This window comes from Oryctolagus cuniculus, chromosome 7 (genome assembly GCF_964237555.1).
Source record: "Oryctolagus cuniculus chromosome 7, mOryCun1.1, whole genome shotgun sequence".
Lineage (NCBI taxonomy): Eukaryota > Metazoa > Chordata > Mammalia > Lagomorpha > Leporidae > Oryctolagus > Oryctolagus cuniculus.
The window spans coordinates 6,912,106-7,200,463 of record NC_091438.1 but is presented as its reverse complement, the minus strand read 5'-3'; the positions used below and the strand labels follow the sequence as shown (position 1 = coordinate 7,200,463).

At 45.3% G+C, this 288,358-nt stretch overlaps 2 protein-coding genes, 2 long non-coding RNA genes, 1 other non-coding gene and 3 pseudogenes across 18 annotated transcripts; 4 read left to right on the top strand and 4 right to left on the bottom strand.

Moving 5' to 3' along the window:
* Positions 1-4,847: 4,847 nt before the first annotated feature.
* On the bottom strand, positions 4,848-5,423 carry LOC100348077 (cbp/p300-interacting transactivator 1 pseudogene; annotated as a pseudogene).
* A 48,503-nt stretch (positions 5,424-53,926) lies between these two features.
* LOC138850468 (uncharacterized) lies at positions 53,927-58,074 on the bottom strand. The gene is made up of 2 exons (XR_011390257.1): positions 57,283-58,074; positions 53,927-56,806 (listed from the first exon to the last, which is right to left on the bottom strand). It is a non-coding gene; the product is annotated as an uncharacterized lncRNA (long non-coding RNA).
* Positions 58,075-59,533: 1,459 nt separating this feature from the next.
* Positions 59,534-62,624, top strand: LOC127493517 (large ribosomal subunit protein uL16-like; annotated as a pseudogene).
* A 12,837-nt stretch (positions 62,625-75,461) lies between these two features.
* Positions 75,462-264,858, bottom strand: RALGPS2 (Ral GEF with PH domain and SH3 binding motif 2). Of its 14 annotated transcripts, none has more exons than XM_070077186.1 (22): positions 251,071-251,203; positions 216,192-216,403; positions 204,547-204,716; positions 200,591-200,730; positions 190,513-190,617; positions 190,219-190,269; positions 172,236-172,319; positions 161,529-161,618; positions 155,197-155,289; positions 149,872-149,998; positions 118,443-118,580; positions 115,586-115,676; positions 111,105-111,172; positions 108,224-108,359; positions 107,358-107,509; positions 102,131-102,185; positions 98,399-98,476; positions 96,454-96,559; positions 93,100-93,192; positions 86,433-86,538; positions 84,496-84,587; positions 75,462-80,967 (listed from the first exon to the last, which is right to left on the bottom strand). In XM_070077186.1, the coding sequence occupies exons 4-22, from the start codon at positions 200,645-200,647 to the stop codon at positions 80,938-80,940; spliced, it is 1,752 nt and encodes a 583-aa protein (XP_069933287.1). In that variant the 5' UTR covers positions 200,648-200,730; positions 204,547-204,716; positions 216,192-216,403; positions 251,071-251,203; the 3' UTR covers positions 75,462-80,937. The 14 variants fall into 14 exon arrangements, with proteins under 14 accessions (XP_069933287.1, XP_069933294.1, XP_069933286.1 ...); XM_070077193.1 differs by lacking the exon at positions 204,547-204,716 and adding an exon at positions 193,475-193,554; XM_070077185.1 differs by lacking the exon at positions 251,071-251,203 and adding an exon at positions 229,170-229,329.
* On the top strand, positions 88,163-89,924 carry LOC108177568 (large ribosomal subunit protein eL30-like; annotated as a pseudogene).
* Positions 122,086-142,339, top strand: ANGPTL1 (angiopoietin like 1). The gene is made up of 5 exons (XM_002715003.5): positions 122,086-123,100; positions 128,313-129,161; positions 137,939-138,132; positions 139,949-140,219; positions 141,652-142,339. The coding sequence occupies exons 2-5, from the start codon at positions 128,339-128,341 to the stop codon at positions 141,837-141,839; spliced, it is 1,476 nt and encodes a 491-aa protein (XP_002715049.1). The 5' UTR covers positions 122,086-123,100; positions 128,313-128,338; the 3' UTR covers positions 141,840-142,339.
* Positions 141,742-149,862, bottom strand: LOC138850469 (uncharacterized). The gene is made up of 2 exons (XR_011390258.1): positions 143,220-149,862; positions 141,742-143,139 (listed from the first exon to the last, which is right to left on the bottom strand). It is a non-coding gene; the product is annotated as an uncharacterized lncRNA (long non-coding RNA).
* Positions 258,951-259,026, top strand: LOC127493864 (small nucleolar RNA SNORD66). The gene has a single exon (XR_007924401.1). It is a non-coding gene; the product is annotated as a small nucleolar RNA SNORD66 (small nucleolar RNA).
* Positions 264,859-288,358: the final 23,500 nt, after the last annotated feature.

The following is a 288,358-nucleotide window of genomic DNA, read 5'->3' as shown; positions in this document are numbered from 1 at the left end:
AGATGGATAAAGAGATAGATGTTCACTGTTCACTTTCCAAATGCCCACAACAGCCAGAGCTGGCCCAGGCTGAAGCCAGGAGCCTGGAACTCCATCCAGGTCTTCCACAGGGGTAACAGGGGCCCAACAGCTTGAGCCATCATCTGCTGCCTCCCAGGGTACTGTACGGTAAAAAGCTGGCCTGGAAGCAGAGCCAGGACTCAAGTCATGCTTTCTAATACGGGGAAGCAGTACCTTAACCACGGGGCCAAATGCCCATTCCTGAATCCAGTTTTTGGCTATTAGGAATAAAACTGCTACGAACATTCTTTTCTATAGGTTTCCATACATTTCTGGTGGACCCGGCACCCATTTCTCTTGGGTATATACCTAGGAACAGAATGGCTGGCTATGTTTAGCTATCGTAGATACTGCCAGTTTTCCAACTGTGACCAATTTTTAGGTCCAGCAGCAACATGGCAGGTGTACAATAGCTGTGCATCCCAACACTTGAGTCCCGAGCGCTGTATTGTCAATTCTTTTCATGTTAGCTCTTGTGGTCAAAGTCTAGTGGTATCTCATCATGGTTTTAATCTTCAATTCCCTGCTGACTAATGCTGTTGGGCACCTTTCATATGGTTATTGGCCAGATCAGGGAGAAGATAGACATTGGCCCAGGGCAAAGATGCTTTTTAGGGGCATGGCGGGGACGAGAAGGGGGAGTAGCCCTTTTAAAGCTCTCCTACAGGCCTAGGATTTGGGGATGAGGCTGAGAGGCTCTGGGCAGGTGGTCCTCCCCATGAAGGTCCTACAAACTCTTTCCTAATTCTCTCCTTTTCCACAAATATTAGAAGAGGAGTTGGGATTCAGACGCCACCCGCTCTGCCTCCTGGGCTGTGTTCGGTCTGTGTCAGCTGTATCTATATCATTTGCCTTACGTACATGTAGTCTAATTATCCACAGAAACAGTTATTGAAGGGAAATGGATCACAGAAAACTTTCAGAGTCACCATCTGGGGCAGGCACTTAGCCCAGCAGTTACGATGCCGGTTGCGGTGGCCTGGTTTCAGGTCCTGGCTCTGGCTCCTGACCTCAGATTCCTGCTAATGCAGACCATGGGAGGCAGCAGTGACGGCTCATAACCGGGTCCCTGACAACCACGTCGGAGACCTGGATTGAGTTCCTGGCTCCTAGCTTTGGCCCTGGCCATTGTGGGCATTTGGAGACTGAACCAGTGACTGGGAGTGGGCATGCACTCTCTGTCCCTCTACTTCTAGAAAAAAGCCAATAAGTCATAAGCTTACAGATAAATACACCTTCGCAATGTGAACACAGCCATGCCGTGACCACCCAGGCCAAGAAATGGGATGTTATCAGCACCTCAGGAGCTCCCACTGCCCCCTCCCACCCTCCCTCTTCTTTGTCCTTCTCAAAGGTAACCACTCTGCTGGCTTTCTAAAGCAACATAGAGAGCCAGCGCTGTGGTGCAGCGGGTTAACCCTCTGGCCTGAAGTGCCGGCATCCCATATGGGCGCTGGTTCGAGACCCAGCTGCTCCACTTCTGATCCAGCTCTCTGCTATGGCCTGGGGAAGCAGTAGAAGATGGCCCAAGTCCTTGGGCCCCTGCACCCTTGTGGGAGACCTGGAAGAAGCTCCTGGCTCCTGGCTCCAGATTGGACCAGCTCCTGCCTTGCAGTCAATTGGGGAGTGAACCAGCGGATGGAAGACCTCTCTCTCTCTCTCTCTCTCTCTCTCTCTCTCTCTCTCTCTTTCTGCCTCTCCTCTCTGTGTAACTCTGACTTTCAAATAAATAAATAAATATTTTAAAAAAAGCAACAGAGATGAGTTCCATTGTTGAACTTGACACAGATGGCTACGGAAATGGAATCGTGTCATTTGGTTTTTCTGCTGTTTGGCTTTTCCATTCAAGGTTGGGTTTAGCAGTGTCGTGCACATGGCTGCTCGTGCTTGTGGGCCATCTGTTCTTCCTGCTGCAGGGGCGTCCATTGTGTGAACACATCACGGTGTTGCTATGCAGCCACTGCTGCCGGACTTTGGGCTTGTTTATAAGATTAGTATCGTGGGTCCTGTCTGCTGGTGCACACTGCACACACCTCGCTTACAGGCCTGCATCTGGGGTTGCTGGGAGCTGGGGAAGTGGCTGCCTCTATTGTGCACCTGAGCTCCTGTTCCTCCTCTCACCGTCGTCAGCTCTCAAACTCTAGCTACTCTGGTGGGAATCACTGCCCTTCAACAACTGAACTGTAGCAAGCAGTGAAGGGGGTTGGGCGCAAGTCCAACCCAGTTCCATCTACACAGTGCTTCCCAAAAGCGGGGAGGGGTGTGGTTCCGAAGAACACAGCTGGCTCTGTCTCCACAGCTACCCCCAACGACTGGCACTGGGGTGCTGCCATAAAGCCGCCACCTCCAATGCCGGCATCCCATGCGAGTTCTGGTTCAAGTTCCGGCTGCTGCACTTCCCATCCAGCTCCCTGCTAGTGTGTCTGGGAAAGCGACAGCTGACCCAAGAGCCTGGGTGTGGGGAGAAACTCGGACTAGACTGTTACTGGAATTAAGACTTAATCTATGCATCTGCTCTCCCACAATATGGCGCTGGGAGAGGAGGAAACAGCTTCTACACAGCTGCCTCCAGTTCAACCAATAAACAGCAGGACCTGCTCCTGATTGGAGAGCAGCGTACTCGGCGTGTGGGTAGCAGAGTTGGGATTGGTGGAGGAGGACTATAAAGGAGGAGAGAGACAACATGCACGAGGAACATCTATCTGAAGGAACACCTGAGCAGCCCCCGAGAGAGCCGGCCGGCGGTGTGCCACTCCCCCGCGGAAGTGGGGAAAGTGGCAGGGGGAACCGCCCTTCCACGGAGGTGGAGGGACGGTAGCCAACCCGGGAAGAACCAGCAGCAAACCCGGGGAGGGCCGAGCAGACGAAAGAACAGCGCAGGGTCCTGTGTCGTTCCTCCACGAAGAGGGGGAGCGACACCTGGGTTCCTGCCACCCACGTGGGAGACCCTGGCTTCAGCCTGACCCAGCCCTGGCTGTTGCAGCCGTTGGGGGGTGGGGGGAGTGAGCCAGTGAATGGAAGAGCTCTCTCCCTCTCTCTCTCTGTAATTCTGCCTTTTAGATAAATAAATAAATCTTTAAGAAAGCCACCCCCAGTATTCACCTCTTCAATCCATAGGCTGTGGGATATTATTTAGTAATTCTGTCCACCAGTGAGCAGGGAACTGCAAATTAATTTATTTTAATTTATTTTAATTTACTTGAAAGGCAGAGTTGCAGAGTTATAGGTGGGGGAGAGGGGGATTGATGCTTCCATCAGCTGGTTCACTCCCCAAATGGCCACAACGGCTGGGGCTGGGCCAGGGCTGAAGCCAGGAACCTGGAGAACTCCATCCAGGTCTCCCACGGGGGTGGCAGGGGCCCAAGCACTTGAGCCATCTTCCCCTGCTTTCCCAGACACACTAGCAGGGAGCTGGACGGGAAGTGACGCAAGTGGAGCAGCCGGGACTTGATCTGGTGCTCCTACGGGATGCCGGCATCGCAGGCGGCAGCCTAACCCGCTGAGCCCTAATCCTAGCCCTAAAGCTGTAATTTAATTTCTAAATTAAGTACAAACAGAAATAGTATAGCTAAATAAGTCAAGTTCAGGGCTTGGTGGGCTCTTGAACCTTTTAAAAGCAGGTTGGCTTTTCCCAAAGACAACACATAATTCATATTTAAACGGACCCAACACAGAGCCTGGGACAGGGTAGACACTCAGTCTCATGATTAAAAATAGCACCTTAGGCTGCCCTGGAAGGGAGTGGCTGCACAGGCTGCACCCGTGTTATTAAGCAGCGCAGTCCCGTGGCCACGGCTGTCAGAGAGGCGTGCCAGGGCTCTCCTCACTTTCCAGGCTCACAGACAAGGATCAGCAAAGGCTGTGAGGAGGAGGGTGCTGGCCGAGGGTGTGCATTCCTGTGTGTGCTGGCTGAGGTGTGCGTTCCCGTGTGTATGCACTTCCGCTCCCCCACACACACACACACGCTCACACACACGAGCCTGCTGTGGGGAGCAGAGCAGACACCAACAGTGTGAAGCCCGTTCCTCCCACTCGTTGATTTCTCAGACGTGGACTCACACGTGCTTGTCCAACACTGCACGAGAGACTCGGCCTACAGAAATGGGGAAGCTACTGGACTAAGCCTGTGGCCTAGTGGACTTAGCCGGCCACCTTCGGAACACAGGCTCACAGCACATACAGTTTGCCCCCCCGAGTCAAGGACGCGTCATCCTAGACCTCAATCCTTTCCGACTGTCGCCCACGGCGGTTCTGAACTTGCCGTGACACATTCTCACTTCCCGGAAGCTCTCTCTCTCCTCACTCCAGCTCAGCTGGCTTTGGTGAGCCTGTTTGTAGCTGCAGCCTCTGGTCCTGTTTGGTAGGGTCATGAGGCCTGGAGTCTTGCTCCTTGGGGCTGACCCAAGCCTATCTATCACATACATGGCTCTGGTGAGCCATCTCTCTGGGTGAACTCACCGGCTTCCCTGGGAGCTTGCTCCTCCCTTGGTATTTTCCATGCCTTTGAGTGGCACCAACACAGACCCCATTGTTCAAGCCAGAAAACCCAGGGGATGCTTCTCTCCTCCCCGGAGTGTCACAGCAGCGCTGGGCTGCAGCACCCGGGGGTGGCCGTGGGAGTGCAGAAGGAGGCACCCATGAAGCCTGGGCTCTTATGGTTGCCTCGCACTATCACTGCGCTAATGCCCAGGGTCCCACCAAGACAGCACCAAAGCCTCCAGCCTTTTTTTTTTTTCTTTGCAAGTAACTTGGTGGCTTTATTCCTCCACCTTTAGGGGCACTTGGCATCAGCAACCAGACAGAAAGTCTGCAACGAAGTCAAACTGATTCTGCTCCAGCCACAGCTCCGGAAGCTCATTGGCAGTCCCAGCCCCACCACCAGCGACATCAGCACCTCCTCATCTACTGGGTCAGAATCAATGATAGCAGGGCCCTGGGCACCGGCAGCAGCAGGAGAGAGTGACTCCGCTCCTCCTGCCTGAGCCTCACAGCCCCAGTTTTGCAGGGCCCCTGCCTCCCCAGGTTGGCCCGGAGTGGTGGCAGCCACCCCATGATACTGGCTAGCAAGTGAGGGGTGGGGTGCACATTGAAGGGTGGGAGCTTAGTGGGAGGGGTGGCAGTAGGAGAGCCCACTGGAGATGGGGATCCCGAGGAACCAGGGGAGCCCCACTGGCCTTGGTTCCATTTGAGGCCCCGCCCCGCCAAGGGTAGTGCAGGATGGCCACTGCTTTGCGATATTTCACTCCCAGGTCAGAGTAGGCCCGCGAGCTCATCTCAGGGTGGGCACCCTCCTTCACAGGTGAGGCGCCACCCCCGACATCCAGTGCAGGCCTTGACATAGGTGGCATTTCAGAGCCTTGGCAGAGTTGGATAAACCAGCCCGAGGCGGTACTGCCAGCTGGAGCCGTTGTGCCAAGGTCACAGCGCTGGAAAGTGGTAGCAGCAGAGATCCGCAGCCAGGTCCGGCTGCCTCCGAGTCCGGCGCTCCGCGAGGCAGGACTCCAGCCTCCAGCCTACCTCGCCCTGTTGGTCCCCCTGGGACGCAGCCCAGCTGTCTCACCATCCCTTCCACTACCCACGCCTTCTCTCTCTGGGTATCCTTGGACAAGACAACATCCTTCCACCTTCTCGCACTGCCAAAAGAAAAAAAAAAGCACTGTGTCTTTCATGTGACCAGCAGACATAAGCTTCCATCCCTACAGGCCCATGCAATGGCTTTTATTGGGACAGAAGTGACTAAATGGCCAAAAATCTGAAGTTCAGACAAAGAACTAATACTTGATAATTAAATGAGTGAACTTCTACTATCTAGGTGCCAACAGCTTTGACTCACACACCCATTCATCCTTCTCCCTTACGCTTGGAAGCCTGAATTTGTTTGCAATGTAACCATTTGAATTGGTTTTCTCCGGCCCCATTGTGGTGCAGTGAGTAGAGCCACTGCCTGCAGCACGGGCATCCCAAATATGGGCGCCTGTTCGTGTCCTGGCTGCTCCATTTCCAATCCAGCTCCCTGCTTGTGTGCCTGGGAAAAGCAGTGCCACCCATGTCATCCACATGGGAGACCCAGGTGCAGCTCCTGGCTCTTGGCTTGGGTCTGGCCCAGCCCTGGCTGTTGTGGCCATCTGGGGAATGAATCAGTGGATGGAAGACCTCTCTCTCTCTCTCTCTCTCTCTCTCTCTCTCTCTCCCCCTATCTCTCCATCTCTCTATATATCTCTGACTTTCAAACTTTTTAAAAATTAAAAGAACATTCCCAAATGGCTGTATTGGGAAAAGATACACTTTTTTTAGACAAGGGGAAAATAGCAGAAAAAAGAGCAGGGGGAGTACATTCCCAGGGGGAGAGCTGGAGAGAAATTTGAGTGGAAACTCTACAGAAGGAAGAAGGACGCCGTGGATCGGCGTGGAAGGTGCAGAAGTGCAGCAGCGAGTGTGGACCCCACACACGACCCCCACAACAGCGAGTGTAGACTGCACACACGACCCCCGCAGCAGTGAGTGTGGACCCCACACACGACCCCCGCAGCAGTGAGTGTGGACCCCACACACGACCCCGCAGCTGGGAAGTGGAGGACCCCACACATGACCCCCACAGAGTGAGTGTGGACACCACACACGACCCCCACAGAGCGAGTGTGGACGCCACACCTGACCCCCGCCGAGCGAGTGTGGACCCCACACACGACCCCCACAGAGCGAGTGTGGACGCCACACCTGACCCCCGCAGAGCGAGTGTGGACCCCACACACGACCCCCGCAGCAGTGAGTGTGGACACCACACACGACCCCCATGGCTGGGAAGTGGAGGACCCCACACCTGACCCCCGCAGCTGGGAAGTGGAGGACCCCCACACACAACCCCCGCAGCTGGGAAGTGGAGGACCCCACACACAACCCCCGCAGCAGTGAGTGTGGACGCCACACACAACCCCCACAGAGCGAGTGTGGACCCCACACACGACCCCCACGGCTGGGAAGTGGAGGACCCCACACACAACCCCCACAGAGCGAGTGTGGACCCCACACACGACCCCCACAGAGAGAGTGTGGACCCCACACCCAACCCCCGCAGCAGTGAGTGTGGACCCCACACACGACCCCCACAGCTGGGAAGTGGAGGACCCCACACACGACCCCCACAGAGTGAGTGTAGACCCCACACACGACCCCCGCAGAGCGAGTGTGGACGCCACACACGACCCCCACAGCAGTGAGTGTGGACCCCACACACGACCCCCGCGGCTGGGAAGTGGAGGACCCCACACACAACTCCCACAGCAGTGAGTTGGACGCCACACACAACCCCCACAGCAGTGAGTGTGGACCCCACACACGACCCCCGCGGCTGGGAAGTGGAGGACACACTAGCTTTGGAAAGTGAGGGCATCAGTGCATGGAGCGCTCTCTAGGACAGACCATATGCTAGGCCACAAAGCAAGTCTCAGTGAATTCAAAAAAGTCGAAATCACACCATGCATCTTCTCTGACCACAGTGGAATGAAGCTGGAAATGAACAACTCAGGAATCTAGCACATATGCAAACACATGGAGACTGAACACGCTCCTGAACCAACAGTGGGTCACAGAGCAATCAAAAGGGAAATCAAAAATTCTTGGAAATGAATGAAGCTGATAACGCAACACATCAAAAGTTATGGAATACTGCAAAAGTGGTATGAAGAGGGAAGTTTTTTTAAAAGATTTTTTATTATTTATTTGACAGTTACATTATTATTTGTTTGACAGAGTTATTTGATGGAGAGAGACACAGAGAGAAAGGTCTTCCATCTGATGGTTCACCCCCCAAATGGCCGCAACAGCTGGAACTATGCTGGCCCGAAGCCAGGAGCCAGGTGCCTCTTCCTGGTCTCCCAAGCAGGTGCAGAGGCCCAAGCACTTGGGCCATCCTCCACTGCACTCCCTGGCCACAGCAGAGAGCTGGCCTGGAAGAGGAGCAATCGGGACAGAATCCGGCGCCCATATGGGATGCTGGTGCTGTAGGCAGAGGATTAACCTAGTGTGCCACGGCATCAGCCCTGGGAAGTTTATAGCAATTGGTGCCCACATCAATAAATTGGAAAGGGATCAAATAAATGAGCTATTAATGCAACTCAAGGACCTAGAAAAAAAAAAACAGGGGCTGGCACTGTGGCGCAGCTTGTAAAGCCGTCATCTGCCAGCTGGCATCCCACATGGGCACCAGTTCAAGTCCCGGCTGCTCCACTTCCAATCCAGCTCCCTGCTAATGCATCTGCGAAAGCAGCGGAGGATGGCCCAAGTCCTGTGATCATTTGGGGAGTAAACCAGTGGATGGAAGACTCCCCCGCTCTGCTCTCCTTCTCTTCTGTGTAACTCTGACTTTCAAATAAATAAATAAATCTTTAAAAAAAATCATCTCAAAATCGATCAACGATCTAAATCTATGACCCAATACCATCAAATTACTAAAAGAGAACATTCAGGAAACTCTGGCAGACATTGGCATAGGCAAAGACTTCTTGGAAAAGACCTCAGAAGCACAGGCAATCAAAGCCAAAATTGACAAATGGGATTACATCAAACTGTGGAGCTTCTGCACTGCAAAAGAAACACTCAGCAAAGTGAAGAGGCAACTGACAGAATGGGAGAAAATATTTGCAAACTATGAAACTTATAAATGGTTAACATCCAGAATCTAAAAAGGGCTCAGGAAACTCAACAACAAAACAAACAGTCCAATGAAGCAATGGGCAAAGGACTTGGACAAGCATTTTTCAAGAGAAGAAATTCAAAAGGCCAACAGACACATGAAAAGTGCTCAGGATCACTAGCCATCAGGGAAACGCAAATCAAAACTACAGTGAAGTTTCACAACAGCCCAGTTAGAGTAGCTCCCATATAGAAATAAACAAACAATATATGCTGATGAGAATGTGGGGAAGAAAGGACCCTAATCTACTGTTGGTGGGAATGTAAACTACTACAGCCACTGCGAAAGACAGTATAGATTCCTCAGAAATCTGAATATAGACCTACCATGTGATCCAACAATTCCACTCCTGTGAATTTACCCAGATGAAATAAAATCAGCGTATCAAAGAGTTATCTGTACCTTCAGGTTTGTGGCAGCTCAATTCACAATAGCTAAGATATGGAATCAACTCAAATGTCCATCAACTGACAACTGGATGAAGAAATTGTGGTATAAATACACTATGGAGTACTACTCAACTGTAAAAAAAAGAATGAAATTCTGTCTTTTGCAACAAAATGGATGCAACTGGAAACCATTACACTTAGTGAAATAAGCCAGTCCCCAAAAGACAAATACCATGTGTTTTTCCTGATCTGTGATAACTAATAGAGACCAAAAAATGTAATGTATAGGAAAGAAATTGAAATTTTGAGATTTGATGATTGTTTACAGCCCTTTTCTCTTCTGTTGAGGAACACTGATCTTTTTTCTGCTTTTTTTTTTAACTTTTTACTTAGTGTAGGGTTAATCTTACAAAGTAAACTGAAAGTAGATCATTGTAAAAATTAAGAGAGGGAATAAGAGAGGAAGGAGGAGGAAGGGTGGGATTGTGGCCAGGATGGAGGTTAGGGTGGGAGGTATCACTATGTTCCTAAATCTGTATATGTGAAATACAGGAAATTTGTCTACTTAATAAATTAAAAATAAATTGATCCCCTGGTATGCCATTAAATCTTGGGAAGCGTGACCGTCACAGAGGGCTCCAGGCGCAGGCACAGCACAGTTCTACCGAAGGCAGAACACGCGTCGTTTTGTTCCGATGCATATGTTCAACGATTCGCTTCTTTTCTGCCAGCTGACATAGTCTGGCAGGATTTTCATCCAATCGTTCCTCAAAAATATGTTGAGAATTTACTCTGTGCCAAGTACTGCACTAGAGGTTGGTGCACAAAAGTGAACAAAACACAAGACCATCTCAGCCCTGGGAAATTCTACAGCTCCCAGTGCAGTGCCACAAGTGCTAGGGTGGATGTGAGCCGGGGGCAGGCGGGACATGGGCGATGCATCCATCTGAAAAGTACCCCCATCAGAGCACCAAGGAGTCTTTTAAAAATTAAAAATGTTTATGATTTATTTTTTATTTATTTGAAAGGCAGAGTTACACACACACACACACACACACACACAGAATCTTCCATCTGCTGGTTCACTCCCAAGTGGCTGCAGGAGCCAGGAGCCAGGAGCTTCTTCCAGGTCTCCCACATGGGTGCAGGGGCCCAAGCACTTGGGCCATCCTCTGCTGCTTTCCCAGGCCACAGCAGAGAGCTGGATGGGAAGTGGAGCAGCCGGGATGTCCATTGGCACCCACATAGGATGCCGTCACTGCAGGCAGCAGCTGAATCAGCCACCACAGTGCAGGCCCCTTTCTGAGTATATTAAAACAAATCCCAGGTATTATCTCACTGTAGTCATTTCTGCCTGCATCTCCTACATACAAGGCATGCTGCACACTTCCAGGCATGCTCTCTGGGAGCAGTGGCGCCTGAGCCGGGGCCTGGAGAGGCGGCTCAGCAGCAGTTGAAAGACATGGAAGTGGGGATGAGGAGGAAGAGGGAAAGGTTCAGGTGGAAGAACAGTTTGTGCAGAGGTCATGGGCAAGGGGAACACGGCTCCTTACTCACCTGTGGTCTGTGACATCACCTGGGAGCTTGCTGAATTTTCTGGGCCTGGAGCCCCCCTTCCCTGGCCTAGTGATTCAGAATTGGTATTTTACCAAAACACCTGTGCAACTTGTTTGCACACCCAGGCCTGAGAACCTGGCAGGGTGGGGAAGTGCCTGTGGCTCCGGGCTGTGGGAGAGAAAGGTGAGGAGTGGGGCTAGATCGAGGGTGAGGGCCGGAAGCTCTGCACAGCTGGCACAAATGGCCCATCTCCCTCCAGACACCAGCCTGGAGCCACTGAAGGGTTTGCGCAGGGGCAGTGGGATCTGTCTGCCTGCAGACAGCTGCTCTGTGGCAGGGGGAGGCAGGAGCTGGGCAGGCCTTGGCCCCCATAGAGGCTGCAGGGGGCTGGGCGTGGACTCTGTAGCCCAGGCCTTGCCTGTGCTGGATTTTTAAAATTTTTCATTATTTTTATTTATTTGAAAGGCAAGAGAGAGAGAGACAGAGACATTCCATCGGCTGGTTCACTCCCTAAATACCTTCAACCACCAGGGCAAGGCCAAACTGAAGCCAGGAGCCTGGGGCAGAGTCCGGGCCCCCATGGGAGTGACCGGGACCTCACCACTTGGGCCATCAGCTGCTGCTTCCGAGGAGGGGCGTGGACTGGACGCAGAGGCGGGGCTGTCTCAGGCACTCCAGAATGGTGTATGGGTGTTCGAAGCGGCGACTCAAGGCTGCTCCAAACGCCTGCCCCCGCTGGGTGTTTTAATTGCATTGTTTAAGCCCCAGCTTGGCTTCTTATGAACCATCGGCTGACCCGAGACGGGCCGCTCTGCCCCTCCATCCCAGGCACTGGCACTTTCTCTCTCTGAGGGTCTCAAGTGGGATACGACCTTCGACAGGTTAGGAATTCAAATGGACTCAGAAATGTTACAGCCGTCCAACGCTATCCTGACCCCTCCCCCTATCCTAGACTGCAAGGTTCAGGCCCTTTCTCTTCCACAGCTCAGGGAGAGAGCTGAGACTTAAGGCTAGGGACTCACCTTCTAGAAACTTCTAGAAACACCTCCCTAACCTGCAGCCCCTGCCCTCCGTCAGGTGACTTCCTGCACCAGGCAGCCGGGAGCACAGGTGTCTGTCCGCTGCCTTCTGTTAAGGGAGGGCTCTCTGTGCTCTGTGTCGGGGGCCTGAGGAGTGGGAAGAAACCACACACAGACCCTTCCCCTCAGCCTTCAAAACTCACGCTGCTCTTTGAGCTCAGCTCACGCCTGCTCCCTCACCCCCGGAGACAAGGTCCAGGGAACCCAATGGCTTCAGAGGAGCTGGGGGGATCTGGGGTCCTGTGCTACGAGCAGGGACAGCATGAGGCCAGGGATGGCCTCAAGGGGTTGAGACCACAGGGCCGCAACGGGGGTCTCTGCTCCCTCCCCAAGCTGCACCTCCACATGCGGCCACACGGGGTCAATGTCCCTTCAGGCTTGGCTTAGCCTGGCTTGGCTTAGCCCAGGAGCCCACAGCCCTCTTTCTGCAGAGTTGGAACTAATTGTGCTCAACTCGTCCCAAGCCTGGGGGCAAGGTGGCCTTTTAGGCCAGAGGACGGCCCGGTCAGGGTGAGGGGGGTAGCAGGTTGTTTCCGGAAGTCACCTTGCTCCCTGGGAGGAGCTGCCTGGGCCCTGCCCCGACGCCCTGGCCCTGGTGGCCCAAGCACTCAGTGGCTAATGAGGGGCGTTCAGGAGGGGCTTGGGACCGACGCTGGTGGGCGGGAAGGCCTGCGTCACGGGCAGACGTCTGAGCGGTCAGTCTGCCCCAAGGGTGATCCAGGGCGCCACTCCAGGCAGACCATGCTGGGGCCCTGCTTTTAATGACACTGGACACTCAGGCCTGGCACAAGCTCGGAGGGCTCACCTTGACCTTACTAACAAGTGGCAGGTGCTGAGCCCATGGCCAACCAACCTGCCCCAGGTCCAGCCCAGCGGCAGGACTGTCTCATGGCCTCACCTTCTCAGCCTCTGGGGCCTGCAAGGTGAGGGCCGGGAACCCTGGGGAGGAGTAGGCTGTGAGCCCCGGGGAGCTCCCAGGGCCAGGACTGGCACCACCCCCGGGCTGGGGCCTGGATCTAGGTTCTGTGAAGTTTGTAGCTTGTAGTTTGGAGAGCTCTTTTAAAAAACATAAAATCACAAACACAAAATCAGGCATTGCAGTCCATGTGTATTTAGAATGAGAAAATAGATTACATCAAATTATAAAATTTTAAAGGCTGACAAATACCAGAAACATAACAGAATCCAGAAAAATAGTATGTTTATTAGCTGTCAGACCCACCTCTGTAATATTTTCCCAAGTGTTGCTGGCTGCATACTCTGGGATAGCCACTTCATGTGCCAACAATTTTGTAAATGTCAGCTTCTATAGGAAAAACAGAGAGATAATTCAGTTTTTCCTTTAGGAGCGTTGATTAAAATTTCGTGTCATATCGCCATAGGTTTTTCCTGAGAACACACAAGCATCAGATACATTCTATTTGGTCAGCCTCAACACATAGGACAAAAAAAAAAAAAAAAGGTATGGAGTGCTTATAATTGTTGAGGGTCCTTCGAAAGGTTTGTGGGAAAATGGGATGAAAAGACAAGCTTACTCTGGTGCAAAACCCGTTTTGAAATCCATGCATAGTTTTTTCACGATGCATACTTCCATGGTCTTTTTGGCGCTCCCTCAAATCTGCTGCATTAAAGTGATATTCCTGATGAGAGAGCCTTACCCAGAGAAAGCAAACCGGAGGAGCCATTAACGAGAATCAGCGCTGCCTTTTACAATGACAAAGTACTGCTCCCAAATGAGCTTCCCATTCTACCAAGTTTCGAACCAGGTTTCAATTAGGCGGCCCACCTACTTCCGGTCCCGTGTCAAAGGTCACATTCGCATCACAACACAACCTTGGATCCTAAGTCTCCCTGGTGGTGGGCGGACAGAAATGACAGAAAGTCCAGACAAAATGAAACAAGTTGGCTTTTCCGGGGGATTCTTGACTCAGGCCACCCATAGAGGCCGCACAGGTTCAGAGAACTCGGGGCGGCCGTGTGATCAGACAACAGAACCCGCCCCAGGTTCCAGCTGCCCTTGCTTGATTGGAGTCACCTGGCCACTCAGGACCCCAGACTCAGCCATTGGTTAGGAGAGCGCCTCTCCCCCCACCCCCACCCCATCGCCCCAGCTTCCCTTCTGCACCCAGGTGGGCCGCGACTTGTCACAGAAGGGACCCCAGGCCAGAGGCAGCCTCCGGCCTAATTTCAGTTACTTAGCGGAAGTCTCTGCACATCCATCGATCATTGCACACCCTCAAATCAATCTCCCTTTAGCCAGATCCTAAAAACACTCACAGCAGTGCCAAACACCAGCGGGCAGGGAAGGATGTCGGCGTGGGAAAGACTGAAGTCCTTATTTAATGCAAGGGAGCTTCTGAAAGCTTGAGAAGGGGCCGGCGCTGTGGCATTGAAGGTTCAGCCTCCACCTGCAGTGCCGGCATCCCATACGCATGCTGGCTTGAGTCCCAGCTGCTCCACTTCCAATCCGGCTCCCTGCTACTGCGCCTGGGAAAGCAGCGGATGGCCCAAGTGCTTGGACCCCTGCACCCACATGGAGACCCGCAAGAAACCGCTCTCCTGGCTTCGGCCTGGCCCAGCCCCAGCTGTGTGGCCACTGAGGGAGTGGACCAGCAGATGGAAGACCTCTACCATTTGTCTGTCTGTCTGTCTCTCTCTCCTTCTCTGTAGCTCTGACTTTTAAATAGATAAGTAAGTCTTTAGAAAAAGCAAAAAGATTGTGAAAAATGCATATTATAAAAAACTATGCATGGATTTCCATTTTTTGCACTAAAATAGACATAATTCTATTTCTCCATGAACTCTTTGAAGGACCCCCCTACATTATGCTTTCCCAACTTTAACCCGGGTGCTGGGGTCTCTCCCAGGACCCTGGAAGGGTCCTTGCCAGGGAGGCTCCTGAGGCTTAGGCTTCCTTAGCTGCTCGCCAGGCCCGCCCCTGCTGGGCCCCAGCATGCCCCGTCCACTGCCCTCCTGGGACGGGCCTGCCTTCCGCATCCTCTGCCCTGGGGATGCTTCTGCCCCGTGCCAACGGAAGCCGGAGCCACGCTCAGTCCTCAGCCCTCCCGCACTTTCTGCTGGTTCCACAGCCAGAACCAGAGGGACAGGGGCTACAGCAGGTTCTTCAGACGTGCCTCTCCCTGCCTTCCACCGGGTGCTGTCGCAGAGCAGTTACCCGCAGATGTAGGTGGTCTTTTTTTAGCTGCGGCCAGGGCTGACATGAGCCCTCGTGTTTCACAGGAAACAGGTTTGGATTCGCTGGGCCTCTCATCCCGGGCATCGGGTCTGAAGCTGCAGGCTGACGAAGCCGAGGCTGGAGTCTGTCTCTCTCCCCATCGGTCCCGCCAGATCCCTCCTAGGTTGTTCCTTGGATGGGGCACCATCTGCTGGGGACGTGGGTTGTGTCTTATCCATCTCCATGTGCCCTACACCTAGCTTAGTTCTTGGTACACAGCTGCTGTTCCATGAGTGCTGGGTTTGAAGAGCAGAATGGGGTCCAAGGGACCGGCTACTCCCAGGAGGCCCCTGGTGGAAGAATTTCTGGCCGCATGGTGCCTGGATGGCTGGGAGTGTTTGAGGGCTTGGAGACGGTCCCCGGCTGGCAGCAGCCAGCGCCACACCCACAATCCCTTGCATGCTCTGTTTTGGGGCTGCTCTACTGCTTAACACGATTCTTCCTCGAGCAGTCAAAGACCAACAGCAGCCTAGCATTTCATGCAGGAATTTCTATCATGAATGTGTTTGTGGCAGTATCTAGTGCTCTGAGTTACTATCGCAAATCTAATAAACAGGTTTATATGTGTACACTTTTTACAAGCCCTATGAATGGTAGTCCAAGAAATAACAAGTTTTGAAAGCAAAAACAAGCCCCTAAATTGACAATTCCATGATTCTGTGTAGTGCAGGTCAGCTTGTCAAAGATCTGAACATTACATTACCCAAATGCCACCCAACAACTTTTACTAGTTTTCTAGTGTTCAGGTATCTCTATGGGCAGTTGTTCTTTGTAATTGTCACTGAACATTTCTTATACATTAATCAAGATTAAGATGTACATGATGAGGGGAAGGCGCTGTGGCATAGTGGATAAAGCCACTGCCTACAGTGCCAGCATCCCATATGGGTGCCAGTTCGAGTCCCTGCTGCTCCACTTCCAATCCAGCTCCCTGCTAATGCACCTGGGAAAGCAGCAGAGGATGGCCCAAGTGCTTGGACCCCTGCACCCCCATGGGAGACCCGGAGGAAGCTCCTGGATCCTGGCTTTGGATTGGTCAAGCTCTGGCCATTGCAGCCATCTGGGGAGTGAACCAGCAGATGGAAGATTCTCTCTCTCTCTCTCTGCCTCTGCCTCTCTGTAACTCTGCCTTTCAAATAATGAATCTATTAAAAAAGAAAAAGGTGTGTATGATGAGTAGAGAGTATAAAGAATGTGTGAATTATTTCGGGAATAACTTATAACTTGAGGAAAATTTTTTAAAGAAGACATTTATTTACTTGAGAGGCAGAGTTACATACAGAGGGAGAGACAGACAGGTCTTCCACCTGCTGGTTCACTCCACAAATGGCTGTGATGGCCAGAGCTGGGCCAATCTGAAGCCAGGAGCCAGGAGCTTCTTCTGGGTCTCCCACACGGGTGCAGGGGCCCAAGGACTTGGACCATCTTCCACTGCTTTCCCAGGCCATAGCAGAGAGCTGGATCGGAAGAGGAGCAGCCGGGACAGGAACTGGTGCCCATATGGGATGCTGGCACCACAGGTGGAGGCTTAGCCTACTGTACCACAGCGCCGGCCTGACTTGGGGAATCCCTAAGAACTCCCAGGAATTTCCATTTCGTGTTCCCGAATCCCAAAGGCAAACATCTGTCAGGAATCTGGAAACATGACTCCAGCCTGGAGAAGCCCTGACTCTGAATCAGGGTTTTCAGGCTGGGGGACGGCGAGGCTGCGCCAGGGTCTCCTGGAGGGAATTCAAGGCCGACACCTCAGCGCCAAGTGCACGTGGGCATTTGGGTTGGTGGCGACAAGGTCACTGCGTTAGGGAATTCTGAACGGGAAGACGTCGTGGTGGTCATCTGGTGGCCTCGACATCTAGGGGATGTCCAGAGCCCCCATGAGCGGGGATCGCACAGCCGCTGCTTCCTTCCCCCCGGCCCCAGCTTCCCCGCCACCCTCGCGGGGAACCTGGGCTCCTCGGCTCTGAGCACCCCAGCTGCTTCCCTCCAGCTGGGAGCTGGATGGGTTTTTCTCTGTAAAACCTAGACAGCCCAGGGCAAAATCCTACAGCCGCTGGCACTTGGATTCTTCCCAGAGAACAAGCAGGTCACCCAACCTCCCTCACTTAAGGGCCACAGGACCCCCAGGACTTCCTCCCCTTTTGCTGAGACCCTCGGTGCAGGAACCAAGCTCAACCTCCCCCGGACTCTTTGTAAGCAGCTGGCAAAACAGAGAAGCCACACTGGGCAGCTGGTGAAACAGGAAAGAGGAAGTTTCTAGCGGCTTCTAAAAGCCCCCCACGCCCTACTTCCTGCCATCTGTAAGCCCCCCATCTCCCCACCTGCAGCCGGGTAAAAACCCAGCCCTGCAGTGCCCCGTGCACAGTCTGTTCCCAACAACAGACTGTTGTCCCCTCTTTGCTGTCTGTTGAGGTCGGTCTCCCTTTTCTGGGGGTACGAAGGGCCAGAACCCCGAGTTTATTTGAACCTAACACTCTGTCCCCAGGCTCAGAGCAATCTCACGCGACCACTCAGCAGCGTGGGAGAAAAGCCTTAGTAAAGAAACAGGCAGACACACCCTTTGCCTTGTGTCCAGGTTCCAGGGGAAGTGTTCCGAATCACCGTCTAAACCACCAGCACTCTGCGGCCCTCGACGGAGGAGAAGCAGAGTCGCCGCCATCCACTAGGGGGCGTGCACTGAACCCCGGGAACCGCGCTCTCCAGGACGTGCGATTCATTGAATTATTCAAATGAGGTTTCAGAAACCTGGTAACTAATTCAAGAACAGGGCTGTTTCCTATGTGTCTCTCATCTTAAATTTTAATGCCAATGAAGTTTCTTACTTACTATCCCCTGGGGTTCAGGAGTTTCTCAGAAAATACAGTTTAGAGCAAAAATGCACATTGATTCAAGACTTTTAATTTTATATTTATGAATTTACCTGACAAAGCATTTTTCTGGGGAAATAAAGACTTACTGTTTTTTCATTAAAGGGGGAGCTTAAATATCTTTTTAAAAAAGATTTATTTACTTTTTTGAAAGGCAGAGTGAGAGAGAGAGAGAGAAGGGGGGAGAGAGAGAGGGCTCGACAGCCAGATTTGAGTCAGGTGGAAGCCAGGAGCCCTATCAGGGTCTCCCCCGCGGGTGACAGGGGCCTAAGAACCTGGGTCATTATCGGACCTTCACAGGGGCTGGATCAGAAGTGGAGTAGCTGGGATGCCAGCATTGCAAGCAGTTATTTTTTATATTTTTCTAAAGGAAAGCTTACTTATACTTTGGTTTTGTTTTGGTTTATGTATTTTTCATCCATATCAGACAATCCTTAATATTAAATACAGTAACCAAAACAACAAGTAAAAAACAGAAAAAAAAAAAAAAAACAGAAATACTGGAAACAAAACTAATGGAAGGCCCAGGAGAAAATTTTAAATCATTCACGGTGATCCTCAGAGAGATCAAAAGCCATAAAAAGAGATGCGATTTTTTACACAAGGGACATTCAGAGAACAAGGTAGACCTCTTAGAATTAAAACTACAAGAGTGTAAATTCAGTGGTGGGGGGGGCTGGTGCTGTGCTGTAGCGGGTAAAGCCATTGCCTACAGCGCCATCATCCCACATGGACGCCAGTTCTAGTCCCGCTGCTTCTCTTCCGATCCAGCTCTCTGCTGTGGCCTGGGAAAGCAGTAGAAGATGGCCCAAGTGCTTGGGCCCCTGCCTCCACATGGGAGACCCAGAAGAAGCTCCTGGCTTTGGATTGGCTCAGCTCTGGCTGTCGTGGCCATTTGGGGATTGAACCAGAGGGTGGAAAACTTCTCTTTCACCTCTACTTCTTTGTAACTTTGCCTTTCAAATAAATAAATAAATAAATCTTTAAAAAATATCCAGTAGGAGAGTTGAAATATAAATTTGTGCAAATCTCCCAGGAAGTAGAAACGACACAGAACGGTCACAGTGCTACTCTGAGACCCACAGCCCATGTCAGAATGCCTGGGTTTGAGTCCCGGGCCTGCTTCCAACTCCAGCCTCCTGCTAGCGTGCACCTCGGGAGGCAGCAGGTGATGGCTCAAGTACTTGGGTCCCTGCCACCCACACGGATGACATCTTTCAAATAAATATTTAAAAAAAAGAGATAGAAAATAAGATCAAATTCATAGTAAAAGAAGTTTTGATATGGGCCTGTGTATCTTAATTTTTACTCCAGGTCCTTGCCCCCACAGAGGTAAGAACGCAAAGCAGAGGCATCGGGGCTGGTGCTGTGGCTTAGCTGGTAAAGCCGCCCCTGAATTGCCAGCATCCATATGGGTGCCGGTTCGAGTTCCAGCTGCTCCTCTTCCAGTCCAGCTCTCTGCTGTGGCCTGGGAAAGCAGTGGAGGATGGCCCAAGTGCTTGGGCCCCTGCACCCGCGTGGGAGACCTGGAGGAAGCTCCTGGCTTCAGCCTGGCCATTGAGGCTATCTGAGGAGTGAGCCAGTGGATGGATGGTCTCTATCTGTAATTCTAACTTTCAAATATATAAATAAATATTTTTTAAAAAATAAAAAAATCAAAGCAGAGGCATCTACTGCACAAGTGAGAGCAGGATTTACTTAACAGTGAGAGAACAAATGCATTCACAAGTGAGTGTGGGCCAACCCATATGGAGAAACACCCGCCATGAGTGGGCCAGAGGGTTGTCCGTGAAAGAGGAAAAGCGAGCACCACCTCCAAGCGCGGTCCGTGGCCCAAAGAGACCTCTCCCTACTCTCAGTCTCTGTACGAGGTGTGTATGGAGGGTGGAGCCTTCATGAGACAAACAAACCAGGTCGGGTCTTAGCATAGGTCCCTGTCCCGGATGAGACAGGTGCATCCCATGACGACGGGCGTGGGAAGCTGACAGTTAAAGACATGAGGTTATACCGCAGCCGTGCAAGAATTCCAGCCTGCCTAGACTCAACTAACTGCCTAGACACACAGTATCAGGTTCAGCGGGAGAGACCAGGCAATGTGAAGTGAGGACATTGTTAAAAAAGCAACAGGAGAAACACTTCCAGCGCTGAAGGTTCATTACCAGTTTGGAAGGACCCAGGGTATCCAGCGAGGATGGTGAAAAACCGCACACTGAAGCCCTTAATCTCCAACTGTTTGCACGGACAGAGAGGCGGTACTTACAGCTTGGGGAGGTCAGGGCAAGTCCCAGGCACCGAGCAGGAGGGAGGCCAGTGCCAGGTTCCCACCTGCAGCGCTGGCGGCTGGAAGACAGGGAACAGAGCCTTCAACATGATGGGAGAAACCTCTTCTGACACAGACAGGAGAAGGAAACCCAGGAGAGGGCCAGGAACCTCCAGGAACAGGGGAAAGGGCAATCCTGGAATCCTGGGACAGCAGCCGTCTCGGGCCCTGTAAGGGCGGGAGGCTGGGGTGGGGTGGGGTGGGGAGGAGCAGTGTCTCAGAGGAGACACAAAGGCACCCACTGCCTGGCGTGGGGTCACAGGTGGCAGGGGAGGCTTGGAGAAAGATGAGTGATAGGCACAGAGAGAATAAAGCAACCCACTCCCCTGAGGTTATTCTGGGGCTGGGGAAGGGCTCTGGATGGGAAAGGAAATGTAATCTAACAAGACTCAGCTAGGGAGCAGGGGCTGGTGCTGTGGTGCCGTGGGTAACGTCACCACACAAGTGCAGGTTCAAGTCCCGGCTGCTCCACTTCCAGTCAGCTCCCTGCTAATGCAGCTGGGAAAGCAGTGGAAGATGACCCAAGTGCTTGGGCCCCTGCGCCCACCTGGGAGACCCGAGTGGATTTCTCTCTCTGTGTCTTTGCCTCTGTGTCACTCTGCCTTTCAAATAAATAAAAAGGGCCGGCGCCGCGGCTCACTAGGCTAATCCTCCACCTTGCAGCGCCGGCACACCGGGTTCTAGTCCTGGTCGGGGTGCCGGATTCTGTCCCGGTTGCCCCTCTTCCAGGCCAGCTCTCTGCTGTGGCCAGGGAGTGCAGTGGAGGATGGCCCAAGTGCTTGGGCCCTGCACCCCATGGGAGACCAGGAGAAGCACCTGGCTCCTGCCATCGGATCAGCGTGGTGCGCTGGCCACGGTGGCCATTGGAGAGTGAACCAACGGCAAAGGAAGACCTTTCTCTCTGTCTCTCTCTCTCACTGTCCACTCTGCCTGTTAAAAAAAATTAAAAATAAAATCCTTTAAAACAATTAATTTTATTTTTAAAAGATTCAGAATAGTATTTCCGACTCAGGAATAAGAAAAACACTGAGCACTGACTTTAAAAATATATTATTTATTTGGAAGGCAGAGTGAGAGAGAGATCTTTCATCCAGTGGTTCACTCCCCAAATGACCACAATGGCCGGGTTTGGTGCGGTCAGGAGCTCCGTCCCATTCTCCCAGGTGGGTGGCAGCGGCCCAAGCACTTGGGCCATCACCTGCTGGCTTCGCAGGTGCACGTATTAGCAGGAACCTGGATTGGAAAGAGTCGCTGGACTGAGCCTGCGCTCAGATAAGGGAACGCTGGTGTCAGAGGGAGCAGCTACAAGCACCGACATTTCAATACTGCCCTACAACTTGCTGTGACGAGGGAGGGAAGGTGTTTGTGAGGGAAACACCCTTATCTTCCGTCAAGAACCAGAACCGGCCCTTTCAAGATGGAGGTGACACTTTGTAAATCGCTGGGCACAGACACAGGTTGCGCCCAGGGCTGGGCTGGGCTGGGCAAGGCCGGTTGGTTTGCTTCTAGGCCCAGAGGTCGTATTTAGCTTTGAAAAAGTTGGAAGGGGGGCTGGTGCCGTGGCTCGCTTGGTTAATCCTCCGCCTGCGGCGCTGGCATGCCATATGGGCGTCCCGGTTGCTCCTCTTCCAGGCCAGCTCTCTGCTGTGGCCCGGGAGTGCATGGAGGATGGCCCAGGTCCTTGGGCCCTGCACCCGCATGGGAGACCAGGAGGAAGCACCTGGCTCCTGGCTTCAGACTGGCGTAGCTACGGCCATAGCGGCCACTTGGGGAGTGAATCCACAGAAGGAAGACCTTTCTGTCTCTCTCCCTCACTATCTAACTCTATCTGTCAAATTAAAAAAAAAAAAAAAAAGTTGGAAGGGTCCTGTGTTATTATGCTAAAAAACAAAAAAGGAGCGGAAGTCCTTCTAAATTCTGCCTGCTCCATTCTAGAGGCACCGGACTCAGAAACCAGGCCCTCGGCGTCTAAGGAAGCCTCCAACCCCCAGAGCCACCCACCCTAGAGCCCCCGGGGGACGGGAAGCAGCCCCTATACTCCCTTGTAAGACAGAGCAGGCCAATAGCTCACCCCCGAGTCAAACTCAGCACCTATTCCCTCACTTTCCTCCTAAACGCCAGGGCTCCTGCGAGGCTCGGTTCTCTCCTAAATCAAAGCCGCAAACCTCCCATCTCCTGCCTCACTCCCGCCCCCAGCCGCAGCCCCAGCTCATTCACACCAGAGCAGCCCACGGAGTGGAGGTGCACGCATACCCCTCACACCGCGAGGCGTCTTGCCTCGCTCTTGTCCTCTGGAGAGGCGCTGGACAGACGGGCAGCCCTGGGAGAGCGCGCAGATGGGAAGCTCATTAGAGACCTGAGCTGCAGAGGCAGAGGGACCCGCGGAGACCCACACGTGGCAGGCGTTTGGGGGTATTCACAGGTTGCCTGGAAACCAGAGCCCAAATACCAAACAGGAAGCCCCGGGAGAGAGAGGCTGAAATATTTGAGCAGAGAGAGGGTGAGGCTGCTCGCCAGGCCCCGTGAGCAGCTCCAGTCCTTTCTCCCTCCAGCCTCAGCTCTCACAGCCCCTGCCCCCACCGCACTGTGCACCTCGCAGAAATGGAGGCAGGCTGCACACGCACACAGACTCAGGCACGCGCGCACACGCAACTAACGCTCCAACAGAAGCGTCTCTCACCTGCAGGTTCCCTGCGGCTGCCGTGGCTGCCTGCACAGGGCACCGGTGCACTGATTCCCCTGCGTCCCCGGGGCGAGGCTGGGTGTGCCTGGGCACCCGGGGAGCCCCGAGCAGGAGGCTTGAATGACCTCCACCCTGGGAGCCCTCCCTGGAATGGACCGTGGCGTCTTGTTCCAGGGCACGTGCAGGCCTGCCCACACAAGTTCCCCTCAGTAGCTCCTCTGGGTCCCTGCCCCTCACACCCTTGTCGGAGTCTCTCTCGGTCACTCCAAACCCACACAGAGGCCCTGCTTCCCACTGGAGACCTCCGGGGTCCTGGGCTCACCGTCCCTGCACACCCTGCACCTGTGCCCTAGATCACCTGGAGGTGTGTGTGGCATGAACGTCAAGGTTAGATGTTGCTTTCCATCGCCGGCTGGAGTTGGGGCAACTCTAGCCTAGCCTTTGTCAGTGTCTTCATCTAGAAAAACTTGAGCAATTCTTTCTTCTCCAGGTCTCCCACGCGGGTGCAGGGGCCCAAGGACTTGGGCCATCTTCCACTGCTCTCCCAGGACATAGCAGAGAGCTGGATCGGAAGTGGATAAGCCAGGACTCGAACCAGCACCCACATGGATGCTGGCACTGCGGGCGGTGGCCCCAACCACCATGCCACAGTGCTGGCCCCATTTTTTTTTTTTTAAGATTTATTTATTTGAAAGGGAGAGTTAGAGAGAGAGGAAGATACAGAGAAAAAAAAACAGAGACAGAGAGACAGAGATCTAACCACTGTCCACTACCCAAATGCCTGCAGTGGCTGCGTCTAGGCCAGGAGCCTGGAACTTGATGCAGGTCTCCCACACGGGTGCAGGGACTCAAGGACTTGGGCCATCTTCCACTGCTTTCCCAGGCACATCAGCAGGGAGCTGGATCAGAAGTGGAGCAGCTGGGACTCGAACCAGTGCCAACATGGGATGGCAGCGTGGCAGGCAGCAGCTTAACCTGCTGTGCCACAATGTCAGCACCAAGATTTCATCACACTACCCAGAACAGCAGCTAATTTAAAACTTAGGAATTGGGGGCCTGTGTTGTAGCTTAGCAGGTTAAGCTGTGGCATCCCATATGGGAGCTGGTGTTTGTCCCAGCTGCTCCACTTCCAGTCCAGCTCCCTGCTGATGTTCCTGGGAAAGCAGTGGAAGATGGCCCACGTAGCTGGGCCCCTGAACCCACTTGGGAGACCCAGAGGATGCTCCCCATCCTGGCTTTGGCCTGGCCCAGTCCTGGCTCATGCGGCCATTTGGGAAGTGGACCAGAGGGTGGAAGATCTCTGTCTCTGCCTCTCTCTGTAACTCTGGTTTTCAAGTAAATAAATAAAATTTTTAAAAGATTAATTTATTTTATTTGAAAGTCAGAGTTACAGAGAGAGAGAAGGAGAGTCAGAGAGAGAGAAGGAGAGTCAGAGAGAGAGAAGGAGAGGCAGAGAGAGAGAGAGAGAGGGCTTCCATCCGCTGGTTCACTCCCCACATGGCCACAACAGCCAGAGCTGTGCCGATCCGAAGCCAGGAACTTCTTCTGGGTCTCCCACACGGATGCAGGGGCCCAAGGACTTGGACCATCTCCCACGGCTTTCCCAGGCCATAGCAGAGAGCTGGATTGGAAGTGGAGTATCTGGGACTCGAACCAGCACCCACATGGGATGCTGGCACTGCAGATAGCAGCTTTACCTGCTATACCACAGTGCCAGTCCCAGTAAATAAATCTTTAAAAAGAAATTTATAGGGACTGGCACTGTGGTGCAACAGGTAAAGCTGCCACCTGCGGTGCCGGCATCCTATATGGGTGCCTGATTGAGTCCCGACTGCTCCACTTCTGATCCAACTCCCTGCTATGGTCTGGGAAAGCAGTGGAAGATGGCCCAAGTCCTTGGGCCCCTGCACCCGCATGGGAGACCTGGAAGAAGCACCTGGCTCCTGGCTTCAGATCGGCCCAGCTCCGAGAGTTGTGGCCATCTGGGGAGTAAACCAGCAGATGCAAGACCTCTCTCTCTCTCTCTCTCTCTCTCTCTCTCTCTCTCTGCCTCTCCTTCTCTCTCTGTGTAACTCTTTCAAGTAAATAAATAAATCTTAAAAGAGAGAGAGAGAGAGAGAGTACCCGGGTTTTCCTAAAAGCTCTGTTTTCAGAGGTGATGGTCCAAGCACGTGGGAGATACAGATTGGGTTCCAGGCTCTGGGTTACAGTTGTTGTGGACATCTGGGGAGAACCAGCAGATGGAAGATCTCTCGGTCTCTCTGCTTTTCAAATACATTTCCAAAAATAATATTTGAAACAAGAATGCAAGGACTAAAAGAGGCATTTATATGCCCGTTCCCAGCTGCTCATTCATAACCAAAAGGCAGAAGTAGCCAAGTGACTGTTGACAGAGGAATGACAGACAAAATGTGGTCCACACAGACGGTGGAATACTATCCAGCCTTCAAAAGGAAGGTTCCAACACACACTACAACGTGGATGGACCTGGAGGACATCATGTTGACTGAAACAGGCCAGTCACAAAAGGACAAGCACTGAGTGGCTCCACTTACACAAGACTGCCTCAGGAAGCTCACGGAGGGGCCAGCGCTGTGGCATAGTGGGCTAAACCTCCGCCTGCAGTGCCGGCATCCCATATGGGCGCCAGCTCAAGTCCCGGCTGCTCCTCTTTCAACTCCTTGCTATGACCTGGGAAGGCAGTGGAAGATGGCCCAAGTCCTTGGGCCCCTGCACCCGCGTGGGAGACCCAGAAGAAGCTCCTGGCTCCTGGTTCTCCAGGGAGACCCAGGCCTAGCCTGGATTTAAGGGGCGAGGACTACACAGGCCAGAATCCTGGGAGGTGGGAGTCGTTGGGGCCATTTCTGTAGATGGCTCTCGTGCTCAGCCTTCACGTCCTGGGGACTGTAACCTCCTCTCTTCTCCTACACCCAGCCGCTCCCTCTTCATGGGTGACTCACATTGTAGGGTGGCACAGCCCCGATCCCCTACCGATGAGCCCCTCCCCCTCCCTGTACTTCCTCCCCCACCTCTCAGTCACCAGAAGTCTCGTGTGCCTGGCATCCTAAACTCCTCCACTCGTCCACAGCCCCCTGTTTCCATCCTACTCAAGGCTACCGTGGCCCCAGTGTGGGCCACCACAAGCACCCCCTCCAGCCAGCTGCCCCCTTATGGACACTTTCACCCTCGGTGGGTTCAGCCCAAAAAGTGAAATGGAAAATTCTAGAAGTCAACAATTCGGAAGGTGTAAACGTTGTTTACTACAGTCTACCTTCTGGCTGTTCTATTTTCCTGTTGGTTATTAATCTCCACCATGCCTGCTGTGTAAACCTTAAGTACGTTCAGAGAAAAGTTGCATTTAACAATGGATTGCACCTGTGACGGCTGTCCCATAAGGTCCCCACGTTCGGTGATGGCACTGTGTTTAGGATAAGCACACGCTGTGATGTCCACACAACAATAAAATCACTTCGAGAGGCACTGCCCAGCACATGCCCGTCTTCCGTGACACACGTGTCACACACATGACTCTATGAGTGTACTTCTAAAAGTTCGTAGAAAAAACAAAATTAAAGGATAGGTTTACTTTGGAGCAAAAGTTTGAAACTCATGCACAGTTTTTCCATAACACATGTTTTCCATGAATCTTTTTAATTTTTAAAATATGCATGCATTTCAAATGGATGCCTGTCCTTCCCCAACTGGTAGGCGTGTGGGCGTGGCACACGGGTCACCGCCTCCCAGACGCCTTCCCTGCCTACTCGCGCTAAGGTGGCCCCCGGGAGGGCCCCACGTGAGGAGTCTGGGGTCTGTGGTCCCCTCACGGCTTCTCATCACTCCCGACCTCCCTATTGCGCGTGCCCGTCCCACGACCCGTCCTCTCCTGGTGCTGCCCTGCTGTGCACGCCTCAGACTGGAGCGATTCTCAGGGCGCCCCTCTCCCGGGGCTGAACGGGCACGGAGTGACCGACACCCGACTTCAAGATCAAGGCAATGCGACTGCCGCTGGAGGGTCGCCGTCTCGGCCAAGTCCCGGCATGGGGTCTTCCCCGGTGGGTCACGTGCAGCCAGGATTGGGACAGGGTTTCAGAGGCGCTGCAGGGTCCCCAGGGCCAGCGAAGCCGTGGCCACCAGGGGCAGTCACAGCGCTCCTCCCTGGCTCCTCACGCAGGGGAGCTGGCATCAACAAGGTGTGGGCGCAGCCGGCCTCTCCCGGGCTCTAGGGGAGAAGGTGCGTCCCCGCCTCTCCCGCAGCCCGGGCTCGTGGCCCCGCCCCATCTCCTAGGCCAGGGGTGGCCGCGTCTTCCCGTGCGCCCTCCTTGCTCCCCCCTTCAGGACCCTTGGGGTGACCCCCGGCCCCCGGGATGACCCCTGCTTTTCCAGGGCAGCTGATGAGGACCCCTATTTCCAGCTGCAGCTTCGCGAATCGCGCGACCCCAGCCACGCACAGCACGTTCACCCTTGGATTCCGAGAAGCGAGATGCGGACGCCTCGGGGGACCCGTTCTGTCCACCCCAGTTTGGTCTGGAGGAAGAGTAGGGAGAAGCGTGAGTGAGGAAGGGGCGGACGCACTGCTAGGGGAAGGTGGCGATGGCCTTAGCCGCTGGCACCTGCACAGACAGGACGGCCAGTCCTGCCCACTCCCACTCAGATGAGCGACCACTGCTTTCCTTTCCCTGGCTCTGCTTTTTGAAATTAGCTCCCGGGGCGGGGGGGACTTCCGCCTCTTTTGCAGCTGTCATTTAACATACTTATCACCAAGGGTGGGCGTCTGAGCTGGCAGCGAAGGCACCTGTTAGGGTGCCCACGTCCCACCTTGGAGGACCTGGTGGACCCCAGCTCCTGACCCCAGCTTCCTGGGCATGTAGGCCCCGGGAGGTAGCAGTGATGGCTCAAGTAGTCGGGTTCCTGCCGCCCCTCAGGGAAGGCTGGGATTGAGCTCTGAGCTCGCAGCTTCAGCCCAGCATCGCGGGCATTGGGGGAGTGAACCGATGGGTGCAAGCACTGGCTCTTGGGAACACAGAGTGAGGACTCAGCCGCCCACACCAGTCTGGGGAGCAGGGCACCTCAGTGACAAAACGCGCCTGTCCCCCAGGGAGGGACGTACCCTGCCCTGTTCAGCTGGCTAAGAAGCATACCCAAGTAAGCACCTGGGACCTGCACAGACCACGCCCCGGCTCCGCAAGGCAGGAATCAAACTTCTAAGAATGGAAAAAGAGGTCGATCCCCAAACCAACAGAGGCAAACCTTGGCAAAGCCCTTTGCAGGGATGACTGCACGCTCAAGAGGGGAACCCTTCCTGGGCGGGGCGGGGGGGGGCAGCTTCCCCTAGCATGAGCCGGGCCACCACTGGAGAATTGGCGGGAAGTTACAGCCCAGGAAGCTCCGGGCTGGAGCTGGGACCTCAGCAGCCCCGCGTTCTGCCCCCCGGCTCACAGGGGAGCAAGGTCCCCGGATGACGTCCGTCTGCTGGGTCTTCGCTGGCTGGGCAGGAGTTCTTGGAGAGCGTTTGTTATGGGGTGGGCTGGGGTCAGGGCGTAGAGGGTGGCGGTGGCCTGGCCTTGTCACATTCAACATGAACGAGCCTACGATGAGGCCGGAGGCTCGTGGGTGACAGTGCAGCTCCCACGCCAGGCTGGGAGGGGACAAGGATGGCTCCCCAGCTGGATAATGGACCCCCAGCACCCAACCAGGCCTGTGAGGGGAGCTCAAGAAACACACCCCTCTCCCCACTGTGTGTCTCGGGTTAATGTCTTTGAAGTCACCATTTCCTCGGCCTGCAATGGGGAGAGTTAAGGGCTCCTTGCGGAAGGAGGGCCAGGGCCACTTTGTGACTTGCCATCCTGCAGGCGGGTGACGCCCCACGGGGTGCCGGGACTTTGGCGGCTCTCAGCGAGAGCCAGGTGGAACGGAGACCCTGCTGCCAAGGGTGGACACAAGAGCCCTGGATGGGAAAGGAGCCATGTTGCTTTGACTTGTGTGTGGTTGGCTATGCCTGTCACTGCCTAGCTTATCCTGACCTACACAGGAGGCCCTCAGTAAATGTTTGTTGAGTGACTAGCCAATGGATCCTTGGGTCATCTTCATAAAGAACCCGTACTAGTTACTGATACCGTATCATGTAGAATTACCACCGCAAGTGTTGCTGTCTGCGTGCCGTGCACTTAGAAGTTTTACATGCTCTTATTCACTCTCTCCATAACGCTAATTCTCTCCACAGCTCTCCATAATCCCAGTGCTATCATTAGTCCCATTTTTCAGATAAGGGAACTGTTGCCTCGAGAAGTTCAGAGTTTACGTCACATCCACTGCACTCCACTTGACTTAAAAAAATTATTTGCGAGAAAAGAAAAAAAAAATCCTATGGAGGCAGCAGTTCAAGTCCTGGCTGACCTGCTTCTGATCCAGCTCCCTGCTAATGCAGCTGGGAAAAAGCAGTGGAAGATGACCCAAGGGCTTGGGCCCCTGCACTCACATAGGAGTCCTGGATTGGAGCTCCTGGCTCCTGGCCTTGGCCTGGCCCAGTCCGGGGCTGTTGTGGCCATTTGAGGAGTGAACCAATGGATGGAAGATTGACATCTATTTCACCTGTCTCTAATTCTGCCTTTCAAATAAATTTTTTTTTTTTAAAGAAAGAAACAAAGAGGGAGGGAGGGAAGGAGAAGGAGGAGAAAAGAGAGGAAGACAGAAACAGCGAGATGCCATTCGCCAGTTCGCTTCCCAGGGCTGGGCCGGGCAGAACCAGGAGCTGAGAGCTCAGCTCAGGTCTCGCACGTGGGTGGCAGGGACCCCACTACTTGGGCCGTCACCTGCTGCCTCCCAGGGTCTGCATCAGCAGGAAGCGGGAGTCAGGAATTAAACCCAGGCCCTCTGACGTGTGGGATGTGGGCATCTTCACTGTTAGGCTGCATGTTCCCTCCTCCATTTGACATTTAAACATTTTTTTTAGAATTTACTTGACTCTTAACATTCTGGAGCTCACAGTGGGCAAGCAGCGCCCCCCAGAGCCCTGCACTGGCGGTGTCTGCCACCCTCGGGTCCTCAGCGGCTCCACACTCAAGTCGCTGGGTGCGGAGCCAGCAGGAATGCGTGTTCCCGCGCCGGAGGGGCAGACCTGGGGGGCTCCGCATCTGCTCAGCATCTCAGGATGCTCTGCGTGTTTTGGCTGCCAGCAAAGTTCCCCACAATGCTCTTTGGGGGAAAAACACCCCATCAGCAGCAGAGCCCCCAACCCCTACCCTCGCCCTTACATTGTTAAATCCTTGTGCATTCTTCGGGCAAATTCAATCCATATGCTTCCTGGTCTTTCGTACATTTGAAGTATTTCCTAGGGACTATCTGACTTCCAACCCACCCCCTTCTTTCCCTCTCTGTGTCTGCGGCCAGACCCGTCTCTCCCAACACTTTGGAAGCAGGAATTCGCATTCTGGCAACAGCAACGCTTGGGGGCAATGCTCAGGCTGCAGCTGAATGGCTCCGAGCCCCCCGGGGTGCTGATGGGCACCCCCACGCCGCTGGGAGCCGTGATTGACCCGGCACGCACCCCGTTCCTTCGGCACTACCCTTGGAGCAGCCGATGCAGCTTGCAGGACCGTGTCCTTATGTACTTGGAGTCCAGACAGCTGGACAACACGAAGATACACGAGCCTACTTCAAATGTTGCGTGGAAAACTGGACTAAAAAGATAAGCACAACATTTTAAACTGCAATGCATAGCTGCTTCTTCGGGCGCATTTTCCACGCACTTTTCGAAGTCTCCTGTGTGAAACTGGGTGAGGATTCATCCACATTTTGTGGGCGACTGGCCGAAGCTCCACCCTGCTGGTGGCTCTTCCCGCAGGCTGCACAGGGGCTTCCAGCCAAGCCCCAGGAGGTAGAAATATTACCAACGCCCGACATTTGCGCAACACTTCATAGGTCTAAGCGTGCTGTCAGCAGCCAGTGTGGCGAGCCAGAAAACTTGGAGAGTTCATTGTCTTCGCTCCCCACCTTGGGGGCATCCTCACCACTTCTGAGCCTCAGTGGATTCATCTGGGAGGTGGGGACAATCGCATCTCCTGCCGCACAGGCCAGGCACTACTGCTGTCACACCTTGGAAGTGGAGCAGCCGGGACTTGAACCGGCGCCCATATGGGATGCCAGCACTGTAGGCGGCGGCTTTGCCTGCTATGCCACAGCGCCGGCCCCTTACATTTTTCTTTATTCATTTGAAAGGCAAAGACAAACAGAGAGAGAGGGAGAGAGAGAAATCTTTCATCTGCTGGTTTACTCCCTGAACGCCAGGGCTGAGGGCTGGGTGGGGCTGAAGCTGGAGCCCAGAACCCAGTCTGGACCTTCTACTTCGGTCGCAGGGACCCAGGTACTGGAACCATCACCTGCTGTCTTCTGGGGTGTGCATTAGCAGGGAGCTGGAAAAACCAGAACTTTGACCCAAATCCAGGCAACTCTGACACCGGGTGTAGATGGCCCACAGCTCAACTGTTGAGTCAAAACACCTGCACTCCTAAAAAGCAAAGGGAGGGGGGTGTGGCCAGCACTGTGGCATAGTGGGTAAAGCCACTGCCTGCAGTTCTGGCATCCCACATGGGCGCTGGTTCGAGTCCTGGCTGCTCCTCTTCCCATCCAGCTCTCTGCTATGGCCTGGGAAAGCAGTGGAAGATGGCCCACGTCCTTGGGCCCCTGTACCCAAGTGGGAGACCCGGAAAAAGATCCTGGCCCAGCTCCAGCCGTTGCGGCCATCTGGAGTGTGAACCAGCAGATGGAAGACCTCTCTGCCTCTGCCTCTCTGTGACTGCCTTTCAAATAAATAAATAAATAAATAAATATCTTTATAAAAAAAAAGGCAAAGGGACAGTGTCACTCTCTGCTTCATCTCTCCTGGGTGTTTCCACGTGTGGGTCCCAGGACTCTGGAGGCTGGGGCCCATTTCTCTTTTTTAAAATTTTATTTAAGTTACCCAAGTGTCATGTATTTCATATATACAGATTGAGGAACATAGTGATTCTTTTTCTCCTACCCTCCCTCCCATATTCCCCACTCTTCATTTTTACCAACATCTATTTTCAGTTTACTTAATGATTGGATAGCTAACCCCACACTAAGTAAATACATCACCCTTTCCTGATGAGCAAACTGGGTACAGAAGGGCCATTCCTCAACACAATCAAGGCAATTCATGACAAACCCATGGCCAGCATCCTGCTGAATGGGAAAAAGCTGGAGGCACTCCCACGGAGATCCAGAACCAGACAAGGATGCCCACTCTCACCACTGCTATGTATATATCCTGGAAGTTTTAGCCAGAGCCATTAGGCAAGAAAAAGAAACCAACGGATACAAATTGGGAAGGACGAAGTCAAACTATCCCTATTTGCAGATGACATGATCTATATATATACCGGATCCAAAAGATTCCACCAAGAGACTATTGGAACTCATGAAAGAGTTTGGTCAAGTGGCCGCAAATAAAATCAACACAGAAAAATCAATAGTCTTTGTATACTCAGACAATGCCATGGCTGAGAAAGAGCTTTTAAGATCAGTCCCATTCACAATAGCTCCAAAAAGAATTAAATACCTTGGAATAAATTTAACCAAGGACATCAAAGTTCTCTATGATGAAAATTACAAAGCACTAAATAAAGAAATAGAAGGTATTAAAAATGAAAAAAATATTTAATGTTTGGATTGGAAGAATCAACATCATCAAAAAGTCCATATTACCAAAAGCAATTTATAGATTCAATGTGATCCCAAGCAAAATACCGATGACATTCTTCTCAGATCTAGAGAAAAAAAAATGATGCTAGAATTCATATGAAACACAAGAGACCCCGAATAGCTAAAGCAATCTTGTATAAGGAAAACAAAGCCGGAGGCATCACAATACCTGATTTCAAGACGTACTACAGGGCAGTTATAACCAAGACAGCCTGGTACTGGCACAAAAACAGACGTGTAGACCAACGGAACAGGATAGAAACTCAAGAAATCAATCCGCGCATATACAACCAACCAGTGTTTGACAAGGAGACTGGCGCCCACTTCCAGCACATGCTGGGGGCAGAGAGGGCATAGGGCGGGGCTTGGGCTGTTGTCCCAAACAGAGCCCCATTGAGAGGCCTTGCAGGAAGGCTTTCCTGAGCACTCAGCAGGCACCCCCAGGGCGCACGGGGTGGCCCAGCGCAGAGCCCACGGAGCGCCACCGCCCGCGACGCCTCAGCGGCCGTGTGCAGGAGCAGCCCGGGGTCCCTTCCTCGGCTCCAGGAAGCACTTGGCCAAGGCCACCTCTGTGGCCAGCAGCCGGAAGGCGGCGCGACGGAGGGAGGAGCCCACACTCCCGCCCATGAGCAGGAGCGGACACGCCCCCTCCCGCTTGTCCCGTGGCCGTGACTCAGGCTCAGGGGAAGCTGGGTCACCAGGAAAGGGTCAAAGCCCTGAGCACGGCACCCGAGGCGGGCTGGGTCCCTGCCTGCCGTGGCCACCGTAGCCTCCTGGGTCTGCTGCCCGCTGCCCTCCCCCCTGCCTCCACCCTCAGGAAGAGGACCAGTGCGGCCCCCCATGGGCTCCAACTCTGCTGATGGCCTTTCCTGCAGTGCTCAAATGTCCCCTCCCCCCAAGAGGCCAACACAGCCCCAGCAGCTACACCTGGTCCCGGCTAAGCAGGGCCCGGGTCCAGCCCATCTCCTCCCCGACGGCCGATGCGGGTGGAAAACATGTCTAAAAAGGAATTGGGGCTGGCGCCGCGGCTCACTAGGCTGATCCTCCGCCTTGCGGCGCCGGCACACCGGGTTCTAGTCCTGGTCGGGGCGCCAGATTCTGTCCTGGTTGCCCCTCTTCCAGGCCAGCTCTCTGCTGTGGCCAGGGAGTGCAGTGGAGGATGGCCCAAGTGCTTGGGCCCTGTACCCCATGGGAGACCAGGAGAAGTACCTGGCTCCTGCCATCGGATCAGCATGGTGCGCTGGCCGCAGCGGCCATTGGAGGGTGAACCAACGGCAAAAGGAAGACCTTTCTCTCTGTCTCTCTTTCTCACTGTCCACTCTGCCTGTCAAAAAATTAAAAAAAAAAAAAAAAAAAGGAATTGGTACCTGGGGAGGGTGAGGGATCACCCATGGTCACCCAGTCCTCATACCTAGACCCAACCCGGGTGCCCCGAACCTGCACTGCTCCTTCCCTCCTGGCTTCCTGGGGCTGCTGCCGAGAGACCACAGCCACACACGGCCCCGGAGTCTGTCTCCAGCCAGCACGCCGCTCTCCCTGGGGCCGACAGAGCAGGAGGCACCCAACGGGCATTGCTACAGCTGGGCCCATCTGCCCGTTTGCAGCAGCTTCAGCTTTGCTGGCTACCCTGGGAGACACTGGCTGTTCCGGGCTCTGAGTCCCCGGGGTTCACAGGTGCCTCTTTTTTGAGCAGAAAGCAAAGTCGGCCTGACCCCAGGTTGCAGCCACAGCCGGTGCCTTGCAAGCCTGCTGGGGAGGTGGCCCAGGTGAGATGAGCTCTTGTTGCACGTTCAGATCACCTGGGGAGTGGTGGTAACCACAAGGCCCTGGCTTCGCCCACCCCCGTCAGTAGTCTCAGCATCTCCAGGGGCAGGACCCCAGACTCTTTAAAACTCCCCAGGGTGACCCCAGGGTGCTGCCACATTTGAAAAAAAAAAAGAGAGATCTAGGGAATTTTTACAGAAACTCACGTGCCCCAGCCTCAGAGCAATGAAGCCGGGCCGTGGCCGGTGCCTGGGCCTCTTGTTTGCCTGGGAGAGGTCTCCAGGTGACCCTACGGGGCTCTGATGAGCCCGGAGCCTGCACAGCCCCGACGGGGAGTCTGCAGCTCAGACAGCGCGAGGTGCTCCCCTGAGCCGCCAGCTCGAAGCCTCGCATTCCATTTCTGGAGGCTGTGGAATGCCCTTGACGTTGTCAGAGAGTGCTGGCGTGGTGACTGGTCCACTCCCCTTGACCTTAATCACACCCAAAGGTCAGAGCGGTACAGGAAGATCTCGCCCAGTTCTGTGGGAGCAGACGCAGGGTTCCTGTGACAGACGCCGACACTGATGGTGATAATGAAATATGAACCGGTCCTGGGTGTGTGACGGGGGATGGTGTGGAGCTGGGAGAAAGAACAAACACTCCAGGGCCGGTGCTGTGGCGCAGTGGGTGAAAGCCCTGGCTTGCAGTGCCAGCATCCCATATGGGCACCAGTTCTAGTCCCGGCTGCTCCACTTCCCACCCAGCTCTCTGCTATGGCCTGAGAAAGCAGTAGAAGATGGCCCAAGTCCTTGGGCCCCTGCACCCACATGGGAGACCTGGAAGAAGCTCTTAGCTCCTGGCCCCAGATCAGCGCAGCTCTGGCCGTTGCGGCCATCTGGGGAGGGAACCAGCGGATGGAAGACATCTCTGTCTCTACCTCTCTCTGTAACTCTTTCAGATAAATAAAATCAATCTAAAAAACAACAACAAAAAAACGCTCCTAGGAATTTTCTGGAATGCATACACTCTGGGCTGCCCTGCAACCCTCCAGGGTTTCTCTGTCCCTTGTCCAGATCCACAGGGCTCTCTCTGTCCCTCCCGGCGTGGGCTCCGTGGGAGCATCAGAGACTGGGACACGCGCTGCCGGGTTCCCTCCCCACTCCCCAACAACTAGTGCTGGAAACCAGCTCTGCTGAGGGACTGCCCAGCGTGGGCCGACAGCCTTATATCCTCTCCATCCTCAGAACACTGCAGCGGGGGAACCGTAAGTACCCACTTCACAGATGAGAAGTCTAAGGCTTGGGGAGACTGATCGCCCGCTCCAGGGCACCTGGGTAGAAAGTGCTGGTGCTGGGACCTACACTGAGGCTGTGTCTTCTTCCTGGAGCACCCTGAGCCCCGGCACGGGTCTCACCCAGGGCACGTCTGTCACCTCGGAACCCTTTTTCCTCTGTCAGAATCCTCTGCCCTTAGCAGACCCCACGGACACACAAGGGCCTTCCTAGCCCACACCGGGGCGCCTTGCTCGAGCCCCAGGAACCGGGTGCCCGTGTAGCTGGCCCATGGGCAGAGCCTAGAAGGTGGTGGTTTCTAAGGGCCCCTGAAACCTGGGTGCCCCCGCCCTTGGGGACAGTCCCAGGCGCTGGGGCAGCAGAGACCTGCGTGTGCTAGTCTGCCTGCCCACACCTCGCCTCCAGGCATCTCCTCTCCTGTTTCAAGTCTCCTGCCCAGGAAACTTCTTCCAGAGCCCAACAGGCAAACCCTGATTGTCTTCACGCGCACTTACTTGGAGTGGGTTTTAATTTGGAAGGACACTCGTCTTCCCAACTTTACAATAACACTACAGGAATGTAAAGGGCAAACACGCAGGCCATCAAGCCTACCTGCTCTTGGTGCACAGTCCGTCCATTTACCCACACTGCTCTCTGATCTTCAGCCAGAGGAACACACACTGTTTCACTTAGTTCTACCCGCAGCATTTATAAACAAGTGTGTGTTCTGCTTTTACTTAGAACAAGCGCATACATGTTTCCATTGTCTTGTCTTCAAGTCAGCCTGTTCTGCCATCTGGGGAATCCATCATGTATGTGTGTGTGTGTGTGTGTGCTGTAAATTCTTCCCGAGAGCTGAAGACTGAGGTCGTCTTGGAAACCGCCGAGCGATGCGCACCCTGGGGCAGACATTGCTCTTTGTTTCGGGGTGTTTCTTCAGGTGTGCCTTGGAGACACAGAGAGGCCCCAACTGTAGAGGTGCAGCGGGCCTGGGGGGCGGGTGGGAGGCAGGGAAAGAGAAGGTGTCACCTCTCCTCTCCCAGTTTCCCCTGTGCGGGCCCAGCTCACAGGAGGGTTCCCCGCCCCCATCCACTGGTCAGCTGAGCCCCAGGCGCTGCACCGTCTGTGCTCTACAAACCCGGCCCTCGTCCCTACCTAGACTGATCGGGGCTCAGCAGCCGTGGGCTTAGAGCTGAGGCAGGCAGACCAGGGACGTGTGTCTATGTGCGCTGAAGGGTACTCTGCAGTGTCCGGGTGGAATGTACTAAGTACAGTGGTGCTAGCTTACACCTAAGGGATGAGCACGCATGCTGGACGCCGCGGGCTTTGCACACGGCGGGGCCCGAGACGCGCGGAGGACGCACGCGCTCTCCAGGTGTGGGCAGGTGCTGAGCACAGGTGTCAGCCGTGCGTTTGCACACCCTCGTGAGGAAGGAAGAAGACTTGGTCTCAGTTACGCCTTGTCAGCAACCTCAGGAAGCAGACGGAACTCCAGGCCCTGCTGCACCTTACACCCTGCCCGGGCTGGAGGAGGGGCCAGGGTGGCTGGAGGGTGGTGAGGGGACAGTGAGGCGACAGGCGCAGGGCTAAGGCTCCTTGGTTTGCGCTCGGCGCTGTTGGAAGGCAGGCCCTGGGCCGCCGCACTCCATCTCCAGGGTGGGTGAGGCTGTGGGCTGGAAGCAGCGGAGCCCACGCTTAACTCAGGGGTGCGCGGGGTGCCAGTCACGCGGTGCAATGGGTAGGGCAACCGCAGCAGGTGAGGAAGCCGGGCTCACGCCGGCAGGGGGCGTTCGCGGGGGCCCCCTGGCGGGAGGAGACAGAACTCACCAGGTTGGGTTCCTGCTGGGGACAGGTGAAGAGCAGGCTGGGACCAGGGCCCCTGGCCGAGCCCTCCGCCTGGGATGAGCCTTTTCCAGATTTTTCTCTGGCCCAGGCCAGGGAACAGTGAGGGCGCTGATTGCATTTGGCGCTTGCTTGCAACCAGGAACGAGGGGAAAATAACTCAACACTGGATTAGGTAAACAACAGAGATCCAAATGCCATGTCCAGACCGGGAGTGAAAACAGGCCGAGTGGCGCCCGGCTCAGTTCCAGCGGCGCCCCTCGGGGAGCAGAGAAGCTGCAGGAGGGGCCTGGCCGAGGTCTGGGGGCTGGTGATTGTGCAGATGAGCCCATGGCACCACCAGGATGGCCACGGGGGAGGTGCTGGTGCCCTTTTCTGTTCCTCGCCTCTGCAGTCCATCCACAGGCACCTGGGCCCACCAGGGCTTGCTTTGTCCCTTGTTCCAGCTCTCCAGCACCCTGCTACGTTGCTCTGCAGGTCAGTCCCCTCTCTGGATCCCAGCCTCCTGCTCATTTTGTTTGGAACTCTGGTGTTAAGTCAAAGCATCGGGGATTCCTGGCGGCCACTCAGACAAGATGAGAATTAGGAAAACAGAAGAGGCTCCAAGTCTTTCCGAGTGTTGAAGCAAACAGCCCATGCTGCTGGCGGCCTGTAGGGAACTGCCTACCACAGGCCGCCCGGAGCCACCTGCCTGGGCTTGCCTGCGGCGCACGTGACAAGTGCCAGGCCCCAAGTCCACTTGCTGCTGGCTCTTTCCATCTGAATGGAAACACCTCCCACCCAACAGGTCGGAGCCTCACTCAGCCCAGGCCCCTCGCGTGTCTGCAGCCCCAGTGCCACTGGGACCAGACACAGGGCACACACCAGACCCTCCCCGGCCCCACAGCCTCCTCCATTCCGAGGAGGCTCTCGTTCCCAGCAAGAGTTACAGCCAACTCTCCCGTGGTCTTCCCGTCTTAGTCCTGTGGGTTCACAAAACCCCCTGAGACCCAGCAGCCACCAGGACACCCCCACCCCATCCAAAATACAGAGTTGACCTTGTGGCCCACCGGCTCTTCCCTTAGAAGGCACGCTGGAGAAAATGGCTGCAACCAAACCATCAACAGCAGCGCCTCTGTTTGTTTCTTCTTACTTACCTGGGAGGTGCAGAGTGAGCGCTTATCCACTGGTTCACTCCCTAATGCTTGAAATGCTGGGGCTGGGCCAGGCTGAAGTCAGGAGCCAGAATGGAATCCAGGTCTCCTACGTGGGTGGCAGGGACGCAACTACTCGAGCCGTCACCTGCTGCCTCCCAGGGTGTGCAGTGGCAGGGAGCTGGAATTGGGAGCAGAGCCAGACCCAGGGCTGTGGCAATCCGAGGGGTGTCTCAGCCACGGCACTGGGCGTTCCTGGGCAGCGTCTTCCTGGTGGCACGGCTCTGTCAGTCAGCAAAGCTCTGTCCGGTCCCTTGTCCTTGCAGGGAGACTGTGGGGGAGCTGTGTTTGTGGATGACTGTTTATGACAACCGAGGGCTCACAGCTGTGAGAGAGGTGGGTGGGAGCCACAAGGCACGTGTGTTGAGCAGTACAAACACAGAGCCTTGGAAACATATATTTTTCTGTTTCTGTCACCACCGAGGTAGCACCTTTGTCACCATCTCCCATGTTCCCGCCCCCCCCCCCCCCCAGGCTCCCATCGTCCCCTGGGCTGTGGTCTTGAACACTGTTCTGTACTAAAGGGAGGGAGGAGTCCTTGGAGGGTGGAGGAGTCCGGCTTTGAGACAGGGAAAATCCAGGATGGGTCTGGAACATCTTGTCATCGCCAGAAAGACAAGAACGTGTTCAAAAATGTTGGGGGCAGCAGCATGAGGATGGGGGAGCCAAACCACGGGGCCCCTGGGCCAAGCCTGGAGGCTTTGGTCATTAACTGGGACAGGCTGAGCCAAAGAAAGACCATGGATTCGTTATAATACTTTGAAACCTTTATACAGAGAAGTGGCTGAGATGAAAAGGAGTAGGAATATAATTGCATGTGTTACTTTGTATTTTTAAAAAAAGATTTATTTCTTTGTTTGAAAGGCAGAATTACAGAGAGGCAGAGACAGAGGCAGAAAGAGAGAGAGAGAGGTCTTCTATCTGCTGGTTCACTCCCCAAATAGTCACAATGGCCAGAGCTGGGCCAATCCGAAGCCAGGGGTCTGGAGCTTCTTCCATATCTCCCACGTGGGTGCAGGGGCCCAAGAGCTTGGGCCATTCTTCTACTGCTTTCCCAGGCTATAGCAGAGAGCTGGACGGGAAGAGGAGCAGCCGGGTCTTGAACCAGCGCCCATAAAGGATGCTGATACTGCAGGCGGCAGCTTTACCGGCTACGCCACAGCGCCGGCCCCAATTTATAATGACTTTTAGAAGCAGAGCATTTTATATAAGCAGATCTTTTATTTCTCCTATTGATTATGTAACTGCTTTAAAAATCTTCATTTATTTCAGAGGCGAGAGAGAAGGAGAAAAGGAGAGAGGAGAGAGGATGCAAGTTGAGTTGGGCACACACGTGACCCCCGGGTCCAGGAGGGACCCTGCTGTTCCTGTGGCCCTAGAGCAGGGCACTAACCACGCAGACGGAGTGAGGAGCCTGCCTCACGGTCCCAGCAAATGCAGCATCAAGGACACACACACACACGCCTTGTGCGTGGGAACAGCCCGGGCCATTCGTCACAGTGGCAGGGTAACAGGTTGCGTGGCGTCGGCGGCATGGGATGTGAGCACATCTCATTTCAGGGACACTCAGTGTGGCAAAGCCCAAGCCCTTCCTGAGAGATGGACTTGAGAAGTCTTAGGGAAGCCAGAAAGTTCCAGGAGGAAAGGAAGCTCCACCTATTCGAGTCACCTTGGACTTGGCCATCGTCTCCTGACTCCGAGCCAACTGCTGAGCCCCTCAGAGGCTGCATCCCTGGTTGTTTGCGGTGGTTCTTTTCTTGTGGTCCTGCCAAGACTACTAAAGACGCTGGGAAGGTAAACACAGTACTTGGTAAAATCACTGAAATCCTGGGAGGTGTTAAAATTGGCACCTCCGGAAGGTGTGGAATTTAGGATAAGAAACAGAGAAAACCTCCATCTTACCACTTTCATAACTGGTGTTGGCGCGAGGGTACTAAACAGCTTGGGAATCGAGATTTTGGGGTTTTGTGTGTTTAATGCATTTAGAGTATTTAAGAGGAACTGCCATTTATGAATTTAATTCAATGTTTGGAGGTGTTTCGTTCAAGTTTGCAGTCAGTGTGAAATGTGGAAACCGAATGTGCTCAATGCATGCATTTTTAATAGATTGCATTTCAGAGCAGCTCCAGGTTTACAGCGAAACAGAGAATACGGAGTTCCTCTGAAGGCCCCGCCCCGCATCCTCCCAACCCCGTCCACTGTCAACTTCCCGGATCTCAGGGGCTCCCATCATCCCCTGGGCCCTGCTTTCTTTACATGAGGGCTCTTGGTGCTTTGTGTCCCATAGGCTTGGACTCATGTGGAATGACGGGAATCCACCAGCACAGCATGGTCCAGGGGAGACGCCCTGCCCTAAAAATCCTTGGAGCCCCTCCTGTTCCGCCCCCCCCCCCCCCCAGCTCTTCACTGTCTCCATGCTTCTGCCCTTGCTGGAATGTCACAGAGTTGAAACCATATGGTGTTTACCGTTTAGATTGGCTTTTTCCACTTAGTTGTGTGCATTTAAGTTTCTTCTGTCTTTTCATGTGTTGAGAGCTCATTTCTTTGTTTTTTCAAAGACTCATTTATTTGAAAGACAGAGCTACAGAGAGGCAGAGGTACAAAGAGAGGAGAGAAAGAGACAGGTGTCTTCCAACCGCTGGTTCACTCCCCAAATGGCCGCAATGGCTGGAGCTAGGGCAATCTAAAACCAGGAGCCAGGAGCTTCTTCTGGGTCTCCCACGCAGGTGCAGGGGCCCAAGGACCTGGGCCATCTTCTACTGCTTTCCCAGGCCACAGCAGAGAGCTGGATCGGAGGTGGAACAGCCAGGACTCAAATTGTCACCCATATGGGACGCTGGCTCTGCAGGCGGCGGCTTTACCCGCTACGCCGCAGCGCTGGCCTTGAGAGTTCATTTTATTCTAGCATGGAGTACTGGCCCACGTCTGGCTGCACCAGAGTTTATTTTTCCACCCAGCTGCGGGACACCCTCCTGAGGGTCTCCCGGCGCTGACAATCACACATAGGCTGCTACGGACATCTCCGTCTAGGTTTCCCTAAGTTTCCCGTTCACTGGGCTGAAACACCAGGAAGCAGATGGCTGGATCCTCTGGTAAGAGTACGTTCAGTTGGATAAGCAGCTGCCACACTGTCTTCCCACGTGGCGGCACCATGGTGCATTGCCACCATCCAGGAGCGAGAGTCCCTGCTGCTCCACGTTCTCCCCAGCACTTGCTGTTGGCTTTGGGGCCATTCTGCTCAGTGCGTCATGCTATGGGTTTGCTTTAAATGACCTTTCGATGTATGAGCTGTGATGGTGGTCTGTGCGAGGTTTAGCCTAACAAGTGATGATTGTCAGATTCACGAGATGAAGAAATGGGTGTGGAAGCTGGTGCAAACAGTAGCTGAGATTCCTCTCCATAACCAAGGTCTTTCAGACCAGAAAGAGCCACCCGTGGCCTTGGACGCACACAGAACAGTGCGGGATGGGGTGGGGGGCGGGGAGGGGCTGGGAGGGGCAACTTCTCCTTGCTGGTAGAAGAGAGGGATTCCGAGGGGCACGTTAAGGGGACAGAGGACCCCTCGAGGTTGGAGTCCGCTGGGGATGAAGCCACATGGCAGAAGGCCCGAGCCCAGGGTGGTGGGAGCGGCCGAGGGGCAGTTCACCATCTTGCTGTGATGGGCGTGGCCTTCTGCAATTCACAGGTTGGGCATCCACAGGTGCCTCCCGGGGGATGGTTGCTGTGGATCTCCCAGAAAAGAGACTGAGCTACACAGCCGTGCCCGCGAGGCGAGGGACGAGGGGCAGGTGAGCGGGGCTGAGCCCGCTGGCGGCAGCGGGAAGTCAGCTCATGACAGTGGCTCTGTTCTCGCAAGGCCTGCGCGGGGAACTCTGGGACAGCAAAGGCGCTGATGGCCGATGGCACCCGTCTGCTGCCAGCTGGCACGCTCTTACACTCTGCTGAGCTGGGTGTTAGACCAGGGGCAGGTTGAAATCCACCACGGGAGGGGGTGTGTGCACCTGAAGCAGTTTGCCACCGACCTTACAAATCAGCTCCCGCACAGCCCCTGCCCACAGCCACTTGGCCAGCAGGGGTCAGACCACGGCTGTACGGGACCCTTTGTCACCTGGCCTCTCCTGGGGAGGGTCCACTCCTGGGCTGCTGCCGGCACAGAGGCCCTTGGCACGCTGTCCCCTCCACGGTGAGGCGGGCCTGCAGTCACTCACGTCCCACTCGGAAGAGCCGTGGGCGGCTGCAGAACTCGGCTTCAAGGACAGGCTGGGGCAGGTGGTGCCTTCTTTGAAATCAGAGTGGACGTCGCCCAGGGTGAGGCGAGACGAGGCGAGGCGAGGGACAGCAAGGCCGGGGCCTTGTGACCGGGACAGAAGACAGCAGCACAGAGAGAATTTGCCTGCTGGGCGCTGGGGCCTGCGGCTTCACTCCCGGGCAGGAGCTCTGGCCTCCGGCCACCTCTGCTGGACAGAGGACCGGAGCCTGCAGCAAGCGCTGGTCCCCAGGCCCCCGGGCTGGCTCCCAGGTGTCAGTGCGCCAGGCCCAGGCCTCAGCTGCCCTCGCAGCCAGGGCCACTTTTCCGTCTTGTCAGCAGAACTAGAAATGGTGACTTGAACAAAGAAAGTTAAATTCAGGGCTCCAGAGGGCAGAGCCGCTCTGGGAGCTTTTACAAGGCTCTCTCTTCCTCAGAGGTGGTTTGAAAGGCATTCCTGGGGCAGGCATTCAGCCCGGAGGCTTAGGTAGTCATCTGGTATACCTGCATCCCTACCTGGGTGTCAGCTCTGCTTCCGCACCTTGGGAAGGCAGCAGATGGGGGCTCAGGTGGCTGGGTGCTGGCCACCCACGGGAGATCAGGGTGGAGCTCCAGGCTCCTGGCTTCCACCTGACTGTTGCAGGCATTTGAGGAGTGAACTAGTCGATGGGAGATCTCTCTCTCTGTCTCTCTCTCTCTCTCTGGCTTTCAAATAAAATGGAAACAACTAGAAATGAAAATAAACCACAGTCCTGCCCTCACCCCACAATTCTCGTTGGGGTACAGGGTGAGAAAGAGGAGGAACAACCAGGCCCCTGCACACCCCCCTCCCTCCCCGCAGGGAGGCGTGGCCGCCGGGCAGGTGGGCCACGGTGTCTCAGTCCCAGAGCATAAACCCCCTTTTCTCTGCGCTGGTTCTCAGGGCCGTTGAACAATTCCTGATGGCGGTGATGGTGACCTCGCCCCAGCATGCAGCGCGCACGCCGGAAGGCTGGAGCCGCGCCGGGGAAGACTGCCCACCCCGGCTGTCCTCGCCCTGCAGAGCCTCACCTCTCTGGTTTCACATTTTCCTCAGCACGGCCAAGAGACGCTTTTCCTGGAAAGCCTAGCACCTGTTTTCCAGAACCTTCGTTGTCCAAACCAGCTACCCTTGCCGATAGCAACTGCTGTCTGCCTGGGAAGCCCTCCAAGGGTGGTGGACTTGGTACCGGGCGCAAACCAAGACTCCTGGCCAGGGCCAGGCTCGGTGGCCAGGAGAGAGCCAGGAGGACGGCCGTGCAGCCGGCTTGCTGGAGGGGCCGGGCGCTGCGAGACCGTGTGGGAGCTCCTCTCTGGCTCCCTGTCATTTTGTCACTCTAGCCCGAGAAGCTCAACCCTCACCTCGTTTTCTGAGCCTTCTCCCTCACCTACCACTAGACTAGTCCGCAGTCCTGCCACCTCCATGGAAGGAAGGCCTGGCCCCCACGCGGAAGTACACACACAAAGAACCAGCGAACGAATGAGGGAGTGAACTCCCTTTGTGACCTGTGGACGCGAGCTGCTCCCCCGGGGCTGGCCCTGGGCTCCAGCTGCACACAGCCGCTGGGTGCTGTGTGGGTCAGGTACTGTGCTCAGCCACGCGTGGGCACCACCCTGTTTAGTCTCAACACGCGAGCGAGGCAGGCGAGTGTTCGTACTCTTCCCACTGCTCTGTGGGTAGCAAAGAGAGGCTTAGAAATGTATGGAGCTGGCCACATGGCTCGCACTTGGCGGGGCTGGGATGTCAACTTGAATCTCTGAGACTCGGCGGGCAAGCCCACCTTCCTGTGACTTGTCACTTCAGTCTGACTGTGAAGCTCAAAGTTTAACTCTGTAGTGGTCTCCAGGACATTCACAACCCTTGCAGTGTCAGGCCCCCTGGGAGACAGTTGGAAACACCACCCCCAAGAAATGTCTATCCATGCAGTATGAAACGGCTAAAACTTAACGTAAAGTTTGCCAGCTGTCGCCACACCCTGAATTCCTGCCCTGTTCTCTCTCTCTCTTAAAGATTTGTTCTTTTGAAAGTCAGAATTGCAGAGAGAATCTTCCATCTGCTGGTTCACTCTCCAGATGGCTGCAATGGCCAGGGGCTGGGCTAGGCCAAAGCCAGGAGCCAAGAGCTTCATCTAGGCCTCCCATGTGGGCGCAGGGGCCCAAACACTTGGCCCATCTTCTGCTGCCTTCCCAGGCCATTAGCAAGGAGCTGGAAGGGGAGATGAGCTGCCAGGATTTGAACTGGCGTCCCATGGCCTCGCCAGGCGGCAGCTTTTCCCACTTTGTCACAGCGCCGGCCCCCTGCCCTGTTAACCCCTTCGTCCTGTGTTCCCCCCACGTCCGCACTGTACCTGGGAAGTGTTGTGTTCTGTACCTGAGATCGAGGTGTTGGGAGTCAAAGCCAGGAGAGATCAGCCGTCTCACACGGCTGAGCCACATGGCCACTTGAACAGCCTGTGCTGTGACATCCCTCCTGCCCTACCTGGACAACGCCTCTCTGGCTTGGAGTGAACCAAAGCACCAGGTGAGGCCGACTCCAAGGTGCAGGGCCCCGGGCTCCACCCTAGAGGAGCGTCTGGGAGCGCGAGGGGGAGCAGGCGGAGTCCCTGCCTCAGTTTCCCTCGCGGGCTCAGCAGGCAGGTGGCTCTGCGTCCCTGCTGACCGTCTCCTGGGAAGGCTCCCCTGGCAGCCCTGGCCTCCCAGGCTTGATTAAAGTGGAAGGGATTAGTGAGTGAATAATTTCCTCCAGGGAGGTGCAAGCCACACGCTTGCTTCCCGTCTCCGACTCGCTGATTGCAGAACACGGTGCAGCTTGGCTTAACCCAAGCCGAGCTGTGCCTTTCACTTGGGATCTCCAGCTTCGAAAGCATGACTGGAAAACGGGCACAGGCCAGGCCTGCAGCCGCTGGCAGCCTCCCGGCACAGACACTGGGTGCGGCCCAGGGGAGGCAGCCTGTGGGGGAAGTGAGGTGGGGGCGGGGAGGGGGAGGCACTCAGGCTGGCGTGGACTTGCGGCTGAGGCAGCCACCCCCTCTGCCCTCCCCAGATGGCCTGCACCCTTCTTTTTAATATTTATTTTATTTACTTGAAAGGCAGAGTTACAGAGAGAGGTAGAATCAGAGAGAAAGAAGTCTTCCTTCAGCTGGTTCACTCCCCAAATGATTGCAACGGCCAGAGCTGAGCTGATCCGAAGCCAGGAGCCAGGAACTTCCTCCGGGTCTCCCACGCGGGTGCAGAGGCCCAAGGACTTGGCCATCTTCTACTGCTTTCCCAGGCCATAGCAGAGAGCTGGATCAGAAGTGGAGCAGCCGGGACTAGAACCAGCACCCATATGGGATGCCGGCACTGCAAGCCAGGGCTTTAACCGCTGGGCCACAGCACCTGGGTGCCGGGATGACACTGCACAAGGGGCACAAGATCTAACTCCAAACACAAAGAGAAGGTTTTGAAAACTCATGGAGAGTTACATATGGGGCAGGGAACATCTTTAAAAAGTTCACAGAAATCAGATATGTGGGGAGCAATCCGGACTAGACTAAGTTACTCGAATTAGGACTTATTCTATGCATCTGCTCTCCCACAATGTGGCGTTGGGAGAGAAGTAAACAGCTTCCGCACAGCTGCCTCCAGTTCAACTGATAGACTGTAGGACTTGCTCCTGATTGGAGGAGAGCAGCGTACTCGGCGTGTGGGCAGCCGAGTTGGGATTGGCGGAGAAGGACTATAAAGGAGGAGAGAGACGGCATGCACCAGGAAGATCTATGGGGAACATCTAAGGGAACCCGTGCAGCCCCCAGAAAGCCGGCCGGCGGTGTGCCGCTCCCCTGCGGAAGTGGGGAATGCGGCCAGGGGGAACTGCCCTTCCACGGAGGTGGAAGGGATAGTAGCCAACCCGGGAAGAACCAGCAGCAAACCCGGGGAGGGCCGAGCAGACGAAAGAACAGCGCAGGGTCCTGTGTTGTTCCTCCACGAAGAGGGGGAGCGACATAATGGTGCCGTGACTCGGATAGGAAACCTAGTTCGGATAGGAAACCTGACTCGGATAGGAAACTTAGGAGGGAAGAAACGGGAAGAACTGGGAAATTACCGGAGAGAGAGACTAGCAAACAGCCTAGGGAAAAGCCGGACGAAAAAGGAGCCGGAAGAAGCTATTGAAAGCCTAGGCATAGACTCGGATTCGGACTACGGGGGGAAGCTGGGAGGAATCTCTAAGGTCGAAAGCGAAAGTGAAAGCTAGAACAAACAGACTCGGACGCGGACTGTGGGGAGAGGCCAGGAGAAATGAGGGAGGAATATTGTTGGAAGAAAACTTAGGGAAACATACCGGGTAGAGAAAAATGTTAGGGAAATTGAAGCCGCGGGGAGCAGGCCGAGGCGGAAACGAAAGCCACTTTGGGATTCTCAAGTTAGCCCGGGAATAGGGGGCGAAAAGTTGAAACCAGAAGCTGAGACGTAAGCCAGATTGGGATCCGTCTGATTAGCCCGGGGAGCAAAGGACGGGAAGCCAAACCGTGGGGCGGAGACGTACGCTGGGTTGAATTCGCCAGGCTAGCCCGGGGAACTTGGATTGAATGCTAGTGGTGGAGACGCAAGCTACGCTGTGTTACTCGCGGAAGCCGCCGCGTGCAGAGAGAGCACGGGGCGTGAGTAGATAGGGAACGCTGGCGTAGGCCGTGGTTCAGACGCGAAAGGGTTAAGCGTGGAGACCGCGGAGCGCGCAAAGCCGAGCCGCGCAAAGCCGGGAAGCTGCGCAGATGAGAGAGGCGCGCGGGCTGAAGCGGCGCAGAGCCGGGAACCCGCCGGCGGGGCGAGGTGCCGGAAAGCTGCAGGGATAAGAGAAACAGAAGTTTAGAAGTAAAAGAGAAATAGGAATGTTGGCAGACAGAAGTAAAATGGGAGAAATAGAAATGCCCGGAGATAGAGAAATAGAGAAAAATAAGGCCTCCCCTCAACATGCCAATTAGAAGGCTTGGATTCGGTCTGCCCGATTAGTGAGGCGGTGAGCACCTGGGCGGCTAGCCGCAGGTCACCGAAGACAGGCACGAATTAACATCAGTAAAGCTTCCCCACAATGCAACAATTAGGAGGCTTGGATTCGGTCTGCCTGATTTAAGGCGGTAAGCGCCAGCAAAGCTCGACCAGAGTATGAGCTGCAGGTCACCGAAGATAGGCACGAACCAACACTAATAAGTCTCCCCCACAATACGGCAATGAGAAGGCTTGGATTCGGTTTGCCTGATAGGTTTTGTAAACACCTGCAGGCAGTTCTAGCAGAGCAGAGTATGCGCTGCAGGGCACCGAACACAGGCACGCATCAGCGCCTAAAAACCTCCTCACAACATGGCGAAGAGAGGACCCGGATTCGGTTTGCCTGATGGATAGGACTTGTAAGAGCCTGTGGCAACTCTAGTGTGTGCCGCGGGACACCGAAGACAGGCGCGTATCAACGCTAAAAAATAAAAAGAAAGGGGGATCTGTGGGGAGCAATCCGGACTAGACTAAGTTACTCGAATTAGGACTTATTCTATGCATCTGCTCTCCCACAATGTGGCGTTGGGAGAGAAGTAAACAGCTTCCGCACAGCTGCCTCCAGTTCAACTGATAGACTGTAGGACTTGCTCCTGATTGGAGGAGAGCAGCGTACTCGGCGTGTGGGCAGCCGAGTTGGGATTGGCGGAGAAGGACTATAAAGGAGGAGAGAGACGGCATGCACCAGGAAGATCTATGGGGAACATCTAAGGGAACCCGTGCAGCCCCCAGAAAGCCGGCCGGCGGTGTGCCGCTCCCCTGCGGAAGTGGGGAATGCGGCCAGGGGGAACTGCCCTTCCACGGAGGTGGAAGGGATAGTAGCCAACCCGGGAAGAACCAGCAGCAAACCCGGGGAGGGCCGAGCAGACGAAAGAACAGCGCAGGGTCCTGTGTTGTTCCTCCACGAAGAGGGGGAGCGACAAGATATTATAAAAAAAATTATGCATGATGCAAACTTTTTTTGCCCCCACATGAATATCTTTTGACTCAAATTTTTCCCATGAACCTTTGTAGCTCCCCCCAGACATGCAAAGAACCCATATTTTCCATTTACTCCTGATGCTCAGGGAAGTCAAAAGGCCAAAGGGAGATGGACAGACAGACAGGAAGCCACGCTAGACAGACAAGCGCCAACACACTGGTGTCGCGGAGCAGGGCACGGAAAGAGAGGGTGGAGGTGGCGGCCCCTGGGCCTCCTGAGCTGCCGGAGTTAACCTTGGGTGGGCAGACAGGGCTGTTTGGGGGCCTCCAGCTGCTCTGTGTGGGCCAGGGACCAAGAGACCAGGCAGGGTGGCCCCATGGAGGGCCTTGTGAGCCACGCCAGCTGCTCAGAGTATGTTCTGGAAGTCCCGGGAAGGTTTTCAAGGGGGTGGGTGGTGGAGCAGGTTTTTGGCACAGGGATCACCATGGAGGCCGGGTGCCCCATGTGGTGGTGAGGAGCTGCCTCCATGGACAGGCGGCAGGGCACGGGAGGCCCAGACAGAGGGGCAGTGGGAGCGGCACCGTGTAAGCAGCGTGGAAGGGGCTGCACGTAGGGACTTGGCAACAGCCAGCTAAAGGGGTTCAGAGGATGGGCAGCCAGGATGCCTGCCACGGGCGATAGGTGAGGATCTGTGCCAACCCTGGAACTGGGGGGACGCAGGAGGAAAATCAGAGCACAGAGGAAGAGGGGGAGCTCTGTTTTGGGTCTCCCCAACTTCTTCTTCTTCTTCTTTTTTTTTTTTTTTTTTTGACAGGCAGAGTGGTCAGTGAGAGAGAGACAGAGAGAAAGGTCTTCCTTTGCCATTGGTTCACCCTTCAATGGCCGCCGTGGCTGGCGCGCTGTGGCCAGCGCACCGTGCTGATCCGATGGCAGGAGCCAGGTGCTTTTCCTGGTCTCCCATGGGGTGCAGGGCCCAAGCACTTGGGCCATCCTCCACTGCACTCCCGGGCCACAGCAGAGAGCTGGCCTGGAAGAGGGGCAACCGGGACAGAATCCGGCGCCCCGACCGGGACTAGAACCCGGTGTGCCGGCGCCGCAAGGTGGAGGATTAGCCTAGTGAGCTGCGGCGCCGGCTCTAATGCTTTTCTCCTTTGTACCAATAATCTGTTTCTTGACAACTGGCTGTGTTACAAAAGGAGGAGGAAGAAAAGAAAGGAAGAAGGAAGACTGATTTCACAACACACAGAAAGGCCCATAAGTGAATAAAAATTCCTCTTAATTCTGTTACTAGTCTGCTAGTCAGTTCATACATTGGCGAATGATCTTTTGAATCCTTTTTCTGAGTGTGCAACCTCTTTAAATAAAATCAGGAGTGGAGCGCCGTGTCGCTGAACTGCTGGTGCTCAGCTGTCCACATCATGACTGGCGATCGCTGGCAGCTGGGGCCCAGCCATGGGATACTTTGATGTTTGTGTTGGCTTCGGTCCCAGGCTCTGGCTCATAACTGTCTCCCCAAGGCAGGCCATGGAAACTAAACTTTCTCTTCCCCAAGGCAAGACCCAGACATCCGCAGCGTCCCTGCCCCTCCCTGACGCCCTAGAGATCCTAAGACCCCCACGTGAGAAGGGATCCTGCCCCCTGCCCGGGAGGAAGGAGAGCTGGGGAGTGTGGACAGAGGCCTGCTACGCAAGGAGGCCTCTAAAATCCCAAACAGGACGGTGTCTGGAGTTTCCGGGGCAGCGGAGCACGTGGAGGTTCCCAGAGCGGGGTGGGCGCAGAGAAGGCACGGAAGCTCCGTGTCCCTTCCTCCATGCTTGTCCCGTGTCTCTGCATCGGCATCCTTTGTGGCTGTCCTCTATCCTAAGCCAGTGAACTGGCTGAGCGGCTTGAACCCGTCACGCGGGAGAGTGGCACGAGTCGGTAGGAGAGAGGGAGTCGGAGCTGGAGCTGGTGTGTCCGGCACAGCCACAGCCACAGCCACAGCCACAGCCACAGTGTGGCTACTCTCTCTACCTGGAGAGTCCACTGGGCTGGCAGGGTTGGGCGCCAGCTCCCTACACGATGAGGTGGTCCAAGAAGACTCCAGAAAGTTTGTGGAAAGATGGGCTTAAAGGACATTTATTTTGGTGCAAAAACTTGTGAAATCCACCAATAGGTTTTTCATAATGCGTATTTTCATGAACTTTTTAAAGGAACCCTACTATGGATGGATTTTGATTTTTTTTTTGGACCAAAATAAACTTATTTTTTAGTTCCATCTTACATGAACTTCTTTTTTTTTTTTTAATTTGACAGGGGCGGGGGAGAGCAAGTGTCACCTCAAAGCCTGGAGCCCAGACCTCAATCCAGGTCTCCCACGTGGGTAGCTGGGCCCCAAGCTTGAGCCATCACCTACCACCTCCCGGGGTGCACATTGGCAGGAAGCTGGAAGAGGAGCAGAGCTGGGACCCTGAACCCAGGCTCTCCAGTAGGGGCTGGGGGTGTCCCGCGCAGTATCTTAACTGCTGTGCCAAACACCTGTGTCCCCGTGAACTCCTGGAAGACCCCTCCTACAAGGAGGGAGCCCAGCAGCCTCCAGGTTGGTTCTGAGCTCGCCCCGAAGGCTGCAACAAGAATCCAAGATCTGGGTGCTGACGCGGCTCAGCGACCAAGTCAGGGTGCAAGGGGTGGAGGGAGGGACAGGTGCATTTTCGGGTGTCGGCTCCAGCCCTGCCTGGACGCCTGGCAGTGGTGAGGGACGGCGGGGAGCTGCGCTGGAGCGCAGACCGGCACATTCACAGCCCAACGCTCAGGCATTCCTGGCCGTGCCGAGAATGCGAGAATGCGGCCGGTCATGGCCAGGTTCACAGGTTCACACCGGGCACTACTTGAGAAGCGGGGCTCCTGGCACCGACCTCCACCGTCTCAGAGAAAGAAAAGGCGGCGAGGCGCACTGGGTGCCTTCGATTCGCATCAGGGCTTCGGGGCCAAGCCCTGTAAGCACACATGGCTGCCAAATCTCACTCTAAATATACCCGGTGACCTCACGTCTTCTGTGTGAAGGGATCAGGAACTGCATCCCGAGCTTTCGTGGGAGTAGCAGGCAGTCTCGGCCACTCGGGGTCACCGCAGGCATGTTGCGCACACGTAATGGTGGTGGCGGGGGGGGGGGGCTCCGCGTGTTCCCGGATCCCAGCAGCAAGCCCCCCCACCCCGACTCCCAGCCTGGGGAGGGGCCTCCTCCCAGGAGAGGGCAGCGAGGCGAGGCTGGAGGGAGCAGCACGCCCTCGGAGGTGATGACCCTCTCGACGCTGGCCCCCGCGTCCTTCCCCGAGCATCGCATCTGTTTCTCGTTTGCTCTCTGGCGACGCGGTCCGCATCTCAGCCTCTGAAGGGGGAGGCTGGAAAGTTTTCGGAAAGCCCTTTTAGGTGAAGCCCCAGCAAAGGGCAAGTGGAGCTTTGTTCCTTTTATGGGCAGATTGCAAAGGGAGAGAGGGAGACAGACAGGGAGGGAGGGACACGGAGGAGACCTGAGCGGGACAAAAAGTCCATGCGAAGCTGGAGCCCCCCTGAGTGGCCCCGGGGGTGGGGGGCGGATGACCCCGCCTCCCTGGAGCCTGCCCTCTCCCTGAGCAGCTCTGGCCTCTGCCCCGTGCGTGCATCCGTCAAACAGCGGGGTAGCTTGGACAGATGACGAATACCTTGGCTGGCTCCTACTTGAAAAGGCAGAGGGGCGGGGAGTGACTCTAAAGGAACCAGGCCCTGGCTGCAGACGCGGCCAGAATTTAGTGTTCCTGGAGCTGGCCCCAGCTGCTCCGGCTGCAGCTGCCAGGGGAGTCTTCCCTGGGGGCGGCCCCAGCTCCCCCCGCTCCGGAGGAGGAAAACGCTTTGGTGTCTGTCAAGAACATTATTCAAAAATTCTTGGACATATCCAAGGCCTTGCTGTGAGCCGGAGACAGGGGGCTAAGGGAGGCTTTGCTGGGTGGGGCTGTGCCCCCGGGCCAGATCTGAATGCCGCTGTGTGTGTGTGTGTGTGTGTGCGTGAACGCACGTGCAAGCATGTGCATGTGAGTGTGTCAACACGTGTGCATGCATGTGCACGTGTGTGCAAGTTGTGTGCATGGGGCCTGTGTTGCAGGACAGCTCTGTTTTGAGTACATCGGCAGCGTTGAGGCTCCGGGACCTGCTCAGTGCTGGAGTAAGAAGTGACCCCCTTTCTCGGCTCCCTGCCTGTGTCTCTCAGGACCCTGGGCGATGACTGGCAAAGAGCCCGCTCTGCCCCCTCCAACCAGGCAGCGAAAGCTGGGTGCCAGGGGCAGCGGCCTGCCCCTCTGCTGTGGGGCGCTCCCAAGGCGCCGCGCAGTCGTGATGCACTTGGACCTGGGTGAGGCTTCAGGGAGCTGCCACCCAGGGATTCTTGGTGGTGTTTTTCCTTGCTCCGCTGCAGACAGGAGAGACAGGAGAGTGGGGGAGGGCCCTCGCGCCCCCTGGGGAGGGCTCTCTGGCGGGGCCGCCTCCTGCCACACGTCATTCCTGTTAGAATCTTCTCTCCAGTCTCCACCACCACCTCGGCACTCAGGAGCGTTTTTTAATTGACGTTTTCCCTCTCTCTCTCTTTTTAATTAAAGGAAGCAGCACGGCAGGGCCCCTCTGCAAGAGGATGGCCATGCCCACGGCCTCCCTCCCTCCCTCCCTCCCTCCGGCCCCAGCGGCGGCTGCCTGGCGGAGCAATTAGCAGTCCTCAGGGCAGGGCCGGCTCCCAACGTCAGCGCCCCACCCAGGGGTTTCCTGTCACCAAAGCCACACTCACGCTGATCCATTTTTCATTAGGAGAAAATAAAACTCACGAGTGACATCAGCTGAAAAATGTTCTTTGAGAGCAAGTTATTTCCATTTAAAGCGAAGCGCATGACAGCTGGTGACTTCTAATGGAAAGTAGAATTCGCTGGGCTGAGCTACTATCAAACCACTTGAGGATGTGTGTTTTTAATTTTCCCTTTTGGAGGGAGGCAGCGCTTCACAGTCCAGCGGAGCGGATGAGGAATGGAAAGTTCTGGGCTTGCCTCTAACCGTGGCCTGAGAGAGACCCTGGGCCGTCCTCAGCACACGCAGGCCCCCGGGGCCAAGCACGGTGATCTGCTTGACCATCTGCTTGAAGCCCGTTTAACGAACCCAACTCTGGCCCGCGGTTCAGTTGGGCTGCACACCAGAACAACTGCCTGTACCCAGAGTCGCCATCCGCTCCCCACTTCCTGAAAACATCTGAAGGAATGCGGGGGGCATTTGCGGTGGACTGGATGTGCCCCCGTCCCGTGTGCTGCTTGCAGAGTGGGACTCTGGGCGGTGATGAGGTTTGCATGAGGTCACGGAGCTAGGGCCGCCGCAGCTGGATTCGTGTCCTTAGAAGAGGAGGAAACCAGGGCTTCTCTCCCTAAGCACCACATGAGGACACAGGCAGAAGTCGGCTGTCTGCATGCCAGGAAGCAAACCCCTCCAAGAACAGGATCTGCTGGGATCCTGGGCTTGGACTTGCCAGCCCCAGGACTGAGAAATGAAATGTGCACCCACTCTGCCCGATCTAGGGTGATTAACCGCAGCAGCCCCGGCTGGCTGAGAAGTTTTCAGTAGGTACAGGGTCGAGCTGCCACGTCATGGGGGGGAGCCGGAGAGAGGGACGGTGGGGGCCCAGCAGTGCGTGTCTGGCTGGTGGACGCTGGGATTCTCTATCCTGCTAGAATCCAGAATGTATGCGTTGTTTGCTGTTGGCAGCAGGGAAGGGTCAAAGGGTACCAGGCTTGGACGGGGCAAGGTCTAACCATGCTCAGGATCTGGGGAGAGCACTGGGCACAGCGGGGAAGATGCCGTCTGGGACAGCTGCGTCCCAGAGTGGAGTCCTGGCTCCGCTGCTAACGTGCACCCTGAGGACGGCAGGTGACGACTCAAGGAGTTGCGTCCCTGCCACCTGTGTGGGAGACCTGGCCCAGGCCTTGCTGCTGTGAATCAGCAGATGAAAGATCTCTGTCTGTCGCTGTCTCTCTGCCCTTAAAATGGGTAAAAGCTGAGCTGCACATCTGCAGGTGTGAGGTTTTGCAAGTGCGTTGCTGAGGATTTCACGGTTTGCCTCATCAAGGGGAGATCATCTCTACTGTATCAGAAGACTGTTCCGTGAGTTATCGGAAGAACGGCATTTGAGAAGTTAAGTGGAGAGGCAGGAACGATCCTGAGAGCCCAGAAATCGGGAGCTGAAGAGCGAGAACGGAGCCCGGGCTTACCCCCGTGTCAGGGGAGTGCGGCCGAAGGCGCTCTGGCACCTCCACGTGCCGGGCCACCTGCCCTCAGCACCTGTGCCCGATCAGCGATTTCCTGAATGCTAATTCGGTGGCAGCCAGCAGAGAGGCGTGCCCTGGACAGCAGCTGGCAGATGCGCAGCTGGCGCTCGGCCTCCCCGTCAGTGGACGCTGTGGGCCAGGTGGGCGGGAGTGCTGGCCGTGGGGCCCGGCAAGCCTCGCGTGCACTGAGCACGGGAGTTTCTGAAGCCTGAAAGTTAAGGGCCTCGTGTGGACCCGGCTCGGCCTGGCGAGGCCGCGGGACCCAGAGGCTCCACGCCCACAGCGGCCGTGTTCTCACTGGCTGGCCACTTGCTCCGCGTGTACTTTGTCTTTCCCACCCAGCCGCTGCCTGCCGTTGCTCCTCTCTCGGATGGCGAGACTGTCTGCAGCTGGGCCCTGCCCGCCTCCTTCATCCATGAACCGTACAGGACCCCGACCACAGGGACCCCCGGTAAGTGGGGTGGCTTTGCCTCGAGACATCAGAGGTGCTGAGAAGCGCAAGGACGACTACTCATCTTCCTTGGAGCCCAGCTGTAAATGCTCGGTTGAGCCCGGAACCGAAGCGTCCGCGGCTGTCCTCCGTCTCCTGTCTGTGCGGCCCGCATTCCCACTCACCCCGTCCTCCGCTCGCCATCAAACAGGATACCAGGGGCAGGTGTGTGGCCGGGCGGTTAAGATGCTGGCTGGAGAGCTGGAGCGTAGTCTCTGCCTCTGCCCGATTCCGAAGCGGCAATGATGGCTCACGTGGCTGAATCCCCGCCACCTGCCTGGGAGACCTGGATCGGGTTCCCCACCTCCTGCTGCAGCCTCTACCCAGCCTTAGCTGTCGTGGGCATTTAGAGAGTGAACTAGCACATGGGAGCTTCCTCTGTCTCTCAAATAAATACTCTTTAAAAAATAAAATGTGGGGCCAGCGCCGTGGTGCAGTAGGTTAATCCTCTGCCTGCAGTGCCGGCATCCCATATGGGCACTGGTTCGAGTCCTGGCTGCTCCACTTCCGATCCAGATCTCTGCTATGGCCTGGGAAAGCAGCAGAAGATGGCCCAAGTCCTTGGGCCCTGCATGGGAGACCCGGAAGAAGCTCCTGGCTCCTGGCTTTGGATAGGCACAACTCTGGCCGTTGCGGCCATTTGGGGAGTGAACCAGCGGATGGAAGACCTCTCTCTCTGTCTCTTTCACTGTCTGTAACTCTACCTCTCAAATAAATAAATAAATAAATAAAATCTTTACAAAAATGTTATTTGGGGTGGATTAGAGCTTGCAGTATTTACATTTATTCCAACTTAAATAGTTACAGGTAATTATTATAGCCCAAACATCATTATGGTAAACCTCTCATTCTTCCTATACCAAAACAGGAAAAAACAACAACAGAAAACAACAACAACAAAAACCTAACTTGAGAGTCACGGTCACAGCAGTGGTGGGCTTACCAGGAGGCCTCGGGAGCAGCCTGGAGCAGGGGCGTGCAGGAACCCTGGGACTTCAGGCGCTTGTACAGGGGGCAGAATGCGGGCTGCAATGCTGGCTACACGTTTGTAAAACTCCATTGCACAACTCCATTTCCCATGGCAACAACCGGCACCTCACGGGACTGCCACTGGGCTCAGATGACCCGGGAGGGGCCTTCACCACGTTCCTGGAAAAGTGGGATTCAGAGGTAAGTGTATTCCTGTGCAAACGATTTTGAAGCCCGTGCGTACTTCCCACATGAGACACATTTTCCATGAGCTTTTTGAAGACTGCCAGTATGTCCCGCGCACAGCACACTGGTGCGGACAGGCATGGATGAGAGCTGGCTTCTGCTCTCTTACAGCGCCCGGGCACAGGAGGATGCAATGAGGGCCCTGCCAGGACTCCCAGGATGTGGCCTTGAGGGCAAGGGTCCACCCCCCACTGCCATCCAGGGCTCCTGCTGTCGCCCCACTGCCGCACACCAGCGTGTCAACACAGAGGCAGGAAAGTCTGCACGCCGTGTCATTCAACAAGCGAGCATGACGTCATCCTTCCCGGTCAGCACGGGACAACTCGGTGCCTTCCGTTAGTGAGCGGCCAGGTCCACCTCCCGTGAGCCAGAGCCCCGGGGAAACCCCACTTCCAGCCGCTGGCTCTCACCTGCAGCTGCCGCCCGCGTCTGATGTCTCACAGAATAGCAGCCTCATGGCGGGCTCGCCCCCAGAAAGCATGGCCGCTGTGGGTTCCAGCTGACCGGGGAGCAGACCATGCATGCTGGGGGCTCGTGTCTACCCAGTGGTCGCTGGAGCCACTTCCTGTGTGTTGGGTCATCCATGCTGTGTCTCTTATACCTGCCAGCAACCTGCAGAAGGAGGGATCGTGTCATGCCAGTGAAGTACAGGTGACGAGGAGCTGAGTGATGTGGGCAACTGAACATGAGGGTACAGAGGGTGAGGGTCGCCCTTTCTTTAGAAGAGTCACCCACTGTGCTGCCAGCAGGGGCCAAGGCGTCCCCTGCCAGGGCGGTACAACCCAAGCTACCAGCCATGCTGCCTGGCAGCGGCAGGGCTCCTGGGCACACAGCAGAGGGGGGCATTCTTCCTCCACAGTCCCTCTCACTCCTTCCTGTCCTTGCTCCCACACTGGCACGGGCCTCTGTGCCTTGGACCGTAACTGATAGGACAGACATGGGACTCACTCAAGCCCCTCGCCGCCTAACACGTGTCCTTCTCCAGGCCCGATTATATATCCACACAGCCCCAAACCCATAAGGAGCAAGGTTCACATCCCAACTGCAAAGACCCCCTGCCGCCCCATCAGGGACTGGCCCAACCTGCATGCCCAGAGTAGCCCAAAGACCTTGCCCGCGAGGTGGCAGCGCACAACACCGCCACTGTGAGTGTGTCGGGTGCACCTGTACAGAACACACAGCCTGGTGCCAACTAAAGTGCCCATGGGCCGAGGGGGAACCCCCACAACCCCCCACCCAATAAAACCCCTTCCCGCCCAGCTGCCTCTCACTGAGCAGCCGGGGGAGCCCCTGCCGGCAGCGCTGCCTGCGTCCTGCTCCAGCAGGAGCCCCAGGACGCCCAGCCTGGGCGGACCGCTTGACAATTTTCATTGCACAGCTCTTCCTGCCTGGTCTCCCGCCCGCCGCCTCCACCCCCTGTTGTACTGAGCTACGTGGCTCCAGCCTGCATCGGCCCTGCTTCTTCTCACCACACACCCTTCTCAGTCCCCGCGGGGTACATGCACTTCCTGCTGCTCCTAAATCCCACACCACCCCCCATCCATCTCTCCCATGCAGCCCGCCTGCCGCGGCCTCTCCATTCCCCTGCACACACTTGCCTAGCGTTCCTGGGCTAGTGCGTGCAGGCGGCACAGCTCAGCAAACCTAGAGGCTTCCGCCAAGAACCAGACACAGCATGTGCCAGGCCTGAAGGTGGGGAGCGTGAGGGTCTGGCACAGACAGTGGAGAGAAAAAAGTTACTGGTTCCAGTCCAGTCCTGGCTGCTCCACTTCCAATCCAGCTCCCTGCTAATGCGCCTGGGAAAGCAGCAGAAGATGGTCCAAGTGCTTGGGCCCCTGCACCCACGTAGGAGACCTGGAAGAAGCTTCTGGCTCCTGGCTTTGGATCAGACCAGCTCCGGCCATAGTGGTGACTTGGAGAGTGAACCAACAAATGGAAGCTCTGTCTCTCTCTCTCTCTTTTCAAATAAATAACTTTTTTAAAAAAGTGAAAAATGCTAGTAACACAGTGACAGGGCACACATTTCTTCAGCTAGAAACTATTACTAGTAAGGATAATTAAAACAGGAGTCGCTGACCTGTTCTTTCTTTGAGTTACATAATACATCAAGGATTTGCCCAGCTCTCTTGCTTTTAGCTCTGGGCGCCCACACTGGAAGCTATAGCACTAAGAGCCAGTCTCCACTGGAACTGAGACACAGACCAGAGTTCAAATCCTGGCTCCACCTCCTTACTGGGTGACTGCCGGCAAATTCCTAAACCTCTCTGAATGTCCCTGTTGTGATTCAGGAAGAATTATCCCTGCCTCATAGAGTTGTTGGCAACGAAGGAGATCTTGTGTACAAAATGGGTATGAGCCAAGGGATCAGTGGCCACGGGAAGAATCAGACTGGCTACGTTTCACAAACACACAGAGAACCTAGAACGGCGTGTGTAGGGACACAGTGAGGGGACAGAAGGCAGAACCCGAGGGGACCCCCAGGGTAGCTGCTCACTAGCCTTGGCCTACCGTGGCAAGGGCAGGGACTGGGAGATGGGTGGTAGTCGTCGCCAGACAGAGCAGTGTGCCACCTCTTCCCAGTGGCCTTGGGGGCACGCAGCTGACTGCTTGCCAGGCACCAGGTCACTCTGGGCTGCTCAGCTCCACGCTTCTCCACTGGGTATGCCATGCCTCAGTCCAGAGCCCCTGACCTCCTGTCCCCCAGAAGCTGGCACGCCAGGATGTCAGCACACACTGGGCGTCACTGGACATTCCCAAGTGCATACTTTCTCCATGGCTAAGGGAGAGGCTGGGAGGAGGTCCCTGGCGCAGCTCCAAGCAGCAGCTTCAACTCTGCAAGAGGTGCAGGGGGTTACATTTTTGACAGCGGTTACACAGCCCGGGGCAGATGGAAGAACAACCCGTACAGAAGAGAACTTGACGTGCGTGAGACTCTGGGCTTTGTTTGGCAACTGTTTACCGGGTACCATAGTAGCGCGCCTCGCCCTGGTGTGCTGCGCAAGTGGCAGAGGGCGGAAGTGGCCTGGCTGAAGCCGAATCACTGGAAGACACAGCATGACAGAAGCAGAGCGGGAAGCCATTTGGCTTTAACCCTCCATGAGGGTCCAGCGCCTCCAAAGAAGCCAGGGCTGCTGTACAAACGCAGGACGGGGCCCCAGGGCGGGCAGAGGGGACAGCGGCTGAGGCTGGATGCACTGAGCCCACAGTGCAGGCAGGGGTCCTGTCTCCCCCAAGACTTCAGGCACCAGCAGGGCCTGGTGGAGCAGAGAGGAACTGAAGGAACCATTTCTAGCGGAGCTGCTGCCGACAGGGAGTCTCGGCACACGGCGGCTCAGCGCACTGGGGAGGCCGGGAGGGGCACCACCAGGCAGGGTGATGTGTCTCTGCCAGTGTCCCACAGTCTGGGTCAGGGGAACTCACCCTGATGGCCTGTGGAGACCCCATTTCATCCCCTCTTTAACTGAAAGAATAACATAAGGCATAATGTTTCTTTCCCTTATTTTAAGAACATCGATTGGTCCCACCTGGTTAAGTTCTAACGACGAACAGACTGGGGTGCACAAGCAGAAATCTTGTAAAGAGGCTTCCATTACAGCGCACGTTTTTGCAGCTATACTATTCCTTATCTGCTTACGTAAATTTCTTTTTCTTATGATTTATTTATTTGAAAGGGAGAGAGAGAGAGAAAGAGATCTTCTATCCACTGGGTCATTCCCCAAATGGCTACAATGGCCAGGACGGGGCCAGACCAAAGCCAAGTCTGGAGCTCCATCTGGGTCTCCCAGGTGGGTGGGGGTCCAAGCACTTGGGCCTTCTTCTGTTGCTCTCCCAGGCCATTAGCAGGGAGCCGGATCAGAAGTGGAGCAGCCGGGACTCGAACCGGCGCCCACAACGCTGGCCCCGTCTCTTTACTAAGCAGTGGCTCTTCTGGGGCTGGAGTTTTTCTCTCCAGCATTCCTCTCTGCCCTCTGAGCACAGCTCTGCTCTCGGGTCAGCTTCCCTCTCTGTCATTCCAGGGGAGCCTCGGCTCCAGGCATCCACAACAGGGCGCCTGGGTCAAGGAAGGCGCTGGGGTTGAAGGTGAACTAGGGAGCCAATGGCCTGGCCTAAGGCATTTGAACACAAATCAACTTTTCCCTGCTGCTTCTCGATGTTTTGTTATTGTTGCCGAGGGGGAGTGAGGGGGAGATCCTTTGAGAGTCACCAGTGCCTTGCAGGGGGGTGAGATGCTGTGACTGCTGGGGTTGGGTGGGCTGCCCCAGTCAGCCCAAGGCGGGGGTGAAGACCATTTGGGGCACGCCACACCTTCAGCTGCTGCAGGCTCTGCCTTCCCAGCCCCCCAAGAGCTGAGGAGGGGTCTCCTGAAAGTGCACCTCTGTCTGCATGGTGGGTGCGACGCCCACTCACACTGGCAGGGCCCGACGTGGAGTGCTCATGGGTTAGGAGGGATCCTCACCCAGTTTCTCATTTCCGGTGTTGTCCAAGTGTGCAGCCCCACCCAAAGCATCACCATCCCCTGGGACCTGCTAGAAAAGGAAGCTCTGAGGCCCCGCCCCAGGTCCACGGCTGGGGATCCTGGTGTCCCTGATGTGTGACAGCCGCTGTGCCACCCTTCGGTCTCTGTAATGCTTAGAGGGGCACAAACACTGGCTCTCAACCTGGGTGACTCACTCAGGTCACCTGGGGAGCTTGCCAAAAATGACTAATGGCTGGAGCCCACCCTGGCCTGAGTGGTCTGGTGGGAACCCCAGGTGACTCTAGATTGCAGCCAAGGTTGGGAACCATTGGTCTAAAGAAATTTCGAAGGCAGGCATTTGGCTTAGAAGTTCAGCTGCCAGTTAGGATGTCCAGGTCCCATTCTGCAGTACCTGGGTTTGATGCCTGCCTCTGGCTTCCATTCTCAGCTTCTCACAGATCCTGGGGGACAGCACTGATGGCTGAAATGATTGGGTTCCTGCCACCCACACGGGAGGCCTGGATTGAGCTCCGGGCTTCAGCTCCCCTGGCCACTGCGGGCATTTGGAGAGTGAACCAGCGGATGGAAGTGCACTTTCTCCTCTCATAAACAGGAAGGGAGACAACTATACTGCAAATGAAGGACTAAGTAGAAGTACAGAAGTGACACACACTCTCTTTTCCTTCAGTGCACCACCGAAGGTCCTCACGATGCCGTGGGCCACGACCACCCGCCCTGTGTCACGAGAACAAGCTGTGCCCAGAGTCTCGAGTCTGCTGGGGCGTCCCTGAGGCCAAGGTCCCCATCTTTGATCCAGGCCAGAAGGCAGAAGGGGCTGAGTTCCCACTGTGTGGTCAGCCGAGGACGAGCCGCTTCCTCTGAGGCCCTGGGCACTGCCTGCATTTGTGCCGCCAAGTACACGGCACCAAGCTGTGGCTACGATGGCTTTTGTATCCGAGTGTGGCTCCACCCCGTCCGCGTCCTTGGCGTCCACCAGATGTTGTTCTGTGCCGGTGCTGCGAGGCTCTGGATGGGTACAGGGGCACTTTCGGAAACTTCCAGGGAGGGCACCGTGGCCAGGGTTCACCTTGGCCAAGGCTTCATGTCCATCCTCACTCAGCTGCAGAACGGGGAGCATGTTCAAGTTCTCTGATTGCCTGAGAATCCAGGGTGGGGTCACCAAGTTTCGTGTGTATGAATTTGAAGACTCAGAAGCGGCTTGTCCCAGATGACTGCGGGGTCAAGCACATCCCCGGCTGGGCTCCCCTGGACAAGTGGTGAGCCCCTCACTCCTGAGGGCCCGATCCCTAGTCACATAACCAATAATAAATACTGTTTCTGTTAGGAAAAGAAAGAAACTGAGACACACATGCTGACAAAGAGTAAAAGAAAAGGCTTCTAGGAAAGATTAGATTCTAAAAACAGAAGTATAAAGAAAGAGCGATTATTTGGGTTAGACCCTACCGCTGATAGCTCCCTTGTAAGATTTAAATTACATTACAAAGCTCATTACTCTCTTCCGCAGCAGGTACAAGTATGTTTTGATGGCTTCTCAATGCTGTGTTACTTGAAATATCCTTTGTTGTCTCCAAGCACCCAGCAGACTGTATTAGGAAACAGTCGCCCTCTGCCTTGTGCCCCTGACCCTACGTTGAGATGGAGCTGCACCGGGGAGCCGCCAGTGAGCACCCGACAGGAGCAGCACAGGCTCCTGTGAAGGTCCCCGTCCGTCAGAGAACCAGGGGACACCCAGCGCTGTTTTAGCCAACGGGAAAACGGAATGTGGCCTCTTTTTAAAGAAGTAACAGGTAGACAGAAATGAGCTTTCCTTTAAGGGGGGAGTCAATTTTTTAAAAAATTTATTTGAAATGCAGAGTTGAGAGAGAGAGAGAGGGAGAGAGAGAGAAGGGTCTTCCATCCGCTGGTTCACTCCCCAAATGGCTGCAAGGGCTGGGGCTGGGCCAGGCCACAGCCAGGAGCCAGGAGCTTCTTCTGGGTCTCCCATGTGGGTGCAGGGGCCCAAGGACTTGGGCCATCTTCTGCTGCTTTCTCAAGCACATCAGCAAGGAGCTGGTTGGGAAGTGGAGCATCCGGGACTCAATCCAGCGACTTTACCCACTATGCCACAGGAACGGCTCCGCAGTCAGTTTTAAGGAAAGGTAAGGTTTGTGACCCACGTGCAGCACGGCCATGCTGCAGACTTTTCTCAGTGTGTCTACCTCAGGATCCGGGGCGACAGCATCACACTGGAGAGCAGTCCCGGCGTGCAGTCGCATCTCTCCCAGCGGGGATCCTAACCCGTGTGGCTGCACAAAGTCTGTAGTGCAACAGGCCCCTAGAGGGCTTAGTTCATCGTGGGTCTTGTCCACTGTGCTACAGATCTGCAGGTCTGTCTTCTGTGTGGAATGTTTTCATGTGGAAACTCCGGAGTAGTTCTGGGGAATAAAAACAGCTGCTTGCCTGTTTGTCTTTCTTTCCCAACAGCTTGATACAGATGCCGCCAGTTTCTGAATCCAAGCAGGGTGCAAAGCTTGGCTTCTGCCATCAGCCAGTGACACAGCAAATCCAGCCACTGCTCCCTTCCAGCTGAGCCTGGGCGCTGGGCAAACCGAGTGCATGCAAATTTTAGTGTGCACCGGGCACTGGCCTCAGCCACCTGGGCTGCCATCCAGAAGTCAGAGTTTAATTTTAATTATTTTTTTTTCACTTAATAGAGAGACAGAGAGAGGGAGTCAGTGAGAGAATAATGAGAAGAGTGTGTTCTTGTTCACTGACCTCTTCCCCAAGGGCCCGCAACAGCCAGGGCTGGGCCAAGTCAAAGCCAGGAGGCTGGAACTCCATCCAGGTCTCCCATGGGGGTGGAAGGGACCCAAGTCCTTGAGAGTCGCCTGCTGCCTGCCAGGTGTTCATTAACAAGAAGCTGTAACTGCGGGACTGACACCCAGGCACTGCCATCGAGACGGCACCCCAAACAGCGCCTGCAGCACAAGGCCAAACGCCCATCCCAGAAGTCTGCATTTCACACCCGCTCCTCCGTGATTCTGCCCTCGGTGACTAAGCTACCGGCCTTCATCGACAAGCACCCGTGGGGGTTCTTCTCCAGGGGACTTCTCCTCCTGTCTCTCCACTGGCCAGTCTGTAACTCAGTGTTATTCTGGTTTGCAGGGGAAGACAGTCTCTCAGTGCACTGTGCTGGCAGGGAGCCCGCACCTGTGCTAGTGGACACATTACTTCCACCCCTCATTTTGCCCCCAGTCCCTGTTCCCAGGAGCCCAGCTGGAGATCACAGGGCGCGTACCAGGGCCCCACGTCTCCCTCACACTGAGCACACACCAGCCCTGCTCCTGGGGCCCAGCGGTGTGAGCAGTGTCTGGTCCCACCCTGACTCCATGAGGTGGGGTCTGACACGGTGAGACAGGAGACTGTCTCTGTCCATTTTCCAGAGCTGTTCCAAGATCTCTGGGGTGAGGCAACATAGAAAGAAAGGAAGCTCATTTAACTCACGGTGTCACTGGCTCCAAGTGCAAGATCATCAGGCAGCCCCAGTGACGTGGCCTGTGGTGAGGGTCTTCTGGCTATGTCTCAGCACGGCACCTGGCACACGGCGGAGGTACTGTGCAACTGTGAATGGGAGAGAGCCGTCACCCGGGAGACAGGAAGCAAAAGGGCTTGCTCTGGTGGGAACCGAGAGCTTGCCAATCCCTTCCCAGGGCAGCGTCCCCCTGACCTGACCACTTGCCACTAAGCCACACCTCTTCAAGGGCCCACAGCCTCAGCATACCAGGAACCAGGCTTCCGTCACGTGAACCTCAAACCATATCCATCCAGAGCAGAGGGTAGGTCCCCTGCTAGGGGTCCTGTGGTTGGTAAGTGACAGACAGGACTGGACCCGGGCAGTGGAGCTCCAGGGCCGGAATTCTTCGTGACGGAATACTGCCCCTGGTCTCTGGCACGTGCACACTGGTTTACACCCTCACCTGCGCCCTGAGGATTCCAGTCTTCCCCATACCATACCTGCGATGTTCTGGCCCTCTTCTTTGGCAGTTCAACAGCTGCTGTGTGATGGTTCCCCAGAGATTCAGCAAGGCCAGCATCTTCCTGGAAATGAGCCGCACAGCCTTCCTCCTACAAACTCCCCACTCCTGTCCTAAGGCCATTTTTATTCTTCAGGCCATCTTTCTACTGAATATATTATTGATTTGCAAAAATTCCCTGACTATTCTTGATATAAATCTTTGGTTCTTATAAACCTCTAATACTGCCTTCTGATCTGTTAACACTGTGTGTCATCAACTGAGCAGAAATCTTTAGTTTTTATAACCGTTACAGAATTGCTTTGAGCCATTTCAGATCTTTCCCATTCAAGCACACAGAGCTATCCTTTTGCTGCTTTTATAGTTACCGTTAACCACCAGGTCTTTAATTCACCTGGTGTTCACTACATAAATCCTGCCTGGCTTTTCTCCATACAGTGAGACAACTTCCCGACCGTCATCTATTAAGCCTCTCCTATCCCCGTGGGAGCCAGGGCTAACACCTTCCAAGGCTGTGTTACAGTTTTTTATTTTTTCCTATTGTGGCAGAAATGTACTTAACATAAGAGTTGCCACCCTCACCCCTTCTAGGCATACACTTCAGTGGTATTAAATACCGTCATCATCCTGCGCTATCTCATCACCATCCATCCTCATAACTGTTTCTATCTTGTACAACTGAAACCCTGTTCTCATTCAAGAGTTACTCCCCACTTCCCCCACCTCCCAGTCGCCAGCACCCACCTGCCCACTGCCTTGTCTGTCTCCATGATTTTCACTCCTTCTAAGTACCTCTGTGAGGGGACTTGTATATTTCTGTGCTTGCTGTAGTTCACATAGCATAACACCCTCCAGGTTCATTCGCGCTGTGGCATGTTAGCATTTTCTTCCTTTTCTAGGGCTGGGAAAGTTAATTATTCCACTGTTTGTATTTATTACTTTCAGCTCGCCCACTCACCTATCAGTGGCCACGTAAGCTGTTGCCATGATCGAACGACTGTGAAAGCTGCCGCCACAGGCGTGGGTGCACAAACCTCGGAGACTGTTCCCAGTCCTTTCAGGCACATGCCAGCACAGCATTTTCAGATTTTCAGGAGCTTCAATTTGCTTCTTTCTCTTGTGACTTTTGTGTGCCCTCCGCCAAATGCAGTGTTTGTCCATTTTCTTCTATGAGTTTTGTAGTTTCACGTCTCACATTTAGGTCTTTGATTCACTTCAATTTGTATGATATTAGGGAAGGATTCAAGTTCATTCTTTAGCAGGTGGATATCCAGTTTCCCCAGCACTATCTAGCACTCCCCATTGAATGCTTTTGACATCTAGTCAAAAATCACTTGGCCAGCAGCAGTTAGCGGGTTGGGACGCCCTCATCTCACATTGGAGGAGAGAGTTGACCTGGCTCCATCCTTGATTCTAGCTCCCTGCTAACTCAAGGAGACACTGATGATAGTTCGAGTAAATGGGTTCCTTCTACCACGGGAGAGACCAGGCCACTTGGGCATTTGGGGGATGAAGTGGTGGATAGGAGCTATTTTTTTTTTCAATTGACTATGCAAAAGTTCATTTCTGGGCTCACTCCTCTTTTTTATTTTTATTTTTTTTAGATTATTTATTTATTTGAGAGAGAGAATTACAAACAGTGAGAGGGAGAGGGAGAAAGGTCTTCCTTCCGTTGGTTCACCCCCCAAAATGGCCACTACTGCTGGAGCTATGCCGATCCGAAGCCAGGAGCCAGGTGCTTCTTCCTGGTCTCCCATGAGGGTGCAGGCACCCAAGCACTTGGGCCATCCTCCACTGCCCTCCTGGGCCACGGCAGAGAGCTGGACTGGAAGAGAAGCAACCGGGACTAGAACCCGGTGCCCATAGGGGATTCCGGCGCCGAAGGCGGAGGATTAGCCAAGCGAGCCATGGCGCTGGCCCATGGGTTCACTTCTTTTTTCCACTGGTTTCTATGTTTGCCTTTATGTCAGTACCAAAGGTTTATGTTATATATATATATAGTGAGCATTAAAATCAGGAAGCGTTGAGTCCTCTAACTTTGTTTTTTCTTTTAGTGAGTGTTTTAGGTATTTGGGGTCCCTTGACCTTACATATTAATTTTGGGGTGAATTTTTTCATTTCTGTAAAGCACTTTGTGATTCTGACAGAGACTGCATTACAACTTTGATCTTAACAGCATCAAGCCTTTCAATCCACAAACATGAAATATGTGTTCACTTATTAATGTTTCCTTTCATTAATAGTTTATAGTTTTCATTGTACAAGCTTTCCCTCATTAGTTAATTCTTAAGTATTTTATTTTTGATGCTTTTATAAATAGAATTGCTTCTGTAGTTTTTTTTTTTTTCAGGAAAAAACTGTCCATTGTTAGTTTTAGAAATGTGGCTGATTTTTGTGTGTTGATTTGTATCTAGTGGATTCATTTATTCTGTTTTTAAAAATGTGGCATCTATAAGGCTTTTTACATATATGATCATGCCATCTATAAGCAGAGATAATCTAACTTCTTCCTTTTGTATTTGTATGACTGTTATTTCTTTTTCTTGCCTAATTGCTCTGGCTACAATGTCTATGTTATTTTGAATAGAAGTGATGAGGGCCGGCATTGTGGGACAGCGGGTTAAGCCACCGTATGGCATCCCATATGGGTACAAGGGCAAGTCCAGCTGCTTCACTTTTAATCTCGCTAATGCACCTGGGAAAGCAGCAGAGGATGGCCCAAGTGCTCAGTTCCCTGAACTCACATGGGAGACCCAGATGAAGCTCTGGGCTCCTGGCTTCATCCTGGCCCAGCCCTGGCCATTGTGGACATTTGGGCAGTGAACCAGCAGATGGAAGATCTGTGTGTGTGTGTGTGTCCCTCAAACTCTGCCTTTCAAATAAACAAATCTTTAAAATAAAATAGAAGTGATAAAAGCATACAATGCTGCCTCATTCTTGCTCTGGGAGGAAAAACTTTCACTTTTTCACTATTCAGTATGTTGTTTGTTGTGACTTTTCCATACATGGGTGTTATTATGTTGGGATAGTTTCTTTCCATTCCTGGTTTTCTTAAAAATGTTATTTTAAAAATGCTTGGTTGGGGGAGGTGGTCCATCCACTGGTTGACTCATCAATGCCCACAATAACCAGGACTGGGTCAGGCTGAAGCCAGGAACTCCATCTGGTCTCCCACGTGGGTGGCAGGGACCCAAGTACTTGGGCCATCACCTGCTGACTTCCCAGGTGCATTAACAGAAAGCCGGATTAGAAGCAGAGCAGCTGGGACATGAGTTACTTTGATCCAGGATGTGGGCATCCCAACAATTAGGAGCAAACAATTTTGAAATCCATGCATAATATGTATTTCTCATAATATGCATTTCCATGAATGTTTTTCAGAGGGAAGGAGGGAGGGAGGGAGAAATTTTGCTTGCAGGGGTTCATTTCTCAAATGCCTGTGACAGCCAGCCCTAAGCCAGGCTGAAGCCAGGAAGCTGGAACTCAATTTGGGTCTCCCACATGGGAGGCAGGAACCCAAGTACTTGGGTCATCACCTGTTGTGTCCCAGGGTGTGCTTAGCAGGAAACCCGAACTGGAAGTGGAGCCAAGACTTTACAACCAGGCAATGTGATATGGGATGTGGGCATCCCAACCTTACTAGACCAAACACCAGCCCCCTCCACGAACGTTAAGTTTTTTAAAGTTTATTTCATTTGAAAGGCAGAGACAAACAGAGAGAGACAGAGAGGGATCTTCTTTCTGCTGCTTCACTCCCCTGTTGCCTGCAAGAGCCAGGGCTGAGCAGGGCAAAGCAAAGAGCCAGGACCCTGTATGAGCAGCAGGAACTGAGCACTTGAGCCATCAGCTGCTGCCTCCCAGGGTGCGCAGCAGGAAGCTGGGATCTAGAGCAGAGCCAGGACGTGCACGAACCCAGGCACTCTGATACGGCACGCAGGTGCTCCAGGGTGTCAACCACTATGCTCAATGCCTGCCTCAGCCATGAACTTTGTGCAGGTCCCACATAAAATGCATGAATTTCAAACATGTTTTGCAGCAAAATAAACTTTTACTCTTTTAAAATAAACTTTTAATATCTTTAAATCTCATTTTTTAAAACTTTACTTGAGAGCAAGCTCCAATCTGCTGGTGCACTCTCCAAGTGCTCACAACAGCCAGGGCTGAAGCTGGGAACTCAACCTAGGCCTCGCACACGACAGGGACCAAACTAGCTGAGCCACCGCTGCTGCCTCCCAGGGTCTCGTTAGCAGAAGCTGGAACAAAACGCCAGAGGTGGGAATCAAATCCAGGCATGTCTGCAACGCCAAAACCCCATCCATCCCTAATTCCATTTTCTACAAACATTTTTCTAAGATTTATTTAATTTTTTGAAAGGCAGAGTTAGAAAGAGAGACAGAGAACTTCCATCTGCTGGTTCACTTCCCAGATGGCCTCAACTGCCAGAGTTAGGCCGATCTAAAGCCAGGAGCTGCTTCTGGGTCTCTCACGTGGGTGCAGGGATCCAAGCACTTGGGCCACCCTCTGCTGCTTCACCAGGTCATTAGCAGGGAGCAGGATCGGAAGTGGAGCAGCCAGGACTCAAACCAGTGCCTATGTGAGATGCCAGGGCTGCAGGCAACAGCTTTACCCACTATGCCACAGCGCCAGTACGTACCTTCCCCTCTATTTTCTATAAACCTTTGAAGTATCTTTACAGCTTCTAAAAAAATTCCCTCATTTCCTGAATTAGTCCCCTTGTTCCTTATTTATTTGTAAAGTGTTTAAGCCTATTTCTCATTTCCTTTTGTGTATATACTATATCTATGTTTTTGTGGTTACCATGGGAGTACACTTAACAATTATAACACTGTAATTGGAATTTATACAGTTTAACTTCAATAACATACAGCAACTGCTCTTTTACAGCTGTCTCCACCCCTTTTTGTTGTCAAAAAAAAAAAAAAAAAAAAAAAACCTCATCCTAGACATGCGTGCTCTCAAACCTAAGGTTTCTTTTAAATGCGCTCGTCTCTTGAATTACATGGAGAACACAATGTGGACTTGCAAGCCAAAGGTATGGTATTAATAGCTTCTAGAGTAACAATAAAAGTCTGAGTCCCTCACATCCCTTAGTGGATGAGTTACAAACAGCTGTTACAGAACCCTAGTTCTACAACTGCCTGTGTACTTACCTTCACTGTGATCTTTAGTTCTTCAGTTATGACCAGAGTCCCTGTCTCACCTCGACCATCTGCTCGCAGGGAAGCTCTCTGGCAATGAACCCCCTCAGCCTGTTTCCCAGATGTCTTCACAGCTCCCTCACTTCCGAAGGTCAGTTTGGCTGGATGTAGGCTTCTTGGCTGACTCTAACACAGGGGCCCACGGACTTCAGGCCTCCCAATGGCGAGGAATCAGGTGATAATCCGAGGAGCCTGATGAGGTTTCCCTCCTGCTGCTCTTGGGTCTGTCTGTCCCAAGTTGGACGATGGTGTGTCTTAGCATGGGTGTGAGTGCATTTTACTTGGAGCTGTGAACTTCTTGGATGTTTATATTCGTGTCTAGTCACGTTGGGCAGGTTTCAGCGGTTACTGTTCCAGTTCTCTCCGTGCCACTCCTCCTCTCCTGCAACTCCAAGTGTGGATGCAGGTCCCCTTGATTAGGTTTCTCTGTTCACTGTTACTCAATTTTTTTTTCCCCGATTTTCTCCCAGATTTAATAATTTCTACTTTTCAAAGATTTATTTATTTATTTTAAAGTCAGAGTTTGGGTGTGGGGGGAGATTGAAAGAATCTTCCACCTGCTGGTTCACTCCCCAGATGGCTGCGATGGCCAAGGCTGGGCCAGGACACGCTCACAGCTGCCTGCCCCCAGGCCAGGGAGATGTTCCGGTCTTAGCAGCTGAAACGGATTCACAATTATCTGCACACTCCTGCCTGAGTCCTCCTCTGGAAATCGCAAGCCTAATGGCCAGTCGCAAAGCAGTTACAACAGCACCCTCTTATCCACAGGGGATACTTCCAAGACCCCCAAGAGATGCGAAACCTCAGATGGTACTCAACTTCCTGCACATACAAACGTGCAGAGACGCACCGCCTTGTCTAAGCTCCTAATCACAACTTCTGCAGTTTGAGATGGGACAACACACATTTCTCCTTTCCCACATTTCACTATAATACAAGCTTCAATGCCACTGTAGATTTTAGTAGCCTCAGCAATCAGTTTATTCAGTTGGCAACTTTCACCATTTCACTTGAAGGAAGCCGTTCATGGTTTCCTATGGCAAACGTAAATTGCCCTATCTACTCCTGTGTTTTGGGGCTATTTACTACTGAGTAAAAGAATGGTTACCTGAACACCAGCACAGCGATGCGCTGACAGTCGATCTGATAACCAAGATGGCTACCACGTGACCTGACAGGTGCTCAGCATATACAGCTGGGGATGCTGGGTAAGGCGATGGTGTGTATCTGGGGTGAGATGGAGCAGGATTGCACATTTCATCACACTACTCAGAGAGGAGACTGAAACGTGACAAATAATTTCTGGAATTTTCCATTTTAATGTTTTCATTATGCAACTGTAGGTAAGAGGGTACACCATATATGACAGCTTCAGGGTGGTGGTGGTTCTGTGCCTAGGGTCAAGTCCTGGCTCTTCAGAATCCAGATTCCTGCTAATGGTTCAAATACTCAGGTCTCTGCCACTCACCCGGGAAACCCGAATGCAATTTCCGGCTCTTTGGCCTGGCCCAGGCCTGGCTACTGTGACCATTTGGGGACCCAATTGACAGATGGAAGATCTCCCCGTCACTCTGCTAATTCTATACTTGAAATAATAAATATGTATTTGTATTAAAGAGCTTCTGCCAGTGCAATGGTTATGTAGATTAGGAGACTCCTGGTGCTGCCTACTCTGCCATCTTCCCAGAATCCCCTCCCATGGCTGTTTTAATTTTGATGTTGTATTTTAACAAGTGGAATTGAAACACAATTACCACAGAACACTTGTCAAGTAGGTGGGTATGTTCAGAGCCAATGGAATGGAAACAATAGAGAAAAGTAAAGTAGAAGTGAGAAAAATCAAATACATCTTAACAGGAAAATCAAAGCATTAAAATGGACATACCTTGAATTCCCAGTAATAAACCAAATGAGAATTAAAACTTCTATCACCGGGGCCGGTACTGTGGCGTAGCGGGGGAAGCCGCCGCCTGCAGTGCCAGCATCACATATGGGCACAGGTTTGAGTTCTGGCTATTCCACTTCCGATCCAGCTCTGCTATGGCCTGGGAAAGTAGAAGATAGCCCACGTGCTTGGAGACCTGGAAGAAACTTCTGGCTCCTGGCTTCAGATCAGCGCAGCTCCGCCCGTTGCGGCCAACTGGCGAATGAACCAGCAGATGGAAGACCTCTCTCTCTCCGCCTCTCCTTCCCTCTCTGTGTAACTCTTCCAAATAAATAAATCTCATACGTAAAACAAAACCTCCTATCACCATCAGGAAAGAATGGCTTTTGCTCTCAAATTTGGATGTCATGCATTTCTCGTATTTGGACTTTTCCAGTAGTAATTGACTTTCTAACACCTGAAATAAGTTATAAACTATTTGTGACTTATTTGGTTCTTTAAGGAAAACTATTGGGATGCACTGTATGAAACTGCCATTTTATATGTCAAAACTGCTTAAATACTGACAATTTCATATGGCTCCACTAATGGTCTGGCCAAAGAACTCTGACATCTGGTGCTACTTGTCTGTTACGGGGAAACAGGAAATGCCAGCTAATTTGTTCAGCACTCACAGATGCTCTTTCAGTCTTTACCTAACCTGTTTTTATACCAGTGTGTCTTTCCAAGGTACAGATATTTAGGGTGACATTACATCTAACTCCACCAAATTAAAAATAACATGACCAGTGTATCCAAAGTGTATTTACAGGAAGGGCTATTGCTTTTCTGTGTTCCACTGACAGTACTAGAGTGTATGTGATGGTCTTAAGTTGGGCAGAGGTTTGAGGGAGGTGGAAAGTCAAGTCTTCATAGCCTGAGTCTGAAAGAAATCAGGCTAGGATTATAGGAACTGAGTCAAGGACAGACCTTCAATTAAAGTTCAGGTTAGTTAAGTCATCACCCCATCTGACATACTGAGAGCCTATTTCTACTGCCAGCAGGCAAGGACCACACTGAGGGACACACACACTCTTGCAGGTCTGCTTCAGGATGCAACATTTAGTTTTTAGCTCAACAATGTGAATCAATTTAGGTTGGCTTCTTCCAGGTCCAGCAGCCTCAGCTTCTGTTGACAGAGGTTAACATCCAGGGAAGAGCTAAGGTCCCCTGCCGAGCATAAGCCGAGTCCCGAGACAGAGCAAGTCACACACAGAGAGCAGCGTTTCTCGAGGTCCCTTCTCTGCTGTGGAGGGCTGTGCTGTACGCTGCGGTCTCTAGCTGTGCCCCTTGCCTGGACACTAGCAGAACCCTCTCCCAGCTGTGACAACCAAAAATGTCTCCGCACACTGACAACTGTCTCCTGCCTCTTGAGAAAGAAATTTAATCACAGGCTGACAGCCTTGGTTTTGCTGTTTCCCTATTACCCAGTATCTCACTGAGTTCTGACACTGATGAGTGGTCGCTCAGAGTAAATGAGCCCTTATTTCCTACTTGAGAAAGATCATAAATGTTAGGAGAAAAAGCAGAAATTTAAGATGAAGATTAGTCTGACTAAAAAAAATGACACTGGAACTATACTGTTACACTATGCTTAGGGTTCACAGCAGGGCTGTATGATCTACGGAGGTTTTCTGATGAGGCCAGCTGGATTCTTTGGCACACTGTCACTGCTTCTAATCCAATATTGTGCTGGAGACCTAGACACATGCAGTTAAGACAAGAAAAAAAGATAAGTTACAGAAGCTGGAAAGGAAGAGACAGCTAACAAATGATTCCAGGAGAATTGAAGGGCAAGTTCAACAAGGTTACTGGCTGTCCGGATCAACACAGAAATCAGCAGCATTCCTACACGCAGGTAATAATCAATGAGGCAAAGTCACATACAAGGAGCATATTCACAGTAAAAGAAATCCATTCACCTAGGTATAAGCTAGCAGAGAGATGTGTGGGATCACCGAGAGACAACTCTACGATGTCACTGAAGGACCTCAAAATCCTGGAACAGATGGACAGACATTTCATGTTGGCCCATCAATCAGCTTTCCAAAAGCTGTTAAATCTTAACCTAGAAACCCAAAGACCTTCAATAAAAGCCACAGCAGTGTTTTCACTGGACACGAAAAGCTGACCCTAGATTCTCAGGGAAGATGAGAGAGTCAAGACCAGTCAGAGCAGTTCTGAGGCACACGCAGTTACCTCACACGGTAATGAAGACACTATGGTGTTGGCTGGGTGACAGGCAACCAAGCAAACAGTACAGGAGACCCAGAAACCGACCACACAGAAATGGAAGACGGATGTACGACAAAAGGGGCACTGTGCTATGTCAAGACAGGCGGACCCCATGGGAAAACTGTCTCTCGTTTGATTCCTGTAAAGGGACAGTGAGAATTTTCGAAGGCCACTACAGAGGTGAGAACGCTTGAAAACTATGATGGTTAAACTGTGTGTTCAGTCCTGGCAGGAGGACCCCCAAACCATTCTACGAGGTGAAGCTCAGTGGCATTTTTACACCTACAGGGAGACGCAACACAGGTGGGTGTGGACTTCTTCCAGGTTGAAGCTCCACAGACTGAAGACGGATTCTGTTTTCAGACGTGGTAAAATGAAAAAATGTCCTCCTTTTAGAACCTATGCAATAGACTTTCAGCAAAGAGGACCCTCTTTGGGGGCTGCTCACATCATATCACATATTCAAGGTCGGGAGAAACAGCTGGAAACGTCACAGCCTTGCACACCAGCGGACTTGGCCCCTTGGTCCACAGGGCAGGACACGTCCTTGTTCTGAGCTGCAGGAGAGCAACCACAGTTTACTCAGATGGAGCTTTCCCTGTGCTGCCAGTTCTGGGTGACGACTTTTGAAAGAGGAAAGAAGAAATTTAAAGTTTACTCGCACTTCAAAAGTTAATGATAAACATGTGGATATGGTAACAAAACATTCTTGCACAATCTATAATTTTAAGTCATTTATTTCAATAGAAATATTTCAGAAAACTGTACTTAAGTTCATTTTAAGTTAGCTTATGCAAACACACTGAAGATCGCACACTCACAATTGCATATTAAAAAGAAACAGAAAGTGCGGGAGAAACCAAGCTGCACGTCGCTCAAGGAGGTCATAGTGCAATCACAGAGCGCCCCAAGTTCGCTGGGTACAGATTAAAATGGCTTGTGTGTCCCTGTGTATTACTCTCATTGGGTACTTATCCCTACAGGAGTTGGATTTCCTTCAGACCATGCTGCGAACCAGTTCCCCACCCCTTCCCATAAAAATACCCTTCATCAGGCCATAAAACTATGAATTTGTCCGTAGCAAGGCATTGACGCTCTTGACGGGTGGGTGACATATTGTCAGCTATTTGATCTTATCTACTAAGTCAAGAGTTACTGGACTGTATTTGTGAGTAGTCCTAGAGGTGATATTCTCAGGGAAAATTTATTGTTACCTGGTATCTAACATCTAGTTATTTATAGTCCTCTTTTTCTATCAAGGAAAGAAAGTTCAATCCCAAAGCATTCTATGTATTGTTTTACTCCTGCCATCACTTTGCAGTCCAAATGGCTGGAATCAAATTTAAATCCTGCTAACAGCCCTCAAGGACCAGCTGACCGTTTTCAGTTGGCTCTACAGACTGGGTCCACTTGAGCACTGTGAGGCACAGTAGTAGCCTGTTTAAAAACGTGAAACCAGCATCTTAACCTAGGTCTTCCAACAGTAATCTCGGAGAAGCAAGGTATTCCCAAATGTTGCTTTCACAAGCTTAGCCTCTTACCTTCCTTTACTTCATACACTGGAGTTGTTTTCACTCATTAGCATAACATTTTCAGAGAAACAACAATGAACAGGATAACTGATTGCTTGTTCATTGTCTTAAACGGAAGAATGAACTGCAAAACACCTCACTGTGGTCAAAGGGGCTCTTCCGTACAAGACTTCTGTAGCTTTAATAAAATCCTAATAAATCTTTCTGGCTGTATGCATTTCTTACTCATTTAGGGATTTTCCAAAAGGCCTTATCATTAGGTCGATGCTCAAAACAAACAAAAACACACACAACAAAATAAAAAACAGCCTCAGCTGCACGAACGCTCTTTAGAGTTGTTAGGGGCTGAGTTGAGCGTGGGTTTATTTTGAATCTCCTACCAAGAAAGGGGAGACGCAGGGAGGGAGCTTGTTTAAAAAGACCAAAGTCAAGAAGGCCTGCACCAATCCCCTACAGGCATTTGCACACTTTCTGACACACGCTGTGAGAAAACACGAAGCTGGGGGAGACGGATAGCACACACTCCCGAAATAAGAGGAGCAAGAGGGCAAGTGATTCTTGTAATACTCGATGCCCTATACTTGGTCTTCAAATTGATAAGGCACTGACCAAATCTTCCCCACCTGACAACTTGGGACACAAACATAATGAAATTGCTCTCAAATAAGCTTCATGAGTTTGCTTCCACAGCTTCCTTATTCACTGTAACTCTCCAAAGCCACAAGCCATTTTTAAGGGGGCAAAACCAAAAGGTACTTATTTTGAAAAGGTTCATGTGGAAAGCAATTCGTCATCAGTGCGCTCAAACTTTTTTTTTTTTTTTTGCATCTTAAACAAAAAAGAATACCACTCTGGCTGTAAAATCATAAATTTACTATGTTTGAAAGAGAGAATGCAAAAGAGATGGAAAATAGAAGCAGAGCCTGAAGTCCCTAGAGAAGTCAGATGGCCTCCTCGCTTGTTCTCCATCTCACACAACAGCAGTACCACTGCTACTGGCTCACAGCTGAGTCACCTCCGTTTCCAAAAAGGGATCCAATTATTTTGGTAACCTCTGAGGCTGAGGGTTTCTATCACGAAATATTATCTTCCGTTAAGCAACACTGTTATCCCCTTGTTTGCAGAAGATAATTTAAAAGCTGGGTATAAAGGAATGTGCCTCAAACAAAACAAAACAAAACAAAACAAAAACAAAAAAACAAAAAACAAAACAACCAAAAAAAATCCGAACCCAGAAGCAGAGCAACAGTGGTTATATCCATTAAAAAGCAATGGGTTAAATCTGCTAATATTATTTATTTCCAACTAATATAATGCCTTAACAGTTTTTTTTCCAGTAGTAAATGTATATACTTTACATATTTAACCTTAGAAAGGAAAAAAAAAAGGCCATACTCAAATCCTTTGGCCAGTGAAATTCTAATTAATCATCCTAAGAGATCAACAGGCTGCTTTTACAGGGCCCGTTTCAACCGGCACTGACACTCTCACAGTGTCAACATCTTTTCCATTCTTCTTTGCCTGCTCTCACATTAGTGCTTCTTGGGCTCCTTTATAAATCTTACAGGAGAAAAAAAAATGCCACTTATAAAACTTTGAAGCTATAAACACCCTGATTCTTGATTCTTGATACAACAGAAAGACCCACTACCAACACAGTCAGTCCATACAGGTGGTACAATAAATAAATGGTATTTTCCACACAGAAAAACAAATTGCCATCGAAGCACATGCCTACGGAAGAAAAAAAAAATACCAAAACCTCAAAATTTTGGATCCCTTTTTGCAATGTTTAAAAAAGTAGTATTTACATAGGGAAGAAAATGAATAGGAAGGTGTGATCAGTTCTTAAATTCATACAGTTCAGAAGTTACGCTGAAAATAATTCTTTGAGAGCTAAGCAGGGCCTGAACACAAAGAAGGCATGAAACCAAACACGGTGCTCTGAAGGGCATTCTACGGGTGGTGGTGGAGCTAGGTTTAAGGAACCGATATGTTACTTCCACATGAAAACCAAGCCTCCACGTTCAAAAACACTGTTAAAGGAGATTCGCCTCAAATTGTTTGTTGGCTAATTTTATATATTACTACACAGGCCATATAGCATGCCAACTGTTATATGCTTATCACAAATCAGCTTAAGTTTAATCTACAATTAAATTTCTTGGTTTGGGAAGAAACACGAGTTTGATGTTGACAGTAATTTTGAGCTTTTGAGTCATGAATTTACAATTAAGGGTAGTAGGTTTAATAAGAAGATTCATCTTCTGATGAGTAAACTAAATATTCTTTTTTGCTTGAATTATTGTCAGATATAATTTACTGAATTACAGATCAAAAACTCACCCATACTATTTTAGGTCATTTCTCTTAGTGGTTTCTATTTGCCTAAAGGATAAAACAATCTTAAAAAGCACTAACCAATCTTTTGAATGGAGAAAAAGCAATGATGACTTCTACGGCACTGCTAAGAGCTTCAGTGAGTCACAGGCCACAGCTCTGCCTGGAGACTGCTCACCACACGTGAACACTACTGTTACTCTAGTCAAGTAGCCATGAATGGTTAGAGCTGAAAACATCAAACACATCTTCCATCTGAGCTTTCTCTCTTTGGCAAAACTGTGAGATGTCACGCTCTACTTCCAGTGGCATACCTCTGCAGATACACTACACCTAAAACATACCTACTTTAGCTTATTTACGACAAACAAAAAAATCCACAGGGTCTCATTCACAATGTTTTTTTTTTTTTTTTAAAAAGTACATATACTGTTAAAATGCTATTTCCAAACAGAAATAAACAAATCAAAGAATTTTTTTTAAAATGCAAAACAAAAGTAAAAATGTGCAAGTCTACACAGAGTAATACTGCTGGCTATGCAGATGGTACCTTTCTATGGACCCAACATGGGTTAAGCTCAGAACATTAACTGAAAAACCATTCTGCACAAGGAACATTTTGCCCTTTCCAGCCTATATCACCAAAACCCAGAAGTAATGGTATTTCTAACTATTGTATGAGAAACAAATTTGAATTCTTAACCTCTCTTTTCCAAGTAGAAAACTAAATTTAAAAACTTAATACTAAGAAAAAGCTCTTCTACTTTCCTTTGAATTTTTTTCAGCTAAGTATTGTATAGACAATATTTTCTATTTGAGTTTCATGGACTCAAGGGCAAAATACTTATGATCAAAAACAGCATGAAATTCTCTAAGAATACAAATATGGGAAATTTTATGTGAGGTCCAAAGTAAAAGAAGTCTATTAGCAGTTACCAGTCAAAAAGTATTTCTGACTCTGGTCACAGCTAAAATTTATAATGTGCCCAGAGTTTATAACGTTCAACACATTGTCTTGGTTCAAGCGCCATCTTTTGTCAAAATTCGAAGGTATCTCACCTTCACGCCTTTTGATTTGGTAACCCAACATTTAACTTAGAAATACATTTCCGCATGAAGAGCCCTCACAAAACAACTAGGCAAATGACTGACAAAATGTGGTTTCACGCCAGGGACCTATTATGGTAGGGTTTCCTAAAAATTTGGTGTGTTTATGGTAAGCCATATAAAGAGGAAAATTCTAATACTTAAAATTCCCAGGATCTCAACTTTTATTCCTCTTAAAATTATTTCTATGTCTTATGATAAAATACACACATTACGTATGTATGTGGAATCTTTTAAACAAATATGATCTTGAATCTCATACTGAACCAAAACACAGATGAGTAATAAAAAAATAACTCTGGCATTATGCACATGAAACACTGTAAAAGAAAATACCCTGACAAAATGTCAATATGTAGCCTTAACACCAAAAGCAACTTGTGAAAGGGAGAAGGGCTAACGCAGTTAACTTGAAATAAAGAGTCTGAGGTTGGGGTTACAGTCCTTCCCCATGTTCTGCGCTCCAGCGATGGGCTGGCTCACTTTAGCCCCAGTTAGGAACGGCCTACTTTTAAACCCCCTGGCATGTGAACAGCTCAGCCTTTGCACTTCGGCAAGAAGCAATGTTCCCTATACAGTACTGAATTCTGGAAGTTTAGTGTTCAACAAAATAAACTCCCCTCCTCCCCACCCCCGCCCCAACCCCAACGACTCACATTATGAGCGTGTCTAACTCCTATGTTCTCTTGGGAGAGAACAGGTGAGGCTGCCAATCGCCAGAGGCGGGCTGCTGGTGTCACCACCCCTACTGAATTCTCTCTTCACCACAGTTCAAAACCAGCTCCTGATGTGATCCATAAGAAATAGGTTTCCGTTTTAAGTGTATCTAAAAAAAGGTGATCCCCCCCCTCCAAAATTAGTACAAAGTTAAAATAAATGCAAATTCGCTACGATCTACTCAAGCACAGCACCGCCAGAGATCCACACACACTATTTGGTGTTGCATGTTGGTTTTCCTTTCATTCTTTAAGGCAGTGGTTTCCACAGGTCAGTTCAGATAAGAAGCATGGTTCATGGCAGTTTGTTCTGTGACTCCAGTTTGTTTTCTGGGAATATCTCACTTCATTCCCTGAAATTAGTGCTTTTTTGGTTCAGAACTCCACAGGCTGGGCTGAGCCCCGAGCTCTCCCTGGCACAGGATGGTATACAGCTGGCGCTCACTCATCAGGTCCCGGCTCTCACGGAGGAGCACAGGGCACCTCTCTTCTTTCTCAGCTTCTACTCAAAAGTCATCAAGTTTGTAGGAACCTAGAAAAGAGAAGCATTATATTATGCAAACCATGTGTAAAAGTTTTCACACTATTTATCTTTCCTTATTAGGCAAACCCAAGTCTTTCTGACCCAAGTATCTTTTAAAAGGACTTTTGACAGGCATTCCAATAAATTTATGAATAATGAATATGTTAGGCATATTATATTCATTATAAGAAGGAAAAGTCATTGGGATGAGTTAACACTCTCTAGTAAGCTGATTTCTGATGAAAGGAAGGTAGAATACCATCTCTGGTTTAACAGAGGGGGCTCGGTAGATGTTTCCTAAATAAATGAAAGACGAATGAGTATGACTGTACTAGGGTAGATTCCAGACAAACTTGCTATTTATTTTCTCATTTTATTTATTACAAGGAATTCCTACATGCACATAAAAACCAGCTCAGATAATTTTATAAGTGTTATTAATATTTGCACAAAAGCGTAAGATTCATTAACAGATGAATTATGATCTGACATACCTCTGAAAAATCAATGTTCTATAATTGTTTAGCACTTACAGGTTGGATCATATTGATTTCTCTCTGAAACATACTAAAAACATGAATATATTTTTTAAAATATTTAATTTATTCAAGAATTAGTCACAGAGAGAGGGAGAGACAGAGAGAAAAGGGCCTCTATCTGCTGGTTCACTTCCCAGGAGGCCAAACGGCCAGAGCTGGGATGATCCAAAGTCAGGAGCCAGGAGCGTCTTCCAGTCCCCCATGCAGGTGCAGGGGCCCAAGGATTTGGGCCATCTTCCACTCTTTTCCCATGCCGTAGCAGAGAGCTGGGTGGGAAGAGAAGCAGCTGGGACTCCAACCAGTGCCCACATGGGATGCGGGCGCTACAAGGAGATGCTTAGCCCATTACACCACGGCATGGGCCCCAAAAAACATGAATATCTTCTATCTGTCAACTTCTGAATGAAAAATTTCTGTTGGACAATATAATCCTAAGTGAATTATAAACCAAATACAATACAAATGCTCGTGTGCTTAAAGTACAAATCCTCTGGTCTGGTTATAAAAAAAACCCCCATATTTAAATACAGTAAACATTTAAGTTGCCTGAATGTGGATTAAGCTAGTTTGCATTTGAGTCAGATTCTTCTATTAAAATTTTCCAATTTCACAGGTTCTACTTATAAATCTGCTATGACTCTGATTATTTCAAGTACAGAAACAAAGAAAAAACAGGATTACACACATGGTTAAACTGATACTGCAGGGAGGTCCCCCGACACAGTAAAAAAAGAAAAAATGAGCCTCTGCTGTTGTGCTTACACTGTCTGCTCTAACTGGGGAATATGAACTTATTTTATTTATTTATTTGACAGGTAGAGTTATAGACAGTGAGAGAGAGAGAGACCGAGAGAAAGGTCTTCCTTCCATTGGTTCACCTCCCAAATGGTTGCCATGGCCAGCGCTGTGCCGATCTGAAGCCAGGAGCCGGGTGCCTCCTCCTGGTCTCCCACCTGGGTGCAGGGGCCCAAGCACCTGGGCCATCCTCCACCACCCTCCCGGGCCACAGCAGAGAGCTGGACTGGAAGAGGAGCAACTGGGACCAGAACCGGCACCCTTATGGGATATTGGCGCCACAGGCGGAGGATTAACCAAGTGAGCCACGGTGCCGGCCTGAACCTTATTTTTTTTTTTAAATAAATAAAACTTAATACCTTAAGTTGCATTTTAAAAAAAGCATGGGAAGCAAATCTTGAAAGTCTCAGACTTAGGCCGGCACCGTGGCTCAACAGGCTAATCCTCTGCCTAGTGGCGCCGGCACACCGGGTTCTAGCCCTGGTCAGGGCGCCGGATTCTGTCCCGGTTGCCCCTCTTCCAGGCCAGCTCTCTGCTGTGGCCCAGGAAGGCAGTGGAGGATGGCCCAGGTGCTTGGGCCCTGCACGCCATGGGAGACTAGGAGAAGCACCTGGCTCCTGCCTTTGGATCAGCGCAGTGTGCCGGCCGCGGCAGCCATTGGAGGGTGAACCAACGGCAAAGGAAGACCTTTCTCTCTGTCTCTCTCTTTCTCTCACTGTCCACTCTGCCTGTCAAAAAAAAAAAAAAGTCTCAGACTTAGGCAAAAGAAGGTCTGTTCCTAGGGCCAGTGCTGTGGCATAGCGGGAAAAGCTGCCGCTGTCAGCGCCAGCCCAGTTTGAGTCCCAGCTGCTTCCCTTCAGATCCAGCTCTCTGCTGTGGCCTGGGAAAGCAGAAGATGGCCTAGGTCTTTGGGCCCCTGTGCCCATGTGGGAGACCCGAAAGAATCTCCTGGCTCCTGGCTCCTGGCTTCGGATTGCTGCAGCTCCGGCCATTGTAGACATCTGGGGAGTGAACCAGCGGATGGAAGGCCTTTCTCTTTTCCCCCTGCCTGTGTCTCTGCCTCTAAGTCTGCCTTTCAAATAAATAAATAAATAAATCTTTAAAGAAAAAAGAAGGTCTGTTCCTTTCATTCTGCTCTAGACACTACCTTGACATGGCAAGAGGTAATTCTTCTCCTGGGTATTCATGTCCTTTACAGAGATGACTAAAAGTGGTACCAAATCTGCAATCACATACATGTGTAATAACAATCAGGAGAGAACAAAGCTCACCTGAACAATATTTTAAAAGAATGGACTTAACAATATGAACCTAGTGGGTCTCAGGTCAACCATTTTTTACTATATAAGCCTATTTAATATCTGTGAATCTTGGTTTCTTCATTTACAAAAACAAAGATAATAACTTAAATCTTGATATCAGAGGGTAAAAAATGACTCTATTTAGTTTTGTAAAGTACAGAGTGCTAACAACACATTAAAATTAGCTACCGACAACACCTGTATACCTTGGTATCACCACTGCCCTATGTCACTGATGAATTACTTTCGGAATCCAGGTCTAATCGAGTCTAGGAGAAACTTCCGTGATGGCAGTTTTAACGTTTACGTTATGTCTGCTCTATCAGTTTGTGGTCCGACTCTAACCCTGCAACAGGGTGTGGGGAAGACAACATAATGGATTCTTCTCCTTTGCAGCTGAGAGCCTATTTCATGCAGCCCATCTTTGTTTCAGTACAATAAAAACAACAATAAAATGTAAATGGGTTTTGGTTTCACTGCCATCACAGGAACCCACATCAAGTGTCAACTGATCAAATTAAGAACCAGAGTAATTTTTCTTTATTTAAAGTGCCACACGACTTTGCCCCTTCCGCAGCTGCACGCTCGCTGTACCGATGCCGACGTCTTTCCCTCCCCTGCGCACTGCGAGCTGGCTCCTCTGCAGGCCTGCATCTGCTGCACCCTGTCCCAGTGTCCATCCTCCCTCTCTGCACAGGCTGCTCCTCCGGAGTTCACGAGAGCCCTGCTGCGTACCCAGCTTCTCGGAAGCTGCCCCTGCTCCTGTACTCTGCAGCACTCGATTCTACTGTTTCACCTTGAATAGTTCTTACTCCCTGAAATGCTGCTTCCTTGCCCACAGTCCCCTCCCTGAAATCAGGACTTGCTGTCTCGCTGACGGCTGTCAACAGAGAAATGCTCACCTGTTGTTTGTTACTTTGGCAGGCTGCACTCAGATGCTTAAACCACAGCATCGCATTCATCCTATTGCCAGCTTGAAACTTGTATGAATTTCCTGAAATTACCAAAATAAGGGGAAAATAAAAACATTAGGACTATGACACATGGTAATTCTGCCCCATGTTAAAGAATGCACTAAATGTGACCAGAGTGCTCAGTTTCAGAAATGTATTCATTTAGCAGATGGTTTCCACCACAAATAAAACAGGAGCTCTCTATGTGAAACATTTCCCCACTACCACATATTCAAAAAGTCACTGTTTTGTTGCTTATGAATTTCTCCTAAGAAATAACTTTGTTTTCTTAAATGTTCTTTAGGATAAAGTACAACTAAATAAAACAACCATGTGGTTGTATGTGATTCAACACAGCCCACCTTCCAATTTCTCTCATCCCCTTTACAAATTCCAGGGGTCAACAGTCAATTATTTTATTCATTCATTCATGTCTCCTTATATTGTATATATGATATTTTAATTCACTTGAAAAATGTTTTAAGCCAAATAACTGATTAATTCAAAGTAACACAATAAAAATCACTCAGAGGAAAACCTGGACAAATTTAGAACTTAAGAATGATGATCTTGGGTGGGCAGGTAGAACAGCCCGTGACCCAGCATCCCCGAGCGGCAGCATGAGTCCCAGCTGCTCTACTCCTGATCCAGCTCCCTGCTCATGTCCCTTGGAAGACAGCAGAAGATGACCCAGGTACTTGGGCACCGGCCTCCCACATGGAAGAACTGGATGGAGTTCTATGCTTCTGGCTTTGGCCTGGCCCAGCCCTGGTCGTGTGGTCATTTGGGGGGTAAAACATCAGATGGATGATCTCTCTTTCAAATAAAATGAAAATAAACAAACAAACAAAAAAAAATCATTTTCCAGGGTTGCCTTTGTGGTGCAACAGGTTAGGATGCTGATATGGGGTAAGTCAGGTAGCAAGCTTAGGGTAGAAGCCCAGCTGCCTGGCTCTGTGTAATCTTATGCACCCACCTGTCAATCAGATGACCCCTTCCCCAGGCTGTACCTCCCCCTACCTGGACCCCCCTTTTCTAAACTCATAAGCAGCCTAGTAGAGGGGAGGAGGGGGTCCTTAACCCTCTCTCTCCCTCCACATGGACCCAGAACGAACACGGCATGGCAATCTCTTTTCCTTTCCTGGCCCACTCTCCCTAGCATGACCCCACGTACATGCAGGTTTTCCTCACTTTGTAAACAGACTTTACCATGGTACAGGGCGTGTCTCTGCCTGTACTTACAATGCTTCTTTAAAAGACACTTAGGCCCAACCTAGCCCACAGCAATGCCAGACCCCACCTGCTACACTGGCATTCCGATATTACAGTGCCAGCTTGAGTCCCGGTGGCTCATCTTCCGATCCAGCTCCTTGCTAATGCGTCTGGGAAAGCAGCAGCAGAAGACCCCACTGCTTGGCCCCTGCCATCCACATGGGAAACCTGGATGGAGTTCTGGGTTTCTGGTTTCAGCATGAACAGGCCCTGGCCATGCAGCCACTTGAGGACTGAAACAGTGGATGGAAGATTTCTCTCTCTCTCTGGGTCTCTCTTTCTCTAACTCTGCCTTTCAAATGACAATCTACTTCAGGGTGCAGATGAAAGGGTATTGCCCATATGGCAAATCTCTGAGATCTTAGAATGACAATGGGCTACATATTCTCAGATTCCCTTCTTCCAGCCCTTCCTCCTTCCCTCCCTGGTTATCTTTCTAGGGATTAACTGGGCTTTTAATTTTCAAGCTTATGCCCATAAAGCAAATGCAGGCTCTAAAAATGCTATCAATCATATTATGTGACAAAAAACTGCTCCAGTAAATAAAGCTACACACACACTTTCCCTGCTGGGTATTCCAGTTACGCACACTAGTGCCTCGTCCTCACAATCACCTTTCTCAGAGTCCGTGAGCAAGAAGAGGTCCGGGTGCTCCGGGTCGTCAGCCATCATCACCATCCAGCCGACCACAGACACATTCTTATTTGACGTTGACTTGAACTGAAAGATCAAAAGACGGTGAGTGAAAACAAAATCTTTGGATAATTTAAACAGAAATTAAGTGTTTCCGAGAGCATACTTTCAGTTTCTTATAACGAGACAAGATCTGTGACTTCACTCTGGCCACGGTCAGCTTGGGACCTTTTACTACTAAATTCCATCTAGCCATGCTCTCTTCACCTGGTCTCCTTCTTTCCAGGCCTTTCCCAGCTTCAACTCTTCATCAAGACCAAATGTTCCATCTCCATGCCCAGGGAGCAGCTCTGCAGGCAGCCTGATGAATTCACCTATTTTGTTTCTCCTAAGCTGCTGTTCTGCTCCTGGTAGTAAACACATTTGCATTTTAATGGCTATCTTATCCTAAATCTTGTGATTAAATGAACCAGAAGTGCTACCAGAGAATTAATGGTCATTAAAACACATGCTTACTGTGTTTCTCACAAAAAGGGTAATCTTAGCGTGCTTTTTACTTTTTTTTTTTTTTAAGATTTTATTTATTTGAAAGACAGAGTTACAAAGAGAGGTAGAGACAGAGAGAGAGGTCTTCCATCTGCTGGTCCACTCCCCAGATGGCCACAACAGCTGGAGCTGCGCAGATCTGAAGCCAGGAGCTTCCTCTGGCTCCCAGGCATGGGTGCATGGGCCCAAGCCTGGGCCACTTCTACTGCTATCCCAGGCCATAGCAGAGAGCTGGATCGAAGAGGAGCAGCCGAGACTAGAACTGGCTTCCATATGGGATGCCTGCGCTTCAGGCCAGGGCTTTAACCTCCCACGCCACAGCGCCGGCCCCTTTTTTTTTTACTTTCGTAGTTAACTATTCATTTATTTTGTAGTTAACTATTCTTTTATTTATTATTAACTTCAGTTACACTTCTTTAGAACAATTATTAAATTACCACATTAACATATTAAAGGAGAAGACACGATCAACTCAACACCAATACAATTTTTGGGCAAATGTACTGCATACTGTGTTAAAGACACGGGCAACTCAGAATACAAGGGAATTTCCTAATCCAACAGTGCATTTCAAAAGGAAAACACACACACACACACACACAAAAACCAAATCAGGTAGACAGACAAAACAAACACTGCAGCCCACTTGTAAGGGTAAAATGCTAAAAACACTTGAAAATCAAGTATCATGACAATGATATTAGCTCTGGTATCTAGTATCACCACTGCTAGCTCTACCATCGTTAAATCAGAATTCGTAGGTCAATAAGAACAACAAAAAGGAAAGAAAAGACGTAAGGGTGAGGAGGAAGTTATCTTTAAAAGGATGACATTATTTACAGAAAATTAATCCACATCCACCAAATTAATGAGAAAGGTCACCAAGGTTGCTGGGAACCTAGAACTAAAAAAATCTATCACGCAAGAGGAATCTAGGAACACAAACAACAAAGACATAGAAAGTTTAATAGTTAAAAGATATTAGAGAAGACCTAAATCAATGGAGAAATACCGTCAAATTTTAAAAAGTTCAATGTTGTAGAGAGAGCAGTTCTCCCTAAACTGATCTGTAAGTTCAGTGTCATTTCAATGAAAATTCTAAAAAAGTTTTAATGTTTAACCTGACAAGCTAATTCTAAAATTTACATGGAATAGCGAAAGATCCATGATAACGAAATTCGGCAGCACTTGCTCTGCTACACATCAAGACTTACAAAGCCACCAAAAGGCAAACAGCCCTGGGAGTAAGGCCTCAGCCTGACGGAGGTGGTCATTTCACGCTTATATCAAAACAAGGCTTCGCACCCTGAATGCAAGTAATTCTGCCAACTGTACCTTAGAAAGCTGAACACACACACACACACACACACACACACACGCGACAAAGCTAAGGTAACTGAAGTCACGGGCTACTGGGGCAGGGACAGACCAACAGGGCAATGAAATCTAGAAAGGAATCTATGAGTAACATAAACTCATATGGCACGAGCAGGTTCTGCAGGTCAGCCATGGCAGAATGAACCACTCTGCCAACAGAGCCAGGAAAGTCAGCCGTGCATACAAAGTCATGAAAACCAGCGGCTACGTCACCCACATCACACTCCTACACTCCAGACAAATCCGTTACTGAAAAAACTACTAGTGGATAACAGTGGAGCTTGTTAATGATCTCAGGCTGGAGCTGGATTTTAGAATACATTCAGAAAGTACTGACCATAAAGGGAGAGAGACAGACTTTATTACTATAAAATTAAGAACTCTTCACCAAAAGACACCCTGAAGAGAGTGAAATGATAAGTCAAATACACTTGCAACATACCCTCCAGAATGAGTGTGTGTGTGTGTAGTTAAGAAGAACATATATGTAATATATATTTAAGACATTTGATTATTTAGAATAAGATTAAGCAACATATTTACCCAGGTATTCACAGAAGAAACATGAATGACCAAAACACATGAAAAAATTTCCAACTCAGTAAGCAATCAGGGGAATACAAATTAAATTATGAGGTGCTATTTCATATATACTAGATTCACCAAAATCTAAAAGCCTGACAATACAGTGAGAATATAAAGTCTGATTGTGCCATTCGTGAGTGTGTAAATTAATTTGCCATTTTCTAACAAAGTTCAAAATTTGCACTCTAGATATATAATCTAGAGAATCTGTGCACAAAAGTATTTATAGCAGGGGTCAGCTTTGTGGTGCAGCAGGTTGAGCCGCTGTCTGCAGTGTTGGCATCCCATATGGGCACTGGTTTGAGTCTTGGCTGCTCTACTTCCGATCCAGCTCCCTGCTAATGGCCTAAGTGCTTGGGCCCCTGCACCCACGTGGGGACCTGGATGGAGTTCCTGGCTGTTAATGTAGCCTGGCCCAGCACCAGCCACTGTGGCCATCTGGTGAGTCAATCAGTGGATGGAAGACCTCTCTTTCTCTGTAACTCAAATAAATAAATATTTAAAAAATATTTATAGCAGCACTGTTAGAAATAGCAAAACAAGCTTTTTTTGGTTCCTCCTTGCTCCCCACGAGTCTCTGCAGCTGTACGTGGCTGGAGATCATCTTGCACCTAAGGCAGGGAGAAGCCGGCTGCAAAGCAGATGAGAGTCAGTGGAGTCGATCAACTCTAGACTCCGCTAGTGCTGGAGAGTGGAAGACACCCACTGGGGTACACGCAGTCTCCGAAGAGGACCAGACAAAGCAAAGAGAAACTGGTCATCCTTGCCAGCAATTGCCCAGCTTCGCGGGAATCTGAAAGAGTATTATGTCATGTTGGTCCAAACTGGTGTCCATCCACAGTGGTGAGAATACTGAATTGGGAACAGCACACGGAAAATACTACAGAGTATGCACTCTTTCTATTACTGATCCAAGTGATTCTGATATTATAAGAAGCATGCTGGAACAGACTGGTGAAAAGTAAACCACACAATTTTTTTAAAATATAACTTCCCAGAGCTTGTATTTAAAAATAACAAAACAAAAAACCAAAGAAACTGGGGCCAGCACTGTGGCACAGTAGGTTAAGCGTCCACTTGCAGCAGAAGCATCCCACATGGGTGCTTGTTTGAGTCTCAGCTGCTCTACTTCTGGTCTAGCTCCTTGCTAATGGCCTGGGAAAGCAGTGGAAGATGGCCCAAGTGCTTGGGGCCCTGCACCCATAAGGGAGACCCAGAACAAACTCTTGGCTCTGGATCTGCCGAGCTCTGTCTGCTGTGGCCATTTGGGGAGTGAATCAGCACTCTCTCTGAGGTCTCTGAGACCTCTCTCTCTCTGTGTGACTCTGCCTCTCTCAAATAACCAAATCTAAACAAAACAAAACCAAAGAAACAAATGCAAAACTAAAACCCTAATCTGGAAATCATCCAAATATCCAGTTGTGAAAAAGAGTATGTGTCGGCTTATGCACACCTACAACAATGGATCACAATGTAATACCAAGCAAAAAAATTCTTAGTCCCTAGGAATATACATGTGAATCTATTCAAGTACATTTCAAAAATGGAACAATGCATTAAAGGAATCATACAAAACTTACAAGAAAATCACAGCAATGACTAATAAGGAATTCAGGACAGTGCCAGCTGTGAGGCCAATTCATGAGAAAGGCAGGAGATGCTCCGTGGGCAGGCTTTGGCCTTTCTGACAATGCCCTGCTATAGCCTATGAGGTCATTTTATCACGCTGTGAAACGCGTTGAGTACAATACTATCTTCTTTTGTATGTGTTAACATGTTTCACAGTGAAAAGGAGAAGAACGAACACAGAATATTTTAACAAAATAGAACACTAAGGTCAGGAGGTTTTAATACATGGAGAATGAAACTGGCAATATCACAGAACTGATGATTTGACAGTTCCCAATGTACTGTCAAAAAAAGTGGATAGCATGATCTTCTGATATACTTGTCCTGACTCTCACAATCTCTGCCTCATCTGCTTCTCTGAACAACAACAAAGTAACTCAAGCAACATAAGCCCTTCATGCAGAGGGATGAAGGTGAGACGGGGAAAACGGCCCCCGGCCATCAGCTGACTCCTTCTCAGGGTGATGCCCTTCAGAACTTTCTCTGTGCATTTACAACAGAGGCTTTTAAAAGATCTATTTATTTAGTTGAAAGGCAGAGTTACAGAGAGGCAGAGGCGGGGTGGGGGGAGGAGGGGAGTCTTCCACCTGCTGGTTCACTCCCCAGATGGCGGCAACACCAGAGGCTTCTTTGTGCGGTTGCTGCTCGTGGTGTCTTGTATACTGACGGGGGTTTTCTGAGGTTTTCAGCTGTCAGTAACTCTTTCCTGGTAAGCATTTTGGCTGTTCCCATAGTTCTGCTGTCATAAACATCACTACAGATATCTTGGTGTACTTGCTTCAGGAATTCTGTAGCAGACTCTCAGGTAAGGAATGGTTGGCTGCTCCTAAGCCACACACTGCCTCCCACTGACGCGGACTGCCCATCACAGAACCACCACCACTTTAAACTTCTGAGCCCTGTGGATGCTAAGTCCACGTCTCCCTACCTCATGGCCAGTACAACACTGTCAAACTTTAAAGCGTTAGCCTAATGGCAAGAAAAAGCGTCATTTAATCTGTACTTCTGGATAAGTAGTGAGGCTAATCATCTTTTCATGTTTATCAGACATTTGCATTTTGTTTTCAATTTATTTCTTTTTCCCATTTTTCTATTTTATTTATTCATGAAAAGTCTTAACATATTTGATGCATTTTTAGGTGTAGATTTGTTTCTAAAATTTAACTGCTCAAACAACATTTACTCAGTCATTACCTTGTAGAGAGTAGGTTCAAATATGTAAAATTATTTCTTACAGTGAATATACTTCTGCTAAATACTTGTTTTTACTATGAATATGCTTTCCTTTTTAATAATTCAAAAATAGAGAAATAACAAAATAACATTCTCCCTCCTTTCTTTCCAGCCATTCTATCCTTATGAGGTCCTTCGATGCAGAAAAAAATGAATACATTAGGTAATACTACAATCTAGGAATGCAGGCTTGCAGATTTCCCTTTCTGCACTTACAGGACTTCCCACATTCACTTAAACCAAAAATGTCCACTTTTATACCTTCAGCCTTATTAAAGGGCTAAAACTGGGACAGAAAAGAATTTCTCTGAATTATGTTGTGTCATGTGGGTGACTTATAAGTAGAAAAAGTACTTAAAATTTTTCTTTAGTGATTCACCTTTCCTCAGTAGTGTAAACCACTTAAATGTTCTCCATCCCCCCAAAATACATGATTTAGAATTAAATTTGTCTCAAAGAGATTTTATTAATGCAACATGGAAAATTATTATTCCTTTTAAAGACTGTTTTACAGCCATATAAAACACAGCAGGCAAGCCCAAGTTCTTGGGTCTCTGCCACCCACATGGAGACCCGGAAAGAGTTGCTGGCTCCTGGCTCTGGCCTGGCCCAGCTCCAGCTGTTGCAGCTATTTGTGGAGTGAAGTCGATGGAAGATCGATTTCTCTCTCTCTCTTCCCTCTCTGTCACCCTGGCTTTCAAATCAATAAAACAAAACAAAACAAAATTTTAAAACGGCATGCAAAATACAGCCACAGGACACTTCTAAATATTCTAAGTAATACGAAACGCAAGACAGTGGACTGCAGCTAACTATTGTGATCACTCATTCCTCTTTACTCCCGGGAAAATCACTGACTGATGGGGAAAGAACTTTCGACACTGGTTCCAAATCATCACATTTTGTACATCAGGAACTGAGACTCCAAGGCAAGCTTTTTGAATCGCGTTCTAAACCAGAAACCCAAGTCTGAGAAAGCCGTGCTACCAAGATAGAAATCTGTAATGTGCAATTGTGACATCTGCAATGGAAGAACATCATTCAAAAAACAAACCTCAAAATACGGAATTTATTCCAAGAGCTTCCTTGGAATGGTCCACCAGAATCAAAATTCCATTACAGCATTCATACAAGGAGTATAAAATGGGGAAAAATGAAAAACAAACAACATCCCTTCCACCTCGTCAACATCCTTGTGTCCCATTAGGACTGTTTTCTTAACAACCACAAAGAAACAGCTGTGAAACAAGGTCAAAATTTTAGAGGAAAAATACTTACATGTTTTCTTTCTGTAGCCTTTAGAGATTTGGCAGCATAGTAAAAAAGTTGTGTCCCACACAAAGCTGCCCAGTATTTTGTCCAAGCTGCTACCTGGGGAGGGTAAGCACATGAATATACTATTAAAAACGCTATGGGCTTTTCAGTCTCTTTACCCTTCTTTGTGCCAAAGATATACTGTACTCTCTGTCATCAAAGGCCTAACAGCCTTGAATTCTCTCACTTCTGCAATCTTCACCTCAAATATCCCCATGATTCCAGCTAACAGACTGTAGCATCCTCATCAAAGTAATTCTTGCTCTCATTAAGATTCCTGTTGCCTTTTTTTTTTTTTTTTTTGGACAGGCAGAGTGGACAGTGAGAGAGACAGAGAGAGAAAGGTCTTCCTTTGCCATTGGGCCAGCCCCCAGTGGCCGCTGTGGCTGGCGCACCGCGCTGATCTGAAGCCAGGAGCCAGGTGCTTCTCTGGGTCTTCCATGCAGGTGCGGGGCTCAGGACTTGGGCCATCCCCCACTGCACTCCTGGGCCACTGGAAGAGGAGCAAACCGGGACAGAATCTGACGCCCCGATCGGGACCAGAACCCGGGGTGCCGGCACCGTAGGTGGAGGATTAGCCTAGTGAGTCACGGCGCCGGCCCCTACTGCTTTTTAATATTCTCTAGCATTTCCACTACCCCCTCCCTCCCAAAACCACTCTTCCCTTCTTTTTCTTCATATCTAGCCTATATCTCATGATCTAACATTGTATCCTTTCCCTTCCAGATACTTTAATTCAACTGCCCTCTCCCGATAAAACCCAGATCTAATCATCCGATTATCTGGCACCACATCCCACAGTAGCTGAGTATTACTGAAGAAACCACACAGTTAGACCAACAGATAACATTATGATCACAAATCTCAAATGCCTATCAGTCGTACTTCCCTCTTCCTCAATCTAGTCATTATGCACACACTGTCTCTCTGGAGACAGTTTTATACCTTCTCAAAACTCTAATTACCAACCCCCACGCGACCTCAGGCCAGAATGCAATCACTGCACACTCTAGAGAAAAACAGACGGAATCTGCTAAGGACCGCCTCCCGTGCAGCAGAGTCCATCTGCCGAGCTGTGCTCGCGAAGCTGGCTCCAGTTCTGGCCTCGGACGTCCACTCTGCCCATTCCTCAATGTCCTTCATTTGGCTCTCAGGCTGAAACCGCTGCTGCCTGCTGAGGGCTGCAGAGCTCTCGGCATCACTGTAGCCTCGGCAGGGTCGCCTTTCTTCTTCAGGCACTTTCACCTGCCAGCCTTCTGGGACGACAACTTCTTACTGTACACTCTGGAGCAGACCCATACTTACTACAGAACTCCATCCCTAGCCCGTTTTTCTTCCCCAGTGACACTTCCTTCACAGATAATCCACCTCACCCAGTTCCACTCCTCAAATACTCTCTGTATGCCAGTGACTTCCAAATCTCTGCCACCACTCCTGTGTTGCCCTCCTGAGCTACACTTTTTTAAGGGCCAAAATAACTAAGCACATGGATCTGAAGTAGGTCAAGGCTTACTTGACCAACTCCATTTCAATAAACGTCTCCAACACTTGTCTACCTCAGTCCCCAAGCTCAGAAGTTCCCGTGTTCCCACTCTTTTCTTTGCGCCTCACATGCACATCTCAAGCGACTCCAGCCACTGTCTCTGTCATCTCTTCCACTTCCTTCCCACTTTGAGTGCCTGAACTTTCAGACCTGCGAAGGCTAACTCACCTTCCTTACTCAGCTCTCAGCTCAAACACCTTGCAACGCTGACATCTCTTGCTTATTCTCATTTCTCCTCATTGGAATCGAATCCCTAGAGGCAGGCACTGACTCATCTGGCTCCCTGCTCTGTTTCTAGCATTGGACATGCTATAGGTTTGGTAACCGTTCAACTGACAGGCTATTCTTAGTTCACTAGCTGGTCTGATGTGGCTTCTTGATTGTATGTGCCTTTGGTTTCCTGATTTGTAAGTGGTAAAATAAGATTTTATACATGGAAATCATCTTTATATTTTAAGAATCCTTCATATCTTCAAAAACTTTAAGTGTGGATGTATGCCAAAGATTTCATAACCCAGATTAGACAGACTACTGTAATATTTGAGGAAAAGGTGATCTTCGTCCAGTGGTCAAGGAGCCACTGTGGTCCTGGGGAAGAGCAGACTTACCCATCACATGCAGACAGCTCTGCTTTACCATGCCCCCCCCCCCCCCCCCCCCGTAGCGTTGTGCAGGACACTTAACATCTGCGTTCTACACCACACAGGAAAAAAACTACATTACAATTACTTCAAAACCAGTGAAGCAGGGTTGGAGTTGTGGTGTAGTGGGTTAAGTAGCTGCCTGCAATGGCTGGCATCCCAGATGGGAGCCGATTCAAGACCCGGCTGCTTGGGAAAGCCGCAGCAGATGGGCCAAGTATTTGGGTCCCTCCACTCTAGAACCAGAGGAAGCCCCGGGCTCCTGGCCTCAGCCTAGCCCAGCCTTGGCTGTTGTGGCCATTTGGGATGTGAACCTGTGGATGGAAGATCTCTCTCTCTCTCATTTTCTCTCCACCTCTAATTTTGCCTTTCAAATAAATAAAAAATAAACCTTAAAAAAAACAAAACAATGAAGCAACATTAGTTGAACTTTATTTTAAGGTTCTTATTGCCTATTTTCTAATTTTCCTCATCTTTACTAAAATAATTCTTAATGATATATGTTCAGATTTCTACAGGAACAGTTTAATACACAAACTATACTGAAGATAAAAAGAAAAGTGTGGGAGTGCCTTTATTTAAGTATATGTAATATATGATTTCTGTATGCAGATAACTTTAGGAAACATGGCGAGGCAAATGTGTCTTTTATAATATTCAAGTCTACTATATACCTGATTTTATTGCAATTGCTTTAATTATTTTTAGGATCTTTTTTTTTTTTTTTTTTTGGACAGGCAGAGTGGATAGTGAGAGAGAGAGACAGAGAGAGAGAAAGGTCTTCCTTTTGCTGTTGGTTCACCCTCCAATGGCTGCCACGGCTGGCGTGCTGTGCTGATCTGAAGCCAGGAGCCAGGTGCTTCCTGGTCTCCCATGGGGTACAGGGCCCAAGCACTTGGGCCATCCTCCACTGCACTCCCGGGCCACAGCAGAGAGCTGGCCTGGAAGAGGGGCAACCGGGACAGAATCCGGTGCCCCAACCGGGACAGAATCCGGTGCCCCGACCGGGACTAGAACCCGGTGTGCCGGTGCTGCAAGGTGGAGGATTAGCCTAGTGAGCTGCGGCTCCGGCCCTAGGATCTTATTTTTACATATTTTAGAGGTGTGTTAAAATATAACATAGTGAAATCTTACTGTAGGTTTTTTGCCTTCTTTTAACAAAGTTTTTCTCCTGAGAACACCTTGAATAGTAACCGCTCCTGGATACAAATGCACTGCCAAATCTTCTGATTCTGCAGAACTGTAATAATGAAAATGAAAAAACCACATAAGATCTGTGTATATATTTTAAGCAATGGGTACTTAAAATGAAATTATTTTTAATTTTAAAATTTTGTTGCTTTATTCACAGTTGAGAAGACATGGACAATTTTTAAAGATTTATTGATCTGAATTGTATAAGCTGGCATGAAATTAGGAAGCTGTTAAAAGTCAGCAGGTTCTAAACACACACTAATATACATTTGAGTAAGTACAATTTAGAAAGAATGCAGTAATTTACTTTAGTAGAGATTAAGCATTTAAGAATTTTTTTCTTAATATGCCACATTGCATCATTATCATAACTTTATTTTCCTCATCAGAAACTCTGAAGTCCTGGTAGGAAAGATGGAAATTCTGTTAAAAGCACTTATGAAAACAAAACTGAAAACAAAACAAAACTGAAAATAAAAGTAGCAGGAGCTCAATAAAAGTAAAAATCCATGCTTAATTTAATTCTAAAATAGGTTAATTAATAAAGTAATAAAATAACAACATTTTAAAAAATAACTTCCTGCAATAATTAATGGCATTTAAATGCTGTCAGCGTACAAGCATTTGATTATGGTCTAACAGTCTCCAAACTCAAGATTGCCTTTTCATGCAAGTTAAAAAAGAAGACAGAACAACCGAACATTTTAATATATTTTCCAAACTGATTTAAGGTGCTGTACTTAAAACCAGAATAATTTCTACATGAACCAATCAATACATATTGATAAACATGTCTTTTTTATGATATGATACAAGCTGTAGAATTCCTATAACAGCAAAGAAATCTGAAGTTTGCCAGTTTACTTTTTTATGGTTCTTTAGGTGTCTTCAAAGTGACTTAAAAACTTAGAAACCATCAGAAACTCTATGCTCAGCCACTTATATTCAGGGATGTACACTTGCACACAAGGAGATCCAGTATCATCAAACTGACATAAAGTTTGCTTCAAGTTTGTTTGCTGTTTCAAGAGTTGGCTGACTGGGCTGAGTAGGTTAAGCCTCTGCCTGTGGTGCCAGCATCTTGGATGTTCCACTTCCCATCCAGCTCCCTGCTAACAGCCTGGGAAAGCAGTGGAAGATGGCCCACGTGCTTGGGCCCCTGAATCCACGTGGGAGACCTGAAGAAGCTCCAGGTTCCTGGCTTCAGGTCAACCCAGCTCCAGCTGTTGCAGCCATTTGGGGAATAAACCAGAGGATGGAAGACCTCTTTCTCTGTCTCTCCTTCTCTGTCTGTAATTCTGCCTTTCAAATAAATAATCTTTAAAAAAAAAAAAAAAAAAAAAAGAGTTGGCTGATTACCCCTTACCACTAAACCTTATGTTTCCAATCACTGGTATAATCCTTATTTGACTCCTCACCTCAATGAGTTGAAATACATAAATATTATTTAATGAAAGAGACTGGTCTAAATTCATGGCCTGTGGTTTATCTGAAAAAATCATTTAAAAAGAAATCAAATGTATATTTTTTAGCAAAGTAAATGCTTTGATTGAAGCTTATAAACAACAAGCAGATTATTATAATAGTCTCTCAAATAACTAGCAGCATTAGAAAGACTTGTGCAGTTAAAAGGCTACCAATTCATTAACATTTTAAAAATATGACATAAAGACAAAAGCTTTAGCAATTAGCTGTGTGGATCAGAGAGAGTAGTTCAAATTTATCTTCATGTCAGATCTTGGAAAGAAAGTTTTTCTGGGCGATTTATCTAGTTTTTCAATCAGTTAGTTGAGAAAGAACAGAAAAAATGCCAGACCACAACCATGGGAGCCAATCACCATCACCAGAGGGGGTTCTGCGGCCCCTGAGTGCAGGGGGATTGTACCTGCTGGCCTTCACGTGGCTTCGATAGCCATTTCGTGCCACTCTTGTCACCGGGCCGAGAGAATGGTATAATCTGTTCCTGTTGGATTCCATTATAAATTGTATATATTACATATACTTTTATTCATACAATCATCAATTCCTAAAACAGTATAATAGCTTCTTTGTTTAACAGTTCTCTAAATCTGACAAAAAGCATGTGATCAATCTTCTGTTTTATAAAACATGAAGACAGATTTCAAAAATTCTTTTCTCCTGCTGTCTCTAAAAATACTTATAGGTGTTAAGAATATACCATACATTTACATTTACGTTAGTTTTCACAAATCTGCTAAAAGAATGAAAAAGTGATTTATAGCCAAATGTAAAAACCTAAAAAATACTTCAAAAGTTCTTTTACTTCTATTCTATTTCTTGGAATCTAGTTTAAGCAGGATGCCTGGATTTATATAAATATCTCCTTTTAATATATGTCCCTATGAAGACACCTAAAAGCAATGTGGCTTGTAACTGAAGACTAATGTGAAAAACCTTATCTTCCTTTTTATTCTACTTGGTAAATCAAAGAAAAGTAATAAAGGAGATGACCAACTAAGTAATAAATATAGGTATTATTTTACTTCTAAATTAACTGATGAATAAATGAAAAATGATAGGAATTCATATTTATCCAGAATGAAACATATTATCAAAGGGAGTAAACACAAACACATAAAACATTGGTATTCCTTTGCTTGAAAACAGCCAAGAGTAGCACTGTTGACAAATATTTTAAACAAAAAGCATTATTTTAGTAATGTAAGCAACAACATATTTGATGTCTCTCTAAGAAAAAAGAACAGCAAGTGACGTGCTAACTTTCAGAGTACTGGTTCCAAGCTCACTATCCACAAGCAGTACTCTAAATCCCAGTTCTTGATCCACTTTTTGCTATTTCACATCTGAATCTTGCAGAGCAGCATGCATTTAACTGTTCTCAAAATGTCCCAAGGGTCACTGATTTCAACTTGGCATAGTTACAGTGGATTTTTTAGCTGCAAATGTCTGCAAAGTAAAATACTTGTCATACAAGAAAAATACTGTTTTGAGACATGAAGGTAACACCATTCAGCACTCTTCACAAGCAGCCTGCTGGGATGGGAACAGATTGTTTAACACGACACAATTCTGGTTAAATCTTACATAACTCAGGCAATTTAAGAAGCCATTTTACTAGTCAATATTTTTATCTAAATCTTTTTTAAAATATTTATTTATTTATTTGAAAGTCAGAGTTACACAGAGAGGAGAGGCAGAGAGAGCAAGAGAGAGAGAGGTCTTCCATCTGTTGGTTCATTCCCCAGTTGGCTGAAACGGCTGGAGCTGTGCTGATCTGAAGCCAGGAGTCAAGAGCTTCTTCTGGGTCTCCAACACGGGGACCCAAGCACTTGGGCCATCTTCTACTACTTTCCCAGGCCACAGCAGAGAGCTGGATCAGAAGTGGAGCAGCCAGGACTTGAACTGGCGCCCATATGGGATGCCGCACTGCGGGCGGCGGCTTTCCCCACTATGCCACGGTGCCGGCTCCTTTATCTGAGTATTATAATGAAGCCTGTCATCACAGTATCTGATGGCGTTATGCTCTTTCTCTAGTAGAAGCACAATCTGTACATGGCCAAGGCAATGCTTGCGTCTTTCCCACTTCTGGAAAACCCAAATAAAGAGACTTAAAAGTAAAGGTTGGGGGGCCAGAGCTGTGGTGCAGTAGGTTAATCCTCCATCTGTAGTGCCGGCATCCCATATGGGTGCCAGTTTGAGTCCTGGCTGCTCCACTTCAGATCCAACTCTCTGCTCTGGCCTGGGAAAGCAGCAGAAGATGGCCCAAGTCCTTGGGCCCCTGCACCTAAGTGGGAGTCCTGGAAGAAGCTCCAGGCTCCTGGCTTTAGATCGGCCCAGCTCTGGCTGTTGCGATTTGAGAAGTGAACCGGTGGATGGAAGACCTCTCTCTCTGTCTCTACCTCTCACTATCTGTAACTCTACCCCTCAAATAAAGTCTTAAAAAAAAAAAAAAAAAGGTTGGAAAGAAACAACATGTAAAAATAAACTGTTAAGAAACCTCCAAACTAAAAGAACAAAATTCGAGAACATCGATAATGAAAGGAGAAAGGGATATAAGTATTTTGAAATATAGGGCTTCTAAGTCAAATCTTAATCACATAATGATGAGAAATATCTATGAAGTTTTGTCTGGAACATGATCTAAATCTTCCAATTAGCTTAAAATTAACTGATTCAAGTATGATTCAAATTGCTTTCTACTAAATAGTGACTGATAGGAAGTTAGATAACTAAATATTTTTAGCTCTGTTTTTGTGTTATTTGAAAGGTAGTGTAGAGAGACAGGAGAGGGAGAGAGGAGGAGAGAAAATGAGGTGAAGGTAGGCATGAATCGTTCATCCTCTGGTTCACTCCCCAAATGCCCCAACAGCCAGGGATGGGCCGCTGCATGCCAGGAGCCTGGAACTCAGTCTGGGCCAGTCTTGGGCGGCAGGGACCCAAGTATGTGAGCCATCTTATGCTGCCAGGATGTACGCAGGGAGCTGGATCGGAAGAGGAGCTGTGATTTGAACCCAGACTTTCCAACATGGGATGAGGGTGTCTCAGGGCATCTTTACCGCTGCTGTCAAACACCCAGTTTCTCAACTCTCCAGTTTTAACATGACATTACCAACACTCTTGGTGCCTTACCAGTTACTTTGTTTATATACAAAATGGAGCAGTTACTTTGTTCAAGAGTCAAATATCTCAGGAATTTAAAATGGCAGAAGTGGAATGGTTAGAAATAATCTAAGATTCTAATGAACATTTAAGAACTATTAGTAATAATCATTTGTGTTGTTTGGCTACATTCTTAAGGAGATCTTGCATTTAAAGATCAATATAACATGATATTTGCTGCAAGCAGATGATGGCTTTACAGCTTAAAGCAATAAGGGAGGTAGAAGGGAGTCTGATGGAGTATTTCAGTAAGGTGTAAATTCTGAATTGACGATAATTTAAATCTGGACTTCAAGCTGCTTTATTTATGGCATAATTTAAAATCTACTAAAACATTTTGTCCTTGAGAAAGCAGCAAAGGATGAAACAGACTATTCATTCCATAAAATGTCTTAAAATAAACCAGACTTAAGGAAATAATTTCATTTCTGAATATATAGGTAGTGAGTTCACTGTAGTTGTTTGTTTATTTACTGTGAGAGGCGGAGAAGCACAGAGAGAAAGACAGAGAGCTCCCGTCTGTTGGTTCAGTCTCCAGATGCCTGCACTGGGTTGGGCCAAAGCTGAGAGCCAGGAAGTCAATCCAGGTCTCCCACATGTATTTGGCAGGAATGCATACACTGCTGGCCAGGGTCTGCATTAGGAGCCCTAGCTGGAGCTGGGTATCAAACCCAGAAACTAAGATATGGGTTGTGATGTTTAGCCTTGCAGTTATTATTTTTGAGTCACAATTTTAAGTGCACTAAAATTCAAATATATGTGTCAAGCCACCAAACAAACATACACATTAGATACACTATCAGCTAATCATTCTCATTACTCACATTTCCAAAAGTAAAATATCAATTTCTAAATTTATTTTACCATCAGGAAACTAAAATAGTCCCTTGGGGTAAGCACTGTTTCTTAAAATTCACATTATCATGGACTTTAAGACAGACAAGCTCAGAGCAGTCACATGGACGCCTTCTCTTACCTTTCAAAAGCAGGCCATGAGGTCTCTTCACTTAGTTCAGAACCATCACTGCTACCTGAATCAGAAGTTGTTCCATTTTTAGAATTATTCTTCCAGTTTTGATTTCATAAATTCCCAAGATGTCAATCACATTGCAGATGAACATACACATTACTTAATTTAATATCACTGCTGCTAGGTTTATTTTGCAATATACTGAAATACAGTTGATGAAACTAACTAACATTACAAAACACTAAAAAAAATTCCTGCATACCCAACTTACAGCTCCAACTCATTATCTTAATAGATCATTTTCCACCTTCAGAGAATGCACACTGCACTTTTTTTTTAGGTCTTTCATAACTTAGGACCAATATTATTATGAAATCCTTAGAAGTTCATGGTATATGTCTTTCTTTTTTAGTGAAATCCGTTACTACCCTAGGAGCAAAAAGCTTAATAAAATTCAATTCTTCACTGTTAAGATAGACAAGCTGAAGAGGATGGAATTAAAACAAAAAACAAAAACCAGAAACAAATGGTACTATAACAAAGTAACAATTTCCTCTTTGGCCATTATAACATTTAAAATGGTCCTTAAATAGAAAGTTTAAAACTGGCTGGAAAAACATGTGAAGGGTGAAGATTCTGGCCAGCAGACTTCAGTTCTGAGAGGTAACCCTGGCTCTCAGTAAGATTAAGATGAAGCGTCTACCAGCCTTGTAATGGGGGTCCGACGCTGATGCTGCGAGGCGGCCATTACAGGCAGCTGATGAAGACCTCTCCTACGTGCCTGGAACAGCATGAGTAACAGGCACAGAAGCCTGCTTCCTGTACTGCGCAGCAGAGATGAGGAACCAGAGGTAAAGCTGCTGCCGCTGCCGCTGGTGGTGGCACGTGGTGCACGTGGAAATGGAGGCACACTTGCAGTGCGGTGTGGAGCTCAGGGTGGACATGCCTCCTTGGCATGTCTGCTAGGCAGCACTGCTCTAGGGTAGCCAGGACATACTTGCCACTTGAGAAATTGTTTGGGGTCACTGTCTCAAGCCCTGGTTGATTTTTTAAAGTAGTACTTTCTCAGCACTCACGGTATAGATTAACAGCACATAAAAACTACAGTTAAGGGAAAGATTCTTGTGTATGCATGCTAACCTTTACCATCTCATGGTAATAAAGTTGTAAAACAAAAATCTTGGAAGGCAAATGCCTGTGTTGCAATGTTGCTAATTTACAAAAAGGATGCAATAATCTTCAATTGTTTACCAAGTACTAGCCTTAGAATAATCAAAAAAATTAACATAAAGGCGAAAAATCTGCTTTAGAAATCTCTAAACTGAGACCCTAACTGTAACCGAATGAATAAGTTGTTAACTATCTTGTGGTAACCAAAAGCTTGCCTATGGAAAGTAAAGATCATCATTAGCATACTTCAGATGAGCAGGGTGGGTGCTCGGTGCAGCAGTTGAGGTACCGCTTCGGAAATGTGAATCTCATTTGCAGAGAGCCTGGGTCTGAGACTCAGCTCTGCTCCCAATTCCAGATTCCTATTAGTGCACACCTTTGGGAGGCAGTGGTGACGGCTCAAGTAGCTGGGTCCTTGCTACACAGCTGGGAGACCTAGACTGGGCTCCTGGTTTTTTGGTTACAGCCCTGGCTGTTAAAAGCATTTGGGATGTGAACCAGCTGATGGAATCTCTCTCTCTCTCTCTTTGTCTTTCAAACATGTAATCTAAAAAGAGTTAGGATGAGTAAAAAGTCAAATACAAAGCATTTGATAGAAGTAATTTTAAAAATTATTATTTTGGAGCTGGTGGTGTGGCACAGAGGGTTAAGTTGGCACTGGAGAAACAGGCATCCCCTATCAGCGTGCCAGTTTGATTCCTGGCAGCTACTTCTGATCCAGCTTCCTGCTAATGTGCCTAGGAAAGCAATGGAAGGCAGCTCAAGTACTGGGGGCCCTACCACCCACATGGGAGACCAGAATGGAGCTCTTGGCTCCTGGCTTCAGGAGCTTGGCCCAGACCTAGCTGCTGGGGTCACTTGGAGACGAACCAGCAGATGGAAGCACTCTCTCATTCTCTTCCTTTCAAATGAATAATGAATGAATGAATGAACGAATGAGTGAACCTTTAAAAAAGTATTAGTTTTTGCTTCATGTGGCATGCAAGATTCATTAATCAAAAGAAGTTTAAATTTTTTTAATTAACTAATTGAGAGACATGGAGAGAGAGGGATGGTAGGGGAGAGAGGTATCTGGGTTGGACCAGACTGAAGCCAGGAACAAGAAACTCAATCTGGGTTTTCCAGATGGGTGGCAGGGATCCAAGTACATGAGCCATCACTGCTGTCTCTCTGGCTACACAGTCGTAGGAAGCAGAAATTGGGAATGGACTTGAATCCAGGCACTTCAATTTGGGATGTGGGTGTCCCAAACTGCATCTCAACTATGAGGCCAAATGTCTGTCCCCATAGGTATAAGAAACTTTTAACTGAAAAGAATTCCTTTTTTTTTTTTTTTTTTTGCAAAACTATTGTGTACTATTTTTCAGACTGAGTTTGTCATTTGCACACAGGCAACTTGCAGCATTATTAAAGAAGTATTTTAGGTGATAAATATCTTCTGTGCCAAAAATTTTGTCATCATTGGCATTTATAAAAAGGGAACGTCAAAATCAACTGTTGGAGAACTCCGAAGAAATTTTGTTTTCAGGGTGTGGAACTCTCAGAGGCCAAAGATGTCAAGAAAACAAATCTCCTTTCGTATCTCTTTCCATTGGCCATTTATCAACACTGAGACAGTCATAGTAACACAGCAGGCTTAGCCTTTGAGTGAGCTGCTACTTCATCAAAAGAAAAAACATTTTTCTCCTTTATCCCTTTTTAAAAATTAAAATGATATGGATTATTTTCTAATGATGAATTGAAATCATTTCAGATCCAGAAAATAAATAAAAGTTTAGGAAGTTGCTACAATTTGAATATGGTCTCCATCCCCTAGATTCCCAGAGTTTAATCCTCAGAGTCACATGCCAGTGGTGTTAAGAAGGTAAACTTGATCCCAACAGGGTTTTTAGAGGTGGCGTCTTTGGAAAGTGATGAGGTTTAGATCAGTTACTCAGGGAGGAGCTCTGTGTCCTGTCCATATGAGAGGAAGAGCAACAGGGACTAGACAGAGAGATCATGGTGTGAGGTGGACAGGGGGCCCTTGCAAGAGTCTTTGCTGTTTAGACTTCTACCCTAAACTGAGTTAGATACACCTTTTTTCTTAAGAAAGTAGCCTGCCTCAGGTATTTTGCTACAGTACTGAAAAGCTGACTAATACAGACAGTAAAACAATCCCCTCTCTTGGCCAGTGCTGTGGTGTAGCGAGTGAAACCACTGCCCTGCAGTGCCAGCATTCCATATGGGTGCTGGTTTGAGCCCTGGCTGCTCCACTTCCTATCCAGCTCTCTGCTGTGGCCTGGGAAAGCATAGAAGACGGCCCAAGTGCTTGGGCCCCTGCACCCACGTGGGAGACAGGGAAAAAGTTCCAGGCTTCTGGCTTTGGATTGGCCCAGCTCCAGCCATTGCAGCAATTTGGGTAGTGAACCAGTGGATGGAAGACCCCTCTCTGCCTTTCAAGTAAATAAATAAATATTTTTTAAAAAAATCCCCTCTTTACCTTACATTTCTTTCCTCCTGCTCTCAAATCCACTCCAATACAGGTTTTGCCTTCACCATTTTATGAAGCAACTCTTGTCAAGATCATACTTATCTTGCCAAGATCCCTGGTCAATTCCCTATTCTCATCGTAGCTCCCTTTTCTGCATCTCATACTGATACTAAGCACGTCCCTCTTCCTTCAGACACTTGGTATCATGACACCACACTCTGGTTTTCTCCCCTACTTAATGGTCCTTGCCCTTCATAATCTGATGTGATGGCACATCCTTCTTTCAGAAATAATCAGTCAAGAATGGGCATTTGGCCTAGTGGTTCAGTTGTCATTTGGGATTCCAGTATCCCACATAGGAGTGTCTGTGTTTGCATCCTAGCTCACTCCCAATTCTGGTTTCCTGCCAATGTCCTGGGAGGCAGAAGGTGATGGCTCAAGAAGTTAGATCCAGGCCACCCACTTAGGAGACCTGGACTGAGTCTTGGACTCCTGACTTTGTCTCGGCTTAGCCCTGGCTGTTTCAGGCATCTGGGAGTGAAGAAAGGATGGCAGATCTCTCTCTCTCTCTCTAGCTCTGCATTTCAAATAAAATAAATAAATAAATCTTCAAAAAAATTAAATCAGGTCTCTGAATGAGAGGAAGTTCTTCTATCTATTTAATACTTACACTCTTCCTTGGTGATCTCAACAAGTCCCATGGTGTGAAATATCATAAATATGCTAATTCTCCTAACTTCAGACATGACCTTACCCCTCTTGGCTCTAGATCCATAAATTCAACAAAGTACCTAACATCTCAATAGGGACTAAAGATGTCCACAACAGAATTCTTAATGGTGCAAATTCAGCCAGCCTTTACGAATACCACACTGTACACAAACGATTACTCCTCCAGTCTTCCCTGCCTTGGCAACAGTGTCACATCTTTTTTTTTTTTTTTAAACCCACAGCATCTGTTGGTACTAGGGTTTTTTGTTTTTGTTTTTTTAACTTTTTTTAAATTTATTTATTTGACAGGTAGATTTGTAGACAGTGAGAGAGAGACAGAGAGAAAGGTCTTCCTTCTATTGGTTCACTCCCCAAATGGCCGCTACGGCCAGCGCTGCACTGATCTGAAGCCAGGAACCAGGTGCTTCTTCCTGGTCTCCCATGCGGGTGCAGGGGCCCAAGCACTTGGGCCATCCTCCTCTGCCCTCCCGGGCCACAGCAGAGAGTGGACTGGAAGAAGAGCAACCAGGACTAGAACCCGGCACCCATATGAGATGGCAGCATCACAGGTGGAGGATTAACCAAGTGAGCCATGGCACTGGCCCCCAATGACGTCACATCTAACCAACTGCTTAACCCAAATAATCTCGAGTCACACTCGACTCCAACCTTTGCTCATTGCCATGTGCAGTTAACCAGTACAACCAGCTCATGTTTTATTCCCACCATTCTTCAAATGCATTCTCTAAAGGAGTCAAAAACATCAAGCACTTTAAAAACTTAGTAACTTCATTCTATATTTTCCATTTACGCCTCTTCCAACATTTTGTTTAAATTCTCACTTTATCTAAGCTGGAACTCCCTCAGAGAAATACTTCTTACCTATTGATATTCCACTAGAAAGAGTAGAACTTTCAGCTTGGCCTCGAGACGGTGCATGGGGTTCCATGACGCTATCGTCTAACAGATGTCTTGGCCCTGCATTTGGGAATGTTGCACTCTTAAACTCTGCTGTGTTCATTTTATGAATGAAACTGGAAACAGAGAAATATTTTTCAATTTTTATACTGGTACTAATTCCAGCTACAAAAGACACCTTTATATAAAGATTCAGAATATAAAAGATTTACCTGCTACCCTGAATTAATTTCTGAATTCCCATATACAGATTTTACTATGAAAGCTTCAAACTAACAGTTTAGGTAAACTGTTATGGAAACCTGGCCATATTTACCCACATAACTAGAACATTTTTTTCATCTTCAGCATCAGGTCCATTCAAAAATTGTTTTACAATTAGTTTTGGTGAAGTCATAAAATTTTTTCAAAAACGATGGCAAAGGTGAATGTGGGACCCTTTTCTGAGAAGTTAACATTGCAGAACAAATACAGTTAAACAAAATATTCATTTCCTTTTATTTGTATTTGGTTATAAAGAGTAATTTTTATAGAACTTAGTTTACTACTTATTTTGGTTTTGATAAACAATGGCTGTCCTGATTCAAAAGGAAATGGTGTATCACTATCCTGATTCTACTTATGATGGCTCTTTGTAAAGTTCATTTATCTCCCCTAACTAATGAAGAAACAATTCAGAAAACCTCATTTCTAAACTCGGAGACTGAAGAAACAAATGCTTATAGTAAACAAGATGTTTTACTCCATCATAACTCTTGTCTTAAGGAAAAGAGGGAATAACATCAACTACACACAACTTATACACATGAAAGATAATTAAAAATGCTGACTTATAACCCAAGCTATGGCACTTCCTATGTCCATGTGGAATCAGATTCCGTGGGGATGGGGGTGTCTGTGGTAGCAAGGCTCCTTCAGCGGCCACACTCTTCCTCCCACTCTGTGGCGATGCCCCCACTTCGGGACCTAAGGGTTAAATTAAAAAGAGGCAGGAGGTGGGGGGCAAGAAGGGGATAAAAGGAAAAATGATTATTTTACTTTTAATCCTTTGATATTACAAAAATGGCTTAAAATGTAATGTTAACGTTAGCTCTATTTAATTGTCTTAAAGATGAAAAATACTTCCTTCCAAGTTCTAAAACACAAAATGCCAAACAAAACAAATCCACTAATTTATATCTGTCTTTCTTGCACTAAGTAGAGGCAGTGTAAATATTTCTCCTGTTCACACAGGTCGAAGCTGAATTAAGAGATCAGCTGGGGCCGGTGCCGTGGCACAGCAGATGAAGCTGCTGCCTGCTGTGCCAGCATCCCATCTGAACACTGGCTGGAGTCATGCTGTTCCACTTCTGATCCAGCTCCCTGCTAACGGCCTTGGAAAAGCAGTGGAGGATGGCTCAAGTGTTTGGATCCTCACTAAGGGAGAAGCTCCTGGCTCCTGTCTGGCCCAGCACTGGCTGTTGTGCCATTTAGGGGTGAACCAGTGGATGGAAGACCTCTCATTTTCTCTCCCTCTCTCTGACTCTCAAATAAATAAAGTAATTTAAAAAAAAAAAAACAGATCAGCTCAGGACTTCACATCACAGATGAAATCTGGATGAATTATTCTGAGTCCTAGGTTCAGCACTCTTTTAACTTGACACACTACTTTTTCACTCCTAGCTTCAGCTTCCTCTTAGACAAAGAACATGTAAGGTAGGTCAAACAGCTTCATTTGGAAGTTACACGCATACTGACATAGTTCAGGCTTATGGGTAAAAAACAATTTAAAAGTACACAGATTTATAAAACACAGCTTTTAAAAAAAATTTATTTGAGGCCAGTGCTGTGGCGTTGCAGGTAAAGCTGTCACCTGCAGTGCTGGCATTCCATGTGGGCGCCGATTTGAATCCTGGCTGCTCTACTCTTCTGTGGCCTGGGAAAACAGTGGAAGATGCCCAAGTCCTTGGGCCCCTGCACCATGTGGGAGACCCGGAGGAAGATCCTGGCTCCTGGCTTTGGATCAGCTCAACTCCAGCTGTTGTGGCCATCTGGGGAGGGAACCAGTGGATGGAAGGCCTCTCTCTCCCTGCAGCTCTGCTTTTCAATAAGTAAATAAATCTTTAAAAAATTATTTATTTGTCTTAAAGATATAGAGAGAAAGGAGGAGAGGAAAAGAGACTGAGATTGTTCATCTGTTGGTTCACTTCTCAAATGCCTGCAAAAGCCAAAGTTGGGTCAGGATCCTTGAACCCAGTTGGGATCTCCCATGTGGGTGGCAGGGACCCAAGTACTTGGACCATCACCTGCTGCCTCCCAATCTAGGAACTAGATTGGAACCAGAGGAGCCAGGAGTCAAATCTGCACTCTGACATGGGATGGGGGCATCCTATCCGGTGGCTTAATCTGCTATGCTACAATGTCTGTCCCAAATCTCACTTTAAAGATGAAACAGAAATGCAAATTTAAGAGTTTTAAAATGAGTATTTTTTAAAGCTTAAAAAAATGTTTATTTTATTTTCATCTACTTGAAAGGTACAGCAAGAGTGAGAGTGAGACAGAGAGAGAAAGAAAGAAAATGAATGAATTGTCTTCCCTCTGCTGGTTTACTCCCTAAATGCCCACCACAGCCAGGGCTGGGCCAGGGGCCAGGAGCTCCATCCCAGGGACTCAAGCACCTGAGCCACCAGCTGCTGCCTCCTCAGTGCATTCGCGGGAGCTGGATCCAAAGGTGAGGTGGGACCGGATCCCAGGCACTCCAATACAGGGTGTAGGCTCCCAAAAGGTGGAGGTGGGACCGGATCCCAGGCACTCCAATACAGGGTGTAGGCTCCCCAAAGGTGAGGTGGGACCGGATCCCAGGCACTCCGATACAGGGTGTAGGCTCCCCAAAGGTGGAGGTGGGACCGGATCCCAGGCACTCCAATACAGGGTGCAGGCTCCCCAAAGGGGGAGGTGGGACCAGATCCCAGGCACTCCGATACAGGGTGTAGGCTCCCTAGGCAGTGGATGAACCTGCTGTACCACAAAGTCTGCCCCAAATACCACTTTAAGAAAGGAACTAAAAGCAAATATAAGAGCTTCAGACTGGAATGTTCATCCTCCTCCTACAGCCATGGCTTATCCCCTCACTTCTTCATGTTTTACTAGATAGGTTTTCAAATATGTTTAGAAGATACGCTATGAAGCTAGTGTCAAAGTCTGCATTGGGAATTTTTATCAATTATTTCTTTATGTTTTTGATTACCTGTGGTATGCATATAATATCCCCATTGTAATGCAACAGGTAAAGCAGGAAGTATCATTTTTATATTTTTAGTAGTTGGTCCAATATTAAACATTTAAAAAAAGTTACTAAAATTGACTGTCATAAATTGTTCAAAATATTGTAATTTTCCACTGAGACCTAAAAAATTCTAGTGTAATCAAATTTCACTGTCTAGAACAATGCATTCTTAGTAATTAAAAGATGAATATGATATTCACAAAATACCTATTATTTTGTCACACCTATTTTTCCTGATGAGGTAGCATTATTTATTTTTATATCACTGACAAACTTCAAAACAAGTTTCTGATGAAAAACAAACCCAGAAAGGACTGAGATCTTAATACCAAAAGTATATTTTACACACAGTACAAGACGTGCTAACTATTTATTTAATTTGGAATTCATTCCTTCTTATTAGGCAATCTGATTTATTTGATGATGAGAGAAAACCACACACTAACCTACTAAATCTTCCCTGGAGGCAGCAGAACGTGGTGTGCTTGTCCCTGGTTCTATCTTTAATGAAAGCCTGAGTTTTAAAAAGAAAAAACACATAAAATAATTAACACAACAAAAATGTTAGTCATGTATTTTCTCACAAAAACAAAACATTTCTGTGGAATAATTTAATTTATATATTTTTCTTCAAAAGCAATTTTTAAGATGTTAAGTCTCCTATTTCTTTCATAAAAAGCTGATCTTATAGTTACTACAGGACATATTAAAGGAGAGGAAAAACATCAAAAAGTTGTATTTAAAAACACAGTCATCCCAGTTATCCACCCCAAAGGTCCAAACCATTCAATGCATTTAAAGGTACTTGATAACTGAACTTATCTTGACATATCTAAATTTAGGAACAATCACAAAAATTGTTAAATAAATTATGCAAACTGTCATCTTTACTGGATGAAGTACTGTTAACACTGAAAATTTCAAAATACCCTGTTTAGAACTAACCATCTGACAAACCAACTAACACAACTCATCAAAAGAAAGATCTACACAAATAAAAAGGCTGTCTGGGGGCCACTGCTGTGGCATAGTAGGTAAAACTGCAGCCTGCAGTGCTGGCATCCTATATGGGTACCGGTTTGAGTCCCAGCTGCTCCACTTCCGATCCAGCTCTCTGCTATGGCTTGGGAAAGCAGTAGAAGATGGCCCAAGTCCTTGGGCCCCTGCACCCACAAGGGAGACCCGGAAGAAGCTCCTGGCTTTGGATCGGCACAGCTCTGGCCATTGCAGCCATCTGGGGAGTGAATGGAAGGCCTCTCCCCACCCCACCCTACCTCTCGTAACTCTGCCTTTCAAATAAAATAAATAAATCTTAAAAAAAAAAGAAAAAAAGGCTGTTGGGAAAATTCCTAGTAAATTCCTGCCTAAGTCAAAGCTTATTAGTTGTTAGTTAAGTTCTATTTAGGATAATATTTCCAGGTTTGAGTCCCATGGCAAAGAAATTATGGTTCCTAGCAGTGGAAACAATTTCAGGATGGAGGAGTTGTGGAAAATGCTTTAGGGCCATATATGAAGGCTAATATTTCTAAGAATGACTGAAAATTAATAAAGACTGTTGAACATTACCTTACAAACTAGAATTTTTAATGAAATTGTAAAATACATATGGCATACATAATGATAAACAAACCTATTATAAATTATTTTCTCTTTGATAACCTAAGAGGGAATTATATATGCTTATATTTCAACTATTTGACAATGTAAAATGCATGGATTGAATAGATATTTGATTAACTAGAACACTTTATTTTTTACAGGAGTTTATTTATGTAAGCTACAGACGACACTGCATTCATTCACTTGACAAACATCTGTTGAACACCTGTTTTGTGTTGGGGACTGTGCTCGGCACTAGAATATCACAGAGACTAACGCAGACATGATACTTCTGCCCTTCTGAAGCTTACAGTCTAGTGGGTGAAGACCAACAGAGCAAACAGAGTATCTACAATGTCCTAACACAGCACTAAGACACAAAGGAACGGAGGGTTTACTGAGTGAATCACACTGCTATTTGCAGCAGCTAATAGCTGACAGCAGTGTAAAAAGCAGCAGCATCTTAACTAGCAGAGAGGGGAAGGCTACTGAGAGTGAGTTGCTGATACAATCATCAGAGCATGTCCAGTATTAACTGAGAAAGGGTGTCCTCCTGACTGAAAGCCATGCATGCAATCCGTACTGTCTCTACTAGCTGCGCAAAACACAAGTCTTTAGATAAGTAAGCTGTCACCTGTATCTAAATATATATGGACTAATTTCAACAGGCTCATGCAAACCAACAGTATTGTTAGAAAAACAATCCCCTTTCCAACAACACAGAACGCTGTACTTCCCAAGGCAGGCAAGTAAACCAGTTTTTGCCGCCCCCTTCTTTTGATGGTCCTACCTCTGGAAGGCCTTTCCTTACCCTTCACGTGGGCCTGCCTCCTACTCAACTGCTAAGACTTGTCTCCTGAAGCCCTCACGTTCCTGCTCTACTTCTCCCACCTAAAGCTGGTTAGGTCTCCTCCTCTGTTTCCCAGGCATGCTGGCCATATGGCTAGTGCAACACTGTCTGAAAATGTTTGTAATCATTGGTCTTGTGGATATGTCTTACATGAGACTGAGTTACTGGAGGCCTAGAATATCTCAATCTACTTAGCGTCAGTCTTCCGAAAAAAATGAAGGTATCTTATGTCACCTTACAAACAGAACTAGTCAACGGCTTCGATGGCCACATCTATCCATTTAGGAGAGCAACTATCAGATTAGCTTCAATAATATTATACTTTTACTCCTGTCAATAAAAAGTTACCATTCTCTGTAAATGTTCAAAATTTTCTTAGACTCCACATCTACTTAATAAGCTTTAATTCCTCTTAAATCCAAGGATAAAATTTCCAATCAGGTAAAAATTTAATATTTACTTAGATGTGTAAGAAATCTGTTCTATATCTCACTTGACAAAACCTATATGTTTCTTACCATGTAAGTTCTATGTCAGTAATAAGAGAGAGAGGAAAAACCATAGAAAATACAGACACAGATCACTAAACTTGAGAAACTGGTAACTCAGGGCACAGAATTAAACTCTAGCCATACAATGCTGATAAACTGACCTCATGTATTTTCAAGTAAGTTGTCATGTAAAAAATTTTGTAAAATAAAAGTTGGTGTAGAAACATAAAACACTAATAAGCCATGGGGGAAAACACAGCATTCAAAGTGTTTTGAAAATTAATAAAATTTTAGGTACAGTTAAGTATCTAATACAATAAAATATCCAGAGCTGAGAAAAGCTAATTTTTAATTAGATTCTGGAATTATTTCTAGCCTTTTAATGGGACTAATTTTGTTCTGCAGAATTAAAAAATAAACTGTTAAAATCTATAGAACAATGAAACATAATCACTACCCAAAGGGTAAGAAAAACATTTTTATATAATATCTTAATAAAGAAAAACAACCTAATCTCTTCCTTTGATACATTTCAAAACCATGGTCTTCAATTGGAAAAATATTTGTGGAAAACACTAAATTCAATTTGAAAGCATGGGAAAAACAGACACAACAATGATAAGCGATTTTAGAAAGATTAACAATAAAGCTAAAAGAAAAATGCGAAGCTTCAAGAGACATAAGCTCTCCATTCTTTGATCTTTTTGTTGAAACAAAATGCTGAGCAGTTATGATGTAAAGCATACCAATGAAAGAAATAGTAACCTAAAAATAGCCTCTCCTTGAGAAAGACATGGGTATCAACTATTTTAAAAATTTTTCAATAAGGGACTTGTTATAATACAGAGAACATAATAAATATGGTGCTATATAGGAGAAACATGTCTCTGACCTACAGGCAAGAAGGGTCAATACTCTCAACACACAAAAACAACTGAAAATAAGATCAATGATGTATCAAAAATTATCATTAAGAAACAAGTAATGTTTCTTTAATATACTGTTTCATTAGCTTTTCCTATTAAAACATAAATTTTCATAAAAACTCAATGATTGGATATAGTTCAAAGTAAAACTATCAAATATCAGCTTTCTACAACTTAAAACATTTTAGCCATAGAACACATGAGTTATTTGTAAATTGGCTAAATTATATCAAGTACTTTTTTTTTTTTTGGACAGGCAGAGTTAGACAATGAGGGAGAGAGACAGAGAGAAAGGTCTTCCTTCCATTGGTTCATCCCCCAAATGGCCATCACGGCTGGCGTGCCGCGCCGATCCAAAGCCAGGAGCCAGGTGCCTTCTCCTGGTCTCCCATGCGGGTGCAGGGCCCAGGCACTTGGGCCATCCTCCACTGCCTTCCCGGGCCACAGCAGAGAGCTGGACTGAAAGAGAAGCAACTGGGACAGAATCTGGTGCCCCAACTGGGATTAGAACCCAGGGTGCTGGCGCCGCAGGCGGAGGATTAGCCAAGTGAGCCGTGGTGCTGGCCTATGTAAGCACTTTTATCCTTGTAAATATGACACTGGATTAGGCAATTGAATGATACATTATAAAATGTAGATGTTTAGGGGCCAGCACTGTAGTGTACCACATAAAGCCACCACCCGCAGTGCCAGCATCCCATATGGGGTGCTGGTTCAAGTCCCAGCTGCACCACTTCCAATCCAGCTCTCTGCTATGGTCTGGGAAAGCAATAGAAGATGACCCACATCCTTGGGCCCCTGCACCCATGTTGGAGACCCGGAGGAAGCTTCTGGCTCCTGGCTTTGGACTGGCACAGCTCCAGCCACTGCGGCCATCTGGGGAGTGAACCAGTGGATAAAGACTTTCTCTCTGCCTCTGCCTCTCTGTAACTCTATCTTTCAAATAAATAAATAAATCTTAAAAAAAAAAGTAAAAAAAAAGTAGATGTTTAAACAGGAGGGAATGGGAGGATGGAGGACAAGACAAAGTCATACAAACCACTTCTGAATATCCAACTTACTTGTAATTATCATCTTCCACAAACTTTTGCAGTTCTTCTATATACTGAACAGAGTTCAGATATTTTTGAACATGAGGCAACAAGGGAATATCTAGGAAAAATGTGAGCAACAATTATCTAATACAGTACACCTTAACCAGAACTTTAAAAGTTGAGAGGAATAACTTGAAGGTAAAATAAGGTCACATGGCCCCAGCATTTACATTAATTCTACAAGGAATTCGCTGAGGCATACTTTAATGTGAAATTGAAGGCTACTCAGAAAATTACAGTGGTATGCTGTTTTGTATAGATACTTAAAAAGAAAACCCAGTTTTAACTACAAAGGCTCATATTTGAGAAACTATATAGGAAAAAAATCTGGGACTTCATTATGGTCTATAGTAGACTCTCAGCACAAGATGTGGAGGTATTTATTTATTTATTTTTAAAATTTATTTGACAGATAGAGTTAGACAGTGAGAGAGAGAGAGACAGAGAAAGGTCTTCCTTCTGTTGGTTTACCCCTCAAATGGCCACCACGGCCGGAGCTATGCTGATCCGAAGCTAGGAACCAGGTACTTCTTCCTGGTCTCCCATGCAGGTACAGGGGCCCAAGTACTTGGGCCATCCTCCACTGCCCTCCTGGGCCACAGCAGAGAGCTGGATCGGAAGAGGAGCAACCGGGACTAGAACCCGGCGCCCATATGGGATGCCGGTGCTGCAGGTGGATGATTAACCAAGTGAGCCACAGCACTGGCCAGTATTTATTTTCTTTTAAAGAGATCTGGTTCCCATTTACAAATGTGGTTTCTCTACCTTTTCCTATATAGATTTCCAACAAGACAAAATTTAGAACTTCACCTTGGTATTAGGTTTTTGCAAAATGCAAAAAAGAGATAAAATCTTACCATTGGGGCCTGTGCTGTGGCATAATCCTTGGGCCCCTGCACCCATGTGGAGACCCAGATGAAGCTTCTGGCTCCTGGCTTCAGATAGGCTCAGCTCTGGCCATTACAGCCATTTGCAGAGTGAACCAGCAGACGGAAGACCTCTTTCTCTCTCCCTCTCTGTCTATAAACTCCTCTCAAATAAATAAATAAAAAATCTTAAAAAAAAAAACTATAAAAAATTCTATCACCATATACACATTTGGGAAGTCCTCTTAAAATATGGGTGCATATAAATGAAGTTAGCTTTAAGAATATTTTAAAAATAATTACATAAAATCATTATTTTTAATAAGCTAAAAGAATATATTAACAGCCCAACTTCATTCCCTAACAAATTGAAACCATCCAAATTATTTTGAAATCCCCCTTTGCTAACCACTTGGGCTCACCTCTTTCTATACATGTCAAGGCATAAAATATACCTTGAACAAAAAATGGTTATTTACTTCATACTGAATCAAGAAAGCTAGACCAGGGGTGAGTGCTATGGCACAGCAGGTTAAGCTGCTGCCTGGGATGCTCACAACCCATCTCTGAGTGCCAGGTAGAGTCCAGCTATTCTGCTTCCCATCCAGCTGTCTGCTAAAGCTCCTGGGAAGGCAGTAGAAGACGGCCCAAGTACTTGAGTCCCTGTCACTCATGTGGACATCAGGATGGAGCTCCAGGCTCCTGGCTTAAATCTGTTCCAGCCCTGGCTGTTGCAGTCATGTGGGGAGTGAACCAGCACATGGAGACCTGTCTCTCTCTCTGTTTCTCTGTGTCTGCGTCTCAATGTCACTCTGCCTTTTAAATAAAACAAAAAACTAATCAAAAAGCCAGCCAAACTCTTAAAAAAAAAAAAAGGTGGTTTACTGTCACTAGGCTAAATGGCCTCAGTTATTTTCTTACTTGAAAAATAAGAACTATTTATGTAATAGATGAAGGCAATCAAGTGAGATGAAGATAACAGAAAGTAATTTAGTAAACTATAAAGGGCTAAACAAATGCGCAGTGGCAGTATTAAATATGTACTGTTCTTGTGCTTTGTCAGCAAAGCTGCTACAAAACAGTGCAACAGCAAAGATGAAAATGAGAAATTTTATTTTATTTTATTTTGACAGGCAGAGTTAGACATTGAGAGAGAGACAGAGAAAGGTCTTCCTTCCATTGGTTCACCCTCCAAATGGCTGCTACGGCCGGCGAGCTGTGCCCATCCGAAGCCAGGAGCCAGGTGCTTCCTCCAGGTCTCCCATGCGGGTGCAGGACCCAAGCACTTGGGCCATCCTCCACTGCCTTCCTGGGCCACAGCAGAGAGCTGGACTGGAAAAGGAGCAACCGGGACAGAATTCGGTGCCCCAACCGGGACTAGAACCCAGGGTGCTGGCGCCGCAGGCGAAGGATTAGCCTTGCGAGCCGTGGTGCTGGCCAAAAATGAGAAATTTAAATATTAGAAGCTTCAATTCTTTAAAAACAAAACGGATGCTGAATAGCAAATAGTGTAATAACATAACTAATATTTTCCTTTAAGCTGCGATAGAAGAAAAAACTCGGGGCTGGTGCTGTGGCACAGCGGGTAAAGTCGCCGCCTGCAATGCATCCCATATGGGCACCAGTTTGAGTCCCAGCTGCTCCTCTTCCCATCCAGCTCTCTGCTGGGAAAGCAGTAGAAGATGGCCAAGGACTTGGGTTCCTGTACACGTGTGGGAAACCGGGAAGAAGCTCCTGGCCCTGGATCAGCACAGCTCTGGCCATTGCGGACTGAAGACCTCTCTCCCTCTCTCTTTGTTAACTCTGACTTTCAAGTAAACAAAGAAGTCTTAAACAAAACAAAACAAAACAAAAAACACTGATGTTTTCTGCTGTGTAAAAGGTGGTCATCAACAGGTGTGACTGAATCATGGAGCAACAGGAGGATGGTGGCTTAGCATTATGTCCCAGAAACTTACCATATTCACAGGACTGCTGTAAATCAGAAATTATCCGAAGAATGTTATTCATTAAATTTGATCTTTGCTCATTTTCTAGAATGCTGCCAGTTGATGGGTATGCTGAATCAATGTATGTTAAATCTGACAGATAGATGCCTGAAACAAAATCAGATAAATCAGTGTTTTCTTACCTGTAGTTTGGAAGAGTATGACAACATAAGGGGGGGGGGCATTCATTTATAGATAAACTCCAATCTGTGCCATATCTAGGGTACACTGTTATTAATACCTTGAAGGCTTGTAAAACGGGACCACTGGAGGCTTAGCCTTCCATAAGGGCAGGGCCAGACATGCAGACAACATGTTCTGCACAACCATTTTCAAGTACTGTTTGAGACTAAAGTCAGAAACTTCAGCACACATGGAACTCAATGGAAAGAAGCTGAGTTCTTGAACCAGCACTGCCTCTGACTTAGTTGTAACAAAGACAGTGCTTTAAATCTGGACATCAGTTTTTACATCTACACAACAAGTGTTTTTCAAGTTGTGTTACAGCCTGAAGAAGTTAACTTAGCCAGCTCAGCCAGTGTTTTATATGTGGAATTATTTAACATTACTTTTACACTCCTTGCCTTGACAGCTATCATTTGTGTCATGACCAGGAAAAAACTCTCAAAAAAGTAGACTTCTGAAACAGTTCATGTGATACAAACTGAACTTTTTCCTACTCCTCCCTGCCACGTTTTCTGTATCAATGAAAAAGGCACATCCCCAAAAATGATTTGGTTGAACTACTCTCAAACATGGAAGGTCACTCATTTAAAAATATTTCCTGAGAGTTTTGCTATGCACACCTAAAACGTAGGAGACAAAAGTGTAACCAGAAAGGAAAATATGTATGTTCTCTTATAAATTCACACTCACGAACTCTCGGGGTCCAAATGCAACCAATGAGACATACCTGCTGCCTTCTATATAATCTCCACATCTTACTCTTGCTGTTCTCTTCTATCTTGAATATTTTCTAGAATTATCCTGCCCAATCAAACCTTCTAGCTTATGTATCCAGTTCAGTGTTAACTGTGTTCTAGTTTTCATAGTTTCTAAGAAAAGAATTTGGAACCCGTCTAGCCTAACTGCCTCTGCTTATAGAAGAAATTTAAATCCTCAGATAGTCTGAGCAAGCCAACTTTCGGGAACAGAGTTCGATTTCAGAGATTTTACTTGTAACACATGTTTATTTTTAAACTACATTCTATTATAGATTATCTATACTATTCAATTAGTAACTTTTATGACTTTATAATTTCTTAATTTTTTTCTATGTCTCCCAGTGAACCTACAGCCTAGGTCTCTCCTACTTCCTCCAACTCAGAGCAAGAAGAATCTGTGTCCTCTTGCCAAATATAGACTCTGATTTTGAATGTGACTGCTACTACCTCTTTCCAAACACCTACTAGTCCCCTTACTCTCATATTTGAAAAGCAAGGCAACAACAGATGGAAAGACTGATCCGTCTGCTGGTTCACTCCCCAGATAGTTGCAACAGTCAGGTCTGAGTGAGGCTGAAGCCAGGAGTCAGGAACTCCTCTGTGGTCTCTCACATGGGTTACAGGAACCTGAGCACTTGGGTCATTTCTTCTGCCTTCTCATCGCACCAGCAGGAAGCTGGATCGGAAGCACAGTAGTGATGACTAAAACCAGCATGCCAACATGGATGTTAGCACTGAAGGAGACAGCTTAACCCGCTGTGCCAAAGCCACAATGCTGGTCCCTCCTTTGTCTTTACCCAAAACGTTTATCCATGCACATAGTGTTATTTTCTTATTTTTGAGCTTTTAAACTCGTATTTTATGTATGTACCTGACATTCCCATTTCCTACTTTGGTTAGTGATACTATAAATCACTTGAGTTACAAGTCTCAACTCTCTGCTGTGGCCTGGGAAAGCAGTAGAGGATGGCCCAAGTGCTTAGGCCCCTGCACCCACGTGGGAGACTTGGAAGAAGCTCCTGGCTTCTGGCTTTGGATAGGTGCAGCTCCAGCCATTGCAGCCATCTGGGGAGTGAACGAGCAGGCGGAAGACCCCTTTCTCTTTCTGCCTCTGTCTCTCTAGTAAATAAATACTTTTTTAAAATTTCTTTTTTTAAAGATTTATTTATTTATTTGAAAGTCAGAGTTACAGAGAGAGGAGAAGCAGAGAGAGAGAGGTTTTCCATCGGCTGGTTCACTCCCCAGTTGGCTGCAATGGCCGGAGCTGCGCCGATCTGAAGCCAGGAGTTTCTTCCAGGTCTCCCATGTGGATGCAGGGGCCTAAGCACTTGGGCCATCTGTCCTACTGCTTTCCCAGGCCATAGCAGAGAGCTGGATTGGAAGAGGAGCAGCCAGGACTTGAACCAGTGCCCATATGGGATGCCAGCACTGCAGGCGGTGGCTTCACCTGCTACGCTACAGCACCAGCCCCAATAAATAAATAAATCTTAAAAAAAAAAAAAAGTTAAGGATGAATCTACTATCTCACACCATTAGTGAATAAGCATCAATGAATAGTCATGTAGTATATCTATAATGAAAGTCGGAGGTTAGAAGATGGCAGCTTAGGGACCAGCATTGTGCCACGGCAGGTTGAGTCACTGCTAGAGAGGCCAGCATCCTGTAACAGAGTCCCAGTTCAAGTCCTGGCTGCTCTGCTTCCAATCCAGTTTCCTCCTAATGTGCATGGGCAGGCAGCAGAGGATGGCTCAAGTGCTAGGACCCCTGCCACCCACGTGGGAGACCAAGACAGAGCTTCTGGCTCCTGGTTTCAGCCTGGCCCAGACCCAGCTATTGTAGCCATTTGGCAAGTGAGCCAGTCGATGGATCTCTGTCTCTCCCTGTCACTTCGCCTTTTAAATGAATAAAATAAATCTTAAAAATAAAAAAAGATTACAGCTCATCTCTCCCAGCATTTTTAATATCAGGAAATATAGGGAACATCAAAATGACTCTCTATCTGAAAAAGTGAGCAGACCTGGAAATGCTGTCTCAATCTTTCTTGGTGTCAAGGAGGGATAGGGAGCCGGTGCAGCTCCCTTTAAATTACCCACAAAAATGCCTGCTGGGCAGAACTCCCATTTTATTATCTCTCTTTTGATTTACTTATTTACATCTGCTCCTTTTTTGTTGCAAGTATTTACCTTTCTAGGTCCTTGAGTGTGCAACCCCTGATAGATCTGTGTATGGCACAGGAATTCCAAGAAATTCTGTGCAGGTAGAAATTAAGCTCAGATTTGAAATAAAGGAGATGGCTGTATCTGCAGGGCCCACCAGAAAGAACAACAGTGCAAGTTAAGGCAACAGGAGGGAAAGCCTGAGGCATGAGGTCTTATCTAGAGAAGCATCCAGCAACCAAGGGAGAGGATGGCACAGTGCTCCCAGGCTCCATTCAAACCCCAGTTCTACCACTTAGCACTTCAGCTCCAAGTCAAGTTTCTGCTGATGCATAAGGTTGCGCTTTCTCAGCTACCGAATTACTTAACACTTTTTGATTAAAAAAAAAAATAACAGTACGTGTTTCCTAAACATTTACTAATTCCTCTTCTATTGCCCTGTATTCATCCCAGAAGAGGAAACTGGGCCGGGGTGCATGCAGTGATTTGTCTGAGGAGTAGACCACCTTTACTCAGCGCCTGGCTGTGTCTGATTTAAAGTGACAACCCAGCAACAGGCACCGTTTTGTAGAACATGAGGCTGTGACACTGCACGATACCAGAATTCAATATTAAAAAGCATTCTGTTTCTGAAAGAATCTCACTTATTCTTGGTAATTAAACTTGACCTTAAGAAATTATATATTACAGAGTCATCTTAAGAAGTGTATGCTAGAGCAGAATCCCGTTTCTTGTAACCTCAGAGCCTTGTAACATGGCAAGTAGGAAGTAAAATGTTTTAAACATTCTTGTAGGCCAGAGTTTCCGTATTTAGGCGGCTGTCTCCTGACAAAGCCTAGCTCTAGTTCCTTGTAACAAAAACTGAACTCATCAGCCTGCAAGTACTTCCACTAAGTGAAGTTCATGCACGTTAAAGGTCTCTGGCAGCCGCCTGAAACGTGTTTTGTAATTGCCACTGAACTCCGATAGTTTGTTTCCAGATGGTGCCCTTCCTTCAACCTGCACACAATCTCTCCTTGTTCCCAGCTATTCAACCTCCTGCTGATCCCACTACCCCCACCCTATTTAAGGCTACAGAGAGGAAATCCTAAGGAGGAGATTTTCCCCCTAGTCTCCAGCAATTTTGTTGGTGACGTAATATGTGGGCTGAACTTCAGTCCACTGAGAAAGAGGGAATCACTATTCAAGGGTACTGTATATACAATCTGTGTCAGCTGCAGCTGGTTACCGCATTTCTCCATGTGGCAGACAGAGCAAAGCCACAATGCTTTCTCCGCTGGATTAAGGACAGCCCACAGACCAGAACTTCTACTATACGACTTAAAATTACATAGGTGGCTTGTCAAACTCAATTGATTAGTACTGTAAAAAGAAAAAGAAGCCCCTTATTACAGCTTGGATTCAACGGTCCAAAACAAAAATGCAGTTGCCATTAAAGTCACAGATGAACAAACTTCTAAACTGATTTTTTAAATCAAGAATAAGGGCAGCAAGTCTCTGGATTCGTTTTACCAACAGACACAAAAAGGTATTTTAATATTTCTTTTATTTTGTTTGAAAATACTTTGTGTATCAAAATGCATATTTTGTATTTGTAGTTGAAATTTTAAAATCTGTTACTAAACAAAGAACTTAAGAAAATACTATAACTTAGCTCATCTGAAAGAGGTTTTGTTTTGCAACTTCATATAAAAACTGGTCATTAAGTACTTTATGATGTTTAATTCATTATTTCAAGTTGAATTTAATGCTACTTCGTATATATTGCTATAGAGTGATACATACATGCTGGGTTTTGGAAAACAAATGCTTTACTGACACAAGAAAGGAATCTTAACAAGTAACAGATTAAATGTAGAAGGTTCATAGCACAGTGATCAAAAACAACAGGATACAAAATAAAGCAGAGCGTAAACGCAGTTAGTTTCTTTCCCACAAACAAAACTAAGCAGATATAAAAGTCACTGAAAGGCTTTGTCACAAAAGCCCAATTATATTATAATCAAATATTAAGCAGAAACTTGTGCAGATGAGTTAAGTCTATGGTATTTCTTGCTATAACTCAAAATGTTAAAGCTTTTCAGGCTTACATGTAACAACAACTTAATTGGGTAACAGAAATTATAATTGCTAAAACTAGAATTACTTAAGGAAAGCAAAGTTATTGATATAAAAACACTAAATCTTCTTACAGGTTAAGATTATGTAAGCAATCAGCATTAACAGTAGAAAACATGGACCTAGAAGTCACATTACTTCAGTAGATGGTTAAAAGGTTAAAAACAAGTAATATTCTTAGAAATAATTTTGATAAAATATTAAAGGGAACCCTTTATGGATGGTTATCTAGAAGCTTGGTAACTATATTATGAAAATTATTAAAAGCAAAATTACTAGTTACCAATATTAAATTTTAACACCCGAGACACTGTGGAAGCCTCTGGGCCTTGAAGTTTTAACTGTAAGAATATTCAACAAGCCAGTAACGGTAAACTAATATTAAATTCATTTCCATGTCCTTTCCTTAAAGGTTCAAAACTCTAAAAATAGGAGTTTCTCTCTCTGTTAAGCACATGTTCGTAAGAAGCTCTGATGACATAATTCCCATGCAATGCTGGGTCTGAAGCACTGTCATCTCTTTTTTGTTGTTGCTTGCTGTGCAAAGTGCCGCCCTCATTAAGCTTCAGTTCTTACTGATGCCTCAGGCAAGCACTTACTCCGATAATCAAATCACACACACCACTATTTATCCCTTTCTTAAATAAATCCAAGGGATGAGATTATTCTCCAGTCTCTTCCCAATCTAGAAGTCTTTATCTAACACACATCCTCAAGGCCACACATTCATCCCCATTGTCTCCCGGTGCTTTCAGCACATCCCGCGGCCAATTAAAAGCCTCTCTGAGTACAGCATCTGCAAGGAACTGAATCCTGACTTCTAATTCTTTTAATAGCTGGTAATGTAGCAGCCATGAAGAGAAATACTACTAACAAAATTAACAAAATGCACAGAAGATTTTTTTTCCCCTCAAAACAACCAAGCAAAGACACAGTCTTTAACTTCAGTATACCAGAACAAATTTACAACATTCTCTTGGGACTAAGGAAAATTTTAGCATATACAGAAAGGTTTTATGAGGTAACATAGTTTATGGTGTTTCACTTTTAAAACTGAACATATGTGGGAAAATATTAAATAAGAGAACGTTTTGAACAGCAAATGTATTTTTAAAACCAGTTCTTTACGCATGACGTAGTCAGTCTACCATTTAACAAATGTGCCTCCTTGCTCTGCTTCAAGTGACTCCTAAGTCATTGCTTTTAAAAGGATAAGGCAATTATACTTATTTTAAAAAAGTTAATCTTCAGTTGACTCATTTACATACTAATGTAAAATAAATTTTACGACTTAATCATACAGGAACCTCAGGTAACCACAATGACCCAAGGCAGAACACACACAAGAACATTTTGACTTTTTTGGTTGGGGGGTGTTCTTAACTGAGAACACTGATGAAAAATCTTGCATAACACATCTTACTTGTCATAGGAAAATCTTTGGTACTAAGACAATATATTAATACAATCAGTATGATTCATAGATTTTACTTTGTTTTAAAGTTTCATGACACACTCTGGTTTTTCCTTGTTTTGGTAGCTTATTTCATGGTAGAAATTATTTAAGTAAACTAATTTTATGATCTAAGGGTTTCCATTCTACTATTAAAACGAAACCAGATTTTAGTACAAGTTAAATATACAGGAGAAATGATATACACTTATGTAACCAGGAGGCTGATGGCTTTTATTTTATTCCTCCTAGTTTATTTTTTAATAAGCTATACCTAAGTTCCATGAATCTGGAAATAGAACATAGTATCTTTTATTAGTTTTTGGTACAGGTAACTTTTGCATAGTAAAAGTCTTTTTAAAACAAAACACGATAGATGATTCCTGAGGTCCTAATTTTCTATTGATGTCACACAGCAAGGTTCAGACACATACAAAGCCGGAAGCAGCCGTGCATGTGTGCTTTGGGCGGCCAGCAGAAAGCCTGACACAAACATGGGATGTTGTTCTGCTCACTCTCCCTATCTTGAGCAAGTCAATAAAGGAAAAGCAACTCCATCTGTTCTGAAAACACCAAAAATAAGGAGACAAAGTTTAAGAAAGTGAAAGTAGCAGCTGAACAGCCTACATCTCAATGATACAACTTTATTTTTTGGAGGGCATCAAAATCACACACTAGATAGATAAATATCAACAGAGAGAATACATATGAAGAGAAAGGAATGGCAGCAGAAAAGTCTGGGATGTAAAAATGTTGGAAATAAATTCTAACAAAAATGTTCCACAAATATGTTTGTATAATTAGGCAGCCAATGAAAAAAGATACAAACCAGGCAAAGCCCATGCAAAACAAGAAACAAACTTGAGATTCTGCTGTAGTTACAACCTAAGATAAAAATTCCAGGTGTGGGAAAGTTATGAGTAGAAAGTCTGGATCCTGTTAGTGTTTTAGCTTCTACAGGACCTCACTGCTTTATAAAATGATGCAACTTCACAGTGCTGTTGTGAATGAACAGTCAACACGTATTATGCACTGCATAAACATAAGGTACTGTCACAGGGTTGCTCACAGAAAAGAGTTTAGAATATGTTGCTATATAATGTAATGTAATGCCAAATTGAAATATCAACTCTGGAGTCTTACACCTTTATTAAAATTCGGGCTCCATCCCTGTGTGACTCTTGATAAGGTCTTTACATTTTGGACACCAATTTCATCTGAATATAGGGATCATAATAGTCTACTTTATGGGGTTGTAGTGGGAAGCAAATGACTTGATACATGCATAAGACCTAAAACATTGTCTGGCACTGAATAAGCACCCAGTAAAAATGAAGTCTTGTTACTACTGTGTTGTTGTGAACAATCAAAAATGACTTTGGTCCTGACTTCTCAAATTAAGAAACAAATGCATAGGTGGGAAACTGGGTAGAAAAGGTCTCTTAAGGTATTCACCGCCAACTCCAAAAACAGCAGATAGGAATCCTGTTTATTAGTGCGGGAAGCTAGGCTGTAATACAGAAGCTTGCAAACGAACATGATGAAATAAACACACTTTACCTTTCTACTACACTTTACAGTAACTAACAAGAAAAGAAGTGTTAGCTCTTGGAACCAGTTCTAGTGTTTCATCTGAAGAAACTGTACTATAAAGAACAAACATTTCTCGTCTGCCACAGCAAAAATGAAGTATTTCCAGCACACATTTTGGCACATGTGTCACTGCTATAGCGACATACTGACTGAAGACCTGGCTCTCACAGTGCTGAGGACCGGGTCTTCAACAAGAACACAGGTCCAAAGAGTCTCTAAGGCATATTCCAACTCTAACATTCATACAGCTTCTTTCCTTGGTAATGCTTGTAGAAAATCACAATACAGAGCAGCAGAACCGCTGATAACAGAATGAACCTATCAATCATCCATGAATTTAGAGCATATACAAGATGACAGTTCAGGAAACACCATTACCCACAATAAGTCAGCCACCAATCCAAAAAGGAGAGACTACAAAAACAAAAACAAACATATGATGCTAAAATTATCTTGTTTTAGATATGTCTAAAATGCTTGACAAATTAAAAAAGCAGGTTGGCTAACTGGCTGAATGTTACTCCATTATCTGAATTAATGACTATAGGAGGGGTAACTGTTGTACCCTATGAAAAAGTCAGTTTTGCACATTAGATTCTGCTGCATTCATATACAATAAGCAGTAGTCCACTGGATAACATACAAATCGATCTTAGGAGAACAGTGTAGTCTAGACTTTTGGAAGTTAACCGGATATCAAAGTTAATTAAAAGTCCTTTGAGTGAACAATTTAACTCCTCTTGTCTGTAGTAAGAGAAGAAGGTCTCGGACAAAAGATTGAAAACATTTAAGGCATGGTCAAGGCTAAAAAAGTCTGAGATGGACACCTTTGGAAGATCTAAGAGGAATAAAAGAAGAAACAAAGAAAGGGTTAGAACTTAGATAGGAAGGTACCACATGAACAATTAAAAATGGTTCTGCAACTTTGAGTATGGGTTACTAACACAATTGTTGAGCTGTAAATATTTTTAAGTTAATTTGCGCAGTTAAATTCCATTTTAACAAGAGTCAATGTGGGAAAAAAGTTTGCAACACTGAAATTTTTTTAAGCTCCCCCTCCCAGAAGCCTGTTACTCATTACAACAGATCAATTTCATTGAAACAGCATGGTAGAAATCTAAAATGCTAAGTTGTTTGGTAATCTTTACACTGGTGAGGCTAAGAATGTTTTAATTAGTGCCTAACAAACACTGTGTACCATCTTCCCAATCTTAAGAGGCAGTGAATTTTTTTAAAGGTAAGGAAGGAGTTAGGGTTTCAAAAGCCCCAATAGGCCCTAGCAGTGTACCTCTGTCTTCAGTGGGCAGTGACCAAACTCAGCCCTATGAACTTGGGAAGACACAGGGTTACAATAAAGTGGTGTTGGAAGGGTTGTTTGTTCAACTCTATCTTTAAGCAAATGTTAAAGCATTCTAACTTCATATCAAATTTAAGAAATTAATAAGCTACTTCTCAGCTAATTTATTAACACTAATAATAATACTCCGTTTCCTCCTTTTTGTATATCACTGACTTTAAATATAGATTAATATGAATTCTTTTCACTTTTCCCCCTTCGCTGATTTGTTTTCAAAAGACGTCATTGTACAACTTCATTTCAAAATGAAGGCTTTTATCTGGACCGCAGGTGTGTTAATTTTCCTGCTGATTGGCACTGGACACTGTAGAGGAGGACAGTTCAAAATAAAGAAAATGACCCAGAGGAGATACCCTCGTGCCACAGACGGCAAAGAGGAGGTGAAGAAATGTTCATACACGTTCCTGGTGCCCGAACAAAAAATAACAGGGCCGATCTGTGTCAACACCAAAGGGCAGGATGCGGGCGCCATGAAAGACATGGTCACCAGGATGGACCTTGAAAACCTGAAGGACGTGCTCTCCAGGCAGAAGCGGGAGATAGACGTCCTGCAGCTGGTGGTGGACGTGGACGGCAACATCGTCAATGAGGTGAAGCTGCTCAGGAAAGAGAGCCGCAACATGAACTCCCGCGTCACTCAGCTCTACATGCAGCTGCTGCACGAGATCATCCGCAAGAGGGATAACTCACTCGAGCTTTCCCAGCTGGAAAACAAAGTCCTCAATGTCACCACCGAAATGCTCAAGATGGCAACCAGGTACAGAGAACTAGAGGTGAAATACGCTTCTCTGACTGATCTTGTCAATAACCAGTCTGTGATGATCACTGTGCTGGAAGAACAGTGCTTGAGAATATTTTCCCGACAAGACACCCATGTGTCTCCCCCTCTTGTCCAGGTGGTGCCACAACATATCCCTAACAGCCATCAGTACACCCCTGGTCTGCTGGGAGGCAATGAGATACAGAGGGACCCAGGGTATCCCAGAGATTTAATGCCACCACCTGACCTGGCGACTTCTCCCACCAAAAGCCCTTTCAAGATGCCACCTGTAACATTCATCAATGAAGGTGAGTTACTTTACTGTTACTAAACAACGCTCATTATAAATGCTTATTCATCTTGATATTATGATGCATGTACATTACAATTTCTACTTTTTTTATGAACATCATCAAGAGTAAAACTTAAATACATATCTTCTTCCAGCTCAAAGGTTCTAGGCATTCTAAAACTTCGTGTCTTCTGTGAAAGAACAGTCTTCTATCCAAATGCGTACAGTCCAGATTCTTATGGAGATGATCCATCCCTCACATACGGAGCCTTGCTAGCGCCTCACGGCAATGCACAATCCTCTCATTTACTGCCTGCTGCTCTCACCACTGCCCTCTTAAAAAGGAGCGCTGAGATTCTGCTCTCCCTGTCTGCAAGCCTGCAATTACATCTCTTTTCCTCCACTCTCAGCAGATAACTCATCTACAACCGTAGGAGGACAAAGTCTAATCAGGTCTGGGTTCTTTGTTCTTTCCTATCCTGGAGGAAACAGCATCTATACAAAACCCATGCCCTCCTGTCCTCCAGTCTCATGATGAGAAGCTATCTCTCCTAGTACTCAAGGCTAAACTAATGATTTGCATCTTGTACCCATATTAGTTTTATTACAAGACCTCCTTCCTCTATTTCTTAATTTCATTCCTTCCTCTTTTCACTATTAGTTGTTTATCTAGTTGCTCAGAAAACAAACAGTTCATCTTTGTTGCATTAGTAAAATTGCTGCTTACTCTGCTTACTTTCTGAATGAGTATTGTAGAACTGTTTTATACTTGCATTCCTTTTCTAAGCCATTCTCTCACATCCTTTAGCATCAAAGGGGAAATCCACATGTTCAAAAGTAAAAAGAGAGTAAACCTCAATCCATTCACTTACTGAAAAGGCAGGACATAAAACTGTGAAACAATTTTAAATGACAACAAAACCACAAAGCCTGGAAAGGAAGAAATCAGAGTGGTTGTGTCTCTCTGCAGCAGTGACACTGCTGCTTTCCTGTTTCCAGATTACCATACTCCTGCTCTTCCTACATCTCCAAGTCTTTCACTGCCATCTTTTTTGTTTAAAAGATTTATTTATTTATTTGAGAGGCAGAGTTACGGAGAGGAAGGGACAGAGAGAAAGGTCTTCCATCCCCTGGTTCACTCCCCAGATGGCTGCAATGGCTGGAGCTGAGCTGATCTGAAGCCAGGAGCGAGGAGCTTCCTCCTGATCTCCCACAGGGGTGCAGGGGCCTAAGCAGTTGGGCCTTCCTCCCCTGCTTCCCAGGCCATAGCAGAGAGCTGTATCAGAAGAGCAGCAATCAGAATTCGAAATGGTGCCCACGCTGCCGCACCACAGGAGGAAGCTTAGTGCACCAGGCCAAAGTGCAGGCCCCAGCATACTTTTTCTTTTCTGCCTTAAGGCTTTCTTAAAATGTCCTATTTAGAGGCTGCACAGAACATCAAGGCTTCACATATCACTACTGTTTAGATGACTCCTGAATGGAGCTCCCCCTCCAGAGTCTAACCAAAGCTAAAATGTTCTACCATCACCTCACATACTGCTGCTTCCTCTATTGAAATGTCATTTTTAGCTTATCTGTCAACTTAGCAGATTTCAAAGCTTAAAAATACTGTTAACAATTATGCCTCTCCAGATTTAAACATACATACTTCTAAATGTCTCTTGTCCCAGTCAATGACTATTTTCTGAACATGTTTTCTACATTAAATTATACTGAAGTTATTTACTTATCTGTCTCTGCTAGTCTGAATGCTTCTATAAGGTAAAGTACTGTCTTTCCATTATTCTCTCTCAGCACTGAGCCAGGATCAAGTGTGGCATACTGTGTGCACAGGATATTTCAGGCGCTTGAACAGTGAATGGATGAAGTAGTAACTAAGCTGTAACACAATCCTTTTCCCAAATCAGCATTCTCCTTTTAGAAATAAGAAAATTATCATTATAAAAGTAACACATAATTTACTGAAGAAAGTTTAGAAAATCCCAATGAACTGCTCCAAGAAGCCTCATGGGACATCCAAAAGATCAGAAGTACACTTTGGTAATAAAACTTACACGTCTCCTTTTCTAGCATAAACAATCCATATTCTTGTAGTTTAAAACTTTTTTTTCCTTCTTTTATTTTTCCATAATTGTATTTCTAGGACAAACTTCTGCAAGTAAAACTGAAGGATCAAATAGTTTTTGGTTTCTCTATTTTGACGTATGTCACCATCCACTTCTGAATTAGCTCAGCTCATTTCTGATATTTCCCACCTGGCCCATACAGTCGGCAGAATTCCACCTGTCTCTTTCCAGTCTCCCTCATTTCTGATCGGAGCCAGATTACCCATGGCAGCAACTAGAAGACAGAGACTCCCTGGGTTACCAGCTGTGAGGCTCAGGGTGGGATGGGTAGAGCTCTGTGTTAGCTTCCTCATCTTGGAAATGGGAATAAAAATAGCCTCACAGAGTAGAATGCCCGAAGAGTGCTTACAACAATGTCCAGCTCTCCTAAGTTAGCTCTTTTTTTTTTCCTTGAAAAAAATATGTATGTTTTTAAAGTCAAAGTTACAGAGAGAGACAGACACAGAGATCCTACATCTGCTGGTTCACAAAAGCCAGGAGTCAGGGGCTTCTTCCAGGTCGCCCACAAGCAGTCTTCCACTGCTCTCCCAGGCCATTAGCAGGGATCAGAAGTGGAGCAGCCAGGACTCGAACTGGCACCCTATATATAGAATGCAGGCATCACAGGTGGCGGCTTTACCCTCTATGCCACAATGCAGTTCCCAAATGTTAGCTCTTTCTAAGAGCTACACAACAGCCTGCCAACTGGTCTCTTTCTCCATCAAAAATATATTCTGGATTCCAAAAGACCTGTCTTCCTAATCTACCCGCACACTGCATTTCTCATTAGTCCCCCACTGGAAACAAACTCCAATTTGCCTAGGATGGCTAAGAATAGCGTCCTCTTCTAAAGAATCAAAGCTTCTTCTCTTGCTAGCTTTCCTTGCATGCGTTTCCCTCACAAAACCCCTCTACTCCAATAAAAAGAATCCACTCATTTTCTCCTAAACATTTTTCATCTTTCTGACTATTCAAACTATAAGGCTCAGATTAAAAAAAAAAAAAAAAGCAACTCCTCCTTGAAGCTACGTTGATGACCCCATGGGTCTGAAGTGACTGCTCCTCCCCTCTGTCCCATTCATGCACTCTACATGTGCTCACAGCACATGTGCATGGCTGCCAACTGTATTACCAGCTTCTTCCTGGTACATGGATACTGTGTCTCATCTGCAGTTGCTACATAAATGTTAGCTGATTTGCTAACATCTGTATAGAGCTTCTTAAGGTTGTCATTCCAAAGACCTTTATGAAATTACTTTAATGCATTTTACTGGATTAGTTGATTTTGCACTGCTCTAATGAACAGAGGTCAGAGCATGACTGAATTCCATAAAAGATGCTCAATGTTAATATCCCTCAAGCCCTTTGATTTCCAAAGGGAAGCTATGCATGAAATGACCCAGTGGGTACAAACAGAAAAACTATATATTTATTCTTGAGATTTGTTTAAAAATTCTATACAGGTTTTATGTAAGCTTTTAATGTATATATTTTATCAGCACAGTGGTTTGTATACATAATTTACAAATAAATATAATTGAGATGTGTGGTTTTTTGTGGCAAACTCACAAGGTATACAACTCTGAGTATGGAGATGACTGCCAAGGAGTATTCTACACGGGCCTTGAATCTTAAGTGAATGCTATCACCAATTCCAGCAGAAATGACTACTCACGTGATTACACACTGACAAACTAAGAAACTGCTTACACAAATGGCACATATCAATTCTAAGTTATGTTATATACTGAGCTTTACCACAAGAAAAATCTGCTGTCACTCAATTAAATCCTGTGTCAGAATTCAGCATGTCAGAAATACCTCGAAACATATTTTGCTTTAATGACACCATGGTGTATATAGCTCCAATAAACCAACACAAATTAAGGAGATAACCATTTTCTTTTATTCATCATTTCTTTAGGTAAACATCAACTTTTTACTTACTTTACTCCATGAATGTTGGTCACCTAAATTCAAGGCATGATTAGCTACACCATAAGAACCATTACACTAACAATACCCTCATGCACGTGTAAAAGAGCACAGAATTTAGAAAACTTGTATCCACCATACCTCTGCTACATGACCTTGAGTAAGTCATTTTGCCTGTTTCTATTTTCTCATTTGCACAATCAGAGTCCTGGCTAGACTGGCTGATTCTGATATCCCCTTCCAGTATCAATAGCTGCTGACTCTTACCAAATATAAATTACTATAAGCAACAATAAACAGGCTTGGTATTTATTTTATGTGCCAAATCATTTACTTAAACTGTTTTTATTTCTCTCTGGAAAAGATGTTCAAAGCTATCTGAGCACCTGTACAAAAGCCTAGATGGTGAGGTCTGCTGAGCTTGCGGATGTTTCTGGAACCAGGAAATCCCTGCCACTGCACTCTGCATGCTGGTACCTCTAGAAGCATAATGTGAAAGTGCATGCAATCTGCATTACTTAACAAGATGTTCAGCTAGTCATCAGGTCTCCCACGTGGTTACAAGGGCCCAAGGACTTGGGCCATCTTCCACTGCTTTCCTAGGCCATAGCAGGGAGCTGGATTGGAAGTGGCGCATCCAGGACTTGAATCGGCGCTCATACGGGATGCCAGCACTGCAGGCGGTGGCTTTACTGGCTATGCAATAGCACTGGCCCTGATCAAACAGTTTCGATTTCAAAGCATTTGATATTTCGAGTTTTCAGATTAGGGATGCTCAATCAGCAAAGTCTATGTAAAAATTCCAAAATCCCAAACACCCGAAAACCTGAAACACTTTTGTCCCAAGCATTTTGGGTAAAGGGTACATTAAAGGGTATTCAACCTGTACCCTGTCAACCTTTAACACCTTGATGTTCCTAAATATTTTATAGCACTTCAAGTAGCCTAGTGAAAATCCAACTCCTAAATGTAAACTTTGAATGTAAATTGTAAACACCGAAACTGACAACTCAGTCTAGCTCAAGAGCTCTAAGTATCATCTCTAGCCATTTACAGCTCAGACATACAACACCTCCAGCTCCTTCCCATACCTCAGCACGTTAGCTACGTGTGGCCTTGAAGACTCCCTCCCCCTTCCCCACACCCTAGCATTTTTTTTTTAACTTATCTTCAAAACAGCTCAGATATAGGTAGACTCCCATCTCCTTCCCCCAAAACATCAGTGAGCTAATTTTTAGACATGGTTACCACATGCCCTGCAGAACTCTATCAAAGTACTTGTTATAGGTAGTTAGAAGTGGTAACAAAGAAGTACTCTATCTCCCACTTGACTCTAGTTGCTTCTCTGTCCCTTGAGAATTATACAGTCTCTAGCCTATGCTAAATGCAAAAAGAAAAAAAATTCTTTTTCTATTTATTTGACAGGTAGAGTTCTAGACAGTGAGAGAGACAGAGAAAGGTCTTCCATCTGTTGGTTCACTCCCCAAATAGCTGCGCCAATCTGAAGTCAGGAGCCAGGTGCTTCTCCTAGTCTCCCATGCGGGTGCAGGGGCCCAAGCACTTGGGCCATCCTCCACTGCCCTCCCAGGCCACAGCAGAGAGCTGGACTGGAAGAGAAACAACTGGGACAAGAACCCGGTGCCCATGGGATGCTGGCGCCACAGGTGGAGGATTAACCAAGTAAGCCACAGCGCTGGCCCAAAAAAATATATTTCTTGAAAGAAAATGTAGAAATGAAGAAATTCTGGAATTCATGCCTACCAGGAATCATTTAGTTCAACAAATACTTGAGAGCTCAGGACAAAGTCCATGCCTATGAATAAACAAATATCTTAGCATGCAACATACAAAATAAACCGCATGGACCTGGGAGTCATATTGCATTTCTCCCTGTATCTACTTCCCATGTATGAAATTAAAATTCTGCAAATTTCATTCTATTTAACATACAGCCTCTCTACCGTTCTCTAACTTGACTATAATGCTTGTTTCTGTAATGTGACGCAGCTCATAGGTGATCAGTTAAAAAAATAATAGGAGAATACTATCAGTAAAACAAAGAGATCATATCAGTTTCCATGGGATTTTCCCCCAAGAATATTAATGTTTTGTGCCATAGGTAAAGGCAGCTAAATAGCTATTATTTCTTAGTGTTATTTGCAGATTGTTGGTGATTTCAGGAATACACTATTTCTCGGGAGTAAAAGGACTATTCATCTTTAATCATCCATATTGAATTCATTAATTACATATGCACCCATTTTGTAAATGAGCTGCAAGATCAGGAATGAAGGAGAAAAGATGATGGTTACATTAGTTACTGTGTTAGGGCTCTGCATACTTTGACCAAGTTGAGTCTATGCCAGGAATACATGGTTGATTAATACTGAAAATACAATCAATGTTATTCACCATATAAATAAAACAAAAAACCCTTTCTCATCTCAGTAGATATATAAAAGGTCTTTGGAAAGAAAATCCAAAATCCATTTATGATGGGAAAAAACCCTTGCCACAAAGCAGGAATAGGAAGAATGAAAAATTTAAAGTATCTTTATGCTGGCTATCTTCAATCCCTTTATAATGAAGGCAAAAATGGGTATCTCAAAAAAGAAATTAAAACAAACCAAACTGAAAACTTTGCAACAAAAAACTGCAATCCCTAAAATAATATAGTCTACAAGAGACAACATAAATCTACTGTTTCTCAACTTTTTTTTTTCTAGTAATCTATACTGCTATGGACATTTTATCATAGCTTTAAAAAACCTGAAAGTGAAATACCAATGTAATAAAAATCTAGACTAGAGAAACTGATCTTCATTTTCGTGTGTGCTTTTAATTTCCTTGTATTTAAAATGAGAGCAATGAATTGACTCATTTATTTAACAAAACCTATTGCTAACTAAGAGTTAAAACAGGGATGACATGAATTTAGAAGAAAAACAAAAATGGTCTGTCTTCCAGGAGCGATCTAGATGGGAGAGATCATAGTCTCTAAGAACTCCTTCTAATGGTGGAAACATGTAACTATTTAATGAGATTAATTCTATTCCAATAAGGATGCAGTATTTATTTGGTACAGTATAGGTAATACATTTCTTGAAATGTCACAATCCTATTATTTTTATAGTACAGAAGTTCTTCTAAGAATTTGACTAAACTATCCATTATCATAAATTTCTAAAAATTATGTATATTAGAATTTTTTAATGTCTAAGAAAATGTAAAATTTGACAAAATGTTTATACTTTTGTTCTAATAAATCTTTATGGTAATTCTTTTTTATGAATTGCTTACTGTTTTTTGCATGTTTATAAAAAAAGGCTCAAAACACAGAAGGGTCATGAAGAATGTTCAGTTAAATTAGAAACGTCCTTCTCTAAATCCCAAAATGTATACATCTCAAGTTCAAGACTCAAACACCCTACAAATGATATTTTACAAGATACTCTGTCACTTAAAAAAGTCTGAATAACTTTCTGGTGGATTAAAAATAGTTAATACCTAAAACCATGAAACAGCACAAGGGCAAATGCACCCTAGCATTCCAGAGTACGGACTCTGGGGTCGGAAAGAAATGGCTGGAGTTTAAGGGTTTACCACTTTCCCAGATACATGACCTCAGTCGACTGTTCCACCTCGGAACACCTATCAGCTATCACAGGGTCACAGGGTCATTACACAGAGTAAGAAAACCAGCACTGGGCATATAAATTTAGATCAATATTCCAGAAACGCACTCTCACGGGCTGTTAGTAAGTGCTCCACGGGGGGAAATGTAGACTGTAAAAGTCTGGCCGACTCCAGCTCCTTTATCTCAGGAATTCTCAGTCTTTAGTATGTGAATGTACGTTGTGGGTTTCAAAAAGGGAAACACAACATTCAATATTTCTAAAATGTCTGTGATCTTAGTACTCCATTTTCTTTCTTTTTTAAGTTTAATTAATTTGAAAGGCAGAGTGACAGGGAGAGACCAAGATTTTTCATTTGCTGGTTCACTCCCCAAATGCCCACACAGCGAGAGCTGGGATAGGCCAAAGCCAGGACCTTCATCTGGGTCTTCCATGTGGGTGCCAGAAACCCAAAGACTTGGGCCATCATCTTCTGCCTCCCAGACTGGCACATTATCAGGATGCTGGATCAGAAGTGGGGGCAGGACTTGATCCCGGGTGCTCCAAGATGGGATGTGGACATCCCAAGCAACAACTTAACCCACTGTGCTACAATGCTTGCCTTGATACCCCATATTCATCAAGTATTTCAAGGGACCAGTGTACTTCACTGAAATCCATTTTTAGAAATTGTAAACTGGGGACTATGAAGAGCTGTGAAAGTGTAGCTATACCTCTGACTCAGCAGATCAATTCCCCAGCTTCTATGTATGTCCATGAGAAGAAACCAAACCAGTAAGAATGAAGATACTTTGTGTGATTTTTAGAATAGCAAAAATCAGATGAAACGTAAAGACTTACGGAAATGTTTGTTAAAATAAAACCGAATCCAATTTCTATGTGGTTTAGGATTACAGTAATATAAAAAGGCATGTGTATGAACAAAGACAAGAACAGTACAAAACAAATTAACGTCTGGAGAGTGGGACTGAAGTCACCCTTCTATTTAGTTAAACTTTCATAATACTGTGTATATAACACATAAAAAGTAGTAACTGTGAAGACAAAGGTAAGAACCTTGATTACAATTATTTTCACATGTGTCTGTACATATTAAATTTCTACATACTACATTGCAGGACCATTCAAAGATTGCCAGCAAGCCAAAGAAGCCGGGCACTCAATCAGTGGGATTTACCTGATCAAACCTGAAAACAGCAATGGACCAATGCAGTTATGGTGTGAAAACAGTCTGGACCCTGGGGGTTGGACCGTTATTCAGAAAAGAAAAGATGGCTCTGTCAACTTTTTCAGAAACTGGGAAAATTATAAGGTAAATCAGTGATTCAGACCTGGAGGAGGTGGAACAAAGATCTTAGAATCGTGGTCATTCTATCTGATAAACAAGATAGTGAACAAATTAAGGTTTTTCATTATCTGCACCTGTCAAAAAGATGATTCCTCCTTGTCTGAAAAGTCCAAATTAAAATGTAAAAAAGAAATTGAAGGCTTATTTTTAAATGTTCACTTTCTGTCTGGATTATTTACATAAGAGGTCTTTAAAAAACTCATGGAAAATGTATATTATGAAAAAAACTATGCATGGATTTAAAACTGCTTTTGCAACAAAATAAACTTGGGGCTGGCACTGCAGTCAACTGGGTTAAGCTGCTGCTTGTGATGCAAGTATCCACTATGGAAGGGCTGCTTCAAGACCCAGCTGCTCCACTTCTCATTCAAGTTCCTACTAGCATGCAAAGGAGGTTAGTAGATCATGGCCCACGTGCATGGACCTGTCACGCATGTGGGAGACCTGGATAGAGCTCCTGGCTCCTGGCTTTGGCTGGCCCAGCACTGGCTGTTGTGGCCATATGGGGAGTGAAATAGTACACAGACCTCTTTCTTTCTTGCTCTGCCTTTCAAATAAAGCACATAAAACTCCTTATCTTTAATCCCCTTCCCATGAACTTTCTGAAAAAACCCCACATATATAACTTAATACTCTGTGAAGTATTTTTCTAAGAAGACAACTGCTTTTTTGTTTATGATTACACTTGTACGATCAAATGTATTTAAGTAAAAGTGTGAAGTACAGAATTTCAAAAAAATTGAAAACCCCCTTTTCTTGGACTAATTACCTCTGATAATCAAGCCACCATGTTCTATGACACAAGCACTGGTGCTACAGTTACATATTTGACCAGAATCTTGTGATACCAATTCTGGAAAGGTAGACAACTGGTCTTTGTTAACAAGTGTGATGGTCATGCTTCTGAGTAATACACACACACACCACACACACACCCCTGCAGTTCAAGGATGGCAAATAGGAAATATGTTTTCTAGATGCTTAATTGCACTTTCAAAACTACAAAGTAACATGATTGCTCACTCTTATGTGAAATTCTACTGGTAGTTACAAATGGAAATTCATATATCCATGTCAGAAGTTGTACAGATTTCTAAACATGTAAGTAGCACAAATGAGAGAGTGAAAAATTCTCTAACACTACCTTCTTGAGGATGTACTTGGAGTTTTAAGCTCAGGTTTACTAAATCTATTTTGCTGCACATTTGCAATGTCAAATGCTTACTAAAGTATGACAGCAGTTAACTGATTCTTTTTTCCAAACAGTAATTTACAATTTTTGAAAAGAACTTTGAAGATTTTTATCTTATATTTACTGATTTTACCTAAAGAATTTATTCTAAAACACATGCTATTATTTTTTATTGAACAATCTTAATAATTTTAGATATCCTTTTTTGTTTAATTATGGTAGAGACAGTATCATACTTTTAGAAAAAAAATTTTGGGTATTTGGGGAGTATTAACAAGATTAAGAACCCTTTTTTTTTTTTTTAAAGACTGAGTAGTTCAGTAATGCTTTTTGTAGCTAGGAATAAATTTTGCCCTCTTCTGCTTTTATCTTACTTGCTTTCATATTTATCTGACAGATTAAGAGAAAGCAAAGCAAAACAAAGTGACTATGCAGGGCTTACGAAAGTCAGGTGATCAATTCAAATGGAAGTTTACATTATCACGTAAATGGACAGTATCTTTAAGCTATCAAACATTTAAAACTTACCTATGAAAACATTAACTATCCCTATACTTATGCACTTTTGTTTCTTTGTTTATTAAACAGAAAGGGTTTGGAAACATTGATGGAGAATATTGGCTTGGATTGGAAAATATCTACATGCTTAGCAATCAAGATAATTATAAATTGTTAATTGAACTGGAAGACTGGAGTGATAAAAAAGTCTACGCAGAATACAGCAGCTTCCGTCTGGAGCCTGAAAGTGAATACTACAGGCTACGGCTGGGCACGTACCAGGGAAACGCAGGGGATTCTTTGATGTGGCATAACGGAAAACAATTCACCACACTGGACAGAGATAAAGATGTGTATACAGGTGGGTAAGAAGAAGTGTCCATCCTTTGTGGTGGACAACAGGGCCTAGGGTGGGTGCTATTTTCATCTGGATTGGCTCCTGCGACAAGACAGCATTTAAGTCAGGGCTGGCAGGGAACAGAGGAAGCAAACCTTCTGACTACACAACGTAAGCACCAGAATGGCAAAATGACTTGCATCAGATGGGAAATTCATGTCGTTGTTTTTTTTTTTTTAAACCAATTCAACAACTTTTTTTTGTACCTTTTAAAAAAAATCTTATTATTTGAAAGGCAGAGAGAGAGACAGAGAGAGGGAGAGACAGAGAGAGATCTTCCATCCACTGGTTCACTAGTCAAATGGTCACAATAGTTAGGAGCCTGTGTCTCCTGTGTGGGTGCAGGGGCCCAAGGACTTGGGCCACACTTCACTGCCTTCCCATGTGCATTAGCAGGGAGTGGGATCAAAAGCCAGGACTCAACCAGAACCCATATGGAGTGCCAGTGTCACAGGTGGCAGCTTAACTCACTGTACCACAATGCCAAAACCATATTATTACTTTTCTAACATATGTTTTTGGCCTTGATAAAGAGATACGCTCCCTGAAAATTAATTTATTCTTCTCTTAAGTTATATCTTGGCAAGCAGCATACAGGTTACTATTTTACACTCGTAAAAGCTGGAGAAAATAAAGACATGATCATAATTTATGCATTATTTGCAGAAACTCATTTGATTGCTGCTAGTGCTATTTTATAGCAGTTTTGGCTTTTTTTTTTTTTTTAAAGATTTTATGTATTTCTTTGAAAGGCAGAGATACAGAAAAAGAAGTGGGTTCGGGGGGAGAGGGAGAGAAAGATAGAGATCTATTATCTGCTTGTTCACTCTGCAAATGGCCAGGGCTGGACCAGGTTGAATCCAGGAGCCAGGAGCTTCTTCCAGGTCTCCCATGTGGGTGCTCCTTTCCCAGGTGCATTAGGAGGGAGCTGGGTAGGAAGTGGAACAGCCGGGAACTGAACTGGTGCCACAGGTGGAGGCTTAATCTTCTATGTCACAGCGCCAGCCCCCATGGCTACTTATTTCCAGAATGAATTTTTCTCAAATTTTTTCTTTATTAGTACCCTGTCATCTGTCTTTCCCAATCTTTCCTTCTGTGTCTCTGACACAAACTTCTTGCATTTTATTTATGAAAATTAAACCCACCCCCCTTTTTGAAAAGGAAAAAAAAAAAAAAAGATGAATTCAGCAACTGAAGAGCAAAATCTGATCTTTCACCAGTTGATGAGATGGCTATAGAATGAAAACACAAACCCACTAGAAAAAAGTAACTGAAATCAGTTAGAAAGGTTAAAAAAAAAAGTTCCAAAGAGAGAATAAGCTTTTGATGTTTTTTAGAGTATCATATTTAAGAGAAACTTTTCCTTTGACATCTCTATTTTTTTTTTCCTTCAAAGGAAACTGTGCTCACTTTCACAAAGGAGGCTGGTGGTACAACACCTGTGCACATTCTAACCTAAACGGAGTATGGTACCGAGGAGGCCATTACAGAAGCAAGCACCAAGACGGAATATTCTGGGCTGAATACAGAGGCGGGTCATACTCCTTGAGAGCAGTACAGATGATGATCAAACCTATTGACTGAAGAGGGACAGTCTTTCAGGTTAAATGGCATAGAACTTTGTATTTTTCTGTTCCTAGAAATGTAAATGTCACATGTATATTACTTTGCACATTTATTTCTACAGTTTCCAAAATGAATTTTACAATTCTACAAAAGGAATCTGAGAATGTAGTTCCATCTTGCTTCAACATACCACAGAATACTATTTGTATCCATATCCTAGTTGAAAAAAAATTACATTGCCTGGGTATAGACAACATTTATTTTCTAAAATGTACATATTTGCCACATGTAAAACAAATCTTAGCTTTATTTTAAGTCAAAAATGAATATATGTCTAAGATACTTAACAATTTATTTAAAAACTATGAAACTGCTCTGATTTCCAACAAAAAACAATTTTTAAGATTTCAGTCAAGTAAGCCATTTTATTTATATAAAGACAGGAAATTAGAGAGAAATCTCTAGTTTTGCCAACAGAAAATACATTTTCCACTGAATAAAGATTATTTCAAGTCAAATTTGTGCCTTTTACATCTAATGATTAAAACCTGAGTTCTTGTATATCTGAAGTCTAATTATAAACTGCTTATTAATGCCTTTTTTTCTAACTTACCAATCTTTACCATTAAAAAAATGTGTGTGCTAGGTCAGAGAGCCTGGCTAGCTTTATAAGTGTTAGTGCTCAACTATAGGTGGGACCAAAACTACTTCAAGAAATTGTTGGATGTTTTCCCAGTACTGACGGATCAGCAGCTTCACAGCAGAATCCACAACGGCTTGAACAGTCCGAATATAATTCTATTTCACAGTGTTTGGTTTGGTACTAATGCTTAGTGTCACTTCATCTTTAACTCACCTTTGCAATCAACAACTTTATTAGTCATCTTCTAGAAGAACTTCCTTCCAGAAATATACCCACTGCTTAGAGCTGACTCCCTTAATTCATTTGTAAAGCTAAACTTTTGAAGAACTCTCACAAAACTTTTGGTTCTACCAAAAGGAAAATTCAATCAGAATTAAAAATGTGTCAAAACTATCCATAGGAATGGTTTAATCTGAAGATAATCATTTGAACTCAAGGCTATTAACCTGACCACATCTCAAAATAAAACTTACAGTCAAAGGAGAGACCATCCAGATCTTACAGTGGTGTCATTCTTTGTTTTATGTACTGTCATCTCAAAATGGCTCTGAGCTCCCTCTCAAGTCTGCTCTGAGCTCTCTGGGAGGAGTCAGGCCTCTAACTGCTGTAACAAACCTTGACTGAATGAAACCTCACCAGAGTGTCTCATCTGTTGACACAGCTACAGCTTTTCACCTCTAACTGCTGTAACAAACCTTGACTGAATGAAACCTCACCAGAGTGTCTCATCTGTTGACACAGCTACAGCTTTTCACCTACACACATCAAACTATATCCCAGAAAAGTGTTGCAGAACTTACCGCGGAAGAATATTATTGCAACTGGAATGATGCAGAAGTCAACATACAAACCAGAAAACTAGACTGAATGTTCTATGCCTTAGGCAACGGGTTTACAGAGCAGACGAACTGCCCTGCAGTTAGTTCCTAGAGAGCTTAAGAATAACTTGGGCAACTATGCTTCTTGAGAGGATCCAAGAGGCAGCACTGAATGATGATCAGCGCAGGCTCCAGGGTCAGCACTGCTCAGGTCTGCGGCTCAGCTCTACCATTTGTGGGCTGTGTTCCCTTGGGCAATGCATACACTCCCATCTCAGTTTTCGTTTTCTATAAAATGGGGATAACATTTATACCCAGCTCATGTGTTATTGTGATGAGTGAGGTAGTAAATGCAAAACACTAAGATTTATGCCTGATGCACTCATAAATACTCAGTATTCTGTAGCTACAATATTGTTACTCCTCTTCTACATACTTTCTGAGTATCAATGGTACCTTGCACAGAGTAGGCAGTCAATAAATACACTTAAACAACAGTATCCATGTTTTCAAGTATGAAATTGCACTGATCCATGATCGTCACATGAAAACCTAACAGAGATATAGTCAGTTGGCGTTAAGAGGTAGAAGCATAAAATATTCAAAAGAAAACTTAAGGCAAGAATAGCCACAGTAGACATTTCAGCCGAAAGAGAGTCTTGTGAGAAGAGGTTTGGTCACTCGTGTGGTAGGGAAGGCTCATGAGCTACCTAGTCTGCAGGCTACCTTGAAATAAAGACATAGCTCCAAGACTGAACTTGAGCAGAGTGATCGATGGATTCTTTATGACTGCTTATTGTTTGTATATGCAGTGAAGTTTAGGCCTGGGCCCTATTCTGCACTGAATGGCAGGCCTAGGACACTATGGCTCTCTGAAGCAAAATTCTTCAAACTGGAGATTTTGAATAATGTCAAGGTTAGATGCCATTTTGAAATTTAGTAGGTATCTACGAACAAGGTTATTATCTTCAGGCTCCAAGTCTGTGAGGATAAAGATCAATCTTCAGTCTCATGTTCACTTAACTCTTAGCCACGAAATGAGAGGGTAAATTCTTTTACCATTCTATTTCTTAGGATTCACACTGGTAAAAAATACAATAAACCTTCAAAAATTTCTGCAATCAAGAAAGTGTTTTAAATTACTAATAAATCTGTACTATTATTTATAGGCAGTATATTTAAAATAATCTTAACAATAAGCTAAATAATATACTCTACTAGTTTTGGTCTTCTATTTTAGTGTCTGTTAAAGAGAACCAAGTAAGAAAAAAAAGACTGAACTCACGATACAATTACTTCCCCCTGAAAAAAGTCATCCAAAAATAGGCTTTTTAATTTTGTCAGTAGGGTTAAACAGTTATCAAGTTGCAATTCTTTAATGAGTACAGAAAGGCTGATGAACTCACAATTTTTACCTAAAAACAGATTCCCCAAATTTTAATATATAAAACTTTGTATAAACTTTCAATGAAATAGTTATAATGCATTTCTCCATAGTAATTCAACTTAACCTTGCTTGCCTCAGTTTCTTTACCTGTAAAATATAGCACCTACCAATAACATTACTATTATGTATTAGATACTTTATATAAAACATAATATCAATAATGATAAATGCTTAATAAGTGCTATTAAAATTATTTTCTGGTTCAGGTTTGCTCAAAAATTACCAAATAAATTATAGAAATATTAACAGAAACATCAGTAGCAAAGCAACTGCTGAAATAAGGGGGAATATGATTTTGCTTATAACTAGCACACAGACATGTACACTCACTATTCTTATTTGTTAAAATCATATAAGTTCTGAAAAGAAAACTATGCATATGGAGATGAAATTAATGCAACTTCCATCTCAACTCTTTTATATCAAAAGTCTATGGTCTACAGTGAGCTTCAGAGTATACAAAAAAAAGAACATTGGAGCAATTTTAAATATGTAAAAAAGAACGAGAGTAAAAAAGGATATAAATGATGTAATGGAAAACGGGGATGTAATTTTGGCTAAAGAAAAACCTAGGGCTAGCTGCCATTTGGTTAGCATTCATTTTCAGGATCCAAAAGAAGTTGACTAAACATACTTTATTGTTATTTTAGAATAAAATATATAACAGCACATATCAGAAGAAAAGGGTAAAGCAATCCATATAGTGTATACTATTTACAAACCAAACCAAAACAAGGAAGACAGAATAAAATTCCTAAAATATTCAAAGTCAGTGACAATTTTATCATTACTCATTTTTGAGATCAGTGTCAGAGCCTTTTATATATTTAATCAGGTAAAATTATATTAAAGAGGAAGAAAAATATCCCATTAATTCCCACAGAGCTGTAGAAAGCCTTGGGCATTACTGAAACTGTCCGAACAGAAATGTGAATTAAAATTACTGCTTTTGAAAATATTTGTACATAGCTTAGAAGAAGTTTCCAAAGTTATGTAAACCTAAAGAACTGTATTCTACTGAGAGACAAGTATTTAACATTTCAGTACAGGTAAAGACTGCTGAAAATTATTATTAAAGGATCAAATAAAACCTGAAGAGCCTTCTAAGTGAGTATGCTTTGAAAATTCACTAATGGCGATGAGAACAATGCAAGGTGCAAGGCAATGAATGGGTGCCCGTTCCACAGCACAGGAGAGAGAACAGTATTCATGACGAGTGATAGTAACCTGCACCTCTGCTACTAGAGATGTATAAAGGCAGACACCATGTCCACGTCATCACCTGCTATATATACCTGCCCCAAGCATGGAGCTAAGAAACACTGCTTACTCGCGGAGGTAACAAAGAAAACTGGAGATGCAGCAGAAGTTGTTGATCCATGCAAATCTGTCATAAAAATAAGCTTACTGTATGTCAACAGAAATTAAAACAAATTAAATTAATGGAACAATGGGAAGAGCCAGAAAGGGGTCATTTAATTGGCTGAGCCACTAACTATTAAGTGCCTACCTCTGTTCTATATGTTGTTAAGAATAAATCCTTGAACCAAGACAAATACGGGCTTATACTCTGTCTGGAGGTGGGGGCAGCTTAATGAAAGTATTATAATGGAAATGAAACAGGATGTTTTCTGAAAGTGGTGGGCAAGGGGAACCATATCACATAGGTTATACATTATTATTTCATATTATATTATCATACACATCATTACATGACAGCCTTTTCTTTTCACACAAAAAAAATCCTACCATGAAAACCTGACATTAAATTGGAGAGTAAATGGTGAAGGAGAAAAAGCTCTCTCTCTGAGAGTGAGAAGACATATTTAGATACATCAACTCAGTGTACTCATGCCTTACTGAATGGCTGGAGACTTCAGAAAAACCTGGCTAACGTTCTGCTCCTACCTAATAGGAAGCAATACATAGTGCTGCAGCAATTTACTTATTTTCATAGCTTTTTAAAAATATGCATTCTTTCCAAAGAGCATCCTGAGCTGGCTAAGCTTCTGCACTTCTCATCACACGACTAAAGTAGGCTTAGAAAATGCACATGAAAGAGTATTTCTGTTTCATACAACTGAATATTTTGGTACAACCATCTAGCTTTCTCTTTGCAGCAAAGCATAACTCCCCATGCCGAATTCCTCAGCAAGCCCCTGAAGATCATTCTCCAATGACAAGAACAAATGAGTGTTGTTCATGATTTTCAGATTTAAAGCAGTAATTCATATAAAGTAATTTTTTCCTTGAGATCTGCCAAACTATCCTGCTGTAGACAAATAGTATCCTTGTTCTAAGAAATCTTCACTGTATTATCCAAGCTGACTAATTTTTACCTTGAATGCAAACCAACATAAGGTATTTTTTCAAAGGATATGAGTTGAGAGCCAAGAAAACATCTTCTACTTCTTACAGTTTAACCCACATTAAATCACAGATAAACTTAACAGTCTCAAAATAGGACTTCTGTTGACACAGAAACCTCTACCCCCTTTGCAAAATTTCACAAGGAATGGTTGGTTTCGACCACCATTTTTAGTGGGAAGTTGCTAAGAGTTTGAACCACATCTCTTATGATAAGAAAACAGATGACTAGCTTTCTCTACCCTCCAACTTCTGCAGATGACATATTCTTTCCTAAGAACTCCTGCAGTCAAAATGGATAAAGGGTGTATTATGCAAATTCTTTACATCTCAAGAGTAACAGTTAAAAACAGTTACCAACATGTGTAAGAAATGTTATCTTACACATCTTCAGGGTAAGTTCACTCTGATCAAATGTACAGCATCTCATAAATGCTGAAGCTTTTGGCACCTGTACTAAATGGGAAAGGATTCTGAAATCAAGACAAGTTAAATTTAAAAATTACAACCTAATTAATTTAAATTAGAATAAACTATGAAAAATTTAACTCTGCTAGGATATATATTGTTAAATCTTGGGGCCGGCGCTGTGGCATAGTGAGTAAAGCCACCACCTGCAGTGCCGGCACCCCATATGGGCACCAGTTTGAGTCCCGGCTGCTCCACTTCTGATCCAGCTCTCTGCTATGGCCTGGGAAAGCAGGAGAAGATGGCTCAAGTGCTTTGGTCCCTGCACCCACATGGGAGACCCAGAAGAAGCTTCTGGCTCTCAACTTCTGATTGCTGCAGCTCCGGCCATTGTGGACAACTGGAGTGTGAACCAGTGGATGGATGACCTCTCTCTCTCTCTGCCTCTCCTTCTCTCTCTTTAACTAAATAAATAAATTTTTAAACTGTTAAATCTTTCTTCAACATACTTCAGTACAAAAGATAACGAATTAAAAAAAAAGAACCACCTGTCCATCATGCAGTCAGAAAGTTGTATAAGAGATTTGCTTCACATTTTCTTAGGAAAAGCATGTGTGTTTTTGGAGATTGAATACATTTAACCTCAAGATTTGCTATAGAACAAAACTGTTACTACTTTAAAAGGACAATTTTCATGCCAGAGATTACCAAAACCAAGTCATAATAACTTATATGACAGATGTTTCATTTTCTTTTTTCAAATCTAACAAATGTTTATGCCAAGCAGTGTGCAGTGATCACACACACACACACACACACATATATATATATATACAAGCTCCTTCAATGAAAGTATAGGGGTGAACTCTACGAAGCCTATCAACATGTAAAATTATGTAGACGCTAAAGTCTATGTTCTCCATTTTCATGTCTTATGTTCTTTGTCATTTTTTCCCCTTTTAGTTTCTAACTTAGATTATCCTCAGACACATTCATCTCACTTTACCGGAGAATACAGTTCAGAGAGAAGGAAGAGGGGAAGTGTGGTGAAACCCCAGGTTTGGAGGTTGGTGCAGCAGTGAAGTTACACTAATGTGGTCCTTGCAGACTACAGCTAGGAGGTAAGACAGGGAGCAGGTCTGGAGGAAGGGGGAAAGATAATGAATCCATTTCTGCACACGTTCAATTGGAGTTACCTGGATATTCAATCAATCAGTACTCTAGCAGCTAAAACGTGATGAGGCTCCCACATGACAAGACAGCTAAACATACAGTTCTATTCTAGATCTGGGAGTGAATGAGACCACCTCAAATGACTGTAAGAAGTAAGAAAAGAAGTGGACTGAGACCTTTACTAAAAGATAAAGGCAAACAAAGAGCAGCCAATAAACAAAGTCCAGAAGACAAAGCACAACTCCTCTGTAGTCAACAAAGGCTGATGCTCTCCAGGGCTGAACCCATGTCTCAACTGCCTTGGCCCTTTTTGTCCTTTAGTCACTGGTACAGAAAAGGTAGCACAGTGGAGTTTCCTAAACCAATAACGGGCTTTTCAGTTACTCTCAGAAACAGCGATTCCGAAATGCAGACTGAGTAGTTACATAAAGGCTGAGTCTAGCTCCCTGTTCCTACGCGGTAGGGGGGAGTGATATTTAGAAAGAAGCAAGCTTTATCATTTGCTTACTCTCTACATAGGATCAAATCAATTTATTTTAATACATGTTAGTTATATATCAGAGTTTTTCTATATATTTAATTTATATACAAATTAAAAAGAACAGTTTGAGACTTCTAACACCTAATAAAACATTTGTATTTTGATGCAAATGGTTTTATGAAGTTATTGGTTAAATATTTCTTGGAATTTAGAAGCACTGTAAGACGCACAGCACAGAAGTAAATTCTTATCCAATAATATTTAAAACACAGAGCTGAGTCAGCACTAAGTTGAATTTCTAAAGCAAAACAACTCACTTCATCCAAGTCAACAATAATGCCAACATTCATTGAGATTACTCTTCAGAATTCACACTAAAATATCTGCCAATTATCTAAGAATCTTGATCAATTTTTTAGTTATTTTAAATAAACTTCATTATTAACTTTTATTCTTCAAAAGCATTGATAACATGTATTATTTTAATATTACCATATGGCCCATCCTTTAGAAAACTTAACAGTCTGAGAAAATCTTAAGAACAAAAGGCTAACTTCACATGAAAATACATTCCAGATAAAAAGTAACAACTTCCTTTATTCAGTATTTCCAACTTAGCATCTTGCAGGAATTTACATAAAGGATATATTCACTTAAAAATATACTGAATTGCACACTACTAGAAACAACGAGCGCACAGTGCCGTAACTCACCTAAGTAGGGGATGCAAGGCGTCATCTTTAGGCTACTTATATAGTCTCGGAGTCTTTTGTAGTTATCCTCTTTACTCATTACATACTCTAATTTCTCAAAGGTAGTTTTGTCTTTTCGACTTAGTAACTGAAAAAAAAAGAAAAAAGAAAAAATCCAAGTTATTTACAAATCCCATTTTATTGTAGCAAAGACCTCAAGTAACACTGTATTTACTGTCAATCTGCATTCTAATTTCAAATTATACCTTCATTAAATATATTTTGGTAATGCAGAAACAAAATTAGTTATGTCTATTTAGATAATCACCCATATTAATTATTTGTAACATAGCTTTTGTATGTTTATAAAAACAATTTATTGAGTATAAATTATATATTTATCTTTAATATCTTAAATGATTAAGCAATTTCTGACCATTTTTGTAATTTAAAATAATTATGTATTCATACTTAGCTCACTGCCCAAATGTTTAAACTGGCTGACCTCTTTCCTAAGAGATCATTCTTGCATATCATTAAGAAATAAATATTAAATTTTTATAACAATTTTTCTTGACACATTTAATCATAGCCAGTCCAGATAATAACTTTAAAACACTGTAGAAATTTTTCTGATTTCTCTTACCAATGCTTTCTCTTAGCGTAACTAAAAGGTAGTGTTTTAAGGGGCCTGAAGGGTAAATTGTAATGAGCACCCTCTGATCTCAACAATCAAGGGGAGTAAGGGAAAAGCAGAGTCAGTTACCCACCAAATGTTAACCAAAAGTTCAGGAATTCTTCTTTTGAATCATTCCAAAGACCATGGGAAAGTATTTCTTTATAAACCTATGAAGTTACTATTTCCTTACTACGTAATAAGATTTTGCTTTATCTCATGTCAAATATTGGTATTACTGTACAGCAAGCAAAACACTTCCACCTACAGAATTCTCGGCTGATTCTCTCATGCGATTAACAAAAGACTTTGAGTATTAAGAGGATCACAGGGTTAGCAAAGAGCAGAATATATGATTATGTGCACTCATCTGCTCATAAAGACATATGTCCCTGGCTCTCCGTATCTCAGTCTGGTTCTGGCGATAAAAGTATTCTGACATCTAATCCACTACTCTTCCCCATATTACAAGGAGTATGGTTGGGATCTACTTTTCTAGGTTCAAAGACGCAGATTACCTTCAGGTAAACTCCATCAAAAAATACTTGAGCAGTATCCCTCCCTCTTTAAAACAGGGCTTCAAGAAGTACTTCAATGTTTTAGCTGGATATTCCATGGTCTAAAACAATAGTTTTTACTATCTGTACACGTCCTATTTCAGTACATTTGCCTCAAGTTTCCAAGATTAGGTGCAAATCCCTATTTGCCACCTGAGATTCTAGCCATTAGCATCCCTTGCTCTCCTATGTAACAAAGCATTCAGATATGCAAAATACTGCTGTATGTATGGGCTCCCCAAATCCATAAAAAACTGTGGTACAATATGAGAAACCAACTACTTATAACTGATCTTGCCACAGGTAAAACAAAACCGTAGTAAAGAACTACATGGTTTAAGATGCCTAAAAATAAACTTTTGTACTTTTTGTAATAAATAAGTAACTTGAATAATAGGATTCAATTTGGGCTGTGATAGGAGAGATCTGCTTCCAGAGACTAATTGGGGGAAGAATACATATATAAGTAAATATATATAACATATAAATATACATAAAATATATAAACACACATATTTTCCTCTTGATAACTCAGAAACTTAGTATTATTATAAAGTCATTTTTTATTTTTAAAGATTTTTATTTATTTATTTGAGAGGTAGAGTTACAGACAGAGAGACAAAGCAAAAGGTCTTCCATCTGCAGGTTCATTCCCCAGATGGCCACAATGGCTGGAGCTGCGCTGATCCGAAGTGGGTGCAGGGGCCCAAGGACTTGGGCAATCTTCCAGTGATTTCCCATGCCATAGCAGAGAGTTGGGTAGAAGAGGAACAGCCTGGACTAGAACCGGTGCCCATATAGGATGCCGGCACCGCAGGTGGAGAACCTACTGTGCACACCGCTGGCCCCCAAATTTTTTTTTAAGATTTATTTATTTATTTATTTGAAAGGCAGAGGCAGAGGCAGAGGCAGAGGCAGAGGCAGAGAGAGAGAGAGAGGTCTTCCACCTGCAGGTTCACTCCCCAGATGGCCACAACAGCCAGAACGGTGCCAATTCGAAGGCAGGAGCCTCTTCTAGGTTTCTCATGCAGGTGCAGGGACCTAAAGACTTGGGCCATCTTCCACTGCTTTCCCAGGCCACAGCAGAGAGCTGGACTGCAAGTGGAGTTGCTGGGACCTGAACTGGTACCCATATGAGATGCCAGCACTGCAGGCAGCAGCCCTACCTACTATGCCACTGAACTGGCACCCCCACAATTAATTTCTATATCAATCATACACTCAGCCTCTGTAATAAACTCTATTCTAAAATGCTATGAAATATACATAAAATTTACCATTTCAGTCATTTAAAAAAAAATTCTTTTTATAAAGATTTATTTATTTATTTATTTGAGGGTAGAGTTGCAGACACAGAGACAGAGAGAAAGGTTTTCCATTTGCTGGTTCACTCCCCAAGTGGCTGCAATGGCCAGAGCTGGGTTGATCTGAAACCAGGAGCCAGGAGTTTCTTCTGAGTCTCCCACTGGGACCCAAGGACTTGGGCCATCTTCTACTACATTCCCAGGTAAAGTGGAGAGTTGGATCAGAAGAGGAGCAGCTGGGACTTGAACTGTTGCTCACATGTGATGCCACTTTTCCTGATACTCCACAGTGCCGGTCATAAAAAAATTTTTAGCTTATTTACATTTTTTTTTTTTTGATAGGCAAGGATCAGCAGATGGAAGATCCTTCTCCTTGATATTACACAGCAAGGTCTTGATGCTTTCCCTACATAAAATGCTTCAGGCTTTTTTGTAAATCCTTTTACCAGTTAAAATAAAATCATAGGGGTCAGCACTATGACGTAGTGGGTTAAGCTGCTGCCTGCAGTGCCGGCATCCCATATGGGTGGCGCTTTGAGTTCCAGCTGTTCCACCTCTGATCCAGCTCCCTGCTAATGCGCCTGGGAAAGCAGTGGAAGATGGCCCTGCACCCACGTGGGAGACCCAGAGGAAGCTACTGTTTCCTGGCTTAGGATCGGCTCAACTCTGGCCATTGTGGCCATTTGGAGAGTGAACCAGCGGATGGAAGAACTCTCTGTCTCTCTCTCCCTGTCTCCCCCTAACTCTGCTTTTCAAATAAATAAAATAAATCTTCAACAACAAAAAAATCACAACAACCATGTCCCGCAGGGATTGGTATTTAGCCTCGTGGTTTAGACATTCATGTTCCACACTGGAATGGTTGGGTTTAATACTTGGCTCTGGCTCCTGATTCGATTCTTGCTAACACAAACTCTGGGAGGCAACAATAATTACTCAAATAACTGGATTCCTGCCGTCCACAAAGAAGAACTGAACTGAGTTCCTCTTTTCTGCCTTCACTCTAGCGCTGCCCGTTACTAGCATCTGGGGAACGAGCCAGTGCACAGGAGCTCGCTCTCACTCTCTCAAATTAAAAACAAACAAAAGGGCCAGCACCGTGGCTCAACAGGCTAATCCTCCGCCTAGCGGTGCCGGCACACCGGGTTCTAGTCCCGGTCGGGGCGCCGGATTCTGTCCCGGTTGCTCCTCTTCCAGGCCAGTTCTCTGCTATGGCCCAGGAGTGCAGTGGAGGATGGCCCAAGTGCTTGGGCCCTGCACCCCATGGGAGACCAGGAGAAGCACCTGGCTCCTGCCATCGGATCAGCGTGGTGCACCGGCCGCAGCGGCCATTGGAGGGTGAACCAATGGCAAAGGAAGACCTTTCTCTCTGGCTCTCTCTCTCACTGTCCACTCTGCCTGTCAAAACAAACAAACAAACAACAACAACAACAACAAAAAACCCTCACTTCTTCATTCATCAAAAATTTAATCCAAATTGGCATGAAACCCACACAATCTTCATTATTCTCTAACTTGACGCAATAGTCTATACCAGCTAACCCGTTCAAACTGGAACTCATAGGCCATCCTCTGCAAAATCCCCATCCTTAATCTTTTCTTTAAACATTATCTGTCTTCCTTTAAACCTGTAATATAAACCTGGAGGCAGTGGTAGGTGCAATGTTTCTTCCTTACTCTTCATAATATCTTCCAATTATCATCCCCATTCCTATGATTCTCTAGTTTTGTTAACTCCAAGGTAGCGGGATCAGAGCTGTCCAAAAGGATGTGTGAAGATGAAAATCTTTTATGTCTGTGCCTTCCATTACAATACCCACAACTGAACTGAGCACTTGCAATGTGGTCAGTATGGCTGAGGAACTGAATTTTTATTCAATTTTAATGATTTAAATGACAGTCACATGTAGCTCGTGGTTACCATATTAGACAAGAGAGCACTAGACTACAACACTATGTAACTATAATTTAGAGATGTGTAAGTCATTGCCCCTCCTGTATCTTGAAGATTTTAGTAAAGAGCCCATGAGCCAGTATTCATTCTGTCACAAATCTTACTGACTGAAATCTTCATGGAGATGATATTACTAATACCCTGGTTTTAAAATGTTGGAAACTGGGGGGCCGGTGCCGTGGCTCACTTTGTTAATCCTCCGCCTGCGGAACCAGCATCCCATTTGGGCACTGGGTTCTAGTCCCAGTTGCTCCTCTTCTGGTCCAGCTCTCTGCTGTAGCCTGGGAGGGCAGTGGAGGATGACCCAAGTGCTTGGGCCCTGCACCCACATGGGAGACCAGGAGGAAGCACCTGGCTCCTGGCTTCGGATCGGCACCACGCCGGCCGTAGCGGCCATTTAGGGGGTGAACCAACAGAAGGAAGACCTTTCTCTCTGTCTCTCTCTCTCACTGTTTTTAATTCTACCTGTCAAATAAAAAAAATTGAAAATTGAAATTGGTGATTTTTAAAAAAACTTAAAATTTATATCTTCTACAAATTTCCTAAAAGCATAATCTTTAAATTAATAAATGCATTTTTTGCAATCAGATAAAGCGGATGAATGTGAAATACTAAACTGTCAGAAAAGTTACAAAAATGATTCCCTAGACAAAGCAGCAAACTGTAATCAACCACAAAATCACTTGCAAACCCATGGGAACACTTTAGAAGAGAAAATGGAGGTTCAAAGAGCAAAGTAATTTTAAAATCCCTATCTATTATCATAGTATTATCCTTACTAAGAACTACAAGAAGAACAAATACATCTTTATTCTCCCAGGAACAACCTTTCATTAGCTAAGGAAGATTACTTACCGCCCATGTCTTAGTCAACCTGAAAATTGGGGCGCTCTGTAAGCCAGAAACCACTGCCATAAGTGCGTGAAGGTTATTCAGCTCATACAGTTTCTGAAGATTTAACAAAAAGCGGGGATAAAAAGCAGAAGTAAACATGAGTGCAAGGAACATTTATATTAACAAGTACAATCTGGGCAAACTGGTGGTCCAGTACTGCCTACCCTGTTCCTGAGATTTGTCTTTTGAGCACCTGCCGTGCTTACGGTGAGCTGGCTTTGGAACACAACAGAGCTTCCATCTTCTATACTGGCACTGTCCCCAACTCTGGGAATAAACATACCTCTGGTTGGGTAATATATCTGAAAACTCAAAGTTATCGCTGAGTATCAAGTTCACCTGTATGGTCAAGCACCTGTTTCTAGTAAGCAGTTTCCTTTCTTACACTGAAACACCATGGGACTTCTGCTTTATGTTCCTAGTTGTGTAAATTCTATCTAAAACCTGGACTTTGATCTGCTTTCGCACCCAGTATTCCTGTTACTCCAGGGCTGGGTTTTCAGGCTGTTTTCCATAGTCGTCCTGCGTTTCCCACTTCTTCTTGCCTGACTTCCTTCATGCTGGACTGGAACACTGCTGTTAGAACTTGCATGCAGAAAGCACTTGCCCAACAGGAGAGGTGTGCCAACAGGTTGACCTGGCACTCACTTCTAACTTCCTTTATTTTCTCACACTACCTGATGCTTGCATCCCAAAGGTCCTGTCTAAAAAATTCAGTCATTTTAGAACAGTCCCTGCTACCAGGCCCCAGGTCTAGAAAATGCTGTGATGAAGCATTTAACTAAAAATCCGAAGAAAACAAATGAGAAAAATAAATAAATAAATAAAGACAGGATACAGACCTTTGCATAAGAAGGTTATATAAGGTTCTTGGGAAGCCATTCAATCAGTGTGTACTCAGCCATTTACTGCAGCTTAGGCACAATGCTAGACTACACACCCAAACATGGAAAGGAAGATGCTTCAGAATAGCGAGGCAAGCAGACATGAAAACAAGCAAGCTGCCTATTCCTGGAATAGCAGTGTGTTCAGAGTCTGCCTGTGTCAGAAAGGCCAGATCTCCAGAGTGACACGTGCCAGTGAGAGAGCCCTGTGAGAAAGAGGAACACAGGGTAGAGACAGCACAAAGGCATGGAGGCTCTGGGGAGCTCCAGAGATGGCTGCATGTAGGGCCCGGATGCAGGCAGGACAGCATGGGCTATTTCACATGCGAAGTAAGGAGGTTACTGCTCTCACAAGCAGTATGGACTCCAGTGGAGGATATAGAGAATTTTAAAAATTCAGAATGATATATTCAAATAGCAGTTTCCTTGCAATTCTAAAAATCCAAAGACTGAAAAGTCAAAAATTTTCTTTTTCCTTTCTTTTTTTTTTTTTTTTCCTGATAAGTATGGCCTCAAATTCATTCGCTGGAAAAACCTGACCTGATGTGAGGTTTACGATAGACAGGCTTTGGTCCAAAAATAGTTAATGTGAAAGGGGAGAGGACTGTGCAAGCTTTCTATAACTTTAGGCAAAAAAAAATTCTGCACGTATCTGACCCCAAAGACTTTGGATAAGTATTATAGATGTGCACTGCATTTTAGAAAGATCAGAGTGAAAGGCAGCACATAGGAAGGGAACAGTTGGGAACTCTTTTAGTGGTCCAGACAAGAGAAGATGATAAGGATTTCAAATACACCAGGGTCAGAGGTGCTGCAGTGAAAGGAGGGCTTTATATCCAGCAAAGGCATGGCGAATCAGACACCTTGAAAACAAAGTACCAGGTAAGACATGAAAAGCATCTCATGAAATGCACTGTTAGGCCAGCAAGAAAGTAGGGAACACTCGGAGGCAATCACCTGGTTAGTCTTCCCAGCTTTGGGGGACACACTGCCCAGGGCCAATTTAAGAACAGGTATTAATAAAAGACCCTCACCACAGAAGGCAGAGATACCAGGACTGCAGTTGCTGGGTAGGGGGATAGAAGTAAATCCCACCAACCACCAACAGACTGCAAACAACAATGCCCTTTCTGAATCTCAGGACAAAGGAAAAGTACAGAGGCAACTCATGCAAATTTGTAGCCCAAATAAGTACTTAAAATGCTGTTAGTAAAAATGAGCAAAGAATAACAACACCTCAAGCTGGACTGGCAATTTCACAAAGAACAAGAGGTACCCTGTACTGGCCATAACAGCAAGGAAACAAAACAGACTTAGAAAGAAGTTTTTGCCTAAAACATTGGAGAACTTTTTTTTTCCCACTCCTTCAATTTTTACAATGACCTACTCTCAGTCTAACTTATACTCAAAATTCAAGAATATGAACCATACGATGATCTCAACAGAAGCAAAAGCATTTGAAAAAATGCAACATCATTTCATGATGAAAACACTAAGCAAATTAGGTATAAAAGGAACATTCCTCAACACAATCAAGGCAATTCATGACAAACACACAGCCAGCATCTTATTGAATGGGGAAAAGCTGGAAGCATTTCTACTAAGATCCAGAACCAGACAAGGATGCCCACTCTCACCACTGCTATTCAATACAGTCAGTCCTGGAAGTTTTAGCCAGAGCCATTAGGCAAGAAAAAGAAATCAAAGGGATAGTGGTGATGGACAAATCAATTGAGTTCCTGCTAGGTATGTGGGAGACCTGGATTGTGTTTCTACCTTCCAGTTTCAGTACTGACCCAACTTTGGTCACTGTAGGCATTCGGGGAATAAATTAATGGATGGGACCTGTCTCTCCGCCTCCCAAACTTTAAAAATTAAAAAGAAGCACACACCAAAAATATGGCCCCAAGTTAAAAAAATTTTTAAGGTGCCAGAATAACTAACTGTTCATATGGAAATATACAAAATAGAATCTCTACATCACATAAGGGTATATAAAAATGTACTCCAGGCAGATGAAACACTCATGTAAAAAAAAATCAAAGCTATGAGAAACAGTGACCTGATCAGCCCTTGTCCTGACTGCTGATGAACAACTTAATACTTTATCCCTTTTAGTATTTTTTTGTTCTACTTAATACTATTGGTTGAACTCTGTAATTAACACACAATTATTCTTAGGTGTTTAAATTTTACTGAAAAGTGATCTCTGTTAAATATAAGAGTGGGAATAAGAGAGGGAGGAGATGTACAATTTGGGACATGCTCAATCAGACTTGCCCCAAATGGTGGAGTCAGAAACGTGCCAGGGGATTCCAATTCAATCCCATCAAGGTGGCATGTACCAATGCCATCTCACTAGTCCAAGTGATTAATTTCAGTTCACAATTGATCATAATGATAGGTCTAAGAGTCAAAGGGATCACATAAACAAGACTAGTGTCTGCTAATACTAACTGACAGAATCAAAAAGGGAGAGAACGATCCAACATGGGAAGCGGGATACACAGCAGACTCAGAGTGGCAGATGTCCTAAACAGCACCCTGGCCTCAGAATCAGCCCTTAAGGCATTCGGATCTGAAGAGCTCATGAGAATATTTTAGGTATGGAAAGCCAAGACACTCTGGCCAAAAAAAACAAAAAACAAAAAAACAAAAAAACAAAAAACCACACTGAAGAAGAAGACCTAAATGAAAGATCTCTGCGAGTGAGATCCCAGTGGGAAGAATGGGGCCATCAAAGAAGGAGGTACCTTTCTCTGAAGGGAGGAGAGAACTTCCACTTTGACTATGACCCTATCGGAATAAGATCGAAGTCGGCAAACTCAAAAGGCTTCCATAGCCTTGGGAACTCATGACTAGAGCCTAGGGAGATTACTGACGCCATAAACAAGAGTGTCAGTTTGTTAAGTCAACAACAGGAGTCATTGTGTACTTACTTCTCATGTGGGATCTGTCCTTAATGTGTTGTCCATTGTGAAATAATGCTATAACTAGTACTGAAACCGTATTTTACACTTTGTGCTTCTGTGTGGGTGGCAAACTGATGAAATCTTTACTTAATATATACTAAATCGATCTTCTGTATATAAAGATAATTGAAAATGAATCTTGATGTGAATGGAATGGGAGAGGGAGCGGGAGATGGGAGGGGTGCAAGTGGGAGGGAAATTATGGGGGGGAGGGAAGCCATTGTAATCCATAAACTGTACTTTGGAAATTTATATTTACTAAATAAAAGTTTAAAAAAAAAAAAGGAAAAGAGATTACACTTGATAATATTTGGGCACATGATTCAATCAGTTGAGGCCTTATGAGTAAAAACTGAGGCTTTCCAGAAAAGAAGAAATTCTTCCTCAAGACTCTTGCCAAAGGGCTGGCGTGGCACTGCAAGTAAAGTCACAGCTTGTGATGTCAGTATCCCAGATCAGAGTGAAGTTGCAGTACTGGCTGCTCTGTTTCTGATCCAGCTGCCTGCTAATGTGCCTGGGAAAGCAGTGAATGATGTCCCAAGTGCCTGGGCCCCGCCACTTGCAGTGAATCAGTGTACAATCTCTCTGTCTCTATTTCTCCCTCTCTCTCTGAAGCTCAACTTTCAAATAAATAAATAAAAATCCTTAAACAAAAACAAAAACAAAAACAAAAACAAAAAAGATGACTACCTCAACTCCTGCCCGAGTTCCAGCCTACTGGCTCGCCTTACAGATGTCAGGCTTGGCAGACCCTACAATCATATGAGCCAGTTCCTCAGATCTCTTCATATATTTTCTATCTATATTTGTTCATATGGGCTTATATAGAACATGCTGGTTCTGTTTCTCTGGAGAACACTGACTGACACTTTACTAAAGGAGAATGACAAATGTGCTACTTTATTTTGAGTTACAGAGACAGACTCATAGATAGACACACACACACACACACACACACACACACACTCAGAGAGGTATCTTTCATCCACTGGTTCATTCCCCAAATGGCCACAACAGCGGGGGCTGGGCCAGCTGGAAGCCAGAAGCCAGGAGTCAGAAACTCTATCTGCATCTCTCATATGGGTGGCAGAGGCTCAAGTACCTAGGCCATCCTCCACTGCTTTCCCAGGTGCATTAGCAAAGAGCTGGATGGGAAGCAGAGTAGCCCGGACTAGAACCAGTGCCCATGGGGGAAGCTGGTGTCACAAGCGGCAGCTTTACCAGCCACACCACAATGTCAGCCCCAACTTGCCAGTTTCATAACATTGAATCTAGAAGGCAGAGTCAGAATAAAGGGATTTAGGAAACAGTGATGGATAAAAATAATCAGGAATTCAGGGCTTGGCTTGAAGGCAAGTGCTGTCAAAAATAACTCAAAGTCTAAGAGTCCAAACAAGAATTCAATGATTATCTGTTGAGAAGGACAGTGGTGTGTTTGATGGATAAATCTGCTGATTTTGATTTTTATTGTAACATTTAAGTAAATACAAAAACTAATAAAAATATCTGAGAAATCTAATGGAAAATCAAGCCTATGCAAAAAAAGTCATTATGTTCTCCTAGTTAAAAACCCTATGTGTATCTAACATATCATAAGAATATTTTTAAAATTTGGATAACCTCTTTTGCAAAATATTACTTTGTAGAAGACCAGCTCTGCCACCTAGTGCCACAGAATTTGTTAGAAGACATTTGCTTCCATGTGTTTCAGGAAAATATGGAAAAGTTAAGTCACTATAGACATAGCATCCTTGCTTATTGCACTTTAATTCTCAAGTGACATATGTTATTTATTACAGGAATAACGAAGAATGAGCACGGCTACAATTCCCACACTTCTTAGAGACCTTAACACAAATCTGGAGCTGATGCATCTTTCAATGAAACCTCAGAATCCTGTTTAGAGCATCCTCACCCCACGCTGAGTGCAGACTATTCTTGAAACTCTTGCTCCACTCCATGTCTCTTGCTTCACTGCCCATCTATGCCGTAACAGTAACTGTGCAGTTAATTTATTTGGTAACGTCACATACGCTATGCTTTAAAAAACAGTCTTATTATTCTCCATATGGCTTGCAGAGTGATGTTTTGGAAGCAAAATAACTGGTATGTATTCTCTACTTAATTCTGTGTAGTTTTCTCCATCATCTGCAAAGCATGCCAATATTTATTAGTATCATACTTTACCATGACACTGAATATTTATCCAGTGAAACAGATCACAGAACTCAGCTGCTCAGAGAGGTGGGATACAGAAGGAGTGGGAAATAAGAGTAAAGGGAAAAGCAGAGAAAACAGGCATCCAATTTAAAAAATTAACTTATATTGATTATAAGCCTAATTCCCCAATATCATTATATGATAAATGGTAAATATTCACTCAGAAACATCTCTGAATGGTTGAACTTAGAAAATAAAAAACAGAGGATTTCCTTACCTTTGCAGTTTTAATATAGTGACTCAAAACTTCTGCTCTAATCTTTAATGTCTGAGCATGAAGAATCTCTCTAACAACCCAAAAGCTTACCTGAAAAGAAAAATTAAGATAGTGCTGAAAGGCAAGATTATGTATAAGGTTTGAAAATACACAGAATGTCTATATTTTACAAAGTCATCTTATATCTGGTTCTATATTTAAGCTAGTAAAGGCAGTAAATCTCCCAGATTCCAACAAGATTTACTTACAAAAAATATCAAAAGTTATAGATATTTTAATAACCTTAGAAGATTTCATCTATGAATTCAAATCCAAACAGCATGATCACTGAGTGAATTCAATGTCATACAAATGCAAGCATGACTGTAAAATACAGATTCTTTGTTACTCTTTCAGAGCATGCTTGTGACTGATGTGATGAATGGAGTATTAGTGAAACTGAAGCTAACTTCCAGGGCAAGGTTGTAAAAGATCATGTGGTACCTGCCTTCACTGCTGGAACACTGTCTCCTGGAGCCCTAAGCGACCAAATAAAAATACTAATCAGTCTAAGATCACCATGCTGGAAAGGCTGAGGGTAGTGGGCACCCAACCAATAGCCCCAATTAAGCCAACCACCCTGGTGAATGTCAGTAAGATGGTGCCATCTTCCTAACCAGGGCTGTTTTGTGGTGGCCTTACATTGGTGCTGTGACTCAGATCCAGGCTACCCCAGTGACTTTGCTCTCCCTTCAGGGATCTCTGAGCTGCCTTGGGGTCCTGGATTTCTGCCAGTCACAAAACACCCCCAGAACTCCTTCCACACCACCGAACACTTCATGATCTCCATCCATACAGTGGCCTTCCAAATTCTGAGGTAAGACGGGGAATGGGAAGTTGCCATGGCAACTTCTACTACAGGTTGTGATTCTACTCTTGTCCCCAAGTACTGGTACTGGGCAAAACCACAACTCTCTACGGCCTTCAGTCTCTATGGACACTGTGTCCGGGAAACAGTGGGTGTGGGTGATGACTCAACCTCCTGTTTTCCTCCTATGGGCTAAGCCCTAAGCTGCAGTGGGCTCGTGGGTGACAATCCCTGCCCTCTGTTCCCACATCGTCTCATCAGTTGGACGGCTGTGATCCTGGAGGTGCCTAATATCCACTGATCCAACTTTACAGGTCACCATGGGAGCATCTTTCTTCTCACGTTCAAATTCTCCTCTCGTTCACCTTCTAAGTAGTATGGTCCCTTTCAAATTGGCTCCAGACCTCAAACGCCAACCCTGATAGCTTTATCATTTCTGTGAGTGACAGGGAAAATGGAAAGAGAACCCATATGCTCAGGCTTTTCCTATTTTCGAGCTAAGCCTTCTATGTGTACTTCCTGCTCTCTGTCCCAGGTCCTTTGGCCTCCAAAGTTTCCACTAGAGCTCAAGGGCCTGAGCTGAAACCTCTTCCTTCTATGTTCGTGGCCCCGATTCTTCAATGTCTCAGCTCACTGTACCTCCCCGTCCTGTGCAAGAATTCCGACTTTTCTTAGAACGAGGCCTGGTCCAAAGCCTACTCCCCCTGTCTCATCAATGATCTTCCCACAAGTTTGGGTGCTTTCACCCTCCAGCCTTTGTCCTCCAACTGGTCTTTGTCCCTCCCTCTCCTGTTCCAGTTTTACCTTAAGAATAGCAAGGGAGTGGTAATCCCATCCTTCAGAGCTCCCTGCTTACTCAGAAACAAATCAGGTAGCTCATCCTTCCAACGGCTTTTTTTTCCTCATGAGTGAGCTAGACAGGAAAATCAGGTCTCCTGACCTCCACCACAGTGGACCTCCTGTCTTTAGTGCATCGGCCGCTGGCCCACTGTCACCTTTGGGAAGTGTCTGGCGGCTGCCTGAACGTCTGTTTCAGAGGCAGTCCCAAGTGGCGACTGATGACTAGGGCATCACCGACCTAAGGTCCTCTTAGGGTAAAAAAGCAACTGTAACTAGACACTGAGTTTGAAGAAATTTCTCTCTTTGAATCTAGGAAGATTACTACCTTTAAAAACATTGCTTTGTAACTTGCTGAACTTATCTTGCAATTTATTTTAACAGGTCTCTGGATAATCAGTACTCAATGAAACAGCAATGGATAATCAGTATTTGTTTTAGATGAACACAATTTTAACTGAATTCAGATAGAGATATAGTATCAGAATCTTAAGTCATTTAGGTGTAACTGCTAATTTAAATTGGTAAAAGTAAATGAGATAAATGCATCTAAATATAAACTTTGGTACTCTCAACACCTTATATTCTATAGAAAAACTAATAATTGAATTTGCTAACATGTTTTCATAGATTGTCCATATGAATATAGTTCAACATCACTTGAAAGTAAGTAAGGGTTGAAATTCAATGTTATCTGGCTGGCGCCATGGCTCACTTGGCTAATCCTCCACCTGTGGCACCGGCACACCAGGTTCTAGTCCCAGTTGGGGCACCAGGTACTAGTCTCGGTTGCTCCTCTTCCAGTCCAGCTCTCTGCTGTGGCCTGGGAGGGCAGTGGAGGATGGCCCAAGTGCTTGGGCCCCTGCACCTGCATGGGAGACCAGGAAGAAGCACCTGGCTCTTGGCTACGGATCAGCGCAGCATGCTGGCCATGGCAGCCATTTGTGGAGTGAACCGACGGAAGGAAGATCTTTCTCTCTGTCTCTTTCACTGTCTATAACTCTCTCTCTCACTGTCTAACTCTGCCTGTCAAAAAAAGAAAAAGAAAAAAAAAAGAAATTCAATGTTATCTTATTTAAAAATGTTTTTGTAATCTGAAGATTTTTAACAAGTTATTTCAAAATGTAAATCAAGGAAACTGAAAGATGGAAAACATCACAAGTATAGAAATGTGCACTTGGTAAGAAAGGTTAAGAAAGAAAGAGTTTTTTGAATAAGGGGAGGACACGGTTTATAAGAATTCCTTTATACTGATGGCTACTTCACTTTAGACTGGAATGGAAATGACAGAATATTCCAAGTAAGTTGAAGAGGGTGTGTGGAAGTCACAGAAGGTTATAAAAGAGGGGCCGGCACTGTGGTGCAGCAGGTTAATGCCCTGGCCTGAAGCGCCGGCATCCCATATGGGCGCCGGTTCTAGTCCCAGCTGCTCCACTTCCGATCCAGCTCTCTGCTATGGCCTGGGAAAGCAGTGGAAGATGGCCCAAATGCTTAGGCCCCTGCACCCATGTGGGAGACCCAGAAGAAGCTCCGGGCTTCAGATGGGCACAGCTCTGGCCATTGCGGCCATCTGGGGAGTGAACCAGTGGACGGAAGACCTCTGCCTCTCCTCTCTCTGTGTAACTCTGCTTTTCAAATAAATAAATAGATCTTAAAAAAAAGAAGGTTATACAATAAATTTTTGGAAGAAAAAGCTATTAATCTATTTCTCTTTGACACAGAATTAGAATCTGATCCTCTGTTAAAGCAATGAGCTAAAGTAATCTATTACATTCTCTTAATGTCTCTGTTAGGTTCTAATTGTTTAACAGCGGCTGAGTTTTTTTTTATTAAGAGTTATGATTTATTTGAATATGCTTATTCTAAAACATTTGAGTAATCACCTTGTAGCTGATCAAATCTGGTCTATATTATATCATGATGTTAAGGAATTTTATTTCAAGCAGATATTTTAAGCCTTGTTGGCATTGCTGACAGGCATTCAAAAAGAAAAGTCAAAGTTCCAAATTATCTGGACTTTGATATATCCAGTTGGGTTCCTGGAAATATCAGGCGATTTGGATTATATTACAGGTACTGTCAAGATGTAAAGTGGGCTAAATTTTAAGTTATGATACTGTAAAATGCTATTGATACAAATGTCTAAAAGTTAAAAAGTTTAATGATCTTGTGTTCCCAGACATGACAGTTATCTTAATGAGAAGGGCCCAGAGGCCTAAAAGGGGCAAATGTTTTTAAAATCCTACCACAGACTTCTACTTTAGAACATCAAAAATTAGAAGATGAGACTGGAGACACCCCCTTGACTTGCATTCTCTGTTTTCCTTTAACGAAAACCAGGAGAAAAGCCAGGCAGCAGAAACAATGCAAAGGTAGGTGGCAGGCCAATTAATGGCTGCTCTACAGTGATCTGCCCTCAAGAAGACTCAACAGGCAGTCCACTGCAGTGGCTTTCAATGTGGAAAGCCTGGGCTTCAGCAGAAGTCAGCTTATGAAGAGCCCTGGTAGCTCTGCCAGCCAAGAGTTGGATCACTGGAAATGGAACTGCCCTGGAGTCGAAGGACTTCAGGTCAGAGCCACAGATCTTGTTTGTTGGCTCCAAGATGAAAAGCCCTTCACTCGGCCCAGCTTCCAAAATAACCACCACTGCTAGGGGACGGCCAAGTAGGGTCAGCAACATGGCAGGCAGAACTGTAAATTTCCTGTTAGAGACGCCCAACCTGCCTTTATCCAGCCAGCTCAGTAATGGAAGCCAACAGGTGCCTTCCCAAGGAGGTTCACACCTCCCTTGTGGTGTAAACCCTGTGGAGAGAGAGAGAGGTCTGGGCCTCATAACTGGCAAGGCCTTGGAGCCCACCTAATTATTGTCAAGCCCCTTTTGTCAGTTACTATTTGCCTCTCAATTGGAAAACTTACCCATGGTTTAGACAGCATCTTTCTTAGGTCCTCTAATAATGACTGTCCTTTATTTTAGACCCTGTCTAGTCGACTTGGCCTCATTCCTTTTTAATCACACCTTCTACTCTTACAACAATAGCTCCACTCCAAACCCATGTGTACTGATGGTTCTCTTTCCCCATTTAACATATGATTGTTCAGAGTTTTTCTATAGACAAACCCCTCTACCCACAAGAGATGAGCGGCCGTTCTCCCAGTCTTGGTTGGGATCAGCTTTGCAGCCTCTCTGTCCCAAGTAGTGATCTCAGGAATAGCATTGGGCCACAACATTTTCTAGACCAACCAACTCAAAACAACTCCAAAAGTCACAAGAGGTCACTAAGTCCACTGAGGCCCCAGCTGATGCCACCCGAGGTCTCCAAAGCCAGATCACCTCACTAGCAGTGTTTAACAGGAGGTGATAATGGAATAAACCAAAGCCTTCACCAACCAGGCAGTTGACCAAATGCTACTACACCCCATGCCAGCAGAGAGTAACTCGTCACTCCATTACAGTAGGAAGCAGCTCTAGTAGATCATCATTCCTCCACCCCTCCTGGACTTTTGTGGCCGATATAATCCCATACAACACTTGCTTTATAAAAAACAAAAGTGGGGAATGTTAGTAAAATGGTGCCATTTTCCTAAGCCCATCCTTGCTTACTAGAAGTCAGGTGACCAAATGGCCCAACCACAAGTGTCAGCTCCACCCACACCCTAACAGGATTTGCTGCTCCCACTTCCTAACCTCTGCAAAGCTATATAAGACCTGTTCTGCCAGTACAAGATTTTCTCTCTGTGCACGGCGAGGCAGCCTGTCAGGTTCCCTCCACTCAACAATCAACCTTTTCCCTTACTCTGGTGTTTGGTGTGTTTGGGGTGGCCTTTCCTTTCAGTGAATACTGACTCAGAATAACAAACACCAAGATATGGCTTAATAAAATTACTGGCTTTAAAGGAAAAACTATTTTGGACATCTACACAAAAAGATAAAATGATTTTTAAAGAAAAGAAAACTTAATTGTCAGCAGACTTTTCAACTCCCACACTCCATACCAGAAAAAAAAAAAAAAAGAGGGGCGGGGAGTAGAATAACAAACATAATCAAGGGAAGACAGTCCTGAAGATAACTTTTTCATCTATGAAGAGAACAGGCAAACCTGTCAGCATGCTGAAGCTCAGGAAATACTGTTCCATGCATCCTTCTGAAGTAATCTATGTGAAAACAAGCTTCAGATAACCAAAACAACCACAGAACAATATAAGGCTAGCAGAGAGCACTAACTATGTACTTACTTTTAGAGCTAAGACTAAGCCGGCGCCGTGGCTCACTAGGCTAATCCTCTACCTTGCGGCGCCGGCACCCCGGGTTCTAGTCCCGGTCGGGGCGCCGGATTCTGTCCCGGTTGCCCCTCTTCCAGGCCAGCTCTCTGCTGTGGCCAGGGAGTGCAGTGGAGGATGGCCCAAGTACTTGGGCCCTGCACCCCATGGGAGACCAGGATAAGTACCTGGCTCCTGCCATCGGATCAGCGCGGTGCGCCGGCCGCGGTGGCCATTGGAGGGTGAACCAATGGCAAAAGGAAAACCTTTCTCTCTCTCTTTCTCTCTCTCACTCCACTCTGCCTGTCCAAAAAAAAAAAAAAAAAAAAAAAAAAAAAAAAAGGCAGCTAAGACTAAATGAGGGCTAACAGGGAGAGTACATTATATAATGCATAAGTTCTCATACAATACATAGTTTGGTTATAAAAAATGGGAATGGGGAGAGCAGAGAGAACCTCTGTAATACACACACCTGTTTGCCACAATGATACTGGTAATGGTGGTATTGTTACGTACAGTCAAGAAAATAAGTGAACTACAGGATATTGTTATCATGGCCTGTGTTCCTTGAAAACTGAAATGCAGGGTAAGAGAGGATATGGAAGAGTTAGAGTAAAAACTCTGGTCCTGAATCTGAATTCAAATGATCAGTATGAACCCACAACATATTTTCTCTTTAACTAATTGTGTACGTAAAACATACTGCTGGTCTAATTTCATCTGCTAAAAAGACCTAGAAGTTATGATCTAAACAGCAATGAGCACTAGCACCCAGATCCATTGCCCACTATAAGAAATTAGGATTGCTTAAAGAAATGTTGGATTCCAGGCAAAAGGCAGAAGCAACAGACAAATAAAACAAGCCTGCAACACTGCGGCACATCATATAACAAAGAAACTTAGGGTCATGACACAACACATAAAAGCCAATGTGAACAGACCACCGCTCTAACAAAACTGGAACAATATGATAAATATGGGTTTCAATAAGGATAATAATTGTGATGGATGAAGCTCATCATATGTGCTTAAGTCTATGAGTTCATAATGATACCACTAAAAAATAAAAAAATGATTTGGTCACGACCCTAAGATGACAAAGCATCAGTTCACTGTCTTCAAATTCTTTATCCTACATAAACAGGAAGATTCAAATCTCCTCCCTTATCCTGCCTTTACCATAGGAAATGCACCTCTGGATACCCAAATATTCGATTAAGGAAAAATCTCTCTTCCTAGAAACATTCCAACTACTAAATGAAATACAATGAAATGAGAATTCACCTCTCAACAAATATACTTAATTAATGGATCTACCAAAACTACTGACATTCTCAAAGACACAACCAGATACTATGTGACTCCAGGTGAGAAAACACACACAACCCATTCTCCTGCCAAAGAGACTGAACATGACTGAACCTTTGCAATCAACAGGGCATTTGTAGAAAGCACAGGGCATGCAAGACCACAGTGAACACAGTCTAGACTGTGGGAGACTACACATGTCAAAATGCCTGGGTTCCTCTACTTAAATTGTAAATAAAAGGCATAGGGGATTAAGTTGTAGGTTAACACAACTTACACACCAATTCTTATAAACAGGCATGACTAAACTATAGTGTTAGATATCGAAATTTTGGTAATAAAACTCCAAAAAGAAACACAAGAAAGTGAGTACTATAAAAGTCAGGACAAGCCGGCGCCACGGCTCACTAGGCTAATCCTCCACCTTGCGGCGCCGGCACACTGGGTTCTAGTCCCGGTCGGGGAGCCGGATTCTGTCCCGGTTGCCCCTCTTCCAGGCCAGCTCTCTGCTATGGCCAGGGAGTGCAGTGGAGGATGGCCCAAGTGCTTGGGCCCTGCACCCCATGGGAGACCAGGAGAAGCACCTGGCTCCTGCCTTCGGATCAGCGCAGTGCGCTGCCCGCAGCGGCCACTGGGGGGTGAACCAACGGCAAAGGAAGACCTTTCTCTCTGTCTCTCTCTCTCTCACTGTCTGTAACTCTACCTGCCAAAAAAAAAAAAAAAAAAAAAAAAAAAGACTTTGAATTTAACAAGACTCTACTAGAGAGTAATAGAGTAATGTAGGAACTACATAATAGAGTTTACTATAGGATCAACTTTGATTGGGAATAAGGATAAAAGCTTTTGGTATACTGTCACATATTTAACTGATAATTTTTTGTTTACCTTAGTGAACAAAAAAGGAGTGCTTAAAATCTAAAGCCAGGGCTTAAAATCTAAAGCCAGGGACCGACGCTGTGGCACAGGTTAATCCTCTCCCTGCGGCGCCAGCATCCCATATGGGCGCCAGTTCTAGTCCCAGCTGCTCTTCTTCCAGTCCAGCTCTCTGCATGGGAGACCAGGAGGAAGCGTCTGGCTCCTGGCTTCAGATCAGCGCAGCTCTGGCCGTAGCGGCCATCTGGGGAGTGAACCAACAGAGGGAAGACGTTTCTGTCTCTACCTCTCACTGTCAGTAACTCTACCTCTCAAATAAATAAATAAAATCTTTAAAAAAAGAAAGTTGTCAAATAATTTTTAAAAAATAATAAAATAAAATCTAAAGCCAAATTTGAGTATTGCACCATAATGCTTTTGTGATACACACACAAAAAAATAAAAAACACACATTTTTACTCTAATGATAAATTCTGACCATGTTAGAAAAACTTGAAAAACAATTTCTGCATAACTCAAATATGTAATTCAGTATAAGATATTTTAATCCTCTGCCCTTAATAACGGGTTTCACCAAATTTTTAAAAACTTTTGAACCCACTTCTACTTTTGAGAATACAGTGAACCAAATAACCTGAGAAACTACTCTAAGCCCCTAGAAATGCCAGGTTAACTTAATCCAAAAACATATGCCTAAGTTAGAAGGAAAATAAAGGATTTCCCTAGAAGCCAAAAACAAGAGACAGAACAAAAAGCCAAGTAGGGGCTGGCGCTGTACGTTAATCCTGTCTGCAATGCCGGCATCCCACATGCGTGCTGGTTTGAGTCCCAGCTATTCCACTTCCAATCCAGCTCTCTGCTGTGGCCTGGGAAAGCAGTAGAAGATGGCCCAAGTGCTTTGGCCCCTGCACCCACATGGGAAACCCGGAAGAAGCTCCTGGCTCCTGGCTTCAGATCAGCTCAGCTCCTGCCATTGCGGCCAACAGGGGAGGGAACCAGTGGATGGAAGACCTCTCTCTCTCTGTCTCTCCCTCTCACTGTCTGTAGCTCTACCTCTCAAATTATTAAATAAAAATCTTAAAAAAAAAAAAAAGTAAAGTAGTGGCTCTAAAAGTAGACATAGCAGCTATCCTTAGAGGACTGCCTATCTCAATACACTGGGGCTTGAGAATTAATATTCCTTCAACAACCTAACAGGAGGCCTCACACCTCTCCCTAGTCTCCTATATTACTGAGGGCTTCTCAAAGGGCTACAATCTCATGAAAGGTGGACTGAAACAATTCACCTATTGGAAAGGTGAGACACACACAAATTTACCTGAACAGGCTGAAACTCCGAGCAATCAAGAGAAAGAAGTCTTCAATTTACAACCACAGGCTTGTCTTTCACTGTATCTGGAATTTACACTTTCACTACAGAGCAGTGCTGCTCTTCCTCAAAATGACCAACTATTTAACATAAAATGTGTTCTGATTCTGTCATGGCTCTGGGTACCAACAAGGACAAGCAGCCTCTCAGAAGAGATGTGCTATAAAGAAAACTCAAAGTTATGTCATGATAGAAATTAAAAGAAAATTAAGAAAAGGAAGGAGGGTGGGAGTAAAGGAAGGGTGAAAGGGATTATATTCTTTTTTTTTGACAGGCAGAGTTGGACAGTGAGGGAGAGAGACAGAGAGAAAGGTCTTCCTTCCGTTGGTTCACCCCCCAAATGGCTGCTGCAGCGGGTGCACTGCGCCAATCCAAAGGCAGGAGCCAGGTGCCTCTTCCTGGTCTCCTATGCGGGTGCAGGGCCCAAGGACGTGGGCCATCCTCCACTGCCTTCCTGGGCCACAGCAGAGAGCTGGACTGGAAGAGGAACAACCGGGACAGAATCCGGTGCCCCGACCAGGACTAGAACCCGGGGTGCCAACGCCGCAGGCAGAGGATTAGCCAAGTGAGCCGCGGTGCTGGCCGGGTTATGTTCTTAAAACCATGTATATGAAATATATGAAGTTTTCCCCTTTTTAATAAATTTTAAAAATCAAATTAAAAAAGGGATGTAATTTCTATCTAGACAGAGCAGAACTCCCATAAAGCTTAAATAGACCTGAGTTTTTTAATCCAAAGTTACAAAACCCATAAGAAAACAAAGTATTCTAAGAGTCAGCAGAAACAGAGAATTATTACTCCAAAGACTTCAAATAGTAGCATAAACTAAAGGAAATACTGAACATTGTTTTTAACAGGTTTAAAAAATAAGACCACAACACTACTATAAAATACACAGGTTTGTAATAGATAAAACACATCTGAGAACAAGCAAACTGAAATACGGATCTGAGAAAATCATTCACAATAGAGCATAAAGAGACAGATGTGAAATATGGAAGGTTAAGAGACAAACAGGAAACAATGTCAAGTTCCAGCAAATCTCCAATAAGATTACGGCAAGGGAAAAGCAAGGATCACGCAGAGACAACATATGAAGAGATATTGGCCAAGATGTCTCCAGAACTGAGGTGAAATAGTAAACTATTTCTTAGTGAAAAAGTACACATTGAGACTCTACATTTCAGAAACTATTAAAATCTTACAAAGAACTCACATGATTAAATCTTCTTGTGAAAGCAACAGCATTTGGTGCAGAACTGTATTTTTCTTTTTTATTCCATCCACAACTTGAAAGCTCCTGGAAAATTAAAGTGAAAATTTAATACAAATTCAAGAAATAGCCCAGTCTCCCTGTCACAGTGTAGATTTCAGAACATTAAAGACATCCTGTGTCCTTTTCTAGAACCACTTATCTAATCTTATAACCACTCAGTTACATTATAAAAACTGATTAGAATATAAGAAAGCAAAATTACTTTTCTATGAGCATACATTTATACTCCATTGGTGGAATACTGGTGGATTGCTTTTTGAAGAGACCTGAATCCCCAGAGGAAAGACCCGCAGATAATAAACACAACACGCATTGAAGACTACCAGCTGTCATGCCCCTCCCCTCACTCATAGCTCCAAAACAGCTTTTCTGTATCTCACTCTTTCAGCTGACAGTCAATGAGCCTAGAGACTTGGCAAAACCTCTCTGGAGGAGTTCTTGATCCTGCAAAGTGTCTGTTAACAGAATTCAAAGAGCCCAAGAACTTGGATGTTTAAAAAAAAAAAAAAGAAAAAAAAATCAATTTTTATTTCATGCTAGCCTCTAATAGGCATAGGACATTTTTATTAATTATAAATGTAGGCTACCCACTAGTAGTAGCAATACATATGACTGTAACCAATAAAGTCATTGATATTTTCATATCACATTATAGTTGGTGTTAATTTATCAAAATTTCCTTTTACACTCATCACTACCACAACACTGTGGTAGCTATTATACCTATCTCTAGATATCAGTTACTATGTTAATAAAGAAGCACATATATTGCTACCTAAGAGCTTTTAAAAATGTTTTATTAGGTGTTATGTTAACAGAACTGATCTCCTTTGATTTTAATGAGTTTCAAATTCTACAAACTACAGACTGCCCAGGGGTCCCAAAGTCTAGAATAGTTTAGTGATCCTCTGTAATACAACAACCAGAGAGAAAGAATATGAATCCAAAAACAAAAACAAAAACCAAAAAGAAGGAAAAAAAGAACTCTCTTGAGTTAGGGGAGGGAACAGAACGAAGTTGAGGGGGCAAAACAGAAAACCCATTCAATTGTTACTGTCAGATGACAAAAGGTACTGTGCTACTAGGCAAAAACAAATTAGCATGTAAAAAAGAAGTTAAAGAACAAAACTGAGCTTTTAGAAATTAAAAAGAGAAACAAAATACTTACTAGAAGGACTGTGAGATAAATATGATCTTTTTAAACAAAAAAACTAAAAAGTGGACCAAAATATTTTTATGTTAATTATAACAGCCAACATTTGAGTAACACAAAGTTTAAGAGAAAATGGAGGAAAGTAGCCTATCAAAAATTTATTTCAAGAAAATATTCTAGACTCATTCCAAGGTATAGCATCAAAAAACAAAACAAAACAAAACAAAACTGCAAGGGGCTGGCACTGTGGTGCAGATTAAGCCACTACTTGTGACAGGTGCATCCCATTATCAGAGTACTGGTTTAAGTCCTAACTGCTTTGCTTCCAGTCAGCTTCCTGCTAATGTGAACCCTGGGCAGGCATCAGAGCATGGCTTAAGGGCTTGGGTCCCTGCCACTCAGATGGAGTTCTGGGCTCCAGGCTTCAAGCTGGCCCAGACCTGGCTGTTACAGCCATTTGAGAAGTGAACCAGCAGATGGTATCTTGGTATCTCCAGCCCCCCATCCTTCCCTCCTTTGTTCCTTCCTCCCTCGGTCAATCTGTACTTCAAAGAAAGAAATCTTTTCAAAAAAATTTCAGGGTAATGCAGCCAGATCATAAATCTATTGAATTCAAAACAAGAAAAATACAGATCACATATGAGTTACTGGGAACAACTGAAGGTACCCAACTGAACCAATCCCTTCAAAACAGCAAAGGGACTTGAAATGCCTACTACGCCAAAGGAAGCCTATGTAAACAAACATTCAACCTTCTTTATGCACAAATGTGGCCTGTTTGATACTTACTTGTGTAAGGTAGTGATCTTTTCCTGTGTGATTCACTCCACAGACTGTTTTAAAAAGACCTCTGCATTCTGAGAAGGGATGTCTTACACACCACCACCACCAGTGAGCACTAATACAGAGATTTCTAGGTGCCAGCATAAGTGCTTTAGACTTATCAACTCATCTGACTTGACAGTGAATTGTGTCTTCGCTTTTCACATAAAAATTTATGTTTGATACTTGAAATAAGAAACGCTAAGGTGTTCTAGAAAATCGATTCAATTCTTTGAACTTTTTAACACCATTCATTTAATGGAAAAATGCCTGGTCACTTTAAGAAAACTGCTAGGGATGCAGTGTTGTGGTGCAGTGGGTTAAGTCACAGCTTGAGACACCCACACCCCATATTGGAGTGCCTGGGATCAAGTCCCACCTCTGCTTACTTTCCAGCTTCCTGCTGATGTGCCAGGAAGGCAATGGCTCATGTTCTTGGGTGCCTGTCACCCACATGGGAGACCCAGATGAGTTCTGGGCTCCTGGCTTGGGCCTGCCCAGCCCTAGCTATTGTAGGCATTTGGGGAATGAGCAGGAAGAGTATCTCTCCACCTTTCAAATACATGAAAATAAACTTAAAAAAAAAAAAATTGGAAAGCTTCTGGAGGGAACGAGCATTTAGGCCTGCTGGACTAATGCTCACATCCCTACAGGAGTACCAAGGTTTGATGCTTGGCTTCAGTTCTGGACCAGGCCAGCCTCAGCCTTTGAGAAGTGATCCAGAAGACAGCAGCTCTGTATGCCTCCAGGAAGGAAGGAAGGAAAAGAGAGAAAGAGAGAGAGTGAGAGTGAGAGTGAGAGTGAGAGAGAGAGAGAGAGAGAGAAAGAAAACTGTTAGGAGTTGACAGGAAGAAAGGAAGTAGAGGGAGAGGTACAAATTATTTGTGAGTAAATGGTTAGAATTCCATTGGAGCCCTCTACTTCAAAAAAGCTTATAATTAGAAAAATGAAAAAAAAATCTCAATAGTTCCTGCTTCAGGAAAATTTCTGCCTTTGAAACAATGTTATATTACTAGACTACCTAACTGAACAAACTATAAAGATGGAAGAACAAATTAGTGGTTGCCAGGAGTTAAGGGTGGTGTGTGACTATGAAAGGGACCACAAGCAGAGATCTTTGTGATGGAAGAGATCTGTACCTTGTCTAAGCCGGAGGTAAGAAATCTACATATAGGATAAAATATCACAGAACTATATACAGAAAGGTCTCTTAAAAATGTTAATTTCCTAGGCCCGGCACTGTGGTATAGTGGGTAAAGCCACCACCTGTGCTGCCAGCATTCTATACAGGCACTGGTTCAAATCCCAGTTGCCCCACTTCCAATCCAGTTCCCTGCTAATGCACCTGGGAAAGCAGCACAAGACAGTCCAAGTCCATGGGCCCCTGTCACCCATGTGGGAGGCCTGGAAGAAGCTCCTGGCTTCTGGCTTTGGATCGGCCCAGCTCTAACCATTGGGGTCTTTTGGGGAGTAAACCAATGGATGGAAGATCTCTCTCTCTCTGCCTTTCAACTAAATAAGTAAATCTTAAAAAAAAAAAAAAAAAGGTAACTTTTAAGAAAAAATTTCCTGGTTTTGACTTTGTACTACAGTATCTAAGATACAACTGAGATGTAACTGCTGAAGGCTGGGTGAAGAGTAATGGGACTTCTATACAATATGTCTGCCGCTTCCTATTAATTTCTCATTTATCGCTGCACAATTTTTTGCAACTTCCTATTATTCTGTAATTATCTCAAAGAAGTTTAAAAAAGGCAACAACAAACTCAATGGATTATGAAGCTGAAATTGTATTCTAGGAACTCACTGGCCACTTTCTTCTTAAACTTTGGCATATTTTCCTAGCTACCAGGCAAGGGATTTCTCCTTGTCCCATGTCTACTTCTCATCAGCTACTTGATGTCTCTGTTAAAAAAAAAATTCTTTTCTCTGTGTCTTGAGAGAATAGGCTACCCCAAACATCCTTCTGTGGCATATTTTCTGTTAGTTCAGAGAAAATCCAAGACCTCTAGAGTGAGAGGAATGGCTCTGAAAAACTGTCCTTTTATGGAAAGCAATTTCCACCTTCTGCATTAGTAGAGTAAATGGCAGACATAGGCAGAGGCTTTCTCTCTGGATCTCCTTATTTCCACAGATGTTTTTACAGGAAGAAGAGACTGGGGGATTCTTACAACAGCAGCCTCTAAGGACCACTCCCTGGTAAACCGCCTCTGTTTTGAGCACCATGTAGCTCTTCTCCTTGCTTGAGTCGCCACCCTAGCCCCAAGACACCCATACTCCTTGTGTAACACAAGATATGATATACATTTAACCACCCGCCCTTCTCTTGGGTCTTACACTTTGTGTTTCTTTCTCATGTCTATGCCGATAATGGTTTTCCTCCTGTCAATATGCCTATTGTTGATTTATTTCAGAAACTGAAATTAACAAACTGGGGCAGGCACTTGGCACAGCAGTTAAGAAGCCACTTGAGAAACCCACATGGGCCGGCGCTGTGGCGTAGCAGGTAAAGCCACCACCTGCAGTGCTGGCATCCCATGTGGGCGTCAGTTTGAGTCCTGGCTGCTCCACTTTCAATCCAGCTCTCTGCTATGGCCTGGGAAGCAGTGGAGGATGGCCCAAGTCCTTGGGCCCCTGCGCCCACGTGGGAGACCTGGAGGAAGCTTCTGGCTCCTGGCTTCTGATCATCTCAGCTCAGGCCATTGCAGCCAGTTGGGGACTGAACCAGTGGGTGGAAGACCTCTCTCAATCAATCTCTCTCTCTCCCTCCCTCTCTCTCATTCTCTCTCGTTTTCTTTCAAATAAATAAATAAATCTTAAAAAGAAAAAAGAAAAACCCCACATACCATATCAAAATGCTTGGTTTGTGTCCTGGCTCCTTGGCTTCAAAACTACTTCCTGCTAATGTGCACCCTGGGAAGCAGAAGATAATGGCTCAGGTAGTTGAGCTCCTGGCACCCATATGGGAGAATGGATTGAGTTCTGGGCTCCTGGCTTTGGTCTGGCCTAGCCTTGGCTATTATGGGTATTTGGGGAGTAAACCAGCAGATAGAAGATCTCTGCCTCTTTCAAATTAAAGTAAAAAATAAAAGTGTTTAAATACATAAAATTATCAAGTCTTCAAAGGGAAAAGAGAAAATTTAAACCTCCCCTACAGTCTCCTCTCTCCTCTAAGACTCTAATATATCTGCCTCCCAGCCACACCAGAACAGAATCTAAGACATAAATTTCATCTCAAGTGTCATCTTTACACAGTTTGTCAGCCTAGTCAAGAGCTATTCTATACAAAACACCTCAGATGAATGCCAAAAAGCTGAAGCAAACTCAGTGACTCAACGGATGCTTATGTTAAGGGTCTGGCTTAAGGGCTACTTTGGGTATATTATGTAAGTAAGCCTACTTCTTGGCAAAGGCTAACTGAAATATAGCAGCCTTGATATCCCTTACAATTTATTCCAATAGATTTAACTAGCAATTTTCTTATAAAGATTTATTTTATTTGAAGGCAAAGTTATACAGAGAAAGAGAGAGAGAGAAAAGAGAGATCGATCGATCTATCGATCTATCCACTGGTTCACCCCTTAAATGGCCAAACAGCTGGAGCTGGGACAGTCTGGAGCCAGGAGCTTCTTCATGGTCCATGGATGCAGGGGCCCACGCACTTGGGCCATCTGCCGCTGCTGTTCGAGGTGCATCAGCTGGCAGCTGAATCAGAAGTGGAACAACAAGGACTCAAACTGGTACCCAATAGGATGCTGGCACTGCAGGCAGTGGTCTTACCTGCTATGCCACATTGCAAGCCCCTAAATTAGCAATTTTTAAATCAGGCAATAGAGAAATCTTTACATGGTAACTCAGATATATAAGGGCAATTTCTTTTTTTTTTTTTTTTTTTTTTTTTTTGACAGGCAGAGTGGACAGTGAGAGAGAGAGACAGAGAGAAAGGTCTTCCTTTGCCGTTGGTTCACCCTCCAATGGCCGCCGCGGCCGGCGCACTGCGGCCTGCGCACCGCGCTGATCCGATGGCAGGAGCCAGGAGCCAGGTGCTTTTCCTGGTCTCCCATGGGGTGCAGGACCCAAGCACCTGGGCCATCCTCCACTGCACTCCCTGGCCACAGCAGAGGGCTGGCCTGGAAGAGGGGCAACCGGGACAGAATCCGGCGCCCCGACCGGGACTAGAACCCGGTGTGCCGGCGCCGCTAGGCGGAGGATTAGCCTAGTGAGCCGCGGCGCCGGCCAGGGCAATTTCTTTTTAAAACTTTTTTTTTTGTTTTAAAGGCAGACACACACACACACACACACACACACACGGAGAGAGATCAATCTTTCATCTACTGGTTCACTCATAAATGCCTACAATTGCCAGGGCTGGGTCAGGCCAAAGCTGGGAACTGGGAACTCAATCCAGGTCTCCCATGTAAATGGCAGGGACCCAAGCACTTGAGCCATCATCTGCTACCTCCCAGGGTGCACATCAGCAGGAAGCTGGAATCTGGAGCAGAGCTGGACTTGAAACTGTGCCATCCAAGCGGCATCTTAACCACTGCACCAAATGCCTGCCTCAACTGGTTATTTCTTCATAGTCATTAAAAGTGTATTTGAAAGAACATTCAAATTCATTTGAACCATGAAACTACTGAGACCGACTTTTGTTAAATTTATTTTGGAAGCTTATGGGAAAACAAAACCCCATAACTAATGACCACCTACCCTGTGAAAGAATTACTGAATTCACAGGAGTCAGCGCTTCTCTTATGTCTTGTAGGTTTGTTCTGTAAAGTGAAATTCTTGATCTAAATTTCATCTTGTAGGTTCCAACACTCTTAAAAGGACTGTTCTAAGGGTGGTGATGTAGGGACACCTATAGACAGAAGAAGAGAAAAGGCCAATATAGACCAACATGTAGACAAATGGAGGGGAGAAAAGGAAAAGCAGTGAGAGCTGTAAAGCGGGGTGGGGGTTCTCACAGGAAGAGACAACGTCTATGAGCTATCTATGGATGCAAAAGTGGGACACGGTGCATCCATTAGTATTCTGCCCATGGCTACTGAGAACCAAGTCCCAGCTACTCTCAGCCTCAGTCTGTATTTTTAAATCCTAAAAATAGGCTTTAGGGGCTAGTGGTGCAATCCACCAGGTTTAGCTGTGGCCTCTGATGCCGGTATCTGCTATCATAGCACTGGATTGAGTGTTGACTGCTCTGCTCCCAATCTAGCTCCCTGCTAAAGTGCCTGGGAAGGCAAAAGAAGATGTCCCAAGTATTCGGGTCCCTGTCACCCATATGGGAGATTAGAGTGGAATTCCAGGCTCCTGGCTTTGGCCTGGCCCAGACCCAGCTATTGTTGCCGTTTGAGAAGTGAACCACAGGATGAAAGAACTCTACCTCTGTCACTCTGCCTTTCAAATAAATACCAAAAAAAAAAAAAAAACCAAAAAAACCAAAAAAACTTTACAAACAAAAGTCTGCACAAAGAACATTCCTCAGGTGTATCATCAGAAACATCTCAAGTTTTTAAGGATTATTTTAAGTAAGACTCAGAATTACTATTAGGTACTTGCTGCATTTAACCAGCACATCCTTTCTGTACCCCAGTTATACAGAAGGACCCTTTCTTTGTATTTTATGTCTGTTTGTTGATATAATCTAAATGACTTTCAATGTTGATCTACTAGGTTAAAAAAAGTGGAATTTCATCTTTGAAGGTAATATATGTCAGAAACTTTATGAACACTTGAGAACCTTATAAGAAAGGCAAAGATCACCCAACATAACTACTAAAGTTCAGTTCTCAGGCATAGTTCACCCCTTAAGACTCACCAAAAGCACCAGAGAACTGCCATTGAAGAGAAAACTGGGTGGCAAGCCACCATTCTGTCCTAACTCCTCCAGCCTGCATAACACAGCAGTCATTCTCAAGAGCAGCCCCACTGTTGTAATGCAGGTGCCAGCATCTCCCGAAGAATTATAATCTCAGAGCATCAGAGAATTCGCAACAGACAGAAACAAGACCAGAAACCCTGGGAAGCGGTAGGCCTTTGGTGCAACGGTTAAGACACCAGCTGGAACGCCTAGAAGCACTATAAATGTGTAGGAATTTCCTACAAGAAACCACAATCAAAAGAGAAAGCATACCAAGGAGATCTGTGTATACAAGAAATGTAGAGAAATTTTAATAAAAGCTGAGCTTTGAATACAAGAAATCATACTAGAAATTAATAAAGGCATAGAACCCTTCAACTCAACTTTTGAACTTAGCACTGAAGATTTCATACAAAGGCAGAAACTAAAATATCCTAAATTATGGGAGGAAGGGAAAGGGGCGTGGCAGAGGGAAGGGAGAGAGGCACTGTGTAAGAGTTTTAAGGATGTATCAACAATGGCTGATGTAGATGTTCAGACTACTCATCACTCTGCTTCTCTGTAATCACCGCAACTAATGTTGGCAATGTTATTACTGTGTTTTCTCCTAACCACCGAGAGGGAAAGGCTACTTCCTGCCTGGAGGGGAGAACTGCTAACTCCTGGTATTGTGTGAGAGGGGTCAGCGTAAACAGAAGCTCCCACATTTAGCCATGCTGCTTGGGCCAATGAGCAAACGCAGACTGAGGATTTCTGTACCGCTAGCTATGGAAAACCAGGACAAAGTGTTGAGACCAGAGGTAGCAAAGAAAACTGTCAGGGCACATACACACACACAAGCACATGACTGGCTGAGCTGAAGGTTGTCCCAGGCCCCACAGTCAAGTACAGACACTAAAGAACACTCCTCTGTTTAGAGCTACTCTCCAAAGAACAAGAGCTGACAGGAGAGGCGAAGGGGAGAAGTAAAATCACCTGGAGAACAAGGGAAGGAGGCTGAAGAGAGAAGGGAAACAGATGACTCCTAGGTTTCTCACTTGCATTAAAATGGATAGATGGTGCCAATCACTTAGACAGGGAGACTTAAATATAACAGAGAGCGAAGTTTTAAAATTATTCCTACTAGTTTTTTTTTGTTGTTGTTGTTTTTTTTTTTTTTTTAAGATTTATTTGAAAGAGTTACACAGAGAAAGAGAGGCAGAGAGGAAGAGGTCTTCAATCTGCTGGTTCACTCCCCAATTGGCCACAATGGCTGGAGCTGAGCCAATCCGAAGCCAGGAGACAGGAGCTTCTTCCAGGTCTCCCACACCGGTACAGGAGCCCAAGGAACTTGGGCCATCTTCTACTGCTTTCCCAGGCCACAACAGAGAGCTGGATTGGAAGTGGAGCAGCCAGGTCTCAAACTGGTGCCTATATGGGATGCCGCACTGCAGGTGATGGCTTTACCCGCTACGCCACAGCGCCGGCCCTCCTACTAGTTTTCTAAAATGACTGATGAACTTTCCTTTAATTCTGAAATCTTTCCCTGGGAAACATGTTTTCATTTCTTCACTACTATTAAGAAATGAAGCACCGAAATCTGTTCATTTCTGTGGTAATTTCAAGAGCACTACAGGGGAAGACAAAACCAGATTTAGCATTATGTTTGATTTCAATCTGCTCTTATAGATGCGGATTTAGGGGACAGGTATGCAGCAGGGCACACGTGATGGCCCAGCAGTTAAGGTGCCATGTGGGGTACCCACATCCCATACTGCAGTGCCTGGGTCAAATTCAGGCCCTCTGCGTCTGACCCAGAAGTGTGCCCCAGCCAGCAGCAGCAGATGGCTCAAGTTCTTGGGTCCCTGCCATTCATGTGGGAGACTTGGATGGAGCTCCAGGTTCTTGGCTTCCTCAAGGTGCAGCCTTGGCTGCTGCGGCCAGCTGGGGAGTGAACCAGCAGATGGAAGATCTCTCTGCCTGCCTTTCAAATAAAGCGAAAATAAAGAAAGAAAAAATTCCTTTTAAAAGATGTGATTTTATCTGACCAGTATTCTATTGATGACTAAGGACAGTCTTTGTATAAATAAAAACAATTTTGATTCATCAGAGGTAAAGCAAGTTTGTACAGTGATTAAAAGCTTGGGATTTTTTTCCTAAGCATTTTTTGAGGCTCACAGTACGACAGACATCGTAGACTGTAGATAAGCAGCTCTCTATAGTTTCTTCCTACAAGTCAAGCACAACTTTACATAGAGCAAGTTTAGCTAAATTCTGCTAAACATGATGGATCTCACAACGCAGAATTCCATAAACTGCTAAGAATTACCAGGTTCTATTTCAGAAATGAATAACTTAGATACCTCAGAAACTGCCTCTATTATAGAAAACTGAGACGGCATGGTTTCATCACCAATCTCCAACAAAAATTACTATGCTGCATAGTTGGATTCAAAATATATATTCTTTAACCCGCTGAGCCACAGCCCTGGCCCCAAAATATATATTCTTTAAAGTCAAACTCAGTACAGATTTCAGAAAATACGAATAAACCACCTGAAATATACATGGATATAGACACACACATAAAAATGAGCTTTGATTTACACAGCTTTCGTGTAAATTGACTAAAGATCTTTTAAACAGTTTAAAAAAGTGTATTGTACTGTTTTTAAAGTTAGATATATGGGGGATTTCAAAAAGTTCACTAAAAATGCAATTTTGGTGCAAAAAATGTTCAAATTCATGCATACTTTTTTCAAATATGCATTTGTCATGAACCTTTCAAAGACTCCTCGTATAACACATTGAACACTGGTACAATGGACAGAAACATTAAATAAATGTATTACTTCTAGGCTCAGAGATAATTGCTATATTTGCATCTGAGGTTTGGAGTGGGCACTGTGGCACAGTGGGTGAAGTTGCTGACTGTGATGCCCACATCCCACATCAGAGGGCCTGGAATCAAGACCCAGCCCCTCTGCTTCTGATCCAGCTTCCTGCTAATAAGCCTGGGAGGCAGCAGAAGATGGTTCAAGTACTTGAATCCTTGTTTCCCACATGGGAGACCGGATGGGGTTCCTACCTCCTGGTTTGGGGCTGGCCCAAGTCTCAGCCCACTGCAGGCATTTGGGGAGTAAACCACTGGAGAGAACACGGATCTCTCTCTGTCATTCTGCCTCTCAAGTAAATAAAAATTAATGAACATTTAAAAATGAGATTTAATTCTAACAACTAGAATCCCTTCATCCTTCAGTGAAGGTAAAATTCTAACTACATTTTTAAGGAGACGGACACCACTTTATGCTAACAAATAAAACTAATATATTAGACAGGTTGATAATAATGGCTTAAACAATCTTGAGACATCAGCAGCACAAGTTTTTTTATTTATTTATTTATTTATTTATTTATTGACAGGCAGAGTGGACAGTGAGAGAGAGAGACAGAGAGAAAGGTCTTCCTTTGCCGTTGGTTCACCCTCCAATGGCCGCCGCGGCCAGCGCGCTGCGGCCTGCACACCGCGCTGATCCGATGGCAGGAGCCAGGAGCCAGGTGCTTTTCCTGGTCTCCCATGGGGTGCAGGGCCCAAGCACCTGGGCCATCCTCCACTGCACTCCCTGGCCACAGCAGAGAGCTGGCCTGGAAGAGGGGCAACCGGGACAGAATCCGGCGCCCCGACCGGGACTAGAACCCGGTGTGCCGGCGCCGCTAGGCGGAGGATTAGCCTAGTGAGCCACGGCACCGGCCTACAGCACAAGTTTTGACATAATATTAACTGTACAACCAATCTGGAAGTGTTTAATAAATGTAAAGATGTTTGTGCTCCCTAATTCCATGATTAATACACTAAAACGAGGGCCAGTGTTGTGATGTGGGGGTAAAGGCACCACCTGCAGTGCTAGCATCCCATATGGGCACCAGCTCATTCCTTAGTTGCTCCACTTCCAATCCAGCTCCCTGCTAATGGCCTGGGAAAAGCAGCGAAGGATGGCCCAAGTGCTTGGGCCCCTGCCACCCACATGGGAGAACTGGAAGAAGCTCCTGGCTCCTGGCTTGGCCTAGCCCAGCCCTGGCCATTACAGTCATCTGGGGAGTGAGTCAACAGATGGAAGATTTCTCTGTATCTCCCTCTCTCTCTCTGTTAACTGACCTACAAATCAATAAATAAATCTTGTATTTATCAATACAGATGTTAGGGAACAATGTGGAATATAAAAAGCAAGCTAAAAAAGACAAAAACAATAGGATTTACTTAAAAACTTTAAGACGTGCAATAGCACATAGTGCTAAGAGATACCTATAATTACAGAAAAAATAATCCGAATGGACAGCATATACAGACCAAGAGTGCATAGTAGTGCCCTGGTGAGGAGGATGCAGAGGGGCTTCACTACTGGCTAAGCAAGGATTTTCACTTCTAGTTTTTCAGGCCTTGCTGCATGTCTTCAACATTTCATACAAAATTTAAAATAAACTTTTTTCCCTGCCAGATGTCAAAGTCCTGTTTATGCTGGCCAGATTTACACGAATCTTGGTAATTACATGAGACTGTGTACGGAACAAGAGTATCTTGGTGCTACATTATTGCTTCCAGGAGAGTTAAGTTGTCATTAAAAAAAAAAAAAAAAAAACCCTCTCTCATGGAACCTTTACTAGACACCATGTTAATTTTCTTCTCTAAATACTGAGGTCCCACGATGTGCCAGACAGATAAAATGGTAAGCAGTATCAGTCTCTACCCTCATCTAGCTTAAAAAACAGAGACAGGCCATCAACATTCAAATCAGCGCACTATCAACATCACTACACCTGGTCAATCACACCTTCCTTCTTTAAAAGGCTTCCTGGATTCCCACCCTACACTGGCTTTCCTCCTCAATCACTGGCTGCTGTCTTGGCCATTGTTCCCTTCTTTTCTTTATCCATTTTCACTTTCTCGATAATCTCATCCACATTCTAAGTGCCTTCTCTACACTGACATGTCCCAAATTTACAAGCACCTATGCCAGTACAGGTTGAGCAACTCTAATGTGAAAATCCAAAACGCTCCAGAATCCAAATCTTTTTGAACACCAACATGATACCACAAGTGAAGTTCCACCCCTTGACCTCAAGATGATTGGGCAGTCAAAACACGAGTCCACTAAAAACACTGTACCGAATTACCTTCAGGCTGTGTGTATGGGTCTATATGAAACATAAATGACTTTTATGTTTAGATTTGGACCCCATCCCCAAAACATCTCACTATAAATATTCCAAAATCCAAAACAAATCCAAAGGCAGAAACACTTCCCAAGCTTTTCTGGAAAGGAATACTCAAACTGTTACTCAGTATTCTCCTTAGATGTCTAAAAGGCATGTAAAATTGTGTATGTCCAAAGACAAACTCCTCTTGCCTCAAAACCTCTTCCTCCACCCTGTCTCTACAAAGCTGCACTCACTGCACATCATTCTGTGCCCAGCAGCCCCACGGTAGTACAACCTGTCTTGGTCCTCCATTTCAGAGACGATCAACTTCACTGCCTGCTGTCAGGTGAGAAGCACTGACATCATCCTTAACTCCTCCTGCACATGAGCAGGCTCTGATAACTTCACTATCTCCTCTACTGCCACGCTGATCCAAGCCATCCGCAGCTCTCCCCTGGTCGCCTGGATGCCGTCCTTGGTACCGCCTCCCTACGCTTGCTTCCCCACATACCCTGGTCAGCAGTCAGAAAGAGCTGACTCAAAATCCTTCCATGGCTTCCCATCTTTTCCAAAGTAATGACCTCCTAGCCCCCACGGCACCTAGCTCTCACTCTACCTCTCATCTTCTGGTGCGTGCCCTCCTGTGCTCATACATCTGTGGCTCCCTGGTTTCCGCCTGGCTGTTCCCTCTGCCTGGAACAGTCTTTCTCTCAAACACTGGTTTGGCTTTCCCTCCCCGCTCCTTCAGGTCTTTGCTTAGATGTTGCCCTCTCAGGGAAACTTCTGATCACACTCTCCGGAATGGCAACTCTCGCGACCCCTACTCCCTGTTTCATGTTACTGCTGACATTGTCTAGCTCACCTGACCCACACGGGGGACCCACAGGAACTGGGACTTTAGTTCTGCTCACTGTTCTATCTCCAGCAACCTAGCTAGTGCCCTGCATACAACAGGCACCCGGTAAACTCTTGTTGAAGCACACCACAAACGTGAAACTGCAACTTTAAGACTAGTGAAGGGGCTGGTGCTATGGCACAGCGGGTTGAAGCCCTGGTCTGAAGTGCCAGCATTCCCTGTGGGCACTGGTTCAAGACCCAGCTACTCCACTTCTGATCCAGCTCTCTGCTATGGCCTGGGAAAGCAGCAGAGGATGGCCCAAGTTCTTGGGCCCCTGCACCTGCCTGGGAGACCCGGAAGAAGCTCCTGTCTCCTGGCTTCAGATCGGTGCAGCTCCGGCCGTTGTGGCCATCTGGGGAGTGAACCATCAGACGGAAGACCCCTCTCTCTCTCTCTGCCTCTCCTCTCTCTGTGTAACTCTGACTTTCAAATAAAAAAATAAATAAATAATTAAAAAAAAAAAAAAAAGACTAGTGGCTGGCACCGCAGCTCAATAGGCTAATCCTCCGCCTTGCAGCGCCAGCACACCAGGTTCTAGTCCCGGTTGGGGCGCCGGATTCTGTCCCGGTTGCCCCTCTTCCAGGCCAGCTCTCTGCTGTGGCCCGGGAGTACAGTGGAGGATGGCCCAAGTGCTTGGACCCTGCACCCCATGGGAGACCAGGAGAAGCACCTGGCTCCTGGCTTTGAATCAGCGCGATGTGCCAGCCACAGCTTGCCGGCCGTGGCGGCCATTAGAGGGTGAACCAACCGCAAAGGAAAGACCTTTCTCTCTGTCTCTCTCTCTCACTGTCCACTCTGCCTGTCAAAAAAAAAATAAAAAATAAAAAAATAAAAATAAGAATAGTGAAGAAATTAGAGAGCTGGGAGAGTCTACACCACAGAAAAGCAAACAATAAAACCTTACTTGAGAAAGTCAAACCTGATCTGAAAACAGAAAGATGAGTGGAGTTAAGCAGTGCGTGCACAGGCTCAGAGGAGAAGGCCAGTGTAGCTAGATGAGGACACAGAAAAGGCTTACGGCAAGGATGGAGAAGCTAGGAAGGGGCACAAGGCTATGAAGAGACTTCTAGACCGTGTTAGTGTGCAGATTCATTCTTTAGAACAACAGGATGCTGCTGCAAGGTGCACAGAAGCAGGCTTACATTCTGAAAAGATGACCACATCGGTGGGGTTACATGCTGAAAAGATGACCAATCGGTGGGGTTACATGCTGAAAAGATGACCACATCGGTGGGGTGGAACAGAGTTCAGAGGGTCGGAGGGAACGCAGATGGGTCAGGAAATAGAGTATTACAGTAACTCAGCTGAGAGAAGCCAGTATCTTCGACTGGGATGCTGGGAACGGATACAGATTAGACAAGTAAGATACCAAGAGGTTTAAAAAATATGGGATTGATGTCAGGGAATTTGAAATTTCACTTCTAAATTTCACAAAGTACTGTTAGATGCCTCAGGGGAACACAAATTCCTTTAGATGTAAAGTCTGTCTTTGAAGGCAGTATTGTCCAAGTCTTTCATGTACAAGCCCCTAGCCACAAATGACTACTGAGCACTGGAAATGCAGCTATTCCAAATAAAGATGTATTGTAAGTAAAATATATAATATTGGATTTCAAAGAATGTAAAAACATCTCAGTACTTTTTTATACTGTTTACAAGGTGAATATAAGTTTTGGATGTAGCCAAGTTAAATGAAATCATCTTAACTGATTTTATCGGTTTCTTTTTACTTTATAATACAGCTATTAGAAGATATAAATGGCTTACATTTTATTTCCCTTATACATTACTACTCTCATATGAAACAGCAACATAATTGTTATAGTTTATTCAAAAGGAAAAAATACATCTAAGAAGACCATAGAATTTCAGGACTAAGAAAATGTAATTTTGGTTAAGAATTCAATTTCTTTGGTTTTGTGCTGGGAGGTAAGAAAATGAATATTACACGTTGTTGTTTTTTGCCATTTAGACACAAAAGCCATTTTCTATTTGTGCAGTATTTTTTAAAATATTTATTTGAAAGGGAGAATTATAGAGAGGCAGAGGCAGAGAGAGAGACAGAGAAAGAGATCTCTTCCGTCCCTTGGTTCACACCCCAGTTGGTCACAATGGCAGAGCTCTGCTGATCCAAAGCCAGGAGCCAGAAGCTTCTTGCGGGTCTCCTACATGAGTGCAAGGGCCCAAGGACTTGGGTCATCTTCTATGGCTTTCCCAGGCCATAGCAGAGAGCTGGATCGGAAGTGGAGCAGCCAGGACCCAAATCAGTGCCCATATAGGATTGCTGGCACTGCAGGAAGCAGCTTTGACCAATATACGCCACAGTGCCAGCCCCTTGCGCACTACTTATAGAGTACATTGTTTCTCTTCTTCTATTGCTAATTCAATGGTTCTACTATAGAGGACCCCCAGCGGTACAGGGAAAAAGTAAGGGAATCTGGAATTGTGGAAATGACAGACTCAAGGTCACTGAGGCCTACTGCCTCATTTTACAAATGACAAACTTCAGATACTAAGATATTAAGTAACTTGCATGAAAGTCACAGTAGGAATGCTGTCTATATCACATACAAAATAGACGGAAACCTGCTATGGGTTTCAGGGCCACCATGCATTTCACATACCAGAACTAATACACTATATAAAGTGGTTTCAAAAATTGGCAGAAAAAAATGGAATTAAAAGTAAGATTATTTTAGTGCAAAAACTTTTGGAACTTTTTTTAATAATAGTACAGATTTCCCATGAACTTTCTAAAACATCATTATATTTTGCTGCCAAAATAACTAAAAAAGTGGGGTGGACATTTGGTGCAGCAGTTAAGACAGTTCTTCAGGGAACCAGTGTTGCAGCACACAGGGTTAAGCCACCGTCTGCCATCTTGGCAGCTCCACTTCCAATCCAGCTTGCTGCTAATGCTTCTGGGAAAGCAGTGGAAGAAGGTCGAAGTGCTGGGGTCCCTACAACCACCAGGGAGACCTGGAAGCAGCTCCTGGCTCCTGGCCCTGCCCTGGCTGTTGCTGCCATCTGGGGAGTGAACCAGCAGATGGATGATCTTTGTGTCTCTCTCCCCCTAACTCTTTCAAATAAATAAATAAATATTAAAAAAAAAAAAAAAGATGCTTCTTCAGATGCCTGCATCCCGTAACAGAGTGTCCAGGGTCAAGTCCCCAGCTTTCTGCTAGTGTGCACCTGGGAGGCAGCAGGCAACACCTTAAGTACTTGAGTCCCTGGCACCCATGCAGGGGACCTAGACTGAGCTGCTGGCTCTCAGCTTCAGCCTGGCCCAGACCCAGCTATTGTAGACATTTGGGGAATTAACTAGAGGATCAATCTCTGTCTCATTGCCTCTGTCACTCTGCTTTTTAAATTAATCCATTCATTAACAATGAAGTATCGATGTTATGGTACTGAATTTCAGGATTATCATTTACTCTGGGGGTTCAGAAGCTTACTTATATTCGTACTTGGTAAGAGCAGAAAAAGTATCAGTTTTTAGAATTTGAAGCCCAGTTCCAACACTTAACTGTTAGAAGGGCAATTCTCACTCTTCTCCTCTCAGTCAGAGACAAGATCACGCCCGGGTTGTGAAAATGACAGGAATGCTAAAGCATTCAACACACAAGTACACACCCCTCTCCAAATCCTTAATACAGTCATTATACAAAGTTATAAATGAAGAGATTATCGAAGTGAGTTGTAAAAACTCAGTTTCTAATTTTTCACTTCATATTACAAAGGTTCAAAGTCACGAGTAAATCACTCAACCCAAGTCCATCCCTCCTTCCCACAGAGTGATGAAGCCACCAAACAGGAGTCAAAATGACCCAGGGATGTGTGGCTATGGATGACACATGGAGTTCTAAGGCCTGAGTGGACAGGCAAGTTAGATCAACCACTTCAAACATTTCAAAATTAATATGAAGTACAATTTGACATTTTAAAAACTTTAACTGGGCACACTATAATTGACCATTTTCCTCACTGAAAAGTAACACTCTTAAAAACTACTTACATCTGGTTGAATAGCTTTAAATACTGGAACATCCATTAGTGTTATCTGACCCTGGAATACAAAGGGAAACGTGAAGTGTGACTTAGAAAGCTGCCTCTAAGAGCCTACAGTTTCTCTTACCTTGCCCACCTCATCCCTCTGCTGGCTCCATCCTTGTGCTACTCTCCCCAACAATTCCTACATGCAGCTTTTTGTTCATCATCCCCTCCACTGAGCCCACAGATGCACTACCTCCACAGCGCCGATATGTGAACTGTGTGCAAAGGACAGAGAAGGGGAAGGCTGAACACTTACCGCATATTCTTCTGGTGTGACCTTAAGAACATCAAATACCACAGCATCAAAGCTTTTCTTCAGTTCGGAACCTTTGTCACTCAATGACTCAGAGCTGCTACTTTTCTGTTAAATTGAAAGAGAACACAGTCAATTTAATTCTGTGTCACAGTCAATGTCACAGAAACCGAACAGGCCACAAAAACCACAAAGCCAACAGGTCAGAAGCGCTGCAGAGAAGCCGAGTGGAGCAGGCTGCTCTCCTGGAAATGGACTGGATGAAAGGACAGGCAAAAACCTGCTCTCAAGTTTTAGGCTCTTAAATCACTGTCTTGTATGTTTCCTCATGCTGCCACCCTATCATTTCTTACAGAAATAAGACTTTGACAACTTCACTGATTCTCAAATGGAATAAAGAAGAGTCTGGGGAAAAGGATATTTATAAACTATTTTAATAATTTTTACAACCAATTTTATTAAGAAAAAGGCAAGCAACTATTTTAACAGAAAATATTCAGAATCCCATTAACTAAAGAGCTGTATAATCCAATTGCGTTTTTTTTTTTTTTTTTTTAAGATTTATTTATTTATTTGAAAGTCAGAGATACAGAGAGAGAGGGAGTCATATAGAGAGAAAGAGATGTTCCATCCCTGGTCAACTCCCCAGATGACTGCAATGGCCAGGCCAAAGCCAGTCAGGAATAAGGAGCTTTACCCACATGGGTGCAGGGACTCAAAACAATTGGGCCACCTTCTGCTGCTTCTCCCACACCATCAGCAGGGAGCTAGACTGGAAGTGGAACAGCCAAGACACGAATCGGGGCCCACATGAGATGTCAGTGTCACAGACAACGGCTTTACCACTACACAACAACAGCCCCCTTTTGTATTTCTGAAGCAATGTCTGTGATTAGTTAACTGATATTGCTCATCCTGCTACTTTACAAACTTAAGTGCTTTCTGCTTTAAGGTTACTGTTAATTTTAAATCTGCTGTTGCTACATGTAGAACAAACGGTGATTTGAGGCTCTGAAAATCTTAGTATTGTTAAATTTCTTTTCTTTTCTTTCTTTTTTTTTTTTTTTCCACAGGCAGAGTGGACAGTGAGAGAGACAGAGAGAAAGGTCTCCTTTTGCCATTGGTTCACCCTCCAATGGCCGCCACGGCCAGCATGCTGCGGCCGGCGCACCGCGCTGATCTGATGGCAGGAGCCAGGTGCTTCTCCTGGTCTCCCATGGGGTGCAGAGCCCAAGCACTGGGGCCATCCTCCACTGCACTCCCTGGCCATAGCAGAGAGCTGGCCTGGAAGAGGGGCAACCGGGACAGAATCCGGCGCCCCTACCAGGACTAGAACCCAGTGTGCCGGCACTGCAAGGCGGAGGATTAGCTTAGTGAGCCGCGGTGCCAGCCCACTATTGTTAAATTTCTACTTCATCTGTGCTACACATACAAATATATTCTGCATCAAAAGCTGAGTTCTTATCCTCAGTACATGAACAATTAGAACAGCTCTACCAAAACAGTGGCAGGTCATCAGGCTACAAAAAGTTAATGGCACAAAAAAGTAACCGAAGTTTCAATTTCTAGAGCAACTGAAATTAAACTGGATAACTGAAATAAAACTGGATAAATTGAAATAAAACTGGAGTTTCACGAACCTGCCAGCATGCCCCATTTTAATTTTCGCCCTTTCAGCAGCAGCTAAATATCAAGCATGGACTCATTATCATTTACAAAGGGAAGGATGCCATTCATTTTGGAAAATTCTCAACATTATTTCAAACATTTCTTTGGTTCTTTTCTCTCTTCCTATATTCCCATTATGCCGCTTATCATTGTCCCACAGGTGTTGGCAATTGTTTTTTTTTTTTTTTTTTAAATCTGATCTTCCCTTTGTATTTCAGTTTGGGAAGTTCTATTACAAAGTCACTGATGCTTTCTGTGGTTTTCTACGGTCATCAGTCTTTTGATGAGTTCATCAATGGCATTCTTCATTTCTGTAAACAATGTGTTTAATTCAAGCATTTCAATATCCCTGCATACATTATCCATCTGTATTTGCATGTTGCCTACGTTTTTGTAAAAGAGTTCTTGGCATATTCATGATGGCAATTTAAATCCCCAATCTAATAATTATAAAATCCCTGTGGTATCTGAGTCTGGCTCTGTTGCTTAATTTACCTTTTCTTTTTTTTAAACATTATTTATTTGAAAGACATAGTTACAGAGAGAGAGGTTTTCCATCTGCTGGTTCACTCTTCAACTGCACTGATCCAAAGCCAGGAGCTTCTTCCGGGTCTCCCACATGAGTGCAGGAGCCCAAGGACTTGGGCCATCTTCTACTGCTTTCCCAGGCCACAGCAGAGAGCTGGATCGGAAGTGGAGCAGCTGGGACTAGAACCGGCGCCCATATGCGATGCCAGCGCTTCAGACAAGGGCTTTAACCCGCTGTGCCACAGTGTAGGCCCCTTAATTTACCTTTTCAAAGCATGTGTTTTTCTTGCCATGAGCATGCCTTGTAACCTTCTGTTAACAGACAGACATGATATATGGGTAACAGGAACCCATTAGTGTAAGAGTTTATGCTCACATGCCAGGTAGGAGTTATGCTGTGGTTATAGTTTGGTGTTACTAAAAATGAGTCTAAGTCTCGAATTGCTTCTAACACTCTTGTGTTTTTTCTTCCTCCTCTCCTGTCTCTGGGGTTTTCTTAGAGTCTGATCCTTGCAGTTCTTGCAGCTAAGTCATCACACAGGAGCCTGTTGGTGTGGTGGTAAGGCGGAAGTGGAGCGCCATTCTAAAACCCTGGGATTAGGCTTCAGTCTCCTGGTGAGGCTGTGTCCCTGAACGAGGACCATCACACACGTTTCTCGGTCCCCTTCACTCTGCTCAGGTCACAGCTGGTGCCTGAAGCCGGAGTAAGTTAGGGTCTGGTAAAGCGGCTTCCTTCGCATGCAAGTGGAGAGCGCGGCCCTGGACATACCTGAAAATGGATCCTTTCCCCCTCACTTCCTGGAAGCAGAGGAAGATTTTTTTTCTGATCCTGAGAATCTGGTCACCACCCTAGAGGTAACAAAACTCAGGCCCTTAGTGGTTTCTCTTTTTTTTTTTTCTTACAGAACTTTTAAATTATCAGTCCCTTTGGCTTAATTTGGGATGGAGGGACTGTCACTATATTTATTCATTTTTGTTTTTACTTAATTTAAGGTATACAAATTTCATGCATTTCATATATATATAGATTTAGGAACATAGTGATTCTTCCCACACATCCTCTCTCTACCCTTCTTTGTCCTCTCTCTCCCACCCTATGCTCAATTTTTACAAAGACCTATTCAGTTTACTTTATACACATAAGATTAACCCTACACTAAGTAAAGAGTTCAGCAAATAGTAAGAAGAAAAAAACCACTGTTCAACAGTAGAGATAAGGACTGTAAACAATAATGGAATTTCAAAATGTCAATCGTACTCCTACACATTACGTTTCAGGTACTCTAATAGTTACACAGTTCAGGGGAACATATGGTATTTGTGTTTTTGGGACTGGCTTATTTCACTAAGTATCATGGTTTCCAGTTGCATCCATTTTGCTGCAAAAGTTAGGGTTCCACTTTTCTTTCAATTACTGAGTAGTACTCCTTAGTGTACATATGCCATAATTTCTTTATCCAGTCATCAGCTGATGGACGAGGAGTTTCTAACTCTCAACCTAGTGCACAGGCAGCCAGCAATTGTCTGTGGGCTACAACTTGTTCCCAGGCTCCCCTGGCCCCCTCGGTTCTGCTCCTGTCACCTGTGATGCTTCCCATCTGCCTGTCTCTCCGGGTGCTGCGGCATCACCGTTCGCTCTGTGACATCAATTCTCTGACAGACCTAAGAAGAGGGATTCATTTTCAGTTTGTTCAAACAGCTTTTTTCCTACTGCGAGGACAGGAGTGAGAAATTCCAACCTTTTTACCAGTCCTCACAAAAACTTGAAAATGCCTGTAAATGGATCCAAGCAGAAGCCTAAAGTCCCATACATAAAATGGAGTGTTTATTTCATGTGTTCCATCTCTGTAACTACAGCTAGGTTACAGTAAGGCATTTATGTTATGCTCTAAGACTAATACGCAATATACAACAATGCAGTAACTGTACAAATAATTAAATACTTTGCCAGGTAAATACATTATCTGCAACATAAGCTGGTAATTTTCTCCAAGTTTTTAACTCAAAGTAAGTCATTAAATCTGATGGCAGTTTTGTTGCTTATCAAAGAGTAAACAATTCCTGTTATTGTTTTAAGCCATTAGTAGAGGCTTAAAAATTACTAGTAATGCACTTCAACCTGCTTCCCCAAGACCAGTAATAAACTGGCAATGATCAGAAGCTGAGCAGTACTTGGCCTAACGTCTGCCATGAGATGAGCTGCTATTCTCTACTAAAGGCAAGACTCAGTAACTGCTGACACTCCTAATTAGCTGCAACTAAGGTCACTGAAATTCTCTGACTGGGGACAGAAGACTCAAGCAGAGGTTCAACACAAAAGGTACTGAGAAAGGAAAAGTAAACCAATTCAGATCAAGTATTGTTTTTAAAGATTTATTTATTTATTTGAAAGTCAGAGTTACAGAAAGAGAGAGGGAGAAACAAAAAGAGAAAGAGAGAGAGACAACCTTCCATCCATTGGTTCACTCTGCAGATGGCTGCAATGGCCAGCCAAATCCAGGAGCTTCACCCAGGTTTCCACATGGCTGGCAGGGGCCCAAGCACTTGGGCCATCTTCCGCTGCTTCTCCCAGGCCAATGGCAGGCAGCTGGATAGGAAGTAGAGTAGCCGAGACACAAGCCCGCACCCATATGGGATGCCAGCATCACAAGCAGTGGCTTAACCCGCTGTGCCACAACACCAGTCCCACAACAAAAGTATTTCATCCATTCTGTAAGCTGATCACTTTTATAAATAATCTGCATTATGGTATGTTAATGGATCTGGATTTTAAGAAAAAGAAGAAAATATTCTTTTCAATTTTTTCTTGCCACAGTAAGAATATCTGGAAGGCAGACCTTTCCCTCTCCTTACTTCTTGTATACTAATTTACACTACTCTTATTTTTAAGATGTATTTATTTACCTGAAAGGCAGAGTGAAAGAGAGAGGGAAAAGGGGAGAGAGATTTTTCATCTGCAACTCATTCCTCAAATATTTGCAACAGACAGAGTTTGGGCCAGGCTGAATCCAGGAGCCAGGAATTCCATCCTGGTCTCCGAGACAGGTGTCAGAGGCCCTAGCACTTGGACCATTTCCCTCTGCCTTCCCAGGTACATTAGCAAGAAGCTGTATTGCAAGTAGAATAGCCGGTGCTCAAATCAGCACTCCAATACGAAATGTCAGCACACTAGGCAGTGGCTTAACCTTTTGCACTACAAGGTTAGTCCCTAAATTATACAATTCTAAGCCTGATCTAATTCACTGACTTTAAGAAATGGTCTATCTTATTTCACAAACAACTGTGTACTGCCTCCCATAATCACTAGATCAGGGATTTTGGGATATAAAGTTACAAACACAACATATTCAAGAAATACGGTTATAATACATATACCACATAAACAAATATATAATATAAACATATATACAAATGTAATCCCTGTATCAAAGAGAAAGAAGAGCCACGTATAAATTTATGTTAAAAATTATAGAGGTGGGGAGACAGCACTGTGGTGTATGGAGCAGATTAAGCCACCGCCTGCAACACGTGGGTGCCAGTTCATGTCCTGGCTGTTCCATTTCCAATCCAGCTCCCTGCTAATGGACCTGGGAAAAGCAACAGATGATGCCCCAAATGCTTGGGCCCTTGCTACCCATGTGGGAGACCAGGATAAAGCTCCTGGCTCCTGACTTCGGCCTGGCCACAGCCACTGTGGCCATCTGGGGAGTAAACCAGTGGATGTAAGATCGCTCTCTGTGTCTCTCCCTCTCTCTCGGAAACTATGTCAAATAAATAAATAAAAATCTAAAATACACAAAGTACAGGGGTGGGCACTTGGAGCAGTAGCTAAGTCACTACTTGGGATGCCTGCATTCCGTATCAAAGTCAGCTACTCTACTCGGGTCCAGTTTCCAGTGAACGCAGACCCTGGGAGGTAGCAGTGACAGCTCAGGTACTTGGGTTTCTGCCACCCATGTGGGAGACCCATATTGAGTCCTGCGTTTCCAGCTTTGGCCTGGCTCAGCCCTAGCTGTTGTAGGCATTCAGGGAATAAAACAGGGGTTGGAAGTACTTTCTCTCTATCTGCCTTTCAAATAAAATTAAAATAATTAAGAATTCTTTTAAATTATAAGGTTTTTTTTTTTCAAATGCTAATTTAAAAATTAGCAACGCTCCCATCTGTTTAAAAGATTAGCAAAGGCTTTATTAACAGTATAGCTTTTGAAAGACTATCTTTGTGTATGGAGGGGGGGACATTAGGATAGAAAAGGCAGTTATACCAGAAGTAGGAAAACCTAGTGGTTTACACAAACTTTAGCTAAATATAGTATCCTTTCATTAAAATGTCAGCTGCAGGGCCACCAAGACACTGCCACCCCATATGAGTGCTGGTTCAAGTCCTGGCTGTTCCACTTCCAACTCAGCTCCCTTCTAACAGCCTGGGGAAGAAAGCAGAAGATGGTCAAAGTACTTGGGCTCCTGCACCCATGTGGAAGAATTGGAAGAAACTCCTGGACCCTGGCTGTTGTGGCCATCTGGGGAGTGAACCAGCAGATGGAAGATATGTCTGTCCTTTCTCTGTAACTCTTTCAAATAAATAAATAAATCTTTAAAATATACATACAAATGTATGTGTGTGAAAATATATATATAAATGAACGTCAGCTTCAAGCAGATGATAAGGAGGAGCAAAATCTATCAGGGAGAAAACCTGGGGCCATTCTGAGAAAAGTCTAGAATGAAAGGCTGGAGGGACATTTGAATTTAGTTACTAAGCAATGAGGAAATACCAACAGTTTGGGGACAAGATAAAACTTAAGAGCCGTAATTTAAGAATACAAATCATAAATGTTAAACAGACCAGAAACAATAAAGATGTACAAAAACAAGCTAAAAGGCCAGTGCAATAATCTGAACAAGAACTAATGCAGGCTCCAAGTAGGATGGCAGCAGCAGAGAGAAGGAGGGAAGGCTGGCAGCAGAGTGTGTGCCCAGGCCGGCTCCCAGACGGCTGCCAACAAGGTCTACCTCCCAGCCGTCTCCTCCTTGTGTAGCGGCTCTACTCAAGTGTGGGCAGGAACCCGTGACTTGTTTCTAACCAACTGATACAACAAAAGTGATGGGCTGTTACCTCCACGGTCACACTGCAGAAGCTCAAAACGTCTGTCTCGCTAGCACTCTCTCTGCAGTGGGCAAAGGGCAGTGAAGTAGCAGCCTGTCTACAGATTCACACTTAGATGGCTACAAAAATACGGTGAAATTCCAAGAAAGGGTTGGACTATGTTCTTGATAGGTTGTAGAGAAAAACTGTAATGTGGAACTTGATTTTCTTGACATTGTAAGTGAAATGTGTGGTCCATCAGAAATGTTTAAAAAAACTTGGGGGCGGGGGCGGCACTGTGGTGTAGCAGGTTAAGCTGCCACCCGCAGTGCTGGCATCCCATGGGGGTGCCGGTTTGAGTCCCGGCTGCTCCATTTCCAATCCCCCTCTCTGCTATGGCCTGGGAAAGCAGTGGAAGAAGGCCCAAGTCCTTGGGCCCCTGGACCCACGTGGGAGACGCGGAGGAAGCTCCTGGCTTCTGGCTTTGGATTGGTGCAACTCCAGCCGTTGCAGCCAGTTGGGGAGTGAACCAGAGGATGGAAGACCCCTCTCTCCCTACCTCTCTCTCTCCCTCTCTCTCTCTGCCTCTCCTTCTCTGTGTAACTCTTTCAAATAAACAAATAAATTAAAAAAAAAAAAACTTATGAGGGAAGCCAGGGACAGATATAAAAATTTAGAAATCACCTGTACAAGAAAAGTAACTGAAATGACATATTGCCATGTTTTTCACTACATGAAGGCCTAAGTAACTGGCTGAGCCTAAAAGGAATTAAGGAACTTCAAAAGAAAAAACTTTATTTATTTGAAAGCCAGGAGTAAAGAGAAAGGGGGGAGAGGGAGCAATGGAGGGGGAGGGAGGGAGAAGTTGGGGAGAAGAGAGAAAGAGAGAGAGAGAGAGAGAGAGAGAGAGAGAGAGAGAGAGATCCTTCATCTGCTGGTTCACTCCCCAAATGACCACAACAGCCAGGACTGGGCCAGGCCAAAGCCAGGAGCCAGGGGATTCATCAGCATCTCCCACATGGGTGGCAGGGGCCCTAACACTTCAGCCATCTTCCGCCGCTTTCCCAGGCCACTAGCAGGGAGCTGTATCAGCAGTGGAGTAGCGGGGACTTGGCATGGCATCGCAAGTGCCAGCTCAACCCCACTCCATACAACGCCAACCCCAGGAGTTAAGGAACTTTGAGATTAAGGTGTCAAAGGGACATAGACCTTATTCTCTTCCAATAGTCAGAATAAAACAAAGGAGAAATACAGGAGCCAGATCCTGAAATTATTAAAGAAAGCAAGCAAGTACCCTAGATTCATAGACAAAGCATAAAAAAAAAAAAAAAAAAAAAGGTGAGACAAAAATAAAATCACAGGAGCCGATGCCATGGCGTAGCAGGTAAAGCTGCCCTCTGCAGCACTGGCAGCCCATGTGGGCACCAGTTCAAGACCTGGCTGCTCCACTTCCGATCCAGCTCTCTGCTGTGGCCTGGGAAAGCAGCAGAGGATGGCCTGAGTGTTTGGGTCCCTGACCTGTGAAGGAGACTTGAAGAAAGCTCCTGGCTCCTGGCTCCTGATAGGCCCAGCTCTGGCTATTGCCGTCATTTAAGAAGTGAGCCAGGATGGAGGATCTCTCTCTGCCTCTGCCTCTCTGTAACTGTGCCTTTCAAATAAACATGTAAATAAATAAAAATAGAGAACATAACAAAATGAAATCACCATAGAGCAACAAGGGAATTAACAAGCGCCTCATTCAGACTTCATTTGCACTGTGAACTCTATGCTACTCCAGCAGAGTAAGCCCTTCGGCATTGTAGCCTCATAGTTCTCTGACTTCATCCAACAGGCTTCAAACCCAGGGACCCAGATGGCGTGCACAGTTCAGTGATTCTAAGTAAAAGAATCTTTCTTTGCCTCACTTGTACAATATTCCCCCGAAATCCATGTAATATAAAAATACCCTGGGGGCCAGCACTGTGGTGTAATAGGCTAACCCTCTGCCTGCAGTGCCGGAATCCCATACGGGCACAGCTTTGAGTTCCGGCTGCTCCACTTCCAATCTAGCTCTCTGCTCTGGCCTGGGAAAGCAGTGGAAGATGGCCCAAGTGCTTGGGCCCCTGCATCTACATGAGAGACCCATAAGAAGCTCTTGGCTTCTCCAGCCACTGTACCAAATGGGGAGTGAACCAGCTGATGGAAGATCTCTCTGTAACTCTGCCTCTCAAATAAATAAAAATCTTTAAAAAACAAAACAAAACAAAACCCTGGGGCTGGTGCTGTGGTATAGTGGGCTAAGTCTCTGCCTGAGGTGCCAGCATCCCATATGAGTGCCAGTTAGTATCCCAGCTGCTCCTCCTCTGATCCAGCTCTCTGCTAGTGGCCTGAAAACCAGTGGGATGCCCCAAGTGTTTGGGCCCCTGCACCTGTTTGGGAGACCTGGAAGAAGCTCCTGGCTTCAGATTAGCCTGGCTGCAGCCACTGCGGCCATTTGAAGAGTGGATCAGCAGATGCAGGACAAGTTTCTCTCTGTTGCTCCCTCTTTCTGTCTGTGGCTCTGCCTCTCAAATACATAAATAAAATCTTTAAAAAAATATACCCTAAAGACAAGTTTTATATTTCCTTCAAACTAAAACCTAGAAAAGGTTTCAAGTCATCATCTATCATTATTTTTCATGTACTTAAGTAATAAGGATTGTTTCTAAGACACAAAGTAAACAGCAAAATTAATTTAAAAAATTTTTAAATGTGTAGGCCTAATGCTTAAAAATTCAGAAAGGCAGGCAGAAACTTTACAACTGAACTTGTTGAACGTCTTACCTCAGAAGCCGTGGCTGCAAGGCTGACGCTGCTTGCCTGCCCATTCATGAGGGCCATGCTTCCCTCGTCAGTCCCTGGCCCTGTGGCAACAGCAACACACGGTGGACTGCTTCATGTCCAAGGCCACAGATGCATCACGTCTGTAGAATACATCAAGACACAAACAGAAAAGTCAAAAGTTTAACAAATCCAAGCCTACCACCAGGCTAAGAAATAAAATACTTCAAATTCTCAATGCTCTATTTTTTAATTTTAGCTAAACCACTTAATCCAGGTTAAGGACAGCCCCACATGCTTCTCTCAAATGAGAGACACCCAACAGGCAGTCCTGCTATGTTGCTAATAAGCAAAGTAAAAGTGTAACTTCTTACCTCATTAAGTGGGTATTGTGAAAAACAAACACCAAATTGCCTAGCTTTTGTCAGTTTTAAGCAAATAAAGCATTAAAAAATGGTAAAATAACACCTGCCATAACACAATAAGTTTTTAGAGATCCAAATGACATTCCAAAATCAACAACAGGCTTACCACTGCTAGCGATTTAATTTAACAAGATATCACAAATACTTAAAAATATTTTGGAACACGTGATTAAAAATACCAAAATAAAGGTATGTTTATTTGTATAGGGCTTTAAAGTATATGGAGTATCTTCAATCCATTATCATTATCTCATCAATTTTCACAACTACTAACGGCACTAATTAGGCAAGATATTATTATAATATTATTATACCCTTGGAATATAAAGAGAGCTCTAAGGATACAAATTGGTAATGAGGCACCAACAAGAAGACTCAGCCATTTAAAATTCCAGTCAAGAGGATATCATGCTAATAAGATATTAATAACAGGGGAAGCTGGGAGTGGGGCATACAGAAACTCTGTACTCCTCAATTTTTGCTTTATAAATTTAAAATATTTCAAAAGAAAAATTTCATTTAAAAATAAGTGAAATCTAGTAAAATAATGTTTCCAATATTTCTTTCCATTTTACTGGAAGTTGGATTTTTATGTGAGGTTCTAGTATCTTTCCACAAATAACCTATCATATAGCAGTGAGCAGTAACTTTGCCTCTCTAGGACAGAATTTCTTTCATAAAAATGAAAGATCCTTTTTCAACTTTAAATTTCTATAATGTTCTTCATAAAAGAAATGATGGGTGTCTCTAAATTAGCCAGTCTACACTACATTGCATTTTAAAAACTGAGTTTGAAATGTCAGTAATTCCTTCAAGGCTGTCTCCTTTCTGTGGAGAAGCAACCTAGGACAGTGGTTTATTGGGTAAAGACAGCCTCTACCTGAAGCCAGCAAACGGTAACTTCTCAGTGCTCAGGCACCTCACCCAGGAAGCACCTGTTCCACAGAGCTGAGGGAGGAGCCAAGTCACACAGAACCCAGAGAGTGCTGGCACGTGCCAAGGGTGCTATTAGGGTGGCACAGCTTCCATATCTACCTACTTAATCCAATCATGCTTCCGTGCAATGGAGCCTGCCAAATAAAGTCCAAGTCAAAACTCTAGACCCAGACCTAAAGCACATGCTGGTGAGTCTGACTAAAATCTTAACTGCAAACTCGATGAATGACAATAATTAATGGTCTGCGTTTCAAATGCTTAGAAAGTATTACTAATGATAGCAACCTTCAGTCACAATTTATATTTGTCTGCATTTCTTCAGATATAGCCTAAGCACCCTCTAAGAGCAGAATATCATAACAGAATTTAAAAATAAGAAACATTAAAATAATGAAGTTTTTATTTTTTTTTATTTTTTGACAGGCAGATTTAGACAGAGACAGACAGACAGACAGACAGAGAGAAAGGTCTTCCTTCCGTTGGTTCACCCTTCAAATGGCCGCTACGGCCGGCGCTGCGCTGATCTAAGCCAGGAGGCAGGTGCTTCTCCTAGTCTCCCATGGGGTGCAGGGCCCAAGCACTTGGGCCATCCTCCACTGCACTCCTGGGCCACAGCAGAGAGCTGGCCTGGAAGAGGAGCAACCGGGACAGCATCCGGTGCCCAGAAAGGGACTAGAACCCGGTGTGCTGGTGCCGCAGGCGGAGGATTAACCTTGTGAGCCGCGGCGCCGGCCTAAAAATAATGAAGTTTTGAAATCGTCAAGAAGCCACTTAGAAAACCACTTTGGAAATGAATAAAGCACAGAAATATTCTAATTTCCTCCAATCTACACTACGTTATTCCATATGCTTCATTATCCACAACAATTTTGAAATATGATCAACTCATTAACAATGACACCCAAAACCAGTCTGGATTCTCTCTGAAGGTAACACTCCTTGCAACAAAATGTTTTTGAATAATTTCATTTTACTCCCTATTCTAAGCATAAAATATGACATGAATTCATAAATCAAGAGCGCCCCCTAGTGCTAAGAAAAATATTGTACATGCTAGGGGATCCATTAACTACTGTACATATCAAATACATAAATTTTATTCACAATATTTACTGAAAATCAAAAATAACATTAATACAATTATAAACTACAATCATAAAGAATAAAATTTTCTCCACATGTTTTTAATAAGACTTTCAGTTAAATATTCCTTGAAAATTAAGGTCATCTTAGAATTCTTTACGTATTAAAAAAAAAGCAAAGAATACCTTAAAGAAAACCTTCTATTTACAAAAGAACTTTATGTCAACAGTATTTAACAGTGCTAAAGCACAACAGAGGTCCCTGTGATACTGTAACCCACACTACAAGTCCTCAGACAGAAACGTGCTTTAGCTACCAAAGACAAACGTATTTTAAAATATTTACTTTTCCTAGTGCTATAAATGGCACAATCATTCATAATGACTATCAACATCACAACAGCTGTTTTCAAAACTAAATTTATTAGTTCCTACTTATTCTCCCCTCAATTTCTAAAGATGGTTACTGTAGCTGTCTTGGATTTGAACCCGAAAACAGGAAACCTGAAATGTGTAGATTAAGTTCCTCGAGTTCACAGAACAAGATTATCAAACTGTAGGCATAATTGTTCAGCGTAATTGCCCACATTCTCAATAGTATTCCCAGTAAGGAACAATTTTTAATACATCTTTAAGGATTTAAAGTTAAACCAACAATTTCTCACTGATTAATCTCATTTCACAATCACAGCTGAATATTCTTCTCCAAAATAATTCATGCTATCATCATACACACAGCATACCAAACACATTTAATCATCTTACAAAGCACTCCAGAAGAGTTAGGCACTACTGGTATAAAAATTCAGTGAGGTGGGGCCGGTGCTGCAGTACAGTGGGTAAAGCCACTGCCTGCTTAGCCAGCATCCCATACGGGTGCTGGTTCCTGTTCTGGCTGCTCCATTTCTGGTCCAGCTCCCTATTATCAGCCTGGGAAAGCAGCAGACGATGGCTGCCACCACATAGGAGACCTAGATGAAGCTCCTGGATTCAGCCTGGCTAGCCCGTGGTCATCGTGGCCATCTGAGAGTGAACCAGCAGGCAGAAGACTGATCTCTATTTCTCCTTCTCTAACTGACTTTCAAAATAAATAAATAAATCTTAAAAAAAAAAAAAAACACACCAATGCAAGTAATTAGAGCAATTTCTTTGAAGCAGTGGAATAAAAAATTAATATGTTCATGCATTTTCAGCCCAAAATTTTAGTCCTAGGAATTCATCTTATCAAAATTCTAGAAGAGAAAAAATTATATAATGCTATTCAACCAAGCATTATTTACAATAATTAAAAAACTCAATGTCAATGCATTTGTACACAACTGCATTTCAAAAATTCAAATTGATACACTTAAGAAACAAATCTACTCTGTTGATGAGAATGTAAACTGGTAGAACGATCATGGGAAACAGTAGGGAGAGGCCTCAGAAAACTAAAAATAGATTTTCCTTATGACCCAGCTACCCCACTCCTGGAAACCTATCCAAAGGAAATGAAAGCAGCATATGAAAGAGTTACCTGCACTCCCATGTCTATAGCAGCTCAATTCACAACAGCTAACATGCAGAACCAACCCAGATGCCATCAACTGATGACTGGATAAAGAAAATGTGGTGCGCATGTGTGTGTATGCACACACACACACAGGATGGAGTATTACTCAGCCATTAAAGGTAAAATCCTGGTATCTGCAACAAAATGCATGCAATAGGAGATCATTATGTTAAGTGCAATAAACCTGACTCGAAAAGAAAAGTATCCTGTTTTCTCTTATTTGTAGTAGTTAATACATAGAGATAAACTACTATAGTTTTAATGATCCATGATTATTTCAAAATTTACTGTATATGGGTGAATTCAACATCTTTTCATTTGATTAGTCTGTAGCCCTTGCCTATATTCCCACTGAACTACAGTACAGTCTTCTTACTTTGTATTTACTTAGTGTGGCAGTAAGTCTTTGACTATAATCTAAATTAAAAATAGGATCTCAAAAATCAAGAAATGGAAGAAGAGAAAAGAAAAAAGACAAGAGGAAGGAAAGGGGAAGGTGGAGGTAGAGAAAAAAGGAGGGAGTGGAAAGAGAGGGAGGAAGGTATCATGGGATTAGAACTGTATCTATGAACTACATTAAAGCTATTCTCTTTGTGTGACTATCACATTAATATGAGCATTGTGTTGTAATAATTATCATGCATTTACTGTGACCTTGAGAATCTAACATATTAACAAATTCCTTAAAAACAAAGAAACAAAAATAGCAGTGACAAGTTCAATGTCAGAAATTCAATTTCCTTACAATTTTCTTAGAAGCTTCATGAGAACAAAGGTAACAGAGCGAAACTAAAACACCATAATTGCAATTAATCATTAAAATTACACAATGCAATTTCCTTTCATATTAATTTTTACCTAAAAATTAAACATACGAAATGTGATGCCCTAGGGTGGGTGCTGTGGTATAGCAGATTAAGCCATGGCCTGCCAATGTGCCTGGGCAGGTAGCAGATGATGGCTCAACTACCTTGGCCCCTGATACTCATATAGGAAGCCTAGAGTGGACCAGCCCTGTGGAGGATTAGCCTATTGAGCCACAGTGCCGGCCTCTTTCTCATTCTTGCTCTCTCTCTCTCTGCCCCCTACCAGTCACTCTTTTAAATAAATAAATCTTAAAAAAATATAGATATATATAGGGGTCGGTGCCGCAGCTCACTTGGTTAATCCTCCACCTGAGGCGCCGGCATCCCATATAGGAACCAGGTTCTAGTCCTGGTTGCTCCTCTTCCAGTCCAGCTCTCTGCTGTGGCCCGGGAGGGCAGCAGAATATGGCCCAGGTGTTTGGGCCCCTGCACCCACGTGGGAGACCAGGAAGAAGCACCTGGCTCCTGGCTTCGGATCAGCATAGCACCGGCCGTAGTGGCCATTTTGGGAGTGAACCAACAGAAGGAAGACCTTTCTCTCTCTCTCTCCCTCTCTTACTATCTATAACTCTGTCAAATAAATTTTAAAAAATAAATAAAATAAAGTGCCCACTGGAGGTCCAGACGTCATAGCATTTGTGTGACAGCATGTGTGAAAGCTAAGCTTTATTGTCTTATTCCTTTTTTTTTAAATGTAAGAAAATTAGAAATTAGTCCCAAACTCCCCAACCCACTGTTTCAATAACTGCAGCCATCAAAATGCTTTTTGACACAATCAATACCGAGCCATACTGACGAAAGCTTAGTAACAGGTAGTTGTTGCTTAAACCCATTTCTGTAACAGCACTAAGCAAGATCATCTTCACTATTTATCACTTAGAAAAAGTTCAAGTACTAACACGGAAATTTAGCAGAACAGTTCTGCTGTCCACCTGGGGTTAGACAGGGTTACTGCTGGGTGCCTCCCGTGGAAGCCTTAGTGCACTCAGACTCTTTTTTTGTCCAAATTCCACTGCTGTATTTTCACACTTGCTGCTGTCTCTCTCCTTAATGATCTTTGATCTCCTTGCTGTTAAAGATCATATTCAAAAACAAAACAGGGAACAAAATACAGTGGCATAAAAGGTAGAGCTGCTGCCTGCAATGCTGGCATCCCACATGGATGCCAGTTTGGGTTTCTGGCTGCTCTGTACTTCGAATCCAGTTCCCTGCTGATAGCCTGGGAAAAGGCAGCAGAGATGGCCCCAGTGCTTGGGTCCCTGCCACAAGAGTGGGAGACCTGGAGGAGGCTCCTGGCTCCTGGTTATGGCCATCTGAGGAGTGAACCAGGAGACAGAAGGTATCTCTCTCTCCATCTCTCTCTCTCTGACTTTCAAATACATGAATGGATCTTAAAAATAAAATAAATGGGCTGGCACTGGGGCATAGCAGGTTAAGCCTCTGCCTGCGACTCTGGCATCCCACAGTGGTGCCAGTTTGAGTCCCTGCCGCTCCACTTCTGATCCAGCTTCCACCTAATGCACCTGGGGAAACAGGGGACCCGCATAGAAGACCTGGAAAAAGCTCCTGGCTTCAGACTGGTCTATCTGTGGGCTTTGTGGCAATTTGGGGAGTGAATCAAGGAATGGAAGACCTCTCTCTCTGTCCACCCCGACCCCATAACTCTGCCTCTTGAATAAATAAATAAATCTAAAAAAATAAAACAACAAGGCCGGCGCCGCGGCTCAATAGGCTAACCCTCCGCCTGCGGCGCCGGCACACCGGATTCTGTCCTGGTTGCCCCTCTTCCAGGCCAGCTCTCTGCTGTGGCCTGGGAGTGCAGTGGAGGATGTCCCAAGTGCTTGGGCCCTGCACCACATGGGAGACCAGGAGAAGCACCTGGCTCCTGCCTTTGGATCAGCGCGGTGCGCCAGCTGCGGCGGCCATTGGAGGGTGAACCAACGGCAAAGGAAGACCTTTCTCTCTGTCTCTCTCACTGTCCACTCTGTCTGTCAAAAAAAAAATAAGTAAATAAAATAAAACAACAAATAATTATTTTTCATCTTTGTATTCAGGCACAAATAACAGTGCTTAATCTCAATTCCTACTTAACATGTATCCACTGAAAGAAGGAGTAAATGACTAAAGAAAGCAATCACTCATAGGACAAGATTATATAAATGCCAAATTAACAATAAAAACATAGGGAGAGCGGCAATCAAATAATCAAGAAGCACAATACTATCCAGAGTCTTCAGAATACAATGAAGGATTCTACGATGACAAAACAATCTAAAAATCTTTGTGCTGCAGAACACATGTACAACAGAGGCTTGGATTCTGAGACCAGGTTGGGAAAGAAGATAAGGCCACCAAGAGATAAGAATGCAATGCAAAGAAACACTGTCTCCTTTCCACCCTCACATGTCTCCCCAAAAAGTAAAGCCAGAGAGATCAAAGCCTAGCACCTCCAAGTAATAAGAGAATTGAGGGGGAAAAATGTGTCCAGGAAGAAGATGTCTTGTTCAGACTGGAAGAATGCATCTATGCTAAAAATTCATGGTCCCAAGGCATGCTCCCAACATAGATACAGAATTTGAATTTATACCACCAACATGGCCCAAGACAAGAAATTCACATAAAATATGTTTACATGTCAGTGAGATTCCTGAATCCAAGACAGATGGTAGGAACAGAAATTCAAGGAAGGAATATTCACTCAACCCAGGTAAACTGGGTTTCCACAAATAAAGTCCTAACTGTAATATAAAACGTTACCACCTCCATAAACAAAATACCCACTCTAAGTAAAAGACAGGAATAACTGCTAGTATTACCTCCCAAGAACTTCAGATGAAAAATGATCAGATATAGACTATAAAACAGGAAGGATTAAAATCACTGGTCTTAAAAAAAGAAGCTGAAAATGTAAGACATTATGTATTTAAAAAAATTATGGGAGAAATAAAACTTAAAGAAACATGTACACTATACACTGGAGAACAAACATCAGATAAAACACAGCTGAACAGAGAACTCATGCAGTGGGACAGAAAAAACTATGCAAAAATTCTACACAGTTAAAGGAAAACAGACAAAAAGAATCAAAAAAGAGTAGACTAACACAAAAGAATGGCAATATTTAGAAAGAAAAAGGCTGAGAAGTTTTCAGAACTCATGAAAGACAAATCTTCATGATCAGGACTTGTAAACCTTGATCAGGATAAATAAATAAAAAGAATCATATTCAGCATAAGTCACTTTCAATAGGAGAATAGTTGTTTTTGCAAATGGAGTTAAGGCATAGGAACAAAACCAAACTAAACAATTCTCAACAGTACTGAAAAACACAGTTAAAAATGAAAGATTTTCAAGGCACTAAAAGTAACTGTCAATGCAGAATTCCAGACCCAACTAAACTCTCACTTAAGAGGGGGGAAAAATGAAGGCATTTTACACACACACACAAAAAATTTTGCCACAAAATTAGTCCACATGGCAAGCAATTAAGAATATCATTCGGCCGGCACCACGGCTCAATAGGCTAATCCTCCACCTAGCGGCACCAGCACACCACGTTCTAGTCCCGGTCGGGGCGCCAGATTCTGTCCCGGTTGCCCCTCTTCCAGGCCAGCTCTCTGCTGTGGCCTGGGAGTGCAGTGGAGGATGGCCCAAGTGCTTGGGCCCTGCACCCCATGGGAGACCAGGAGAAGCACCTGGCTCCTGCCATCTGATCAGCGCGGTGCGCCGGCCACAGCGCGCCGGCCGCGGCGGCCATTGGAGGGTGAACCAATGGCAAAAGGAAGACCTTTCTCTCTGTCTCTCTGTCTCACTATCCACTCTGCCTGTCAAAAAAAAAATAATAAATAAATTAAAAAAAGAATATCATTCATGAAAAACTAATTAATCCGAAAGCAGAAAAACCTGTTCTAGTTTCTGCTCAACATTACAGCAGTTGAAACTAAAGCTAGGGGTAGAAATAATTATCTTAACTATGACTGCTAAGATGATTAATATTTTTGGATTATTGCCAAAGTTTAGAAGGTCAAAATTAACTTCAATTTATAACTATTTTTAAAACAACAATATGCTCTTATGTAAAAAAATGTAAACTACTTCTTTTATAGAAATTTGTTTTATGCAACAGAATACAAACACAAAAAAGTACAATAACAAAAGCTAGTATTTATGGAGTGCTTACTACCAGCAGGCTTTGTTCTAAGCACCTTTTCCTTAAAAATACTCTCAATCCTCACAACAATCCTATGAGATAATAACATTATATACCCATTTTTAGAGGACAGAGGACAGGTAATTTGCCCAATTTTAACAAGTAGGGACAGGAAGATGCAAGGCAGCAAGTAAGAGAAGGGATGGAAAATAAACTGTGATGGCTACAGCAGGACTTGTCTTCCCCAAATTCATAGAGCTGTTTATTTTTTATAAAGATTTATTTATTTTGAAAGAGTTTAAGAAAGAGAGATCTCCCATCTGCTGGTTCATTCCCCAGACATTTGCAACAGCCAGTACTGGGTCAGGCACAAGCCAGGAGCCAGGAGCTTCATCCAGGTCTCCTTGGATACAGGGGCCCAAGCACTTGGGCCATCCTCCACTGCCTTCCCAGATGCATTAGCAGGGAGCTGGATCGGAGTGGAGCAGCCAGGACTTGAGGTGCTGCAGGCAGCAACCCTGATGCCAGCCCCTCACATAGCTGTTTACTTTGATGTCTCAGGGTTAAGGGTGACGAATGAAGAGTGGAAATGATCTAATTAGGCATCTGACAGGCAGGTCTAGTGAGACATGTTCAGGTCACTGGGGGTGTGTCCTCAGAGGGTGGTTCTCATGAGAAGGCTGGTTATCCTGAGCTCAGGTTCCGCCTAGGTTCTCTTCTTTCTAAGCACGTGATCATGCCTCTGCACCAGCCATGACCAGCCTCCACAGTTGTGAGGCGGGGGGGGGGGGGGGGGGGGCACCTGATCCTGAACTCTAATCACCAAACTCTAAGCTAAAATAAACCTTTCCCAGAGAAGCTCCTCCAGGGTGTATTAAAGTTGGAAAAAGCACACTGAGCTGATTCCTACTCTGGTCAAGTGTGTAACATGGCCAGAGATGGAAAGAATCGGGGACTACTGCCACTTGTCACTCTGGCTCAGCTTCTAGAGTCACTGGATTTCTATGGCAGGACATGAGAGGACTATTAAGAAGGCAAACTGAGAGCAGGAAGAGTGAAGCAGAAGCAGCATCAACAGCAGCACAAATTCCAAAGTGAGGGCAGAACAGAGAGAAGGTGCAATGTGGCCCACTGGCCTGTGGGTGCAGAGAACCCAGCAGAGGGTCTCGGCTGTGACGCGCATAGGCACTAGCCGTCACTGAAGGGTTCTGAACAGGGAGATAACTCTGGATACCAACGCCTGTACGTCAAGGCTGAACATGGCAGGGGTTTAGAGAAAGCCAACAACCAACAGTATGCTCCCTCAAAACAGAGGACTGAAGTACGCTTCCCCAATCTCTCTTCTTCAGGACCCTCTTCTCTCCTTAGTCTGCTTCTCGCTATATGAAATCTAAAATCTTCTCAGTTATTTTCTATACCTTTAACTTCACTCACTCACTCTCATCCTGCATCACCCAGTTCACAATTTAGAATCTCCAATCACACAGAAATGGCAATCTGCGACAAATTATACTTAGAAAAAATTAATGCAATTCCCATTAATTAATTAATGACACTCATCACAATCCACCCCGAAGGCAGAGGGGAAACAGCACAGTGTAAAAGCATGAGGCACATGAGTATCACTTTTAGGACTTCACTCAAGTGTACTGTGCTGGTTAACTACTTCAGTCAGGACAAAAAGGACACAAATGTCCAAACTTACAGTACTAAACCAGTGGATTCAATGCTGAGATATCTCTCAGGAGAGATACACCTTATCTCTACTAACTAATTTCTAAGTATAGGCTCTGAGAATCTCTTGTCTGAAATGCTTGGGGACAAAAGTGCTTCAGACTTTGGAGTCTACTGAATTTTGGAATATTTGCAATCTTTACCATTGAGCAATCTCAAATCTGAAAAACCTGAAACTCAAAATGCACCAGGGGCCATCGCTGTGGTACAGCAGGTTAAAGCCCTGGTCTGAAGCACCGGCATCCCATATGGGCGCCAGTTCTAGTCCTGGCTGCTCCTCTCCCGATCTAGCTCTCTGCTATGGCCTGGGAGAGCAGTAGAAGATGGCCCAAGTCCTTGGGCCCTTGCACCCACATGGGAGACCCAGAAGAAGCTCCTGGCTCCTGGCTTCGGATCGGTGCAGCTCTGGCCGTTGCAGCCATCTGAGGAGTGAACCATCGGATGGAAGACCTCTCTCTGTCTCTACCTAGCTCTGTAACTTTTTCAAATAAATAAATCTTTTTAAAAAATGCACTAAGACAGTGCTCAAAAAGTTTCAAATTTCATATCATTTCACATTTTGGATTGGGGTGCTCAACCTGTACATATTAAACCTGAATGTTATTAATTTATTTGAAAGTGTACAATGTGGGATTATCCCCAGTTCTATAGAGCTAAAGGACCATTTATCCTTAGTATGCAATTAAAGGATAAATTTATTCTGAGCTATACTTAATCAAAGGATAGCAAGCATTTTTTAAAAAGATTATCTATTTATTTGAAAGTCAGAGAATGACAGAGGGAGAGATTGAGATCTTTGATCCGCTCGTTCACTCCCCAGATGACTGTTTGAAACAAGGAGCCAGAAGCTTCTTCCAGTCCTCCCTTGTGGGTGGCAGGGGCCCAAGCACCTAGGTCATCTTCCACTGCCCCTCCCAGGCCACCAGCAGGGAACTGGACTAGAAGAGGAGCAGCCAGGATATGAACCAGTGCCCACATGGGATGCCTGCGTTGCAGGCAGCAGCTTCACCCAGTATGCCAAGACGCTGGTCCCAAGCACTTCTTTTCTTGAATATTTATTTATTTGAGAGGCACAGTTAGAGAGAGAGAGAGAGAGAGATACATACATACATACGGAGAGGGAGAGATACAGAGCGAGGTCTTCCATTCTCTGGTTCACTCCCCAAATGGCCACAACCGCTAGAACTGCGCCAATCCAAAGCCAGGAGCCAGGAGCTTCTTCCAGTCTCTGACATGGGTACAGGGGCCCAAGCACTTGGGCCATCTTCCACTGCTATCCCAGGGTATAAGCAGAGTGCTGCATTGGAAGAGGAGCAGCCAGGACAAGAACTGGCACCCATATGGGATGCTGGCACCACAGGTGGAGGTTTAACCACAGGTTTAAGCCACAGAGCCAGACCCCTCATTCCAGCATTTTTTAAATAGTAGTAAACATGGATAAGAACACATCCTGAAGCTGTCCAAAAAGAAAAAAAAAGAAAAGACAGGTTCTGGAGAAACTTCAAGCACCAGTAAGCCAACGATAATGATAGGTACAGCAATTTTACATACCACTCAGGTTACAAAAGAAAAAAAAATTGATAACACCTGAAATAATCTACATATTTAATAAACAGTTTCATGTAAAAGAACTAAATAAATCATTTCCCAGTAATGTTTACGCATCACCTACCAAATTATTGTTTAAGTTTAAATATCTATTTATAGTCTGCAGACATATATTTAATTTCTAAATATTTTAGGCACATATTCAAAATGTGTGAGAAAGATGATTTCCCAAGTAAAGTAAGCGAACATCTTAAGTTAGAAGAAAGAAGATAAAGATAGCGCAAAACTTTCACTTTTTACAGTAGACACCTTAATATTCCCCTTGAAGTAGAGTGCACTGTATCAAAGGCAATAGGAAGAAAAAAAAATGGTCCATATGGAATGCACTTCACTATCTTTAAAATAGGAGAAATTATTTATCAAAGTTTAAAAAAAAGCTTAAAAATAATGAAGCTACTTAATTCACTTGGATCAAACTTGCTAACATTAAGTCAATAAAAAGAAATTCTACACAGAAGTCTTTCAGATGTCGTTTCATTGTGTTTGTACTGAAGTGTAAAAGCACTGAGCTGATCCACTGTACACTGTACACTGGCCCACAGCTACACAGCCCATCTACCTACTGAACAGCCTGAAACTAAGACTTTCAAATGACTAAATATCAAAGGGTGAAAAAAAAAACCTATAAAATAATGCATTTAAAGATTATGCTAAATCCTGTATGGAATTTGCTAGGTAATTCTAATACACAAGCACTCTGAGATCCCTTATGCTACTTGACCCAAAGCATGAATATAGGTTAACTAGAAATTCATCAACGGAATGAAGTTTAAAGCAAAAATAAATAAATAAAATAAACCATGTTCCAAGCATTTCTATTCTGTTTTTTTTTTTTTTTTTTAATATTTATTTGGGGCTGGCACTGTGGTATAGTGACTAAAGCTGTTGTATGCAGTGCTGGCATCCCATATGGGCGCCGGTTCAAGTCCCAGCTGCTCCACTTCCGATCCAGCTCTCTGCTAAGGCCTGGGAAAGCAGGAGAAGATGGGACAAGTCCTTGGGCCCCTGCACTCATGTGGGAGACCCAGAAGAAGCTCCTGGCTTCAGATCGGTGCAGCTCCGGCATTGCGGCCAATTGGGAAGTGAACCATCGGATGGAAGACCTCTCTCTCTTCTGTGTAACTCTTTCAAATAAATAAATAAATCTTTAAAAGAAAAAGATTTATTTATTTTATTTCAAAGACAGAGTTACAGAGAGGCAGAGGCAGAGAGAGAGAGGTTCACTCCCCAGATGGCCGCAATGGCCTGAGCTGTGCTGACCCAAAGCCAGGAGCCTCTTCCAGGTCTCGGGCCATCCTCCACAGCCCTCCCAGGCTACAGCAGAGAGTGGGATCGGAAGTGGAACAGCCAGGACTTGAACCGGCACCCATATGGGATGCCGGCACTACACCACAGCGCTGGCCCCCTGTTCTGTTTTGTATGCTATTGCTTTTGGTGAGTGAGTAGGCATTTTGGTCAGGTACTCTACTCAAGACTAGCCTATGAGATGCCACTTAATTCATGATACTATATATTTGTGAGAAAACAAACAACAGAAAAATGATTTATCAGCAACCAAAACATTCAAAGAATCCAACTGCATCAGAAACAGAAGTATTCAGTCAAAGTGTGTCACTGTGGACCTAGGGATGGTCAGAGAAAGTAATGTGCCCTCTTAGCGTGGAGCTGGGTCACGCATCAGCTCCCCAGTCTCCTGTTTGCTGACTGAGTACTTGAGAGTACTCAGCCTCCATGACCATGTGGCCAATACTGGAATGAAATTTCTAATACAAAAGGAATTATATATTAAAATTAATGTTACAGATACTATATATAAAATTATATAATAAAATGTGCATATAAATACATATTCATACATCCTATTGGTTTTATTTCTCTGGAGAACTTTATTATAAAGTTATACAAAGTTCCTCTTACAACTTTCCTATTAGTTTGAAATTATTTGAAAATCAAAGAAGGGGGCTGTAAATTTTCCTAAATTATACAGAAGCTCCTCAATTTAAAAACCTCCCTCTTGCAAATTTCATAGAAACTAAGAAAGCTACACATCCAGTAAAGTACAATTCTTACCAATAGATGGCATTAGTGCTCACACTGGACTTAAAAGCCAAAATGGGTTCATGAACAATTTTTTGGGAACTAAGCTATATATTAGTATATTGACAAATATTTTTGATGCATGGTAATAGAACAGATGAATATTATTTAAAAGAAAAAAATTTTTAAGATTTACTTTATTTATTTGAAAGGTACAGCGATGGGGAAGGGGGTGGCGGTATAGAGAATTTCATCTACTGGTTCACTCCCCAAATGGCCACAAGCCAGGAGCCTGGAACTCTATCCTGGTCTCCCACGTGAATGCAGGGCCCCAAGTACTTGAGCCACCTTCCACTGCCTTCTCAGGAGCATTAGCAGGGAGCTGTATTCAAGGTGGGATGGCTGGGACGAACCGGCACTCCCATACGGGATGTCGGCTTGGGCAGTTTAACCCACTGCACCACACCACCAGTCCCCCCAACTCCCATCCTTTAAAGATTTATTTATTTGAAATGCAGAGCAGTGGCAGAGAGAGTCAAGAAGAGTCAGAGAGAGAGAGAGAGAGAGAGAGAGAGAGAGAGAGAGAGAGTTCCACCTGCTAGTTCACTCCCCAGAAAGCTCCAACAACCAGGACTGGGCCAGGCTGAAGCCAGGAGCCAGCAGTCAGGAACTCCATCCTGGTCTCCCACGTGGGTGCATCTTCCACTAACTGAGAACCGAAGAGTTCAGTCAGGACTACAACTGGCAGAGTCACTAAGTGCAGGCTTAACCTGTTATGACAACACCAGCCTGAGATATGACTATTTAGAGAGCTCAACTTGGGGTACATTTTAAATTCCCAGGTCTTTCTCATTTTGATATGTGTCCCCTCATGCCAAGGCATGCCCTACCTTTGCAGACCCCATGCAGAGTCATGACTGTAGGAACCTACTGTAAAGTATCAGATCCTTCAAATGTACAGGAATGATTAGCAGAGAACTGGAAGGGGTGGGGAAGGGAAAGGAAGAAAAAGCCAAGTTTGCTAACACTGCTTTTATTCCGATCTCAATTTTACATAAAACAACAGCATGCTGAAGTCACAAGATCTGGCCAAGCTCACATAACCAGTTAATGGCAGAGGCAGGTCCTAAAAGCATGCTTTCTGTTGGCTAATGCTTGGCACATTCTACAAAGCCAGAGTACCTTTCCCTACCAACCCGTGGCTGTTTAAATACCATGGAAATGTGGGAGTGGCAGGAGGCGAAGTATCTAGTTTCTTTTCCTCTTCACTTCCAGCAGTTCATTAGGTGAACAAGATGAAAGAACAGCACACACACACAGGCTAGGAAAGGTGAGATCTTCCTTAGAACTCAGGACTGCCGATAGTTTGCAGGGCAATATAGCGGGCAAAATGTAAACCAGAGACAGGAAGCATCAGGAACAGAGGCTGGAAAAAACAAGTATAAAGGGCAATGTCTGTCACAGTACAACAAAAGCCTGAACTTTACTTTGTACACAAAGAAAAGGCAAAGTCCTCATAATGCACTGAGAAGTGATATGCTCTTACAAGCCCCAGTGAGAAGGATACACACACAGAGAGAAAGAGAAACGCAGAGAAAAAGAGTTTCAGGTGGTGCGATTCATTCCTTCTGACAACAAATGACACCTATGCAACAAATTCAACCACAACACATCCTTGATGTCCCAAGATAACCTCAAAGATCCCTAAATTTGCGATTTCTACCATGGCATATAAAGCACTGAAGCATAACTTTTTCCTCCTACAGATCTCTAATGATCCTTTTTTTTAAAAAAAAAATAAGATTTGTTTATTTATTTGAAAGAGTTACACAAATAGACACAGAGAGGGATATTCCATCCACTGGTTTACTACCCATGGTGGCCGCAATGGCCAGGGCTGGGCTAGGCAGAAGCCAGGAGCCTCTTCCAGGTCTTGCACATGAGTGGCACCTGAGTCATCTTCTGCTGTTTTTTCCCAGGTCATTAGCAGGGAGCTGGATCAGAAGTGGAGGAGCCAGGACACGACCCCCTGCCCATAAGAGATGCCGGCACTGCAGCAGGCGATGACTTTACCTGCTATGCTACAGTGCTGGCCCTGACCTTTAATGATTCTAAGACTGAAATAATTTGTACTTATTCATAACACCATATAAACTGTAAAGCAGACTCACTTGCACCATGAATTTAAGCCAGCACACAATACTACACTTTACTCTTTACCCAAAATTCCTCCTTCTAGATCTACTGCGTGTTTTTTTTCCTTCTCGTTTAGTCACCAGCATTATGAGTTGGCATCAGGGAAGGAACATAGTGCTGTCAACAAGTTACTACACCAAACAGCAGAGATTAATCATTCCCATTGAGAAGTATCCACAGGGTGGTAGACTAACAAAATCACAAATTACTACATGCCAGGCATCTTCTCAGTCATCCCTGGAATAGGGAAACCCACAGGCATTTATTGCTAAAAGCCAAGGATCTAGTCTACCAGCAACTAATAGTGAAAAATAAATAATAATATAAAAAAGCCAGAAAACAGCAAAAAAAAAAAATTCACCTGCTCTAACAGTAAAGATCCCACTGGGCTTTTAAAAAGTTACAGTACGTGTTAACAACATAATACAATCAGCCCTCCCGTCCCCTCAGATTCCACATTAAGAGGATCCAACCATTTGTAAAACATTTGAGGGGGAAAAAAAAAAAAACAACAAATCTCTATCTAATACTGAACATGTATGGACCTTATGGCTGTTCCCTGAACAATACAGTGCTACAACTACTTCCAGAGCACTTACATTGCATTAGGTATCGTAAGTCATCTAATTAAAGTATACAAGGGGACATGCACAGGCTCCAGGCAAATACTACACCTCTTACACAAGGAGCTTGGAGCATCTGCACATTTTGGCATCTGCAGGGGAAAGGGTCCTGGAAGCAATCAGCCAGGATGCTAAGGGACAACTCTATTTCCAAAGTGCCTTGTAGTTTGCACAGACATCTGAAAGCAATTCCAGCAGAAGGATTTCAAGGAATTTTCTAGTAAATTTATGGGCCAGTTTTCCATTAGAACGTTTGTATTAAGAACTCAGAACACTGAGTCTCTGAAGATACATTATGCCTGTGTTAAGTTCTGGGGCCACACAAAGACCAGAAGGGTATTTCCTACATAAATACTGAAGTGTTGCGGTGACTGGAACGCTGTTCTTCATGTATCCTAACAGTTTGCTAAGGTAAATATTACACTAAGTTTAGTAAACTAAGACTCAGATTCAGAAGAGGAATATTTAAGGAGAGCAAAGAGATTACTTTGTAGAAACCTCTCTCTTCCACCCTCCACCAAAAGAAAAGGCTTCTCAATCTGTCTCATTTGCGAGAATTCCTTCATATTTATTTAAGTTTGCCAAGGAAGACATGTTAGCAATCTCTCTGCAGAGACTCTGAGATCTCAACTGAGAGTACTAACCAGTAAAATTAGGCAGAAGAGAGGGGGAATGTATGATAAGGGCAAACTCTGGGACAGGAAATACTATTTGTAAAGCCAGAAGAATGGAATAAACAGGTCCAACAGGAAAATGCCGGTTTACTCTTGGCAGAAAACTTGTGTGATGTGATGTGATGTGATGTGATATGATGTGTGTGTGTTGATAGCATGGGAAAAAAACTTATACTGTATTCTCTAAATCTTGTGACTTCCTAAGAGATCATGAATAAAACTAGGGCCATGAACCACCCAACTCTTCAAAAATATGAAAACCATGTACATGAGCATGCATGAAAATAAACTCATTTTCCAGGATCCATGGCCATCAAGTGATTTCCAAAAGGACTTGAGAATAAAACGAAGTTATCACTGTTCTGGGTGACTAGGAGTACCTATGAAATTACTGGGAGAGAAGCATGCCATAATACTTTTTTAGAAAAACAAAGTAGGCAACATTTGTGGAGGCCAATGGATTAAAAAGAGAACCTTAAAAATAGAGGACACAGTAAGGAGGTTATTGCTCAACCGCAGCCAAAGGGCTCTATGTACAAAAAAAAAAAAAAAAAGCTAGTTGCAGAGACATTTCAAGGTAAATGTGTCAATCTGTCAACCTCTGCAGGAGATTTAAAGACCAAGAGGCAGGAAGCTACCTTATCATCCTGATTCTCATTTAAGTTCAAGTCATTTACTTGTCCCCTATCATCATCAGTAAAAGCCATGAAATAAAACAGAGTAGCTGCAAATGAACTACCACTTTCTTCCACTTGCAACCAGTCTCCACTAGAAAACTAACACACAATACCAAAGGTCCCCAAAGAAACATTGGTGGTGAGGAACAGGGGTTGGCAAGCTAAATCCAGCTTGTTTTTGTAAATGAAAGTTTTAATGGACTACAGCTACCATCATCTGTTTATGAATGATCTATGGCTGCTTTCACACTCAAAAAGGCAAAATTGGAGAGCCAAAGCAGAGACTTCACTGCCCACAAAGCCTCGAGTATTTACTACCTGGGCTTCTACAGAAACTTTGCCAACCTCTGGTCTGGAATGAAAACAGGGACAGACTCCACTTCAGAGAGCACCGCTTTAGCATGACAGATGGAAGCAAGGAGCAAAACAGGGCTGCATGTGCTCCCTCTGCACGCGCTCAAACCCTGCCACACAGCCACCAGCCTTCGGGAGCAGCTGCACACGAGCCTGCAGTGGCACCGAGGTACTTCTAAAATCCTACTCACATTCAGTCTACAAAAGTCCAAGTATATCTGTATTTGGAAAGGTACCCCTCTCTATACAAGCAACATATCAGGGGCCAAGGTTTTCAACTCACCCAAATCACTGCCCTTCCTCTCATTGTTCCACTCAGTTCTACCTTCTCTCCCCTCATGGTTCTCTGTTCCGATGGAAATAGGTCTTCCCTCCTAAGTGTTATGACTTAGTGTCACTACTTGTCTCACATCCAAGTGTCATCATGTAAAATTGCTGAAGTATTTGATCTGAGAACTAGAGTCTTGGTCTACCTACACAACACTGACAAAAAGCTGGCTAGGCAGGCATTTTTAATGAATAATTCTTGATCTAAATTTCAGGTTCCAAATAGGCACTATTTATTTCATGAGCAAAAACTCAATTATAGCCTACTACTGAAGATCTACTGGTAGCCCTCTAGGAACCTCCACGGGCAACTATGCGTATGGTGGTGGTGAAGTTTCAACTTCTTAATGATATAAAAACAAGTACTATAACACATCCAAACAGAACTCCAGGTGCCTATATAAAAATAATTATTTCATAAATCAAAAAATCTTGGGGCTGGCATTGTGTCATAGCAGGTAAGCTATTACCTGCAACGGCAGCATCCCATGTGGGCACCAGTTCATGGACCAGCTACTCTGCTTCCAATCCAGCTCTCTGCTAATGGCCTGGGAAAATCAGCAGAAGATGGCCCAGGTGCGTGGGCCCCTGCATCCACGTGGGAGACACAGAAGAAGCTCCTGGCTTCAGCCTGGCCAAGCACCAGCTGTTGCAGTGAACTCGGGTATGAACCAGTGGATGGAGATCGCTCTCTCTCCCTCTCTGGAACGCTTTCAAATAAATAAATACATCTTTAAAAGAAAAATCTCATAAACGCATAATCCACACATTCCCAAAGGCCTAGGACACAATTTTCTCCAAAGGATTCTGTTCTTTTAGCAACTTATTTTGCTAATAACATATTTCAACATAGGAATGGATAATAACACAGGATTCAAATAAGCAGCTAAACTGACTTCAACTCTAATCATGGTTTCTCACCCTTGCCCCCACCAGCATGTGGCACCAGACAACTCTGTTAAGGGGGAATTGCTGTGCACAGTAGGTGATCTGACAGTGTCTCTGGCCTCCACCTCCGTGTCTGAGAGGGAGGTGAGCTGCTGAAGATAATGACAAATCACCTCCAATCAAGAACCACAGCTCCATGTCAATTCTATTTTTTTTTATTTCAAAGACTTTTCAATTTTTTCTGCTTTGTATATGTAAGGTAATAATAAGCAAGGTGCAGTAACAATATAGTTTTTAATCTTTTATCATTTCATATCTAGAGTAAGATTTTTATTGCATCATTTCTTAATGTGTTGTTCTAAAACAGCCTTTTATATAGGTAACCTGTAATGCACTGCACACTTTCAAAGCATAAACACCCATGAAAAATCCTCCATGGTGAAAATGGTGTAGACACTTAGCTGCCCCTGAAGTTGTCTTGGCTTCTCTCAGCATAATTACCTGATTGTATTGTTCAGATTTATTATACCCCTAGATTTTCTGTCTGCTTGCTCTATCTTGAGAGAAGGTTGAAATCTTTAACCAAGATTGTGGATTTGATAGTTTCTCCTTGGAGTTCTATTTTTTCTATCATGCATTTTGAAGTTCAGTTATTAACTATACAGACGTTTAAATTATTATGACCTTGATTAACTGAACTCTATCATTATGTAATGAAATAATTTAACCATATTATATGATATTATAAACCTACCACTTCTCCTTAACTATCGTAAGCAAGGTATATCTTTTTTCATCTTTTACTTTTAAGATATTAAATATAAGATACTTATAAACAATGTTTCACATAGGCAGAGAGAGCTGGGTCTTGTTTTTTTCAGAGGGAGTATGCTTTTTTTATTTTTAATATTCATTTATTTATTTATTTCCATCTACTTGAAAGAGCAAGAGATAGCTTCCATCTGCTGGTTCTCTCCCTAAATGCCCACAACCGCCGGAGCCAGGCCAGGCCAAAGCCAGGGGCTTGGAATTCCATCCAGGCCTCCCAAGCAGATGGCAAGGACCCAAACACTTGGGGCATCATCTGCCGCCTCCCAGAATGCATTATCAGGAAGCTGGACTGGGAGCAGAGGAGCCAGGACTACAACTGACACTGCATCATGCGACAGGAGTATCCTCAGTGGCTTAATACAATGCACCAAAATGTACCCCTTGCTTCTTGCTTTTTAAATCTAGCAATCTATCTTTTAAATGGCATGTTTAGGCCATTTATATTTAGTGTGATTATTGATATAAGATTTAAATCTATTATCTTGCTATTAGTTTTCTATTTATTCCATGTTCTATCTTTTAACTTTTTATGTCTTCTTTTAAATTGAATATATGTTCTAATTCCATTTTATCTCTTTTGTTGGCTTATTAGCTATAAAATGTTGTTTTATATGATTACTTTGCAATTTATAGTATACATATTTTAACTTACCATGGCCTTTCTTCAAGTGATATTATACCATTTCAAGGCTGGTGTAAGAATGTTATCATGGTATTCATTCCTAATATATCCTGTCCACCTAATTCTCTCTCTATATCTGAGGTATTCTGCATGCTTGTTAAAATGGGAAATAAATAAGCATTAGAAAAGCATCAAAGAAATAGCAACTGAGACCTTTCCCTTGGCTTCATTTAAGAAGGCAAATGGGGAGCCAGTGCTGTGGGCACAGTGGGTTAAAGCCCTGGCCTGCAGCACCTGGTTCGAGTCCTGGCTGCTCCACTTCTGATCCAGCTCTCTGCTATGGCCTGGGAAGCAGAAGATGGCCCAAGTCCTTGGACCCCTGCACTCGCGTGGGAGACCTGGAAGAAGCTCCTGGCTCCTGGCTTTGGATCAGTTCAGCTCTGGCCCTTGAGGACATTTAGGGAGTGAACCAGTGGATTGAAGACCTCTCTCTCTGGCTCTACCTCTCTCTGTAACTCTTTCAAATAAATAAAATAAATCTTAAAAAAAAAAAAAAAAAGGTAAATAGGGGCCAGCACTGTGACACAGCAAGTGAAGCTGCCTCCTGTGACACCGGCATCCTATATGGGCGCCGGTTAGGGTTCTGGCTGTTCCACTTCTGATCCAGCTCCCTGCTGATGTGCCTGAGAGGGGGCAGCAGAGGTCGGCCAGTGGGCCCCTACGCCCACATGGGAGACCCCGACGGCCATTTGGGGAGTGAACCAGCAGGTGGAAGATCTCTCTTTCTGCTCCTCCTTCTCTAATTCTGCCTTTCAATATAATGAATAAATCTTTGAAAAAGAAAGAAAAGAGGTATGCAGAAGCAAAAGACCACATGGCTGGGAATGGTATGAGAGGTAAAGAGATACTACCTGGCCCCCAATGTCATTCCAGCGCCTGTTCTTGTCCCTCAGACTCAGTTGCACATATTATAATAAATACATAGGTAAGTAAAATAGAAAAATAATTAGATAATTAAGAACCAAAACTCTAGACCACCTGGGTTCAAATACTATGTTTGCCACTTACATATTGTATAACCTTGAGTAAACTGGTTAACCTTTTTGTGCCTCTGTTTCAGCATCTTAAAATGAATATAACATATTGTTAACACTGATAAAATGCTCAAAACAACATCAAGCATCCATTAAGTGCTCAATATAGAAACAGCAAGCACTGCTATTCACACTACGTGACTACCTTGCCAAATGTGGGGTTACACTTCCTTAAGTCAATCTGCAAGTAGATTAATTCTAGCTAAGACTCCACTTGCAAAAGGAAAACTCAGATTATGTCAAATAGCACACTATTAATCAAACATTGTTACGTGCCCGGCATTGTTGTAAAAGCTTCCCATGTGTCATTCTCAATCCTCCCAGCATCCCTGTGAGGAAAGGTATTGTCAAGGCGGTTACTTTACAGGTGAGATATGAGACACAAGTTAAACGACTCACCCATAGTCACAAACCTGGTACAAGATAAAATCAGAATTCTAATGCCAAAAGTCTGACACCAAAGCCTGCAATCTGTCCTGGGAAAAACTGAATGTTGTCTTCAGCAGGACAATAGCCAAAGAAGTATCACAGCCGAAGAGCCAGAAACCAGTCTCCAGTCTCCCCATTCTGTAGCCCTCTTCTCTTCCTCTAAGACCACACAGTTTCTCCTTAGAAATCTGTGCTTCTGTGGAGGATGGCCCAAGTGCTTGGGCCCTGCACCCCATGGGAGACCAGGATAAGTACCTGGCTCCTGCCATCAGATCAGCGCGGTGCACCGGCCGCGGCGGCCATTGGAGGGTGAACCAATGGCAAAAGGAAGACCTTTCTCTCTGTCTCTCTCTCACTGTCCATTCTGCCTGTCCAAAAAAAAAAAAAAAAAAAGAAAAAAGAAAAAAGAAAGAAAAGAAAAGAAATCTGTGCTTCTGGGGGCTGGCAACGTGGTGCCTAGTGGGCAAAGCCACCCCCTGCAATGCTGGCATCCCATATGAGCTCCACTTCCAATCTAGCTTCCTGCTAGTGGCCTGGGAGAAACAGCAGCAGATGGCCCAAGTGCTTGGGCCCCTGCTACCCATGTGGGAGACCTAAAGAAGCTCTTGGCTCCTGGCTTCGGCCTGGCTCAGTCTCTCGCCACTGTGGCCATCTTGGGGAGTGAACCAATGGATGGAAGATCTCTTTTGCTCTGTCTCTCTGTAACTCTGACTTTCAAATAAGTAAGTAAATCTAAAAAAAAAAAAAAAAAGGAAGGAAGGAACGTTGTGCTTTTCTAGGCACATGTGCCCTCTTCTTTTATACTCACCAGACGGCCTCCGTACTTCCTGTATCATTTCTGTAACTCACAGCTTCTGCTGACACCTAAACTTCAGTCTATAGGACCCTACACCAATACATCTTTCCAGAACTAGCCCCCATGGCTCAGTGGCAAATTAACCCCAAGTTTCCTATGACCACACAGTCCTAGGTCAGGTGACTTATGCATTAGGTCAAATGCCCCTTGCTGGACTAACCCATTGCAATACAACTTTGTATGCTATAAAACATAGCTGTTGAGGTCTGTTCTGCAACATACTGTGGAAAAGAAGTAAATTTCCTTCAAAGGAACTGTGGGCAGACTAGAATTATAGACAACCTGTCTAGGATACTGAGTCAGATAAATCATCACTTATCTGAGTTTCAAGTCTTACCGGCCTTTCTAATCTATTTAGTCACCCTAACTAAGCTGTTATAAATACAAATTTTCGTTGTTACTAAAGAGACCATATAATTTGCAGCATCACACAAGACATGGGTTCAGGGTTACCATACCATACTATATCAACAGTACTAAGACTAAAAGGAGGAAAATCTATTGTCATCTATCATTGCTAATTCCGCTTAGACACAGAAGTAGTATCACTGACCCTGCCTACTCCAACAGTCGTATCTCTTGGGCCACGTGGGACTGACGCAGATGAGGGGACTAGACTTGCGGACTTCATTGCTACAGCTAACTCACAGAGCCCACACTGCTTAGATGCACAAGCGCAGTACCAAAGGCTTCACCAGTTCTGCCGGCTCCCTTGAATTCAAGCCTCAAAGTGCTATCTTTAAAAACTTTTTGGCAGCCGGCGCCGCGGCTCAAAAGGCTAATCCTCCGCCTGCGGCACCGGCACACCGGGTTCTAGCCCCGGTCAGGGCGCCAGATTCTGTCCCGGTTGCTCCTCTTCCTGTCCAGCTCTCTGCTGTGGCCGGGGAGTGCAGTGGAGGATGGCCCAGGTTCTTGGGCCCTGCACCTGCATGGGAGACCAGGAGAAGCACCTGGCTCCTGGCTTTGGATCAGCACGGTGCGCCAGCCACAGCGCGCCGGCCGCGGCGGCCATTGGAGGGTGAACCAATGGCAAAAGGAAGACCTTTCTCTCTGTCTCTCTCTCACTGTCCACTCTGCCTGTCAAAACACACACACACACACACACACACACACACACACACACACACCACCACCTTTTGGCAAATGAATCCTACCCTGTACTTTCTGGCTCTCTTAATGGCAGAAGGAAAGGTCAAAACTAAAACTTCTGCATAATTAGCTAAGTATTAGGAACAGAAGCAATAGACATACAACTTATAAATGCTACTTCCCACCAATTTTGTTTCAAGCCTTTCTGTTGGGAAGATTATCTAATATATGCATAACCAGAAGCCTTTTTTTAGAAGACTGGTTCCAAACAGTTTGGATTTTCCTCCAGTCTTCATTCACAAACTTTCAATCTACAGCTGTAAAAAGAAAGGAAACAAAGCAAGAAGCCAGAAGTATGTACTATCAATTCAATTTTAACTTCTGATTCTTCCAAGGGTGAAATAAATCTAGCCCTACACCTTATCAAGTATAACTGCATTGTCCACTCCATCCCACTCCATCCCATAAACTCTTCAATCCAAAGTGTGCAGAAAAAAATGTACTCCTATTTCCTTATCTTCAGTCATGCTGTTCCCTGATACTTAGTGTGTTCTTTCCACCCAAATGAGTCACGTTCCTCAAAAGCCACCCCTGTCCTCATGAGGCATCCTCTCCAGAGAACATTTGCTAAAGCTCTTCAATCTGCCACAGGACTGCATACTGTGGTTTCACATTTCAGATGCTGCCTGTCACCAGGAATGATAACAATCTCAAGTACTATACTCATACAACACACAAAACTGGCACTGGCTGAAAGAAGAGGTCAAAGGCAGAATTTCTTAACTGTAAGATATTCTCAAAATGTTTCTCCTTAGATTTACTCCTATCTCCCTAGTTTGTAAACAATATAAACCTATAAAAATATATCAGCAAATCAAAACATAAAGAAAAGTAGCACACACTACCCTAATGACAACTTATAAAATAAAAGCTATGTCAATCAAAATGAAAACACATGCTAATCACCCACCTACACATCCCTCAACTGTCTACAAAGATTTCAGCACAGGGCAGGTGTTTGGTGCAGTGGTTAGAAGCGCCTGCATGGAGTGCCCACGCCTCAGAGTGGAGTGTCTGAGTGCAAGCCCCACTTCTGTGCCCCATTCCAGCTCCCTACTAATACACCCTGGGAGGCAGCAGATGACAACTCAAGTACTAGATACCCTGCCACCCACATGGAAGACCCAGAATGGGTTCCAAGCTCCTGGCCTCAGCCTGGCCCAGTCCTGGCTGTTATTAAGTATTTGGGAAATGAACTAGCAGATGGGAGGTCACTCTACCATTCAAAACATTTTTAAAAACTAATAACAAAGATTTCAGCATATACACAAGAGTTCTGCTTAAGAACAGACACAGAAAGCACACAGATTTGTCACATAGGTTAATTCCAGAAGGCCAGAAAAGTTCTAGTCAAAATCTGGGGATCTCTATCAGAATAGGGAGAGATCCAATAAACACTTCACTCCAAGAACCCTGGGGATCTAGAGTAATCTTGAACATATGAGAACCCAGGCGTGACCACAGTTAATCTCCAAAATCTTCAAAGAGAAGCAGTGAAGAACTCGCTCCACAAAAGCTCTACTTATACTTTCTCAGTTAATCCTTACAATACTCCGGTGAGAAGGTAATACTAAAGGTGCATTTTACAAAAAAAAAAAAAGTCAAAAAAATCTTTTTAAATTAGAAATTATTTCATTGATTCCAAGAATACTCAGATGCTTATTAAAAGATTAAGGCAGGGGCAGCGCTGTGGCATAGCAGGTAAAGCCGACATCCCACATGGGTGCCAATTCGTGTCCCAGCTGCTCCTCTTCCTATCCAGCTCCTTGCAAGTGTGCCTGAGAAGGCAGCAGAAGGGGGCTCAAGTGCTTGGGCCCCTGCACCCACGTGGGAGACCTGGAAGAAGCTCCTGGCTCTGGCCAGGCCCAGCTCCAGCCCTGTGGCCATTTAGGAGGTGAACCAGTAAATGGAAAGTCTCTATGTCTCTCCTCCTCTCTCTGATTCTGCCTTTCAAAAAAACAAAAAAGACTGGAAATTAAAAAACAAAAGATTAAAACGCAAAGTCAGAATTTAAAAACATACACTCATTAAAAAACACAACTGATAATTTGTAGACTAGACCCAACCAAAATCCAAACCATATTAATGTTTCTCTAGCAATCACATGTGAGCCTATCACTCACTCCTTGCTCAAAAACTATTAATGTCATTTAACTTCATGCCAATTGGTTAATCATTTGAATAAGACAAAAATTAGATCTTAAAGTAATATGAATTAAAGATTAAAAACATGTAAGCCATAAAAATACCATATGTAAACACAGGAGAATTTTTGCCAAGTATCCTGACATAGGAAAGTCTTTCCAGGACTAACACTGGAAACAGAAACAAAGAGGTCCAATCTGACTAGAAATAAATAAATACAATATTACATATTTTAACAATTCTAAGGCGCTCATGTTTTAACCTTGCACAATACCTGAAATCAGGATACTTCTTAAAATTGACAAATTATTATTTTTAGATGTACATAAAATAATATCTTACAACTGAAGCCATCTTAGGATTCAAAATACAAAAGAAAAAACAGGGAAAAGTACATCAAACAAGTGACAAAGAGTGTATGTTTTAAATAACAAGTTCTTACCCATTCATGTGTACTAGCAGGGTGCTCCATTGGCTGTTTCATTTCTTGAGTTAACCGTATTATTCTTTTCAAAAAGATTTATTTACTTATTTGAAAGGCAGAAAAAAGAGAAAGAGAGGGGGAGATAGAGAGAGATATCCTCCATCTGCTGGTTCATTCCCCAAATGGCCTCAGTAGTTTAGGGCTAGGCCTGGAACTCCATCCAGGTTTCCCATGTGGGTAGCAGGGGCCCAAATATTTGGGGCACAACACTTGGGACATCTTCTGCTGCCCTCCTAGGTGTATTACCTAGCCCTGAAATTATTCTTTACGTACTTTTTTGTATATCTACTTCATTAAAAGACTGTGCAAAAAGAAAAGAGTAAAGGGTAAGAAGAAGAAACCAGGAAAAAGCTGCACAAATGCCGTATATGTTAAAAGTATCAATTTTCATTAAACATGTTTAAAAATGCAAATTATGGCTGGCGCCACAGCTCGCTAGGCTAATCCTTCACCTACGGCGCCGGCACCCCGGGTTCTAGTCCTGGTCAGGGCGCCGGATTCTGTCCCGGTTGCTCCTCTTCCAGGCCAGCTCTCTGCTGTGGCCTGGGAAGGCAGTGGAGGATGGCCCAAGTGCTTGGGTCCTGCACCCGCATGGGAGACCAGGAGGAAGCACCTGGCTCCTGGCTTTGGATCAGCAAGGTGCGCCGGCCGTGGCAGCCATTTGGGGGCGTGAACCAACAGAAGCTTTCTCTCTGTCTCTCTCTAACTCTGCCTGTCAAAAAAAAAAGCAAATTAAAACAATTAGAAAGTGGTCGGGAAGTATGTAAGCCACCCTCTGCTGACATCACATATTGGAGTTCTGGTTCCAGCCCCAGCTGTTCTGTTTCGGTCCTGCTAACACACCTGGGAAGGCAGCAATGACCGCCTAGGCACCTGGGCATCTGTCACCCAACTGGGAGACCCAGATGGAGCTCCAGACTTCTGACTTCAGCTTGGACCACTCATTTTGGAGAGTGAACCAGAAGATGGAAGATCTCTTTCTGTCTCTCCCCCATCATATTCTTCTGCCTTTTAAACAATTAAAAAAAAAAAACTATTAGAAAATATTTGTTACACAGCATATCCGTATACAAGTTTTTAAAGCAAATGAAGTTCTTAAGGGTATAGAAAAACACACATACAGCATGGCAAGTATGAAAATGTACTTAACCTCCAAATACCTAATTCCTCTTTGTCACAGTTTGAACAGAATTTGACTACCTAATTCAATCAGGGGTCTAAACCCCAAAGCCCTATTGTTACTGGCCAATGGATTATTGCTAACCAATGTTAATGGTTGATGGATGACAGGTAGAGACTTGATACGACCATTATGTCTAGAAGGTGGGCCAGGTAGAGGTCTTTAGCTCACTGGGGGGTGTGCCCTTGGGGAGATGGTTGGTTAGTTACGCTGAGTTCAGCCTAGCTCTCTCTCTCTGCTTCCTGGCTCACCAAGTGACCCTCATTCTGCCACCCATTGTCCTCATCAGACACCAGACCCAGGGTGCCAGCTGATCCTGAACTGTGAACCTCCAAAACTGTCACCATCCTTCCTAAGTAGGTCCTCTCAGGTATTTCAGTTAGAGCAAAGCTAACACACACAGGAATTCATCAAAAAGAAACCATAAGAAAAGTATAGGAACACCTGTATAAAAAAAGCTTTCTGTTATTGTTTATAATAGAAAAGTTGGGAACAACCTAAATATCCCCAAGAGACTTCTTTGATTACAATTCACAAAACATGACACAATGCAACTATTAAAAAATGATAGTGGGGACATAATCAGTAACGCCACCTCCTGCAGTGCCGGCATCCTATACGGGCGCTGATTCGAGTCCTGGTTGCTTTACTTCCGATCCAGCTCTCTGCTAAGGCCTGGGAAAGCAGAAGATGGCTCAGGTCTTTGGGCCCCTGCATTCATGGGAGACCCCAAGGAGGCTCCTGGCTTCGGATCAGCGCAGCTCCAGCCGTTGCAGCCATCTGGGAGACCTCTCTCTCTCTCTCTCTCTCTCTCTCTCTCTCTGCATCTCCTCCTCTCTCTGTTTAACTCTTTCAAATAAATAAATAAATCTTAGGGAAAAAAAAAAACAATAGTAGACAGAAACTGTCTGAAAAGTTTCCTCAGAAGTATACATTTTGTGAGTACAAGAAAATTTTTGCTTGTTTATTCATTTTTCCTGGTTTGATTTACTTTACTTTCTTCCTGAAATACACATATATATACAAACTAGAATGTGCCTACATCGAAGATGTAATGTTCAATGGACTTTTGCTACACAGAACATTTCCAGCACCCAACAAGGCCCCTTTTGTTCCTCTTGCCCTACTAGCTCCAGCCCCACACACCATCCTTGCTTCTATCACAGATGAGTTTGACCTAAACTCACGTAGATGGACTCATACATGATGTACCTTCTGTGTCTGGTTTCTTTTGTTCCGACATCTTGCCCATGATAATCATCCATGTTTGCTGAGTACAGCTGTAGCTCTGTTCCTCACCGCTACATAAAGTGGTCTATTGCATGGCCATACCACCAATGACTTATCCATTGTTGGTTGAGACACTTATGTTGTTCCCAGCTGGGAGTGACCTTGAAACTGAAATAGACATTCCCATACATGCCTTGCTTTTTGAAACTGCCTAACTTATTTAATATATTTCGATTCATAAAAAACAATTTTTATATTTGACTTACAGTCTTGTTAAGTGGTCAGCCCTCCATATCTGCAGGCCTACATCCACAGATTCAACCAGCAGACTGACACTACTCAAAGAAGAAAAAAAAAAAACTGAAGTGCCAAAAAGCAAAACAGGAATTCGCCTCACACTAAGAATATGCTGAACTCACAAGTAAAGCAAGGTGTGGTCTCTCGCCATCTCCAACCCTCAGACTCTCTCCAGCACTCAGTGCGAGCACTAGTCACCTCACTTCTCATTTGTGTGCTATGCAGGTAGGCCTGTGATATCTGTGTCTGTCCAGACCTTTTTTCTTGTCACTGTGCCTACACAACACAGGGTAAAAACTATTTACATAGCACTTACATTGCATTAGGTACTAAAAGTAACCCACAGGTGATTTAAAACACAAGGGGATGTGCACATGTTATATTTAACTAGTGCTGCTTCACCAAAGGGACAGGACACCACTGGACCTTGGTATCCACAGGGCTCCTGGAACCTGTCCCCCAGGGGTACCAACATGTTGGGTTTCTAAATCAACCCCTTCTCCTTTATCTTTTCCCTTCTTTCTGCCCCTCTCTCTACCTTAGCCTAACCGGATAGCAAATGTTTACATTTGGTGTGTAACATGTTTCTACACTTATAAAGTCACTCACACAGAGGGCTTTTGGTGCTGTTCGCCTCACAAAATGGGAATATTTTTACACATTACTATGCATCTTGTTTTTTCCATATATGGTGGTACTGTTGTCACTTTACTATTCTTCCTATCTTTTTTTTTTTTTTTAATTTAAATTATTTACTTGAAAGCAATTACAGAGAGAGAAAAGGAAAGAGAGTGTTCATCCACTGGTTCACTCTCTAAATGGCTGCAACAGTCTGGGCTGGGCCAGGCCAAAGCCAAGAGCCAGGAGCTCCCTACGGGTCTCCTTCGTGGATGCAGGGGCCCTAGGACCTGAGCCATCTTCCACTGCTTTCCCAGGTATACCAGCAGGGAGCTGGATGGGAAGTGGAGCAACTGGGACACGAACCTGTGCCCATATGGAATGCTGGCACTGGAGGCCGAGACTTCACCTGCTGCATCACCACGCCAGCCCCTCTTCCTACTTTCAACAGCTTTACTGAGATATAATTCACATACCATACAATTTCCTCATAAACAAAAGTATATTCACAGATGTGTACAGCCATCACCCCAGTTAATTTTCAAACATTTTCATCATCTCAGAGAGAAGTTTCACACTCTTCACCACCTTCCGTCTTCCACTGCAGCCCTCAGCCACAACTAATCTGTTTGGTCCTTGTTGTGGACACTTCCAGTGACTGGAATCAGACCACTGGTGGGTTTTTGGTGACTAGCTTCTTTCACCTAGCAAAATGTCACAAAGTTCACCCACGTCATAAGCATGTGCAGTCCTTTCTCTTTTTTATTGCTGAACAGCAGCCCACTTCATGTACACAGCATAGCTGATGGTCATCTCAGCTGAGAATGACGGAGAATGACACGGCTACACTCACTCAAGTACACACGCTGCAGGGACGTGTCTTCATTTTTTTGAGTACATCCCCAGGAGAGGGAGTGCTGGGCATGTTTCAGCTCTGAACTTTATCACCTGAAGAAGTGCCAGACCATCTTCAGAGGAGCTGCATCACTTTACTTGCCTAGCAGCCTAGGAGGGTTTCAATTTGTCTACATGCACACTTACTTATGATTTACCTTTTTGATTCAGTAGTATGAAGTGATACTCATTAAGGTTTTGATTTCATTTCCCTAACAGCTAACATTTATGTCAAACGTCTCTTTGTGTGTTTATTGGCCACGTGTGTATCTTCTTCAGAGAAATTGCTATTCAGAGCCTCTGCTCATTTTTAAAATGAGTTGCCTTTCTATTACTGAGTTCTAAGGGCTTTTTGTTATGTTTTAAATACAAGTCTCTTATCAGATATCTGACTTACATGTATTTTCTCCCATTCTGAAAGTTGCTTTTTCACTTTCTCTACAGTATCCTTTGAAGCACAGCTTTGAATGTTGTTGAAGTCTAATTTCTCTGCTTTTTGTTTTGTTGCTCCTGCTTGTGGTGTCATGTCTAAAATTCCTCTGCCTATTCCAGGGTTGTAAGATCAATTCTGTTTTCTTCTAACATAAATGTCTTTTGTTGCACACACACCGAGCCTTCTCCTGGGTCTACACCCAAGGGAAATGGTGGATCCCAGTGCACACACACAGAGCTGGAGCAGATACCACCAAAGAGTTTCTCAAGCCCACTCAAAATATACACGAGCTCTGCGTTCTTATCAGACCTCTGCATCGGCACCATTCTGATGGGCATGTAATGGTATCACACTGTACTTTTACTCTGCAGTTCTTTGAAAATGATGTGTGCTTTTTCACCCTGGCCATCTGGACAATTCATTTTGTAAATGCTTGTTCCAGTCTTTAGCTCATTTGTTTTATAATTGGGTTGCCTGTATATTGGTACTGATTTTGCTTTTTTTTTTTAAATATATACCCTGGATACAAGTCTTCTTTCAGACAGTAAGTATTACAAACACCTTTTCCAATGTGTTACTTGCTTTTCTGGTCTCCTAACACTATTCCTTGATGAATAGACGTTCTTCTTATTTAATGAAGTACAATTTATCAATCTTCTCGTTCTGGTTAGTGCTTGTTTGTATCCTGTTTAAAAATATCTTTGCCTGTGACAACTCATGTAGATACTGTTCTATGTTTTCTTTTGGAAATTTTATTTTTATCTTTCACATTATATATAAATTCCTACACAGACCATATAAACCCTATATAAGAAGACTACTTCAGAGACCATAAAAAGGGAAAGCTTCACAACTGATCGCATGAAGTCAGCATAACTTTGAAACTAAAACAAAAACTTAAAGCTCATTGGTAAGTATAGTTTTTAAACATCTTGAAGACACTGGCAAATCAAGCTCAGTCCTTGGGGCTAATACACAACTGGATCACACCTCAGTGAGATTCAACTCAGGAAGACAAACATGGCTAAATAGGAGATCATCTGTTAATGCAATAAATTCTATGTGCAGTTTAATGGAGAAAGGAAGTATGATCATCTCTACCAATACAGAAAAAAGCACTTCATGAATTCAACACATTTATTCTCATATTAAAAACAAACAGGGGCTGGTGCTGTGGTACAGTGTGTAACCTGCAGCACCAGCATCCCACATGGGTGCCAGTTCAAGTCCCGGCTAATCCACTTCTGATCCAGCTCCCTGCTAATGTGCCTGGGAAAGCAGTGGAAGATTGTTCAAGTCCTTAGGTCCCCGCAGCCACAAAGGAGACTCAGAAGAAGCTACTGGCTCCTGGCTTCAGACCAAGCCCAGCTCTGACCTTTGCAGCCATTTGGGGAGTGAACCAGAGGATGGAAAATATTCTCTCTCTCCCTCCCTCCCTAACACTGACTTTCAAGTAAATAAGTCTTTAAACAAGGTGCGCATTTGGCACAGCAGTTAAAATGTCACTTAGAACTCTCGCATGAGTCCCAGTTCCACTTCCAATTTCAGCTTCCTACTAGTGCACACCCTCAGAGTTGGCAAGTAATGACTCAAATACTTAGATCCCTGTCAGCCATGTAGGAAAACCAAACTGAGATCTGGGCTCCTAGCTTTGAAACGACCCAGCCCCAGCTATGTAGAGTATCTGGGGAGTGATCCAACAGAGGGAAGACCTGTCTGCCTTTCAAATAAGAAAACAAAATTTTAAAATAGAAATAGATCACTTGGAATACTAATGCTTTTTATTCTTAACTAAAGCCTTAAATTATCTTAACCATTAGTAAGATACCATATCTAACAATGAAACTTTAGAAGCATTCCTATTGAAGTCAGGAACATCAAGTTCAGAATCATCTGTCTCCAGGGAGCTTTTAGTGCTGCCTGGCAATCACCCTGTATTTCCCTATTCTATTTACTTTTTCACTCTTTGATGGATGCCTATGCTATATACTACCCTCTCTTCTCAAACCTTCAATACAAAGTCCCGCTCTTCCTTATTCTTAGCTGATGACCCTGGGTCCCATACTCTTAGGTAAACACTCACTCAAACAACTTCCTCAAGCTACCATCATCATGTCTCTGTCCACATATCCAGTCTTCTCTCCCATTTCTATATAACTCTCCTTACTCCTAGGTCAGGGGTAAAAATCCACAGCCCTCAATGCCTGTGGCTGCTTTCATGCTACAGCAACAAAGCTGAGGAGTAGTGACAGGTGCTGTATAACCTACATTAGCTAAAACACTACTGAGACCCGTGCAGAAAGAGGTTGCAGACACGACATCACCTCTCCTCTCCCCCTAATCACAGACACTGCTGGGGGAAAGGTCCACTAAGTTGTGTGCACAAGAAATGAAGACTTCCTACAAGACACATAAAATGTCAGGGATGTACCAGACATTCTGATGACAAAGAAAAAAATATTAAGGTCAGGTCACACATAAAAAATAAAGACTTCAGGCAAGGCTGGCGCCGAGGCATAGTGGGTAAAGCCATTGCCTGTGATGCTGGCATCCCATATGGATGCCAGTTCGAGTCCTGGCTGTTCCACTTCCGACCCAGCTCCTTGTTAATGCATCTGGGAAAGCAGTAGAAGATGGCCCCAGTACTTGGACCCCTGCACCCATGTGGGAGACTTGGAAGAAGCTCCTGGATTCTGGCTTCGTATTGGGCTAGCTCTGGCCATTGCAGCCATTTGGTGAGTGAGTCAGCAGATGAAAGATCTCTTTATCTCTCCTCCACCCACCCTCTCTCTGTAACTCTGATTCCAAATAAATAAATAAATAAATCTTTGAAAAAAGAATTAAGAATTCAAATAGCGTAAGACTTTAAAAAAAAAAAGATTTATTTATTTATTTGAAAGTCAGAGTTACACAGAGAGAGGAGAGGTCTTCCATCTATTGGTTCACTCCCCAACTGGCCACAACGCCAAAGCTGTGCCAATCCAAAGCCAGGAGCTTCCTCTGGGTCTCCTACATGGGTGCAGGAGCTCAAGGACTTGGGCCATCTTCTACTGCTTTCCCAGGCCATAGCAGAGAGCTGGATCAGAAGCGGAGCAGCCAGGTCTTGAACCAGCGCCCCTATGGGATGCCGGCACTTCAGGCCAGAGCATTAACCTGCTGCGCCACAGCACCAGACCCGGCCTAAGACTTTTCAACAACCATCTGAAGCTGGACAATTACAGAGCAATCCCTTGTATTCTGAAGGGAAATTGTTTTCAGTTTGTAATTCTGTATATAACCCAGCCAAATATCAAGCAGGTGTCAGGATAGGAGAAAAATATTTTCAACATAAGCATCCTAAAAATTTCACCTTACCATCCACTCTGGAGAGCTAACAAAGCTTGCATTTCACCAAAACAAAGGAGTAAATCAAGTAGGAGGAAGACTTGGATCCAGAGACCACAGGCTCCAACAGAGGAAAAAGGCAAGGAATTCTCACGACCATGATAAAGGGATGTCACAACCTACAGCTGCACAGCGTAACGGGACAGTGATGGTGCGGTTTTGAGTAAGAATATACAGAGCTCACAAGGGCTTTTCTATTTGTTTTTAATTGAATAATCAGTTCCCTGGTGTGTTTGAAGATAACTGGACAGCTTGCAGAGCAGGAAAGAAATAGCCAGAGACAAGTAGGAAAGAAAAAAACAGAAAAGATTTAACTCCAAGAAATATAATCACAGTACACTGTAAGGTTCAATGGTGAGCAAACAATGGACACAGTGATTTAATCAAAGCATGATATAGCTATGTTGGAAAGACAAACGGAAAGGAAGTTCAAGGAGGCCCAAGAATCCTCAAGCGGCGGAGCCAAGATGGCGGAATAGTGAGGGCGCGCACCGATAGTCCGGGAAAATTTAGTTTAATAAAAGGGGAGTTACGGTAGCCTCAGAAAAAAGAACCAGGAAAATATTGCAGACAAAACTCTTCTGGATCCAGTGGGCGTGAATCGGAGGGCCTACTGGGAGAACAAGGTCGCCCACCGCGCGCGAAAGCCGAACCGCAGGACCGAGCCGCGGGACTGAGCCGCGGAAGCCGAGCCGCGGGACTGAGCTGCGCAAGCTGCAGGGTCTGCGCGCAAGTGCTCGAAGGGGAGTGCAACAGCGGGGAGACTTGGGAAGTCCAGGGCTCCGAGTCCACACATCGGCGCTGGAAGGGGAGCAGACCTGCGTGGAGAGCGTGGGAGCCCACAGTTCGGGACATCAGCGGCAGACTCAACACACCAGCGCTGGAACGCGAGGTGAGCCGAACCTCAATAACCCGAGACACCGGCAGGCAAGCGGAGAGAGGAGACTAGAGGGAACGACCCCCGGGGCGGGGGGGACTTCACCAAGCTAACTGGAAGAGAGAGAGAGGGAAAAAAAAAAAGGTGACTGGTATGGGCACGGGTTTCTCTCTCTCCGCTCACCTCCCAAGGGCGAGCAAGACAAAGAGCAGGCGCCATCTTGGACATACGTCATAAGCAGAGCGACCTCAGGTCTGCACCGGCCCTGAGCCTAGCAGTAAAACCTGACTCTGGGTGGGGCGAATTAACAGGAGATTAGGACTTAGTAAATTTATGGTGCTACTGAACTGAGACTGTGAAAAAAGAGACGGTGGGGGAGAGAACTCACGGAATTCACGTGAGCACTCTCCAGAGACGCTACAATTCCGTAACTTTGGCAACCCAGTGGGAGACTGAAGGAGAATTTGAGCCCACTCTAAGGGCCGAACAGATTCCCTGTGTGGTCCTTGGGAAAGAGCTTCTGATCTCTGGCTCCTGTGGGTATATCATTTGCCTGCTAACTACCTCCAACTTTGTTCAGCTGTGCAGAATAACTTCCCTGTTGAATCAAAAAAAAAAGAGAGAGAGAGAGAGAGGTTTACCACGCCTAACCTGGGAGTGTCACCTTTGGCACACCAAACAGAGCTCTCAGGCCACACCCATCTCAAGCCCTAAGGCTCCATCAAAAACAGATAGTCCACTTAATCTAGAGTCATAGTATAACAAGAAAAAGCACCACAGTGAAGAAACCAAATATCTCCAATATGCCAAATAACAAAGGCAAAAACCAAGGTAATAAAAACAAGGAAGTCACCATGAAGCCCTCAAATGAAAAAGACACCCCAATTCAAGATTATGAGGATGATGACATAGAAGAAATGCAAGAAGCAGATCTCAAAAAATTGATAAGAACATTAAGAAGTTCTCAAAAACAAATTCTTGAACTACAGAAATCCTTAATGGACAAGATAGAAAATCTCTCTCGTGAAAATGAAATATTAAGGAGGAATCAAAATGAAATGAAACAACTAGTACAACAGGAAACTGGGATAGTGACTGAAGTGAAGAATTCAATAGATCAAATGAAAAACACAATAGAGAGCCTTACAAACAGAATGGGAGAAGCAGAAGAGAGAATATCAGACTTAGAAGACAGAGAACAGGAAAGGATACAGTCAGACCAAAGAAAAGAAGAGGAAATTAGGAATCTAAAACATATTGTCGGGAATCTTCAGGATACTATTAAAAAACCCAACATTCGGGTTCTAGGAGTTCCTGAAGGCATGGAGAGGGAGAAAGGATTAGAAGGCCTTTTTAGTGAGATATTAGCAGAAAATTTCCCAGGTTTGGAGAAGGACAGAGAAATCCTAGTACAGGAAGCTCACAGAACCCCTAATAAACACGACCAAAAGAGACCCTCACCACGGCACGTTGTAATTAAACTCTCCACAGTGAAACATAAAGAAAAGATCCTAAAATGTGCAAGAGAGAAATGTCAGATTACTCTCAGAGGATCTCCAATCAGACTCACAGCTGACTTCTCATCAGAAACTCTACAAGCTAGGAGGGAATGGCAAAATATAGCCCAGGTACTAAGAGAGAACAACTGCCAGCCCAGAATATTATATCCTGCAAAGCTATCATTTGTGAATGAAGGTGAAATAAAGACTTTTCATAACAAACAGAAATTGAAAGAATTTGTTGCCACTCGTCCAGCCCTGCAAAAGATGCTTAAAGATGTGTTACACACAGAAACAAAGAAACACGGTCATCAATATGAAAGAAGGTAAAGGAAGGAAACCAAGGAAGGAAAGCTCACAGCAAAAGATCACAGGGAATTCAAAGCATATATTAGAACTTATCTTTGGCAAATGGCAGGGCAAAGTTACCACTTATCATTAGTCACATTGAACGTGAATGGCCTGAACTGTCCAGTTAAAAGACACCGTTTGGCTGATTGGGTTAAAAAACAAAACCCATCTATTTGCTGCTTACAAGAAACACATCTTTCCAACAAAGATCCATACAGACTGAAAGTGAAAGGCTGGAAAAAGATATACCATGCCAACAGAAATGAAAAAAGAGCAGGCGTAGCCATCTTAATATCAGACACCATAAACTTTACCACAAAAACCATTAAGAGAGACAAAGAGGGACACTACATAATGATTAAGGGATCAATTCAACAGGAAGATATAACAATTATCAATGTATATGCACCTAACTACAGGGCACCGGTTTATCTAAAAGATTTGTTAACGGACTTAAAGGGAGACTTAGACCCCAATACAATAGTACTGGGGGACTTCAATACTCCACTCTCAGAAATAGACAGATCAATAGGACAGAAGATCAACAAGGATACAGTAGATTTAAATGACACTATAGCCCAAATGGATCTAACAGATATATACAGAACTTTCAATCCTACAGCTAAAGATTATACATTCTTCTCAGCAGTACATGGAACCTTCTCTAGGATTGACCACATACTAGGCCATAAAGCAAGTCTCAGCAAATTCAAAAGAATTAGAATCATACCATGCAGCTTCTCAGACCATAAAGGAATGAAGTTGGAAATGAACAACTCAGGAATCCCTAGAGCATACGCAAACACATGGAGATTGAACAACATGCTCCTGAATGAACAATGGGTCATAGAAGAAATCAAAAGAGAAATCAAAAACTTTCTGGAAGTAAATGAGGATAACAGCACAACATACCAAAACTTATGGGACGCAGCAAAAGCAGTGTTAAGAGGAAAGTTTATATCAATAGGTGCCTACATCAAGAAATTGGAAAGGCACCAAATAGATGAGCTTTCTATTCACCTCAAGGATCTAGAAAACTTACAGCAAACCAGACCCAAATCTAGTAGGAGAAGAGAAATAATTAAAATCAGAGAAGAAATCAACAGGATTGAATCAAGAAAAACATTACAAAAAATCAGCCAAACGAGGAGCTGGTTTTTTGAAAAAATAAACAAAATTGACACCCCATTGGCCCAACTAACTAAAAAAAGAAGAGAAAAGACCCAAATCAATAAAATCAGAGATGAAAAAGGAAATGTAACAACAGACACCACAGAAATAAAAAGAATCATCAGAAATTACTACAAGGACTTGTATGCCAGCAAACAGGGAAACCTATCAGAAATGGATAGATTCCTGGACACATGCAACCTACCTAAATTGAACCAGGAAGACAAAGAAAACCTAAACAGACCCATAACTGAAACAGAAATTGAAACAGTAATAAAGGCCCTCCCAACAAAGAAAAGCCCAGGACCAGATGGATTCACTGCTGAATTCTACCAGACATTTAAAGAAGAACTAACTCCAATTCTTCTCAAACTATTCAGAACAATTGAAGAAGAGGGAATCCTCCCAAATTCTTTCTATGAAGCCAGCATCACCTTAATTCCTAAGCCGGGAAAAGATGCAGCACTGAAAGAGAATTACAGACCAATATCCCTGATGAACATAGATGCAAAAATCCTCAATAAAATTCTCGCCAATAGAATGCAACAACACATCAGAAAGATCATCCACCCAGACCAAGTGGGATTTATCCCTGGTATGCAGGGATGGTTTAATGTGCGCAAGACAATCAATGTGATACACCACATTAACAGACTGCAGAAGAAAAACCATATGATTCTCTCAATAGATGCCGAGAAAGCATTTGATAAAATACAACACCCGTTCATGATGAAAACTCTAAGCAAACTGGGTTTGGAAGGAACATTCCTCAATACAATCAAAGCAATCTATGAAAAACCCACAGCCAGCATCCTATTGAATGGGGAAAAGTTGGAAGCATTTCCACTGAGATCTGGGACCAGACAGGGATGTCCACTCTCACCACTGCTATTCAATATAGTTCTGGAGGTTCTAGCCAGAGCTATTAGGCAAGAAAAAGAAATTAAAGGGATACAAATTGGGAAGGAAGAACTCAAACTATCCCTCTTTGCAGACGACATGATTCTTTATTTAGGGGACCCAAAGAACTCTACCAAGAGACTATTGGAACTCATAGAAGAGTTTGGCAAAGTAGCAGGGTATAAAATCAATGCACAAAAATCAACAGCCTTTGTATACACAGACAATGCCATGGCTGAGGAAGAAATTCTAAGATCAATCCCATTCACAATAGCTACAAAAACAATCAAATACCTTGGAATAAACTTAACCAAGGACGTTAAAGATCTCTACGATGAAAATTACAAAACCTTAAAGAAAGAAATAGAAGAGGATACCAAGAAATGGAAAAATCTTCCATGCTCATGGATTGGAAGAATCAATATCATCAAAATGTCCATTCTCCCAAAAGCAATTTATAGATTCAATGCAATACCAATCAAGATACCGAAGACCTTCTTCTCAGATCTGGAAAAATTGGTGCTGAAATTTATATGGAGGCACAAGAGACCTCGAATAGCTAAAGCAATCTTGTACAACAAAAACAAAGCCGGAGGCATCACAATACCAGATTTCAGGACATACTACAGGGCAGTTGTAATCAAAACAGCATGGTACTGGTACAGAAACAGAAGGATAGACCAATGGAACAGAATTGAAATACCAGAAATCAACCCAAACATCTACAGCCAACTTATATTTGATCAAGGATCTAAAACTAATTCCTTGAGCAAGGACAGTCTATTCAATAAATGGTGCTGGGAAAATTGGATTTCCACGTGCAGAATCATAAAGCAAGACCCCTACCTTACACCTTACACAAAAATCCACTCAACATGGATTAAAGACCTAAATCTACGACCTGACACCATCAAGTTACTAGAGAACATTGGAGAAACCCTTCAAGATATTGGCACAGGCAAAGAGTTTCTGGAAAAGACCCGGGAGGCACAGGCAGTCAAAGCCAAAATTAACTATTGGGATTGCATCAAATTGAGAAGTTTCTGTACTGCAAAAGAAACAGTCAGGAGAGTGAAGAGACAACCGTCAGAACGGGAAAAAATATTTGCAAACTATGCAACAGATAAAGGGTTAATAACCAGAATCTACAAAGAGATCAAGAAACTCCACAAAAACAAAACCAACAACCCAATTAAGAGATGGGCCAAGGACCTCAATAGACATTTTTCAAAAGAGGAAATCCAAATGGCCAACAGGCACATGAAAAAATGTTCAAGGTCATTAGCAATCAGAGAAATGCAAATCAAAACCACAATGAGGTTCCACCTCACCCCGGTTAGAATGGCTCACATTCAGAAATCTACCAACAACAGATGCTGGCGAGGATGTGGGGAAAAAGGGACACTAACCCACTGTTGGTGGGAATGCAAACTGGTCAAGCCACTATGGAAATCAGTCTGGAGATTCCTCAGAAACCTGAAGATAACCCTACCATTCGACCCAGCCATCCCACTCCTTGGAATTTACCCAAAGGAATTTAAATTGGCAAACAAAAAAGCGGTCTGCAGCCTAATGTTTATTGCAGCACAATTCACAATAGCTAAGACCTGGAACCAACCTAAATGCCCATCAACAGTAGACTGGATAAAGAAATTATGGGATATGTACTCTTTAGAATACTATACTGCAGTAAGAAACAATGAAATCCAGTCATTTGCAACAAAATGGAGGAATCTGGAACACATCATGCTGAGTGAAATAAGCCAGTCCCAAAGGGACAAATACCATATGTTCTCCCTGATCGGTGACAACTGACTGAACACCAAAAAGGAAACTTGTTGAAGTGAAAGGGACACTATGGGAAACGGTGACTTGATCAGCATAGCCCTGACTGTTAATGCACAACTTAATACATTATCCCTCTTAGTAGTTTTTTTGTCTGTTCTACTTAATATGACTGATTTAATTCTGTAATTAATACACAGTTATTCTTAAGTGTTGAAATTTAACTGAAATGTGATCCCTGTTAAACATAAGAGTAGGAATAAGAGAGGGAAGAGATATATAATTTGGGACATGCTCAAGCTGACTTGCCCCAAATGGTAGAGTTAGAAACATACCAGGGGACTCCAATTTAATCCCATCAAGGTGGCATGTACCAATGCCATCTCACTAGTCCAAGTGATCAATTTCAGTTCGCAATTGATCATAATGAAAGGACTAAGAGTCAAAGGGAGCACATAAGCAAGTCTAGTACCTGCTAACACTAACCGATAGAATAAATAAAGGGGAGAGTGATCCAACATGGGAAGTGAGATACTCAGCAGACTCATAGAATGGCAGATGCCCTAAATAGCACTCTGGCCTCAGAATCAGCCCTAAAGGCATTCAGATCTGGCTGAAAAGCCCATGAGAGTATTTCAGGCATGGAAAGCCAAGACACTCTGGCAAAAGATCTCTGTGAGTGAGATCTCAGTTGAAAGAACAGGTCTTCAAAGAAGGAGGTACCTTTCTCTGAAGGGAGGAGAGAACCTCCACTTTGACTATGACCTTGTCTAAACAAGATAAGAGTCGGAGAACTCAAGGGGCTTCCATAGCCTTGGAAACTCATGACTGGAGCATAGGGAGATTACTGATGCCATAGACAGGAGTGTCAATTGGTAAAGTCAACAACAGGAGTCACTGTGCACTTACTCCTCATGTAGGATCTCTGTCCTTAATGTGCTGTGCATTGAGATTTAATGCTATAACGAGTACTCAAATAATATATTTCACTTTGTGTTTCTATGGGGGTGCAAACTGTTGAAATCTTTACTTAATGCATACTAAACTGATCCTCTGTAAAAAAAAAAAAAAAAAAAAAAAAAGAAACGAAACTATCAACTCCCAACTTGACTCTCACTGGGATTAAACATGACAATAGGTCTGATCTGATTTCATCATCATTAAAAAAAATCATCTATTATTTTTCACTTTATGTTTCTGTGTGGGAGCAAACTGTTGAAATCCTTACTTAATGTATACTAAGCTGATCTTCTGTATATTAAGATAATCGAAAATGAATCTTGATGTGAATGGAAGGGGAGAGGGAGTGGGAAAGGGGAGGGTTGTGGGTGGGAGGGACGGTATGGGGGGGAAGCCATAGTAATCCATTATTCGTACTTTGGAAACGTATATTCATTAATTAAAAGTTAAAAAAAAAAAAAAAAAAGAATCCTCAAGCAAAGTTTCATCTTCCACAGCAGGAAACCAATAGCTAATATCTAAGACTAAAATACAATAGGACGGTAGGACCATGCTTTCATGACTGGAAATCAATAAAAAAAACCAATGTTATTTGAAAATATAGAAGAAAACATCAGAAGACACCACTGGAAAAGCTGACAAATGGCTGCACTGACAGCAGGGCCAGGGAGAGGACTAGAAAGAGGGGAGGTGAGACAGAGTCTGGGTTTTCATTATAAGCCTTGTGGCACTCTTTTCTTTCTAACTGCACAGCTGTACTGTTTAAGGTCAAATATTAGTTTACAATCCCAACAGTTAAGTCACTCACCCCACAAACGTCTAAGCATCATCTGTAGGTCAGGTGCTTTCCAAGGTGCCATGAAGACAACAGTGAACAAAACTGAATCTTTGGCCGGCGCCGCGGCTCACTAGGCTAATCCTCCACCTAGCGGCGCCAGCACACCGGGTTCTAGTCCCGGTCGGGGCGCCGGATTCTGTCCCGGTTGCCCCTCTTCCAGGCCAGCCCTCTGCTATGGCCCGGGAGTGCAGTGGAGGATGGCCCAAGTGCTTGGGCCCTGCACCCCATGGGAGACCAGGAGAAGCACCTGGCTCTTGGCTCCGGATCAGCGCGGTGCGCCAGCCGCGGCGGCCATTGGAGGGTGAACCAACGGCAAAGGAAGACCTTTCTTTCTGTCTCTCTCTCTGTGTCCACTCTGCCTGTAAAACAACAACAACAACAACAACAAAACTGAATCTGCCCTCATGAAGCTTATTATTCAGAAAGGGAGGCAGATAAACAAACTAATGTATACCCAGTGTCAGATTAATTAGTGCTGTTAAAAAAATAAAGCAAGACAGGGCACAGTTTGTGACAGAGTTGTAGGCCAGCAGGGTTTTCAGAAAGCTCCCCTCAGGGCGGCACCTTGGTGTAACAGGTTAAGCCACCTCCTGTGATGCCGGCATCCCACATGGGTTCTGGTTCAGGTGCTGGCTGCTCTACTTCTGATCCAGCTCCCTGCAAATGTGCCTGGGAAGGCAGCAGAAGATGGCCCAAATGCTTGGACCCCTGTATCCACATGGGAGACCTGAAAAAAGTTCGTGGCTCCTGGCTTTGGACTGGCCCAGTCTGGGGAGTGGACGGGATTGATTTTCCACCCACTAGTTCACTCCCCAAATGGCTGCAATGGCTGGAGCTGCGCTAATCCAAAGCCAGGAACTTTTTCTGGTCTCCCACATGGGTGCAGAGACCCAAGCACTTGGGCCATCTCCCACCACTTTCCCAGGCCATAAGCAGAGAGCTGGATTCAAAGAGTAGCAGCCAGGACACAAATCAGTGCCTATGTGAGATGCCAGCACCACAGGCGGAGGCTTAGCCTACTATGCCACGGCGCTGGCCCCAATTAATAAATCTTTAAAAGAAAAAAATAAAAAGTATCTTCAAGCACAACAAAGAAAACCAAACTAAGAAGGAAAATCTGATAAAGTCATGGAAGTATAATAACGGAGGGTATCAATTAAGTTCAAGGTGAAAGCTTCCTCTTAAGACTCTCCCCTTGCAAATGTATCATTCAAGAGCCACCACCAAGAATTCTCTTTAGGGAAAAGAGAAATTGCTATGTCTCCTCAACTTAAGTCCTATGAACACTGTCATATCCCTAAATGTATATTTACATACCTTTCCTGTGGCTCTAACTAGCTATTGACTATCTCCAAACTTTTCTCTCTCCTCAAAATAGGCAGATGTCACAATTTTCAATGTCAGTGTTTTATTATTATGTAGTTTCATGTTTTCCTGGATCAAAAGCTCAAGACATTATTGAACAAAAAACCCCAAATTGGATCTATACACACTGAAAATATGAAACAAGCTCCTTACCTTATACCTGATACAAAAATCAACACAAAATGAATCAAGAATATAAATTCATGACCTGATGCTATCAAATTACTAGAGGATAATGTGGGGAAAATTCTGCAAGACATGGGTATAGGCAAAGGCTTCCTGGAAACAGACCCCAGAAGCACAGGCAACAGAAGCAAAAATAGGCAAATGTGATTACACCAAGCTAAGAAGCTTCTGCACTGCAGAAGAAACACTCAACAAAGCAACCCGCAGAATAGGAGAAAACATGTGCAAACTATGCAAATGACAAAGGATTAATATCCAGGATTTATAAAGAGCTCAAGAAACTCAACAACAAAACCAACAATCCAGTTAAGAAATGGGCAAGGGACATGAACAGGCATTTTTCACAGGATGAAACTCAAATGTCCAACAGACACATGAAAAAATGCTCAGAATCGCTAGTCATCAGGGAAATGCAAATTAAAACTACATGAGGTTTCACCTCACCCCAGATAGAATGGCTCTGATACATAAATCAACAATAAATGCTAGTGAGAATATAAAGAAAAAGGTACCCTAAAACACTGTTGGTGGGAACATAAACTGGTCCAGTCACTGTGGAAGACAGAATGGAGATTCCTCAGAGATCTGAAAATACATCTACCATACGACCTGGCCATATCACTCCTGGGAATTTACCCAAGTGAAATTAAATCAGCATATCAAAGAATTATCTGTACCCAATGTGTTTACTTCAGCTCAATTCACAATAGCTGAGATATGGAATCAACCTAGATGCCCATTAACTGATGACTAGATAAAGAAAATGTCATATATACACACTAAGGAATACTACTCAGCCATAAAAAAGAATGAAATCCTGTCTTTTGCAGCAAAATAGACACACCTGGAAACCATTATGCTTAGTGAAATAAGCCAGTTTCAAAACTACAAATATGTTTTCTCTAATATGTGGCAGTTAATATAGACCAAAAAACATGTATAGGAATGAAAGACATATTGTGATGATTTGTCATTTTTAGCTCTCTTTTATACTCCCATGGAACTGTGATCTACTTTTTACTTGCTAAATATTATGGTTAGTGGTCAATTAAGCTGTATAGTGTAGATTAAAATTATGTCTTTGCAAAAAATAATGAAAAGAGAGACCTGCGCCGTGGCTCACTTGGTTAATCCTCCGCCTGCGGCACCATCATCCAATATGGGCACTGGGTTCTAGTCCCAGTTGCTCTTCTTCCAGTCCAGCTCTCTGCTATGGCCCGGGAGGGCAGTGGAGGATGGCCCAAGCACTTGGGCCCCCTGCACCCATATGGGAGACCAGGAAGAAGCACCTGGCTCCTGGCTTTGGATCAGTGCAGCGCCAGCCATGGTGGCCATTTGGGGGGTGAACCAATGGAAGAAGATCTTTCTCTCTGTCTCTCTCTCTCACTGTCTATAACTCTACCTGTCAAATAAAAAAAAAAAAAATCAATGAAAAGAAAAGGGAGGGAAGGAGGGAAGATTGGTTATCAGAACTGTAGTTATGAAATACATGAAATCTGTTCTCCTTATATTAATAAAAGTTTAAAAAAACTGAAGAGAAAAATCCCAAATTAATTCCAAGGTACTACGATTTATCACATCCAACCTGAATTCTCACTAAAGAAGAACCAATGGGAATTTAAAATACATTGAAGGAAACAATCCACAGGTTAATGGAATACATTCATTTTTCTCTTCACTCAATATAGTTTGAGATACAATTCTAAGAATATGATAATCTCTCCCTGAATATTGCATTCTAACAAGAGCTACCACTGGGGTTTGGGTTCACTGCTTGCTTATGGATGTTTGCTGAAATTATCATCAATAAACAAACCTTAGTTTCTGCATCTAAAATAGAGATAATAATGACCACAGAAGGTCACCATTAATTAGCAACAACTCTGCCAATGAGAACCAACAAAATATTTAGGTATCAATAATACATAAAAAGTGTTTTGTTATCTGGAAAGAACTACACCAATACTTGTCATATTTTAATCAGAACTGAAAACTAAAACTTCCAGTTAGCATTTCTGATTTTAACAACAGTATTTATCAACTATAGGAATGCTCCCTAGTTCACCCACAGCCAGCCAAATGAGGAAAAGGTGACAGTTCCAAAATTTTTATGAAAATGAAAAGAAAAATTGACTCCCTTATAAACGAGTGACAAGAGAATATTTTCAGCAAAGATTTCATTTAACTGCATAACCAAAAGATTACAGCTGCTTAACCACAAGTAAACTATGCATCATCTGACATCAGGTAGAATGTTTATCTGTGGTATGCTTAGAAACCAGAAACCCAATGTATATAAACACAAGCATATTTTTGAAACTGCCTTAATGCTTTTGTTCACTAAGTAGCAATTTCTACTGTTCTCAGAAGGAAAAACAAACAATGGCCTTAACCAGAAAGTAATCATAGTGGGGACGACACTGTGGCATAGCGGCTAAAGCCACTGCCTGTGATGCCCACGTCCCAAACATGCACCAGTTCATGTCCCAGCTGATCCACTTCTGATCCAGCTCCCTGCTATTGGCCTGGGAAAGCATCAGAGGAGGGCCCAAGTGTTTGGGCCCCTGCCACGCATGTGGGAGACCCAGATGAAGCTTCTGGCTCCAGCCTGGCATAGCACCGGCCTTTGGGTGCCTTTTGGGTCATAGGGGGAGTGAACCAACAGATGGATGATCTCTGTGTCTTTCTCTCAATAATTCTTTCAAATAAATAAATCAATAAATATTTCAAAAAGCAAAAAGCAATCAGAGGGGTTTTTACTTCTTTAACTTTTAAGTTAACATATTTACCATTTAAGACCTTTTTCTCTCTGCTGTAGCCCCAACTGGGAAGGAACTAACCGGCAGGAAGTCAATGCTCAATAACCGTGTATAGAACCAATGGATGAACCCAGCCTCTGGACAAAAGCTTAAATGTGTTATGTTGCAACCGAACAATATAATCTATGTATCCATCATTCACTACTCACAAGCCATCTCAAGTGTAATAACATAACTGAAAAAGGTAAGTACTAGGTATTTCAATAAACACAAATACATGCATATCTGATTCACAAAGCCAGTTTTATAGCTATATTTTCTCTCAGGACATTTTTTTCTGACAGCACAAATAAATGTCAGAAAAGTAGTTTTCAAACTTGATAACGCAAGCTCTGGCTTTGAATTTCCGTTGCAACCTGGAATAATTAGGCAAAGCAAACAATAAAGACTCCAGAGCCCATGCAGTGTTTGGAAAGCTCAGATCCCTTAATTCAATGAAAGCTGCAATGTAATGGGGACAAGGCAATTCTTAGCAACTCAAAATTATGTCAACTTTAAAAAGAGAAAATGGATAAAATTAATGAACTACACTGAAACTGTTTATTCGAAATGGCATTTAATGGCCTTACATTTGCTCTTTAGCTCTGGCTACCAAGAGGTTATATTCCAAATCCTGGGAGCCACATGATAAACCTCACGACTACTGATTTAGGGGTCGCACTTATTAGAATACAATCCTGTTTGGATCCAAGGTCCAGCGGTGGACGTAACCCACTTGGCAAACGCACGGCTCCACGGCCGTACCAGCCTCATCGTCTGGGCGGGACAGGCTCCACGGCTGCCAAGCCAGGCTCTGTGTCACGGCAACGCTCTGCACGCGTGTCTTGAAGTTTCCCCACAAAAAAAAACCCAAACCTGATGGTCGTCTTCAGAGAGGTCTGAGCAGGAGCCAACCTGCTGGTGAACACAGAAAAACCCCCAAGTCCACGCAGAGCCCCCTGCTCCGAAACCAGGCGCTCAGGGCGGACTGGGGCGGGGGGCGGAATCCAGGCCACTGCATGGCCGGCGCAGCCCCCGCGCGGTCTCCACACGCAGGGCACCGGGTACTTCTCAGCCCTCGGGAGGCGTCAGCCGCCCCGCCGCGGCGGCGTCACTGCCATCAGCGCCCTCTCCTCCTCCTCCTCCTCCTCCTCCTCCTCCTCCTCCTCCTCCTCCTCACACCTCCCGGCTCCCACCAATTCGCAACCGCACCAAGGTGCCTCCTATCAGCTCGCAGCTTCTTCCCAAACACGCCCACGGACGCCGGAGCCGGCCTGCCTGTCTACACCGCACGGGGCTCCAGGAACGGGGGGCTCCGAGGGGGGCCGCGGCGGGGGCGGGGGCGGGGGGGGGGCAACTCCGCGCCGCTCCGCAGCTAGCACGTCTTCACCCGCGGCCCCGGCTCCTCCCGAGCACGGTGTTTACGAGCCTACCGAACCCGACACCGCCATGGCATGCGGACAGCCCGGCTCCGCAAGCGTCTCTCCGGCCACGTCCGGAATCCCCCCCACCCCTGCTTTCCCACACCCCGGCTCCCGGCCGCGGAGCGCCCAGGCCGGCCCGGCGGCGGCGGCGGCGGCGGGCCCCCCACCCCACCCCACCCCGGGGCCAGCGCGGGACGCAGCCCCGGCGGGCGACTCCGCAACAGGTCACCGCGGCCGCCGCCGGGCTCCGGGGATGCGCGCCGGGCCGGGGCAGGGGGTGTGGCCCCCGCTCACCTGAGGGCGGCTGAGGCGCCGCCAGCACCGCGCGGGCCGAGGCCAGGCGGGCTCGGGGGTCGCCGCGCCCCCGGCCGTTCCCCGCCGCCGAGCGCCGCCAGCCCCCAACGCCCGGTCCCCGCGCCCGCGCTCGCGGCCGGGAGAGCAGCGCCCCGCACCGCAGCGCCCCGGCCGCCGCCGCCATTCCCCGCGCCGCCGCCTCGGCCCCGCGCCGCCTCGGGGGGCGCAGCGCACCCACCTCCCGTCCCCCGCAACACCGACCTGTGCCGCCGCGGCGCTCGCCTCGCAGGATGGGAAGACGACGCCGGCCTCCGCACCGCCGCCGCCCAGGGCAGCGCTCGCTAAGGCGAGCAGTCGGCGTCTCTCATTCAGCGCCCGCCGCCGCCGCCGCCGCCGCTCGGGGGAGGGGAGCGAGCCGGATCCGCCCCGTCCGCGCCGGGGGTGGGGGAGGAGAGCGGGCTGCGGGGGCGCGCGCCGAGGGCGGGGCGGAGGCGCGCGCGCGAACACACGCCGCGCACACACCGACCGGGCGCGCGCGCGCGGGGGTCTTCCCGGCGCGCTGCCGGAGGGAGGCCCGGCCGGCCGCACGGGGGCGGACAGGTGGAGCGCGCGCCAGCTGGGCCGCCCCCTCCTCGGCGCGCGCGCACGCGCGGGGCCGCGGCGGTGCCCTCCGCCCCGGGGGCCGCGGCCTGCAGCCCTCCCCCACTTGCAGGCCCGAGAGCCGCGTCCGGAAACGCTCGGCCTCGCGCGCTGCGGGGCGCGACCCTCGGGCCGGGGAGCAAACGGCAGGAGTCGGGGCCCCGCGCGCTGAGCTCCAGGTGCTCAGCGTTCTCCCAGGGAGGCTGACCTGCGGCTTCTTTCCCGGGAGTGGCAAAGGGCGGGCGAGGGTGCGGCGGGCAGCCCACTGTCCTCAGACCCTTTGGAAACAGGGTTATTTGATGGTCCACGAGGCTTCCTCCAGGCCCTGGAATGCGCAAGGCAGAGCGACCCGCGTTAATTCAAAAACCTGCAAGGCCCGGAATGGCTCCCGTTTGGTTCCTGTCCTCCCGGGCAAGGGATTCCTCTACCACAAGGAGAATGCTCCTCGCTTTCTCCTTTGAGTCATGACCGTTTAGTAGGGCAGCCAGAATAGCCTTCGACCTCTCAAGCAGGACCACTTCCTTAGCATCCCCTCCCAAACGTAGGTTAAAAGCAAAAACAAAAACAAGGATGGGGCCAGGGATGTGGCATAGCCGGTAACCGGTAAACCGACTGCCTGCAGTGCCCGCATCCCATATGGGCACCGGTTCAAGACCCGGCTGCTCCACTTCCAATCCAGCTCTCTGCTGCGACCTGATGAAGCAGTGGAAGATGGCCCAAATTCTTGGGCCCCTGCACCTGTGCGGGAGACCCAGAAGAAGCTCCTGGCTCCTGGCTTCGGATTGGCCCAGTTTCAGCTGTTGCTGACATCTGGGGAGTGAACCAAATGATGGAAGACTACCCTCCTTTCAAATAAATCTTCAAAACAAAACAAAACAAAACAAGGATAGGCAACATGCCTCATTTTTATCCCACCTTACTTTCAAAGTCTTGAGTCACGAAATCCCTTGGAGTAGAGAGATCAAAGAGGGGGGGGGGGAGCAGAAAACATTTCAAATGAGAACAGACTAAAAAAAAAAAAAACCATTATTAGAGAAAAGGGGGGAAATATATTGTGTACACAGGAAGTTTTCCCTCAGATGTTAATTGCTTTAGGTCCCAAAGAAACAATGGGCAAGCAGAATTAGCACTTGGGGGAAAACCCATCTAGTTACTGAGTGAGAAAGTGTTTAGCCTTTAAGTATTAGCAAGAGATTAAGGAAAAGATGGCTGGCTGTGCGCCAACAATAATACATACAACAATTTTATACATACGACAGTACTTCAACAAGTTCATGGATTATAGCAGCACTGTTCACGATATCCAAAATATGGAATCAACCATCAACAGATGAAAATATATATATATATAAAGGAATATTATTCAGCTATTTTAAACAATGAAAAAAATGAAATCCTGAGGCCAGAACTATGGTGTAGCAGGTAAAGTCACCGCCTGCAATGCCAGCATCCCACATGGCTGCTGGTTTGAGTCCTGGTTGCTCTACTTCCTACCCAGCTCCCTGCTAATGCACCTGGAAAAGCAGTGCGAGATGCTCTCTGCTGTGGCCTGGGAAAGCAGTGGAAGGTGGTCCAAGTCCTTGGGCCCCTGCACCCGCGTGGGAGACCGAGAAGAAGCTTCTGGCCCCTGGCTTCAGATCAGCTCAGCTCTGGATGGTGCACACATTTGGGGAGTGAACCAGCAGATGGAAGATCTCTCTCTCTCTCTCTCTCTCTCTCTCTCCTTTCTCTTTGCCTCTTCTCTGTAACTCTTTCAATCTTTTTTTTAAAAAATGAAATCCCATAATTTCCAGCAAAAATGGTTGGAACTGGGAGACATGGTGTTGCGTGAAATAAGCCAGACACAGAGATACTAAAAACCGTATGTTCTCCTTTATATATGGAAGCTAAAATTTAAAAAAAAAAAATTCATGGAAAAATGGAATTAAAAAATCAGGGTTTTTTTTCGGTACAAAACAATTTGGAAATCCATGCTAAGTTTTCTCCATAATGTGCATTTTCCAGAAACTTCTACAATTAAGCAAATTTCCCATTCTGTGGTTCACTTCCCCAGTGCCTGCAATGGCTGGAGTCAAGAGCCAGGAACTCAACCTAGGTTTCTCATATGGGAAGAGCCCAACCTCCTGAGCCATCACCTGATGCCTCCATGGGTGAGCCCTGGCACTCTGATAGGGGATGCAGATGTCCCTAACCGCTACGCCAATGGCTGGCCCCTGCAAAATAAACCATTTTTAAGTGCTCTTGTGTATGTACACCATTATGACAAATATTTAACTGCTCTTAAGAAAAAAAGAAAAGTAAGAACAGGGAATTTTATTTTGGGTAAATGTCTTGCAATTACTTTAAATTTGAATTAGGTTTTCATATAAATGAGCATGTGTTCCTACATTTGTCAATCATTTTTACAGTTTACTGTAAAAGCAGTGAAGTTTTCATTTGGACTTTAAGTTTTATTTATTTAAAAGACAGACTTAACAGAGAGAGGGGGAAGAGACACAGACTTTCCATCGGCTGCAATGGTCAGAGCTGGGCCAGGCCAAAGCCAGGAGCCAGGAACTGCATCCAGGTCTCCCACGTGGGTGCAGGGGCCAAAGCACTTGGGCCATCTTCCACTGCTATTCCAGGCATGTTAACAGGGAGCTGGATCAGAAGTGGAGCAACCAAAAGAACTGGCACGCCTGGGATGCTGGCATCATAGACGGAGGCTATAACCTGCTATACCACAAAGCTAGGTCCTTCATTTACACTTTGAAGAGAAAAAAGTCGTGTGATTCGTGAATTAGGCCATAGATATGTGAAGTTCTTTTGCCCACTGAGTTTCTAAGTTTTGACTAATTACCCAAGATCTATTTCTCATCTTGATAATCTGTAAAATAATACTTTTATTTGCCTTAAGAGTTGTGTTAAGTTAAATTTCCAAACTTGGTAAGATGAAGAATTTGTATATGAAGGTATGGGGGAAAGGTCATTCTCAGTGCCTGTTTCTTGCTGAGGTGGCATGGGAATGATTTTACAAAGTCACTGTCCCTTCCCATCCATTAGCTATGTAAGTCAAAGAAAGGGCTTTTTACACTTACGGAGGCTGGGTACCACGCTGTCTTTACCAGAGCTCTTTTATCCAAGTTAAATTCTGTAAGTCATTCTGTGGGTTCCCTTTGCTTTTGCCAAAAGACAAGAAATATGCAGTCTTGGTATAACAAAGTGCTAATGTATAAAATAGACATGCCATTACAGAAAACAGAAATCAATGAGAATTCAATATGCTTAAAAGTCATTTCAGAGGAATCACCATTATGTAATAGTTTTATTACTTTCCATCAAAATTACTTCCAAGGGGGTAAGCCAAGGAGGTAATTTAGATATGGAACAAACAGTTCAAAGACAAGAGACCACCATGGCAATAAAGCAGATGTACACATCAGTCACTGCGCTGCAGCTGACAAAACAAAATCAAAGCACCATGCTCACAAAGCTGCTTGTCTCAGTAAACACTTCTATTACAACCAGCATTTCAGGACCAGCACGCCCCAGCACCACGCCTACTTGTCTAAACTTTAATCTCCTTTTTTCTCCCGAATATTTATAATAGCTGGACATTTGGAAGAAAAAAATGTGTGAGTTAGGTTTGCAGTGTTCTGATTTATAGTGTAGGCAAGTAACATGCCCAAAATTCACTTCGAGAGGAAGCGTACGTAAGGGGACGTTCTCCAGAAAACTGAAAGGAAGGTACAAGAAGCACCCGCCATGACCCTCAGTCATGAGACACGCTACCGCTCTGCAGATACAAGGACAAAGTTGATCAATGGTCTGTTCAAACAGCAGCATTTTGCATTTTATATTTACTGTGAAGTCACTTCTCACAGACCAGCTCCATGTTGAATGTGACTCAGCAGGGATTTATTTACTTAACAGTGATTAATGTTTCTCTGGATCAACTCTTGAAGAGAGTAGTTAGTGTGTAAATAAATATTTACATACGCTAATACTTTTCAATATTAACTTTAAAGATAGTTTCCGGAATGCCTAGTCTATCTGACTGGAAGGGGAGGGAGGAGTTAGATAACTAAGGTTTTCGTGTTGAAGTCCTAGAAACAGTTCTTGAATTAATAGGAGAGATCTCTGAAAAACTCATGGAAAATGCATATCATGAAAAAACTATGCATGGATTTAATTTTTTTTCCACTAAAATAGAGGCTGGAGTTTAGTGCAAGAGTTAAGATATGTCTTGGTGCAACCTCTTGGGACACCTGTATCCCATATCAGACTGTTTGAGTTCAAGTCCCAGTTCTACTTCCAATTCCAGCTTCCTGCTAACACAGAGCCTGGGAAGCAACAGGTGATGGCTCAAGTATGTGGGGTCCCTGCCATCCACGTGGGAGACCTGGGTCGAATTCCTGGCTCCCAACTTCATACTGGCCCAGCCCCTGCTGTTGGTGGGCAAATATATAACATTTCAAAATGCTAAAAGGACTCTGATTTGGGGGTGCATCTACTTAGTATAAAGGCCATTCTCCTACCTTCATTTTTCCTCTGTATTTTGGATAATTGCATTTAGGCAAATTTTTTTTCCAGACAAGTGAATTATTACTGTATTCTACTTCCTTTATAAAATGGGAGGAAAGGGCCCTCATCAGTAATGCTCATCACAGTAGTTTGCTTTCCATATATCCTGCATCTCAAAGCAGGTTAGAATTTTTAAAGAAAAACAAGAGGGGCTGGCCCTGTGGTGTAGCGGTGCTGGTTTGTGTCCCAGCTGCTCCACTTCCAATTCAGCTCTCTACTATGGCCTGGAAAAGCAGTAGAAGTTGGCCAAGTTCTTGGGCCCCTGCACTCGTGTAAGAAGACCCAGAGTAAGCTCCTGGCTCCTGGCTTCGGATTGGCGTGGCTCCAGCCCTTGTGGCCAACTGGGGAGTGAACCAGTGGATGGAAGACCTCCCTCTCTCTGCCTCTCCTTCTCTCTGTGTAACTCTGACTTTCAAATAAATAAATAAATCCTTTTAAAAAAAAACAACAATAATAAATAGATAAAAATAAATGAAGAAAAAGATCTCTTGCTTGTGGTAGAATGTCGAGGGACTGCAGGTGTTAGAGAATCATCATTTTCCAACTATGATGTCAAAGACTGGGTAAGGCAAGACCATCTACAGATCTAAATGTGGGAAGAATTTTTGATGAGGAGCAGGGTATTTGCATGGTTAGTGAGTGTTTCCCCACAAACGTCTCATTACTTGTAAGGAAGGAATGAGTAAACACTGGAGAAACTGGAGCAGGCACTCACCAGGCAAGCACAACTAACATCGCACATGAGGGACGGATGCACTTTACTCGTCCCCAGATATGACTCCCCAAAGACCACACATCCATGAGGAAGTAAAGACTCTAATGAAATAGCAGGTAAACCCTGAAGGAGGAATTCTCTGTTTTGCTTTTAAAAAGGAGCCTGTATCCTTCCTAGATGTCAATGTTGTAAAAGACAAAGACTGGATAATATTCGAGAGGAGCCACTGCTCCTAACTGATCAGTACTCCTAACTGATCTCACAGATTTAGCCTCTCTCCACATTTTTCTTTACACACCTTTTCCTACACTGCTAATTTCATTGTGTCACATATCCCCATCCGTCTCACCTCCCAATCCAAAAATCCACAGTTGAGCCTTGTGGTTTACTAAGATGGTATCCAGGGATACCCTCAGTCTACCCTACAGGCCTACCTTATCCCCACTCTGCACACAAGTCCAATCACTCTCTGACTTCTCAAAACACATCCATTGTTCCTCATAATCACCACATAGGTACCTCTTCCTATCATTGCTTTTTTAAAGATTTTTTTATTTATTTGAAAGGCAGAGTTACAGAGAGGCAGAGAAAGAGAGCAAGAGCGAGAGAGAGAGATGTTTCATCTGCTGGTTCACTCCCCAAATGGCTGCAAAAGCTGGGACTGGGCCAATCTGAAGCCAGCAGCCAGAAGCCAGGAGCTTCTTCCAGGTCTGCCACATGGGTGCAGGGGCCCTAGGACTTGGGCCACCTTCCGCTGTTCTCCCAGGTGCATTAGAAGGATGCTGGATCAGAAGTGGAGCAGCTAGGGCTTGAACTGGCATCCATATGGGATGCAGGCACTGTAGGTGGCAGCTTTACCTGCTACACCACAATGCCAGCCCCTATCATTTTTGCACACCTTTTTTCTGTCTTTTGTCTCTATTTGCTCTAAGACTTTCTCTACGGTCTGACTTAAGACTTGCCTGTGCATCTCTGCTGAGTTTACCATTGGGAACCCTGGTCACTTTGGCAGGTTTTTTTTGTTTTTAATATTTATTTATTTGAAAGTCAGAGTTACATAGAGAGAGGAGCAGCAGAGAGAGAAAGAGGTCTTCCATCTGCTGCTTCACTCCCCAGTTGGCAGCAACAGCCAGGGCTGCACCGATCTGAAGCCAGGAGCCAGGAGCTTCCTCCAGGTCTTCCCACATGGGTGCAGGGGCCCCCAAGGACTTGTGCCATCTTTTACTGCTTTCCCAGGCCATGGCAGAGAGCTGGATTAGAAGTGGAGCAGCTGGGACTCAAACCAGCACCCATATGGGATGCTGGCACTTAAGGAGACGGCTTTACCCACTGTGCCACAGCTCCAGCCCCCAGCACTTTGTTATATAATGACTTACAGTTTCATCAGTGCATGCATTTCTTATATCTTCCAATAGATGATAACTGCCCAGAGAGCACAATCCCAGTCTATCTCTGAATTCACTTTTATTGAGCATTTATGACAGGCAATACACTAAATACCCCATCGATGTCACCTCATTTCATTCTCACAATGTCCCTGAAAGGTAGATATTTTTACAACATTTAAAAAAAGATTTGTGTGTATGTATGTATGCATATATGTATTCTTATTTGAAAGGAAAAATTACATAGAGAGAGGGGTGGACAGAGATCTTCCATCTGCTGGTTCACTCCATCCAGGTCTCCCCATGTGGGTTGCAGGGGTCCAAGTAACTTGGCCCATCATCTGCATTTCTTATATCCTAGGTGCATTAGCAGGAAGTTGAACCTGGAGCAGAAGCAAGAATCAGTCCCAGGCATATTGATCTGGAATGTGGGCATCCTCATTGATGGTTTAACCCACTATACCACAGTGCCCACACGTTACCACATTTTACAGTGAGGCTTCCACAGGCTGAATGACTTGCCCAGATCATGCCATTAGAAAATGGCAAAGTTGTGACTCAAATCTAGGCAGCCTACCTCAGTCTCACGCTGTATTGTCTGCCAATAAGTCTGCTTCCTAGGTATTCCTCTCAATGAACAGTGCTACGTCATGTACGTCAATGAGACTTGGAAAATACTTGCTGAATATAATATGCTTTGTGCTAACAATGAACAATCCAAAATGTGATATCCAATGCATGTCTGATTTGGAAATGGTATTTTTTTATAATTTGGTTCTGTTGTAGAAGTGTATTCGAGAGTTCTAAAGAGTAAAACTGCTTTCAAAACTCTAAATAGTTTCTGCTGATGACTTCTTGATAGTGCCACGTGTCTGGGCCACTGAGTCCTCGTGATGGACCTGAGGATTTGAGGAAGAGAAAAAAAAATCTGAAGTTTTAGAACAACGGGAAAATTAAATTCGGGGAGCGGGGGAAGGAATAGCATCAGATGTCTGCTCAAGTGTGTCAAAAAACATACTGAAGGAGAGAATTTTCTACCAAAGTAGTGTAGTAATAAATTTGGTTATCATGTTACAGATGAGAAAGGCTGACTGTGTAACCACTGTGTCCGCTTCCCTGGAGAGATGCAATTCTATCTGTGGTTTCACATTCCAGAAGAAATATTCCTGCTCCTTCTGGAAATCAGTAACGTAAGCATTTTCAAGTACTTCTGTTAGATCAACCGAGGCATCTGAGGTACTTTTTGCTGAATTTAATTGAGACTTCACTTAGCAAGCAAGCCTTTTTAAATCTAATACCACATACACAGATTTGATGCTCATTGTTGAGTTGCGGCAATTATATTTGCCATAAAAAGCCACTATAATGTAGCAGAGTATATAAGAGTATTCTACTAGGCCGGCGCCGTGGCTCACTAGGCTAATCCTCCACCTAGCGGCACCGGCACACCAGGTTCTAGTCCCGGTCGGGGAGCCGGATTCTGTCCCGGTTGCCCCTCTTCCAGGCCAGCTCTCTGCTGTGGCCAGGGAGTGCAGTGGAGGATGGCCCAAGTGCTTGGGCCCTGCACCCCATGGGAGACCAGGAGAAGCACCTGGCTCCTGCCATCGGATCAGCGCAGTGCGCCAGTTGCAGCGCGCCAGCCGAGGCGGCCATTGGAGGGTGAACCAATGGCAAAGGAAGACCTTTCTCTCTGTCTCTCTCTCTCTCACTGTCCACTCTGCCTGTCAAAAAATAAAAAAAATTAAAAAAAAAAAAGAATATTCTACTTAAGCGTAGGTGGTGGTGAACCAGTGGATGGAAGATCTCTCTTTTGCTCTCTCTCTTCCTCTCTGTAGCTCTTTTCAGATAAATAAATAGATATTTTAAAAAAAAATTGTAATGGGATTTGGGGCTGAGTTAAATCTAAGCAAAAATATTTGTAAAGAATTATGTTTTAGTACTTTTCTTTCCTATCAATGTCATTTGTTTTGAAATATACCCATAAGATAGGCAGAGCTTCTGATAGCTTAAAAACAGACTTATTGATTATCTTCTAAATCAACTGAATTGAATATACATATATATGTGTGTGTGTGTATATATATCTGTGCTACAGCCAAACACTTCTGAAAATTACAATAAAGAACAAGAACAATGGGAGAGGAGATACCATATGAGAAGTTTTGGAAGATGGGGGCAGGAAAGGACAACTGGCAACTGAGGTAGCTAAGCAGAGAGGACTGGAGCGGCCCGCCGGAAGAGCTGACGACAGCAGCGGCCGGCTGAGTGGCCCAGAACTCCGGAAAGTGAAGAAATTGGGGACACCTGTTACTGAGGGAAAGAGAGGTTGAGAAACGCCTCCAAACTCAGGATCCTACTACAGTCTGCATAAGGAACAGCGTAGATTCTCAGCCTCGGTGACGCCTGAAGCTACCACCCGCCGCCCACTCCAAGGGAGGACGGACTTTTGTTCTGGAGAATTAAACCAAGGAGATTAGGGAGAGATCCCGGACTCTTCAATAGGAACACACAGCTTCTTAAGGACCACTAAACATTTCAGGAAGGTCTCCAACAGGAGAGATGAGAGCAGAGCTCCTCTCTACAACCTCTGCTGCCAAAAATAAATAAATAAGTGGGGGGAGGGGGAGGGGGAATATTTTTTTAAAGTTTAATGTATTTTTAGAAACACATGGGGGGCCAGCGCTGTTGCGTAGCACATAAAATTGCCACCTGCAGTGCCAGCATCCCATATGGGCGCCGGTTCGAGTCCCAGCTGCTCCACTTCTGATCCAGCTCTCTGCTATGGCCTGGAAACGCAGTGGAAGATGGCCCAAGTCCTTGGGCCCCTGCACCCACGTGGGAGACCTGGAGGAAGCTCCTGGCTCCTGGCTTCAGATCGGCGCAGCTCTGGCCATTGCAGCCATCTGGGGAGTGAACCAGTGGATGGAAGACCTCTCTCTCTCTCTCTCTCTCTCTCCGCCTCTCCTTCTCTCTCTGTGTGTAACTCTGACTTTCAAATAAATAAATAAATCTTTTTTAAAAAGAAATATATGGAATAGGTGTTGCGGCAGGTAAAGCCATCACCTTGGATGCGTGAATCCCCTGAGTACCTGGGGTCCAGTTACGTCTCCATCACAGCCTCCAACCCAGCTTCCAGCTAATGTGCCTGGGAAGCAGCACACGATGGCCCAAGCACCTGGGTTCCTGACACCCATGTGGGAGACCAGGATGGAGTTCCTGGCTTCTGGCTCTGATCTAACCCAGCTAAGACGGTTGTGGGCCTCTGGGGAGTGAGCCAGCAGATAGGAGCTCTCTTCCTCTCTCTCACTCTCTGTGTGTGTGTCACTCTGCTTTTCCAATAAATACTTAAGGACATGATAATCTATATATTAAATAAAGATGTCAACAGGAGATCAGAAGATAACACTGAAGACATTTCCCACAAAGTCTAGACCTAATAGTATTGTAACTACATGTTCAACTAAAAATGTGGGCAAAGCAGCGCTGTTATAAAGAATTAGCAAAATTTCTACTGAGGGTAGTTCGGCAGTTTCTTTCAGAATTAAACATGTTTGAAATTCCATTTCTAAGAATTAAATCATACAGAAACTCATTGGTTTTTTGTTTGTTTTTCAAAAATCTGATATATACAAGTTGAGCAATAGCAGAAAAGCCTGGAAACATATTGATGTCATCAACAGGAAACTGGCTAAAAGTTGCACTGGCCCCCCCAGCAGTACTGTGCAGCCAGTCATAAAGGAGGTGCTGCAGGTGCTCTGGTGCAATGGGCTCTAAGGTATACTGAGAAACCAGGCGTGGGTCAGGTGCTGATGCAGAGAGCACACTGCCTGAAGGATGTGCCAGAGCTGATGATGCTGTTACCTCCAGTAAGGGGAATTGGTGGCTGTGGCTACAGTTGGAAGGGAGGTTAACTTTTCAATGTGAGCCTTTTTGAATCTTTAAATATTATATCTACTTTTTTAAAGATTTATTTATTTATTTTGAAGGCAGAGTTAGAGAAAGAGGCAAAGGAAGAAAGAGAAAGATTTTCCATCCCCTGGTTCACTCCCCAAATGGCCACAATGGCTGGAGCTGTGCCGATCTAAAGCCAGGAGCCAGGAGCTTCCTCTGGGTCTCCAATGCGGGTTCAGGGGCCCAAGAACTTGGGCTATCTTCCACTGCTCTCCCAGGCCACAGCAGAGAGCTGGATCAGAAGTGGAGCAGCCAGGTCTTGAACTGGCGCCTATATGGGATGGCAGGACTGTGGCTGGTGGGTTTACCTGCTACACTACAGCGCCGGCCCCTTTATATCTATTTTTTAAAATTATCTTTAATCTACTGAGTTAATGCCCCCATTTATCTTTATTTGAAAAATCTGAAGTTCCAGCTCTTCTCTGAATCACCCCTAAATCCATGAGGAGTTTTTAGCTGAAGTGCCGAAAATTAGAGCCTGTACTTACTAATGATGCTCTTGAACTGAAAATGGCATTTTATTACAATGGATCCAGGTGTACAGTCTTCTTTTTGGTTTTTAATTATATGAAAATACTTATGGAGAGCTTATGCCGATATGCTTTATCATAGTTACTGTATGTCCACCTCCTTACTCCTACTTCTACCGCTGTCCACAGTCCCTGTTGGAATGCGGCTCCAGGTGACTGTGAATCAGCAAGCAATCTGCACCTGCCACTCAGGGTGCTGCTCTAGGCTTCCTGCTTCTTCCAGTGATTTGCAATAGGGCTACTGAGAAATCGTTAGCCTGGGAGCCAGACCTCACGGTGACTGAGCCTCAAGGGATGGCAGAGAGACACAAATCAACAGGAAAAGAATGCGGTCTCCAGAGAGGAGTGCGAGACGGACAGAGGACAGAGGCCGCTTGAGGGATGATTCCTTCCCTCCAACCCAGGCCTGGTCCAGAGAGGAGTGCGAGATGGACGGAGGACAGAGGCCGCTTGAGGGATAATTCCTTCCCTCCAACCCAGGCCTGGTGGCCTTCTTTGCTCTCACATCCTCGTGGTGGGCTGTCATGTCTGTTTCTTAAGCTAAAGGGCACAGTTTTCTCTTCCTTGTGCCAAACCATGTTCTAGCATCAACTACGATGCTAGACTGTTTTCAAGGCTACTTATTATTAACAGCATATCTTTTATTTGTTAATACATCTCAATATTTATCCCAGTAGAAATAATATTATGGTGGATGGATGGTGATCTGGGAGTTAGTCAGCCTTCTTCCAGTAAACCACAATAAACAACCCAACTTTCCCTTCTACATCCAATTTCTTTTACTTTAAAAGCAGCCTGACAATATTTGCCCTATCCTCCTTAAATCTCCATTTCAAGGAGTAAATATTTCAAAAACAAAAACAACTTCAAAAAGTGCCTTTACATATCAAGTATCATAAAAATGCTTGGTGTGTGTCGTCATGTTAGTTTCTGAGCATTCCCTAAAGCACTGAGGTTAATTTGAGTATTTGTGGCCAATCTGAAGTCGGGAGAACCCGGATGATGGAAGTGTCTCCAAGCTGCTGATCAGGACCAGCAGATGGATGCATGGGTTGGGCTGTGTTTGCCTTTTTCCAGAAGTGTCCCTCCATTGTCTTCAGATGCCTTTCAATGCTCCGCTTCTCCAGCCCTGGCTGGCCTTGCCCTCCCCGGACCCAGGTCGGATACACTTGTGTGGAAGCAGAATTCAAGTGAGTTTACCTGGGTAGCATCTAAACAACACACGCCATTTGTTCCAGAGCCGTCCATGATAAACACACGTTAGACTCCAGACTCACAGTGTAAAATCTCATTCTCCCAGCACATCTGGGCGACATCTTAGAGAAATAGCCTCCCACTGATGCCAGAAAATGAATCATTTTTCAATGCCCATCCTTTCTTCAGGAAGGACAGTCTCCACCCTATCTTGTCCTTACAAACCCGAACTCTTTCCTGACTTCTCCGCTGTTTCCATTTGATGTTATGTGAACACGACTGTTTCTTGGGTTTTATACGACACCCTTGAGACAGCTGAATGGATGCTTAGCTACAAATGACTTTCAAATGAGATATGAATTCTATTCAATTAGCCATACAAATCTGTTATATAATCAGCAAACAGAAGTCTAAGTCTAAAAATAGTATTCATGATCTAGGACAAGAGATGGAGACAGAAAAGTTAGGAGGAGGACAGAACCCGCAGGAAAACAAATCCTTGTAATTTGACTACTAGAATAGTATTTGTTGCCTTTAGGAAGTCTTCCAACATACTCGTCCTATGATGGGATTTCGAACACACTAATAACAAACCAAGTTTGCTCTCTGAATGTCCTCAGGAGGAAACCAGAAACGTAGCCCATATAAAACGAGCTGTGAACCAGGAAATTCTAACATGCTACAAATCTCAATTCCAATGAAAAAAGGATTGTGTTCCAATCGAAAAATACATACATATATATATATAGAAGAGTCTAGAAAAGTAATTGTTCACATACAAAAGTGACCATGTAGTTACAATAAATATTCTATCTCTCTGACTCATATTATGCAATCTCTTGATATACAATCCATTCCCAAAATGAATCTATCGCCCAGGAAAGGGGAGGAACTGGGGAGAGAATTAAGGGCTGTACAGATGATCAGTTTCATTGTTCAAATGGATAATCTAATTTGCATTCTTACTTACCTTGTGATCACTGAATGGGGATCTTGTCAACCTCTGAGTGGCCTAGTTAAATTTTCCATCCTGCCGAAGCCAAGTCTGCATACCTCTCGTACTCAGAAGCCCTTCCAAAAAGGAGGAGAATCCCCTCAAGCTCACTGCCACATCTGACACCTGGGTTCCTTTTTTTTTTTTAATAGAAAACTTTTATTTAATAAATATAAATTTAGAAAGTACAACTTTTGGATTCTTCCCCCTATAAACACTCTCCCACCCGTAAACCATCCCATCTCCTACTCCTCTCCCATAACATTCTTCACTAAGATTCACTTTTAGTTATCTTTATATACATAAGACCAACTCTATCCTAAGTAAAGATTTCAACAGTTTGCACCCACACAGACACACAAAGTATAAAGTACTGTTTGAAGACTGGTTTTACCGTTAATTCTCATAGTGCAACACATTAAGGACAGAGGTCCTACATGGGGAGTCAGTGCACAGTGACTCCCATTGTTGATTTAACAAAAGGCACTCTTATTTATGACATCAGTAATCACCCAAGGCACTTGTCATGAGCTGCCAATGATATGGAAGCCTCTTGGGTTCACAAACCCTGACCTTGTTTAAACAAGGCCATAATCAAAGTGGAAGTTCTCTCCTCCCTTCAGAGAAAGGTACCTCCTTCTTTTATGGCCCCTTCACCTGGGTTCCTTTGTACACTGGTTTGAAAATGTGCTTAACAGGATTTCTGGAAACCAGTGTGTTGCCAGCTGGTGTGGCCTTCCCATAGCACTTTTCTACCTCATATTTTGTTCACGTAGAACTTCTCATAACAGACCATAAGCTTCATGAGGATAATGACACCTTCAACTTCGAGGTCCTTTATTACCACTGTCCTGGTGTCCTGGGCAGGGGTTTTCATTGATATGTAATCAATTAAAATGAGCAATATTGATAAGGGACAAGTCACTTTACCAAAGTCCTTGAATTAAAACTTCCATAGTGGGGCTGGTGCTGTGGTGTATGTAGCAGGTAAACCTGCCACCTGCAGTGCTGGCATCCCATATGGGCGCTGGTTCAAGACCCGGCTGCTCCACTTCCCATCCAGCTCTCTGCTGTGGCCTGGGAAAGCAGTAGAAGATGGCACAAGTGCTTGGGCCCCTGCACCCACATGGGAGGCCCAGAGGAAGCTCCTGGCTCTTGGCTTCAGATCAGTCCAGCTTTAGCCATTGCAGCCATTTGGGGAGTGAACCAGCAGATGGAAGACCTCTCTCTCTCTCTCTCTCTCTCTGGGTGTGTGTGTGTGTGTAACTCTGCCTTTCAAGTAAATAAATAAATCTTAAAAAGCAAAAACAAACAGAAAAAAAACTTCTGTGGTGGCAACTGCAACTCCTTTAAACTCCAGGTCACAGCTCACTTTCTCCAGCGCGTTTTCTCTTTCACATTTTATTTACTTAATTCTTACTAGAGACACACCACTGAATACCCTGACGAAAGAGCCATTTTCAGGGCTGCGTCTGTTCCCGCAGACCTGTTGTAAGCAGGTGCTTTCTCTTTCTGCTAATTTCCAAGTTTCCTTGAAGGGGAAAACCACACCTTCAAGGTCATCACGCCACCCACACAGTACTGTGCACAAGGTGCCAACTGCTATCTCCAAGTGCCTTCCCTGTACGGGGTGCTTTCTCGATGCTTCCTCGGGACTCAGTCACCTGGCCTCACGGCAATCCTTCAAAGTAGACACCAGACAGAAGTGGCTGGCACAGGTCAGCTGCAAGAGGAGGCAGCACCAGGATTTGATCTGAGGCAGTCCCATTCCAGAACCCAGGGTCTTAACCACTCTAATTCACTTCCTCCTAGACAGAAACCACTACAATATGTTTTAGTGCCTCACAACAAGACACCATAGTGGTTTCCAAAACAATTGGCTTAATCTAAAACGTTTATTAAAGGCATGATTTTTGATAAACAGGCTTGTGCTATAATGAGGTCAAACAGATTTTTCTACTCCATTTATTGTATTATTTATGTCCCTAAAATAGGTCCTTTATTAATGTGATTCTGATTTTCATGAAAATCACGCACTACCACTGTGTTTGCCTTAACACTCTTGACAGTGTGCATCTAGAACGCCAGTCCCAGAGTCCCTGGCTGCTGCCGCCTCACTTAGGTAAGGCACAGGACACTGACCTCAGCGTGAGTCTCAGCTCTCCTTCTCAGCCACTGTGGAACCTCAGCCGAGTTACCGAACCTGCTCGACCCCAGCCCTGTATCAGAAAAACAGGGATACGAAAAATTCCATCAGCGTGTTACGGCGAGGCTTAGAGATGTGTAGGAAAGGCGACTAGCATAGTATGTGGCACACAGTCGGTCTCAACTGATGGAGGTCATTATCATTCTCTTAGTAATTCACATAGGTGTTGCTGCAGGAGAGCAGTCGGCATCAAATATTCAAAGGCGTGTCCTCCCGCAAAGTCTACTCGTGCTGTCACTGTCTTGCTGTGCTGTTGTGAAAATGGATCAGCCTCTAACTCTCACTGACACTTGGGTCCCACTAATCAGTGAAAGGAGAGAGTTCCCTGATGGACCCATCTATCACTGCGTTAGAACTGACAGTGAGCTGTCAGTCACTCCACCTTCCTCGGTTAGCCCCACGGTTATAGCACAAGGGCATCACTGCACTTGGGATATTTCTTGCAAATAAATAATAAATTAGGCCGGCGCCGCAGCTCACTAGGCTAATCTTCTGCTTGTGGCGCCGGTATTCCGGATTCTAGTCCGGTTGGGGCGCCGGATTCTTTCCCGGTTGCCCCTCTTCCAGGCCAGCTCTCTGCTGTGGCCCGGGAAGGCAGTGGAGGATGGCCCAAGTGCTTGGGCGCTGTACCTGCATGGAAGACCAGGAGGAAGCACCTGGCTCCTGGCTTCGGAATGACGCAGTGCCGGCCATAGCGGCCATTTGGGGAGTGAACCAACGGAAGGAAGACCTTTCTCTCTGTCTCTCTCTCACTGTCTAACTCTGCCTGTCAAAAAAAAAAAAAAAAAAAAAAGAATAAATTAAAATTTCCTGATCATGCTCCTAATGCAAAGTCGTCTATAACCGTGTCTCCTAGGACTAAATACTCCTTACATTTCATGGCAGATTGTACCAAGTCATCTTTGTCAAAATGAGAGGTTAGAAGGAGGATCTGGGTTCCTGTAGTACCCAAAAGGAAAAAGACAACGAGTGATCAATGCTTACCATGGTCTGTTCTAAAATTAGGCAGTGTAGGCTAAAACAATCTTGCATTTGTAGGAGGCTTGACCATCTCTCCATTTCCTCTGGCCCCTACCTGATCACTGGATACCTCTACAAAGAATGCAAAATGTCACCCAGCCTCTGCTTCAGCCCTGCCACGCAGCTTGAGGGAAGACAAGGCAGCTCCCAGTAATCAGTTATCTTGTTGGCCAATACTGTCGCTGTAGTCAGATTGTTACCCTTTAAACAAATTAAACTGAGGAGCCAAGGTTGTGATGCAGCAGGCTAAGCCACTGCCATTCCATGCCAGAGCACTGGGTTCAAAACCCAGCTGCTCTGCTTCCAATCCAGCTCCCTGATGATGCACCTGGGAAAGCAGCTAGAAGATGGCCCAAGTGTTGGGTCCCTGCCACCCATGCGGGAGACCTGGGTAGAGTTCCAGGTTCCTGACTTCTGTCTAGCTCAGCCCTGGCCGTTGTGGCCACTGGAGGAGTGAAAGTGGATGGAAGACATCTTTTTCTCTCTGTCTCTCCATCTCTGTCCCTGTACCTTTCAAATAAATAAATCTTAAAAAAAACTAAGCTGAAATGTATTTTCTATCATCTGGCCCTTTAAATGCATGCTGCTACTGTCTTACTAAACAGCACTGGTTATGAAGGTAAAACTACTAAACAGAAGGTGGAGACACAGGGAGCCAGGTTCTAGTTCTTGCTGTGTCACTAGTTCAGACAAGTTGACCACTGCAAACTCCAGTTTCTTCGACTGTAAAACCCTGGCTCCCTTATCTGTCCTGGCCAGCTGCAGCTCCCCTCTTCAGCAAACTGGTAGGCCCCAACTTACAAATGGCTCCGCTTCCAAAAGGCCACTGAAGCCTATTATTTGTAACACAGAACACATTTTTTTCCCTTTGAAGCAACATTCTAAATGATGGTTGGGCTCTCAGATTTGTCCAGAGCAACCTATTTAATTCATAATATAAATGATGACACTAGTCTAAGACTGAAGTCTAAGACTCCTTCCTCCTTCTCTGGATGTCAGTCAACCCTACACAGAGCTCTGAAATAGGTGCTGTGTACTTGGGCACTCTCCCACTTCCTGTCCTTTTCCTCACCTCCATCCTTTCATTGCCTTTTACGCTAGGGACCCAAAGGCGCCAACTGTATCATCCGGGCCTGGTTCCCTCTGCGAAGTTCTTCCAGTTCTCCATCCTCTCCATTTCCAGCCTACTGGGGCCGTGGTTTCACCTCCTCCACACTAAGCTCTAATCCTTCCAGGCCCCCCACCCCCACCACATTCTCCCATCAAGCCTCTGCTCCCTCTGTGGGGCTGTCCTCAGCTAGATTAGGGAGAAGGAAATCTGATTTGAGTGGCCTGCAAACACCTAAGCTGAGTAAGAGCTGACACTCGCACGGTGCTTCCTGTGTGCCTGGCACCGTTCCAAGCATGCGCCAACTCCTTAGAGCCCCTACAGTCCTAGGCAGGAGGTGCCATCTTGTCTGATTCCATGGATGACAAACTGGGGCATAGGCAGGTGAAGGGACTTGCTTCAGATCAGGATGCCCAGTGAGGGATGGACGTGGGATTTGAAAGTGGCCAGTCTGACACTGTTTGCTCTGATGTTACCCTTGGCAGAGGGCTTTGGATCTTTAAAATAGGGTGCTTCTCAACACGAATTAATCTTTACCCTTCAGACAGCATAATAGAGAAGCGAAAACTGTTCAAGTCACGTCACAGAAGACATTCCGGGAGCCGGCACTGTGGTACAGTGAGCTAAGCTCTGTATTGGAGTACTGGTTTGAGTCCTGGCTGCTCTGTGTCCAGTCCAGCTAGCTTCCTGATAATGTGCCTGGGAAGCAGCTGATGATGGCCCAAGTACTTGGGCCCCAGCTACCTATGTGGGAGACCTGGATGGCAATTCTGACTCCTGATCATTGCGGCCATTTGCAGATTGAACTCATGGAGGAAAGGTTCTCTCTCTCTCCCTCTCCTTCAAATAAATAAATCTTAAAAAAAAAAAAAAAAAGGAAGATATTCTGAAGTGGGCAGCCACTGTGCCAGTGTGGTGATAAACGCCAGTCAGCCGGGGGTGTAGCATGCCAAGGCCCTCCCAGTGGCAACTGGACAACAGGTGTCTCCCCTTGAGCAGCAGCTGCTTCTCAGCCCCAGTGCCTTCTGCTATGCAGGCAAGCGACAGCCTGACTCCAGCGCCCAGGCCCAGGCTCTTCCTGAACTGCCCGGTCATACTGCCTGGGTTCAAGTGACACCCAACCCCTCATGCTTTTATAAGTTATTTTTTTAATTTGGAAGGGAGAGGAGGAGGGAGGAAGAGAGAGAGAGAGATTTCCATTTGCTGGTTAATCCCCCAAATGACCCTAATAGCTGGAGGCTTAGGCTGAAACCAGAAAGTTGGGAACCATTCTGAGTCCCCCATGTGGATGGCAGGGGCCCAGGTACCTGCTTCAGCCCGTGTTTTTAATGAATTCAAATGACATTTGGCCCATACTTCATTGCGATATATATGCACTTACAAAGTTAATGCTTTTGCCTATGAATAAACTAGAAAGATGCCCATACTTCTCAGGACTTCAGCTACAAGTGTCATAATTCCAACCAAAATTACCTTTAAAGCATACACAGGTGGGGTGAGCTGTGAGCACACCGCATCAGGCATAACTAAATCTAGGGGTCCGGGCCATCTAATCAGGCCCCCTCATTCCATCTCTGAGGTCTCTTTCCGATGGTGAGTTGACCTGAGCTGTGTCTACAGCTGGGAAGATAGCTCCCCAGATGCACGTGGGGCTCATTCTGGGGCTTGTAGGTCTACTACCCCTGAGCCAATCATGTTACCTGAAGAGTTGTGTTATTCTGATTACCCAGCCCCACTTTATTTACTTGTGGCCATGCTGGGAGGTGGCAGTGGCAGAGCACTGTGGTGGATGATCCCACCGTGCTCCAGTAAAGGGAACAGGGACAGTTCTCCAAGCAGAGGGTGGCTCTGGGGAACCAGGAAATACAGCTGCTTAGTGTAACGTCTAATATTATCTCTGTACTGAAAATGAGAGAAAGTGACACAAACAGCCTACATGTGGTATCTTAGAAAACAACCAGGGGGCTGGCACTGTGGCTTAGCGGGTAAAGCCGCTGCCTGCAGTGCAGGCATCCCATATGGGCACTGGTACTCATCCCAGCTGCTCCACTTCTGATCCAGCTCTCTGCTGTGGCCTGGGAAGGCAGTGGAGGATGGCCCAAGCCCTTGGGCCCCTGCACCCATGTGGGAGACCCAGAAGAAGCTCCTGGCTCCTGGCTTTGGATTGGCGCAGCTCTGACCATTGTGGCCAATTGGGGAGTGAACTAGTGGATGGAAGAACTCTCTCTCTCTCTGCCTCTCCTTCTCTCTCTGTGTAACTCTGACTTTCAAATAAATAAATAAATAATCTTTAAAAAAATAAAAAGAAAACAACCAGGACCAGTGTTGGTTTCATGTACTTTTTGTACTTATTCTATGCCTTCACGGTTATGACAACTGCTGAAATAAAAGGTGCAAAATTTGTTCAAATAAATATTTCAAAAAGATCTTTTGTTGTCTTATGAAAAATGTAATTGACTCCTTCCTCTGTTTTCTTATCTGGATGTCTTAATGCTTTATAAATCTAACTTAATGCCATAGAACATGAAACACTGAATCATGATTAATGAGTTACAAAGACATTGGCTTTTAATAGGCGATTTACTGTCTTGCCATATCATGTTTACCACCAACAAGCTAGTGTTAATGTAGAAAACGAACACAGAACAACATGGAGAGACTGCACTGGCATTACATTTCCTTAATAGCATTGAACAAAGAACCAAAATCAAGACATGCTTCATTTAAAAATCAGAAAATCAATAAGTCTTTGTAAGTCTTTGCAATCATTGCCCACTGTGTTCAACTGGTAAGATGTACAATGAAATACGAGATGTCAGGGAAAATTTTAAGCTAATGTCTGTTTCTCCTTTAGCGCAGTCACTATTACTAGAGCATGCTAAATCCCAAAATTCCCAGTTGTAATACAGTAAAAGTAAAATGAACATTTAATTTTATATGGTTAAGGCAGATTTATTTCCTCACTTGTTACCACGAGGGCTCTGTGCTAAGAGCTGTACGTGTGTAATTCAGTTAGTCCTCACCAGAGTCTTAGGAGAAACAGACATTTTTACAGCAGAAGAAGTTGGAACATTCAATTAATCCTCAGAATAATCAACTGCGGTGATAAAATTTTAATCTACTTTTTTAAAAAGAAGATATACTATAGATTTGAAAGCTAAGATTACAGAGAGAGAGAGAGAGAGAGAAGAGACAGAGAGAGAGGTCTTCCATCTGCTGGTTCACTCCCCAAATGGCCACAACGGTCAGGGCTGGGCTAGGCCTAACCAAAAGCCCAGGGCTTCAAGTGGGTTTCCCCGCTGGGTGCAGGGAAACCAGACACCTGGGCCATCTTTTACCACTTTCCCAGACACTTTAGCAGAGAGCAGGATTGGAAGTGGGGCAGCCAGGACATGAACTGACGCCATGTGGGATGCAGTGTGGGAGGCGGCAGCTTTACCCACTATGCCACAGTGCCTGCCCCTAAGCGAGAAAACCAAGGCCTGGACATGTTTTGAAAATTACTCCAAGTCCACAGAGATGACAAGGGTTAAAACAGGGACTTGAACCTGGGCAGTCTAACTCATGTTTATGTTCTATTTTTTTAATGTTTATTTTTATTTTTCATCTACTTCAAAGGCAGAGCAACAGCAAGAGAAGACAAACAAATAGAAACAGAGAGATCGTCCATCTGCTGCTTCACTCCACAAATGCCCGCAACAAGCTAGGCTGAAGCCAAGAGCCAGGAACTCCACATGGATGCAGGGGCCCAAGCGCCCAAGTCTTCCTCTTGCTTACATTCTTAATCATTTCTCTCTACCTCTCCTAACCGCTTAGTGGTTAGTATATTATCAGGTATGCAACATATACATGGTGATAGTTAAGGCTTAACCCCAAAATATGTATTAAACCTTGTCTAGGACACCTTAATCACATTCTCCTCTATAGATCTGAAGTTACAACATTTTTCTTACATTTCGTTCTTTTTGGGAAAAAAAGTGGAAATAACTAATAGTTGCTTTTAATTATAATTCTCAAGTAAAATACACCATGATCTGTATGTGCATTTCTCAAAAAGAAAAATTTCGCAATGTTGTGCTGATAGAACAGGTAATGTTGACATGTCCTTATGACATGTTCTTTTATTTACTTTTTTTTTTTTTTTTTTTTGACAGGCAGAGTGGACAGTGAGAGAGAGACAGAGAGAAAGGTCTTCCTTTGCCGTTGGTTCACCCTCCAATGGCCGTTGTGGACGGCGCGCTGCGACCAGTGCACCGCGCTGATCCGATGGCAGGAGCCAGGTACTTATCCTGGTCTGCCATGGGGTGCAGGGCCCAAGCACTTGGGCCATCCTCCACTGCACTTGCTGGCCACAGCAGAGAGCTGGCCTGGAAGAGGGGCAACCGGGACAGAATCCGGCACCCCGACCGGGACTAGAACCCGGTGTGCCGGCGCCGCAAGGCGGAGGATTAGCCTAGTGAGCCTCGGCGCCGGCCTCTTTTATTTACATTTTAAAGATGCATTTATTTGAAAGGCACAGCAACAGAAAGACAGAGAGATCTTCCATCTACTAGTTCACTCCTCAAACATCCACAACAGCTAGGTCTGGGCCAGGCGGAAGTGAGGAAGGAACCAGGAACTCCATCCTGGTCTCCCACATGGACAACAGGGGCCCAAGTACTTGAGCCACCTTGTGCAGCTTTCCCAGGCACGTTGTAGCAGGAAGCTGGATTAGTTACAGAGCAGCTGGAACTTGAACAGCACTTCAATATGGGATGCACGTGTCCCAAGCAGTGGCTTAAACTGCAGCGCCACAACACTGACCCCAATAAATCTTTTAAGAAAAAAATCTTTCACCTACCTGTGCCAGCTCGGAGTAAAGAACAGAGAATAGCTTGCCCATTAGGTCATTTGGACCTAACTCTAATCTTTAAAAATAAAAAGTAGCAAGCGGTTGAGATGCCCACATCCCATCTGAAGTGCCTGGGTTTGAGTCCTAACTGCACATCTCATACTAGCTTCCTGCTAATGCTGCCTGAGAGGTAAGAGGTGATGACTCAAATAGTTAGGTCCCTGCCACCCATGTGGGGTACCTGGATTGAGTTCCATGCTCTGGACTTTAACCTGGCCCACCCTTGGCTGTTGTAGGCATTTGGGGAGTAAACCAGCGGATAGAAGAGCTCTATCTGTCTCCATCTTCTCTGTTTTTCAAATAAAAAGTGAAAATAAAAAATTTTTAAAAATTATTAAGAACAAGCCGGCGCCGTGGCTCAATAGGCTAATCCTCCACCTTGCGGCGCCGGCACACCGAGTTCTAGTCCCGGTTGGGGCGCCGGATTCTGTCCCGGTTGCCCCTCTTCCAGGCCAGCTCTCTGCTATGGCCAGGGAGTGCAGTGGAGGATGGCCCAAGTGCTTGGGCCCTGCACCCCATGGGAGACCAGGAAAAGCACCTGGATCCTGGCTCCTGCCATCGGATCAGCGCGGTGCGCCGGCTGCAGCGGCGGCCATTGGAGGGTGAACCAACGGCAAAAGGAAGACCTTTCTCTCTCTGTCTCTCTCTCACACTGTCCACTCTGCCTGTCAAAAAAAAAAAAAAATTATTAAGAACAGAACAAGAGAAAGAACTTAAAACTCAATCTCAATTATGGACACGGAGGCAAAAAAAAATTATGATGACTCCAGCAGGTTGGATTTATTCCCCTGAAATATAAGGTAGCTTAATAGTACAAAAATCAATCAATATTGTTCACCACATTAACAAATTAAGAAATTTATATTTATTAAATAAAAGTTTAAAAATAGAAAAAAACATTAAAGGAAAATAATTATATTAGTATTCTAAAAGATAAAGAATAAGACTTGGCCAAAATTCAATGTTCATTCCTGATCATAATTCTTTTTTTTTTTTTTTTTTGACAGGCAGAGTGGACAGTGAGAGAGAGAGACAGAGAGAAAGGTCTTCCTTTTGCCATTGGTTCACAACCCAATGGCCGCCGCGGCCGGCGCATCATGCTGATCCGAAGCCAGGAGCCAGGTGCTTCTCCTGGTCTCCCATGGGGTGCAGGGCCCAAGCACTTGGGCCATCCTCCACTGCACTCTCGGGCCACAGCAGAGAGCTGGACTGGAAGAGGAGCAACCGTGACAGAATCCGGCACCCCGACTGGAACTAGAACCTGGTGCACCGGCGCCGCAGGCGGAGGATTAGCCTAGTGAGCCGCAGCGCTAGCCCACAATTCTTTTTTAAGATTTTTTTTCTTACTTGAAAGGCAAAGTTAGAGAGAGAGAGAGAGAGAGAGAGAGAGAATATCTTCCATCTGCTGGTTCGCTCCCCAAATGGCCACAATGAGCAGGGATGGGTCAGGTTTAAACCAGGAGCCAGGAACTCCATCCAGGTCTCCAAAGTGGGTGGCAAGACCTAAGCACTAGGGCCATCTTCCACTACTTTCACAGGTGCATTGGCAGAGGGCAGGATCAGAAGTGGAACAGTCAGGACATGAACCAGCGCTTATATGGGACGCCAGTATCACAGGCGGTAGCTTGACCCACTGCACCACCACGTTAGCTAGCTAGCTATTTAAACGTTTACTTATTTATTTCAAAGGCAGAGTCCTGATCACAATTCTTAGAAAGTCAGGAAAAGACAAGCTATGTAGCAATACTATTTTGCTTCTCTTCCCATCCAGAGGCTCACTCTGTTTTCCTGCCTCTTGAAGGTGACCTTTCCCCCGTGCCTTGCTTTGACCTACAGAATACAACGGCACTTACCTTGTGCACACGTTTCTGAGGCCTGTGGCTTCCGCCTTCACCTACTTGGAAGCCCCGAGCTATGGTGCAACAGAGCCCAGGATCTCCCGCTGGACAGGCCAGGCAGAGGTCAAGGCCTGGGAGGAAACACGCGGGAGGACATTATTTCACCCATCTCAGCTCAGTGGGGCCCTCTCGGATTCTCCTGCCCAAATTGCAGCCAGCTCTGCAGATAAGCTCTGTAGCAGACAGATGAGCTGTCACAGTTCAGACCTCCCGCCAACCCACAGAACTGGGAAAGGTCATACAATGCTTATCACTTTAAGCTATTATAACTTGTAATGGTTTGTTACACAGCAATAAATACCTGATATCATGTATAGTAAAATACCTAGGCCGGTGCCGCAGCTCACTAGGCTAATCCTCCGCCTTGCGGCACCGGCACACCGGGTTCTAGTCCCAGTTGGGGCGCCGGATTCTGTCCTGGTTGCCCCTCTTCCAAGCCAGCTCTCTGCTGTGGCCCGGGAGTGCAGTGGAGGGTGGCCCAAGAACTTGGGTCCTGCACCCCATGGGAGACCGGCATAAGTACTTGGCTCCTGACATCGGATTGGCGCAGTGCAACGGCTGCAGCGTGCCGGCCGCGGCAGCCATTGGAGGGTGAACCAACGGCAAAGGAAGACCTTTCTCTCTTTAAGACCTGGACAAGGTCGGGGTGCCTGTCATCACATCTATTCTACATCAGCAGGAGGTCCTAACCAGAGCAATTAGAAAGGAAGTTTGAAATAAAAGTGTAAGCACTAGAAGGAGAGACCCCAGTAAATATGGCAGAGTATCTATAGATAACGTTGTAGAGTTACTAAGAGTATTTAACCAGGCTGGAGCAGGTGTTGTGGTGCGGTGGGTTAAGCTGCAACTTTGATGCCCGCATCTCATATCCGAGTGCCAGTTTTGAGTCTCAGCCACTCAGCTTCTGATTCCACCCCCTGCTAACCTCCCTGAGAGGCAGCAGATGATGGCTCAAGTGCTTGGGTCCCTGACGCCCGTGTGGGACACTCAGAGGAGTTCTGAGCTCCTGGCTTTGGCCTGACCCAGCCCTGGCTGTTGCGGCTATTTGGGGTGGACAAGCAGATGGAAGATTCTTTCTCTCTGTCTCTTTGAAATAAGTAAATCAAGGTTGAGGGTAGGGGCCAGGGTAATTGGCTTATAAGATAGCAATGCTAACAGAATAGACATTTAGCCTAGAAGTTAAGTGGCGAGGCACACCGTGGCTTTGGTAGTGATGCTGTTTCTCACCTGGCCTAGCGGTACCAGCACCTCCCCCAGCCAGCCTGCCAAGCTCCACAGTAACCATGTGTGAGTGCAAGGCAGAGATCCAAAATGTGGACATGCCGGAAGAGATGCAACAGGACTTGGCGGCACGCGCGACTCCAGCGCTGGAGAAACATCACACAGAGAAGGACGTCGTGGCCCGTAGGAGGAAGGAGTCTGACGAGAGGTGCAATCTCACCGGGCACTTGTCGTGGGGAGGAACTCCCGTAGTTATGTGAAACATGGCACCAAACGCTTCATCTATTCTACTGGGCCAGGCGGCCACTCTTCTGTTCAAATGTGGTTAAAACCATGGACTCTGCCACAACCCAGTGATCCATCCTAAAACAAGGGCTGTAGCCCAAGTTCCAAACACCAGAGACTGAGTCTGCAGCCTTGCTAAGGGAACACCTCAACCTCTGAACGTCACTGTGCTTCGCATGGGGCGTTCTCTGTACTAGTCTGCTGTGGTTATAAAACCATTAGCCAAACAGCTTGTCTCTTTATTTCTCTCTCTTTTTTTTTAAAGATTTTATTTATTTTATTTGAAAAGCAGAGTTACAGAGAGGCAGAGGCAGAAGCAGAGAGAGAGAGACAGAGAGATTGTCCATCCACTGGTTCACTCCCCAGATGGCCTCAATGGCTGGAGTTGTGCCAATCAAAGCCAGGAGTCGGGAGCTTCTTTAGGGTCTCCCAAGCGGATGCAGGGGCCCAAGTGGTTGGCCTATCTTCTACTGCATTCCCAGACCATAACAGAGAGCTGGATCAGAAGTAGAGCAGCTGGGCTCAAACAAGCACCCATATGGGATGCCAGCACGCTACACAACCGCGCCAGTCCGTGTATTTATTTTCTATTCCGTACTTGTCTTCTCCATGTTTTTTTCTTTCAATTAATTCCTTTAAAAAATAAATCTGCTGGAGATGTGGAAAAAAAAAAAAAACTTGTCTGTATCTCATATCAGAGTGTCTGGGTTCAATTCCTGGCTCCAGTGCCTGTCTCCAGCTTGTTGCTAATACAGGCCTTGGGAGACAGCAGTAATAATTCAATTAATTGGATTCCTGTCATTCATATTGGAGATCTGAGTTGCCAGCTCCCAGGTTCCATCTGGGCCAGGCCTAGCCATTGCAGGCTTTTGGGAAGTGAACCAGCAGATAAGGAACGCTATTTGTCTTTCTGCCTTTCAAATTAATTAATTTTAAAAATAGCAAGGCTGACTGTAAGTAGGTAGCCTGCATCATCAATGTGTGCCTGTTTGCATCTCAGCTGCTCTACTTCCCATCCAACTCCCTGCTAGTGCACCTGGGAAAGCAGCAGATGCTGGCCCAAGTACTCAGCCTCCTGCTACCCATGTGGGAGACCAGGATGGAGTTTCTGGCTCCTGACTTTCATCAGGCCCATCCCCCACTGTTGCAGCCATTTGAAAGGGAGTCAACCAGCAGAGTCAAGATCTCTCTCTCTCGCTCTCTCTCTTTCTCTTTCCCTCTCCCTTTCTCTCTGTAACTTTCAAATAAGTAAAATAAATCTTAAAAAAAATGAGTGTGGTGTTAGTTTGGAATAGATAAATTTATTAATAAAACAGAATGGAGGACCCATAAACAGAACCGCACAGATATGAAAAGTTGAATTATGTGAGCACTGTCAATGCAAATCACAGGGTCACTATAAAACACTCCATCCATAAGTGAATCTGTACCTCATACCATAGCTCCAGAATCAATTCCAAGTAGACCAACTATTTAATAGTAAGAGGCAGAACAACTATAAAATGTCTAGAAAATAACACAGGGTAATTCTTTGTGATATCAGGGTAAGGGAAAAAGTTCTTGAACAAGAATTTTAAAACACAAATCCCCCCAAAAGGATTATTATATTTAATTTATATAAAATCCTCTGGTCATGAAACACAAGCCACATAGTTGAAAAACATATTTGTAAAACATGTCTGGCAAATAATTTATATCCAGGAGTGGGCATTTGGCGTACTAGTTAAACATTCACATTGCAGACACAGTGCCTGGGTTTGCCTACCATCCTGGCTACCAATCCCAGCTTCCTGCCAACACAGGCTCGGGGTGGTAGCAGGTGCTGGCTCAGGTGGTATGGTCCCTGCCACCCACATGGGAGACTTGGATTGCATTCCCAGCTCCCAGCTCCAGCCTGGCCCGTCCTGGCTTGGTAGGCATTTGAGGAGTGAACTTGCAGGTGGGGGCCCTCTGTCTCTGTCAACCTGTCTCTCCCTCTGCCACTCGAATAAAATTAAAAAAAAAAATCCACAGTCAGAACGAATATGAAATAGGAAACAACAGAGCTGAATAGAATATAGGGAAAACACGGGGACAGCCAAGTTTCTTCCCAGAACAAACTTGAATACTCAGTAAAGACATGAAAAAGACACTCAACCTCATCAGTGATCAGGAAAATGCAAATGAAGATCTCACTTTGTACAGCTAGTTTGATAAAAAACAAAACCCGACAACACCAAGTATTGACAAGTGTATTATGCAATAGGTGAAACCCTCACAACATAGCTGATAAGGCACGTAAATTGGTACAGCGATTTTGGAAGGCCATTAGTATTATCTAAAAAGCTGAAGAGGCACATGGCCTATAAGATAGAGATCCACTACCAAAGAAATGCCTTAGAGAAACTCAGACGTTTGTGGCAGGAGGGAATCGGACGAGCGTGTTTTACAAAAACCAAACCTGGAGCCAGTCTAAATACAGATGGACAGCAGACACATCAGGAGCAGCATGTTTCACATAATCCAACACCATAAGGTGGTGAAAAGCAGTGGGTTTGGTTGGGTCTTAGGAACATATTTTGGACAGAGTTGTGTCACAGGTGATAGTAGGATTCCGTTTGTACAAACGCATGTCCAACTAAACAAGGCCGTGTTTAGGGATAAGGAATATGATAAAACTAGCAAGGAAAGCAAAGGAATGTTATTTCCCAACTCCAGGATAGTCCTCAACTCTGAGGAGAAAGGAAGACGGCACAAGGATGGGTTTGCGGGCTTTTTTTTTTTTTTTTTTTATTTGACAGGTAGAGTTACAGACAGTGTGAGAGAGACAGAGAAAGGTCTTCCTTCTGTTGGTTCACTCCCCAAATGGCCGCTACGGCTGGCGCTGTGCCGATCCGAAGGCAGGAGCCAGGTGCTTCTCCTGGTCTCCCATGCGGGTGCAGGGCCCAAGCACTTGGGCCATCCTCCACTGCCCTCCCGGGCCACAGCAGAGAGCTGGACTGGAAGAGGGGCAACCACGACTAGAACCAGGCACCCATATGGGATGCTGACACCGCAAGCGGAGGATTAACCAAGTGAGCCATGGCACCGGCCCCGCTAATTTTGTTAAACTTGAAGGAGTGAAAATCAATCTCCCTCTCTCTCTCGTCTATCTATTCCTTCAAAATCACTGTTATGCCCTTCAATGAACTCACTATTGAATAAAGATGCTGTAGAGGATTCCAAAAGCCACAACGTTTACTCCGCATGTCCTCGGAGCGGCATGACCGGACTGCTGCTGTACCTAAGGAAGCCTAAAGTGACCTCCTGCGGTCTCACGCTCACGCCTCTGTCCACCCGACCCACTCTCTCCCCTGCAGCCCCCACACTCACGCCTCCGTCCACCCGACCCACTCTCTCCCCTGCAGCCCCTGCGCTCACGCCTCTGTCAACCCTACCCACTCTCTCCCCTGCAACCCCCAAGCTCACGCCTCTGTCCACCCGACCCACTCTCTCCCCTGCAGCCCCCACACTCACGCCTCTGTCCACCCGACCCACTCTCTCCCCTGCAGCCCCTCCAGCCTTCCTTCTCCTTCTCCACTGGATTTAGTGCACGCTCGTTCGTAGTCTCAGTATTTTTCACTTCACCCTTTTCAATTGGGTTGCCAGGCTCTTTAGTGCCTCCTTGTCTGGGGGATTTTCACTGGGTCAGCGAAGCCAAAGGTTCTTCCTGGATTTTCCTAAAAATCTCCAGGGCCTGGGAGAGAATCATGTCTGGTGCCCTGAAGGAAAGAGAGGGAGGCAAAGATCTTTTAAAAAAAAAACAAAAACAAAAACAAAACAAAACAAAACAAAAAAAACACCTTGTTTCCTTTTTCCTCTTGGAAAAATTCACCTGGACTGAGAAGGGGGGAGCAGAGGGGCCGCTCACCCCTGCTCCCCAGGAAGGCCTGCAGGAGCCGGCTGCAGATTGGCTCTCAGGAGTAATGACACCAGCACCAGAGGCCCTGGACTCTGGACTGCCAGCCTTCACGGGACCACAGATTGGGTCCATGACCACAGCAGAGATGCCTGGGACATGAGAGAGACGAGACCCTCGTACCCGACAGACCTCCCACGCCCACAACGCCTGGGTTCAGGAATTGAGCCAGGGTCTCTTGTGGGTGGCAAGGACCTAGCCACTTGAACTTCCTGGTCTGCAGGAGCTGGCAGCTGAAGTCAGCAGTGAAGCCGAGTCCTGAACGCCAGCACTCAGATGTGGCACACGGGGCACCCCAACCCGTGTGTGAACCCCCAGGCTAAATGCCCACCCTGCAACAACTCGTCCTGTTCTTGTGGAACGAGTGAGGGCTGGGAGCTGAGAGGTTGTTGCACTCAGTCATCTTACAGACACGAAACTGAGTTCCAAGGGGGCGTTAGCCCTGTCAGATCACACGGCCTGTGATAGATGCGTGGACTCCAGAGTGGGTTTAAGATATTATTTTTAGGCCAAAGAAATTAAGAATGAAGTGTCACACCAGCTGTGCAGGAAGATATAGAGTGAGCCAGCCGCTGCCCAGACTGTTTGCAGGAGGGCACTCGGGTCCCTGCCACCTCAGCCAAATGAACAGCTGGTGGCAGTTGGGGGCAGCTGTCGGGTCCTGGGATTTTGAGCTTGCACAAACCTTGCAATTAATATCAGGGAATGGTGGTTCCTCCTGGTCCCATCCATCACTCACTGGAAGGTGACTGGGACCATCTGCTCTCCTCACTAGGACAGAAACGAGTTGGAAAGGAGATAAATCCAACATCAACCCACAGCGAGCTGGCACTTGGAGGAAAATGCTCCGGGGGACACTGACCTTGTTGTTTTTTTTAAGATGGGATAAAAAGAAAGAGGAAAGTATGGCAAGACAAGATAAAAAGACCCAGAGACATATCTCCAGGGCGGGGTATGACAGTAAATGAAAACGGTAACAGAATCCCCAGGAAGGATAAATAAGGAACTGGTAATCGCCTCCCAGGAGGGCAAGCAAGTGCCGGGGGTTTAGGTGTGGGAGAGACTCGCCTGTACCATAGAATATTTTGTGCACCTAGACTTTGGCTCACGTCAATGTTCACTCTTTCTTAATTACATTTGGACACATGTCAACAACAGAATCTTTATGATTACAGTGGTTTTAAAATAATCCTCGTGGAACAAGGATCTGACCGTGCAGGAGCCTCTCAGAGATTCTGCGGCAGCATGGCCAGGAGTGCTGCCCCAGGCCATGTAGACCCATGGGAGCGTGATGGGAGCGTGACTCTGACATCGGCCAACACACGCTCCTCGGTCTCCTCTAGGATTTCTTGCTGTGACTACTGAACAAGTCTCGGGAAGGAGATACTTCCCTTTTTGGAGACGGATTAAGCATAGGCAGAATCCTCTTTTGGCAACTATCATCCTGCTGTCTACTTCAACGTAGCAGTTTCTTGCCTGGCCCCTAGCCAGGTTTGCTTATATTTGTTGGTATATGTGGGGCAACAGTAGAGGATTTAAAAAATGTGTACTTATTTATTTTATTTATTTGAAAGACAGAACTATGAGAGTTGAGAAGAGAGAGAGAGAGAGAGAGAGAGAGAATCTTCCATTTGCTGGTTCACTCCCCAGATGGTCACAATGGCCATTGCTGGGCCAGGCAGGAGCCAGGAGCCAGGAGCTTCATCAGGGTTTCTTATGTGGATGGCAGGGGCCAAAACATTTGGGCCATTTTCCACTGCTTTTCCCAGGCCATTAACAGGAAGCTAGTTTGAAGCAGTCAGAATATGAACTGGCACCCCCACATGGGATGCTGGCATCCTAGGCGGCAACTTTATTCCTTACGCCAAAACGCTGGTCCCATAAATACATAAATTGAGAGAAAAATATTTCAGGAGTACAGCATGATAAGGAGTCAGATCCCTAGAGGATACGAAGCAATGGATCTGTTATGCAAGAGACAGCAACAGGGAAGGGTGTGCGACACAGGAGAGTCCAGCACGCAGAGGCAGGACAGTGTAATGATTTACGGCATGAACTCTGGATCCAGGCCACCTATGCATCCCAGCTTCACTATCTGGATAACGATACAACTCTTACCATAGAGAGGAGGGGACAGTGACTTGCTACACAGTGAGCACCACTGTATACTGTATGTTAGCTACTGTCACTCTGCAAAGGAAAATCTGGTAATGTGGACCTTGCCACAGACCTTCTGACCCCCGATAGCTGACATCATCCATGTGTGAGGATGTATTTTATCCGGACTCATCATGGCCTGGGTGAAACAGTCTCCCAAACAACCCACTCCCCCTTCCTTCCTTTCAAAGATTAACTTATTTATTATTTTATTTGAAAGGCAGAGTGACAGAGAGGTAGACACACACACACAGAAAGAGAGCGAGGGACTTTCCATTGCTGATTCATTCCCCAAATGGCTTCACTGGCCAAGGCTAGGGCCAAGTTAGGAGCCAGGAACTCCATTTGGATCTCCCACATGGGTGGCAGGGGCCCAAGTACTTAGGCTCTCATGCACAGCCTCTCCAGTAACATTAGCAGGGAACTGGAACAGAAGCGGAGCGCTGGGACTCAAACTTGCACTCCACGCTGGGATGCCAGTGTGGCAGGCAGCAGCTTAACCCACTACATTACAATACCAGCTCCTAATCCCTCTCTCTTTTTTTTAACTTTTATTTAATAAATATAAATTTCAAAAGTACAACTTTTGGAGTATAGTGGTTTTTCCCCCATAACCTCCCTCCCACCCGTAGCCATCCCATCTCCCACTCCCTCTCCCATCCCACCCCTCATTAAAATTCATTTTTAACTATCGTTATGTACAGAAGATCAACTTGGTATATACTAAGTAAAGATTTCAGCAGTTTGCAATTCCATCTCCATCCAAAAATTGTCTTGATTATTAACCTGCTTTTCCACGTATCAGCATCTGGGAAAAGGAGCGTGGGGAGCGGAATGAGCAGCAGAGCCTGTCTCCTGCCAGGAAGTGTCCCATCCAACTACAAAGGAATGCACTGGTGTTGAGGTTCCCAGGTGCATGTCATCCGGGAAGGTGTCACTGGGCCTCTGCCTCTAGGATGGCATTCACACAGTCTAGTGTGTGGACCTGCCTCACTGAAGCCCAGAATGTGGGCTTTGGAAGTTACCAAGATCCTGCCACCCAGGAGGCCTCTCAGGGACCAACCAGCTGCGCTCCTCACCAGGCAAGACCCCTGATGCTGTTGCTGTGCCTTACGCTAGCTAACAACCATTCAACACGGTTGCAAAACACAGTGGTCGCTTCGCTGAGCAAAATATTATTTTTTAACTTAGTACTTATGCATAGTAATAATACATTTGAAAACTGCAGTTTATTAAACACAGGTGATTAAATTAACTAGCAATTAATTCTGTTGGTAATTCTGTTTTTGAAAACTAAAGTGGAAACAGAAAGGACACTAAGTCTTTGTAGAGGGAAAGAACAAATTGAAAATATATTTTGAAATACACTTTTCTCTTTTCTCCTATAAGCTCCTGGCTCTGTAGGGTTTGGTTTCCAATTAGATGGAGGAAACAGGTAACTTTTTCAGTGAGAGTTCTTAGGATCGGGGTGCTCAACATCCTAGTACAGTCTCAGGTCTCAGCAAGAGCAGCCCCTTCCAATCCAGGCTCAGGAGGGGTCCCCCTGTGACCTCTACTGGTCAGTCTCTATCTGGAACGGCAGGTTCTGTTCTGGGAACCTGGGAAGAGGGCCATTAACAAAGTAGAGTTTGTCCAAAGGAAGGTAACCTTAGGAAAGAACCAACTTTCATGCATCACTCAGGAGATTTCAAGGTGTAATAAATCCTAGAATCGCTCAGAGCTAAGGAAAACAGAACGTGTTGACTCATACCAAAATCACATAATTGCAAAGTACAATTTCCTGCAGACTTCCTTTTCCAGGATTTACAGATGCACAGACAGATTTTCTCTCCACCTCCCCGCTTGCTCTGTGGATATGGCTTTATTTTCAGGTACACTTTTCCATGCATGGTCCAAGCCAAATGTCAACAATACCCAAGGCTCCGTGCCTCCCAGTCCCCAACCCACACCTCAGAGCCAGTATTTCTAGCTGAGGGTTTGCTCTGATTGGACTTCCTACTGTCAAGTGTCCCTTGCTGAAGCCATCACTGTGCCCAGGAAGATGGAACGTTAGCCTAGGCTGTGTACCCCACCCTTAGAGCAGAGGAAGATGCAACGTTCGCCTAGGCTGTGTACCCCACCCTCAGAGCAGAGATGCAGTCAGCTTCTTTAGAATGCACGGAGCCCCACTTGGAAACTAGTGCTACTGGAGATCGGGAAGAGGAAAAGAACGTTTCAGAGCAACCAATAAAAGTGTGCACTTCAACCTGTGAGAGACGTTGGGAAGAAAGGGGGTCCTCGCCTTGAAGAAATTAGACATAAAAAGACAAGTACTAGTCTCTGAATATTTGAAAGTATAGTTTGGAAGATGTATCAGTCTTATTCTAGTACAGATGGCTGAACCTGGTGGAGAGGCAGACTTTTTTTTTTTTTTTTTTTTTTTCAGAAGAAAGTAGGTATTTATTGTAAAGTATACAACAAGAATAGAGCTGCTATCCTTAATTCCTAGATTTCCCAAAGGGTTTAGAGGTCACGGTCTTTATAGATTGAAGTTACAGTTGAGTGGTATATATTCAGCTTATATGCAAGTCTCTGGGGGGTTTGTAGTGCTCAAGGCTCTCCTTTGACTGATTAGTGATATCATGTTCTTTGGGGAAGGAGAGGCAGATTTTGACTCAATTCAATCACCACCACAAGGGGAGAAATGCAGTCATAACAGAAGGGTATAAAACTCTCCCTCCTTCCTTCCCTTTCCTCCACTGCTGCTTACCTCCCTGCATTTCTACTCCCCAGAAAAAAATCTCTATAAAAACTTTTCCGAAGATTAGAGCTACCTGTGAGGACTTGGTTAGGTCATAGAGAACTGATATCCGGGCCGGCACTGCGGCATAGTAGACTAAGCCTCTGCCTGCAGCACCAGGATGCAGGCTCATGTTCCAGCTGTCCTTCTTCTGGTCCAGCTCTCTGATGTGGCCTGGCAAAGCAGGAGAAGATGGCCCAAGTGCTTGTGCCCCTAGATCCACATGGGAGACCCAGAAGAAGCTGCTGGCTCCTGGCTTCTGACTGGCCCAGCTCTGGCCATCCTAGCCATTTGGGGAGTAAACCAGCGGATGGAAGACCTTTCTCTCTGTCTCTCCCTGTCTTTATAGTGTTCTCTCTCAAATAAATAAATAAAATCTAAAAAAAAAAAAAAAAAGAATTGATGTCCCATCTCTTCGAGCAGGATATCCTAAATAGAGTCTCCCCTTTACATGAGACATGTACTCTGTAACTGGAAGACACCAGTACTTTGTGTTTGAGGAACAGTAATTTATGGAGGATTTAGAGAGTTTCTCATACAAGGTGAGAAGAATTTAAGACATTCAAGCCTAAGTGTGTATTGATGGAACAAAAGAATTGTGAATCCCATTTCTCTAAAAGCAGAGCAGTGATGGCAGATGGAATGAGGACCTGGGTAAGGAAGGAGAGTGAGATTTAGGAGAGTGCAGGTGAATGTCAGTCTGGTCAAAGAGCACCGTGAAGCAGGCCTCAGGTGTAGGCATGAGCAAGACACATAAGGAAGGCAACAGAATTCACCAAGACGGCCTACGTGCCCCTGACCTGTAGAAAGGCTGGTCTCCTGTTTATATCTGAATAATTAAACATATATACCCTGTCTGTTCTGTGCAATAGTACAAAGAACTGAAAAAACACTGTTAACCTTCTCAAATTATTTTACATCTGAACCTGTTTCAATGTACCTCTGATATGTCGGTAAGATAGTGATTGTAACTTTTTTTTTAAAGATTTATTTTTTAATTTGAAAGTTAGAGTTAGAAAGAGTGAGAAACAGAGATCTTCCATCTGCTGGTTTACCCCCGAGATGATTACAACAGCCTGGGCTGGGCCAGGCCAAAGCCAAGAAGCCAGGAGCTTCTTCCTGGGTGGTAGGGGCCCAAACTCTTGGGCCATCTTCCACTGCTTTTCCCATGCCATTAGCAAGGAGCTGGGTCAGAAGTGGGTGACCAGGACAAAAACCAGGACCCATATGGGATGCCAGCATTGCAGGTGGCAGTTTTACCCGCTATGCTACAACACCGGTCCCAATAGTGGCTGTAACTTAATGTTTCTAATGTGATCAAACTTATAAGCAAATGATACCTTATATTTTCTCTTTCATAGACTGTAACACCAGTCAAAAGGAGACTCTGTCTTATCCAGGTCTAGTAATACACCAATTTTTAAGTGCCAATTATTGAATATTTAATACAGCTCATGTCTTACATAGCATGCAACACCTTTCACTTAAGGAAAATTCCAGAAAACTATGAAGGTGACAGTATTACCCTCATTTTTTTTTCATAATAAATAAGTCTGGGAAAGTTAAACAACTTGTCCAAAATTACACAGCTGTAAGCAGTCAAGTAAGAATTGGGAGTCCCTTGTATCTGACAAATTGTAGCCCTTTGCACATGCCTGTCTCTTTATCTATGATATTGATGAGTGTGTGGGTGCGTATAGAGAGAGTGTGTTCAGGACTCAACGTGGCTCAACATTATTCATGTATACTGAGCAATTTCAACATAGAAATTTTTATTTTATTTACTTGTTTATTGCTCAAAAGAACAAATCTGTCCAAGAGAGAAGATTATTGTAAAGAAACAAACATACCACTCAGAGATTGTTCAGTTCTTTGGTGCTTAGCTACAAAGACCACAAATAGCCTTATTTTTTCCCTTTTGTTATAGATTTGCTTTTAAATGAGGTGTAACGCAGGGACACATTTGATGGTGTTTCTGAGGCTTGCTTTGAAATATGCACTGTAGCCCTGTGAACTGTGCAGTTCCTACAGTCACACATATTTTCTTAATGACCGCTACATGCAGTGTTTTCTCCA

Coding starts and splice junctions, on each gene's coding strand:
- ANGPTL1 (XM_002715003.5), top strand. CDS start 128,339: ATGAAGGCTTTTATCTGGACCGCAGGTGTGTTAATTTTCCTGCTGATT. Junction 138,133..139,948: donor GAAACTGGGAAAATTATAAG/GTAAATCAGTGA, acceptor TTTATTAAACAG/AAAGGGTTTGGAAACATTGA. Junction 140,220..141,651: donor AGATAAAGATGTGTATACAG/GTGGGTAAGAAG, acceptor TTTCCTTCAAAG/GAAACTGTGCTCACTTTCAC.
- RALGPS2 (XM_051858235.2), bottom strand. CDS start 200,647: ATGGCCCTCATGAATGGGCAGGCAAGCAGCGTCAGCCTTGCAGCCACG. Junction 172,320..190,218: donor TTAAAGCTATTCAACCAGAT/GTAAGTAGTTTT, acceptor TTAATTTTCCAG/GAGCTTTCAAGTTGTGGATG. Junction 111,173..115,585: donor GTGGAAGATGATAATTACAA/GTAAGTTGGATA, acceptor TTTAAAACTCAG/GCTTTCATTAAAGATAGAAC.